Below are 260,136 nucleotides of genomic sequence, written 5' to 3'. Positions count from 1 at the left end.
TTTAAAGATTATCTTTTTAATTTGCTCAAATCCAAAGCGATAACACAAAGGTCAAGAGTTACAATGAGTATCAATCAAATCAGGTACCCAAGTCATGGAAAATCTTTATTTTTTTTCTTTTAGGCAAGTGTTGAAGAATTTATATTCACTCTCACGCCTATTGCCCCTCTCACATTGTTTTCAACAGCTTAGTGTGGCATCACTGGTGTAGTCAGTATGAAAAACGTTCCCCAGCAATTCCATTGCAGGCTAAAGACTTTACAGACATCAAACTACGGACGTAACAGCTTTATCACAAGGACACACTTGTACATGTGCAGAATATAGTATTCTAAAACATCTGTCTTATATCTGTTCACTCACACACCTACATTCATGCATGCTAAAAGTGTTATAGTTCCTCTTTCCTTCAGTTAACATGTACATGCAGGCAGACATACAGTCATATACACTGGATATAAATGTGACACATTTACACTTGTTATTACAACTGGAATTAAAAGCAGTCTGTCTTGGATTTGGATCGCATTGTAGAATTTCCTGTGGTTCACTGAGTATGTACAGTATGGTACATTAAGATCGGGTGCACAATTTGAAAGTTGCTTGTTGTATTTTAATTAGATATGGTAGGAACAGACAAAGGACCCCCACCACCTATATGGAGGTTTGTGTTTTGAGAACTTGTGAAGAGTCTGGTCCTAGTCCATTATTGGCCCCTTCCTCTGTGGAGCTGGGTGGGAGGTCTGGCATGGCTATCGCATGCTCATCTTGTTGCTGATCCTTCTGTTTGGCCAGGGTTGAAGCCACATCGGACGGGTTAAGCGTGGCTATCCTAGCAGAAAGGACAGATCAGCTGAGATTGAGCAGTTGTAATGGATCGTTAAAAAAAAAAGAGAAAAAGTTTACCGTTCAATGGGAGAAATGACTAACAGTGAGTACATCCACTAGAAATACAGGAAAACCGTGAGCGATTTCATATTAATTTGGATATGATCTGTTTTTTTTCATAGGAAAACAAAGACCGTCATCTTTTCCTACGACACTCTAAGGTGAAGGTAAAACACAGCAGGATTTAGTGTGCTTATAATGGCTGTCGAACTGCTGCTGAATATCCCTCTGCGGGCAAATGCTAATGATCTCACTGGAAGGTTTTTTTTATTTCATGACTTCCACACCATATGGAGAATCTTACTAACTGTGCTAAAAACAGATACACTAGGAAGTAACGAAGCACTTAGATATACATAGATCAACTCACATTATGGAGTGATTACAAGTGTTGGTGTCCTACTAACACGCATCAGTCAGCCACCCCTCAAGAAAAACAAAACCACCATCTCAAGTGCTGAATCAGATGTGTGTAGCATGTGAGTTGAAGTTCTGCATCTTACTGGTCAAAGATCATAACGTTTTATCATTCTTTTAAACAATACAGCGATCTGGCTTGAAAAACACATGTTTTTTTTTCGAGTTGGTACAGGTTCAGGTTAGTTATTGTCCAGTACAGCAGAATGCTGTATATCTGAAAGTGTATCTCTCTTTTTCTCTGTCTTTAACAGTATCATAAAATAAAGGACGGTTTAAGTCAAATTAAGTCGGGACTGGATGTTAAAAATTCTCAAAAAGCTATGTTTTTGTCACATTTCTGGGCCTTTTCAAGTGGTTAAACATGTAATAAGCAGGTGTCAAATTTGCTTTACTGTTCATTGTTAATGCAGCTCCATTACAGAGATCCGTATGCACAAAATATGCCGCCACATCGTGCCTTGTTTCGAAAACAGTGAAATAATAAGTTCAGTTCACCTGCCTGATGGCTACGCATCAGTCAAAGTCAGTTGCAGCTGACATTGGAAATATTGAACACCAAAGTCAGTGTAATGCAGTATACATCATAAAAATACCAAGATTGTGAGTAATGATATCTTTTGCTCAAATGCAAGCAATGTGATTAATTACAGTCTTTGGAAATACATCCATTGTATGTGTAACTAAGTACATTTACTCAACTACTCCCCTCAAGGACAGCTTTGGGGCATTGTACTTTACTTGAGTATAATAACTTCAGTTACTGGTGTTACGGAAGCCAAGAGCAACATTGCTCGCAGTTATTTATGTTGCTGCCATTGTCTTGAAAGCCCATTTTGATTTTTCTTTTATCAAAAAATAAGAAAGTTCTTTTTGCATTAGAAAAATTCATGCATTTTGTTTTCTCCAGAAATTGGCCATTTGTTTTTCTTGAGAGCATGGCACATAGTAAGTAATCTGTTATCATGAGAAAACAAGCTCTGCTTTCGCTAGATGTGATTACGGTGAGATGGAAAACAAGTGTTTCCTGTGTTAACATCTAATTTCATTCTTCAACATCATTGTCGTGGCAGGCGATACAGCTGTTTGCGGTGATGGGAAAACAAACTTTACAGGGTCGAAATAACAAAATGAGCCCGTTATCTCAAGATAGCAATATACACTTGTCCATTATCAATGCAAAACCAGCTCTATTATCCCGAGGGAATGAGATAATTAACTCGTGATCTCCAGATGATTTTTAAAATCTCTCTCAGCAGTTTGCATATTTAGTTAGATAATACAAAAAGGTGTCAGCGAGCTGAGCTAAAGGCTTCTCAAATTTTCACCATTTAAAACAACTCAAATCTTAAAAATTTCATGGAGAGCAAACACTCTATTGTGCATACAGTGTTGCAATGGACCACTCGGACATTGTCAAGGTTTGAGTAGCATTACAAAGTTAGAAATATTTCTGAGTAGCTGTTAGCTTGGCACAGCATCATTTCTGATTCTCCAAACTAAGAATGCACTGACTGCTGTCTACTGATTATATCTTTCTTTTTCCCCTCTTCTTTGATTGCTTTTAACTGTATTTTTAATTTTTATTCTATATTTTTTTTTCTCTTTAAATTGCTGCTTTATGCTGTTCTTTTAAATGCCTTGTCTTTATGTAAAGCACATTGAGTTGCCTGTGGTATGAAATGCGCTATATAAATAAAGATGCCATGCCATGCCATACTGCAGAGTAGACACTGACCATAAGTACATAAGTACTACACGCAACTTCACACTCACAAATATCCCTTTAAGTCAACATTAGCAGCTTCAACATTCAAGTGCTGATTGCATCAATCATTTTATTCCAGTCATACACATTATTCCGAAATAAGCCAGTTTGCATGTTTTTTTTTTTTTCACTTTTGATACTAGGAGTATATCCTGATGCATTTGGTTACTTATTACAGAAGATTTGTTTTTTTACTCTGTTGTACTTAGTTCACTTCTGAAATCTTGTCAAAAATAAAAGGCTAAAAATCTTCCATATGGCTTCTTCCTGTCTTTATGGCCACAGTTCATGTTGTATCAGTGCGTTGCCAAACTTTCTTGCTTTGCACCATGTCTCCTTGCTTCATAGTGTGCAGAAAAAGCAGCCCTTTTCTCACTGAGATGCTAAAGATCAGACATGAAGATAGTGTTCCATAGATGAATTTTGTTGATTTGTTGGCAGGGAATTTAATGATCGCCTCTTCCAATGGCAACAGAATTTGAATTGCTCCTTTCAAGTCTTTTAACAAGGACACATTCTGAGATGACTCACACACCTCTGGCTTATCACTGATCCAAGTCTGCTAGTCTGATTAAGAAAAATCATGAGTAATGCTCTGGGGTTCACAGTCTCCCTCTTTCATGTGAGGCAGTGAGCAGATTCCGGAGCACGTAGGCTACAAAACAAGCCTAGAGGTAATCAGCTGAGAAGCACACAACTGGTAGTTTCTATGAACCACAAGTCTACAGGTCAGCGCACGATATTTGGTCAGCTGACAGTAGGAAAGTCTGACATTTGACATAGTTTGATGCTAAGCAGAGTCCCAAAGTAGGATGGAAACTGGGAGAGAGAAAAGCGTAGCAGAGAGAAAGTAATACTGAAAGCAATCTGATAATGTCTGGCAGATGCTGGCCATGATGTCTTTGTGTTTGTTTTAGAAGATTATTTGGGAACTTCTATATTGAATAACAGTCACTGCAAACTTCAATGGAAAAAAAAGAAAATCATCAAGATTCCGCTAGATTTTTTCCAAAAAACTTGGGGAATCCTTTTCATTGAAGCCATTCTGGTGCCTTTTTGTGGCACCGTATGTTGTTTGTGCTTTAAAAATGTTTGAAATCCACCTGTATGCCTACACGTTGTATGTCTCTTTACCATCAGCACAGACAGTTTAAAGCGTTAACATACTGTTGAGTGTCTCCGTTGCCTGCAGGCAATGTGTCATCACTGCAGTCCCCTCCTGTAGCTGCCTCTGGTTCAACACACCCTTCTTCACATGTTCGCTGCAAGGCCGGGGCACTGCACACACATAAACACGCAAATACAATGTTCCTTTATCATTGTTATGTCACTGTAATATTACACAGCTGCTGCTTACAGTTGCCCTTCCACAAATGTACCACACGTTGCAGAGGGGGAAACGTTTTGGAGGGGGGGGGGGGGGGGGGGGGGGATTAGTAAAGCATGTCATTGAACTCAGAAAATTTACTTTTTGCGAACACTGAGGAAAATATGGAACAAATAAAGAGCACAGTCTCTTCATTTACATCATCTGCCAGTGTTGAAATGTTAACTGCAGCTTGGGTAACATCAGACGCAATCATGTACCAGCACTGCTGTGAGTCCCATCTGTGAGTGGAGGCCTGTTGGTGCTACAGCTCGCAGTCAGATGGCTTATTTCAGCTATTAGAGAAGAAGCACTTGGATGTGGTAGATTACCGTGAATGCGGAAGAAGTATTATTTACATTCATATACATGAAGAGTAAACACAAAACAGTCTGCTTTACAAAAATGAGTCAGAACATGAAATCTTGCCACACTGTATTTTCATTGGGATTGTAAGGGAGATATTTGTTTTTGATTGTTGGATGTAAAATATAGCTAAGCCATTCAAAACTATATTGGCTAGAAGTTGAACTGCAATAAAGCAAATTTGGATACCATCAGAACATTGGGGGCATAAAGTCAACTTTTTAAATGAGTAACTTGTCTATAAAAGAGAAAAGTACCAAAGTATCTCACCCACACTGATTGCATTTGGCTCTGATTTGGCATCACTCTTGAATTTGACTGGGGTTAACTTTGATTATGATTGGACACTAGCTGTGAGTTTTGACATCATACAGCTGGGGCAGGAGCCAGCTCTGGTTGGCAAGTTCCTTCATAGGCAGACCACAATTCTTTTTTTTTCTTATTCTTATTTTCAGCAGTACATGAAATGCAATATTGATCAAATCGTCAGTTTTGTAAAGTTATACGTGATAAAAAAATAAGGTGAAAGATCTACAGCATCTGGCAAAGTGATACATAAAACTTATGTAAAATCAGATGAGTTACATCTGAAACACAGATTTATCTTTTTGATGTGCATCACTATTGTTTTGCATTGTGGAAAAATTATGCTGGCCTAGTGTTGATTGCTTGCATATTGTGATATCACCCCAGTAATGTGGTCACCACATACTGCTGTGTTTTTACTATAAATCTGAATGCAGTAAAAATCTCTCATACTATTTTAGTGTACGAAATAGTAAATTATCATGGAATTTTATGAATGCAGCTTGTGGAGGCAAGACTCGCTAACGCTAGCTGTCCGTGGTAATAGTGACATCAGTTAGAAAGCTGGTTGCTTCCTCCTCTTTAGTGTAAGATTTCATTTTTAAAGATTGCACAAACTTTTAAAGCGCAAAATGATTTATTAGGATCGCTCGAGGATCTGATTGCCCGTGTAATCGAAACACATTGCTTTAAACAGGCCAACAAACACAGCAAAGTAGTTTGTGACAACAGTATTTCCAGCTCTGTTGACAGGCACTACAAAACACATCATTTATCAAAACAATGTGCCCGCGACCTGAGTTAAATGAGTTAACCTCGTACTTTATTTCCCCCAAACAGCTTGTCGAATACATCCATAGACTTCCAGGCATATCAGCCAGACCCATCATGCCTCAAACATACCATTCTGTGAAGTTTGATCAAATATTTTCAAAAAGACCACAACTTAATAGAGTTGAGTTGCATGCGATTGCGAGTGTGTTCAGCAAAAGGCACAATACATTTACTGAATTACTATTTTGTGATCTTGATACTTTTGAATTGAACAAAAAAAAAAAATCCTTTATTCAACCAGGAAGGTCCCATTTAAAAACAAAAATTATTCTTCCAGGAAGTCCTGGCCAAGGTGACAGTGCTAGACTTTCACGCACAAGCTTTTTTATGCACCTGCTGCATCTAAAGTGACACTCAGTGGTATTGCATAAAGTACCATTTCCATTCCATTCGCACTGGCTTCACTTTTTAAGTCCTCCATCTTTTTCACAGTCTGTGGCACTCAGAGAGAAAAAAGTGTGCTAACCTTTTTTTGGTGCGGCATTTGAGAATATAGACAATGATGACGACTGTCTCCATAACAAGGAAGACTGCAGCAAAAATAGCCCCAATCTTCCATGCATCCAGGTCTTGCTCACTCGTCTCTAAATGGACACACGAAGAAAAGAGGAGAGAGAAAAAGAGGAGGCCATTAAAAGAGGAAGGGATTGGACTTAATATGCAAGATTACAAATGAAAAAAACAAGAAAAAAGATATCATTTATACCATTTGCTGCAGCTAATCTAAAATGAATGGCCCTGCAAATGGGAAAAAGGATGGGAATTTAAGATAGCTGCAATAATAGATAAACACATTATACTTTGCCAGCGAAGAAAATAAAATACCTTTTTTTTTCTTTTTGTTTGTTGGATTTTTGCCATTGCTGTATCAGTTAGTTATTAATGAGACTGTGTGAGAGGCGTAGGGACAAATGAAGTTATTACATATCTTCCCTTTTTATGAGGCAGAAAATAGCATCTCATTTTATGACAAATTGGTCTCAAAGGTACTCTTCGAGCAGTTACAGTGTATAATTAGCCTTTTGAACAACCTATTATTATGGAACAACATTGACAACTTGCCATTAAATGAACCTATCTATATAACTTCTGAAGAACTGCATCAATGACATGTGTATCTTGAATAAAATGGTTGAGTTGCCGACTTATTCTTCTACCTTCTATTTTACCTCTGGTTCCAGGTATGTCTTCCACCAGCTCATTGGCCTCCCCTGGTTCCTCTCCTTCTGCCTGAGGGTGCTCAGCTAGAGCCTCATTCTCCAAACTGTCCATTGTAGGTTGGGCAATGGCGGGGTCGTGTGGTGAAAGGTCAAGAGTAGGGATGATGAGTTTGTTGCCACGGTCAGATCTCTCATGACCAAGGGTATTTTCTCGACTCTCCACCTCAGCAAGGGGTGGCTTTGATGTCGGAGGCTGGCTTTCAGGGCTCTGCTCCATGGATGCTTCAGCACCATCCTCAGGCTGTGGGCCAGAGATCACCAGTATCTCTAGAAGAGGGGTTTGGTATGTGACACACACATGACAATTAATCCAAGAGGCCAAGGTACAGGGTTTGTCAAGTGTGCCTATGGAATGTCGAATAATGCATAGATGTGCTGTTGCTGAGAGCGAGACGTGGGCCTCCAAACATCCGAGGATATTGAATTGATGAGAGAAGAATTTTAGAATCTCATACACATTAATGATCGTCTCGAGATAATCTGAGTCAATATTTTCTGCTTGGAAAATAATTCCTTCTGTGCATTTAAAACCTAGCTGGTCATGCAAACTGCAAAGATATTCAAAAAGAAGTCATCGGAATTAAATGCTTTCATTCATAACTGGCTGCCAACTCATTTTAGATAAAAGATCTTTTCGAGATTTTATTTACTGAAGATATTTGGATTTGTTGGGAAGCTTGAGATTTCGGAGACTAATATCTGTTACTGTCCTCCTGGGCCGTTTTTTTTTTTATGCAGGCAATCCCGGCCTCCAGTAGCCTGACTACGTCATACTCACGATTCTAGTCAGAATGTGAGTCTGATACCGCTGGATAGAGTTTTGAGTATGGGGCGTGTTTCAACCGAACCAGGAGAAAAAATGCCTCTTCGCTCAATTGGATAGACCTACAACCAATCAGAGCTACGTAGTAGTCAAACCAAGCGCTCTTTAGTGACGTAGTCGATAATGTCCCTGTTGATCATCTGTCCATCATCGTATAAAGCCCGCCCTGGCAATCTGATTGGGTCGACTGTTGCGATGTCGAGCATAGAGATTTCCCCAACTGAGCAGAGCCAGACCGAACTTCCCGACCAAAAATTTTATGGGCGGGGCTAAGTTCGGCTGGCACCCAGGTTAGGCCTCCAGTGCCATTAAGATAAAAGAATATGGGACCTCTAGTGGTCATGAGTGCACCTGTATGTAAAGAGTCAAAACATGTCCATAAAGTGATGTTGGTCAGTACAAAAACTTTATTTTAGTTCTAACTATGCTTTTTGTCAAATTTGTAATCACACCATCTACTTTTGTCTTTCCTCCGTCAGAGATCTTTGAGGCTTGTTAAAGCAAACACTGAAGAATGCAGTTTATTCCGATGTGGAAGTGGTCACACTAGTTGTAATTATCTCCCACTCCCTGTAGGGACAGTAGTTTAAGAGATGGGTTGTATTCAGGGGTATGATCAAAAAGGCCTATGTGGTCATTTTGATTGAAGGACTTAAATCGCTTGTGTTAGGTTTAGTTTACATTGGACAAATTCTTCATTCGCAACACTTTCATCACCCTGTTTGTTATTATTACACACATCTCACCTTGCTCCTCTTTATCACTGCCATGTGAATCCTCCAAAGCGTACTCTCCAACTTTTTTGTCACCTTCCTCATTCACCAATGTCACAGAGTCCTCTTTTATTATATCATCTTCATCCCTTTCATCTCCCGTTTCTACCCCTAAATCTGTACCTTCTTCTGCCTCTTCTTCAGTTCCTCCCTCAACTAAAAGGCTATCCTCATCTTCTTCTGCTGTCTCTTCAGTCCCTGTCTCAATACCTTTCTCTTCTTCTACTGGTTCTCCAACAACAGTTTGTGTTGTTTTTACTTCATAATCATTAGAAGGCAGTACTGTCAGGCCATTCTTCTTTTCATCTATTTGACTTTCTTCTTTTGGAGCCACTTCTTTTTCCCAGTCATTCCCTATTTGTTCTTCATCAACTACTATCGGGCTAGACTCTTCCACAGTTTCTTGCTCTGGCTGTCCACCAACTGCCACCTCCACAGCAGCTAGCGTTTCCTTTGCATCCTCTATTGCTGTTTCAGCTTCAATTTTTTCAGGTTGCTCTTTGCGGTCTTCATCCCCTGCCTCCCCTGCCCCCTCTACTTCTAAATCCCCTTCTGTCTCTTCTGAAGCTCCATCTGTGTCCTCCTGACTGAGTTCAGTTCCTAATGATTCTTTAACAATCTCCAAATCCTCTACTTCCATGACTCCAGTCTCCACAACTTCTGTGGGCTTCTCCACGGATCCCGCTGCTGTTTCACCATCTCCCTGGACAGCTCCTTTCTCCTCTCCAGCTACATGTTGAAATGCCTCTTCCTCTGCTACCTCCTCCGTCTCTTGAAGACCAGTATGTTCTTCCTCACTCTCCATAGTATCATCCTCAAATGGTTGCTCCAAGACTTCATCCTCTGCTTCAGCCTCGTTCTCTCCTCCTGCTTGAGCCCCCAGCACATCCTCTTTGGCCACTTCCTGCTCCGCTGCCATGTCTTTTGCTTCACCCGCTTCTTCGGCTTTACCCAGAGCTGCCTCTACCACCCTCTCCAGCAGCTCCTTCAACACTTCCTCTGCCCCACGACTCTCCACTTGCTCTGAGGCTTCCTGCACAGCCTGCTGTACATCCTTCAAGCTTGGAGGGGAAACTACTGGCACCACCTCTGCAGCAGGCACCTCTGGTTCCTGGGGTAAAGTCTGGCCATCTTGGTCCGTGACTTCAGTGGGGGATTGGATGGAGGTAGATACACCTAAGAAGATAGTATCAAGCATTTTGGGTGATTTGTTGTAGCTGCTAGTAATAGAAAAAGCATTTAACACTGTATGATTCCTGGTAGGTTATGGCATGTTTACCCTACATATGGTACCAGAACTACAAATCGAATCGGAAGACATGCAAAGTCCGACGAAAAATTTTGCAAATTTTTCATTCAGTCATTCTTATTTCCTGCTTCATTCTGTCATACCCACACTCACTTATCCATTCATTAATTGGCAAAACAAGATTCCAGATTATACACAGTCTCTACACAATATATGTTGTTGCAAGTCTTCTGGACACTATCATAAAATAACATTGCATTTTGAAGCCAGGAAACAGTTTATTTCATCTAAATAAAACACGTAACACGCAAACTTTCATTTGCATGACACTATCCTACCTTCAGATGTGCAGTGTTGTATCAGCAAAATCACCAGGAGTCCTTTCAAAGTGCAGCATCTCATGTTGTCAGGAAATATAGGAAACACAGAATCTCCGAAAATAATCCAAGTCTCTCCAAGGAAAATATTCTTTTCTTCCTCCTGCCCCCAAAAGTCTTGCACAAATGTCAAATCTGAGCGTGTGCACCACCGCAAAGCGGATGCTGAGTGCGTAGGCTCTGGATGGTTGGACAGTAAATTGGGCCTGTCCAAGGGAGTGTGATGTTAAGAGGTGGCGCAGAAGTGGGGGAGGGTGAAAAAACGAACATTGCCATGTTAGATAGTGCCACTCCAAGGTTTCGTCGTACCACCAGGTGTCTCTACATAAAGTAGCGTTTCAATGTTAAATACTTTTGAGACTTTTACAAGGGCTGTGGTGAAGTATCGGCGGCATGTCACACACACAGTGAACTCTGGAGGAGCAATTATAGGTGGGCTGTGAGATTGAGGCATGAGTGATGCTACCAGTGGGGCTTGACATAAAACTAGGGAAAGCAGATCTGCATGTAGCATGGAAGCATCAAAATAAGGCTGCAATGCATCTGAAAAATTAGTGTTCTCTTGAGTTAGTCCTCACAGAAGAAAGGAAACGGCTTCTTTGTGTGTGTTGGGCTTTTTAGATACTCATGGCCTTTCCTTCAAACAGTGCACACACTTCAGCCTTATGTCCAAAGACATGATTAGAGCACAACAGAAATACCCCTTCTGTTGGCTTCTCTGATATGTATACAGTATTTATACATTTGTACATATATCTGTAATTAACGTTGTGAAATAAGAAGCATTTTTATGTTACACGGACAATGTGCTTTGTACTTGTAGCATAGGGTCTCCCTGTACTTTAAATGTTTAGTTTCAACTATGGTGTATGGACAAAGAAGTGTTATATATATATATATATATATATTTATATATATTGATATAGAGATTACAGTAACTGAGACATCCTGCGTGTACAAGCCAACGATTCATTTGGTTTCTTCTAATGAATCTGTATGTCTGCAAGCATGCATGCAGATCCATAGGTAGACAATTCAAGATTGGAAAAGTGCAACACTGAGTACAGTACTGTGCAAAAATGAGACAGTCCTCCATTTTCTTTGTTGTTAATTGCCAGGAAAAACACAGTTTGTGCGATTCTAACAAGCTTCAATATTTGTTCGGACCTGCTTGAACCCTCTTAGACAAGCTTTCCAGCGATGTCTTTAATTAGTCTTCCGGAATAGTTCTCCACGCTTCATGAAGGACATTTCAAAGCTCTTCTTTGGATGTCAGCTGCCTTTTGTTCCGTTCTCTGTCAAGATGATCCCACACGGCTTCAATAATGTTGAGGTCCGGGCTCGGGGGAGGATTCATCCCTTCATAAGTGTTGCCACTGATTTTCAGTCCACTTCTTGTGTCATTTGGCATAGCTCAGCCTTTTCTCCCTGTTTCCCTTCCTTAAGAATGGCTTTTTGACAGCCACCCTTCCATTGAGACCATTTCTGATGAGGCTTCTGTGAACGGTAGATGGATCAACTGAAGGTCCAGATGCATGTCTCAGTTCCTGTGTCACGTCTTTGCTAGAGTTTTTGTGTTTTTTTTTAAGGACATCCCTATCAGATACTGTTCATCTGCCATTGACAGTTTTGTAGTCCTGCCTCTTCTTCTTCTGTAAAATTTCCTAAAGTATATTTATTTTTTTTAAATATGTTTTTGGGCTTTTTATGCCTTTAATGGACAGGACAGTTGGAGAGAGACAGGAAGTAGGGAGCAGAGAGAGGTGGTAGACATGCAGCAAAGGGCTGTCCGGTGTGGGACTCGAACCAGGGCCAGCTGCAGCAAGGATTGTAGCCTCTGTACATGGGGTGCCTGCTTAACCCACTACACCACCGACCACCCCCAGTTTCCTAAAATTTTTAAGGACAAACTGAACACCATGCTGATTTTTCAGCTAATAACTCTTCAGGATTAATGTTAAGCTAGAGGGAGGAAATGGGCTGTGTTACTGCCTCATAACTTTGAACAGCCAGGCTGTCTTTGTGTAAGCTGGTTCAAACGACCCTAAAGCTCCAGCCAGAGATAATCAAGAACTTTCCATATTGTGGAATTATTTTTTTTTTGGATCAAATCTATGGTTACATTTGACAATTAAAATAACACCATTTCATCCAAGTCTCATTTAACGAAATGTAATAGTTAAATTTGTCAACAGTGCAAAGAAAAAAAGAGAGAAAAATCACTGGTGTACGGGTATAAAGTTAAACTAGTTTCCTTAAAGGATCTTATTTAAGTTCTCTCAGACATTTTGGAGCGGTAGGTCCTCCAGTAACACTTGTAGTATATACAGTATATCTATCATATGACACGTGACAGTTTGTGGCTTTCATCTGGGTCATCCCTGTCATTTGTATTGGGCAGTATTTATGTGACGGAATGGCATGTACTTTTTTTTTTCATTTCTAAGCCTAATCATTTATTTTTGAGAATGAAACAACGTTGAACTTTTCGTCAACATTGTCTCAATATCCCATATTATAATGCTGGACTTTTGAAATTACGGTTTGAATTGCTGGTTTGCTGTAAGTTATGGTTAAAAAGGTGCTTTCTGTGAAATGTTTATGTGTATCGGGAAAAAATAGTTTATCTTCTGATTATTGATAACAAAACTGACAATTTGAGTGAGGAATTAACTTCTTCAGTGACCACAAAATTCCGTTTGTTCAGTCACTTTCATTTGGTTTTAGACCTAATACCTATAAAACTAATGACAGTCCCATTATACACTGAAAGCATGACATTGTGACGTTCAGGTTAATTGACGATTCAAAATTTTTTCTTAGTAAGTTTGCATTTTATCAAGCTGAAATTATACCAGATTACTGCACTTGAGGACCAAAGATTTGTAACAGACGTCCTCTCATAACCAGTCAATTAAATTTCATAATGCACCATCTCTCTTTACACGTTTAACTCAGCCACTTAATTTTGTTGCAACAATTATCGTTGTGCTTTAAACCACCAACTGTGGTCCCATGAATAGGGGCATTTGTACTGAGCATAAACAGCACTATTCATTCACGCTAAGTCAGGGGAAAATTGAGTTTGAGGCTAAAGCGGTTTAGCCTAAAATGAGCCGAGTTGTCGAAATAATTAAACGCTGCAGAGATGACAGTTTGATACGTGAAAGTTTCATCTTTTTACATCAGATCTCCGATATGTTTCTTCCGTTTCCTTCCCCCCTTTTGTGAAAAGTTGTATGCCTTGAATATAGCAAACTCTAGTTGCCCTGTGATCCGCCCAGCGATAGTTGCCTTTCTGATAGATATTTACTGTATTGTGCTTTTTAATAAAATCAGCTGATCCGCACCACAGGCTCCTTTGAGACCAGCATGACACAAGGATGACACAACCCCTCTCATGGATGAGACTCCTCGACTCACCAGCTTATTATCTTTCTAGATCCTCAGCAGGGTCACTCTTCTCAAAGCTATGAAACTATCTACAGAAGCAATAGAGACCCTTCCTCTGTCAGTGTTGGTATGAGAACATGTCAGTGTTGTTCTCTGTGCTCTTTGCGTTCCTTTTGAAGACCAATTGGGTGCCGCACAGTGATCTCTGCTCCAGTATGATTTACTTGACAATTCATTGCCAAATCTGCACTTCTCCATATCGTGAGTCTCTTTTCTCTGTGTCAAAGCAAACCATGGATAGGAACTGAAACTTGGGGGCCTCAGGGAGCAACAAAATACATCTGAATTGCTTTTTCTCATTGCGCTCCTTTGCATGCTTTTGGAATTCTCTTGAACTCTCACTTCTTGATCTCTCCCTCCTTCTCTCATTCGTGACAGCGGGAGATTAGGTCTGAAAGGTTAATACAGTCACATGAGCTTCACGTTGTGCTTTGTGCTACCAGGCAATAGCACTTCATACTTGGCTTGTGACTGGGCTGCAGAGGGGGATTATCACAAAGATGCATACTGTATATTGTCTGCCCACTCATGCGTGTGTTCTATCTTAACACATAAATAACTCAAGTTTATACACATGTATACACACAGATCCTACCTACATGGTCGACTGTAATGGATTTATAAAGACAAAGTCTATTTTGATATTAGCAAGAAACTTGAAAATAATTCAAACATATTTTTCTGAATACTGTTATGGGGCCCTAAAGACCAGTGTCTATAAATAATAGGTTTCCCCAAAGGGTGCTTAACAACTCTTATTATGTGTTATTCATGCAAAAACCAAAACAGGCTTTGTGAATGTGTAAATTCTGAGCAGCGTGTAATTTCTGAGGCTCTTCTGTGTGTTGGGGTGTGAGGAGCAGTACTTTGTGCTGTGAGGCCATAAGAGTTGCTGTCTGTATTTCACATGTGGATGTTGGAATTTCTGATGCACTTTCCATGAAAAGAAGGTGGTAGAGGGGAGTAACAAACATTAACCTCTACCCTGGCTCAGTGGGTTTACTCACCAACACAACCATGTTTTCAAGCCTCCTGCACATGAGTGGGATTTGCAGTTCCAGTCCAACTTCCACTTTATGGGGAGCAGCACATTTAAGCGTGTGCAGACGTGGGGGTTGCTAATGACTGCCATCTACAGGCGAGGACGGTGAACACGTCTGCAGCTTTGCAGGCAATTGGTAATCAGTTGCACTTTTTCTTCATTTTTTTTTTTTCCTTTTTATGTCAGTGGCTGGAGTGTTCACAAGAACTTTAATACACTATCACTGTTAATCACTGAGCTTCTGGGCTGTGGTGGAGTAAGCTCTCAAACTGTTTAATCAAAGTTCCAGTGTGTCAGTGCAACCTTGGAAATGAAATATAATATTCATAGATATACGTTTTATCAATACTGAATGCTTCAAAATCAGGAAATTAGTTGTGGGAGACGCCCTCCTCCTCCATCTGTCATGTTGCACTGCCATGTGACTATAGTGGCCCAGAGGGACAAACAGAGCAGGTCTTTTATGTTTTCAGTAACTAGGCTACTGTAGTTTGAGAGTAGATGGGGGGTATTCAGTTGGGTGCAGTTTGTCAAGTCTTACTAAGTAAAGTCTTTGTTCAAACTAAAAGTACATGTAGCATGAAAAAGGGTACTTATAGTGGCTGAAAGTACACAAATATAAGCAGCAAGCACAAAGAAATGAATGGTATGTTCCTCATTACAAATATATCTATATAGATATAGATATAGATATATGACATCATACAATATCTAAACTGAAGCATCCGTGGGTAAACAATAGAGGTGTGATGAAGTTTCCACTCTGAAGTAACACTGGAGAATTTGGCCAAGTTTTTGCTCTCACTTTAGAGGAAGACAAGTCCAACTAATCTGCCAAGATTTGAGGAGGTACTGTCAACTTTGTAACCCTGGAGCTGCGGTATGAGATAACCAACTCCACTTTACAAAAACCATATCTGCACTAAAGCCCACATAAAGGACTTGTGAGTAAAGCTTGTCCATTTGCCATTACATGTGATTCATGGATATCTTTAGCTATGGGGGTACAACTGTCATGATAGTTTGTCGCATTCCTCCCCTTTAATATAGCTTGAAGCCCCAGTGGACTCACATAATTGAGTGCTACAGCTCTGACATGACTTGATGTGGGGGTTTAGTAACTAGGCCACTGAGGTTGGGATTAGGCCACTGAAACATCAACTGCCCAAAAATTGTGGAGCAGTAGTAAAAATGGCATCGGGGATTTTCCTAGAAGAGAGAGGATGCTGATGGGAAGTGAATACGATGGTAGCCCACCAGTGAAACCTCTTGAGAGTTAAATGATCATGTTGAAGTCCTTGAGAGAAGGCTTTCAGTGAGCATGAAATTAGTCCATTTACTCGTACATACCTATCCATATGAATTACCATTTACTCCACAATGTACTAAATGTACTAAATACTTAAACATATGGGAATAAACAAAGGTTTTGTTGTTTGAACTGAGACATGTTTGAATTTATTAGTCATTCATAATACAGAAAAGTTCCATTTCATCTAAGCATTCCCCATCCTATGTCTTTCCCCTTCTGTCATCCCCCACACCTTCCCCCTCTCTCTGCATCTGTAGTTTCAAGAATTTTTCAAAAGGATGTTCCCCAAATATCTCCAAATATCTAGGACATCTTTTTGGGTCACCATTAAAATGATCACCCAAACTCATAAAAAATGCAAGCAAGTTACCTCTCGTTTAAATAATATTTTTTTATTTTTTCCATGTATGGAGATCTGAGCCTTCCTACTGACGCAAACAACAACATCAACCAGTAACAACAACAGAAATAATGTATGCTCTCATTATAATTCCTATTTGGAGTTCTAATTTATTCGGCCTTAGTGGGGAACAGCAGTTTCAAAGGAAAAAAAACAAAAAACATAAGCAGTGGCTTGTTGATAAGGCATGAAAGTTAAGTCAATTTATCCAGTCTTCACCCTCTGTTTTCCCCTCTCATTTTCTCTCACACATGAAAACAAAAAACCCTCTACATGCACACATCACTCAGCATACTCATTTCAAGCAGTGACAATCTTCAATTAATTACAGCGAATCCATATTTCCTTGTTTGTCTGTGCCTTTGCAAAGGGTCTACGATCTGCAGCTCAAAGCAGAGCAGCGAAGACAGAAATCCCAAAACCTCCCCCGTCAGCTCCATATGTTTGGAGCAGGCTCCAATGCTGAACGATTGACAGCCACACAAGAACTGCCAAAGAAAACATTTCAGTCACTCCCACTCATAAAAGTACATCCAATACCAGAATAGATCTGCTCCATTTGAAGTTAAGTCATCACTCATTTCACTTTCATTTTCATTGGTTGTGGTGTCTCAATGTTTTAAACATGCCTCACCGCTGCATGGGGGTCATAGGTGTGTTTGTGCACACGTGTCTGTGTGAGAACCTAATGTGAAAGAAAGAAAGAAAGAAAGAAAGAAAGAAAGAAAGAAAGAAAGAGGGAACACTTTAATCCAACCGCTTCCAACCACTACTCTCATATGCTCACAGCACCGTCTGCCAACATACAACATTTTCTTTCTTTTTCTGTAATGTTAAAAAAAGAAAGACAATACCTCCCTGCACATTTCTGCCTCCCCTTGTAAATGGAACACTTATGTAAGGCACCATTGTGGATTACATAAATACCTCAAAGTTATCAATATTTCATCCTCTGTGCATTTGATGTGTTTGGTAATTGGATATTTATGTTGTGTGCTTCCTCTCTAAAACCCAGATTACACTTGGGCGTTAGGGTGTTTATGCACACACACACACACACACACACACACACACACACACACACATAGATATATATATAATATATATATATAGATACATATATATATGTATGTAATGTGGGTCCTATACCAGAGGCCTGGGAACCTGAGGATTTTACACAGTAGAACAGACATAGCTGTTCCTTGGACAGTGCTCTTCCAGACAGAAATCTTAGATGTTGCTCTTGCAACCTGCCTGAGCGAATCTCGCTTCTTTGATGGTTACAGCCCCAAGTGCTCCAATTACCACTGGAACCATTGTTACCTTCACTTCCCACATCTTTTTCACTTCCTCTTTAAGCCCTTGGCATTTTTTAAGCTTCTTGTGTTCCTTCCTGTTGATTTTGCCATCCTTTGGGACTGCTACATCTATTCCTATTGCCTTTTTCTGTAGTTTGTCCACAACCACAATATCCAATTGGTTAGCCATCATCAGTTTATTACTCTGAATCTGCCACTTAGCTCTGTCATGTTATACCATGACAGAGCTTTTACTTTAGATAACAGCTGGACTGTTTTGGGGACATCTTTGCACAGCCTGCCCCTGGGTTTCTGCCCGTTGCAGCAGTCTTGCTCAGCATCTTTTCTTGTGCTGTCATGGTTAGTGTCTTTCAGACCACCCTTATCAAGCAGCTGGAAACACTTGTAGATATCAGCCACTTCTTCGATCTGTCAGATGTACATTTCATGCAGGGGCTTATCCCTCCTTGATGGAGTCTCCTCTTTCTCATTTTCCTAATTGGGTTTCTGCTGCCTGTGGCATTCATTTAGCAGTTTGTTGCTGGGAGCCATCTTCCAGTTGCTATCCTTGGTGCTCATCCTGGATGGAGACTCTGAAGCTCCTTCGTCCATCTTACCTCATCCTTCCACATAGTGAACACTTGGTGGTAACTTCTGCAACTGACTTTGAATTGGCCTCCGGAGAGCCTCTAAAGTCCCACTGAGTTCTTGATGAAGGCTTGTTAATGCTGGAGAGTTCCATGAATTCTGGGGTCCTTTTCTGCATCATCTAACCAAAGGCTTCCTTATTGTCAACTGAGATGGTCTGTATATCTGTATCATCTGTATATCATTCAGTCTCAAGTGACTGTTCTGTCAATCAGTAGGTGGTGCTTGGCTCCTCTGGGGTTACTTCCAATTCCCTTCTGGGACCTGCTTATGCATTGGCCCATATGCTTACTTATCCTGTCTGGTATGATGCCTGTCAGGAGCTTCCATTTTACACAGGCAAGTTATTGGCTGGTAGCTGAATGGAAGTGCCACCTTCTTGGAACAGGTTTGTGTGTGTTAATGTGTGTGTGTAGCATAGACATGTGCACTGGCATTAGTTTCCTCCCTCTAGCTTATTCAAAGTCGTCAAAGTCTATTTGTGTACACATATTTCCATGTGTTTTCTTTTAGTGGCAGTTAGATTTCTTTAGAATGTTAAACGTCAAAAGTCCCTGCAAGAAAAAATCCAAACTTTGAAAAATATGAATGAAACATTGCTGCTGTTATTATATTCATATGTACATGTTTTTTTTCTCTCTCTTTAGTGTGGGATGGTTATGTCGAGAAAGGGCAGGAGGTAAGCCTGTCTTGTTGTGGGGTCTCCAAATGGCAAAAAGAGCTGATGGTTCTTCTTCAGTGAAAATAGAGAACAAGGACAGAAGAAAAGAAGAGGAAGAGAGGAGGAGGAGAACTACTAATGTGGGATTCCTCAGTGGGGACTTGCATCTAATAAATGTTTCATATTTCTGACAGTTAATCTGACATAAGAACTGTCTGAAAATATCTAAGAAAGCATTCAAGGACCAATCTGGGTTTTATTTAGCAGTGACAAGCAACTGAATGGAATATCACTAGACAAATAGAGGGAGCAGAGGGGAGGGGGGGTATATTTATGGACAGATGGGCTATATGTGCACATGAAGAAGAGTACATAAGCACCAGCTGACATCTCTTGATGTAGTTCCCTGTCTCGACCAAGCGAGGGAGCTGTTGGGTTTGATTTCAGAGATCCCAGAGGAGTGGAGGCAGTAGCCTGCCAAGACTGAAAGGAAAGAGAGAAAAAACAACCGAGATAAGAACAGAGAGAAAGAGGAGGGAGGAAGAAAGAAGGAAAACGAGGAGGAAGCAAAAATAAGGTGACTGACTACATTACATCACTGTTCTCTGTGAGAATACTTCTCCCCAGCTTACGTCAGTGGGAAAGACTCCAATCACACTTTTGGTTCAGGAACAACACCTTCATTGCATCTACTGCTGTATCGCAACAACAGTCTTACACACTCCGTACATTGCTGAAGATCTATGACGTGCTTTGGCTTGTGAAATTTGAGCTTCACGTGCTTCATATTTGATGCATTGAGGTTAAAAAATCCTTATCGATTTTAAAGATATTGCCGCGTGAAGTATATCACAAAGTACATTAGGCAGACAGGCAGAATTAATTTCAGCTTGGTAAACATGAGCTCAAATGTATCTTCTCCGAGCTATTCTGGTGTTGACAGCTTTACTGCTCATCAGACTAACAGCACCTCTGCCCCGCTGCTGATGGGCCTGCTTACCCGCCTGCCTCCTCAGCACCTCAGCAGAAAGTTGTCTCAAAGTACGAGCGAGAAAGGAAGAGGAAAAAGAGGTAGCTGCAGAGTCCAAGAGGGTGAACTGGTACGTATAGGTGGGCCCGTTTTTTTTTATTATAAAAACAATCTGTGCCCAGGTCTTACAAGAAAGTGGTAAAAGGGTGTTACGGGCCTGTGTTGGAGAGCTAATCATCCCAAGCACTGTTCTTTTGCCATGTAAAAAAAAAAAAAAAAAACAGCTCAGTGCCTTGAGCTCCCAGGTAACCTGTTTGTGGGATTTTTGCTGCGGCTGCGGTTTTTCCGGTCTCATCATCAATCATTAGACTTTCTCGCTAGCTGTTTGAATCAGGTTTACCCTGCTGTGAACACATTTAGTGTTCCAGGATCTGCGTGGGTGCTCGTGCGTGGGTTTGTGTGAGTGAGCGCCCGTGTGTGCATGTCCTGCTGCGAACGCAGATACAGCAACACTCAGCACTGGACATCGCAGCATGCAGCACCTTAGAGAGATTGGAAGAAGAGTGTGTGCGTGTGTGTGTGTGTGTGTGTGTGTGTGTGTGTGTGTGTGTGTGTGTGTGTGTGTGTGTGTGTGTGTGTGTGTGTGTGTGGGGTGGGAAAGTGCTGCTTTATGAAAAGGTGGAGAGTGGAAAAAGACGGCAGGAGTAAATGAGAATACATTCACATCAGTGAGTACCAAAGAGACGTACAGCAATACCTGACTTACACAAGCGTACATGCTTCTCTTTCACACACACACACACACACACACACACACACACACACTTACAGCCCAGGTGCACTGGCTGGTCACTGCTTTTGATGAAGCAGCTACTCCCAGGCAGAAATGGGTCAGAGAGCCTCTGGAGTCAGGAAGGCTCTCTTCTGTGTGTCTCTGTCTATGTCATACACACATACATACACACTCACCTCACAAACCACTTAGTCAAAAGGTAATTTTGTAATTTCCTATATGCTGTACAAGTATAGGCCCACCAACTGGCTGCCATCCACTTGTTTAACGATCCACTCTCTCGGTGTGCTTGCTTTGTCTTTGTCAGTGGGACCAGTCGAATGGTCTTCTTTGCTGAGGAAGGCTCCAAGCTGAGTGCAATGACCAGTAAGTATTTAAGTGTCAGCCATGATAAGTGCTGGTCTAAATTACCTAGATCCAAAAGAAAGGAGCTTCTGTGCTCTCTTTTGTATCTTTTAGCAAAATGCAAAATGAAACACAAGGCAAGGCAACACTCAGTTGTTTTCATAGAAATATACTACCTGTGATTCATGTAAATAGGGCAGGAAAGTGAGATTAAGCAGCATGGGCGAGTGTCCTGTGTAAACATATTTCATCATACTGATATATTTGACTCCACGAAATAACATGAAAGATGCATTAGACAAAGTATCTATGGCATTTCTGTGGAACATTGTGAAATAAAAGCTATCAGCTGTCATTACTGCCGACCACATCACAGCTTAGTGTAGATTAGAGCTCTTGAGACAGTGTGGTTAGATGCTCCTTACGGATTTTTAGTATCTTTCCTTAATCTTTTAACGTTTTTTCAGAGAGGAAGGAAAAGTGCTTTGGGAAAGATGATTGGGGGCTAACTTTTTTACTTTTAGACCATGCTGTCTGTGTTTTTCGGTTGCAGGTGCTCCACTGCTGTGGTCAGTTTGTTATGTGGGATTCACTATGGTTTAACTAATCTGAATGCAATCTGCATGCATCTGAATGCACAAACAAAACAAAACCAGTGTAAACAAATGAATCTTTAGAAAAAGTTCAATGCTGAAGATCTGACACGTTTCATTCACTCTTTGGCTTTCTTCTACTCCCTTGTCACCCCCCTTTTTACCACGCTGTCAGCAATTTCCACATTGATTATGATGTCATCACTTTACTCCAATAGTCTTCCCGCTTCCTTTCTCACGCAGCCAATCAATCTCTTTTCTGTTCCTTTTTAAATCCCACCTCTGCTATCATTTTCCTCCTAAATCGTGTATCGTTCACCCCACCTCCTCCCCAACACCACCCTCTCCCTCAGCCCAAGATAGAGCGTCATCCTTTGACAACCACAAGTGTCTAGACTAGTGTCTAGTCTCTGGGTTTTCCTATTATACTTCACATCACGTCCGCTATTGTGCTGCGCAGGAGCAATTTATTTAGTCTAATCTTATTTATCAAACTTCATTCCCATCATTTATTCATTATTGTACACCTAATAGATCTGTTAATCTTTCATTTGATCTATCCTTATTGACATACCAATAGAGCGAGAAACACACAATCTGCTCATCTGTATCTCCTCTAATTTCTCATCCTCAAGAAAAGAGGATAAATGTAAACTGGAAGGGAGCATAGAGAGAATGTTTTTATGATCGAATGTTTTATCTTTAATATAATGGAGGAGACAATCCAACATGGTCAAATGGGAGTTTATGAAATGTTGCAAAACAAAACTGTGACTAGAACCATCCAATGTTTAAAAGATGCAAATGTAGTGCATTAAATCTCTTAAATGCATTAGTTTAAGATCATGTGAGGTATAACAAAACAAATACCCCGAAAGATCGGGTTGGAAAACCATCCTATCATGTCAGCTAAATTAAATTGAACTAAGTATAATTTGAATAGGAGAAAAACAAAATTCTTGGGAAAAAATTAAATATGCACTTGCTCACTGATTTGTGGCAACCCCCCCCCCCCCCCCCCCCCCCGCTTATTCCGTTTTTGGTTTTAGCTTCTGTTGTGATTTATTGTGCTTTTGTTTCATCATTCTGACCAAGACATTATGTCAATATTACATGTGTTTAAATGTGACATCTCAACCTGCTGAAAGAAGCCACTGACAGTCAAAAGCTATCATTCCGTGCTGTTAGTGTGTTGCCTATTTGCCAGACTAACAACCAAACGGACACAGAAACATATCAACATCCAAATCCCCTCTCTTCTCTTGCTCCTCTCCTTCGTATCCAGAACTGGGATTAGCTGTTATGTCCGAGGTATAGGAATGAGGCTTACCTGCAAGTGGGCGCCTCATCCTCGGTCCCTTAGCAGAAGAGAGGGAGATTAGCCCAGTACGTAAACACTCTGGGATTACTCACTAGCAAGGATTAATGGATGCATGCAAACAGTATTTGCTGTTTTATGTTGTGCATTCTAAAGTGCTGGAGTTGGGGTTCTACCCCTCCGTGTTCTTGCATCTTTAAGATTACTTAGTGAGATCACCTCCATAGTGAAGAGGGGTACTTTGAGCCTCTCAAACAGGTAAACTGATGGGAGGCGGATTAGTCAGCAAATCTAAAGCGGCACATAAAACTGTCCCTGCAGCACTCCATTATTTCATCTTTGAATCATGCTTTTTTTCTTTACATTCCAGTTATCCTCATGTCAGTAAGTTGGTGGCTATTTGTTTGTGAAGATCCGTGCTGCTATTTTTTTCTTTCTGTTTACTTGCAAGTTCTGCCCAGTCAGGGAGACGGCAGCTACTTGTTGGTCCTGACGATATTTTTATTTTATCCTCACCTGCCAAGCAAGGCAGCTGCCATCGCAGAGAGAGGATCTTGCGTAAGTCATGCGGCCCGCCAAAGGAAGACATGAATAATGCTGCCATGGTTTGCTTGCATTTTTGCCAGAGCCAAATCAGGGAAGGGCAGTGATTCGCTGTGCTTCATTTCAAGTACAGTGCAACTTGGAAATGTAATTGCTCTCCTGACAAATGCTGTCGCACGTGGTCTCTCACTTGCTCATGCTCTGTTTTCCGTGTCTTTTAATGTGTTGTCCTGAAAAACAAGGACTATGTATTTTGATTGATTTCGACTAGTCAAATACAAAAAAGGAGAAAGAATAAGAAAACTGCTCGAGCTTCTCTTTTTGTACAACAGAACAATCTTTTTTGTTCTTTTTGCTGCAATAGTGCTGTCAGTACTAAACATCACGAATAACACATTTTCTTCAAGGTGCTCTGCGCTGAGCAATAAAGTAAATTTACAGTCTGGACATCCAGGATGACAAAAATTATAGATAGATTGTAAATAAGTTTGAGAAGCATCCAGAGATACTTCCAGGTACTGGAAAAATTGTAATTTTCATCTGAACCACTCCACACAGTTATGATTGCATGGCGACCATCGCTGATTATATGCTGACATTTCCTCTGATTTTCAAAGAAGAAAGAAAAGGGTTTCCATATTGGACCAGTGGTTCGCACACATGAACTTAAAATCACACTATAAAACATCAAGTTTTTTGTGTAAATAGCTTTCTTTTTTATTATTATTATTATTATTATTATTATTATTTGTCCCCAGGATGCAGATCTCTTGAATGTCAAATATTAGGTCGGGCATTTTCAGAGAAACCTTCTTGTCGTGCGTTACTCCCCTGCTTACTGAGTGAAACATGAAGGAGCATCTTTTCCCTGCTGCAGATTTCAAAGCTATGCACTGGAAACAAAGCAAATGTTTTCATCTTGACTTTTAAGAGAACCTACGTGCTATATATATCCTTTCACCAGCAGAGGAAAGATGACAGCTCTCTCTTCTGCTGCTGTGTTTCTCTCTGATGAAAGCGGAAAAAAAATTAAACAATCAGTCTCTTTCTCTCCTCCCTACATCATTCACTGTTGGGCGGCATTGGCACCACAGTGTGTGCGGCATATCGGTGCATAGATGTGTGTCTGCTTCAGCCACCTTCTTAGATGTCAGCTTCGGCAAATCAAAGGCGTGAATCCCTGTGATGTACACAGAAACATGTCTGACATTTATTTATAAACAAAGATACATTTAAATCATACGATATCTTGCTCACAAAATGAGTGTTTTCTGAGATGCGAGTTCTGAGGATAGAGGTGGTAATTCTGCTCTTGTGCTCTGGAGGGTGGGGAAACAGAAGCTCAAAGGAACAAACAAGAAAGGGAGCAAAAAGGAGAGAAATGTGTTGTCTGGCAGGTAGCACACTTTCTCTGCAATGATGATAAGACACATGATAAATGACGTATGCATGAATGTAGCTGTCATGAATGTGTTGATTATGCCATCTTTTCTGTGCAATTGTCATTGGGTTTAGCTGCAATATGTACTTTCATTTGAAGGTAATAAAAAATAAAGGAAATGCTCTCAGCCAAACGTTTTAAGTTAACACTTTGTTTTAAAATACACTTTCTGTTCCCTAGGTTACCAGTTCAGGCTCAGACTTTGTGTGTAGATAGATAGATAGATAGATAGATAGATAGAATTTTTGGGGCTAAAAACCATAGTCTCACATCAGACAGTGAGAGACTGCTGTTGCCACGGTCTCGCAACCAAAGATAACCCGAGACGAATCTCTGACAGTGTCAGAAATTTTGGATGATCATCCTGCAGTGTGACTGCGGCTACGACCTACATCTCCTAATCACCAAATGGGAGCATACCACGGAGTGATGTGTCATTCCGTGATAAACACGACTTTGACACTGACGTGTGGAAACCAAAACGGGGCCTGAACAGTGCGAATGGAAGCCAAATGAGCAAAACCCAAGTTGTGGGATTCAAAACAAAGAAGCACACGTGTTTCAGTTGTGGCTGCAGAGGTCTCGTCTGTGATGTGTCCTCCAGATGAGACCCCGATTGTGCCAAAAAGACCCAGCGTGGAAGGAAAGAGAGGAGGAATCATAACTTCTAAGTAAGTAGCAAACCAGTGTGCGTAATAACACACTAACTAGTGGACGGAGCAGTCATTTGTCAGCGTGTCAGCTCATTAAACTTATTTTACGTCGGTGTATCTGTCATGCTCCTACAGTCCCAGGCTGCTGTCATTTTTCAGATATCATCATTGCATAGTCTGCACCTATCAAACACGATGTCGTAGCCTAGTTTATAAGATGCCTGTTGCACAGTGTGCCTTGCAGTGAACTTATACAACGGCTGAAATAATTGTGTAGCTGCCTTTAGAAAAGCAGTGCTGCCCATAAATCTGTCCTATAAAGCCATTCATTGTACAAACAATTTGAAGTCCATCATTAATACAGTGAAAAGCTTAAATACAAGTGGTACACATACAGTGGTTCATTTTCCCAGCAAGTTTACCTCAAGGTCAGACTGTGCAATGCAAAGAGAAATTGCAAAAAACTCAAGAGCAACATCTCAGGGTTAAATGGGGGGTGTCAGGGTCTAAAAATAGATTAAATAAATAAATAACATAGTAGCACAACTTAGTTTTGTAAGGTTGCATTTGAACAAATCACAAGACCTCCGTAACAATGTCTTTTGGACAGACAAGACAATTATGAACCACACAACGTTTTGAGAAAACCAAACACAGCTTATCAGCACAAACACCTCATACCAACTGTCAGGCATGGCGGTGAAGGGGTGATGATGTGGGCTTGTTTTGCTGGCCACCGTGCAGTCATTAAGTCGATCATGAACTCCTCTATAGTAAAATGTGAGGCCGTGTGTCTGACAACTAACAGCTCAGCTGCAATTTGGTCATGCAACAGGGCAATGATCCCAAGCCCAGCAGCGAATCTACAGAAACATGGCTGAAAAAGAAAAGAATGAAGGTCTTCCAATGGCCCAGTCAAAATTCAGACCTCGGCCCGACTGAAATGTTGTGGCAAAAATAATGCCCACAAACCTCAATGACCTGAAGCAACACTATCAAAAAGAGTGGCCCAAAATTCCTCCACGATCTGATTGTCCTGGTATCTTCATTCCTGTTGTTAAAGGGATAATCCGGAGTAAAATGCACTTTAGATCAATTTACGGGATGTTGGGAGTACATACGTTGAGTTGACATCAAAATCATGTCATGTGTTTTGAGAATTTCGATTTGACCGTTTTTAGCCAAAAGTCGTTAGCCTGGAAGTGACGGGGGCATATCATGTCGCCGCTACAAAACGCTATTTTTATACCTCTTCTACAGCTCCAAACAACTTAACACTTACGTGGTAGTGAGTAGAGGGTCCCTAAAGCCAAACCGAAGTGTCCCGAGGTCTTCATGTGGTCGGATATAGAGTCCAGAATGAATTTAATCAAGCCAGTACCTGCTCTCAATCAGAGCCTCTTCCGTCAACAGGAGGCTATCTCACGCGAGACATCACGTCACGTGACATTTCAAAATTCCAACCTGTTAGTAAGCTAGGCTTTGCTGTTGCATACAACTTCATTTCACTTTCGAAAGAAATACTGGACTATGTTTGTAAAAAAAAACGGCAACGAAATTGTGTCTTTCCAAAGCGAGTTACTCCACACTCAGCAATCAACTACGGACTCACGTGACGTGATGTCTCGCGTGAGACGGAAGAGGCTCTGATTGAGAGCAGGTACTGGCTTGATTAAATTCATTCTGGACTCTATATCTGATCACATGAAGACCTCGGGACACTTCGGTTTGGCTTTAGGGACCCTCTACTCACTACCGCGTAAGTGTTATGTTGTTTGGAGCTGTAGAAGAGGTATAAAAATAGTGTTTTGTAGCGGTGACATGGTATGCCCCCGTCACTTCCAGGCTAACGACTTTTGGCTAAAAACGGTCAAATCGAAATTCTCAAAACACATCCGAATGACATGATTTTGTTGTCAACTCAACGTATGTACTCCCAACATCCCGTAAATTGATCTAAAGTGCATTTTACTCCGGATTATCCCTTTAACCTATTCCCTCTCCAATTGTTTTTTGTCTGTCTCTCCTCTAGTCTGTGTATGTGTGTGTGTATGTGTGTGTGTACAGACTTTTACATTAATTTCAGTTTATCTGTGGAAAAAAAGACACTTGTCGTTATCGTTGTGTGCTTGCACATTGCAGAATCAGCTCAGTTGTGACAGCGTCAGTTAGAGTGGAACAATGCAGGCTTGCAGTTACACACATAACCTGTTTCGCCCGTTACTACCTTTATCGCAGGCTCAGAGGGGTAGCAGAGATGGATTTTCTTTTGCCACTGTACTTTCACACATGACACCGGAGTGAGACAAAGGCACATCAGTCCCAGCTTGAAAGGCATTTGTGAAAAAGCCTTACATCTGTCTCGGCGTGGCCATCTGGCTCAATGCCCGCCTGTGGCTGATCACTTCACTCTCCAGCAGTTTATTTACCCCAGACTCCTTATTGCCACAAATTGCCAGTTTGTCAGTTCACCAAATGTAGAAACTCCTGGAGATCACCTGTCTGTTCTGATTTGAGTCATGAAGAGAATCAAAGTATCACCAGTCTCACATCACAGCATTATTAAAAGAAGGACTCATCGCGTATCATTAAATCCTTTACACACTGTTTCTGGATTTTAACTTGGTTATTGTTACATAAACAATGTCATGGTGTAATATGTATGAGTTGTTTCATTATATATAACCCTTGGTATGCTGGAGAGAGTTCCACTCCAAGTATTATTATATAGAAGAAAAGTACAACCTCCTGTTACATTTAATGTAAACCAGAGCAAAGCCAACCTAGAACTCAACAACCTGGTGTCAGATGAATTGGTACATGTGGTCCATACAGATTTTTGCACACTCCATTCTTTAATTAAATAGGAGATGAATTAGCCCTCAACCTCTTTTTTAAAGTGCAACTTTCATATTGTATTCTTCACTAAAAACTAGGGCTGGGTGAGTTAACTCGTTATTTTCGCGTTAACTCATTGATTATTTAATGCTTTTATCGCGCATTAACGCAGGTTTTATTATTTATTTTATTATTGTAAAAGTCTGTTGCTCACAGGCCTTTATTATTGTAAAAGTCTGTTGCTGTCTGCTGCGGAACCGGAAAAGAAAGTAATCGGCTTTTCAACTAAAACAGACAGTGGAGCGAGGCTTGTACATAAAAACTACAGAAAGATGATGATGTTAAAAGTGTGTTTGCACAACATGGCACTTTCATTCATATGGCAGTATATTTAAAATAAAACTAAATGCTAAAAGCTATACACTACTTTTGAATGAATTTTTGGATTTTGCGTACAAATGCGATTAATCGTGATTATTCAGGGAAATCATGTGATTAATTAGATAAAAAATTTTAATCGTTGCCCAGCCCTAATAAAAACTACTAATAATAATGATAGTTCATGGAAATTTCTTTGGATTTCGCTGAGAAGCACCTACAACAGACAGGAATTGCTTATCTATATATATATATATATTAAAAAAAACTGATCAAAACATTAAAACTTTGCTTCACTGACCTTAAAAGATTTGCAAGCAAGCCTATTTACTGGTTTGAGTTATTACACATTACATTCACCAGCATTAATTGCACTTTTTTTTTCAAACAGCATTAAAATGAGATTGTGTCCGTGCTTTGTTATTGCATTTACTTTTGACATCCCTATTTTTATTAGTGTTCTTTGCTCCCAAGACAGTTCAATACCATCGAACTAGCAAGGAGGAGGAATGTTAAACTGGTGGGTCCTGAACTATAGCTATAACTGTTCTGGCAAAAGTTAGATCTTCACCTGGACATGATTTAACTTTGTGTAATGACAACAAAAAACTTATATCATGTCCTTCAGGACATCATTTATATACAAAAGCAATTTATCTTGGAGATGCTTGTCTCCATAACCCAGTATTAATATTGATTTCCAACTTTTGAACTGGACCCAAGAAGACCAATAGAAACATCTAATATGGAAAGATAATCCTCGCAACCATCTATGCTAATGCTTCCAACCATTAATTCAGATTTCCGGGGAATTGGGTGTTGCACATCCTCTTTTATGGAATCTGTTTAATTACACTGTTTTACACTGTTAAGTTCTCTCACACTGTTGTGCCCTGGGGAGCTCTGTAAACTTAAAGATCACAGAACCAGAGACCATTTTAATGGTTGCTGAAATTAGTATTTCTCCAGGCAACAGTTCTACTCTCTCCCACTCAGAAACTGGAACATTACATGTAACCCACCAAATACTCCTTCAATGTCGCCTACTCTCTCTGCTTTATGTGGGGTCCTCCTACCAGAAAACCAAAGAAGACACACACATATCTAAAAATCCACTGGATATGGTGCTGGATCAAATGTTAGACATGAAAATAGAAGGATGAATAAGCACACCAAAGAGCCTTTCTTCAGACTTGTCTCAAGAAACATCATGACAGCAAAAAATAACGTTCTATATGAGAGCTCTTTGGTGTATAGATCCTCCCACCACAGCCATGATTTCTTCTCATTTGCACCACTTTTAACAGGTTTTTGAGTTTTTCTATACTGCACAAGATGCCTTTAATGGGCAAGTTCTACTACAGTATTAATTTGAAATGCCTAAACTTCAAACTAACCTTCAAAGTGATGTTAGTGTGCATGTCCCAGGTGTACAGAAATAAGAGTAAGTTTGGAACTAAATGAATAACAAATACAACAATCAGAAATCTGTTTAGCGAATGTGACAAACATCCAAAGCCATGTCACACATTTTTCACATTGGCAGGAGGCAAAACTAAGAAATGGCAATCTTCACCTTGCTAGATAAGTTTTAATGTTAGGCTGACATGTGGATTGCAGTTGATTTACATAAAAACCAGAACACGTCACTCTGCCACTCTGGAAATTATGCTCAACTTTCTCTGTGGGAGATCATCATACATGTAAATACAAGCTGAATTTACTGCACAGATAGTTTGCCTCTTTTGACATGAAGCTGTATGACATCCCATGCTAGCAATATCATTTATGAACATTGACTTACCCCCTGCTGCGTCCTTTGAGCTGAGTTCCAGCCTCGTTTTGGCGTTGACGAAGGTAGTCCTTCTAGTTGGCTGGGCTTTAAAAAATAAAGCGTTTTGCTTCTCAAAACAATATGCGAACAAAAGAGTAATACATTTGCATCACAAAATCGTCCATCCAGAAAAAGCCAGACCTCACAATCGCTTGGCGCTATTTTCTCTCTACCTTCGTATCACTACGGGCTGTGTAGACCGTGCAGACCGAAGTGCAGACCGAGCAGTAAACACCGTAACAGGCGCGGCTGTCGGCAGGTGGCAGCACGCAGTGATACGAAGGGAGAGAAAATACCGCCAAGCGATTGTGAGGTCTGACTTTTTCCTGGACAACGATTTTGTGATGCAAATGTATTACTCTTTTGGCCGCATATTGCTTTGAGAAGCAAAACGCTTTATTTTTGTGGCCCCAGCCAACTAACTGGACTACCTTAGTCAACGCCAAAACGAGGCTGGAACTCGGCTCACAGGACGCAGCAGGGGGTAAGTCAAATTTAATAAATGATATTGCTAATATGGGATGTCATACAGCTTCATGTCAAAAGAGGCAAACTATCCCATTAATGGTGATTTTATCAGATAACGCTGCGGTTATAAAAGCAGGATTTTATTAGAGCAGAGCGACAGTCTGGAAATACTGTTAGTGACCACGAGTCGACATGTAGTCGTAATGGGCTGATTTTTAATCACAAAATCTGATATGCGCAAGTGATTTCACCCCGAACCGCATTATCTGGGTGTATTTGTGAAGTTTTGAGAAGCTGTTTCGTACGATTTTGGTCTGACTAACATGTTTACATGAATTTGAAAGTCCGGTTTTGGTCAGACTAACACAAGACTGGAATTTCCCCTTGGGGATTAATAAAGTATAATTGATTGATTGATTGATTGAATAAATTAGTTTTTTTTCCTGTGGATTGTAAATGTGCTTACTGAATAAGTTATTTCACAGCTGAGGACTGTTTCATTCAAAGAACAGCAAAGAATGACAATAAAGAAAAGACATTTTCACTCTTCTACTATCTGGCTTCAGCAACAGTTTGGTTCATTCTGACTGGTTGAGGCTCGCTTTTAATAGATAGTGAAAGACAAATGGTGCATCCAATCATTTGGCCAGTATTTTTGATACACCCGCACTTTTCCAAATAGGCTCCTGCACGCCTCTGAGTAAAAAAAAACACATCTGCTTTGTGATTAAGGAAAAAAGACGTATGGATGCTGGTTTTAAAGATGAAACCAACTCACTTAAAAATAACTTTTAAGTATGTTTTTGCATTGTGTGGCACATTTTTATTTGTGTTTTCCATTCATTTCAAATGAGCCCATTTGGTAGATCGATTAAAATGTTGTTCTGTGTTTTAGTGCAATCCTCAGTCAAACCTGTTCTTTGCAGAGTTGCAGTTCAGATTAAATGCTACCACCAGTATTTTTCTATGGAGAGGATGTTGGATAAAATACCTGTAGTAACTGTTCACATGACATTCAAAATCTCCTCTAAAGTGATTATTTTCCATTTGCAAGGATCGTACTCAGGATACCATTTCAGCCAATGAAGGGAATCCCTTCTAGTGATGTTATCATATTTCCCATTTTGTGGAATGACCTGATCAAACTTTTGGACTTTTAGTCTTCGTTGAACCAAATGTAACTCACGAAAGCCATAAATTACTGGTGGTATCTGAATAAAGAAGGATGTAGGTGTATGTAATCCTTGGAAGATAATCATGATCACGAGCTTTCTCAATCTTCCCACTCAGTGTGTAGACTTTTCTTTTCTATCTCTGCAATTACACAAAACATGCGCTAGATTATACATTACACCTCATTATTTGTTAACTTCACATTCATAATCTTTTCATAAAATCTCGATGTTTGATGTGTGTAAAAAGGTTTTTGCCACATATAAATGTTGCATAAAATGTACAAAACTTAATTTTTCTCCAACTCTCATCCCAAAGTCAGCTTTACACATGGTCACTGATGATGCAACTTCTACCATTTATGGATTTTAAAACCACTTTTCATAATCAAGATTTAAAAAAAAAAACAAAAAAAAAAAAACACTATTTACCTTTCTTTTAATTCTTTTACACAGCAGTGATAATAACAGTCCAAATAATATATTCTGTTCTCAAATATTGGTTGGGGGGCTGTATATATATTATACTGGTAAGTACTTTTCTCACAAGCATGGGTTCATAAAGTCTTTGTGCTTTTGCAATAAAGCTACTTTTCTGTTGCCAATTTGAAACCTCATCCCCAAGTTTAAATTTTCATGACAGCTGTAGCATTATAAAAAAAAATTGAAAAGTTATTATGTGTTAGGCATATTCAGCCATGAATTCAGCTGTATTTCCCTTGCAGGAATGACGGTGTCTGGAGTATTATGTGTCTTTGAATGCTTGGATTAACTAAAATAACACAATTATCCTAGATATATCCGAAAGTTGTTGACAATAAGTCAAAATAGTTAACTGTCAAAAAACACTTTGAAAATATATTTAAACACAGGGGTGCATTAGACAGTTTTAGGTCACTAGAATTTTGTCATTTGATTAATAATCAGGTGTTGTAAAACATAGATGTGGTGTTCCTCTTACACCTTGTCATGCGCCGTTGTGTCCGTTTTTTCTTTTTTGTCTGATTTAACTTATATTCTGTTATCACAGTGCATTGACATTGATAATAATGATTAAAAATCAAAACAATGACATGCTAAAGCATTTTCCGTTAAGATAACTTATTCTGAGTTTGGTTAGGGAAACTTTTTTAATAATGCTGATGCAGTATTAATGAACAAAGAAAGTAATTTGTTGTTAGTAACAGTCACTGTGTGGTATGAGCAGGGAAGTTTGTATGTTTTTCCCAAACCAATTATTTAAGACAGAAGTCTTATATTTTGCTTTCAGTTACTTTATTGTAATCTTTTAAAGTGGTCGTGACCAATAAGTTATTTAGGTTTTTCTTTGGACATTGGCTGTTTTTCGCCTCATTTTCACTTGTTTTTTTTGTCTGTTTTTTTAAGTAATAATAATAATAATGCATTTTATTTTACAAAACACCAAAGGACACTTTACAACATTAAAAACACAAATACAACATTGGAAAAAAGAATAAAATAAAAACATAAAACCACAAATAAAAAAACTTTAAAGTGAGAAGTCGCACTGACCTATCACCCACTCACCCATAAAAATGGCACCAAACTCGAGGGATGAACCCGTGTTGTGTCTACACGTAACAGACGACTTAGAACGAATTTTACAATTCTTCAGGCACTTTGTTTCTTGCAGCCTGTAACAAAGACATATCCTTGGTTCCCATTTCATTAGTTGCATTCATGAAAAATTGAAATGATAAAACATTTTGTCAGGCATAGAATAATATTTTCGCACGAACAAGGTCATTCCCAAAGATCTATTAGCAGAATCTTAGCATGTATCAGTATGGTGTGCGTTGAGTCCTTCAAAAAGTAAAAAGCAAAAGAAGTGGCAAGCCTAAAACGCTATCAACAGCAGGGGACTAGCATCTGAAAGTGATGTCCTTAAGAAAGAGGGGAAAAAATCCTGCAAAGACGTGACAGGCCCTGAGAGATGCATCTGGACCTTCAGTTAATCCATCTACTTTTCACTGAAGCCTCGTCAGAAATGGTCTCCATGGAAGGGTGGCTGTCAAGAATCCCTTCTAAAGCAAGAGAAACAGGTAGAAAAGGCTGAGCTGTGCCAAATGACACAACAACTGGAATGAAAATCAGTGGCAACAGGTCTGATGGAGGGATGAATCCTCGCCAGAACCCGGACCTCAACGTTATTGAAGCAGTGTGGGATCATCTTGACAGAGAACACATTAAAATGCAGCCAACATCTTAAGAAGAGCTTTGAAATTACATTACATTACATTACATACATGAAATGTGGAGAACTATTTCTGAAGATTGCTTAAAGAAATTACAAGAAGTAAGGTGAGGAACTAAGAGTGAGGTTCAGGCTGTGTTGAAGAATAAAGGAGCACAGTACGCAGCGGGGGGTAAGAAAATGTTCATAAATAATATTGCTAGTATGGGATGTCATACAGCTTCATGTCAAAAGAGGCAAACTATCTCTTTAACTTCAAGATGCCTGACTAATTAGTGACAGATTTCATGGTATGGACCAGGCAACCCCAAACCATGATTCTTCCCTAAACCCAACTGAGTAGTTCTTGTTGTGTGGCCACAATGTTGCTTTCAGCTCAGTAAACTCTATTTGTCTGTCTGGAGGTCGTGGATGAAAGTTGCATCTCAGTATTGCAAGGGAGGAAGATTAAGTGGATGTCTGTGTTTACGAACTATATCCTATCCTCTCCCAATCCATCTTTAGTTTTCCCAAACTAAGGATGTGACTCATTTATCAGAAATGTATTTATTTCTGTTTGTAATAAAACTAAAACTAAAAGATACGGAGGATGAAAGGCAGTCAATTTGCTGCAGTATGTGGTACGCCAGTAGAGGGAACATCCCACTCTGTAATGGCAACAGAACTGGATATGCAGCAGACACTTCACATTACTGAGTTTTTCTCTCCACAGTCATTCATGGTTTTGTGGCCCATAAAGCTTTTAGATCAACCATTATGAAAGTCTGCTCACACCACTTTTTAAATGTGAGCAAAGCCTCCCCAGAGCCTCAGTAGTTCCTTTCACGCTTAGTTAGTCCAGTATTGTGGATTCATTATCTGATCCAAGGTAAAGCCGAAAACTAGAGGTGACATCATATACAAATAGAGCTCCGAGGATGGGTTCAGCTCTTTGAGGTAATGAGGTTAGAAAAGTGCGTTGCCATGTTTGAGTCCAGTAGCAAAGAAAATTGAATGCAAACTTTTGAAATGTTGCATAAATTAAAATGCAATTAAAATGTTTCCATTTACTGGTGTGGATTAAGTAAACTAGGCTGTGTAGTGTTGCCCATAAATGGTGGTATAGGCAAGACTGTGCCTGTCTATAGAGAATGTGAAGGTAGATCGAGCCATGTTGTGTGCTGGGACAGAAACGCCACCTTGGAAGGAATGCTCTCCAGTTACCTCTGCCTACTGCCATTTTTGTCAGGTTAGTTCTTGTTCTGTATGCCTAAAAACACAAAAATCTAACAGAGAAGGGAGCAATGGAGAAAGATAAAAGGAGAAAGATGGACTTTAATAATTGAATAGCACCGCTAAATGCAACATCTGCTAATTATTAAGCTGGTGTTCTGAAATCTGATCCCAAGGAACAGCTGACCCCCTTTCACTATATTACTAATAAAGATGTGTTTAAATCCTATAATTCATTAGAAATATGTTGTTTTAGGTTGCAGTATGTGAAGCATACGGTTATGAAGAAAAGTAATGGATTGAGATATGATTTTAGAGGCTGACACTTCAGTTAGAAATCCGGGTCTGTGCATACAAGAGACAGCCTCACAGCAAGCGGGAATACAATATAGCATCTAAACAAGCTGACATGTGACATCGACTTTGTATTCTTTATAAGAAAAAGTGTCACGGATCATTAATTGGGCATGGAATTTCAAGGAAAAAGGCACGAAAAAAAAACCAGTCCCCGAGGCCATATACAAGAGATAAATGAAGAGAGGTCTTTCTGAATCCTTCTTAAGTCGTTATTTCTACACTCATCTTCAATATCAGAGAATATTTGCCACGTTTAAAATCTCACTCCATAAGAAATGGACTATTTCCATCTATTCTTATGTGCATCAAGTGTTTTTGAATAACGAAAACTATCTCAAGCCAACATAAAAACATTATCACCAAACCGAGGGAGATGTTGAATTTTTCTAAAAATGCACGTGAAAGAACAACGTCGATGGAAAAACAGCGAGTGACATCTTTCAAAGCCTCTCTTGATTTCACAATATCTTTTTGAAGTACCTTTATTCCTTCAAAGTTAAGAAAAAGATCATGATTTGAGCCCCCCTAACCTCACCAGAAAAGGATCCCGTTTTGTGAGGTAAAAGAAGCAACTATCTCATCACCGTTGGGATTCGACGCTTCACCCAGGAATACGAACCTGCTTACATTTAACATCATTTTCTATGCAGTTTATAGTGTATACAAAAACACCAAACGTAAAAGTGCACACTTTTTTGAGAATAGGGTTTCATTCTTACAAATGCTCCGCTTCAAACTTTTTTTTACATTGTTTTCTTAGTAAAACTGATTTGCGGCCCGGAGTTGCAACTGCTTTGAAACTAGTCCGCTTTGGCAGGGAGGGCAGGGGAATGATTAACAGTACTTTCATCAGTTTCATTATTTCAATTACCCTTGTTACACTGATTAATTACACTCCTCAAATTATGATTATTCATTCCAAAGCTTATGGGGGCATTAATCTCAAGAGACTCTTCCTCAACATTTGTTATGCCGCGTGTTTTTCCCTCGGCTTGAAAATGGCTGGAAAGCTACCCTCTATCAATGTGATCAGTGAGGCAGACACCAAAAAAAGCCATCTTCTTCAAAGTCCCAAAGGTTTTGTCCATCCATTACGTCGAACAAGTAAGTGCTTTGTAAATGGTAGTCATTACTGTATTACCAATCTTAAATTTTGTCTCATGAGCTCTATCCACCTGTCCTTTGAAGGCTGTGGACATTAGGACAATTTACACTTAGATTTTAAGAGAGATGGGATTTTTAAGCAAAGGTTGGATGTTTATTATTCTCACCCAAACCCACCTTGAATTGAAATTGCTGCGTCTAATGTCTACTTACATTTAATTTCAATGTTAAAACAACTGAATGGAGATACATTAATTGCACACTTCTGTTTCACACTGACCTTCACACTGACCCACTAAAGACTGTGGCGGCTCCCACTTGAAAGAGCAATCCCAAGTGGAAGAGGCTAAAAGTCTGCCTGTCTTTCTCAAGCGGTTTTGATTTGAGGCCGTTGTTACTTTAAGAAAATAGCTCAAAAGCACATGTCTTTTTTTTGTCTTTTTTCTTGGTCTGTGTTAAGACCGGTTTTCACAAATGATAAAAATAAAGGGTTTGAGCGGGACAAAAGTTACCTGAAAAATTGACAACAGAGCTTGATTTCTGCTCTCTAACAAGTGAGCCAGAGCAGAACCTGTTACCCTGGTAACCACAGAGGCTGGTCTGACAAAAATATTTCATGGCCAGCCACTCTACATTTAGTGGAGAAACATGTTCTCTTCCATGGTACAGGCATGTAGCCTCTGTAACGCGGTCAACAAGTTGTGCTCATTTCACCTGCTTCTGTAAGACGAGCCTGTGTGTTGAATGTTCTGATACAGTTCTGAATGCAAAAACAGAAAGAGGTTCTACGGCTGCGCCTCTCGACTGATACTCACCCGCTGTATCAGGGTTAGTGGGGGGGGGGTTCCAGCAGACCCAAGACTTGCCTAGCTCACTTTTTTTTGTTTGGATGAAATCTTTATCCACCAGAAAATCCTCATCAGTATCCTTTGCGCCGACGAGAAGCTCTGCGATGAGTCGTTCTCCATCTGTGTGTGCAGCAAGCTGTTGGGGTCCTCACAAAGTAAAGCAAAAACATGCTTGTTTTGTATTGGATTTCGTGGTTGCTGCCATGCATGAGCCCTGTTTAAGAGCCACCATCAACATGAATATGTCTGCATTCGTGTGTGTTTTATTGTATTTTACTGCATAAGCTTTCTTATGAATAATAACATAATTAATTATGAAGACTTCATCTTCATGTTGAACTTTATTAAGAATAACCCTTTATTTATTCTCACTGTGAGACTTAATGCAATCATTTCATTAGTCATACTGATGAATGAGTCAGGATGACCATCACAAAACATTTTGATGACCTTTTCAGAATCATTTCCTTTTGCAAAGACAATATACATACAGTCTGGATTTGATACTATTCACATTTGTTCCATCTTTAACTGGTAAAAAATCCTGACAAAACAAACTGTGGGCTGTTTGCAAACAAAAGGAAAGTTCTAGTAGTTCTGCACTCAATTAAATCCACAAAAGCCACCCCTGCTGATGTTAGCAGTTTCCTATAAATGCTTAGGAATCTTACTTGATGAAAAACATTTCATTTTACGTCTTATATTGAATATCTTAGAAAAGAAAGGGACACTGAAATTGAGGGTTTTACTTCAGAAATACATAGAGTTTTTTCATTCAACATGTTGCTGCTGCCTGCTTACCTCCTACTGACTATGGTGAAGTTGTTCACATGAGCTCCTTCGTCAGCTCGATCTTGGACACTGTTCCCGCACAGAATCACTTTCTAACAGGCTGTAAAACCCTTGCTCACTCTTGCATTTTGTACTCGTTGTTCAGCTGGTCATCATCATCCATCCACAGACTTTTGCACTGGTATAACAACCTACAAATCTTTCTTTGGTCTGCTGCCAACGTATTTATCTTTCTACATGTCATGCAAACAGAGCAGTCATAGCCCCTAGTTGCTTATCACCTTTAGCGTACCCTCGAAACATGTCTGTCATAAGACTGGGACCCCCTGTATCAGTTGGCAAGGTTACAGGCATAGATGAGTCAAGCTACAGTTACAAAGCCTTTCATATTGTTCCAGTGTACAGAAACAGAAGCAAATTGAATAATTGACTGAGGCCATGATGCTGTGTGGGGCAAAAACATTCAAAGACATTCTCCACCTTCTAACTTTCTCTATGGAAGTTCGTCATACTTCTAAATATAGCCAAATAATCTGCATAGACACCTCTAATTTATCTGGGAGGTGTTTTTGTCAGATAACGCTGTGGTTAGAAAAGTAGGATTTAATTAGAACAGAGACAGTCTGTAAATGCCTTAAGCGACTGCTAGTTGACACATAGTCCTTACAGGTGGATTTTTACACACAATACCTGATGTGCAGATGTAATAGGACTCCATAATATGACTCCACAACCTCATTATCTGGGTGTGTGTGGGAGAAGCGCAATTTCATCCAGTTTTGGTGTGACTAACACAATTTTTTTTTCTAGTGTTATGTAGACTTGCGTGAAGAGATTTCTTGAATAAGCAAGAGTTAAATAAGACCTGTCAGCTGTAGGGGTCACAGGTTTTGGAACCTATGAAAATGTATATTTTTTCTATTGAGGAATATTTGATAAAATACATTACAAGTTTATAGAATTCATAGGTGTGGACACACAACTTTTGAGGTTTGACAATTGAATTGTTATTTCAGTTTTTAAAATGTCTAGAAAATAACATTTTGATTGACTCGGTTGGGATGATACAATAATTACTACATGAAATGGAACCCTTTTATTACAAAAAAAGAAAAGAAACTGTATCACTGCTCTTCTGTGTCAATGTCGCCAGCCTGCTCACCAAACTCTGTCAATATCTGCATCTTGCAAAGGATAACGTACTGGATCACAGTGACGTTCTACATTCTTAAAGAGGCAGTGTTTGAAATCTTCATCTGCCTCCAAAACATTCTAATAATGGTTACATGGTTACAATAATGGTTTTCCTGGGATGCGTCATGAAATCTGCACGATATCTTTTAATTTATCTGGACTGTTGCTTGTTTTTAAATTCATTTAAATTATTTGTTTCTCTTTATATTATATTTTTAATTCTTCTTCCACTCCCTGCTGCAATGCTTTTGTAAAGCACTTTGAATTGTTTTGTACATGAAATGTGCTATACAAATAAATTTGATTTGATTTGATTTGATCTGATCATCTCAAATTGTCTATGTCTACTGATAATAATTTATGTGGAGCATTATGTTGCAGTGATCAAACTTGTGGGTTTTTCCTGAGTTTGAAGCAACCGTATGCAAGCTGGTCTCACTGACATAATCTGGCTGTCAATACTGCTTTTGTTCCGGTGCTGTATCTTTATTTATGAGATTTGGATTTCGAAACACTTGTAGTGCGATGACAGTGTGCTGGGTGATTAAGCTTTTACTGTTCTATTGCTGCCCAGGCCCGAAAGCAGCCTGGCCCAGGAGAAGTGGTCAGGGGGAGGAGATGAGCCACAATACACAAACAGATTTCAGAATAATAATGACTATTCCCTGCAAGCAAAAACACAAAAAGGTCCCAACATTTGTTATACCACGTGTTTTTCCCTCTGCCAGGACGTTCGGTAAGGGTCCCTTTTGGAATGTCCACCATATTTCGCTATGTAATCACTTGTAGTGACAGGGACATTATTTGCGAGACATTCAAAATCTGAATGTTCAAGGATAAGCGCTAGCCAGTAATACAAGAGGATCCGTAAGGATTAGCACATGATGGATGATCAAACTCAGTTCTCTTAGTTTTGTCATTAGTGTTTTAAAAAAACATCTACTGAAAAAACATTGTTAAAGTGAGTGGATTTATCTATATACAGGCAGAGCACACACATAATAGATAAGTCTGTGAACTCAGTTGTCCCGATGTTCCCCAACACGGGTGGTGAAAGAAGAGAACGTTATCTGGGGGATCAGACGACTTATCGTGGTTATCAATAAAGTCCTGCTAATGTCCTGGTGAGAATGTTAATGTCATATTGACATCTGTCAAGTGTGCTGCCTGAGGGCCCGGAGAACACAATAAATCCACTTTGATTTTCTTGCTCACAGAGAGATGTCTCCAGATTTTGACAGTCTTTAGCTTTGTGGAGCCTATTTTTTGAGCAAATTGCAGAAAGTCTGCCCACCTTTATTTATGAGAGACTCTGCCGCTCTTTGGTGCTTTCACCCTGTTACTGACCTGTTGCCAATTAACCTAATTAGGTGCAACTAATTAGTTTTAATTAGGTTTAAAACTAACTTCAAAATAGGCAACATATAGACCAATAAAATCTTTATCAAGAACAGCAAGGTAACAGTGTTTAAATGTCATCTAGTTCTAGAGTCTCTACCATGCCGCAGTAAAGATAAAACTTTTCACACGAATCAGAAACATTGGTGGAGTGTTGGTGAATATTCAAGAATAGATCAAAACTGAAAATAGAAAAAACAAAAGCTTTTTTAGAAAAGCTAACTTGGCAACAGAAATATCAACTTTCAAAAAACAGTATAAGAGCAGTCACTGAAATGTATTTTACACCTTGGAACATGTGAACAAATTCAATGGCTAAGTGGTAACGACTCTATGCTGTCTTTGTGCTTACAAGATACTTTAAGTATCTTTGTTTGGTCAGACACTGAAGAAAATTAGTCTTATTCTTTCATGCCAGGCAACAGAAGACAGCAACGTACTGTAGGTGGAAATAGCAGTCTACCAACTGATGTGTTTCTTCTAATTAACTGTCCAGATGTCCTGGCTAAACTGAACATCACTACAATCAATATCGTTCTTGGTGTCTCTGCAAACGTATGTGTCATATGGTTGGCAGGACTTGGAGATAAAGCGGCAAAAAATCTTTCTTCTTAACCAGGCCATCTGCAAAGTTGTCATCTGTATGTCATAATGTTAATCACAACAAATGCTACCAGCTTTAATCTTTTTAAATACCTTAGAAATACTCTTACCAAATTTGACTGTTGCTATCTATCCTGTGACAGTCCTGATGGGCAGAATCCTTTCCTTAAGGTGCTGGTGTGCTAATGGTTATACTGTAGGGGTACTACATCCAGCCCATCAATGTGTGTTATTTGGCATGGCTCTCAGCTTGTATAAATAGCTCAGCGGTTTCTGAGATATAATTCTTGTTTCATAGAGAATAAGAGTGTGAATTAGCTGGGCTGTACCCCTAAAAAGCTTCTTGAATTAATTGCATTTTTTCCAGTTGAAAAAAAATGCATGAAGGACTTTTAAAATGGCAATTTTTGGTTTTAAAGGTGTTGAATCGTCACATCTCACACTTTGTAAAATGTGAATTTTGAAAAGTCATAATGTTGAACTATGATGCTTTACAAAACAACCTAACAGTGTGAAAAAGAGTGTTGGGCCGCTTTTCATGGATTCAGTCAACTTGAAAAAGGAGCTTTCTCCTTAAATTAATCCGCTTGCTCGTTGTTTAAGCAATTGTTTCTTTTTTCAGTACAGCTAAAATACATTTGTTGCTCATCCACTGAGGTGTGCAGATGCAGATGTGCTCTTTCAGCTTCCCCGCCAAAAAAACATGTAATAGTCATTTTATGAATTGATTCATGTCAACAGACATTATTTTCGGAGAGTGATTTTTACTCTTTTTTTCTTTTCTTTTTTTGTCACAGCATTTTTCAGGTCAGGTAATACAAACATGATGTTTGAGGGTAAGACTGTACTGATTGCTGAGTCTTGCCCCCTTGGCTAAAAAACAAAACACGCTGGACACACAAACCACATGGCTCATTGAAAAACAGCCCATTGTGAGCCGTACAGGATGGCACGAAAAAAAAAATGCAGATTTCGTCTTCGTCAGCACAAATATTTAGTTTTCTGTCATATTGCTATTCCTCATCTTTTACTGTGAGATTGGGCTGGTTCTTGAGGTTGGAAGTGGACAATGCTGACCGCACAGTTATCGGTTATGAATTATGTTGGCAGTTAAAATCAGAGACCACTGTTTTCGTGTTGCTTTTTACTATTAGAGCAACCAGACAATATCCAGCTGCAGAGCAGTTCCCTGAGCATGGGAAATTGATGAAAAAAGGTTATCCGGTCCTTAAATAAATAATGAAAAGGACTGCCTGCTTGGGAAGGAGGATTTGTTGGTTTCCTTTTACTTGTAAATTAAAAAGCCACCAAAAAGATTTGATTTGCTGAAAATACTTTCATAATTTAGTGATTTTCTAGTCATGTTGTCAAAATAATATTTTTCTTACATTACGGATATCACAGATATGTTGTTTTCGTTCAAACTTGACAGACAGATTTTTAAACATGACAGAGTGTGCAACAGCAATTTCACAGAAAACCGTCTTTTAGAATCTGACGATGTGCATCGAGTTACTTTTCATCAGTGCTGTCACCTGATAGACTGTGTAGAACTTTGACAGTGCATTAAAACTTATATTTGTCGTAGCTGATCACAATATACATACCAGTATTAACTGATTATTGGAATGATATTCGACAACTTTCAGTGTTCTTTATCATATTTTTCACACGTGTTTTCATGTGTTTCTGCTGCACCGTTTGACGTTTTTTGGTGGTAACTAGTAACACTGTGTGTTAGCTTTGCAATTTAGATTTTACATTTTATTTGCTTGTATGTTTTGTTACCATAAAAGGAACACAGAAGAAAATTTGAAATGAGAAAATCTCCAACATGCAGCATCTACTCCGCTCAGCAGTCAGTCCTGCATAGATCAGTGCACATATGCAAGCTCACTCAGCTCGTGAGACAGCAGAGGGGATGCCGTTTAGGTTCAGGAAGTTCTCACACCATTTTGAACTTGTTGACTAATAGAGCAATAAATCTTGTGCCTGGGTGATGGTAAGTGTCTCTTAGCGGCGAAGAACTCTGTATCAGATTTCGAGAAGGACCTACAGGTGAAGCACAGCTACATAACACCTGCGATTCTGCCACCAGTGCCACAGCCCCACAACGACAGCTCGTTCTCAGCTCAGCAAAAGCTGTCGCTCTAAAGGTAATGAGCACGTTGCTGGTTCTGTGGTGAAGGAGAGCTTGTATGTTGTCGAAAGGTATAGCACACCAAAGATCGTAGTGAGGTGCTGATCACTGGCAATGCGTCTTTTAAAACAACTTTCACAAGTGTGTTCCCATCTCTGGCTCCATATGCATCCAAATTTATTGAGCGGCATTTCAAACTTAGGGTCTTCCTCAAGATCAGTACAAGTAATCCAAGACACTTGTTTGTTTTATAGGCCACACCCCAGTCGTATAGCTGAGGGTGAAGAAAACAAACCATTTTCAAAAACTATGCACTCACTATCAGCTTATTTGAAGATAAATTGTGATACATCCTTCAGAGATACAAATAGAATATAATACCTGTCACAAGGCCAGCGTCGTGACAGTTTTTGTGCTTGTTTGTACTGTTTTGTCTTTGTCTTTTGTTTGTATGTTTGTTACATTTTCCTTCCCCTTGCACTCTGTCACCTCTGGATCTGCCTACCTGCCACTCCACACCTAGCCTGGGCGAAAGCCGACTGTTGACTCCGTCAAACAGTCTGGAAAAACCCAAGAGGAATCCGTTCCCATGGAGGGTGGGACCTTACTCAGCAACTTAAATTCATTGGAGTTCCCTTAACCAATCAGTAATGTTTAGAAATGACGTAGGTTATGCGCCGAGGTTCATGCTCGCGAATCACGCTTCCCACATCCGCTTTCATTACCATTTGATAAATCAAACTTTTCCCAAAGCCAGTTGGAAGGAGACACTGAGCGAACCGAGGTATGGGGGTTGGGCCAGACTACGTGCGGAGCCAAAATCTTTGGGCGGAAGTACGTAGGATGGCGTCGCCAGGCTACTCCACACCTGCCCTGCTGCTTCAATCAAGCCACCTGGTTCCCATCAGCTCATCACCCAGTCTGTATTTAGTTCCTGTCCTACGTTCAGTCTCTGCCGGATCGTCATTCTGTCTCACGGTTTGTCGGAAGTGACTTCTAGCCGAGCACAGTCGAGTACTCTATCTGTTGCTAATATAAATCTGTTTTTGTTCAGTTTCCGGATCTGCCTGTGTATCTGCCTGTCAGCCCGCCAGTCTGCCTGCCAGCTCGCCTGCCAACCCAGCCTCGGACCAGAGCCCCACCTTCCCACACCTTCCTTTATAAATAAACTTGTTCTTTGTCAGTTGGTGTCACATTTGGGTTCCTAGCAGAGGCGTGACAATACCCTTATTGTGATGGAGGAGATACTAACAACTGCAAAGCCGCCATCCTTTGTTAAGATGATTGATAAATTCCCCATAACTTAGTGAGCTGTGTGCATTGAGCCCACACACTTGGTTTTACATTTATTTGTAAATGTAATGATGAATAAAGCCCTTTCACTTATGTAAGTAACCTATGTGTCATGGGTTGTCATCCATGGGTTCCTTTTGTGTTTTCCTATGTTTTGCTTTTTCTTTTTTGTTAAGTTTCGTTATTTGCTTTGGTAGATTTGTTTGGTAGATTCTTTTGTTCACTTCTGTTGGTTTTTATAGCTTCCTTGTTGCACCTAGTTTCCTTTACCTTCCATTCATTTTTGAATCATCTGCTTCAGCATGTATTCTCCAGGTTTTCTTTTGTTCAGTGCCAGTTTATTGATTTCTTCTCCCTTTCTATCTGTCAGTCGATTAGTTGCATTCATCTGTTCAATCTTTTTGTTTAGTGTAAATAAATCTTTTGTAAACTTACTCTCCAGTGTTTGGGTCCTAACCACATTTAAACTGATATCTTGACACTATGTAATAAGATCAAAGGTAAAATATTGTTCCACTTGACGTGCACAAGGCTGTTTTATATTTGGTAACACAAAAGCATTGTAACTGATTTCTTTTGAGTAAAAGTAACGTAGTTACAAAATAGTTACTTTTTAATGACAGTAATACCGTTATGTAATTAGTTACCCGTGAAAAAGCAACGTGACTCAACGCTGTTGAACGCTGATTTTACAAATAATCATTTGAGCTTGCAACAAAAAACAAAACGTCACTTGAAAGCAATTTTTAAATCTATTGTTGCATAAAAAAATCTATCATTTATTTTTAAAGCCATTTGTTAACATGGAGCCCTGTCCTCCTCTTTCTCTGCAACTCAGCTGAGTGCAGTTTCTGATGACTAAGACTGAGAGAGACTGTTCACTAGAATCCCGTCTCACACCCCTCCACCACCACCACCACAGCCACCTGCTTGTCATGAATGAAGTCTTTGTGATTGACACAACAACCTCATCTGGTTTCCCCTCACGTCTAGTAATCACCATGGCCAAGAAGCGGTGACCTAGTCTGTTACATGGAAGCAGATGATAAGCTTGGTTGTAAAATCCACTCAGAGATGGCGTTTTAATTTTTAGTTGGAAAACATCCCAATAAAATCTGTTCCTGGTAGCAAATTACGAATCCTGTCACTGACTCATTGCTCTCCTTCAAAATGTGCGAAAGACCAGAATGTGATTTACATATCCTTTATCCTCTTTATCTCACTTTACTTTTCTGGTTTTCTTTTCCTGTTCTCCTATCTATATGTGCTTTGTAAGAAAGTGTGTGCATTTGTAATCAGTAGTCAAAAGATAAAGAACTGCAAACATAGGCCAATAAGGTAAATGTCACCTCAGGGAGCAGTGCTATATTCTCTAAAAAGTCATTCCCTCTTCAACAAAGTGTCACCTCCTAACCGTGACGTGGTAAATTAGCTAGATATGACCTATTCTAACAAGTAAACATTGTAGGTCGAATTGTCATTGTTTGCAAAATATATGTAAGTAGCATTGCAAATAAAACATTTAATTTTACTGAAAGCGAAAGAAACAAATTTACAAGAAAACATGATACATATGTTAGAGGCAATAGTTGTTTAAAACATGACTGAGAACTATGTAGAATTCAACTGTGGAGTTACACTTTTTCAAATATTTTCCTGACCTTTCAGAACCCTATGATGCAGCAGGGGTGACTAAATACATCAAGCAAAAGACAATACCACCCCTAACACAGGCCTAATACAAGGCATTAGCATTGAACTAGCCACTATGCCATCTAGCTGTATATCTGACACCTAGCTCCCTTCCTTGTACCTGTTACAATGACAATAAAGGACATTCTGATTCTGATAAGTGTCCTGCCTTCATTATGGAAATAAATCTTGCCTTGGTGCCAGAATGAACTAAAATTAGGCTAACCCTCACCCCGAAGCAGCCTCAGATAGTTGACGTGCTACAACCAGCTTAGAGAATCAAATTTATGTTTCATTGACTGAAGGACCTGGTTAGCAATCTCACACTGTGCTTGTTAGGAGACTGTATGTGCACTATTTACTGAACGCACTCATACAGTGGATTATTTTGTGAAAAGCTGCACAATGCTGGTTGGCAGGCTGTGCAGCTACTCTGAGAAACTAAACTGACGAAGTAACTGGTTGGTAGATGCTTAGTGGATTGGCTTTGTACATAGACATGTAGATAAAGAGTTCAGGATCACTACCAACAACTGCCTCATTTTTTTACCTGGTAGTTTTACTAACTTTTTACCGGAGACAACTGGGATTAAAGGGTACACAGATTCACTGCCGTTACCACCCGACACAGCAATGTATTTCTTTCAGTTTCTCCCTCCTGAACTAGCGTGCTCACTGTGCCAACATCTCATCTCAATCCTCAGCAGGACACAACTGCAATGGCAATGTAAGTTGCACAAATGAACAATAATGATAACTTAGTCGCAAGCTGTAAAGATACCCAAATTTTTCATTCCTGCAGTGTATGTGTATGACTATGGCACAGTTTTGTTCTGTTAAGACAAGTTCAGCTTTGTTTGCTGAACTTGGGGACAGCGTCCTCATGAGACACACCTCATCTCAGAGTAGAAAATACTGATAAATTTTTGGTGATTTTGAAACTTAGTTTCTCATACTTGGCAATTGTTTTAATCATTGTTTGGCTGGCTTGTAGATAATACATAGTATGGTTATGTGACAAACTAGGAGTGCATATTTGCTGTATTTTTTCTTATTCACACTTTCAAATTACTTTTTGAGGCTAATGGTAGTAATTGAAGGTGCTCTCTTAGAGTACACTAAGTGTTGATGTAGGGCATGTATTGGTATATGTTTAATATTCAAGTGGTAAACCAGTGCAAACCAACCAGTTTGTTTTGTGTTGCTTGTATTGATTTGTTTGTTGCTTTATTTTTGGAAGGAAACTAAAGGCTTTAAGTGCAGCTGCAGGCTAGCCTGTTGGCAGCTGTATGCTAATAGCTTGTCTTGTTTGTGGCTTTGAAATCAAAGCGAGTCTTTTTCTGGTCAGTACTAGCCTTAAGGTCGTCAATTCTGGGAATATAATGATGGGGAAAAAGCAAATTGCAAATTCTTCTGCTAATCTAATATGCCAGCTAGTTAATTTAAAGATATATGGTTAAAGCTGTTTTTTTGCTAGTATAGTTACAACACGTCTGGTCAGGAGTGCTTTGTGAGATCTTTTTGTTCTTGAAATATGTAAAAAAAAAAAACTAAAATTAAGTGAATTCATCAGGGTAAAAGTTTTTTTTAGTGAGACTCAGACACAAAAATAAAAGTGATCGTTACTGGATCTTTCTGTCATGCTTTCTTTGCACACACCACTCCTCTCGGCTGTCATCCCTCTGCCCTGATACTCTTTGAATCATTTTCAGTTCCTCCAAAGTTTTTTTTTTTTCTTTTTTCCTCTCTCCAAACCCCCCCCCCCCCATCTTTCACTGGTTCTCTCTACCTTTCCCCACTCTCTATCTTTCATGCCTCCCTCCCTTCCTCTCCATGTAGGTTGTGTGATATGTAAATGCACAGACAGCTGCTCTCGTTCTCCGAGTTTTGATTCAGCCATCGGCGTAATTACCAGCTCTGCGAACTGTGACTCATCCCAAACTGGGTGAGAGCAGCTCTGTTAGCCAATAAGTGAACTCTTTTTTTCTCTATGTGGTCCGCTCTCTATGTTCAACACACACACACGCAATACATGGGAAATTCATTCTGACGTTTCGTAGACACTGGTGCACCCATCCCCTTGACTAATTGTAAGAAATTTGGGGTCATTTTGCTGCATATCACTGGTACATTTTTTTCTTCATCTTCCTTCTATTTTTCTTCTGTTTTTGACAACACCTTGCAGCAACATCGCTGCTCTCTCGCTCCCTCACCCACCCTAAGCTACTTATCTCTTTAATGGGGATATCAATTAACATGGGAAACTGAGACCTCAAGGCCCCTTAGAGAATAAATGCAATAACATCTCATGCCACAGAGGAACCCAACCACTCATCTCCTCCCTTCGCTATGCTTTTTTTCCTCCATATTTTTTTTTCATATATGATTTTTCTGCTCTGCAGAGAAAAAGAGACTCATTTTGTGAACATTTTCTTGATTTAAACTTTGCGCTGTCTGATTTTCCATTTTCAAGATAGGTCAAAGGTTGCTCATTCCCATCTGCAAACTAAACTCAGTATATTGGAATTTTACACTGTGGTTTGACAGCATGGCAGGTACAGGGATTCGACTATTCTAAAAGCTCATATTACAGAAAAAAAAACACCTGTATTTCTTTGAATTATCCAAATGACAATATTAAAAAATACTATTACTGTCATCCTATTACTATTTTTCTAGTAGCACAGAACGCTTACTGCATACAGTTTGATTTACAGTAATTACAAAACAGTGTAAAGAATGTTATTTTACCCTGTGTCATATCCCCTAACTCTGCTTAAATGCCTTGGAAATATGGAAAAAAAAAACACGTCCAAAGTGACAAAATAGGCCACGTATCACTTCATTGGTTGTGCTTTAAAAAAAAATGATGCAAGATAAAGGTAAGCATATGTTATCAAAAAATGCAACTCTTCAAAAGGCTTTTTTATTTCAGGGTTGCAATGAGTGTAGTGCATGTGTGCATGTGCATATCCCCAAAAAATTTTGCTTTCTGTGATATTTCAGGGGCCATAAAGTTGCAATCACCACACTAGAAAGCCGTTATCTAGATTTTTTCAAAAAGTGCAATAATGGACTAGAACAACTGATGTATAATCCTGTCCAGTTAGATGGAAGAATTTTAACTTCCATATCAATACACAAATGGTAGGCAAACAAGTTTATCCAATCAATTTTCATGACATGTTTATACACAGTTTCATACTGTAAAAGTATCAGGTAGCAAGTATCAAGTAGGTAATGAGATCACAGGCTAATATGAGTAAGTAATTATTCTTAACATGTAGTGTCATGAACTAGGTGTTCGTAAACACCACTTGAAAAAGATAAACAACAAACACATTGACCATAAATTACAACTGACGGTGGATGCTGATCGACTCGACAAAAGCCATTAACAGAAGAAAGGGTTGTGTGGAGATGTGCTTTGATGTTGATATACAATGCTTATGTACTTTAGAACATAACTGCAGTGAATCAGTTGGAAAATAAGTCTTTATGGAATTTTTTCATTGATTTACTTCGTTTGTTCTTTGACTCACGTTGAGCCTTGTGGACAGCCTCCGGCGGCGGCGGGGTGAAGGGACCGGCTTTGAGCGTTGCGTTCGCAGTCATGGAAAGTCATGGCTTTGTGAACCTCCAAACCTTAGGGAAGTGTTAAAATACATACTTTGCCCAAGATGACAAAGTGTGTGTCCACTGACACAATTTAACCCCTGCATACATGGACCTGTCCATCAAATAGAATAATACATTGCATGACCTGATCATCTACCACCAAGAGCTGGACTTTCATGCCATTATCTTTGACCATATTCCATGGTCATCACCCTACTAACTGAATTAGCTGTGAACATTGGTTTTGAATAGAAATCTTGTATCGAAATAGAAATCCTACAAGCAAGGCAGTGAGTTTCCACAGAGGAATCAGACTCAAACTCTCAACAAGATCCCAATGACAGAAGAGCAAGAGTTTTAGAAACTAGCAAGCAATATTACTACCCTCTTAACAAGTAATGATGGGTAAATTGTTTTAATGGATGAATGAATTATTGATAAAAGTTACTCTCCCATAGTTACTTTATCCGACTGTTTCAATCTAATCTAATGTATCGAAAATGAGATGGAAACTGAGCTGTTAAACTAGTAAAGACACTGGCAGATAAAGAGATAAGTTTTCCTCACAGAAGTTAGGACAAGACTTGCATAAGTGGAATAAATAACATTAATGGTGGCATTTTTCTACTCAGTAGTCCCATAAAGTGACAGTGGTATGAAATTAAGCTACGTCACAATGTAATTTAAACACTTTAAAAGAAGGAACTGTATTTGTCTTTATCTGATGTGAGTCACTGCCTCTTAAGAAATGCACAACAAAGATCTATAAGATCTATAAGATCAAATCTATAGACACTGGTTAGGTTACTTAGAACATTTTTCATCACCTCTTTGGCAAGACTTAACCTTAAAAAAAGCAATGACTACTTAAGATGCTCTTATTTGTACAAAAAGCATCTGAGAGTGTCCTGGAGTGTCTGGTACAAAAAATCTGAAGGACATCCCACAGATGCCATCAGAGGTTGGAGACCAAATAACCACCTCAGATTTTTTATTGTATTCTTTGATCCCTTACTAAGTAGGTTTTACTGGGCCCAACTCTGTCCTATTTACGGAGGCTGCTATTGTAGGTGAGTGGGCATATGGGCAGTTATTTGCCTCCAAAAAGGCTTAGGTGGGTAGCATTTGTCAAGGTGACATCCATGTGAACACCAGAATGCAGGTTTTTCACAGCAGAACATTCATAAGAATTATAATAGTAGCAGCATTACTCATTTTACCCATCAGTGGTTTTAATGTTATGGCTGATCCGTGTGTCTAAAGCTGTTCGGCTTAAGTTAAAAAAGCACATTGGTACATGATCAAACAACTAGGTGGTACCGAACTCTACATTTTTGGAGGAATTATTCAAACAGGGTGAATTGCTAATAAATGTTGATAATAGATCTGAGCCTACACAAAGCTGCGGCTATTTAGCAAGTGATCCACCTGGAATAACTGAATGAGCATTACTGACCAAAGAAGCATCTAGGTTTTTCTATATCTGTGCAGTGTAGGGAACAGGCAGAGGGTTAGTTCACTGTGCTACATGTGCAACTCTTATCTGAGCATACGTGTCTGAGCATACATAAGTTATCATAATTGGGTTACCCCAGAACTAAGGCAGACTTTGTTCTATGATGGACAGGAGTGCATTTTTTTATGTAAACTATATACACATTGCTAGTTCTAGTGCTTTTGGTTTTCCTCTTGACTGGCCATGACCTGTGACAAACCAATCAGTCGTATATCTGATTCTGAGCCAGTCACACCTTTTACTCTTGTGCACATTTGTGAACACATCACAGCCCCACAGATTTGGGATTGTCATGGCTCAAGAGGCAGAACTGTTGCCCACATGTTGGGAGGTTGGTGGTTTGATTCCTAGCTTCACAGTCTACAAGTCAAAGGGAGTTTTGAAACCCAGATAGACAATATAAGAGCATGTCTGTGGGATAAACGGCAACCTTTCTTGATATTAGATTTTAAAATCTTAAAACCTCCAACTTGGCAAAATTCAGTTTGAGATATGATTGTATAAGTACGGTGGGAAACCTTTTTTGTGTATACTGTAAATTATAGTTCCTGGAATGAAAATTGTAATCTGAATCTTTATCTTCTGAATCTTTATGACTCACTGTTTACCAGCTTCCATGCGTTCTTGCATTGGATAAATCATAAATACTTTCCTTTATCTCCTAGAACCTTTGGGTGACTTGACCTTACAGTTTTGGGTAACATTGCAGTCCCTTTATCTGCTGATTTAGAGCCTAAGGTCAACAGGGAATTAGCATAATCTGTGTCTAAATGGAGCTGCACAGAGATTAAGATGTGGAAAAAAAAAGAATACATTCACAGGTTCCTTAGCAATGTAACCATACTATAACCATGTATATTGAGAAATACCCGAAATAATACTGACCTTACAGCACATGCTTAAGCTACTGACGTTTTTTCTGATACCCAAAGCAAAATCTTTCCCTAAACCTAACCAAGAAGTTTTCCTGCCAAGACTTCACTTAACAGTGATTGAAAGCAAAAGCAACAACATTCTGAAACTAAATAAATGAATGAGACTATACAATATGGGTGAAACATTTCATCTTCATTTAGGATTAAAGGTTTGTAGCAACTATGCTGCTGCACTGCCACCATTCCAACCTATCCCTGATATTATACTGTTATTGAAAAGAGAATCCATACATCCACTATGAGAGAACCGCTAACTGACAACAGGTTTCCATGATGTGGGCTTGTCATTTCTGTACATCACCTGCCACAACATATACCATTGTTAAAGAGGATTTAATCATGTTACGGCAAACATATTTTACTAAAACTTATCCAACCACCGATGAGGTCAAAGGTTGAATTAAAACACACAGCTGGATCGACAGTGCCTTGGTCTGCAGCTCATTTCTCAGGGACTGTCAACAGGGGAAAGCCTAATCCATACGAAAACTGGTTGGTCACCATCAGAAGCTTGAGGAGGAATTAAATAATTATGTTCATCGAGTGGGATAAGGTTGATTCAGATTGGTGTGTGTGATTAAGTGTTTGATGTTACTCTTTGAACATAACATGAGCAGAGGCTTTATCAGACGAGAGGTCTGAAGTTATAGTTGCATGAGAATGTACACGTGTGTTCTTTCCCCCCTTTCATAAGTTTTTTTTTAATCATTATTTAAACCATGTTGCCTTGGTACCCCCTGTGCTTTCAAACCCCTGGGTGGTCGATATGGCCTACTTTTTGAATTTCCTGCTGCACACAGAGAGGCACACAAACAACTGGCACACTTACAATGCACCGTCAGCCCTACAGTACTTCCACAGCGCAGATACACAGCTATACAGACCCCGTGAACAAGTCGACAAAACACGTATGATTATGCTGTGTTCCATCCTTTTTGATTCCTGAGGGGGACCAAAATAAAAAGAGGGGTCTGAGGAGGGAAAGGGTGGATGGAGGAATGGAGGGTTTTTTTAAAACAAAGTGGAGGGAATGAGCAGGGGGGGGAAAAAGATGGTGTAAGAGGAGGGAGAATAAAATACAATGATGTGTCACAGTATAAGGAGCAGAGCCAAGACACACACTGTGTATAATCTGTAGTGTTTTTTTGCTGAGCCGGTTATTGTTGCATTAAAAATGTAATGCCAAATATGTCCCAGTGTCTGGCTTGCCTTAATGATGACAGCCCAGGGGGATGGATAATTAAGACACAGAGATGAGGATCTTGCCTCTGTGATGCTTTGAATAGTTTTCCAATGAGTCCTATTCAGTGGTTTTGTATAGGAAATAATTACTATGACCCTATCTGTGCAAGTTCATAGAAGAACAATCTATTGAGAGCTAGTCACCACTGAGCTGCAGAGTAAAATGTTTGGTGTTCTGCAAGTATAAAATGCACAATTTAACATACCAATTCATGTGTTTTCAAAAATGAAATATCTTCCGTGTCTCTACCAGTCTTCAAAGCATGTTGCTGTTTCATACAAACGGTGGAGAACATTCACATTATATGCCTGAGTCTGACTCACAGACATGGTATTTTTGCACCCCTTCCCCTTGTGACCAACACTTTTTTACTGTTTCAGGCTAATTATTAGCTGTTCAAAAAGTCTCATGGACTCCCTGAGGGTAATGGAGAAATTGAGCTGAACCACTGAACTTCTGTTTCAAGGGCGGTGAAAATACCGCTACGCCAACCTGTAGGGGACATGCAGGTCCAGACCTATACTGGTGATGCCAAATCAAACCATGGAAACCTACCAACTGAAGACAGCAGTGATAGATGTGGCAATCTTGCGTGATAGTAACATCAAGACGGATTAGGGCAAGCTTAAAAATACAGAAGCTTGAAAGAAGTGGTGAAAATATGTCGAACGCTAAAAGGCAACAGCACCGTTAATTGGATCACCCAGTGCTGTGACCACCCAACCAGGAGAGTGGCTCCAGAAAATCCTAGGAACAACATAGTAGATCTCTGTCCGAAGAGCTTAGTCCAAGGAACAGATAAGATACTGCGGAGAACACTCAGGCTCTCAGGGCAACTTCCCACCGGGGAGCAGTATATACAGTACTGTGCAAAAGTTGGAGGCCATCCTTCATTTCTTTATATTTAGCTTACAGGCAGTGAGACTTTTTTGCAATACTTTAAAGTGGTCTGGAACAATAGAGCTTTTTGGAAGGTCTGCCAAAGTTTTCTTTCGTTACTTTGGCTGCTTTTCCCCTTGATTTCCAGTCAGGTGTTTTGGGGGAACTGGACAAGCAGAGGGCAGAAAAAGTGGCAGGCCTGAAAGTGTCTGAAAGTGATGTCTTTTAAGAAAGAGAGATGAAAAAGTCCATACCTGACACAGGACCTGAGAGATGCATCTGGTCCTTCATTTAATCCATTTACTGTATGCCAAGTTTTCAGCAAACAGCTCTTTGGGAGTCACCTTCAAAAAATCATATTTCATCCCTCTCAGATTCTGTTATCTCTGGCATTTTTTGTATATGCAATGAAAAAAATGGGAATAATAATGTGTCTTTGCAACAGGTTACTCGTAACAAGTGCTTGAAAATACAAGCTAAAATTGGGTCTTTTCCATGTTGTCTGTTATGTGTAAACAACACTGTTTCATTCCTTGAGCTCGATGCCTTTGTATGCTTTTATGACTGAAAGAATAAATGATTGACAAACAAAATAAAAACCACACATTCTTCTGAAAATGGTCAGGTCCACGGAGTGGACTGCAAATTAGTTTAAAAGCAGCCAACATCCAAAGAAGTGTCACACCGTGGTGAGGTTAAGTTGGGTTTTTGTCTCGTTTCATGTCATTTCCTGTTTTATTTTGAAAGATTAACTTCCCTCTCGTTCCAGGTCACTTGCCCTTCCTCTCGTGCTCCAGTCTGATTGTGGTGTGAATGATTCCACCTGTTTCCCATTACCCCGGTGTGCTTAAGAGTCTGCGTCTCCCCCTGTCTTGTGCCAGTGTGTTGTATCTGTCTCCGTGAAGTGCATCATTCTCGCGTTATTGCCAAGCCCGTTTCCAAGTTACCAAGTGGTATTTATCCTCATAAGAGTGTTTTTTGTTTCCCAGAGTAAGTTTTGATAAAGTAGAACCTGTAAGAGTTACAGTGTTAATTTTGTTTATAGCCTTTTTTATTTTCCCTCCTAGGTGGAGTGGTTTTTGTTTGTAAATCTTTCATAGTGTATTTCCTCTGATTTTTAGGAGAGGCTCTTTGTTTTTTCCTCCTCAGTAGGAGTGATATTTAGTTAAAGTTAAAGTGTCATGGTCTTTTGTTTTTTCCTCCGTTAGTGGAGTGATTTTGAGTTTGATAATTTTTATAGACATACTTCTCCATTTTGGGAAAGTATATTATCAGATTAATATTTCATAGCCCATTTGGCTTCTCTAACGAGGAACTTGTTGATCTGCTGCCCTCCAAATAAAAGTCTTGGAATTACATCTCCTGCATCTGCGTCCTCCATTCTCTGTGTGTGACAAGAAGAACTTTGAATGACCTTCCGAAAGACTACAGAATTATTCCACAAGACCACTTTATAAGGTTAGAAGAAAGTCTGTCTTTTTAGGAGGAAACTAAAAGGATTTTAGGGGTGTCTCAAGACACTCCTATTCCTATACATATGCACTATTTGTCACCAATGCACCAGTATCTGGCCCAACGGGACAAACACATTATTTTGTGGTTATTTTTAATGGAGGGTTAGAGTTTGTGATTTCCTGGAAAAAATAGAAACATTTTGATGACTAACCCTGTACTCAGGAATATATCCTAACTTTACAAGCCTTTTCAGAGCCTTTTTCCCTAATTGTTCTAATTTTTCAAAGTTGGAATTGTGGGCAGTCTTCGATCAGGCCATTGCGACTAAGTGATCAATCTATTTCGACCAACCAGATCGGACCTTTTGAAAGGATGTTGGTCTTCCAAACCTCTGTTTTGTATGTAAAAGCATAAATATGTGTAAGCAAATAGCACTTTGGTATTTCATGGGAAAGTTTTTTCTGTGTTTGCATTTGCCAGGCGAGAAGAATACCAAAGGCTTAAAAAAGCTCAAACTTCATGTTTGCTTCATTCCTCCTTTTCCTTAGTTTCCCTCAGGTTCATATTATGCGCTGTTGTTTAAACAGCTGACATTTTACCAATGTTTACAGAGGTTTCATTATGGCGGCTGCTGGTGCTGTGTTCACCTCGCTCTGTTTTTAGCTCCCTTTCAGGTCAAAATATACTGTAACTTTGTTAAGATCTATGGCATTTATTTTGTTTATTTTGCTTCCAATCCCTCTGGCAAGCTGAGTTGAAACAGGGTGATTCATGAAAGAGAATTAAGATTGACAGGTGGATACAGATTCGAGACAGGGTGCATAGCAATAAGATTCATCACTTCAAAATCCAGGTTTACCTAAACCTACTGAAGGGTCTTAAACCCAGAGAGTCTTAAATAAAATGCTCTGGAGCCTACACAGCTTTCACAAGCAAAAGAAAGAGTCTGAAACTTTAAATCCAGAGTATAAAGAATTTCTAATATGCACTTCTGCCCTCCTATACTTCCTCTGTGTGTCCTTTCAAGGAGAAATGAAAATGAACAGATTGATTCATTTTCATCCACTGACACACTCCTCTTTGAACGGCTTTGTCTTTTAGTGAACAGTTTTATGTATTTAATAATTGATATTACAAAAGGATAAAACTAGAATGTTATAGATCACACACTGTGGAAGGTCTGATCAATTTTTCAACACATTTATCACAAGAACACTTGAATTAGCCCACAACCACATGTGTGTGTGTGTGTGTGTATATATATATATATATATATATATATATATATATATATATATATATATATATATATATATATATATATATATATATATATATATATATATATATATATATATATATATATATATATATATATATATATATATATATATATATATATATATATATATATATATATATATATATATATATATATATATATATATATATATATATATATATATATATATATATATATATATATATATATATATATATATATATATATATATATACACACACATTCGGATACACAAAGTTATACAAGTACAAAGCTGACACACGCACGGGCACACATTTCATCCCACATGCTCTGTAAATAGAGAGCAGGATGTTGCAGACATTTGGGTGCACGGACAAACAAGAGATGCTCCTTGTGAGAGAGAATGAGAGCGAAAAAGAAAGCAAAGGAGAAAGAAGGAGAGGTAGAGACAGAGAAACACACAGGAGAAGAGAGCTGGGGGTAGGTGGACAGATGAAGTGGTGACTCAGGAATGAGATATGAAAAGAAAAGATTCAGCACTTGGAATTATTCCCCTCCTCCTCCCCTTTTCTCCTCTTTCCAGAAAGGTACAGATAGTTATGGATCTCACCCTTGTTCTACTTACTCTGCATCCATCTCAACCCCCACCCCACACACTAACTGGTTCTTTCCTCACCCCCCAACCCCCCCACCACCCCATGTAACTAGCAGCAATCACCAAGCAGTCAGCAATGCAGTTAATAAAATGAAAATATTCACGAGATGGGACACCAGCCATCTACTGGCAGAATTCTTAATATAAAGTTAGAATACAAAAGTCAGATAAAGAATAATATGAGCGCAATAAAATATGACAGTGGTTGGCACAAAAAGGGATCTGGTTTTAAAGTGAAATATTGCACCCACAAAATGTTTGTGCCTTTTATTAGTGTCGTATTCCAGTGATGATTATGTAATTGTGGACCAAGATCTGTCTGGGGACGGAATAAAATGCATATATTTCATCCTAATAGATGAGGATAACTTTTTATGAAAAAGCCAGACCTGCCAGTTCGTCTAACATTGTATGGAACGATAAACTAATTTTCCTATGAGGAGTTAATGACTCATAATAGCCTTTGGTTGAATACAATTTCTTTTTGTGTTATTTGTTTAAGATCTAGAATGGCACTTCACTAGTGGCAGCTCATGACAGTAACTTTGAACATATTGTGTCTTTCTTTGTATCTTGATGAGTTTTTTTTCTGTGAAAATACTGATTTTCTTTGAAACATTTTTTTTTTATGCTGGTTTGGATGCTGCACTGCCGGAATGATCTGTTATGATCTTTACATCTGTTATGGTGTGTAACCATGCCAACGGGGAAGTCATTTGCATATGGGAGCAGCTAAATAAGCTTTCCAAAAGCCCAATTAATGCCTGGGATAAGATGCCAAATCCAGAAGAATCGGAGAGGACATGTTGAGGATGCAGAGCAGGAACAAAGCTGAGAAAAAGGAGGAGGAAGTTTCAACTAGTTCTCCCACTGATCATCATAGGAAATGTGAGATCACTCGCAGATAAAATGGTCGAGATCGAAGCTCTCATTAAGCCGCAGCAGGAATAATGGGCCTCATGCAAGAACCATTCGTACGCACAGATTTGTTCTTAAATCGTCCGTACGAGTGAATTTGCGCATTCACTAATCTTTTCGTATTTTACGTTTTCTTTCAGGTACGAACAGAATTTACGAGTGATCCAGACCTGTCGTATGAGTTTTGTAAAATTGTCCGCTGTTATTCAAATCAAGTTTGCTTGACTAATGGATTGTATATTTAATTACTTTGAAGAAAACATAAATAAATATACATTATATATAATAATGCTGACATTATTCTGTTTGACTTAAATTGTGCACTAATTGAAGGTTCGTTTGAATCTGTATATAACAAGGTCAATGGGAAGCGTAACCAGCGGCTGTCTTGCTACTTTTGGATGCCTTAGTGCGTCAGGCTCTTGGAAGAGAGCGTGTAGACATGTGGAGACAGATGAATGGCTGACATCGCGATTAAGATTCCCAAGGACTGTCCTGCTACAAATATGCAGCTTGCTAGAGCCACAACTCCAGAGAAAAACATGCAGATCAAACCCAATTCCACCACACGTCCAGGTCCTCATCACCCATGGATTTTTGGCCACTGGAACCTTTCAGAGCGAGATTGGAGACAGATCGGGGGTGTCCCCGTCATCTGTGAGTCGTGCGCTCCCCTTGGTCATCAAAATTCTCTTCAGTTTATCACCCATGGTACATCAAATTCCCATACGCCGCTGTCCAACAAGTACAAATTAAGAGGGACTTTCATCCCGTGGCTGGACTGCCAATCATAATTGGAGCACGAGACACATATACACATCAAAACACCCGTGCTGTCGTGGAGCGTACTGAGCTGAAGGCCAGGTGGGTGTGTCTCGATACCTCGTTCATGGCGCAATATTGCCATGAACGATGGTCTCCACCTGAACCAGCCCAGGCAGACCAGAAGGTGTGGTGCCAGAAGACCCCCCTCATGGACCACCCCATCAAAGAGCCATCATGATGAGGCAACAACTGATTGCACAGCTTTAGTTGCAGTCATCGATCGCCTGCCCATGGCGAGACGTTTTTTTTAAGCCATTTTCATGTCAAACCATTTATTTTTTTATTTCGGTGACATGGTATTAACAGCACTCGAAATTGCTTCCCATTTCTTTGCTTTAGCAGGTCCCGTAATTCCACTGCTGACACTGCTAAAAATGACAGATTTTCCCTTTTGGATCTCTGAAAGCAGAACTTCAGTCTCAGAGCCCCTAAAGTTGTTCTTTTTGCGCCTTGATGCCGTTTTCATGACTCAACACTCAACACTGCCTGGCACAGGAGCGAGGAAGCACAGCCTTATATGGTATAATTTAGGGCGTGGAGTATGCAAGTCTACTATCCTCGTACACGTGCACTTAGATACGCACGAGTGGGATTCATCATTTACGCAGGTATTTACACACTTTTTCCGAAGTTAAGAGCGCTTGTTGAATCTGACGTGGCGTGTTCTTACGAGACCTTACAAAAAAAGTAAGAGAAATTTAGAATAAAAATATGAAAATGTTCTTGCATGAGGCCCATTGTGTCCTTCATCAAGACATGGCCCAGGAATGATCAACTGATTTTTTTTTTTTATGTAATTTTGTTAACCATAACTATGACATATCAATTATCAGTATCAATTAGTTAATGCCGCAGTAAGAAAATTTCCCTTCAGGTAAAATATTGCAGACATAATCCTGAAGGGATTATTCTAATTCATTTGTATATTTCTGATCATTCATTTATGTATAATTGAAATGTATACAGCCATGTAAGTGTGCTGCTTTTATTGTGTTGGTATAGTTTGTTTCACATGTTTTTATAACTTACACAGAGGATTTCCCTGATGAAAATGTGTAGCTGAGGTGGTAAACCACCCACGTGTTGACACTTCTTTTTCTAATCACTAAGTATAGAATAGCATAACAATAGTCATGATAATGTAAAACAATGCAGCTGCTCAAAAACAAATAATTTACCAAAATTATTAGATACAAATGGAACAATATTTTTCAAAAATATAACCAATTTGTTGAGCTACATCTTTTTTCTCTAGGTCAAAGTCAAGTTCATTCACATAGCACGTTTAAAAACAAAAAAAATTGGCCAAAGTGCTTCACAGTTAATAAAAGTTTACAGCCGACAGCAAGGTTATAAAATAATAGAAATATAGAAACCAATACATGACAATAAAAACTATTTCTAAATTTAGATGTCGTACTCCGCTTGAGTTGAAAGCCAATGAGAAGAGATGATACTTTAGCAATGACGTAAAATAACTCTAAATGCAATAAAACAATCTGTGCTGTGTATAATAGTGTGTTTTATGTGCATTTGGTAGGACCCAGGCATGGGGTTTGAATCCTGCTCAATGTATGTGAATAACCACTGACCCTCTGGTGGATCTAGTCTGTAGTCCGTATGCAAAATATTGACATAGCAACTGTCAAGTGGACAATTGCTTTGTGCGCTACCTTTTTAAGAATGTTCAAGTTTGTCATTTGGCTGTCGTCATCTTGGGTAAGGCAAAGTGTAAGGGAGTGTAAGATCTGATTGAGAATCCAATGACGCCTGTTAATCAAAGTGTGCCATGATCTTAATAATACCCTAACTTTAAGCTATAATACTCAACTCAACTCAACTTTATTTATATAGCCTTTTAACACAGCCGTGGCTGAAACAAAGTGCTGTACAACACAAAATACAAGGCATAAAACACAAGAACAATGCAATAGAATGCAATAATAGAATTCACATGGGATAGCTATACAAAAGATTCACACTTTGTTCAGTTCTCATGGAGAATAAAGTCAGCTATATAGACCAAACTAGCTTATTGTATTAGACATGTTTATTTATGCTTTGAAATCAGTCATTTCAACAATGGGGTCCACGAGGATCGACTTGCTTTTGCCACAGGTGGTAATTGGGCCATTGGGTGAGTGGTGCCTGGTTGACTGGTCACCAATCCATCACTGGGCTAAGACAGAGACACAAAACGACACAAACAACCACAGATGCTCACACTTACTCCTCGGGTGAATTGAGGATCACCAATTACCCGAACATGCATGTTTTTGGATGGTGGGAGGAAGCCAGAGTACCCGGACAGGACCCACGCATACAAAGGGAGAACATGCCAGGAAACCTCTTAAAGGGGAACTCCGGGGCATTTGAAGCGCGTTTCCATTGCTAGAGGTTGTCAAATACTGATAGTAGGACACAGACAGGTGCAAATCTGCGCTCCCTGTGTGGAGATCGCGCTGTTCGCACAGCGTGTCATGCGAGGCTAATACGTGGTGGCTAAGGGGCAACTGCTAACCCTTCCACGTAAAACAACAACTTGCACACTGCAGAAACGTCACACCACTTTATAAACCATCCGACAATAAAGTCACAAGCCTTACCATCAAAACCAAATGCATGGTTCTCACATTACTGGCATGGGGACGTTACAAAACAACTTTATAAACAGCATGTAACTCACCGGCTGGTTGTAGGCTCGCGCATGTGAAAGCCCAAAAGAATCGATGGATGATAATCCCATACAAAACAATTATATTCTCTAGAAAAACTGCGCTCAAGTATTTAAAACATTACAACAATATTACTGGGCATGTATTGTTGTAATGTTTTAAATACTTGAACGCAGTTTTTCTAAAGAAAATAATTGTTTTGTATATGGGATTATCGTCCATCGACTCTTTTGGGCTTTCACATGCGCGAGCCTACAACCAGCCGGTGAGTTACATGCTGTTTATAAAGTTGTTTTGTAACGTCCCCATGCCAGTAATGTGAGAACCATGCATATGGTTTTGATGGTAAGGCTTGTGACTTTATTGTCGGATGGGTTATAAAGTGGTGTGACGTTTCTGCAGTGTGCAAGTTGTTGTTTTACGTGGAAGGGTTAGCTCTTGCCCCTAGCCACCACGTATTAGCCTCGCATGACAGGCTGAGCGAACAGCGCGATCTCCACACAGGGAGCGCAGATTTGCACCTCTCTGTGTCCTACTATCAGTATTTGACAACCTCTAGCAATGGAAACGCGCTTCAAATGCCCCGGAGTTCCCCTTTAATGTGAGGCAACAGTGCAAATCACCACGCCACTGTGCAGCGCTTCTTTATAAATCTCAAAGGGAAATATTAATGTTGCAGGATGCATTTTTCTCACAAGTAATTAACTCAGAAAAAAAAAGAACAAATAAATAGATACACACACACAGATATTTTAATATATGTATACAATGTGTTGCATTCTTCTTTTGGGTCAGCTTTGCTGGGAAAAGCTGGGTTTATATTGCTGTTTTTTATTAATATTCAAATGACGTTGAAAATAAAAATCTAATGGAAACCCCATAGTTAGAAAAATAAAAACTATAATGTGGGAAAAAAAAGTTTATGCTCACTTGTGGAGATTCTTGTCTGTTTCAAAGAAGACTTGATGCCCCTAAGCCTTAGAGGGAATGAAAACATCTTGGTGAATAATGTCTGACCTGACAGAGATTAACGTGATGTGACTCACAGCTGTTTCTGCTCTCAGCTGGCAAAAAGAAAAGATCCCATGAGTATTTTCCTTGACATGATACAACAGCTCATTAAAGTAATTCCTGAAGAACAGCTCTTTCCCTTTTACTTTTGTGGATGTCCCCCGCAGCTATTCTTTCATTTTTTTTCCTCCAAGAGGTTTGTCTCTGCTCAGGACAACTACTTCTTCTTCTGAATTACAGTCCCAAGTGTAGCGTATACCACCAGATGGTGACATCACACAACTCTTTTTTTTTTTTTTTTTGAAAAGGTCACTTTGGATTTGTTTTGCTGATTAAAAGAAACTAGTTGCAAATTATTAGATATGTGTGAAATGCTTTGAATATATACAAAAAGTTTTGAATTTAAGATAAAATCTTGATCAAACGAGACAAATACTTAAAGTTAGACTGAATTAACTTATTATTGTGCACATCTCAGGGGGCTATAAACACATGCACAAATAAGGACAGAAGAGTATATCATGCCTTTATCTGTGTCGGCTCAGTAGGGATAAATACTAGAGTAGCAATGTTGATTAGACAAGACTGAGTATTTGAAAGCAGTATAGAATGCCTCAGAGTTGCTGCATTGTGTTCCGATATATTTGGGAAATTTATCTGATGCCTGAATGTTCTTTTTTTATTATCATTATTATTATTATATTAAGATTTCCACTATAAACTCATCCAGGAAAGGCACAAACCGGTGCCTAAATATGGAGGTTTCCTGTGACGAGGTATTTTATTGTTTTACTATTTTATTTTATTGTAACATTAACCAGTAGAATAGGGAAGACACATACTCTATTAAGATCTTTTACGAGTCCACGCTGTGTATTTTCTGGAGGAAAGATGGTCTGTGTTCACAAGTTGACCCACTTGAGTAACTTTGAAGTGGTGAATATTTTTTGCTCGTTTGTGTGGATCGTCTCCCTCCGCTGCCTCCTCGTGCCTCTCCCTCCCTCTCCTCCGCCGCTTATCTCCGCGCGCATCGTCAGCACTAGTTTGAAGTCAAATCTGACAGCCGCTGCCTTGCCCGCTCCGTTTACCGTCTCCTTTACTCTCCGACGGTCATCCCGTCTATTTGAAAAGGTATAGCCTTGGTTAAGTGACCTAAACACGTATTAATATTGATGTAGTTTTTTTTTTTTTTTTTTTTTTATTTGGCAGGTGGGCTGGCGACTGAGCTTGTTTTGCCGCCCGGGATGCGCGAGCCTGTGGGTTGACGAGCTTTTCTCTCAAACGTGGTCTCACCTTCTCTCTTCGCAGCTCAGTCGGGACTGTGGGACCGCATCTGGTGGCTGTCTACAACTTGGGGTGAAGAAAGACGCAAGAAAACTCCTCGGAATTCTCCGTACACCGAGCGCTGATCCGGATTTTGTGGTGAGCACTCTTTGACTTTGGCCAGTGATTTCAATTTGAATCCTTTGCATCTCTCTTCTCATAAAGTGCTCCACCGGATACGTTGCACGGAGCTGCCCCCGGCGCGTGCGGGCTAAATAACTCGATGGGGCTCTTGTTTGGTGTCAAATAATCAAAGGAAAACACTTATTTTGAGTGTTTCTCCAATTGTTCTCACATTCCAACAGCAGGGACGGAGCCTGTTAACGCTGCTCCTCCGCTGCCCTCTTTCACAATCGAGCCCCCTGGCAGCGAAGCTCCCCGCTTATTATGCATATATGAATTCAATGTTGCCATTTGTGGCAGTTACTAGTATTGACAGTATTTCTATCACGGAGGGTGTACAGAGCAAAAATGATGCCGGACGGAGTGTGGGGAAGAGGAGAGGTGAGTAGTGTGAGGGGAAAGAAACATTTGAGGCGTCCCTTGGAGAAATGCTGCTTCCTTTCTTTTATTAGAAGCGTTTTATTAGTCATTTATGCCTGTAAAGTGATGACATTATCCCAGACTGCGCTGCAGACTCTTCTTAATATGCCATTATTGTCAGTTCCATTAGATGTAGAGTGACATTCTACAGTATTCCTGACCGTACTGAGAGAAGAAATCTATGGGGCCATTTGCTGCTTTTATTGTCCTGTTTATCAATTAAGCTTGTCTATAATGGAGATATCACACTTCCTCCAACATAAAACATTACTCTCCCACACACCATCCGTTAGCATCTCACCTCCCACATAGCCACACTTGCTGTCCACAGCCGATTATCTGGTTATATGCCACCATTTGAGCTAATAGAGAGCCCCTACTTAGTGTAATGACATCTCGATCTGTCAGCCTGTGTACAACAGAGGGTTGCTGAAAGGCTCATAAGCCGTGTCATCAAGGGCAAATTGAGAGGCCATAAAGACACCGAAGACAAGACAAAGTGCCTGTGGAGGTTGTCTGAGTAGTTTGCTGATGTGTTTTATTGTCCAAGTACAGTATGGAGCCATCATTGTAAAGCATGTACCCAGAAATGTGTGTCTTTGGTGTATTGTGTGTGTGTGTGTGAGTGTGTGTGTGATGGAGAAATAGAGAATTGGATTTGCTCAGTCGTGTGTGCAAGTAAAGAATGAGTGAGCAGAAAGAAAAGAGAGGCAGAGAGAGATTATGCTAACGCAAAGTTTTAGAGGAAAAAGAAAACCCATGTAAGCAGTTTTTCTTTCAGCTTATATGTTCGCATGTCTGTCTGTCACAGTCATCACTAACACACAGTAAGGTTCCTCCAGCGTAAGGCTACTATGAAAGAGGGATGCTGCTTATTTTAGCTTAGCTTTCTGACTGCGAGCACCAAGGCGGAGAGTCTAAGAGGATGGATCAAACAAGACCACTGACTCAAATTTAGGCAGCTCAGGAGCCGGGCAACTCGAGACAGTTGAGGGTCCACCGTAGTGTGTCTCCATCAGGCTCTTGCTGTGTTGGAAAATTGAACCAAAACAAAACAAAAAAGCAGTAAATAATAACATATCCCCAGTGGGTGTAATGATGTATCAAAGCAAATTCATTTCATCGGAAAGTGTCCAATGTCATCCCTCCTCCATTTACCTCCTGCACTCTGTTTAGATGAGTTTCGGTCTGGATTTCATGCAGATGTTTCAGCAGAGAATTCGAGCCTCGCTGTGGACAAGGCCAGCTATCATGCAATGAACCAATCATTTAGCCTCTGCCACCCCCATCAGTTTTTCCTGTCAGGTGAAAATGAGATGTATTCTCAGATGACGTGGCTGATGTGGTGTCACTGATGGCAGTCCAGATGATTATGATGACAGCGTTGTTATCGCTCCTCTTAATGATAGTTGTTATGCTGATGATCTGAATATCGCATATAATGATATTAAATACAAACAAATGACAAATGAAAGAAAAATCTTGAACCCTTCACCCCCACAATTAGGGGATTGGTTGGCTCTGTGGTTGTCCTTTTTGCGGCCATGTTTTGTGTTCGCTTGGGCGGGAGGTTCCAAGCGATCGATTCTCTCCAAATGAAACTTTTCTGTCCTGACGAGGCTCGTCGCCTCAGGAAGGCCGCGACCCCATTCATAGAGCAACGGAGCCCACTGCGTGCTTTTGATGAGCGTGAAGATGAGATGATTCATAGCTGTAGCCTACATCTCATTCTCCAGATGGCAACCCAGCTTTTGGATCAGCTTGTTAGACACTACCACCATCATGAAAACACCAAACGAAGGAGTATCTTTGCGAGGAATTCTGCTCCATTCCTACAGCAGAGTTGCACAGACGTGTAGAATCAGTTCCAAGGCACTTTGAAGCTGTTGCAGCAGCAAATGGCGGTCCAGCACCTTTGTAAAACTTTTTTCATACAGTACATGCCCTCATATTTCCATTAATCTGATAGTAACTGACTATGTCAGGGTAATTATACTTGGTCAGACCGAGACGTCTCTACACGTCACAAGTCAGAACTGCATTGCGTTACATTAATTAATTCAACATATATCTGCTTTTTTGGGAGGGGCATCCACCCAAATTAGAATGTAAATATCTAAATAGATGGCTGTTCAAACTATCATGCATTGTGTTTTTTTCTACCATTATTAGTTGCAGCACTTTAGGGTTTTTTCACAAAACGATCGGGAGGGTGGACCGCTGAATTTTCACATTTTGGGCTAAGAGCTGCAGCTTCACCTCTCCATCTGACACACTCCAACCACGATTTGCAAAGAGTTGGTTCTACAGAGTGCAAAGCAAAAGGTAATGTTTTTCTCGAGCAGACATTTATGCCTGTCTGCTACTTTACTGTGGGTTTGATAAAAAGCTTGCAGACAAGCAGAAAGTATATTTAGCTGCTCCTGGCTGTTGATTAAACATCTTACCCAATCACAGCACACTTAAGGCTGATATCAGGCTCATATCCTATGACTGTCCAAATTCAATTCAAGTCACTCACGCTCCCCACAGAGTGACTGCTGCATCTGCCCCTAGTTATCTAAATTCAGTCATTCCGGCTCATGCTTCTTCTTGACCCCTGCGTTCCTCTCAGGAACATAAACCGGCACCCTCAGGCCCAAAGTAGTCATTTGCGATTCCAGGATGGTGGAACAAGCTACCACATGCTATCAGAGCAGGTCCGTCCTTCTCTGCCTTCAAAAATCTCTTCAAAACCCATCTCTTATGAGAACACCTCCTTCCTATAATGCCTCTATCACCCTTACAAGCCTAGTTTGCACTTTCTTACACTTCTCCGCACTTGCATTGTACGGCTGCTCTACTTGTACTCAGTCGTTATGATTTAGTGCTTAATCTATGGGCCGGGGTGTCGTGCTTCTCTGAAGCTTGATTGTTGTTCCTCACATGTGAGTCGCTTTGGATAAAAGTGCTCACGAGATGACGAAATGTATATGTAGATGTAAATATCAATAGTCATTGGCTGCATGGCATTGCGTGCTGTAGAAGAAGCCGGGTACTTTACCCACAGTTGATTTGCTGTCGATTCTCGAGCAAATGGCAAATGTTGCATGTGTGCTTTGGCTCTCTCTTAACAGTTGAGGGTAAGCCTGAGTGAAGCCTTGACGAACATAATTGTAGAAAAGACAAATGTCTTAAAGACTAAAAACTGTCAATTCAACAGATTGATGGAGCCATTATTGCCAGGCATTGCGTGCCTGAAACGGGTTTGGCACTTTATGTTTTTTCTTTAATTTGTCCCCCATCTGTAGGTAGGTAGCTGCATTACGTCATGGTTATAATGGTGTTACTCTGCTGCAGTCATGAGTCGGGGAGCTACATCTTGCATCGGAATGAGATTAAAAAGACGTTCTTTTCCTTCGGTGCTCCGCTTTCTGACAGCTGTGTAACTTCCAGTATGTTCGAACAGACACAAACACCAGGTTAAGGAGCTTTTTGCAAAATGTAGACAAGCTGAGTATCTTTTGCTTGACAGATGGGCGCTAATTGTATTAATTGCTATTAAGATGGCGGACTGGCACCGCTACAGTCATGAGAACCTGACAATCCATGCAAAATGGTAGCGGCATGCAAAACAAATCCTGATTTTTTTCCATGTGACAGATTGTGAGGGTTTTTTCTTTTTCTTTCTTTCTTTCTTTCTTCCGCTTGCTGTTTGTTCTCCCAGATGCACTCTTGATAAATCACACATAGCAGCACATGCACATTCACACGCATGATATTAATCCCAACATGGACAGATTTGACAAATAAAGCACTGAACTCATCTCAACAATACCAAGTTACAGACACATCTCCTTCCATAATTAGCCAAAACCTTCTTGGAGGCATCCACCCATTCTGTCAAGCCGTGCGTGGCCTTGGGTTTAAAAATAGCCGAGCACAAACAGAAATACACACACAGAGTTTTAGCAGGGACAGCCCCGGTGTGCTGGCACCAAACCAAAGAAGTGGCGATAACAAGGTTGAAGTTAGTCAGGGTTTTTTTTGCCGGGTCTCAAGCCTTCATGCACCGTTTTCTAAACCTGATTCATCCCAAAATGAGATGTTTTTCCAAAGTAAGGAGATGAAAGTAAGGAGAAAAAACACACTCTCTGCCTGTGTTTCCCTTCCTTTCCCTCTCTTTTTCTTTCCCTTGCCAGTTACAGTTGAGCCCCCACCCCACCCAACGCTCACACACACACACACACACACACACATACCCACCCACCCCTTTATTACTCTCATACTCACACACTATCTGTTTCACACCCAGTTCCTTCCTCCCATTCTCTCACATCTCTCTCCTCCCCTGGCACCTCGATGTGTTTCTCTTTAATTGAGATGCATTTCAATGTGGTGCAAATTAGCTTTCTACAGCTCAAGTCTAAACTCGTCCGTGTGTGTGTGCCCGTGCGTGTGTGCGTGCGCTGGTGTGTGTATGCGAAGAGAATTCCCACAGTTGAAAGTGAAGGCGCTACCTTCCTGTTCATTTCTCCATCTCGTCTTCTGATGCCTCCTCTCTCCCACAAACTCGCATTTTTCAATACAGCTTTCAATACAAAATAGCTTTTTTTGGACTCTGTTCATTTGTGCCTTTTGGCTGGATGGGTTTATTTGGCGCCCCTCTATGGATTTGGATTCTGAGATGCCTCTGAGAGATAACGGTGCATGGAAGCTCATTAGGGAGAAGGACCGAAGTAAGGGGGGGTCACAAAGGTTATAAAGTCATGTATCAGTTATGCAGTGCTTGTCTTACTTTTTCCCAATTTGATCTTGTGCTGTTATGCTAAAGACCCTGGTGCTGGTGCACAGTGAGGCATTACCTGATAACTCAGGAGTATATGACTGATTTCGCAATTGATAGAATGCTAAAAAGAGTTTCTGAGTAAAGCAATGAAACTTTTTTTTTAATTAACAGTTTGTGTTGAGTTCCCCCTTTCTTCAGGAAACTTGCACGTTATCTAGAAATTAGAGCAGCGATTCATAACCTGGGGGGTTCACAACACAACATGTTGATGATTAAAAATCTCTGGGGTTTTGGCGTTATTAACAACAAAGTGGTGAAATTGAAACAAAAGCAGTTCAAAATTACTTTCTAATTTAGGCTCCTTTTTTATCATGAAACTATTTGAAACCTCGGGCTGGACTGCAGATACAACCTGTCACACAGGACCACAAATAGACCTGAAAATGGGAAATTACATCCGTATGACCAACAAAGTCAACCCTCGCTCCATTTAGGAGTTCACGTTTCAGGACTTAAACGGAAACAAAATCTTGTCCCGAAAGGATTTCAAAATCAGGAAAAATACGGCCTCAGGTGAACGTCAGCACATGATGTAACATATCAACAGAAATAATGAGTAAAAATGCAGAAACTGTGTGTGTGAAACAAAGCACAGGTTTACAGGCACATGTTTTATGCACAGCTATCTTAAGTTTCTGCCTCAGTATTTCATTTGGGCTGAGGTTTGGTACTTTGACTGGGTCAGGGTAACACCTTAAAGGGATAGTTCGCCTCTTTTGACATGAAGCTGTATGACATCCCATACTAGCAATATCGTTTATGAACATTTTCTTACCCCCCCCCTTCGTGATACGAAGGGAGAGAAAATAGCGCCAAGCGATTGTGAGCTCTGACTTTTTCTGGATGAACGATTTTGTGATGCAAATGTATTACTCTTTTGAACACATATTGTTTTGAGAAGCAAAACGCTTTATTTTTGTGGCCCCAGCCAACTAGCCGGACTACCTTCGTCAACGCCAAAATGAAGCCGGAACTCGGCTCACAGCACGCAGCGGGGGGTAAGAAGATGTTCATAAATGATGTTGCTAATATGGGATGTCATACAGCTTCATGTCAAAAGAGGCGAACTATCCCTTTAACTTTAGTTCTGTTTCAGCCCTTCTGTCACAGATTTGCTGCCGTGCTTGGGATCGTTGTCCTGTTGCACGAGCCATTTGATGACCAAAGATTTAGCTGTCAGCCTCACATTTGACTCTAGAATCCTTTGGTATACAGAGGAGCTCATGGTGACAGCAGCAATGTTCAATGACAGCAGGGTGGCTGCAAAACAAGCCCAAATCATCACCCCTCCACCACCGCACTTACCAGCTGGTGTTTGGCATGTGTGCTGATGTGCTGTGTTTGTTTTTTTGGTCTTAAAGCTAGCACTGTTCATTGTTATAAAAAATCCCCCAATCTTGTCTCATCTGTCCAAAAAGACTTTTGGATTTGTCTAGATGTAACATTTGCTGCAGTTTCTCTTAACACTGCATGGTCTGACCTTTGGGTGAACTTGATGGGACTTGCTGTGAAGCGACAGTGTTAACCACACCACCATGCAGCCCTATTTTAAACCATATCATGATGGTTTTTTTTTAATCCCTACCTATGGTGTCGTGGTGCCTAAACCTAAACCTAAGTAGTCTAATTTCTTTACCCAACCTAACAATTAAATTAAAAACACAACAGAATGCAGAACACAGCGAGCCCACACCTGACTTGAATTAAACTCTCTTTCTTTGTGTGAATCTTTTCCCCCTTTACAAACCACCAAAGGTCATGTGCGATGTTTCAGAAACTCTGATATGGGTCATATCTGATGGAAGACATACAATGCAGAGTTTTCAGTTGGACGATTTGTCGGCAGGAACCTGGCACGGTGGCTCTTTGTGCCACTTTCTGTGGGTACGTGTGCACATACACGTGTGCGTGTGAGAGAAGGCAAGAAGTCATTAGGGAGAATGATGCTGACAGAGGGGTGACCTTGGGGCTCCCAGTCTTCCTCCTGTCGATGAAAGGGATGACTTAGTGCCTCCCTCCCCATCCATGATGGCTCATTTATTATCATTAGGCACATAGTCAAAATATGCTGCTCAGACCCTCAAGACAGAGTCGTATGTGTTTTGCTGGGCATGCTTGCCTTTGTTTGTGTGTGTGTGTGTGTGTGTGTGTTCCTCATAGTGAGAGACAACAGGACAAAGATAGAAAAGAAATCTTTATCTCTGATGATGAGTGCTACATGTCTGACCATATGTGTTTGTCAATCTGTGTTTGTCACAGGTGCGCTCGGCTTTTAGTTAGTGAACATGTGGTTATCCGTGTTTTGATGGCAGACGTGTTGCCTGTCAGTCCACAACCTCCTGCGAGCTGTGCCTGCCTGCTCGCCATGCTGTATGAATAAGAGCCTGTGCCTCGATAACCATAACCTTACGTCACCTCATTCAGCCAGCGAGCAACCTCGGTGGTATATGGCTACATCAGGGCGGCCTCCGAGCTATCGTTTCTCAGCTTGATGGATGGAGACTTCTGTGGGCCAGTCAATACCCAATCTGAGCCCCACTGTCCTGATTTAAGATACAGCAGCACCCAGGTGACACACTCAGAAGCATGCCACTTTAATCACTCTGAGCATCAACTATACACTGCCAGGATTGGTGTGTGGTTGAGTTAGTGTGTGCCTGGGTGTGTGTATGTGTGTGTATGTGTGTGTGATTGTATTATTATCTCACTCAGTCAAGCGCTGCTGTAATCACACAGCGATCGGCAAGTGCTTGCACTTCTGACAGAGTTAACATTTCTTTATAATGTAGAGGCGCTGACATAAATAACGTATAGGAGGGAGGATTTATGTTATGTGCTGCTGGAATTGTAACAGAACACATACATTATCGAAAAAGACGAACACAATTTGTACCGAGCCTAGCGTGAGCTAAATGTTCCTGTGCAGTAACCCTGCAGCCGACAAAATATGTTTGTACACTAGATATTGCTTTGAAATTGGCAAAATGTCATTTCTGCATGCTCGGAGTCATGACAGCACTGGGGTGTGACATCTTTACGCGACTAAATCCGTTTGGAGAATCAGGTTGGATGGTATTATCAGCTGATTCTGAGCTGTCAAAGACATGTTGCTATGAACATACGCTGAACATGTGCCAGTAAGAGAATTTTGTGAATTTATTATTATAGGCTGAAAAACTTGACTGGGACAACATGGAAATGGTGTCATAATACAGTTTGTGGGACACTTTGTCTGCATTTATTACAAAACTGTCAGAGAACTCATCACAGCAGAACAGACGGTGGTGTCTTCATGCTGAGTTGCTTGCTAGTTTTAGAAGTTATAATTTGTTGTCATTATAATTTGGATCCATTGGCAGAAAAGTAATATATTCACATATAAGAATATAACAATGTGCCTTAGAAAAAAAATCTATTACACATAGAGATGACCCAGGTTCTCTTCCTTGCAGTTATCTGATGTTGCAGTGTCACGTTTGTTTACCTTTTTACAGTTGCCCACGTTGGAAAAACCAAACAGATGTCAGGTTTCTGTGCCCTGGCAAAGCAAATCTGAAGCAAATTTTTGAAAACAATAAACGAGGCAGAGAGGGTTTTGACATAGGCTGTGCTGCTAGCAGTTTTATTTCAGTAGAAGTAGTAGTTGTCCTATCTGGAAATACACCTCGAGGAGTTTAAAAAAAACAAAAACAACAACAACTGTGGTGGACATCTGCAAAAGGAAAAATGATGAGGCCTCTTCTTCTGGAACTTTCATCCGGGACGTCATATCTTCACTGTTTGAGCTCTTACAAAAAGATTAGAATTTTTTGTTATATTTGAACTGTTTTTGTGTTGATATCAGCACTAATTGCACTAGGACAAATCTACCAAATTGTTGAAAGTGACTAAAAGCATTTGAGAGATGAGCAGAAAGCATCACAAAGTTACTATCACTGTTGATGCATGAGCTCAGCCGGACCTGAACCCCACTCTGTACAGTAAAAGGCAGCTGGCAGGTAAAATCTACATAATGTCTGGTCTGATTTGGGTATTTCTGTGACATGGAGCTCTTCCAGGTTTCATTCAAAATATTTCATGGGTGAGGGGTTTGATTCTGGGCGATGTCAGTAAGATCTTGTGATTTATGTGATTTATGATAATGCAGTTTAATGAAATACTTTGAGAAAAATCAATACATTCCATCTCACATCAGCATTAGGTCAGCGGTTACTTTGATATTTAATTCAGCCAACTGCCTTTCTTGAACATGACACAGGTACGCTTAAAAGCCCGGAACAATATTCACTGTAAACATTCTGCAGCGAAAGCTGGAAATTGGAATTTCGGTATGAATATATATTTGTTACGGTAATATAACAAAACACCTTTTTCCAAAATTGTTTTGTACCTGACACCCAAATGAATTGTGCAAGCACGTCAAACCTGCATTAACTTTGCTTCATGCAACAATCACAAAGTCAAAGTGTCTCATGAGTGAATAGGCGGGCAACTGAAACTCAGCACCGTTACGCCTGCAGTTTCTGTTCATGAGCGCATCACGCAGGAGCAAAAAGCTTCAGTGTGTGCGGCAATCAAGAGGAGATTGTGTTTGTATGAGCGAGCGGCCAGGGTATCGCTACTTTATCAGAGAGTAATCTGTTTGTACTGGTTCAAATTGTTCCCTTTTGACAAGTCATCGCTCACATACATGCACTTACTTTCCTGTGTACACACGGAGACTCGCTGGCGCACACGCAGTCACATCCCCTCCCCTCCAGCCCTGCCGCTTTGGCTGTTAGTCTAATTTATGAGGTGCCGTTAATTTGGCCTAAACGCTCGTAGCGAGACCTCCCTCCTCTCGCATCCCTTCATCTCTGCATCCCTCTTTCTCTTCCTCCCTCTCATCAGTCACTCGGCAGAGTAAATCAGAGGGGTGGTATTGCACAGCAGGCAATACACAGACTGGACACCTTGACTAATATACCGCTGTCCTTCTCCCTCCCTGTCTAACTCTCCAGTCATCCTTTTCTCCAAGTCTGCTGCCCACTGCCTAAATCAAATTTGGCTCCCCTCCTTATATTCTTTTTTTCTGCTCTCCTTTTAGATTTGCCTCATCCTAATTTAAGTCTAAACTTCTTCTACCTCTCCTGTGCACCTTTCCTCCTCCTCCACTCCTCTCCTTTCTCCACCTTCCTCCTCCTGTCCTCCTCCACTCTTCCTCTGCTCTCTGTCTTCAATCCCTTACCTCGCTTTGCTCCTCTTTTCCTCCTCCCCCATTTTCCTGTTCTCATGTTAGGTGTAAATTTAGAACAGAAGGCAAGAGGGGATGCTTTGCGTTCTTGCGTGCGTGTCTGCGTGTGTTTGTGAGAAACTACACATGAAAGCTTCTCAGAGTCCCCATACAGCGCTGATGGGGCTGATTAAAAAGCTAAAGCCTTGGTGTTCGTCCACATTTCGGATTCACATAAAATCAGATACACACAGCCGGTTGCGCAGACACATTAACACACTCAAACGCACAAGTTTCATCTCTCATTATCCGCCCTTTTATTGCTCTCTTTTGCTTCCTACTTGTCATATTTATTTCCCTGTCAGTGTCTCAAACACAAATACACCATAGTGACTGGTGGAGGGCATTTCCACCTGATACCGTGGAAGTGAACAAAAACAGTGTCAGCCGTCCGAGTCTCCCTCATCGCTTCACATTGTTCACTGTAATTCCTTACACCGCGCACACTTGGGAGCAACCCTGTGCTGTAGCACACCTATACATCACTGTCCATCTTTCTTTCTCACAGCCTATTTTCTATCTTTCTCCCCCTCTCTCAGAGGTTCTGGGTCTTTTTTTCCCCTCCCCTTCGTTTCCCTCTCATCCCTCATCTTTCACACGATTGCGCTCTGCGCTCTTATCCACCGACCCCGTCTCTGTCCTTACTTCTCTTTTGTCTTCAAATTCCCAGAGCACCAAGGCTTTGGCTTCTTCTCAATAATGTAACAACATCTAGCCTCCTGTACTTCTCTGCACCCCACTCTTCCTCCCCTTCACCATCCCTACCCCCTCCGCTCCTCTTTTCCCTCTCTTGGCAGAGTCCTTATAGTGCACACTTAAAGTCACAAGATAAAGCATCCTACCTCAGCCTTTTCCCTCTGTGTATTATCCAGCACGGTTATCATTAAGCAAGAGCATCATAAAACACTGCCTCATTCTTTGTAAAGGTCAGACTCTTTATAGCAAAGGACTAACTTAATTAGAATAGAATAGAATCACAAACTAGAATAGAAACATAGAGCAGAATATAGTTGTTAAGTAATATAAAAGTGGGATAGAATAGAATAAAAGTGTTAAAAAGAATGGAATAGAGATGAAAAGAAGTGTAAATGACATGGAATTGAATAAAATGATTTCATGTCATGTAAAATAATGTAAAGTAGAACAGAACATAAGCACAGGCTGGAACAGAATGGGATACTGAAGAAAAGAAACTTCTATGCAAAACAAATGTAAAAGAAAGCTAAAGAATTTGCACTGAACGGAAACATTTAGTCTTGCTTTGGCCAAAGTTATAGCCCAGATATCGGTAATCTAAAGCTTTATTGAAATCAAAGTACAGATCTGGCAAAGAACTTGACATTCAGGCTCCCCCTTACAGAGAAAGAACTGAAACTTTTGGGGCGAAATACATGAAACATAAAGACGTTCCTCATTATTACTCTGTGAGCCAGCACTACGACTTGTTACCAGCTGCTTTAACAGTCGCTGTGTGACAGTTTCAGACGGAGATTGGGCCCTTAAGCAGAGACACACTCAAAGCAAGTACTGCCTCGGCTAGAAGAAAGCCGAGACCGTCCGGCTGAAGATGGCAGTTTGATAAATGCACATTAAACACGGTTTAACGCCTACATTGGTCCACACTTTAACAAGAAAAGCTGAAGAGAATTTTTTTTTACAATTTCTCTGTTTTCCTGACTGATTTCCCGACTGCGATGCTGATTTCGTGGTGCGCATGATCATGTTTATGATGACGTTAATGTGATATGGTCAACAATTGTGACTTCCATAAAAATAAAAACACTTGTAAATGGTTAGTCGGGTTTTCTGTTGGGCATCCGTGGACCGTTGTACGATGGATTGCTTTTCTACCTCTCCCACTCGCCATCAATTACTCCCCTGCTTTGCTCTCTCTCGCGACCGGTTAGGAGTAGGATGCTCAAAATACAAGGTTCGCATTCGAAAAGTACAAATCCCAGATTTTTAATACTCATGGGTCGCTGATGAAGCCCTAAAGAAGACAAAAGGTTGCCATCTCGCATTTTAACTGTGTAAAAAAAAAAAAAGGATGTTATTCCACATGTTTACGTGAGACCGGGTTGAGTTTAAAACGCACAGATATTTGCTCCTTCAAACTTGGCTGTTGAAAAATATGTCCATCTTCTAGGAGTGAAATGAAATAAGTGTAGTACACTAATAAAAGCCCAAATACTTAAACGTGATTCTGAACTTGAATTGTAAAAGAAAATAGAGCTGTTTTGTCACGGCCTGTATTTTGGTGTCTTAGGCTACACGGAAACGATCTGAAACCAAAACGCAAAAGTGGCGTTTCGTTTTCACTTTTAAATCTGCATTTAGACGAGCGTTTTAGAGTGAAAATCTGCATGCATACGGAAACGCAAAAGTGTGTGACGTTTCGTATTTATCGATGCAGTAAACACGCCAGATGGCTAGGTGGCAACACTACCAAGACCAAGTCTTTCTACTTCTCTACTCATTTCTATGTGACGAGAAACGCAGTTTTGCGTTTTTCATCCTTTACACGGTGGCGCGACAGTGGAGCGTTTTCAAGAATTCCACTCTGGAGGGCGTTTTCACTTTTTTGCGTTTTCATGCCCCCAAAACGCCGTTACCATCTAAACGATATAGTGCATCCGCAAAAAGGTTTTGCGTTTTTAACCCGTTTTCGTTTCCGTGTAAAGTGCCCCTTAGTTTCCATGTCAAGTTTTGCGTTCTGCCTGTTGTTGATCTTCATTCTGTATCACAGTTTCCTTGCTTCCTGTTTTATTTTGTAGAGTTTTTGTAGATTTACCCCCCTGCACTTCCTGTTGACTCTACTTCTGCTCTTGTTTCACAGCAGGGCTTAATTCACAGATTGCCACACCTGATCCTTGTCATAAATTTCACTCCCTCTGTATACATTCTCCTTCCCAGATCGCTGTGTGTTGTTTTAGTCCCAGTGTCTCCCTGTCGGTTTGTTCCTCTTATCAGGCCTTTGGATTTCTGTTTGGACTTTTTTTTTTTTTTTTAAATAGTCTGCTATGCAGTTGGGATGGAACGATATGCTTTGGTCACGATTTGATTGCATCACGATTCTAAGGTGCCGATTCGAGTTGTATCACGATTCTTGATAATTGCGATTCTACAAGTATTGCGATTCGATATAATCAGTAATTGCAATTTTCTTCCTCCTTAAAAAACAAACAAGTTGAATCATACATTCTAGAATGAATGTCGTTCCCATAAACAATGCACATAAGTCTGTGTCAGTCAGTCCAGCAGCTGACATTTATTTCAACTGAGACAAAAAGAGGTACTTAACATGTACAACATTTTTTTAAATTTACAGTTACAAAATTAATTGAAATGTCCACACAGCATAAATGTGGGCTAGTTTTGACATAACTTAATGTAATGAATTGATGAAGTTTTTCTGGACACGGATATGACGGAATATAATCGATTCAGGGGAGAAAAATCGATTTTTAAAATCATCCCATTAAAAATTGCGATATGTACATGAATAGATTTTTTCGCCCACCCCTACTATGCAGCGGCTGCCCTGAAAGACTATTACATTCTCTCAGTCCAACATCTGTCTGCAAATTGGGTCCTCCTCTTAACTAAAGCAAGAGTTGAGTATGTATAAAATCTTATCTAATGTTTTTCCAACCGCATCTGTTCTGGTTTATCCCTGAAGAGTCCATACTGCTGAGTTATTTAGACCCCTACTGTCATATCGAATAGCTATTTTCAAGACTATATTTATATGAAACGTGAAGGGTTGCTGGAAACATTCACTGCTTCACAAGTAACAAGCATTCAAAGCAAGACAGTTTTGATAAATAGGATGCTGTATAGATGAAAAGCATATTCTTTATTTCACCACTCCTCATCAATCAGTTTTAAACACCTTCTACATAAATGAAAATGAAAGTCATGTGGAAACGCAGGACCTTCAAATCAAGTATGAATTAGATGCATGTATTTTTGTGCGACTCCGTAATGTGTCTGTATCTCTGTGAGATCTCCGTGAGGCAGGCCAAGTGTCTCTGGATGAGTCGCTGCTATTCACTCTGTGTGTGTGTGTGTGTGTGTGCAGTCAGACACACAGAAGACAAATAGAACCACCAGTCTGCTTACCCCTCCAGTCACACCAATGTAATCAGAGCTCAGCAGCCATAAACCACCGGCGATGGACACTCTGCCCGACCCGCTGTCGTACACACACTCGCGCACACTGGAAGCACAGTCGCGAGTAAACGGATCCAGAAAAATGACTGTAAGCGTAGATTCGTACACAAAGACAGATGTGTGTGTGTAAGCTTTATAAAAAAAAAAAGAGTCTGCGCCGCCATGCTGCCTCAGACACGAGTTCAAGCTTTCTGCCCAAGAAGCTTTGCCCCAACATCTTCCACTCTGTTGGGGCAGGAAGGATGTCTTGTGGCCCAAAGGGAATTTGAATCATTCTGCTCACATTGCCATTATTATGCGGGTGTGTGTACGTGTGTGTGGATGGACTACTGTATGCTCCATATGAGTAATGTGAAAGCTTGTGTCTTTATCTCCCTCCCTCAGTGTCGTCCCTTCCATCACTTTCAGACCCTCCATCTGTGTCCGTGCCCCCCTGCCTCTCAGCACCTCTTGCATCTTGGGCCATTTTGTGTCTGCTTGTCTTTTTGTTATCTTGTATCTTCTGTTCTCAACAAACTCAACGTTTAGCGCCTCCCTCTTCCATCTCGCCGTCTTCCCTCACTCTCTCTCTCCGGCTTTGTGGTGTGAGCGACGGTGGATGAGCGTGCTTTAGGAGATTTACTGCTTGATCCTGTCTCTGTCAGGTGTAGAGACGAAAGGAAAGCGATGAAGGAGCGGGGCGGGGAGGGGCAGATGGAAGACAGTGGAGTACACAAGGAGGCCGGCCGAGAGAGGAGGGAAATGGTATCAGAGGATGATGGCAAAAGAGTGGGATGAAACAGAAAAGATTATGCAGAGGGAATATGCTGTGAAAGGAAGCACAAAAAGAAAACTATATAGAGTATAGAAAGAGAATGAGAGGCTGCTCTGTGTTTTTAAAACTGTCTCTGAAAATAATAATGACACAGAGGCTCAGATCTAACTGAACTACACTTTCTCACCTAAACATTGATACACACAGGAGAGACACGGAGGAATTCATGCTGTCAGTATCAGATTAAACAAACTTTCACACACTGACTGGACACCAATTTGTGTTTCTTAGTAAACAGGAAGGTTTGCTGATCTCACCTTCATATTCCAAAACGTGACAGCTAAGGGCTGTGGGACTGAGTGAAGTGTGTGCTGGTGAAATGACAAAGTGTACCTTGATTCAGCAGCTTGTAGAACCACCCCTCGTAGCAATGACTAAAGTGATATGTTTCTGTATGACGTTATCGGTCTCTCCCATCATTGTGGAGGAATGTAGGACCACTCTTCTCGCAACAGTGCAAAATAAGCCCACGCCGTCAGCCCTCCACCACCGGTTGCTTAACAGTTGGCACGAGGTGTTTGAGCTGATGTTTGGTCTTCAGCAGATGTGGTGCCTTCTCCTGCAACATTTAACATGCTAACTGAGGCCTGTAGAGTCTGAGATGCAGCTCTTGGGTTTTTTCTGTTGTTCCTCTGAACATGGCACAGTCTGATCTCAGGGTGAACTTGCTGGGACATCCAGTAGCTGTCTTGAATCTTGTCCACTAGCGAAAAAAATCTTTCTGTGTAGAATGATGGAGTCCAAACTGGAAATGGCCTTAGAACCCTTCCCAGATCGATTGGCAGCAACAATTGCCTCTCTAAGATCTTTGCTGATGTTTCTATTCCTTGACATCGTGTCAACACACACCAACGAACAAACTGGGAAAAAAACTGCTGCTTTTATTTTAGAGGCGCTCACACATACTGATGATCAGTTCCCTGGCTAATCAATTTGATAAGCCAGGGATTTTTGCTGTCCAGATGTCAAGAAAGCATTCCTGTTAACACATTTCTATGTGCAGATCATACAGCAAAACACTGCGTTGGCGTAGAACCAAATCATCGGTACAGCAGAAGCATAAATTATGATACAGTTGTATGCTTCTGTTGTGATAATTGTCTTTCAGAGGGGACTGTTTTTCTTCAAATGCAACCCTGCGATCGCACCACGACTTCGGTGTGTAAAAGATGGATGTAGCGATCGTTTATGTTACCAGCTGATTCGGCAGTGTCAGTCTTGGGGAGGGGGGGGTTGTGACGGAAGACAGATTCAAAGGTTGAATCTGACCTGGAACCAGAGGACACTGCACGAGCAGCCACAGCACTCACTTGTCAGGGGGCGTGCGGGGACTGACTCAATTTAAAGCCAGCCTCAAGGGGTCATAGGCACCGCAGTTACTGCCACGTCTGAGCTGGCTTCATTTTTCAACCTCCGACCGAGCAGCGTTTTTTTTGTCAGGCTTGTCCTCTCCTTGACTGACGGTCAAGTTCACACTCCGTCAGCCGGTGAGCGACAACGGCGCTGAAAGTCCTGCTGGCACAATCTGCACGAGAACCGCCAATAACAACTTTTGGATTCTTGGTTTGTGTGCTTTATGTTAAAAATCAACATTTGTGCAATATTTTGAAAAACCATAGATTAGACAGACAGTTGAACATTTCTCACATATAGTCTGCGTAACTGCAGTGTTTCACCTGCATTTTAATGGAAAACACATCTGTCATAAGCCTCCTCTTGCTGTGCATAGTGCACAAGGCTTCGATGTTTATTAGTTATGACAACCTTAAAGGGGCCGTCGGCAACTTTTTTTCAGTCATATTAGCTTGAACTGTCATGGGATTCTGGAAGTAGAATATTAAATAGGTTGTTTAGGAAAAATCCCGAATTCTGTAGCTCCCTCTAAAGCCTGTAATCGTGCTTGCAAAAATCGAGCGCTCCCGGCTGTTTTTAACCAATCACGTTAGGGGGGAGGAATCGCTACCTGTCAATCACAGCTTGTGCACACACTGCTATTGAGCCCGCCCCCCTCTCCCCATTCACGCACATGAAAGTTCTCCCGGTCAGAGACCAGATTGATATCGGCTTCTTAGCGAAAATGGCGCAGCAGCCGAAAAACCCAAATTTATATTATATATAATATATATATTATCTGAGCAGAACAGTCACCAACCACGTCTTCCATGCTGAGCGTGAGTCTGCCCCCAGCTTGTGTGCGCGCACACTGGTGTGAACTCACGTCCAAACGGTTTGGGGGGCAGTTTGGAGCTTGGTAGAAGTTGGGGGAGGGACCTGAAAGTTGTATCAGCTCGAATTTTCCGACTTTAGACTCGGAATTTTGAAAACCTGCCGACGGCAGCTTTAAAGTAACAGTAACTGATGTTTTCTGTAAATGGCATGAGTTAGCATTAAAATTTTGCTCCAAATGTGCTCTGCTATCACAAACCTCTTCTTCTTATACAACAAAGCGATTGATTGAGGTCGTTGTTCCATTACATTCTATGACAAATCTTATTTTTAACGTATGACCCGGCATCCAGGCTTTAATATGCATTGAGATAATTTTTCTCAAAGTAGATCTTTAAGATTGCTGTTTTGGTTTCAATGAAAATCCCCATTCTACATTGGTCTATACTTAATGAATTTAGTAGTAATCTTATACCTGATCAACATCTTGACATATATGACATGGCACATATTTGACATTCTATTTCATTGAGTCTGCATTTCAGGAAACAGCTCATACAGTTTTCAGGAATGTAGAAAAATCAGCCATATGAAAACAGTCATGAAGTCACTGCACAAACAGATGTTTGACACACATATGCATGTGTGCATTCATGAATGACCACCATGGCACACTGTGAATAAAAAGCGGGGGAAAAAATCTCCACAAGAAGAGATGTACCGAGGTGGAGAAAAACAGAAACGGAAGTGTTCTTCGGAACCCATCTGTCCGAGAAAAAGTTGAAAGACGAGCAGAGACAGCGAATATGGCGGGCGGGGGCTGACAAACTGCAAACAGCATGCGAATGAGCAGGCAAGGACCGAGACGATAAAAAAAATAAAAAAAATTAGATGCTGGAGTGGATCGACAGCGCGCTGAGACAAAGAGGAAATGGCGAGGAGACAGAGACAGGAAGAGGGAGTGAAAGACAGTCAGCTTGAGAGAGTGACAGAGCGGAGTCCTGTGAGGGAGAGTGTGTGGGTGAGTGTGAGAGCAGCGCCAGCTAACTCGTCTGTCAATCTGAATCTGTGATTGACACCTCGGAGTCCAGCACTCCTCTCTTAGACCTCTGGATCTTCCTGTCAGGATGTAGGGCACAAGGTCACACACGCTCACACGCCAACCAACACACACCATCTTTGAGACGGGCACATCTACCCTTTACGACAGAAACTATAGTGGAAATGTGCGTCGTTATGACTATGTGCATACGAGCGCACTTACAGCAGGCACACATGAACTAAGGCAGGATTTAGAAGAAGTGACGTCTCCTGTGGGGTCCACTTTTGCTGACTGGACCTTAACCTTTGACACATGACCTTTCACCTTTACAATGTCAGCAATCCTGCTTTAGTGTCAGCAATGCAGATCTCTCACATCAGACTGTGTATCAGGCTGGTGTCGTCATATATTTATTCTCATCCGAAGGCCATTTTGTCTTTCACAGTCACACAAGCAGTGCCATGAAACAAAGAATGTATTAACACGGGGTGCCAAAGATCACAGATATTGGAAGGGCTGGGCGATAAAACGATAACGATAGCTATCGAGAAATAACGTTTCCTCGATAGAGATATGAAACATGGTCGATATACTTTTCCATAGACTACATTCGTCCATCTTTTGACAGAAAATACGAATAGCCAATGACAACGAGGTTTGCGACGTGCTTAACCAATCACGTGGCTGGAATAGAGCCGTGCCAGCAGCTAGTTGTAGCGTGTTTGTTTGTTTGTGCTGTGGCAGATAACGAAATAATCAATTCGTTATCACAAGAAAACGATCTTTGTTATCTCGAGATAACGGTGCATGAAATAAAATAAAAATCCATGGCCGTTCCGTAGCACAGAGAATGCAAACTTTTTTTGATTTGTTGACGTTAGAGTGCTATGTCTGTCACGATAGACAATCTTTACACGCACATGCGTCGTAGTTGTGTTCCCGGTCAATGTTTGATAATGAGAGCGGCACCTCCTCACTGAAGCAAGCGAGCGAGTGCAGAACACCGAGTTCAGAGCAACATGTTTCCTGTGTGTTTCTTATACAAGTAGCTGAGTGAGTTTACTACGTTTGTGAGGGATGTTCCATCAGCTGAGACGTCGGGAGAGAGCTCCCGAACAGCAAGAGAGACACCCACTGTTGGAGAGCAAACAGTTGACCGAGCGGTCGGATATAGGATTAATTTAAAATACCTGTCCTGTATTTATCTTAAACAGTTGTATATTGTCACATGTCATGTTGAACTTTGACAGAAAATAAATATTTAATTAAAAATGAACCTTCTGATATCTTCAAATCTCAATTAAGAGTAACAGGGAACATTTAAAATTCACAAAATAGTGATTTGTTTTATATAGTGATATATATATCGATATCGACTGACATAAAAAAAAAATATTGTGATATGACTTTTTCCTATATCGTCCCAAGCCCCAGCCTAGAGGTTGTCAAAAATTTGATTTAATTAGCACGTATACGCTATCGGAGCACATTTATTGTAGAGGTCCTTCTGAATCAAACTCTGCGGTTACAGCTTTAGTGTCTTAGTATGTATTAGTGTCTTTACATTTTAAGGTACATTTGTGCAGATTGTGTACACATTCACTCTCTCCAGTGAGACCAACAACCGGATGCAGGTACTGGAGTCAAACATTATGCAACGCAAATACGCCCTTTGTGCACTGCAGAGCGGCAACTGCAGAGCGGCAACTGCAGAGCGGCAACTGCAGAGCGGCAACTGCAGAGCGGCCACAGCAGAAACGGTCCGGTTGGGCCGTGCATGCGCCTTCACACATTTACTCGGCACCGATTTGGGCTTCAATTTGCAGCAAGTTAACACAAAGCAAATGAACTCTTGTTTTTTGCAGATGCTGATGTGTTCTTGTCAAAGGAGTCGTGAGTGTTGCACGTGGGATACAGCAGAAGAGATGATCTTTAGGCCAACTTAGTGTGAAAGAAATATTCCCAGGAAAACAGATACAAAAGATTGGGAATTGTCAAATTGTCACGTTGTTACACCCAGACTGGAAAAAAACACACAGTTACAGGTTATTCTTGCTTTCATCACTGTACCTGTCAGAGACTCGGCACCCCTGTAACTACAATATATGAACAAAAGGCCTTAAAAGGCATGTTTTCCCCGACCAGAGGTATGCAAGCCCAATGTGGCCATTAGTTTCAGGTTAGTATAATGTTTAAGACTTAGTGCACGTGACCACAGGTACTTTTTTAAGTGGGGCTGTTTTTTAAGCTGTTTCCTCCTCCGTTCATAAAGGGGAAAAAAAGAGAGAAAAATCTGATCCACACTCTATGGTTTACAAAAAGCTGCCTTCCGTATAGAAACAAAACTCAAAAAGTGGTAAATGGAAACGTGGAAATGCTTGCCTTATCGCCCAGAGCACTTTTCTTGACCATCCAAATGTGTTTTCTGTTGTACGTTATCTCCGCTCTGCTGCTAAATAGTTCAGTGTGCAACTTCTCTGATAGCAGCTACAGATGATGCCATCATAGTTGTCTTCCCCTCAATGTGCAGCCAAAGCAGCTCAGTGAAAAAAGAGGCTTAAATATCAAACTATCTGTCTGTTTCATCCTGCAGTTCTGCTATTTACTATTGTTAATGCATTTTTAAAACGCAAGGATTTGTCTACATTAACTGATGTAAATTCACGAGAACTGCTCTATGTTTTTAGAACCGGACCGTGAATCGTTTCATGTTTGTTAAAATTCTTTATGTATTGGAATGTGCCCCCAAATATATGGCCTTTTTTAACTTTTCTAATTTTTGGTGTCACAGGTACGAGTTTCAACACGTAAATCTGAAAATGATTCATATTCACGTATTAGTGTTTCATATGACTGGATTTAAGTTTGAACGCATGGGAATTTCTTGAAACGAAAAATATCAGTTCCATTAGTAATCTAATTGTCGTTTGTAGAATTATTTCAACACACTTTTTTTTCCATGTTCATTTTCTCACATCTTCTTTTTAACGATCACTTATATCTAGATATGATTTGACTGGCTGTGTTGGATAAAATTAGAGTTTCATATTTTTGACTAGACCGTGGGAGTCAGACAGACAACTCATAAGCGAGAGCTGCAGACTCAGCAGAAGTTAGCATGTCCTTCTGCATTAATTTGCTCCCACCTACACCGATCTGAACAGGAGCCATTAAAGGAGCTCTTTTTCCCAAGTTGACACAATTTCCTGAGGTCTTAATGAGCAGCGTCTGAAACGCGCTTGAGTCACAATAACAAAGACAATCCATCAGCTCTTCTTTTGAACCGGGAATTTCCACCTCTAAGATCGGCTGGGCCGGGCCGGGCTCAGCTCCACTCCACCTCTCTGCTCTGCACGGTCTGCCTCTTGTCAGACCAGTCGTACTCAGTAACCCTTGAAGCACATTGTTACTGCACGTAAGAGAGCAGAGAGTGAAAAGCCTGAGCTCTCACAGTGGCACTCGCAGCAAGGCCAGCTCAGACTACCACACACCGAACTGATGGGAAAATACTTGACTCATGAATCGAATCATTGGCACAAAGCGTGTCATACTCCGATACGATAGGTGGCGCTGTACCCATTTCAACTATTGCTAATAGAGCCACTTCTGGTTGACCTCTTCAACACCACCAACAACACCAACAAACTCAGGTATTCGAGAAAATGGCGAACGAAGAGCAAGATGAAGCTACGTCCCTCTATATTTAGTTTGTGTTGAGCTGCTTGTTGCACAAACGCGATGCACAACGGAGCATTCTCCATCGCGTTGTTTGTTTCTTTCCGACGGCGGCGACAACAACAGTAATATCGTCTCCTTTGACTTCCTGGTCACGACCCCGGGAAAAAATCTGGAGCATGCGCAGAAAGCAAAGTCTAATTCACCATGTGCTTCACCGTCTACAAGCATGTTTAATTTGACTTTCAACCGAGTTAACTCGGGGTCTTAATCCGGTCGCGAGTAATCCGATCCGATCCGATCCAATTTCTTGTCCGATGAACTTAATAACTCAGTCTTATTGTAATTTAGCCAATAATCCGATCCTTTCAGTGCCATGTAACCCCACTGACTGTTGGTCCATTCATGTGTTTTATTTAGGTTGTTAGTGTCTAACAATAAGAACTAAAGCTTGTGATGTATGGGTCAACATCCTACAATCAGTGGCAAATTGGAATCTTCCAACAGGGAAATAAAAGGAAAGGAAAGCCAAAAGAAATTCAGATGTCTTTGTGTGGTTAGATCAAAGTAAACAAAGTAGTGGTAGAGCTTTTTCAGCCACAGTAAATTGTTTCCTAAAGAACTATATTAACTGCTGACGAGAATTTGCTTTTAAAGGCAAAGCACATAGCCTTGCAAAAGAGTTTTGACTACCAATGTCTGAGATACAATAAATGCAGCATTTGAAGTTAATTTGGTTTTGAGTAAAAAATGGGGGAGGCTGGATAATTCCACTCTGAGCTGGGAGTGTGATGTGGAAATCTCTTGCAAGTCCGACCTGCTCACTGAATGATGCATTTTCAAAGCGACGCGGTTCGAAGCAAAAGGATTGTGCATTTTTTCCCCCAAGTTTTGGAGTTGTCGGTGACTTCAGACACCCAAATAAATGCGCTCAAGCACACTAAAAATAACACAGTTTTTTTCATAATATGCTTCCTTCAGATACCTGCAAATGCAGAGTCATTAGATGGAGAACTGAATCCCAGGTAAATCCTTTTTCCACTGCAGACAACAGCCAGATGCTGGTGAGTGTTAGTTTTGTTTCCCCCCCACAGAGTGTAAGGAGCTTAAGACACACAGAACAGGGAAGAGAGAAAACAAATTAGCGTTTCCTTTCGTTCCTGTAGCCCTTGTGCTTCCTGAACAATCACTTTCCGAATGTTTCCGTTTGTTTAGTCATGTAACGGTGCCAGCACATCCATCCATCATCATGCTGCATTACCCACGAGTGTCGCGGCCATTCTTTATATCCTCACAGCAATCCAACCGATCACTTAATACGTGGCCAAAGGATTTCATCCAAAAGTCAGCCTTTGAAAGCTGAACACAGTTTAAAAGTTTTACCAGCTTGGCTTGTGCTGATGAAGCTTCGCAATGAGGGAAATGGAGTTTCATTGTCGCGAGAGGGAGGGCTGTTGCTTGCTCTATTTCTAGACTTGGACTAATTTACACAATCCATAGTTGCAGGTGGTGAAGAAGTGGCAAGTGAGGTGGCTGTAACAGTGTCTTCGTGCTTTCAATGCACCTAACCAGCACGGTCGCGTTTGCTGCAGTGGTTTGACAGAAAGGCCAAAAAAAAAAAGGGAAATCTTATAATGTACATGGTGACATTGCAGTTTTGGAAAATTCTCTGGGAATGAGAGGTGAAGGTGAGACGGCAGTGAAAATACTGAGCGGGAATTCATTATAGATTTGAGTTGCCTGCCATCTTTTACAGTTGGAAAGTGCTCACGGAACAGTTGTGGCTTTCTGGCAGAAGTATAAATAACGCTGCAGTTTTAACGATGAAGTAGATAATGATGACTCTCTTAGTTTCGCGAATTTGACTACGATTCTTTAGGGTACAAAGTAGTGTTTACCTCTTTCAGGCCCCATTTTCTGCGCAGATGATGGTTGCAGGACTCCTCCATAACTTGAAATGCTTCCATTGCAGAGACAAGGACAAAATGAAGTAATGGCTTGAATTTAATTATGAATTCATTTCGAACACGATTCTCCATGTCCTTCCCTGTGCACTCCAGCTGCTTTCCTTTTGTTATTGTTTCTGTGCAAGTCTTTTTGCTGTGTGAAAGTCAAATTAAAACTTTCTTCATTGCGTGCAGGTATACATACTGTGTATGTGTTGAAAAACATGACTTGACCAAAGAGCAAAGTTTTGCATATTCAACGAGGGACAAAGTTGGAGCATTATGCAGCAGAAGAAAAAAAGTACACTTATTATCGGGATTATTTTAAAGAGTCTCGAGTTCAATTTGAATTTGAATGAAAGCTCATAATTTTAAAACCTCGTTTTCCCACAAACACTGACCCTCCGTGAATTTCCCAAGAGATAAAACTCAGTGACGGTACATATTTAAATGTGCCCACCCGCTTTTGGCAGTGCTTTCAAGACGACTTACCCTCTTTAGCTAATTGATCAAAATTAGACGAACCCGGAGTTGGTGCATTACATGGCGTGCATGCGTGTGTATAATATCACAGAATGATTTACATGCACATACACTGTAATTAGAGGATAGTGTCCATCTGGCAGTTTGTGTGTGTGTGTGTGTGCGTGAGAGTGTGTGTGTGTGTGTGTGTGTAAATCAGTAGGGGTTTGGGACTAATGGGGTCATTATTGATGCTTAGTCAGGATTACTGCTGATTGCAATGGTTGGATACCGACCTAACGAGTGTGCAGGTACACAAATAAACCACACACATACACGCACACCCGCACTCTCGGTCACACGCATACACACGTTTTCATTTCTTTGAGGTCCTCACAGGTACACTTATGCACATAAACCTCCCACATCAGCTCATAAACGTACTCAACCAGACGTGCCTCCCTCAACCTCCCTGGACCTCCTGTGCTCTTGTGCACACGCACACAAGACGTGGACACTTTTCACCATACAGCCAGACTTCAGATTGCGCCACACACAATCTTTACACACATGCTCACATTGCTACTGTCCACACACCGACATGCAGCATACACACTCACCAGCTGAGAAGGATATAGAGAAGTGAGTTCCAGATCATTTAAAGTTACTGTGTAACAGTAACAAAGATCCTCAGCGAAAAATTCAGCTCAGAATGTGTCACTTTCACACATATCGTACATCGACGCATTACCTTTTGTGTCCGGCACTTTCCGCCTCAGCTCTCTTCCCTTTAAAGCGCTGCTTACCGAAAGTCCTGAAAGGAGCTAGATATCTTCTCATATACAACACGCACTGACACATTCATGGCCCCTCGATAAAGAGTCTCATAAAGGGGTGATTTGAGACTCATGATCTGTCTTTTGTGAGATTACAAAAGTTAACCATAATCCACTGAAATGTTTATCATGCATGCAACAAAAAGCTCTTTTTTAAAGAAATTTCTTTATAGATTTTGATTTCTTCAAAGTCCTCCATTTGGTTGACAGATTTGGCTCCCTGTGATGTTGTTGTTATTTTGAGAGACCAAGACCTCTAAAGAAGGTTTGTTGTGAATCATTAGTGCCCAGGTATGCATCTGTTATCTTGTTTCGGTGCTTTAGATCGTTTCTTCATTTTCTCATCTTAAAACTTCTTGTTGATGTTTTGGATTTATTTTACACTTATGATTCCAAGTTTTCATGTTTTAAGTGTTCTTTTTTCTTTTTTTACTGTTGTTTGTGGTCTGATCACCTCTAACAGATGTTTCCGTGTCCGACCTCCCAGACACACACAACTCTTCAGATTATTACAGACTCATACGGTGTTGAACACAGAGCTGACGAAGGTTCATTCTTAGTCCGTTAGGGTTATTAGATTTAATGTGATAGACCAGTAGAAAGAAGATGTTTTTCCTGTTGTTTAACTGAGATTCTGAAAGTAGTACCCTGTAGCACATGAATTACACTCTCAGAAAACTTTAGTCCCAATAACAACTTAGCAGCGTAGCCCCAGGTTTTAATCAAAACATGCATGGTGTGTGTGTGAGACTGTATGAGTATCTGTCTGAGGCGACAGTGCTAGCTGTTCGTGAAAGCCACTGTAGATTCTAAATCATGCCTTTTATGAAGTTTTGCTGCTCTGGGCAGACCATTAACATTTCATGTCACTCTGGCTCACTGTCATACTGCAACGAACATAAAGTAGAAATTTCTTCTTAGAGTAATCAGAGCTGCAGACTGCAAAAAAATAAAATAAAAATAGAGCCACGTTTGTCATGACTTTTTTTTTTCTTCTTTTCCTTTCTTTGAATGCAAGAAGCACTTTATATATTTTAGAGCATTTTTTAAGTTTTGTATTATTGTTGATCCTCTTTGACTTTACATATCAGCTCGAATATGTCAATTGATTTTTCCTTACAAAAGTTTCTTAAACAACCCTTAATAATTGTATGCAGTATGCATATTGCTCTGTGTTTTTTGTCCTATATTTGATCTTTCTTTTCTTTTTGGAAGTCCCGAAGACGGATGGTACAGTTCCACACAGTAGGATATTCTGCTCTGAAAGTTGAACGAAGTGTTATGTGCAATGGCTATATGCCACTTTATGACTTCTGTGTCTTGAGAAAGATCCTTTCAACCAAAACATCAACCGTCGTGATAAAATGAGTCAGAATGAGTTCTGGCATCCACTGTTGGGAGAGCTGGGATGTGATTTAAAAAAAAAAAAAGAACATGAGTGATGTTGGAGCGTTTGCTCTCAGCATCTAACATCGCAGCGACCATGACACCAAATGACCCCTGGTGTCAGACGTCACTTGACGAAAACTATATGCCCAGCATTAAATTTGAAATATAGCCGTCCACTGCTCCTCGAAAAAGGTGCACTTGCATTATCGTGGTCAGTTTTCCGTTTGCCCTGGAGTTCCCTGTTCACTTCACAGGGGGCTACTGGGTATTCAGCCATATGTTAAAGGGATAGTTCGCCTCTTTTGACATGAAGCTGTATGACATCCCATACTAGCAATATTATTTCTGAACATTTTCTTACCCCCCGCTGCGTGCTGTGAGCCGAGTTCCAGCCTCGTTTTGGCGTTGATGAAGGCAGTCCTGCTAGTTGGGTGGGGGTTAAAAAATAAAGCGTTTTGCTTCTCAAAACAATATGCGTTCAAAAGAGTAATACATTTGCATCACAAAATCGTTAGCCAGAAAAAGTCAGACCTCACAATCGCTTGGCGCTATTTTCTCTCTACCTTCATATCACTGCACGCTGCCACCTAGCGATAGCCGCACCTGTTACGGTGTTTGCTGCTCGGAAGCAGGGGACTGCTCGGTCTGCACTTCGGTCTGCACAGTTTACACAGCCCGTATTGATATGAAGGGAGAGAAATAGTGCCAAGCGATTGTGAGGTCTGACTTTTTCCTGGAGAACGATTTTGTGATGCAAATGTATTACTCTTTTGAACGCATATTGTTTTGAGAAGCAAAACCCTTTATTTTTGTGACCCCAGCCAACTAGCCGGACTACCTTCATAAATGCCAAAACGAGGCTGGAACTCGGCTCACAGGACGCAGCGGGGGGGTAAGAAAATGTTCATAAATAATATTGCTCGTATGGGATGTCATACAGAATCATGTCAAAGAGGCGAACTATCCCTTTAAGCAAGATTTTAAAGGGATTCAAAAGGGAAAACCATTACACGTTGCATCCCACTTGGAAAAAGACAGCACTTACTGAACAGTTTATGGATTAAGTACCTCAAGACAGCAATTTTTTTAAAGCGTTATAAAAATTGTTGTATGGAAAAAGCTTGCCGACATTTAAAACAACTAGCAAGCTAAGCTGATGTCAGTTTGGCTAGCTTTGCTGTGAAACTAACATTAGCTTTAGCTTTCAGAGCCATAATTACTGCAACAGCAGGAACAGATTCTCTCAGGTGGTTTGGTGAACAGCATGAAGACTCTCTGTCTAAAATAATGACGTTGCAGGGTTTTCCGAATAGAGGAATTTCGTTCGGGAAGGTTTCTTGCTAACACGAACGGTGAACCTTTTAGCAACCCTGAGTGGAGCGGTGGGTGGGTGGGTGGGTGAACTGTCCAGTCCAAAGCAGTTTAGGTGATAGGCCTCCATACGACTTTGAGGGGGAAATTCTAGCAACTAAAAAAGTTGACAATCACTTGCCAGCCTTGACCCTGAGAGCAACTTTTTGTCACATGAACTTTGCTTTCTGGTGAGACTGACTTTCATTATGCCTGTGGAGGAGCAACTTTCTTTTTTTTAATCAGTGTCGAGCTGTAGGGGGAAATATTTTCTCTTAAGTTTCATCACCAGACTTTATAGTCTCTTTCTCTCACTATGTCCTCACTTTCTTAACATTCACCGCTCACTTGTCAGCTCTGAAGCGCAGCTTGCCTTAAGTATTGGGATTCAGAGTGTAAGCTCATCTCATTATCTCCGTTTGCGCGCGCGAGTTGCGTGTGTTGATGCGTATGCACCTCATGCACGAGTGTATAACGGACTATGAGAGTGTGAGTGAGTGATGGGTGTGTAAGCTTCCCTCTCTTGCGCTCTGTTTGAAATAAAGCGACAGATAATCGCAGGGCTCTGGCGAAGCGAGCTCATCTGAGCACCAATCGATACGGGTGCCGTAGCTTCAAAGCAGCCCTTCAAAGAGGAGAGAAATAGCCATATGCTCTCCGTGCTGTGTGTGTGTGTGTGTGTGTGTGTGTGTGTGTGTGAGAGAGAGAGTGAGATCGGGTGTGAGAGAACAAAAGCCAGTGAGAGACAAATTCAGAGAGTCTTGTTGCGCAGAGGAAACAGTTTTCATTTGACTGCAAACATTACCATATCACAGTTGACTTGCAAAGTGCTTGGTTGCAACTGATGTCGCTGTTTAAATTGGACAAAATCATTCTTTCGTTAGCTGGTAATCTCCTGATATTCCGACTCTGTCATCTTTTATTCAGCAAATCAGCAGCAGCTGTGGCCTTTGTTGAGGAGACACATGCGCACACTGTCACACACTCAAAGAGACAGAGTTTGAAGGCTGGGAGACACGGCGGTGTGTGGTGTGAGTGAGGCGGAGAATAGACTGCGCCGTGTGCCGCGTGACAGTGGGAAGGGAATGCATGCAGGAAGGAAGCGTGTGAGGAGGATAGAATGACAGAGTGAGAAAAGGAGAAGGATGTACAAGGAGATGTGATTGTGTGTGCGAGACTGAGAGAGAGGGGGGGGGTGCTGTGTTTTGCCATGCCATCTCACCTTCTTCTAAGTGAAAATGAGAATGTATTTTTGACTTGTCTACGTAAGAAAAATGAGAAGGAAAAAAAAAACTTGTCTGGAAGTTTGTGCGTGAGGCTTGAGTGTGATGGAGTATGTGTTTATGGGTGTGTGTGCGTGTTGTTAACACAAAAAAAAAAAGAAGAAGACGTATGCGTGTGTACTTGTGTGTCAGCGTGTCTAATTAGCTGAGACAAGCAGGTGTAAAACAGTAATTAATGGCGCAACTGGCTGACTTCATTATCGCCACATGAGCTTTCCAAGCTGGCTGAACAAACAAGCACACACAGGCAAGCACACTTTAAGAAAACATTACAGCATACTTACGCACAGCATGCATACGAGTGTGAGATAGTGTGTGTGTGTGTGTGTGTGTCTCACTGCAAAATGACAGAGCGGTGTGGGTAAGTGGACACAATCACTGCACACGTCACTGCCTGGCCCCTCAAACACTCATTTAGTCTTCAAATGGACTCATTACTAATGAATCACAACTGCTTTAGAGCGGGCTGAGCACACAGTAATGGTCTGGCCATCCTCCAGAATTAAGACAGAACAACACACACATACTTACACGAGCATGCTCACATTGACAGAGATTGAGAGTTGGGCTCCAAAAGCCCCAATTACCTTACCTTGCCTGCTTACCATATTCAATGCAACACATCAGGCTATAGAGCTAATTACAAGTACCCCACATGTAGATGGAAAACGTTCAAGGATGCACACACTTATTGGGACGGGATGATATGTGACCAGAAATATCCCCCTTTTGTTTGTGTCTGTGGTTGTTAATGTTTACAATAAACTCGTTATGCAAGATATGGCTGTCATTGTATCATCACCATAAGTCATTATTACAACCCCTGAGCCCAACAAGCTTTATTGAATCATCAATAAGACTGTATAATTTAGTGATTCCAGTTTAAGCCAGATTGATTTACGCTCCGGTGCTCTGCCAGGCTTGAATGAGATCAAATGAAATTAGATGCCGACAAATGCAGCGTATTGTCATCCAGTTATGAATCTGTTTTTTTTCCTTTAATTTTTCATTCACGAACGTTCCCTTCACGATGGTTTGCCGAGACATAAATATTGCTGATGCTCTCTCTTGCTCTGGTGCGTGAGTGAGATGGCAGTGATTGGACAGAGTCATTTGACCTAATGAATATGTCGACAGCCTGTTTCTTTCTCTCTCCATTAAACACCAGCGGATTAGATTTACTGTGCTTACTCTAACAACTTAAAGACTCCATCAGTATGCCACTTTCCAGACACAAACACACACACACACACACACGTTGGCACACAGATTGGCCTCGCTCAGTCGATCAATGGCCTCTTGGTCAATGTCTCTTTTGGGAGGGTTATCTATCAGCTCCTCACTAATGAAACAATCTAATCGTTGTGTGTGTGTGTGTGTGTGTGTGTGTTGCATGCACTCCAGGGTGTCAGATTGATTTTAAAGTTCATGGATATGGTGTCATGTTGTTTATTCTCAGGTTAATTACCAGCTATGCTATTTTATGTACTCTAAGCCACACGTGTGTATATCATACATGCATTTTCCTTGACGGTTTTAAGAGATAATTACTACCATCGTTACATTTTCTTTGATGGAAAAGCTGCTGCCATTAACTGTGGTTATGCCTCTTTTTTTGTGTGTGTGTGGTAATCCCAAGAACCTCATTGAGTGTATGTTTGTGTGTAGGTGTGTGTGTGTGTGTGTGTTTGTGTGTGTGTGTGTGTGTGTAGAGATATTTTTAGGAGCCGTCACTTCTTCCCCGGACGACACAGTCTTACAGAAATACATGAAATGACCACAGTCTCCTTAACATTAGGTGGTGACAGCATGCAATTTGCTGTAATTATGCACCTATCAACACCTGTATAAATAGCTTAATGTTCGATGGAGTCAGTCGGGTGGTTTTTCAAAGCTGGAATTTCTTTCGTGACCTTTTCAGAAACTCAGTGGAGATCTTCGACTAATTCGTCTTGCAAGACCACATTGTCTTCTTTTTAGGTGAGGTCACCCTGACAGGTTTTCAAAGTAGACATTTCTGAACCAGGAAAAACTTCAGCCACTTCTATCCAGCTGTAATTCTCAAGGCATTTTTAAGGTCACGAGCAGCCAAGACCATCAACAAACATGTACTACCTGCGTACTCCTTGCTCTACATTCAAGTTAGCAGCTATTCTTCTTTCAATTCTGCAATGTGTTCTAAAAGCAGCTCCCTTAAAAGCATTTTTTTTTTTTTTAAATCAGTGAATTTATTTATTTGATGCTGCAACTGTCGAGGCGTTTTCAGAACAGCAGAAACTGTTTCACGTTGCTGCCTCATGCCGATCTGGTTTGGGCCACATACGCACATGAACATATGAATAACAGTAGAGATAATGTGGAGATCGGCACTGAGTCTTTATATCGGAAAGTTTGAATAAGCAAAAGAGCAATTGGGAATTTATTTAGCGTGAATTTGAGCCTGAATGCACCCTTTGGATTTTCCAGCGTGGATGAAGGCCTGTACAGACAGGAGAATGACGCTCCAGACAAATAGCGCTGTTTCTCTTCTTTTGTGAAATGTCTTGGGAAGTTGTTGTTGTGCATCCAATGGTAATCTAATTCCAATCTTCTTCTTTTTTTTCTCTCTCATGCCCTACCCGCTCTCCTCTGCCTCCTCCCTGTTTCCCTCCTCTTTGCAGTTTGATGTGTTGAAGTACTTCTGAAGGTAAGAGTCTCATTTTGTGCTTTCCTGCTTCTTGTTCTGTCTGTCCCTGATTTTCCCCCCATAAAACACAGCATGCCATCAGCACTCGCCACAGTGTATGGACCTCAAAACGGCCTGGGAGCTGAGAGATGCATTTGGCTCCGTGTAGCACAACAACACCGAATTAGGATAAAGCGAGTGCAGCAGGCAGTGCTCTCTCTGCGTCCGACGTGCACACAACTGTAACAGCGGGCAGCATTGCACTTTTATGTGGATTTTTACACATGCTCGAAACATTTGAATCCTAACTTCCATTCATACATTTCAAATCAACGTGATGATGGTGATGCCAAGCGAGAGCAGTGTGCTGGTTTTCAAGCTTTAAATCAACGTGATATATCATCAGAGTTGTGGTGTAATTGCTGTGGTGTAATGCACAATGCACACAAGTTGTAATAAAGCGCAGTAAATCTTCTGCTGCAGAGTCTTCCAACTGAATCTATCTGTCACAAGCTGTTAGTCATAACAAGGTCCATCTTGTGGGGGGGTGGGGGGGCGCAGGGAGGACTTGGACTGTTTTAAAGGCAATGACACTGTTATTGTTTATTTATGGACTACAGGTTTCAGCTGTAGTATATCTCAAACTTATTACTTTCAGGCTGGGGTGCTCTGTGATAATACCAGCTGACTCAAAATACTTTGAAACAAATATTGAATGTGCCACAGTGCCATACAGCTGGGTCTGACCTTGCTCTTTGGCACGCGGGGTGTCTGTGTAATATCTGGCTGCAGCGTGTAGATGTGAGCGCGTGGTCTGCATTTGCATTTTTCTTATTGGTTGAAAGTGTGGTTTTGATGATAGATAGTCCATAATTTTTTTTACATGACTTTGCCTAACTTGCTGTGAAATGTAACAAACTAGGCTAAGCTTCAATATTTATGCTGTACCTAATGATTACCAGTTAAGAAACGGTAAATAGACTGTGTTTCTATTGCGTTTTTTTCTAGTTGACACTCAAGGTGCTTTTTCACTTCAAGCCACGGTCACCCATTCAGACACACTCACGAATCATCACTTGTTACAGGCTGCATTTAAACTTGTTATGCATTGATGTCTTCTTTGCAAATCAATTCAATTGGATAATCAATGGAAGTCAGTGCATCGTGGAGCAGCCTTTATCCTGAGGGACTTTGTTACTTGTAGCCTTTGGTCCCATTTCTGTAGTTTCATCTACAAACACTCCAAAGATAACAGAGTTTGACAGGCATGAATTAATATTTTGCACCAACAGGGTGATTCCCAGTGAGCTAGTTGAAAACACGGCATATCTGTACAGCATTTTATTATTATTGTACTCGTCATGTTTTGGAATTAAAGATAGTTTCCCTATTGTTAAATTCTACTTGTCATTTCAATTCGGCAGATATCTGTGACACGTCTGTTCATTCTTGGAAGGGCTTAAAGATTCAAAGCCGCTTTGTTCAATTTTGCAATGTTCATCCCTGCTGATGCAAAGAAATGTCTCGTAACTTTTTTCTTATTCTGAATATCATTAACATCAATAAGTTAGGAATAATTTATTTCACATTCTTTTCATGGTTATAAAACAGTAATATTAAATTGGTTTTATGGACACATGCGTCAGTTGCATTTTCCAACATATTGCATAGAGTCCCATGTCAGTCCCATGCAAATTCTGTTCAATTGTAAGCAGCCTGTTTGGCTTAAATGACGAAATCTATAAGTTATTTATAGTTAAGATGTTATCAGAGCTGTTATGTAGAGCTTGTTAGTACAGTACCATACAGAACATGGTTATATTCAACTATTAAAACTATTTTTTTCTGCTCTTATTGAGGTGTCTGAGACAGAATTTTGTCAAAATAGCTGTTGGTTTACACACAGTGACCATTCTCTGAGCCCTGTTTTGACACAACTCTGAGAACAGTCTCTTTGGAGGGGCGGAGAGAGTGAGCAAAAGCTCAACCCTGATCACATCTGGTGAGGTCAGCAGCTACTTTAGTCGATGCAGTAAATGTAAAAATAATGAAGCTATTCCTCCAGTAATACCTCAAAAGTCCTCTGGCTTTATACATACAGTATATATATATATGTGTGTGTGAGGTTGACTCAACATTCCATCACTTCAGCTACCTCCTGAGATGGTTTCTAAGAAAGAAACCCTCTTACAGCACACGTTACATCAGGCTTAAAAGTGTAATTCAATACAGGTGTATAGATAGATAGATAAATACTCTAATGGTCTGAGTGGGAAATAGTTTAGCAATGTAGCTGTTAGCAGTGTAAAGATTTAGCAAGAGATGCTAGGAAACAATGCTCTCTGCTTGACAGTAATGGACCAAGCTGGAAATTTCCACAGTGTAACTCTTAGTTATGTATGTGTATCATTGATTATAGCGTTTAATCATTTTATATATTAACGTCATTAAACAATTGCACTTGAAGACCTATAACTTTATTAGAAAACGGGCTTAAAATGTAATGTTAACACATCGAGAGCGGGACACTGCATTCAATGTAACAAAATAAAAGTGAGGTGAGACCTGCTGTTGTGCTGAAAAGTATTGCAACTAGAAAAGTAATGCCGTAACGACAATGTTAATCTTTCAAAAAGTAACAGCTGTAACTCCGTATGAGGTTTAAGTTGTCTTCATTACCTATGTGGTAAGTTAGTGTTAGCCGGTGCTAAACCAATAAATAAACAAGTGAACAAACCCTGACAAAACACATCTTAGATACTTACTTAGATAATTCCTATTTGTAACATGTATATGAACTGAACTGAGTTTAATGATGCTTTTAATCTACACGGTATTTACAGATGTAATTTGATTATATACAGTAATCTAAACACAGCAAAGAAAAACAGCAATTGCACTATTAAGTAACAGTAAAGTATACCATATTTAAAAATAAATCCAACAAAAACATTGTGGTCGAAGCCACTCAATGTGACTGCCGATACTTTCAAATGTAAAACTTGGTTCAGTGTAGTAAACACGCATAAAGGTCCAAGAGTGTGCTTGATGTCCAGCCTATGATTTTGAACACTGCATCCTGTCACATATCAATAGTAGACAGAAAAAGTCTGATAATTGTAGTGGAATTTTGTTCAGATCTCCCACACACAAACAGATGCCAGTTCACCAAAAGAGGAAGTTTTAACCAAACAGAAACCATGTGAGTGTTCTCCACAGTTTTTTTTTTTTTTTTGCTTTGCTCTCAAGGGTTGTGAAAAAGCACAAGTGTGTATCCGTGTGTGTGTCTGAGGGCATGTGCCTACATCTAAGTCTTTGTCTCTGTCCTTGTGTGTGTCTAGTTCAGTGTTTGGAGTGGGCCCAGTTGGGACTCTGTGTAGAGCCTCATTAGTGGCTGAGGTTTGGCCGGCATGCTGCTACTTGAGACACTTGGGGCACTAAGTCATATGCTACTCCACTGCTGGCCCATCTGCTACGTTGGCCCCCACTTTAAACTTTTGTTTCTCTTTCTGTGCACATGTCTCTTTGTAAGCAGAATGTACCTGATGTACCTACAGTCACTAAAGCCTGATTCTAAGGTCCTAATACATTACATCACTGTTCCACATTCGGATAATTCTGTTACTCTACATCTTAGACGAGAAATATATTTTACACTATATGACATAAAACATAGATTATAAGCTATACATTATGAACGCCTATTGATTTAAAGGTTCACAGGTTTGATAAAAAGCTACCATCCCTCATCCCACCTCATAATGTCACAAAGATAAAAGTATTTTATCAGAACTGTTTGTCTTTGACAGGCAGTATATTGCACTGTTGTTGTGGATTCAGTTAGTTTATCTGAGGACATTTTGGCACCATTAAAATTGAATTAGATTAGCTATTAGCCGTTTTTTAAATATTGCCTTGATTTTCAATAAAAAAAACTTTCAGAATTTTTGTTCTTCACAAAGGCATACATTTTCGTTGCATGCGGAATTATTGGAACACCAATGGTTACCAAAACATATGCAAGTTGCTGCTGAATATGTTATAATGCGTGGGTTTGCGAGGCGTAAGGACACGAATGCGGACTTCAAAAACAAGGCTTGATTTATTTTCACAAAAACAGAACAAGGTTAACATAAGGCGCGGCTGAGCCGGATGACAAGAACGAACTAGGAAAACAAAACATGATCATGGAAAAATAAAAGACTTGACTTGTGCAAGGCACAAGGATCTAACCATGACTGAGAGCAAACAGGGAACCTAAGTACTGTGGGGACTGATGAGTGAACGAGTGCAGGTGAGGTGAGTGAAACTAATGACCTGGCATGGGAAGTGAGGGAAAAGCAAATGGCAAAACTTAACTAAACATGGACTACAAAACTAAAGACTAAACACCAAAGCATGAGAAACTAAAACATGATAAAACACAAAACATGGCACCAAACCCCATGTTCATGACAGAATATAATGAATATGGGCTTAAAGTGCCAAATCTCAGCTTAAATTTGATGGTGTTCACATTCAGACTGTAAGAAGAGTTTAAGAATTACAGCTCTTTAATGTATAGAACCGAGTTTTTAGGTCCCCTATGGTATAAATGGTATAAATAATGTAAATTATGAATATAGAAAATGTCCGTTTTTAATACTTTTTTGGGAATTCTTCCAAGGCATTGACCTTTAATGGACCGACCAAAGAGTGGGCTTCCCTCTTTGCGATTCTTTGTCAGGCTGTGACTACAGAGGTCTTCAGCTGTTAGTTTTGGGGTCTTTCTGCCTTTTGCTTTTCTTCACCAAGTGAAATACAGATCTATCAGATTGAAAGTGAGAGTAGACTCAGGACAAAGGGCCATACGGTCACACTGCCTGTTTCACACACCCTATACACATTTCAGCTTATTCAGCTTATTGCAGCTTATTGTCGCAAAAAAAAGAATGTCCTCATTAAACAGGCTCAGCCCTATATGGTGTGTTCTGCGATGCCGGCTTCTCCTTTCACACATGCTTCTTTGACACCTGACAAAATGAAGGTGCAACAGTCCTGGCTTGAAAGGCATGTGTGAAGAGGACTGCAGATGTTGTAGCTTCTGATCATTAGCAGTTTTACAATTTGTAATTCTTTCCATCATTTTCACACAGGTTTACTTGAGATTAATCTGTTCAAAAATAGATTTTTAAGTGCATGGCTTTTTTAATATGTTTAAGATAATGAAAGGAAGCTGCAGAGTATAGCACACTGTTTTTAAAAAATATGTTTTTCTGTGTCATGATTGGTTTTTTCACCATGTAATGAATCCTCTATATTTGCTGTCACGTATACAAACCGATACAGCTCATCTACTTCGTGGAGAGTGCTCCTTTCTACAGGAGATATGGTGAGAAGGTTCATCTTAGCCATGGAAAGGATTAGTGATCAATCAATAAAGATTTTTTCAAAGGCTAATGCTGATTATGTGGTGCACAGAGTGGCTGATGACTGATGAAAGGGCAATATATAAGGTTTAAAAATGTTTAATTTTTGTATTTGATTTGATGAAATAGAACTATTATGTCTGCATTGTCTTTGTTTGCTGAAGTGAATCTAAGAATATATGAGATAAGTGAATGGTAAGAGTTTAATCAAAGCAAAAATGGTAAGTGCCTCACAACATCCGACAGCGTGCTTTGCATCGTCCTGGCACTTGTTGAATTGTCTCAACTCTTTAGCTGTTTGATCATTGACCAGGGGTGGACTGGCCATCTGTACGTTCTGGAGAATACCACAACGGCCGGTGATGCGGGCCGGCCGCTACGCAGCTGTCACAGTGTTTTTTTCTTCTTTTTTTCTCTTGCTTATAATATACTGTTGTTCCATGTCCAGACCGATAGGAGGCAACAATGCACCTGCAGGCCCATAGATGCGCAAGCTCACTCGTCACTCAGTCGTGTGCAAGTGCAGATGGGAGAGACTAGAGATGGATACTGTTGCTACTCCTAAAAAAAGGAAAGAAAAATGAGGGGCTGAGAAGGTCGGGGAAAAAAATTAAGCAGTTAGAAAGCATCCAAATGTTGGAAGCTGACAGAAATGTTTGCCAGCGGCAGCAAGTTTGTCAAAGTTTGCGCCTGCGGTTCTGAGAGCCAGACCGCTGAGCAGGACGAGGCTGAGACTGCAGCACAGGGGCAGATAGATGAGGGACAGATGCATGAGCTGGTGGAAGTTCCACAGACAAGTGTAGGGCATGTAAGTATGAAAGGGGGAAAATTAGGGTTACTTGCTAGGTAATCTGACATTAGCAAATGTTATTTCAGGTTGCTACATTTTGATCTATACCCAGAAATGAAACAAAACTATTACAGTTGTTACAGTTGTTTAGCTCTAAAACACAAACATGTCGCAGACAACATGAATGCAGAAGAAATCCATTTTTAAGATTGCATGGAATACATGATGTAATACATAAACCCTGTTGTTTTTTTAAATCCATTTTTTCATTAGTTTATTTAGGTAGAGCATGTGACACCCACTCCAGTTCTACCCTGCATTACTTTGAGCGCCCCAAGTCAGACAGTCACAGCCTAGAAGTGTTTTTTTCTTACCACCCTCAGAGGAAGACAAAACACCTGACTGTACAAAAAGCATTTACACGCAAAGATGGCGCAGACAGAAAATGGCTAACATGCTGTGAAGAGAACCATACACTGTATTGTGCAGTATGTCTAGCATTTGACCAAAAAACAAATGAAACCAATCCCTTCATAAGTGGAATGCAGGACTGGAAACATACTAGTCAAAGAGTGGAGGAACATGAAAGAAGATTAAGGTTCAGATTTAATTATTTAGAGACCCGTGTCTTTGGCTGATGAGTTTTCGCGCATCCGTTGTGGGCTGGGCCGAGTCAAAGTCCAGGGCTGTTTTTTAGTCCCAGTCCGCCACTGCGTGTGACTGAATATCGTAAGAAGAGCAGTTTGGTGCTGATGAGATTGTTGGCTGGGTTTCTGTTAAACTATAAAGAAAATATGGCATTTCGCAAGGTTGAGTTTTAAAAGTGAAAATGCAGCAAGATGCCTAAAATGTTTTTCAAAAAGTAGATGTCGAGCAGACTGTCATTGTTCGTCCACCTTTCATCTTTCCTTCACTGTCTTTCAAACCTAACCACACACACACACACACACACACACACACACACCAGGAAGCCTTCAGGTGTCTGTTCTGCAGCTGTCTATAACCTGCATCACCAAACTAAGGACAAGTATAAAAAGACAACTGTTGCAGGGACAGAAAAAGGACAATTGGTTAGGATGGAATGTCAGGGCTACAGAAGGCATTGATTTGCAGATGTTTTTGCAGGTTGTGCAGTGCAGATATTAAATTGAATCAATGTTACACTTTCCCCTTGTAGTAAATGTGAAGAGATCTTTTTTTTTTGCTGTGATTGGTTCAAACAAACTTCCAAAAAAAAGTAATAATCTGTGGCCAGTGGTAGTAAGGGCAGAAGGGCAAATTGTTGGTCCAGCTAATTGGTCAACCGCTACAAAGAATTTCTAGTAGCTGTTTTTTCAATAAAATTAATGTTTTGATGCTTTCTTTTTGGTCCAAAATTCCAAGCATTCTGCTCTAGTCACCATTGATTGAATTGACCAAAAATAAAGCTTTATCTCTTTACCATTCTCTGTTGATAACATAACCAGTGCTGACCGGTAGTGATGCAGTAAAATGTGGTTAAACTCTGCCTGACCTCAGCGACTCTATTATTCAAAACCTAATCTCAACACTTCTGATCTTCATGATATATTAATGTTTAGAGTAAAATAGAATAACAATGAAAGGAAGCTGCAGAGTATAGCACTTTTCTTCAGGTGTAATCTTATTGAACAGCACTACTGCTACTTCTGTTTTTTTCTCCAATTTCACTTTCATTTTTAAAGAAAAGAACAACCGAAGCTGAGCAAACCTATAAAGAAATATATAAAAACAAGCTGACAAAAGTTGCAAGAAACTGTAAAAGAAAACGCTATAAAACTTCTAGAAGATCTTTAAGATAATATGAAAAAGACAACATAGAGAGTATTAATATTGGAACCATAAAAATGTGGATACACAAGTCATTTTCTAGCACAAAACACAACCACGACAGGTGTCGGTTCTAGTTTGGCCCGAGAAATTGCAAAAACTGAGGTTAGAGACTTTCCTGAATGTAAAACCGTATATAATATATACTTTTTATAAGGGGAGCAGATGAAAATTATTAGGAGAGTCGAATATTCTAAGGCCAAGAAATCAACATACTGTGACGGCATTGATATGGAATTGGTCAACAGCATCAACGACATCAGTGTCATGAAACCGTTTGCCTACATCAGTCATTGCAGACTGTGTAAACCACCAAGGTTATACCAATATGACATGCTGGAGATTAACATACGCTCACTAACAATAGGCCTATTTCATAACTCCCACAGTTTTCTAAGTTTTCGAAAGAATATCCCACAACAGATCATATGAATTCATCACAAAACATAATGTGCTCTATGAAAAGCAATATGGATTTAGACCTAAAAGAACGACAACACACGCACTACTTGAATTTGTTGATACAGTAACAACTGCAGTTGAAAATAGTAAAACATTTCATACTGTCGACCGCGATTTATTTTTAAATAAATTACATAGATACAGAATGGGACTGATCGCACTATCAAGGGTGAAAAGTTTTCTTAAAAATCAAAGCCAGTTTGTACGAATGAATAATATTAACTTTCAATTGAAAACTGTTCCATGTAGTTCCCCAGGGATCCGTCGTAGGATCACTGCTATTTCTACTGTACATGAATGACGTGTGGAATTTCCGAGACACTTAAGACAATACTTTGATGAGATAGACGACGCCAATTAACTGTGCTGTGGTAATGATTTGGAGCAACTTCTAAATAAAGTGGAAAATTAATTAAACGAAAGATTTAGCTTGATTACAACAAATTAGCCTTGAACTTCAGTAAAACTCATTTTAGAATACTTGGAAATCGCTCAACCACCACCAATAAGAAACTTGATGAATGATAAAGAATTGAAAGATTTAATTCTAATTCTATTTAATTTAATCTGAAATTAAATTTCTTGAAGTGATTATACAAAATAGATGACGCTGGAAGCCACATATCAATTATATTAAGAATAAAATATCAAAATCAGTTGCAATGCTATGTAAAGTTAAAAATGTTATAAACCAAAACTCTGAACTGTTCCTTTTATACTTCCATATATGACGTACTGTGTGGGAGTGTTGGGAAATACCTTCGGAACAAACACTCATCCACTATAGATACCACAAAAAAGAGTAACAAGAACCATAAACAAAACCCATTTAAAAGAAGAATGTAATTTACTTTTTATGAAATCAAAAACACTCAAATTTGAGGACTTGGTTGACGTCAAAATAGCCCGACTTACGTACAGGGCAAGAAACAAAGCATTGCCCCACAATATTCAGAATTTGTTCCAAAAAAAGACAAACATATCGTGAATTGAGAGGAAATGACATGTTCGATAAACCGTCTGGAAGAACCAATGCAACAACATATCACAGCATTACAGCTGAGGGAGCTGGTGTGGGGGGCAGCTGCACTGAGAAGATAAAAAATAAATAAAAAATGTATCACTACATAAATTCACTGAACTATTTAAAACCAACATATTAAGAAAATATTGCCAAGAAGTTCCCAGCACTCAAGTAAGAAAACTATGTGGTTATTTCCTGGTAATCTTTATATTATTATTGTTACCATTATGATCATAATTGTGGCAAAAATGTTTGTTTATATAAGAATGGATACGAAAATATACGCATTGTCTGTGTGAAGTTTCCTTTTTTCTTTTTTTCTATCAGGGAGTAGGTCTTAATAAGTGTAAACGTCTACCTTCTCCCTTCTGGATTAAAAAAAACCCATCACCATCAGACTGCTGATACTAACCTCTCTGATTTAGCTTTGTATTTTATATTATTCTATGATATTTGATAAAAACCATGATCATTTTCTAATTGGACCAAACGAATGATTTTGCCTCAACCCAACCAGGTAGTGAGAGAAGCGCTTTACTAAAGTGCTGTCAGGACGTCTCCCAAAGGTCCATGGATGAAAGTGCACCACATGGCTGCTCCATCCAACCCCCCCTTCTTTCCCTCTTATGCAGACATTGTGGCTTGTCCAACGATAGACTTGACAATAGCCGCTTTTGGACAGAGCCGTTCTAAGAACGGTCCTCCTCGAATTTCGTTCTGATAACTGTCCTTCCCCAGCGGAACTGTTTCACACATGAGTCGGGACCAGGTCGGGACTGATGCGGCGCAGCCGTCTGCGTCAGTGACGTGTTACTTTAGCGCCCCACGCTCAACAACAAAACAAAACAAAACCCGCGAAAAGTAAGGAGAGAAGAAAAAAACACCACCAAAAAGCTAACATGGAGAGCGGGGAGGCCACCGTGTTCATGGTCTGCATGATGGTGATATTAATCATGGACGATCACATCGGGCGTCTAACATCGAGGCTGGAAGAGCTCACAGAGAGAGTCAGGAGACGAAGGATGGAGCGCAGGCCATACTTCTTGGTTTCATGAAGGAAGAAAGTAGAGCAGAGCGCCGCAGACAAAGGAGACTGTCAGGGTGTGGTGTTAGGGAGGACACGGATGCGGACTTTCAATAAACAAAGGCTTGTTTTATTAAACAAAAACAAAGTGTCAACATAAAACGCGGCAGAGCCGGAGAAAAACGTAGCTATAAACAAAACAAAAGGACATGGCATGGAATAAATACTTAGCTTTCAAAAACGTAGGAATCATGGGACGCAGGAATATTAGCATGGGTTACAAACATGACATTCAACAAAGATCCGGCAAACTGACAGGGGAGGCAGGAAACTAAATAGGGAGTGAGTGCAGCTGAGGGAAAAAACACAGGTGAAGTGAGTGAACTAATAAACAGAGTGCAGGGAAACTAAGGCATGACAAAAAACTAAACATGGACTGAAAACAAAAGCATAACCTAAACATGAAAACTAAAAATGAGTCCCTGGGCGTGACAGAGACCAGTGTCAGTTTAACTTATTAAACACGCGCCGGTTGTGTCCGTGTCGTATGAGGAAACATTTCAGCCGTGACAGCATGACATGGGGCGGAGCTACCGACCACCACACACCTCCGTCAGATGTGTTCCTATAGAACCCTGAAAAGACCCAGCTGAGGAGAAGGAGCTAAAATGGTTACAGGAACTGAGGGCTGTGGTCCCTCAGTTCCTGTATGTGCGAATGCTGGAGAAAACGGCCCCGTGGATTAAAAGGTTATAGGACCTGCCAAAGGTTCCTACAGTCCGAATGCGGCTAATGATGTCAACTCCGATGTGGAAACACTTATTTAAGGTGTATTTCAACCACCTTCAACAGCGGGAGGTATAATTAGAATTATTATGAGTCGTATTAAAGGGTAGGAAGAAATGATGGCTTTGACCGTTTCAGTTGGAAGGCTTGCCACATGTCTCATTCAGCAATGCCGCGGTAGTTCAGAACACCCACTGGGGTGGAGGTATGCTGCCTCTCTTTGGTCATTCATCAGCGCACCATTACAGCACAGTCTTTGCAATCTTTTTTTTTTGTTTGTTTGTTGGGCTGCATGAGCAAATGACTCATGGGGTTGTTCTCTAATGATGATAACATCAGACTGATGGGCCACTTTGTGCCATATTTACCGCAATGTATTTTTTGACTTTTCAGTGATTATTTAGTGAATTTACAGGGGTAACTTGTTGGTCTTTAACTTCTGATCGATTGTGGGCGAATCTGTGTGTTGCGCTGTGAAAAATATGTAGCTGTCAGTCAATCTAGTCGCTGTCATTGCTCCAGATGGCAGGCACGGAGAAAAGATGAAGAGGTAAAAAATTAGCCAACTGATGACTTGGATGTCAGATGATTATATTTTGGGAGATGTTTGAATGATTCTGCTTGATTTAAAAGTCTCTCTCTGGCATCTCTTGTGGCTGCCAAGCTGCCCGATCATTTAAAGCTCATGTTACAGGTAGGTAAGCACATGTATGTACACAGTAGAGAAAGTATGCATTACATGGAAATGAGCAGGCAGACTGGCCGCTACATGAAGCGGTCCAGTAAACAGTTTCACTCTTTATGTGCAACAACACTAAACAACTTAAGCTGTGTAATGTAAGGTGTTTGTGATAAAACTCGTTAACAGCCTTAGCTTTAATAGCTCTTCTCAGCAGGAGAAAGGTTAATTATCGCATCCTGCTACAGACAGACAGGACACCTCCTCCTGTCAAGGACACACACACACACACACACACACACACACACACACACACATAACTCTGAACCACACAAACATGCAGACCATCAAACAAAACAGTGTGTGTGGGCAACTGTCACGTAAAGATGTAATCTGGCATCTGCTTGGCCTCATTTCCTCCTCACCTCGTCTGCGCTTCGTCGTCTCCTTCCACGAATATTCACAACATGACAGGATCGATGGCACGAATTTCATTCTCGTCGCTCATAGAGAAGAAGTTGGAAAAAGTCCCCTGGCATCATGTTTCTTGACTTTGATGCAATTTAGTAAAGGTGGGGAGGTTTATCAGATCTCTTAAAGAAAGCAAAAATGAAATTACAGATGGGTGGACAGAGGTGTTCCCTGGATGTGAAGCAGGGATCCGTGGAAAATGATTGCTGTTGTGTTCTCTGGAAAGTGACAACTCAAGAGAAACCATAAGATGTTGGATCCTTTTTCTTATAAAACTGGACAACTCTATTTTGAACTCTGACAGTATCTCTGTATGCTTTTGTGCCATTTTGCACCCTCTTCTCAGCGTCTGTTTCTTTTAATCTTATTTTTGAACCCACTACGTGTGTTGTCCCCCATCCACCTCCTCCCTCTCTCAATCCTCATTTCATTGCCAGTCTAGACAGCAACAGCAGCAGTTACGAAGGCTTGGAAAGGTGGAAAAAATAGGGTGAGAAAGAGCGAGGGAGGGAGGAAAGATGGGAGGAAAGGACCCAAGGGGAAAAGGAGAACTGCACAAGAACAGAGAGAGATTAAATAGATTAGGTGGAATGGCATATGATGAAAGTTTTGAGGAGTATGGAGAATCGAATCTAACAAAAGGAAGGGTAAAGGAGGATTGGAGCTAAATGAAGGAAGCAGGGGAGGGAAAAAGGATAGAAGTATCTGAGCAAGTCAGGTAGGTGCTGGGAGGAGGGGAGAGGTGTGGAAAGGTTATTTTAATGCAGGGTAGCAGTCAGGTGATCAAGGTGGGGAGAGAAAGAAGTGCCAAATGGGGGAGGAAGGAGGGTGATGATGAGGTGAGGTGAGGTGTGGTGCGAAGGAGCAAATGAGGTGAAGAAAATAAGTGTGGCAAAAAGGGGAATGGTAAAGAGTTGTTGGTCCCATGTAAAAGTGGAGGCTAAAAAGAAAGAAAAGAGAGCAGATGGATGGATGGATGGGAACAGTGTTGTGGTTTTACGGGAGGTTGCTAGCTGCAAGGAAGTGAGGTGGATAATAAGGCCATAGCTCATTCCTGTGGAAGTGTGTGTGTGTGTGTCTCAGAAAGCCTATGTGTGCACAAGTCATGTGTCTGTGAGTGCTAGGGTTGTGAAGAAAAGCAGCCTCTATCCTATTAGTGACTACCTCTCACTGGATGACTTATACAGACCTCATTTTTCACCAACTGCATGACAGCAGATACTCAGAAAGAAACAAACACAAGTGTGCACCCGCACACTTGCACAATTGTAAAGCCAGAGGAGCAGTGACAGCAGTAATGTGCTTCTACTTCCTCATGTGAAGAAACAATGGCATCAGAGCAGTAAAAAAAAATCCCTGCCAATAAATTCAAATAGAAAAATACATAGAAAAATGCAATAATCAATATGTAAACGGTAAAATTCATAATTAGTTCTACTTTTAGTCATTTAATTTTTAACTGTATTAATTTAACTTAACGTTAATGCACCTACTTATTTACTTTGCCATTTTTATTTTTAAATTACATTATTTTAAATTTCTTTCTGTATTATTTTCTTTCTCTATTTATTCCCCCAAAATAAATGATATTCTTTAAATTTTTCACTTAATCTTTCAAATTCAGAAATTGTTTATTTTATTTTATTTTTTTGACTATTTGCCTTTTTCCCCCTCCTATATATTTCTCCAAGCACATATATTTTCACGTCTCTTTTTGTACATTCCTGTATGAATTTCTGCTTCACTTCACTGTCTTTCATTGTGTTGTGGTCAGACTGAATAGATTTTATTTCACAAAATGGCGCCAGAAACCGAAGGTGTTAAAAACACTACTTCCTGGTCCTTTTTTTTTTTCATTCAATGAACTGTGACAGACTGTGTTCTCTCAGTCACCAATGGATTTACTTAAAGAATATCAGCTCTTTATGGAGTTAAAACAAAAAGCTACGCTGCAAAGCTAACTGGTTTTAGACCATTGCTCTGGCAGGAAGTTTAGCTAGCCACTAGCGTTGTTAGCCTTCCCCACTTCTTGTCTCTTGATGTGTTGAGAAACAGGCCCCCCAGGACACACTCTACCTTCACGCCACCTTCATTTTCATAATTAATCAAGAATGCATACAAAAATGTAAAAATGGAGACATAGAAATATAAAAGAACACATTTTGGTAAATGTGCTTCGGGAAATTAATGGCAGAAAGGGTTTTTAAGGGCAGAAAATGCAGAAGGTAAATATTAGAGAAATTGATATTAATGACTACAGACTACAGATTAAATAAAATGACAAAAGATTTAGTTGAAAATTTATTGTAAAGTTGAAATATGATACAAAAATAAATACATTTTGGGGAACAAATAGAAAAAGGAAATGTAAAAAGGAGATTATAGAGAGATAAATAATAATGATAAAAAAACTAAACAAAGAAAAAAGGAAAAACAACCAATTAAATCCATCAATTTGATTATGAATTAAATGCCAAAGTACATAATTAGGTGTACTAACACAGCGTTAGGTTAAAACAATTGAAAATACCTGTTATTTCATATTTTATACATGAATGCACATTTTTTAGATTATTTTTTAGTTGAATTTATTGGCATGATGATTTGCATATCAGTTCATTATCATGCCACTTCTGTATTTTTGTATCAATTTCTGATTTATGGCAGATTCAGTGCTCCCCAATTGTTGCATGGTCTGACACAGGAAACAACACAGTGTCTACCAAGCAGCTTCCATTTTTAAATGATGGCTTACAGCTAGTTTACTGTTAGCTAATATGGCTAACATTAGCAAGAAATCTTAGGCTAGGAAACACGTTAGAAAGAACTGTAAAGTTCTCCCCAGTGCTGGCACAAAAATAACTTTCACCACTGAATGTTCGCTACTCTTTCCAACAAAAAAAAGCTAGAATTCTAACCTAAACAAACAGAACTGAAGTCATAACATCACATTTGGTGATCATCTTTTTTTCACTGACTTCTGAACTTTAGTTAAAAAAAAGACTCTAAATTTCATCTGTCTTTCTCAAGAAAACAGTGAAAGATTTAAGCCAGAGCTTAAAATGTATAGTGTGAAGGTACCATTTATAGCTGTCAGTGATTATTGTAAAAGACAAACAAAACAAAAAAAGATCTTTAATGGAGAAAATGCATCTTAAGCAATAAGCGTGGCCTCTTCCATGGTTTCTCGTGTGCCTGGGCTGCTGCTATAAATCCATTTATGGTTTACCAGAATGGCATGTCACTTTTACTGATTGCACTTATTTGATTAGCACTCAAGCAATCTTAAAATCATCATTGAGAAATAATGCATGATCTTGTCAGTAGATGGCAAATATGTGGAACCTTAAAATTAGCAGGCAGTGTAATCTACATCTGGACTACCATTCCAGCTGAAGCCACTTGAGAGCACTTCTCCAACGTATCAGATGCCCAGCAATTACGGAATGCAGTAAATCATTTAAAAGATACGTTTGGGTTGAAAGGAATATACATACAACTGATGATATGTTTGTATTTGTCTGCCTTTGTGGGGGGAAAAAACATTTTGAAAACCACGACGAACATATTATTTTTGTATAGTTATGACAACTGTAAAACCAACTTGAATGAAACCAACTATTGAATTTGAGATATAATCCTCTCTGCTTATTGGCACTGAAAATGTAGTTTTAGTGCCGTAACATGGCTATTATTTATTATAACATCATTTACTAGAATAAAAGGCAGACAAAATAGTCCAGCCACATCGTATACACTTGCGCTATCGGTGGCAAGTTGTTCTTATCATCGCACCTGCTGAGAATCTGCTTTAAGAATGCAATACTTTGATACAAGAGTAGAGTCTTTAGAAAGAGGCGTTCCAAGCCCACACTCCACACAAATCAAGCCCGCTGGCAAGTGACAAATGGGCAAATGTGCAGACATCGGCGCCGAGCAAGATGACAACATACACATCATGTGGACGTTTGTGTTGTCGGGCGTTCTCGTGGATGCGCAAAAGCATAACGCCCACGTAATGGACAAGAATTAAGAACGAAGAAGAAATATTTCCCTCCTCACTACTCCTTGTCACATGATTTTTTTTTTTTCCCAATAAAGGCAATGCTATGTCATTTACATTTTCATTGTGAATGCTTCCCTGTTTGGGAGCCATGTGTTGACAGGGGCAGTGCAAACAGAAAAGCAAATGAAAACTTGGCATTCAGTCTGTCCGAGTTGGTCCAGGAACCGAGGAAGACCGCTGCCTGTTGTGAGCATGCAAATAGACCATCTTCTGCTCAGCTAACAACCTCGTGCACATGCAGTGGGTGTCTGACTACTGCATAATCAGTTGCTTTAGGTAATTGCAAGATATTTAAGAAAATACCCCCTTAATTTAAGTGGTTTGAAATTTGGACCAGTTCCCACAGTTCATAAACCTTCCCAGATCTTGTGAGTATTTCTTGGAAAATTTTGCAGAGAACCCACAAGGACACTTTTAAATCTAGCAGATGATGGGTACTTACCACACATAAACAGAAATCATCTTTTTAATCCAGTCTTGTCCTTTAAAGTGAAAGTTCATTTGTGCTGTTGCAGTTTACCACTTCCATTGTGACATTTTCTCCCGGGACTGAAGACTGACCCCATCGCACTCTGCACCCTTTGGAGTTCAAACAAACACAAGGGACTAATGGTTTGGAGAGAAGGGATTTCACTATCCATCTCAGTAATTTTTGCTCATTTAATTAAATGTATGCATAATCTTCCCTGTGAAGAATTTAGGGCAGATTTATCAGAGGGAAGAAAAGGAGAGAGAAAGCAAAAAAAAATGGGTCACATTCACAGTGGGACTGAGAGGCTTCATTAGGACGCCGGTTGCAGTCATCTTGTCGCCATTCTAATTCTGCCCCAGCATTCCCATTCAGCACTCGTGGGAATCTAATATCTGCCTAACATTTGCGACCTTGTCAAAAGCAAGAAATAACCAGGTGTCAGGTCGTGCCGGTCTCTCCCATCTCCACAGTGGTGACATTCAGCCACCTCTCTCTATTTATTCTGCCTATATTAAAGCTTCATCTCGCTTACTATTGAAGGAGAAATGTCAGGTGTTACTTATCCAAAGCTTCATAGCGTCTTGGTGGGGAAGAGCTGTGCTCTTTGTCTTTGCAGTGTAAGCACGAGGATGTTAGCACTGAGACGATTTGACGTTCCCTACGAGATTAGATGTACCGTGTAATTTTGCCTTTCAAATGATCACATGGAATGGGGAAAGATCCTGCCAAATTTTCTCCCCTTTAGAAGTTCTTCTTGAGTCCTATATCTTCCTTGCCCTTTTGTATTTTACATAATTCTCCATATCTGCCTCCCTCCTCTTCACACTTTTCCACCCGTTAATATTTCTTACTCTGTCGTAGGCCCTTTCTTTCACTCGTGTCACTCCTTCAGTCAGTCGCTCTCATGGCCCCCAGCACACGCGAGTCCAATATGTCTTTAAAAGTAGGACATTGCTGAGTAATTTGTAGCACCCAGGAAGTGATCATTTGAGAGTTGTCACCATTTATCTGTGACTTCAGGTCCGCCCCGAGCACACGGAAGCCTCGAACAGGTGTCGTGATTTGTCTTTTCATTGTCGTCTGAAGTAGAACTTGAAAATATATTTCACAAAGTCACGACACCGCTTCACATTGTCAGCTGCGTCATTTTACTGCGTCATCGCATGCAATTCGCTGTAATCAAGATTGGTGATAGCCACACTCTGCTTTAGTCATTCTTCCTGCTGGCGAGCCTGAACCAAGGATTTATTTATTTTTTGCTTTAATGTGGTGGGCTCAGTACGAGCTGTTAAGTTGTTTGGCTTAGAGATGAGTAGATCATCACGTTTGTACAGAAGTTGGTGGAACTTACTTGAACACGTTTAAACCTAAAGGGAGACACAAAAGATTTAGTCAGTTCTGTAGCTTTGGAACTTCTTCAGTACAGAACGTAGTGATGCTATGACGGTCACCTTGACTTTGATTCCTACTCTAGACTGTTTTGGAGTCTTGGGTTCAAAGCTATAGGGAATCAGGCACATATAAGACAAGTAAAAACACAATATTGTTGCATTAGGAGAAGCAGCATCGTTCCTACTGGTGTGTGAAATCAGTCTCTCGCAAGTCTCCGACCTTACAGATGTGTGAAAATTGACTGATTTTGCTGTTATAACAGCTGAAACATGATATTGCACTTAAAGCCACGTTAATACATTTTTTAAGGATCAGCACCACAAGCTTTTTACACAAGACAGACATATCATCCGACGGGGCTGTTTTGGTGAACGTGTTTGCAGGTACTTGTGAGATTTACTTTTCATTGTTCGATATTAGATATTCTGAGTTTGTAAAGTCAAAAATTTGGAAGAAGCACCTTTGGGGGGAAAAAAAGTAATATTTTTGTCACACTACCTGTGAAGTTATATGCCGGCAGTGGAAAAATCTACAAGTTTTATAACTTTCTTTGCTATTGTATTTGTATCAATAAGGAAGTTGTATTATTTTACATTCAGCATTTTGAGAATAAAACAACATCCATACTGAATTAAATACGGGTGATAGTATTGCCAATGTAGAAAGTAAAGCAATGTACTTTCCTAATGAACAAAAAAAGGGACACATTTTCTTATATTCTAACACTTTTATCTCACAGAACATCCACATGTTCCTCATAAATGAAAAAAAATGCAGTATTTTTTTCTCAGATTTGTACCCCTCTGTCCATTTTTACTTACAACAGTCCAAATAATCTATCACACAATCATTCCCGCTTTCATTGTTTATTCTCTGCTAACTGAGGGAAAATAATTAGAATCTGTGGTGGTTAAATACACTCGCCCTCAGTGTTGTGCATGAATGCGTTAAAATGAGCGCATTCGTGATTGGTGTTAATTTTTTATGGGAACGTTTAAACTGAACAAGACCCTGTCATGATTTTACACCAGCCATTGGTATAACTACTGTATATACAATTTATACGATAGCATTAGGACAATTAGGGTCATGTTTTTTTTTATTAATATGCAGAACTTTGTAGCGACACTCCCACAGTGGACAGCACGACAGAAACTGATAAGAAGTGGTTTAAAGGTTTCAGAAGACGGCTGTAAAGGAGTGAAATACAGTGAAGTTTGACTGCTGAATTTTGAAGGATGTAGTAGACTACTTTGCACAGCAGATCACTCGTAATGGAATTTAAACATTTGTTTTGGCTGGCCTTGGCGCAGACAACTGCATGTTGATTAACGCTGTCTTCACCTGTGTCCTGCCCTGCCACAAAGTGGGATTTTTTACCTGAGGAGGTGCTCCCTCGCTAGATTTAGTCACACAGCGGTTGCTCTGTTTTATTCGTTCCTTTTAGGCGTGCGACATGTTGTGTTTGTTGTATGTTTTTAAGTTGCACGTTTTTTCTTCATACTGCTGAAATGACCTTACGTTAGAGTGGTGTTAACTGAGAGACCTAAGGGTTTGTTACTGGGCTGGTTGAAATGCTTTAATCAGTGTGTGAAAATGATAAATGAAGTCATATTTACAGTCGAACGTGTTTGTTTGTTTTTTTAAATCACAGTTTGATTCTGAGTATCCTGGTGATTAGGAATAAAATAGATGTGCATGCATGTGCTGAGATGGTGGCGAGGTCCATGTTGCAGTGCCTCATAGCACATCCATATCAGGAGAATGATTCAGAGGAGGTCATAAGAAAGTGAGAATAGTTCATTTAGGGTTAGGGTGAACTTAGTTCAGAATGTGAAATGGTGAACTACGAACATGAATTAGCTCAGTTGTAACCTGTGTTCACTGAACTTTGAACTGGTTCTCTTTGAACTGGCACAACACTGTTCGCTGCTGCTGGAATCTAAACAGGCATCCAAGTTAAACATAGGTCCAAATTCAAGACTAATCAGAGTAAGAATGGGTTTTGTTAAATCACCAATGGTATCCGGTTTGTTTGTCAATATCTCTGATTTCGGTACATTAATTGGATCAAACAAGAACCTGCACTGTGTCATGTTCTTTCATTTATTATCTTTTCATTTTTAGGAGGCGGAAGTAGGACCATTTTTGTCCTGTGGAATGGATCCTAATTATGAAATAGCTGCTCTTTTCCACCTGCTACTGTAAGTTAGCTGACCTTTTGGATCAGGCCTAATTATCCGAAGGTCTGTTCAGGTCGGTTTGGGCACTGCCTAAGTCGCCTTCAGATCAGGTCTTCTGTTAATCTGTAAGTCATTCCTTCATAGTTAGAGTAGATACAGAGGGTTTATCAAAGACTGTAAATGAGGCAGTTGACGAATGGAACTTAACCCCAAAACAGTTTTTGCTCAAACAGGAAGTGCTTCAGTTTCCCAGAAGTCTTTCTCAAATATGCCTCCAGTTCAAAGAATCCAGCTGCTTACACAGTCAGTGCATCCTGACACATCCGATGAATGAATGGCTGGCAACTGTTCTGTGCTTCACTGACTAATGTAAAGCTCTGTGATTAATCCCAAGCAATAAGCAGAAGGGCAATATCATGCGTCAGAAAGCTGAGAAACCCAGTGAGTTTGTCACAAGTGCCACTTTTCTTATTACAAGGCTCGGCTATTGTTTTACAGATTGTTAGTTCAAGCCTTACTTCTTATCTCTGCTCTCACATGATGTCACCAGTGAAGGATGCATTATTCTTTTTTTCCCCCCTTTGATTCTGTTCTTTGGTTATTTTAGATATTCTCTAATAGTGTCTCAAGATTTCCAAGCATTCCTTTTGCCAACAGCGAAACATTCAACCAAGATATTGGTATGCTGTTCAGTTGCATACAGTACAACTGATCACTTTAAAGTAAGAACTGAAATGATTGGTCTAAATACAGCCATTTGTGTAATTTAAAGAGATTTAGTTTGGAAGGAGGCATTGAGATGCAGCATCTCTTCTTCCGGGGAGTCCTGTTTAACTGAAACAGGGACAAACATGCAGAGGGAATAAAGCTGGACAAGAGCCCTCCAGTTAGTGTATCTGAAACTCAAAGCTACAACAGAAGCAGGTGATCTTGCATCAGCAAGGCCTCCCACAGGCAGGAATTTCGCACTATGCAGTTGTGCTGCCCAGTTAACGCACTGGTGGATGGTGTGAAACAGCGTGGTCGTCCAATAAATCATCCTTGTGGGGGCACATCAGAAGAATTTCACATTGCGTAAACAAGTTTGATGTTTATGCAGATCTATGTCATCCAGCGCTAAGTCCCCGTTGCCAACTTGACCTGCAAAACTTCCTTGATATTCCGCGCAAAATTTTGCTCTGTGCCGCAAACGCACCCAAAAAGAGTAAACATGTTTACAAACTTGAATTCGCTGCTGAAATATATTTTCTCCCAGAAAAATGACACGACTGGTGCGCGTGTGTGATCCCGGCACGTTTTCAACTGACACTGTCAGACAGAGGTGGTGCAGCTCAGGGAGCGTCTGGAGAATCGGTTTGTGGGCCATGGTGTCAGTGTTATGGGTGGCCCCACTGTGATACCACATTTTAACTCGGCTTAAGAGATGGACATCTGACGCCCACTCCGCTGCCCTGCTTATCCACTCGCCTTGATGTTGAGTTCACTTGACGGAAGCCTAAGAAGAGTGTTTCACACATGCTGAGTGAAGCCTAACCAAAGTAAGCTGAGTTCCACTGAGCTGCCCTGGTTCGGGTTAGACATCAAAAAATTATCTGGGCCATTGCCGCGCAGATCAGTGCAGAAATAGTTTGTTCCATGGTGTGAAAAGGCTACGTGAAAGCACTTCAGTGACCTAAATAATCCGCTGCTACGCTATCTGCCACCAGCAGAAATCTTCAAGATGATGTCCCTACGTAACACCTACAGATGAGTTGCCTTCTAATTACGAACACCATTTTGACTCTCACTGAATTGTCACTCTAGCCGTTTACACAAGAGGGCTTCAAAGGCTGCTCTGAAGGGGACCCATGGGAGTCCCTGCAGAGATTCGAAGCAGCAAAAGGGTTTCCAGGCAGACGTTCACTGTGGGTGCCACTTTATCACACGAAAGTCGGGGAGTAATGTACTGCACCCACCGGTGCCGGATAAACAGAACATCTCCTGGCTTATTTTGCAAGCCTTGTAGGCTGAAACTGCTTGCACCAACGTGAGCCTTCAAAATGATCTAGTTTCTAGACTCCCTCTCCAGCACAAAGCTGCCGAGGCTTTAATTACTTCTGCTGGGCCAGCACAGGTGAAGCACATTCTCACTAACAAGGTGGTTTCCAAGAAGAGAGCGCTGAAATCCAACTGGAAAACAATGCGGTGGAGAGGAGAAGCTGCAGCCAGCTGTAGAGGGGAGCTGATTCTTATCAGAATCCCCCCCCCCCCAACCCTCACGATGATTTCATCGCCACTGTCAGATCGTTACTGAAGAAACATGGTGCAACTGGAGATGGGATTGAGGGAGGAATGTGTCATCAGCTGAAAATAAAGTGTGAACCAGTTTTCACACATGGTGCACAACCATTTGCCACGGTGCACATACTATACACAAGCCAGGGCAGCGCTGCGATCTGTCACATCACAGACTGATCATCAGAGCAGGCGAAGGCGCAGATTCTTCAAATGGCTTTTGATTACGCTATGTAAGATGTGACAGGTATGACCCAAAAAAACCCAAAAAACTAAAACCTGCGTTTATAGGTCAAGAAACGCAGCAGTAATAACACATGCCCTGGTTTTCATTTCTAATTAAATCACTTCGGAGTTTACATCAGATGTTGCAGTTAATGCATGCTGCCATCATCGACTGCCCCTGAGAAGGAAGTTGGTCAGCAGCACTAACACAGGAGTGGTGTTACAGCACAGACTAGTGGCCACTCCGTGTTATGGCATCCTTTTCCATTTGCCAAGGACTGATTCCCTGTCAGTTGTGGAGGGAAACATGTTTTATTTTTTACTGTGCATTATCGTGATCGTCAATGGTCACAGCCAGCTAAAACAATTTAGTTGAATGGGGTTTACTATGATAATAACAGTATGTAAAATAGAAATGGCAACTACTCGATTTGTTGGTTTTACATTTATTAGAAGGAGTCTGGTGTTCAGAGGAGGGTGGATGTCATGACAACAATAACAGTGAAACAGCCCCCGATCCTTTGAGACCCCTTCCACATCTGAAGTGATTTCTGTTTTGCTACCACTTGGTGCACTCTGCTGCACTCTGTGGTTGGCAGAAGAATTCAGAATGATAGTGTTGGGTCATTGCAGTCACAAAACGTGGATGAACAGGGAAGAGGGACATCCATTTGTGCGTGTGTTTGTGTGTATTTATATACGCTGTGCTCACATTTCACACGCCTCTGTGCTCTTATGCCCACATGTGTCCTAATGCAACCCCCTTTGATCTGTCAGTGAGTGTAGTTCTCATATCGAAGTGCTGCATGCTTTTCCCACCTGGCCTTTTTCAGCCCCTCTTCCCCTCGCTGCCTGTAAGATTTGTAAGCTGCTGGCGCGGAAGCCTTAAAAGCCTTAAAAGCTCCCTGTGTAGGAGTTGAGCCAGGCGCTGTCCATTTGACCCAACCTGCTATTGGAGCATCTCAGCTGCAGTAGTTTAACTCTGGGTTCACATCGGAAGCCCGACTTTAGGCCAATGCGAGACACAAACACAGAGAACTTATTTGAAAGTCAGAGTTGGCTTTAAGAGCATTGAGCTCTGAGAGGCTAAGGCTCAGTTCCTAATCCTTTTCCTACTTTTCTTCTTCCCCTTCCTTCCCCACCCCCTTTGCTTTGCCCCTTTATCTCTTCATCTGTCTCACAGGAGAATTCTGGGGAGATTTCACACTCTTTCATTCCTCAAGGATGAAGCAGCACAGTGGACGTATACACTGAAACAGGTAAGTGCCGTTTTAACACGGTGACCTTAAGGATACACGCATGCCCGCACTTGCACTTCCAGAAAAAGATTTGTTCCCTGCCAGAAAGAGAAACGGGTGGCATCTTTGTTTTTTTTTTCGTTTTTTTTGGGGGGGGGGGAGTGAAGCAAAAACACAGAGGGAGACTTATTCTCAGGGACAAAAAGTGCATAAGACACTGCTTAACCAAACATCATCAAAGACAGACTGGCAGAGAAGGCGAGGCAGAGCAGCGATCCCCAGCTGTTTTTAAAATGCCGCCTCTGATACATTATTGAATATGCAGCTCTCCAACGCATCACTGAGCTTTCCTCTCATGTTAGCGTTCAAGTTTGTATGGCGTCACCGTTCTAAATTTAAAGCATTTGCTCATCCCTGTTCAGTTTGTCAAAAATGCAGATGCCGCACGTAGGCTGCTGTGTGTCTGTCTGTGTGTGTGTGTGTGTGTGTGTGTGTGTGTGTGTTGCCACCTTCCTTTTCAGAGGCTGGCTGCGGGTTTGATTTTGCACGCCATTCATTTTGGTACTCGGAACTTGAAAAACAGAAACAGATCTCAGCTAACACTTTGAAAGGATTGTCAGATGATGCACAGAGTACACTGAAGGCAGTGAGATGGCATCGAGGGGATTAAATTTGAGTCAGACAGCTTGTGGAACACAGCAGGTCTGAGACTGTCTGGTGTAACAGTAACTAAGCTTGGACAACTCATCTCCCCCTCCTTGTTCCTCCTCATTTTCCCACTTTAAGAAGAAGTCAGATTTGGGTTAATGTTCTGAGGTCACAGTCCTGAGGCTTTGTGCATGTGGAGTACCGGTCCTTATCTGGAGGTGGCAGCAGAGCAACATATCCAGGAGGGATGCATATGAGGCAGAATTTGATGGCCCATTTTTACCTGCAAGCGCCTTGGTACCCCCCCCCGACCCCACACACACACACACACACACACACACACACACACACACACACACACTCTGCTTCATGGCTGCAGATTATTCAAGCCATTCATTCTTCCATGGCAGGAAAAACCATTAAAAAAAAATGAAAAGATGAATATCTTTTTTTGTTGGGATATGAAGTGCAAGGACAATTCAAACTTGCATAAAAAATCCTATTTTCTCTTTCAGCTCCCACTTTCAAACTTCATGTTGGAGGATGAACCATGAGCAAAGGTAAGACGGCTATCTTCTGTGTGTGCTCGTGGTCTTCTCCCCCTGTGAATGGTGTGCTGGATTGCAGGCGCATGTCTCTGTTTTCTGACAGACGTTGCGATGCCATGATCAGCCCCGTGACTGCGAGTGGCTCTTTGTGAGGTTGCTATAGTGACAGTGGGTTGAGTGTTGGGGAGACCAGAGAGAAATACGAGGGTGCTGATGGGGGCGGAATAGGGAATGAAGTGCCTGATGCCTGAGTGACGTATGTGTGTTTCTGGGTTTGTGGGCGCGTGTATTTTCTGAGTGAGAGTGGACGTATTATGTCAGTTTTTGTTTATCTGTAGCATTGAAGAGACACTTTACCTGCGTGAGTGGGAATTAGACCACAATACCTCCTGCACATACACACAGAGTCAACCATCTACATTCACACATATGCCTTCTGTATGCGTAGGATCCCTGAGACGGGGATCTTATGACAGCTAAAGTGTGGGCTGAGGGTTCCCTGTTCTGTCTTACAGACCAACACATGCGTGGGCTGCGCTGTGTATCGCCTTTCACTTTGATTGCCACGTCAATTGAGCTGTTGTGCAAACTGGTTCGAGAAGAAGAAATGCCTTTGTGAGAGCGTAAAACACTGACGCTCCCAGCACCATGAATTAAGATTGCTGGTCATTTTGTTAAAGCGTTTACCAGCCTGAAATTCAAGACCCCTAAAAGGCCTTGTACGATAACTCAGAGGGGCTCTGAAATATGAAGTAAAATGAATGGATGAAAGACAAATCTAATTTGCACGTAGTTTATAATAATTTGGACATTTGGACAGTTCTTTTTCTTCTGTGAATCACCAGACAGCTTTACAGTCACAAAGATGGTGGACTCACAGATAAAAGGGTCCGTTTCAGGCTTGGCTGGGAACTCTTTTTGGCTTTTCCTTCTTCCTTTCTTTTTTTCTTCTTTGTGATGTCACTGTTTTGAGAAGTTAAAGGACATCTGAAGAGAGGAGAATCAAATCAAATCAAATTTATTTGTATAGCACATTTCATGTACAAACAGTTCAAAGTGCTTTACATAAGAAGTGGACTGGTTGTCAAGAAAACCGCAGAGGAGTGATAACAAAATGCACAATGGCATCAGAATACTTGGTCTAACTGTGGGCTGTGGTGTCTCGGTGAGCTCTGTCGCCTCACAGAAAGAGTCCCGGTTCGAATCTGAGGCCTCTCTGTGTGGAGTATGCTTGTTGACCCTCTGCACGCATAGGCTCTCTCCTGGTACTACGGCTTCCTCTCGAAAGAGAACTCATGCATGTTTGGTTCATTTGTGATTCTAAATAGACTGTCGGAGTGAGTATTTAATGTGTAGTTGTTGGTCTCTGTGTTGGGCCTGTGATAGACTGGTGACCTGCTCAGACTGTACCCTGGGATAGGCTCCAATTCCAAGGTTCCAAAGCTTGAACATTTTGCAGAGTCTGTACTTAAATGGATTAGAACTGATGAATTACAGAACAGGGCCACAGGAGAGCAAATTTTCACCATCTTTAACAACTCAAACCTCAGAAATTTCCTCACGGTTCGAGTGAACACTGTATATGGTTATTTTTGCACCGCAACACTTTTGAATCCGACGGTTGTTCTCTTTGTCGCTGTTTACCCAGCCGATGAAAGTCTGTATCCTGCAGCTTATCGGCTGAGTTTGTCTGAGGTAGAGTCAGACTTTTAATATGTGTCACTGCTAGGGATTTCTGTTGCAAAGCTGTAAAAGATGCTAAGTGTTTGCTCTTGTCCAGGCTTTTCCTTCATCTTTACTGTATTGTCCTCTCATCCTGCGGTTGAGAAAATAGGAACAAAGGGGGCAAATATGACGCGCTGTAAAAATTGCTGTAAAAGTTGCTGTAAAAGTTGTTTTAGATGGCAAAAACGTGCGCCTCTCCTTTCGCTGATTTGGAACCACAAATTGGAGCAGTCTGGACAGACACTGCCTCGTCCATGGGGATAAAAGTACCAGACCATTCTTGTGAGGAACACGGCGGTCGAGTCGGAGCCTAAGCGTGTCACTCACAGTCCCTCTGTGGGCTGCATTAGTGACTTGAATTTGAGGCGGCCGTTAAAGCTCAGTAAGCAATGAGCTAACATGTCCAATTCCATTGATCAAGCACCTTCACCATCTTCATCACTATCTTTCTTTCTTCTTCTTCTATGGTTTACTTCTGATGACTGTTCCATGTGGTCACATTTGTGGAGGGATGACAGCACAGTAGAACAGAGCACCACCACATTAGAGTGCTAAATCTTCTATGGAGCTTTTGATCCGCCTGTCTTGTAATCCTACCAGTCTACAAGTTGTTCTCTCTTGTAGCTTTCCTGGTCTTCCCGACATCAGCTTGACCTCCACTCCCCCGAACTGTTTCAGTTTGAATTCGCACATGAGTCGGTAGCAGGTCGGGACTGATGCGGCGCAACCGTCTGCGTCAGTGACGTGTTACTTTAGCGCCACATTCAACAACAAAACAAAACCCACGAAAAGTAAGGAGAGAAGAAAAAACACCACAAAGAAGCTAATATGGAGAGTGATGGTGATAATAATCATGGACGATCACATCAGGCGTCTAACATCGAGGCTGGAAGAGCTCACAGAGAGAGTCAGGAGACGAAGGATCGAGCGCAGGCCATACTTCTTGGTTTCATGAAGGAAGAAAGGAGAGCAGAGCGCCGCAGACAAAGGAGACCAGGTGTCAGTTTAACTTAACGCCGGTTGTGTTCGTGTCGTATGAGGAAACATTTCAGCCGTGACAGCATGACATGGGGCGTAGCTACCAACCACCACACACCTCCGTCAGATGTGTTCCTATAGAACCCTGAAAAGACCCAGCTGAGGAGAAGGAGCTAAAATGGTTCTAGGAACTGAGGGCCGTGGTCCCGAGTTCCTGTATGTGCGAATGCGGGAGAAAACGGCCCCGTGGATTAAAAGGTTATAGGACCTGCCAAAGGTTCCTACAGTCCGAATGCGGCTATTATGAACTTGGGAAATGACTACATGAAAAATACTTTCGTCTGGTCTTTTTCTGCCTTATTGGAATCTGTTTTTTCCTTTCAGAAAGCTGAGCATCTGCTTAGAGCAGCCAATGGCAGCTGACTGAAGGCTTTTAAATTTTTTTTTTTTTTTTTTTTTTTTACTACAAAGCTTTGAAATCACCTTGGCTTTCCCTCGTGATTACTGTGGAAAAGCCAGCAGGACCCTAATAAGCCAGTTAAGGTGCGGTCATAAATCATCTTGTGCGATAGCCAAAGGAGCAATTCATCTTCTGAGCCTTTTACTTTTCATAGTCACAGAAATGTTTGACTAGCAGCTCACAAACTCTTGCATGCCACAGCATAAATTTGATAAACCACAGCACGGCGGTATGTGAATACAAAGAAGCAACACCAGGGAAGTATAATCACTGTTTTCGTTGCATTTCTGTGGATTTGGGAAGAATGTAAGTGTGGTGAGGTAGGTGGAATATAGCAAGAGGAGCTTATGAATGGCGGTGAAGTTTGCCAGAGCGGCGCAGGATGTGTGTGACAGCAGCGACGTGTTAGGGAGGAGTGACAGATGGGTTCAAGTGTGAGGTGGGACTGCACCTGCGGTCAGCTCGTTTTCAGTGGTGACGGACGGGCCGGTGGACAAGATCAGGCAAGAGTCACCGTGGACTACGCTGCTCACGGATGCCAGTGATATGTGGCGATACCAGGGAGCAGATTCAGTAGAACTCGGAGAGGGGAGAGTTCGCTCTGGAGACAAAAGGAATGACAATGAGCTGGAATACATGTGCACGGATGGAATGGGGAGGCGAAGCATTGTCTGCTGTTCAAAGCGAGAAGAAGGTCGGAGAAGAGAAATTTGAAATGTTGAAGTTGGGGAAGAATGATTTTAGAAGTAATTATTCTGGTATAACTGACTTCGTTTTTACACGTGTGAAGGAGAGATGCTGGGTGTTCTGGAAGGACTGTTGAAGATGGTGCTTGTGGTCGAGACGAAAAGAGGAAAGCCAAAGAGGGGAATGTGGTGACATGTTGTAGGCTGATGTGACAGAGGAAGATGCAGAGGACAAGAAGCCAAAAAGAGAAGAAGTCTGTTGAAATGTACTCACCTGATGCCCGTCCCAACTCATCAGCCCAGCTCATTCTACTGTCGAGATAGAGATCAGGACTAGGACAACAGAACAAGAGTTACATCTAATGACCACTGAGTTTGGGCGGCGTGTCTGAGAAGTGGTTCATTTGGACACTTGTAGACTAGCGGAGGAAATTAAATTTGTTGAGTAGGCTCACAAGGACCATCATCAACACATCATTAAAGACATCGGGTTTTTTTTCTATTGTTACAATCAAAACGTGGTGTAATAGCTTACTGTGACAACTGTGAAAAGGATTGCATCCCTGTTGAGTTTTATTTTCTTGCATATACACATAATGTATACATTTAATGTATGTGTGTATTGATATATATTACATATATTGTTTATTACAACCTGACCAACCTGTGTGGCTTGAAAAATGTTGCATGTCCCCGCTCCATATCAGCAAGTTTGATGTTGGGTGTTTTTTTTTTTGAACAAGTACACTGGGTCTCTGTCCTTGTGTTCCCAAAGCGTTTTCAGAGCGCTTTGTTTTGTTGCCACTATTTTCAATTCAAAATGATGAAAACAGTTCAGGAATTTTAATCACTTACCTGTAGCCCAAAAGGCCAAGGTCGGAGAGAAAGACGGTCCCCCGTCATCATCCTCTCGAAACCTACTCACATGGGAACAAAGCTGGGGCCTTTGAATTATGTTCTCTCCTTTGGATTTTGGATCTCACCAAAGCCGTACCCACTTCTGCGTAAGCTTCCTAGCTGTCGAAAGTGAACTAAGTGCCACTTAGTTTACCAAAATGCCCAGATGATGTAGAATAACACAGGTGGTCACCATACTGTGGCGTTCTTCTCTTGTCGCTGTAGCCATTTACTTGCTTGTCTAAACCAGGCCAAAAATAATTCCATCTGTGCAACAAGCCGGACCCCACACCTTTTCTTTATTAATATAATCCACCAACATGTCAGGCACGAACCCACATCTGAATGAACTGACAACCTATTACTGGTTTGGGAAAAAAAACTGAAGGAAATAATCACTAATTAAAGATATTCTTACACAGAGTGTGTATCTGTGTGTGTGTCTTTAGTGCTCCCACTCAAAATTTCTACTTAATTATTACCCTGAGTTTAAGGGACCCGAACAACATATGTGGGATAATGGCCCCTCCAAGCTCCACAAAAATGCCCCACTTCTTTGAGTCTTTGTCCACTGATGTGAAAAAGAAAGTACAACCTCTCTCATTTCTAAGGTTATGCATAATAAAATGACCTTGTCCTTGCTAGTTCTTAAAGCATATACTGTGGCCACCCCGCCCTCAAGATGGACGCAGATGGATTGGCCACACCTTAAAGGAGAAGTTTGTTTTTTTAAAACAGACCTTATTTCTGGAATAAAATACGTTCATCTACTCGCCGATAACAGTTTGGTGAAAGTCGGCGTCCTTCGGAAGATATTTAGATCACTCGAGATCCACGTGTATCCATATAACGGGAGAGAACAGGGCATAGACAATACAGCCTCTAAATAAGGCATCTGTCTTTATTTCACCAATACTTTAAGCCGAATCAATGACTGAACGCGTACTATTGCACTGTTAGCTCATAGCTGACATGTTGTTGTTATCCAGGGCTATCGGGGGGCTTATAGGAAGCTTTCTACACACGCGTCTAGTGGGATGACTTCATCGACGCCCAGCGCTGCAGCACAACATAGACATTATTCTGTTTGACTTAAATTATGCACTAATTGAAGGTTAATTTGACTCTGTATATAACAAGGTCAATGGGAAGTGTAACCAATGGCTGACTTGCTACTTTTGGATGCCTTAGCGCGTCAGGCTCTTGGAAGAGAGCGTGTGTTCTGAGGGATACAGGTCGTTTAGGCCATTGGCGTTTAGGCCATTGGCGTTTAGGCCCCCCTGCAGTCGTTTAGGCCGACAGAGGAGTCGTTTAGGCCAGGCTACCTGAGCAGCTGAAATCTTTATTACTGTACATTCGTTATTATAAGATATAAGTCAGCTCTACTGGTCTGTCTGGGTAGCCTACATATCTATGGTAAATTATTTAACAACCAACTTTAGTGTGGAAACGTTTTTTTTTATTTAATGATTTATAAATTCATAAAATTGTGGAAATAATCATCCGCATTGCCACATTCATTGGACAATAATGCTGTATAATACAAATTCGGTTAGCTTAACAATGCTAAATCGCGATCATGCTAACGAGCAGAAACGGACATTTTAAAGAGTGCAAATACACACCAGGAGCAAGAAAACACTATCAGAAAGGTAAGTAACATGTACACATTAGTTTCACATCAGTATGAACATAACTTACATCGTCAGTGACTGCCGCACCGGTGTAAACATGTCGAGTGGTGAACGTGAAGAAAGGAAGAGGAACTGCACAAACCGTCTTCAAAATAAAACGCCCACTTCAAATAATGACGAATGTACAATAATAAAGATTTCAGCTGCTCAGGTAGCCTGGCCTAAACGACTCATATGTTGGCCTAAACGACTGCAGGGGGGCCTAAACGACTGCGGCCTAAACGCCAATGGCCTAAACGACCTGCTCCCGTTCTGAGACAGTGTAGATAGTAGATATCCTTGCAGAGATAGATTAATGACTGACATCGCAATTTATATCGCCAAGGACTGTGCTGCTGCAAATATGCAGCTTGCGTGAGCCGCAACTCCAGAGAGAAACATGCTGATCAAACCCAATTCCACCACACGTCCAGGTCTTCACCACCCTTGGATTTTTGGCCACGGGAACCTTTCAGAGGGAGATTGGAGACAGATCAGGTGTGTCCCAGTCCTCCGTGAGTCGCGCGCTCCCCTTGGTCATCAAAACTCTCATCAGTTTATAATGGGCTTAAATTAGTCTAAAAAATAACACAAATATGCCTTCCACACGTGTTTTGCTATCCACAAATACAAATTTCCTATTTGTAACTTGTGTGTTGGTTTTTACTAATAAATGTGTATTTGTAAATATATAATTTTCCATTTGTAAAACAAAAAGCCATTTGTGAAACTGAAAATTCTGTGTGAATCGTGACTCAGCATTTGTGGATGACCAATCACACGTTCGTATTTTTGAGACATTCTTTCCGCAAATCCACTTAGATCCACAAACAAATAGCTTGTGATTCCCAAAGCACCATCCAGTAGATAGCCCTGTTGTTCACTGATGTATCTATGGCTCGGCTTAAGAACAACGAAGAAAGAAAATGATTAGCAGTAACGACATAGTTTATCACCCATGGTACATCAAATTCCCATACACTGCTGTCGAACAAGCACAAATTAAGAGGGACTTTCATGCAATAGATTGCACACATATACGCATCAAAGCACCCATGCTGTTGTGGAGCGCACTGAGCTGAAGGCCAGGTGGATGTGCCTCGATACAGAGGGGGCCCATTTCTTCGCTCTAGCAGGTTCTGTAATTCCACTGCTGATATGCTAAAAATGACAGATTTTCCTTTTTGGATCTCTGAAAGCAGAACTTCAGTCTTAGAGCCCGTAAAGTTGTTCTTTTTCCGCCTTGATGCCATTCTCATGACTCAACACTTACTGGCACGGGAGAGAGGAAGCGTAGCCTTATATGGTATTATTTTGGGCGTGGAGTATGCAAATTTACTATCCTCGTGCACGTGCACTTAAATACGACCGGGAGGCATTCATTATTTACGCAGGTCGTTTACACACTTTTCCGAAGTAAAGAGCATTTGTTGAATCTGACGTGGCGTGTTCCTTTATGACCTTTATACAAAAAAAGTAAGAGAAATTTAGAATAAGAATACGAAAATGTTCTTGCATGAGGCCCATTTTCCAGAAGTCTTGTGGTTTGCTCATATTCAAGCTTGCGAACCGAAGCTTTACTGCTGTGTTCTTTTTAGAGTCAAGAGACGTTCTTCTGGCAAGCCAAACAAGCCATACTTGTTCAGTCTTTTTCTAGTTGTACTATCATGAACTTTAACATTTGCAATGCCAATTGAGGCCAGTAGAGTCTGAGCTGTAGCTGTTTGGCTTTGTGCAGTTTTTCTGAGCATTGCACAGTCTGACCTTGGGCCGAACTTGGTGGGACGTCCACTCCTGGGAAGACTGACAATGGTCCTGAATGTTTTCCCCTTGTGAATAATCTTTCTCACGGTACAGTCATAAGCTCATTGCTGATGTCTTTCCTCTTTCACATTTTGTTATTTTTTAATTTATTCTACTTTCATACCTTAAACTCTAGAATTGAAAAAGGGTGGCTGTCCTTTTTTTTTTATGACTGTACCTTGTTATGTGAACTACTCCCAACAAATAAATAAAAAACCAACAATCCAAGAGAAAATTCAAAGACTTATACTAAATTTAACTGTAAAAAATGACACCGGGTTCTAAAAACAAATTAATAAAGAAGAATAAATTGGCAGGTTGTTTAATATTGTAATGAGTCGGGTGTAAAAACAGCCCATCAGAATCAGTCGATGTGGTCCCATAAGGGCCACCTTAGGTGAACCAATCTCATTTTTATGAAACAAATTAAAGCAACCCACTGGCTCTGCTGCCAGTACACAACGAACCATCCTCTGGCTTGGTCTGCTGTATCTACAGAGTGTGCGGTCTACTGTGAATAATAGTCATTGTGAAAGACATAATATGCTGTACCATACAGGGCTGGCTTCACACAGGGATTACACCTAGATGATTCCTCAATAGAGAATTTAGTCTCGGGTAGCCGGGCTTAATCCGTGGCTCTGGGAGCGGACCACAGTACTGTGAAGCTATGGCCAGACAAAGAACAGAGAGCAGCCAGATTAGTTCATACGAGGAGTTTCAAGCTGCCTGACTGAGCGTCTCTTGACAGCTCCTTCCAAATCTCTCTCTAATGCCACTCTCTCTAATGCAGTCTGAAGGAAACGTTGTTCCCCTCTCTGTCCTTTTTGACTGCTTCCTCTCGCTTATTATCTGGCTCTCAGGTTTGAGGTGAAAGCAAGACGTAGAGGGGAAAAAAAGAAAATCTGTAAATGGATGTTTTATCGCTTCATTAGCTTGTAGCTTTCTGGGTCAGTCATAGCCTTGTTCCCACTATCTCATACGCTGTAATTACCCTAACGTGAGTCCCATTTGATAATTGGGATGGCCCGAGCAGGACTCAGCCACACACACACATGCACACTTACACAACGCAGATACCATGTACGTGCATGCATGTGACACAAGGGCACGCACACACATCAATCATTAGTGGAGAGCTTAACGTGCAGTACAGTACTAATGTGATTATCGTTGCTCTGAGGGCTCCACTCATCAACCTCGTACTCCTCTCCCAGCTCGTCATCCGAGCTAAAACACTTCTTAAACACTGAAATGAAACAGTCCATTCTATGTGAGCTTTCTTTATTCTGGTCCTCATGAGTATTCCTGATGTCTTATGTCATATCTTTGTTAAATATTTATTGCTGACATGAGCACATGCAAGCGCTTTTGCATTAAGGGGAAATCTACGTAGGGCCCCGGTGACAGGTGGGGTTAAAGGCACTGACCACACAACCACAGCGTCACTGAGACTGGATCTTCGCTGTCTTTCTCCATATCAGTGCCTGCCCTTTGCTACTCTCAAGTTCTCTGTAAAGATGCGTGGTTTACGAATGCCTAGAGCCGTTTATTGGGCGCTACGAATGTCTATCAAATGGCGTCTGGTTCTTCCCATGCTTTTTTGCGCGCGATTCATAGCCAATTGTATCACTTATACCAGATGATGTATGTAGAGCGATAGAAATTCGACGAGGCAATGAAATCTTTCAACGCCAAACATTGCTCTTTTTTAAAAGTAAACTTGCGTTCTAAGCTACTTAAAACACTTTCTAAGGCTGCATTGAACAGTAACGTTGTGTCCGCTGCTATGTTGGATTAACACTCTACAAGCTTCGGTGTCGTGCATAGACGTCGTCATCGTCTTGCTGCCCCCCCCCCCCCCCCCCCCCTTCTGTGATTGGTTCCCTAACTCAGGCAAAAATAAGGGCTGGCTTTGTAGTGTGAATGAAATCGCGCGCAAAGCAGCATGGGAATTCCCAGGCTAGTAAATTCAAGTACTTCAATAAAAAATAAAAGAAACTTAGGCCACACCATAGTCAAGTACAGGCAAAAAAGCAGCGGATATCAGAAGCTTCCGAGCTCTGAGGGAGAAACATGACTTGTTTCTGTTATAGAAACCAAGCTTCACCCTTAATTTGGAGATCAAATTTTTGACGTGAACTTTGAAAGAAAGCTCCCCATCCATAATTAATTACCAGTTCAAGAATTTTACCTTGAGCAGTTCTGATCAGAGGGAACAGATGACTTTGATAAAAGCATTATTTTGGATTTTCAGCATTTAAAACAATTGCTCCAGACGAATCTGCACTGCATCAAAGCCAGACTGCAGAAATGTAACTGTCTGTGCGATTGAGTGTGAACTGCAGTAAATTAGAGAATCCTCCGCATAATAATGGTAGGGGGCATTTGATAAGTTTGCGCACAGATCATCATCTTAATAAAGAGTTTACATTTTCAACATCTTTTACGCTTTACTATCCTCCGAAAACGTATGACTGCTTGTGTTGCCCTTGCCCATTTTAGGGTTCCTTCCCCAAATTGGGAGCCACATATCTCTGGCAAAAAAATAAAAAAACTCAAACTTGAAAAGCATTCCAATGACTTCTTTCGATAAAAACAGCACCATGTAAGCTGCTATTATAGCTTATGGTTGTGTTTGCAAAATAAAAAAGTGACCTGTGACAAAGAAAATCTCCTTTTACTCCATCATCCAGGTAACCTAGAACAGGGAGATTTTATACTCTGTGGTCAACCTTGTGAAAGACTCCAAACCCAAGCATGACATTTTCCTTGTCCTACCAAAGCATTTTCGCTGCCTAAACCTAACCAGACCACCGAGTGACAGCAAAAGTAAACTTACTCCATCCATCCACCACCTGCCCACCATGCGTATACAGTGAAACCCTCGTCAATATTTTCAGAAACACTTGCGTGGGTCATATTTACTACGTTTGGAGGATTTATTGACACTTGAGTGCATCTTCTCCCATTGCCATATTGCACAATTTTAAAGAAAGGGATCTCGATCTGATTCGATTGAATGAGTTCCCCCTGTGCCCACCTCTCCCACAATTTATGCATCAGGGTAGTAGTGAGAACAATCTGCCTTTTAATAAGAAGGGACGTTCAACACAACCAGCCTCAGTGAGAGTAACCGTGTGCCCAGAATGAGATGCATTGACCCTTCTGTGTACAGATCATTTTGGGCACATATGCATGGATACACCTGTTAAAACAAGGTGATTAAATCCTTTCCCGTTGCCAGAAGCAGTGTGGTTACACTTAGTGTTCTGGTACCTACATGTCCAAATAAGCCCCCCCTGGACAAAACCCTGCAGACTATTTAAAGAGGAGGAATGGCTTTGGCAATATTACAGGCTGTGGTGGAGCACAGTTTCTGATCAACATGAGTTTCTGACCAAAATAGTTTTAGTTTTGACTGGAGGCCCGGATTCAGCCTCATGCAGCAGGACTGAGAGAACTTTATTTAACCTGGAGATAAGATCTTTTTCAAGAGCTTACACTGGCATACATAAAATACGTACGTACATCACATATCATATGGAATGAATTACAGAAACAGCCATTATTAACATAAAAGACTAACTAATTTAATAAGCTGCTGTACAAAAGTCCCGAGCCACCCTTCATTTCTTTTACATGTTGCTTCCAAAGAGCCAAAACTTAATTCAGTCACTTTAGGTCCAGTGTTTGTATGTGACCCTTTTCAGTAGAAGGAGTCTTTTTGTCTGCTGAGCCACTTAACGCTGACCTATGAACCATCCAAGAATAAAAAAAGGCCCATTTTGCAACTCAAGGGATGAAATAACAGTGTGTCTATGCATAAGAAACAGCTTGCCAAGAAAACTATTTTAAATTGTATATTTAGAAACTTTATTACTCACAGTAATACTCACATTTATCCCCCTTAATTGGCTACATCTGCAAAAAATACAACACGGTTAGATATAAAGTAGTATTTCAAGTTTACTCTCAACGCTATCAGCTGAGAACTCTCTCTTGTCTCAGCATGGTGTGCAGTGTCCTTAAAAAGTCTGAGAAAACTATAATCTAGCAAACACCTGACGCAATGCACATAGTCCTTCAGTTGATCCATCTACTGTTCACAGAAGCCTCATCAGAAATGGAAGGGTGGCTGTCAGGAAGCCTGTTTTAAGGAAGAGAAGCAGGGAGAAAAGGCTGAGGAAAGCCATATGACACAAGAACTGGATCGAAAGTCAGTGACAACAGGTCTTATGGAGGGATGAATCCTGGCCAAATCATGGGCATCAACATTACTGAGGTAGTGTGGGATCGTCTTGACAGAGATCAGAACAAAGAGGAGCTTTGAAATGTCCTTAATGAAACCTGGAGAACTACTCCTGAGTCTAGAAGTCAGGAGAAGAAACTTCCGAGACCACTTGGTTGAGGCTGTGTTAAAGAAAGAAAGGAGGTGGTCATACCAAAAATTGACTTCGAAACCGTTAAAATTGTACAAACTCTTCTTGCCTTAAATATAATATTTCCATTTATGCTTGCACATGTTTAGAAAAAAAATGTGTTTTCCTAGAAATATAAATAAAAATGATAGGGGTAGCTCAAGACTTTTCCCCAGTACTGTATTTTTCATGTAGACTAGTAAAACTGATCGATCTGTCTCTTTTTAAATCACTGGGCCGGTCCTGTCAGATACCTTGGTCGCGCTCACTTTTGTAGACCATCGCAGTAGCGATACTGAGAGTTCTTGAGAAAGCAGCATGTCATCTCAGGTGTTATGTTTACATCACTGCCGTTCTGATAACTAACCCCCGACTACTGCAGAGTCATTCGATGCCAGACTGAATGCCCGGCCAGCAACCGCAGGTCAGAAACAAGCAGCTCTAGAGCCAGAACGCTTTCAGAAACTGAAAGAGGTACAAACAGCCGTGATCACACGCTGCCATCCAGGCTTTGTCCGTCCACACTGTCCTAAGGATATGACAGAGAAAAAGAAGGGATGGTGATAGCAGTACACACCCTTCTTCATCTTCACTCCTGTTGGCCTCCTCTGTCCCACCGTCGCTGCACCCATTTTATTGGATTGTTTAAAAGCAATATTAACCATAGCCATTCAGTTACCATCATGTGTTTTCTGTTGATGGAACTCTTGATGGTGATAGTGGTTGCAGAGTGATTGTGTCCAGGCCATCGTGCTGATTGGTTCGATAGATAGAACTGGATTGCTAGAAGGCTACAGCTTCTGTCTACGGTATTGCAAATGGTGGGGACGGCATGGGAAAGATGAAAGCTGTAATCTTAAATACCAGGCCTCACATGCCCAAACGTAGAAAGACAACACCCACAGAAAGCATACACACACATGCGCGCGCATAGACACACACACACAGGCAGTGGATTAGGATGGGGATTATGGAAGCATAGCTGTAAAACAGGGAGAAACAGATCATTCTTATACTTCATAAACACACACACACATAAACTAGATGTGTATTAAGAGTGCACAGTAAGATGGCTTTACTTTGAGGTGGTTGGTATGATGACTGTCATGTCATGATTGAGCAATGTAGAAGCTTAAAAAGGAAGGCAGTTCGATAGAGCAGCAAAGAAGCTTTCGTGATCAATTATCGAGCTAGAACTATGACCTCAATGTCACAGGGGCCATTTGGTGTTTGTAAGTTCTGATTTTGGACTGAATGGTGCAGAACACCTTTAGGAGATTGAATTGTGTTGGTAGATCCAGAACCTGAAAGGCCATAACGTGAAAGGTAAGACAACCTTGACATTTTGTCTGGTGAACGGCAATAGTTTTATAAACAGTGAGCCACAGAACAAAAGAAATCTTTAAAAGCGAACTGACTGCCACCATTATTATTTTTGATTGATTATGATTGCCATCACTGTGGTCAGATTAGCATCCATAATGGCTAGAGGGTTTAAAAACTCCCCATGACCAATATTGTTATGCTGAGTGTGTTGAACACATACATGCACACAATATGAGAAAATGGATTGAAATACGTCATCTCCCCACCATTTGCCTTGTTATTCTGGAGAGTTATTGAGGGCCATGCACTGCTGTGAATCTGAGTATCCATCCATCAGCAAAAAACAGTTAAATCATCTGTTTGGTATCACGTAGGCTTCCCTGAAGCTGCCTAACAGCTCTGGACGGGGGGGGGGGGGCTATGGGAGTGTTCTGTAGTGTGTGAAGAGAAACGATGACGGGAAATCCTTTTAGTCATGTGGGCTGTGGAGTGTGGCCTCCATTGATTGAGTTCCTTCCGACACAGCCTACAAATGGCTCGGTTGGACTGGGATGTGGGAAATTTGGAGACCATACCAATGCCTTGAGGGTTCTTCAAGAAGAGGTAGGCTCTTCTTGGGAGTGCCGTTTCCATCCTGGGGAGTGCCTGGTCCAGGGTTCCCGAAAAAGTGTACAATGATACGAAGGAGTACTGAAAAATTTGTATCTGATTAGATACTCATTTGCAACAGTAGAGATACCAAGGGGTGCCGTCTTCGCCTCCTGTAATTGGAACACAGTGTTTCCCACACATAGACTAATTTGTGGCGGTGCGCCACAGATTCAACACCGGGCGCCACATATTGCGTTTCGTTATTATTATTTTTTTTAACGCTATTTAAAAAATACGCATCTAATTCGTTAAGCTGCATTTCCTTTCCCTGCTCTCCCTCCGTCTCTCTGTCAGTCACGCGTCTCTCTCGCATAGCCTACTCACGCACACACACACACAGCCCCTCCCCGCCGTGCTTCCCTGGAAGCGTGGAAGCTTGCTAGCTTCAGCGTCGCGTTAGATTAGCTCAACCGAAAGAAGACGGCTGGCGAAATTCACGAAAGGTTGGTATCACGTGCACCTTTATAAAATCACAATAAAAACACACAAAGTCCTATAAAAATATTTTATATTTTGAATACAATGTTGTCCCGTCCCGACCCGACCCATAGCAAACAAGCGATTACGCCTTCTTTATAAAGTTAACTAGTCGCAAGTTTGCCGTAAAAAAAAAAATGTAGTTGGGTTGTCGAGGTCAAAACACTAGCAGCTGTGAATCAAATAAAGTAGTTTTTTTAAACTCTTACACTGATAGTTTGCTGCTTCAATCCAGATGAGTATTGAAAAATATTTTCCGCGATTGAAAAAGAGACGTGTTGAGGATGAGGAGCAGCCTGAACCGGAGGGATCAGTCTGAAACAGAGCTGAACAGTCCGACCAGTGTAATTAGCTATGTTATTAATTTGTTTACAATGAAGATGTGAATATTAATACAATAAAGTTCTGTGTGACCAATTATTAACGAAGGAATTATTTTGAAGAATTTTTATTTTTAACCCCCCCGTGGCCCACCACCACACATTGCCTTCACATCTGTGGGAAACACTGGAACACATCACCTTCCCTCACTAGCAGCCGCACACATGAACACTGGTTAACGTTAATGACACAGAGTCGGCTGGTATAGTCAAAATAAATGTTTGCCTTGCTCTCAACAGATTCCAAAAGCTTGGCCAACAATGTCTCACTGACTATTGTTCCTCAGGGCCCATATTACAACCCTCTTACAGACTTGTGCTTTTCTGTCTAAAATAATTGGCTTGACATGCTACATATTTCTATTTTTCCCACACTATACAATGCTAGGGGTAGGTTGCATCACCTTTTTCTGGATCTATGTACTCCTTTTTAAAGAATGTTTAAAACCACTTTTTATGCAAGTACGCCAAATAACTTTACTACAAATAACTTAGTAACTTGAGTTTTGGAGAGATACCACAAAGGCAAATGAGACTGTTTCAGAGGGATTGGTCCAAAAGCTTTAACCACCACTTTTTGGTTTACTTTTATCCAAACCTGGAGCCCATATTCTGGTCAGACCAAAGTCCGAACCGCGGCGAACGGTATGATGGACGGTTTGATCTGGACCTGTTGTTCTAGTCCAGATCATAATCGAGAAGTTCAAAAGTCAAGACCAAATTACTTAGGTTTGAAAGCACCCTGAAAAACTAAGGAGCTCTTACTTTTTCCACCTTATTTCTCATCTTGTTTTTAGTACGCTGCTCTAAACAATTAGCTGATTGCTCAAAAATTGCTTGTCACACCAGCCTCTAGAGAAAGCATTTCGCTGTGTGGTAAACGGTAATGTTTGGGAAGTAACAGCAGAAACTCAAGGACCTCAAATGAGGCATTTCTGGCAGTTCAGGAGCAGTGCCATTGGTATTTGTAACTGTGCAGACCTTTTACGTGCACAAAAAGGGGCATTTAGGCTCTTTTATTTTGTGTTTGATTGATGCGTATGAGCAATCGCAGTTATACGGGCCCCTTTAAGTGTGCTCTCGGAGATGAATTGCAAGGTGATGCTGTCATCTTATGTTATCAACTGAGATTGAGAATCTGTCCACGGTGGTCACACAGCTCAGTCACACGTTGTTCATACATGATGGAGCATCAGTCATCTGCTGACTGAGTGCCTCAATCTGTGACCATCTAAACTTTGGTCCCCTTCTGCATCAGGCATGTCCTGGTCACCAGACATCTGTCATCAGCATGCAGCTCAGCGGAGGTCTGTGGCTCCTTGTGATCCCATCTCCACTACAGCTGTCAAATATAATAATCAATCTCTTCTTTGCCTCCTTTTATATTCACTCTGCATATTTCAGCTTGGCTTCCTCCTCCACATTTCCATCTCTTTTTTTTTTCTTTTCAGTATACTGAAATATGTAACTAGCAATTTGCCAATCTCTCCTACTATGACACATACACACACGCACACATCCACAGATGCACACACAGACTCACGCAGAGGCTTCCAGACCGCAAGAGCTGCTGTGGTGTATAATGACAGATAATTGGCTGTTGTGGGTTCGCCCTCGGCAGCGGTAGCCAATCACAGTGACAGCCACTTCTCCATGACCCATGTGCACGGGTTTGTGCGCTTGTTGTGTGTGCTCACGTAAGCATGATGTATCTGTGTGTTAAGAGCAAAGCCGTCAGCTTTGTTGCCCTTGTGTATCGAAGAAATCGCTGGTCGCTTGTGAGCAGCATGTAACCGACAGCTCTCTTTATACTTTGTAGTCGTTGTCACATCTATGCAAACATAAATAAGCTGCTTAACTATGAGTTTGGGTGTTTCTCTGTGTGATTGTGTGTGCGTGAATAATGTGAATATCCATCAGTGTTCACAATGTTGCCGGAATTCAATGTGCGCGACCGGACATAATGAGTTAACATCAGGACTTTCGGGCCGTTCTAGCCTCTGTATTTCGTGCAAATTGTGACCTAATGCATCTAATTTCAGGGTTTGTGTACCCAGCTTGATAATCTGCAGCTCAACACAATGCAGGCTTTCTCACAGCCTTCAACATTGTGATCATTTGTCACTCATTTTGAGTCAGCATCCATAGTTGATGATCAGTCTGCTCGCCTTGTGTGTGGAGCCTGTTGCGTTTACATTAGAAAAATTGTGTGTATATCTCTCAATCTCTCTATATATATGTATATATATATATATTTCCCATCACACATCAACTACGTCTTTAAAAACAACCATAGCCGTAGGAGTAGAGGATGCCTCACGCTTTTACATCCCTTCCCTTCATCATTCACACTCTTGTTCCTCACCCGTCTCTTCTGTCTCTGTTTCATGCCCTCTTCTTTCTCCCTTACTTGTTTTACCCCCCCCCCCCCCCCCCCCCAGCTCTCCCGGTCTGAACAGAGTCTCATTTCCGCTCTTTCAATAGTGGGAAGCTCTCATCCAACCCTTTTGCGCGCAGACTAAATGAGATCGTGTGTGCTGGGTGTGTGCGTAGCTCTGTAAATATGATCTTCTTTTTTTAGGGGGGGCATTTGCGTGCGCGTACGGAGGAGAGGTTGTGTAGTTCATCATAACAGCTAGCTCTATATTCCCAAACGCAATTTCCTCAAAGTGAAAAGAGCAGGCTGGGTGTTCATCATTCTCTGCTCCCTCCTTAGCGTTCAATAAAGGCATCTTTAGGACTGCGAGGCTGCTTGCTCTCTTGGTTTTTTTTTTTCTATTTTTTTGTCACCACTGCTTTTTCAGTCTTTATGACACAAACACACATGCATGCACGCACACTCTGCACAGCTGTACCTTTGCGCCGTACAGCGGATGTGTCTCTGGTGCACGATTCAAGTGCACATCGCAACATGTTCCCTTCTTTGTAATGCGGCTAAAACATTCTGAGCTGACGGTAAGACATTCGGCTCTGCCTTATTGTGTTTGTGAAAACCCAACACACTACATGACATTTTCATTGTTGCATACAAATTATGGCTGCTGGCTCAGGTAAATTGATCGATTTATTCTCTGAAAGACCTGAATAACCTTTTTTTAACAGCTAAGCCAGGGAAGGATTGATACTGCTGGGAGCCAAATCAGCAGATTTGCAGCAATTAAAACATTCATTCAGTGTCTTTGTTACCTAGATGGTAAAGGAATGAAAAAATTAGAATGAGGGGTGAATAGGAGCATAAACAAAAGGGTTATTCTTGTGCATCCTTTTAGTGTAATTCAGAATATAAAGTAGGTACCATCAAGCAGTCAGCAGCCTTTCCCATGACAGTTCTCTGACTGTTCACGCACTCCTTGTTAGCTGCATTAGAGTCTCACTCTATGAAATTATGGCTGTAATTGTCCAGGTGCAACCAGCGAAGTTGCCATCTTTAATACATGCCAAGTCACTAATGGTTAGCAGCCCCACTCCTGCAGCCTCTAACGTCTGGGTGGAAAACAAATGACTGGAGTACCGACAAGTGCCAAGTCTGCACCCAAAGGAAAGGAAAGGCATAATGATGTTGTGTTTGCGTGTGCTGAATGTGTGTGTGGACTGAGAAAGTGTGCAGATTCACCTATAACACAAATGCTATCTTCTTAAACAAAAAACTGGGTCATTCGGCTATCAATCTTTAAAGCTTCGGATGTTTGAATGTGAACGCGCAGCGACGCGCAAAAGATTTCGCCTCCTCAGATGTTTGGATCCTTCTCCATCTGGCAACACCATCAGGGAGGCATCTGATCGGTCCCTCGTTCCGCGGCGCGCGACGATGACTCAGACGTACAGGCGGGCTCAGGAAGAAAAGTTATCTTCAGCAACAAGAACGGAAAGTGCAGCAATCCGTGGTCTGCCCTGCACAGAGCTCTGAGTTCGTTACTGAGTCAGAGCTGGGTGACGTGACCAGACGGATGCAACGCAGACAGCGGCAATCCACAGAGGGACTGTAAACCGCTTCCGTGCAAGTTCTTTTGTTTTATTCCATGTATAGTTAACTAATGCATAAAGAAACAGCTTATTGTGCAAACATTTGCACTGCACATGTGCACTGAGCATGTGTGTGTGTCAGTCAAGTGTGTTTGTGGAGCGTAAATTACATTACATTACATTACATTACGGTCATTTTGCAAACACTTTTATCCAAAGCGACTTACAATAAGTGTATTCAACATCGGTAGGCAAAAGAACTTCAGGTCACAAGAAATCATAAGTGCATCACTAAGGTTCGATGGTTAAGGCTTATATCTCTGTGTGTGTGTGTGTGTGTGTGTGTGTGTGTGTGTGTGTGTGTGTGTGTGCGTGCGTGTGTGTGTGTGTGTGTGTGCGTGCACATATGTCAGTAGCACAAGTGGGTGGATCTGTGATGCTGAGATTAGAGGCAATTATTGAAATGTCATGGCTTTAATTGGCCACTACTCTGTACTCCTCTTGCGAGTCATGAGTTTAACCTTCAGAGGGATGAAACGTGAACCCATTTACTAAGAAACTGCATATTTTTTTATTTGTGTTAAATGTATGTGTTGAAATGTTGCCCCCCCCCCAGCTGTGGTTCATGACGACAGCTGAAACGGCTTCACAGGAAATGCTGAATCGATCAAATGTGTAGTTTTTCCTTAGTTCACAAGACATAACTGTCAAGTGTGTTGTTGCTTCAGTTCCACAGCGACTTCCCAAAACCCCTCTTATGAAACAGTACCGATGGGCCACATATCTTTGATTCAAGATGTTTATTTGTCATATACACAATAACAGACACAGTGGTTATTATTGGGTAATGAAAATCTTGATGAAAGATATCCGTCTTGCTATCCTGGCAGCAGCATTTACACAGACCTCTGGCAAAGGATCAGTGAATTGTGGCTCCCGTACCGTGGCCCTCTGACCTTCGTCACCAGATTAGGGGGGGGGGGGACGACAGCTAAAACCTTTGCTAATGTGCTTCGGTATAATCCTCCTGATCAATAATCACACCATGACACAAACTGCGCCTGCACTCAGGTGCCGAACGGCGACAACAGTGCAGGGCTCAAAGTGCATAACAAAGTGCAAAACCAGCTCAACAGTAGCCACATAGTAGCCAATTGCCAGTGATCACGTACAAGCGAATAGGTTGTTTACTGACGACTGATTTTAAAGGGATAGTTCGCCTCTTTTGACATGAAGCTGTATGACATCCCATACTAGCAATTTTATTTATGCACATTTTCTTACCCCCTGCTGCGTACCGTGAGCTGAGTTCCAGCCTCGTTTTGGCGTTGATGAACGTAGTCCGGCTAGTTGGCTGGGGCCACAAAAATAAAGCGTCTTGCTTCTCAAAAAAATATGCGTTCAAAAGAGTGATATATTTGCATCACAAAATCGTTCTCCAGGAAAAGTCAGACCTCACAATCGCTTGGCGGTATTTTCTCTCTACCTTCGTATCACTGCCTGCTGTGTAAACCTTGCAGACCGAGCAGTCCCCTGCTTCCGAGCAGCAAACACTGTAACAGGTGCGGCTATCGGCAAGTGGCAGCACGCAGTGATACGAAGGGAGAGAAAATAGCGCCAAGCGATGTGAGGTCTGACTTTTTCTGAATGAACAATTTTGTGATGCAAATGTATTACTCTTTTGAACGCATATTGTTTTGAGAAGTAAAACGCTTTATTTTTGTGGCCCCAGCCAACTAGCCGGACTACCTTCATCAACGCCAAAACGAGGCTGGAACTCGGCTCACAGGACGCAGCGGGGGGTAAGAAAATGTTCATAAATAATATTGCTAATATGGGATGTCATACAGCTTCATGTCAAAAGAGACAAACTATCCCTTTAAATTGGAAACCAGCCTAGTGCAGTTCAAGAGGTGCATTTCTCCAGAAACACTCGATCTGCATCATACCGAAGAACAGCAGAAAAATGATTTTATAATACTTATAATAATTAGGCCCTTGATGGTTTGTCCTTGCAAGGTACCCGCTGTAGCCAACCGTGCTGGCAGTTACAATGTTCAACACGCGATGTTGACACGCTTATGATGCTTGTGGTGCTTCCATTGCCTCACGTGGGTGGGAAGCTAGCAGGCGAGGGTGCAGATTTTTTGTCAATGTTGTTGCAGCTGCTTTGTTAAAAGCTGGGAAAAGGCTTAAGCCGCTCGCTTGCTTGTTTCCTCCCTTCTCGTAGCAACTTAGCAAACATTGCATTAGCATGTTTTCCTGAGAGGCCACCGGGGTATATAATTGATCACGCTGAGACTAGAAGCTCTGCTGGATCACAAGGCAAACTTCTTCTGCATCCAGCAGTCTGATGAATCCGTCTTTGCACTCTACAGTCTGCAGCATACACAGACGCGCTACTGACGCTTCCCCCACGTGCACGTTTGTACTTCGAGGAAAAAGTGACAGCCCAATCAGACACTTGAGCTATTGCTTTACCAATGAAATGTTCAGTAACTGTCTCTCCGGTGTTACTGGCCATCTGTTTTCTTTGACAGCTATAGGCCGCAATGTTACCATCAAATGTAGTTGTTGAGCATCGTTTTAATCCCGCATTCATTTTAATGCAATATGCAATGCGAAAAGCAGGATTTTCATAACTCTCATCTCAGATTATGAAGTTTAGTTAAGATTAATATTTGAGCTGACCACTTGCTATATCTGGATCACAGGATTACATCATTGAACTATTAGGAATACGTCTTTGAAAAAAAAAAATCATGCACTCTAAATGAAAAATTAATGCTGCAGCATAACAGCCTGCTGTATTTTATTAAACACGCCTGCCAACTCTGTCACAACCAACAGCGCTCATAAAGTAGAGATCCAGTTTTAACTTGTCCCTCGTCCAAATCTGTCTCAGTGCGAGTTCTGAGGCCACTGATGTGTCCGGAAAAGGCAAAGAGTTCACGCGTCGCTTAAAAAAAAACAACATTGAAAACTGATAAATTACAGGCTGGATCGTGTGCCTGCAGGGATGCGTGTTAACCAGAGCGCACATGGGCGCTGGCGGTGATGTGTCTTCACATGCAGAAGGCATCCACGCATCTACACGCATATTCATATGTTGAGCTCGTATACCCATACATATTCATTTGAGGATCACTTGAATATGTAATCGAGCCTCACAGGACAGCTGTATTGATTGTTGTTGACGAGGAGAGGGCATGGGGGTGTGACGCATCAAAACAAAAGCAACGGTAACACGTGCAACTCAATTTGGAGTGTGGCGCTTTGAAGCTCTCTGCTTCTACATTGCTCAGATGTGTGCGTGTGCTGTTGGGTGCTACGTCAGGACGCCCACCTCATACAGCTGCACATTCATTTTTTTGCTCATTAAGTTGTCTTTATAGCTATTCCCTGATCCATTATGTGCTGAATTATCTTTGGAGTGTCTGCGTGTGCGACGGCACAGAAGCATGGGCGCTCACATCCGTCTCTATTGAGAGTGAGAGTGAGCAACTCTGTGGGAGTGTGTCCCCATGTTTCCCAGCCTTGCCCGAAGCTCTCTGAGCTGAGGAGATTCTTTTTTTTATTTTGCAACAAAAGCACATTTACGCTCCTCTGTCTCATTTACGTTGTGACTCCAGAACACTTAAGTTTACAGAGTATACCATTGTCAAATCAGTTATTGCAAGGTGCTCAGGTCTTGTTGCAGCAAAACAAACCCAAATCATCACCCTTCCACCACCGTGCTTTACAGTTAGTTTGAGGTGTTTGTGCTGATATGCGTGTTGTGTTTGGTTTTCTCCAAACATAGTGCTGTGCCTTATAACCAAACATCTCAACTTTGGACTCGTCTGTACAAAGGAAATTGTTTTAGAAGTCTTGGGGTTTTGCTCAGATGCAACTTTACAAACCTCAGCTGTCCTGCCTTGTTCTTTTTAGATAGATTGTTTTTCTTGGCAACACTTCCAAACAAACCAAAAAGTTGTTTTTCTAAAGCCTTTTTTTAGTGGAGGGCCGTTATCGGCGTTAACGTGCTGCGATAATTTGAGAGTCTTATTGGGCGATATAAAAAATATCGCTGTTAATCTATTCTCAAAATTGGGTTGGGAACTGGGTCAAAATAGGTAAGCAAACTGTGATGACTTTTACCTTGATATTTTAGCTCGGGTGTAGGCTGATGTACTTTGTCTGCCGTTAGGTGTGATGAAAACAGAAGAACGCCACTTTGCAGAAGCCTGTGCTAGGCAGTTTATGGAGGTCGGGGATAGTTGTCAAAATCTGCTCTGTTGGAACAGACAGCGCTCCTAATATGGTGGCCGCATGGAGGATACTGCCCTTCGAGCATCTGCCGTGTGTTGCACATGTTGTACAGAGAGCGATTGTAATGTCACTGCGAGAAGGGGGTTTGATGCTGCACTTGCCAAGTGTCGTAAAATGGTGGGACATATCAAACACAGTCCGGCCAACGCAGACGAGCTGAAAGTCCAGCAAACCTCCCTTGGGCAAGTTCAGGAGCCGCTCGTGCAAGATCCAACACGGTGGAATTCTACCCTCGAGATGATCAAGCGCGTGAGGCGCAACAGAGACGCACTGCACACAACGCTATCTCAACAGCAGCACCATCTGGCCCTCCCAACAAGTGCTGAATATGAGAAGTTGGCGAAGCTAGAGAAACTGCTGGAGCCATGCATATGAATAAGCTGGTCTGCCTAAGTGAATGGTGGAAGAAGGAAAAGTAGTGCTTGGACTGATGTAAACCTTGTAGGCTTACCGTACTAATTTCCATGTTTAACTGAATAACCCGTTTAACACAAGTACATTTTATTGAGCACGTTTTTTTTTCTTCACCAAATATCAAAGTAGAACAGCTTTCTCAAGCAATCAGTGATGGGTTTTGGAAACAGGAAATGAGCCCATGGTTTAATGCACCCCCTGTATTAAGAAACCCTATCTCAAAGACTGATTTTTAGTCATTACTTGGGTAGCACGCATATTCTGAACGAGCCATTTTAATCTAGATTAATCTAGATTAATTTCAAGATTTCAGTGAGATTAATCTAGATTAAAAAAATTAATCTATGCCCACCACTACCTTTTTTACACCAGTCGCAGAACTAACCAACTAACATCTGACGAGTGCGGATTTTATTGGGCTCCTGCTTGGCTTGGCATCACTGGGAACACAACATTGCGGTGTACACGGTAGTTTTCACTCAGGACGCAGCGGCTGGGACATCAGAAACAGGCACAGCTCACATTTTATTTACCGAAAACACACATTTACCGACCGTATTGTCTCACATGGAGGCTGTTGCTGAAACTAACTGCAACAACTCATGGGAGCTGATGACCGAGGTCCGGTCAAATGTATTAAACCATCCCGATTATCTCAGAATCATGATTATCAAAAAAAACTAAAATTGCCTGCAGTATCCAGTATAATGCCATCCCTCCATGTCGCAGTGACAACCTGTCGTCTGGGAGGTAGAGACATACTGGACCAGGAAGTTGTAGCCTTCAGAGCGCTAATGATGAAGCTGCTAATACGTGCAAAGGGGGACTACAATCCGCTTGTTTTTCTGGGTGTACATGCGTTTAAAGGTGCTACCTTGGGTATAAAAGCAATATCATTGTACTGTCATAGCTTCAACATATAACGTGCTAGCTGAGGCCTGTAGTCTCAGATGTAGCTCAGTTTGGCCGACACATTGCATTATTCTGGGCGAACTTGCTGGGGCGTCCACTCCCGGCAGGATTGGCAACTGTGTTGAATGTTGTTCACTTGTGAATAAACTTTCTGGCTCCCAAATGCTTTGGAAAATGGTCTTATAACCCTTCCCCAGGGGCTTGTCTTAAGAATATTTCCGATGTCTTTCCTCCTTGGCATTGTGTTGACACAAACGCGCACTTTAGAGCAGCACATTCAGACTTCAAATCAACAAATCGATTCTGATTAGCAGAATCTGGCTGATACAGGGCAGCTCATCTATCGCTACAATTTATATAGTTTTAGTGGCTTGGGTTCTTCTTAATGTTCCTGAAATTGAACAAACAGCATATCCCTGTAGTTCAGAGTTCAGTGTCTTCTGTCCTTTCATCGAATAATTCAGATTATGAGTTGTTTCAAGCCTGTTTGTATTCTTGTTGTCCTTCCAGTACATGTCGACATTAGTTTAATCCGTGCACAACTCAATCTTTTTACGTTTTTTATTTATTTATTATATCTTTTTTTAAACACATTCTAAGGGTTTGTCGAATGCTTTGCACCTCGTGGCCGACCCCTCTGTGTTTGCTCTCTCTTGTCTTTATGGCAGACGTGGATAATGTTCCTCCTGGAGAGTTTTCTTCCACTTGGCTGGATGTTGTGAAGGGATTCACTCAAACATGGGAGAGAATCGTACAATCCTCCAACATCTTAGTCTTCTGGATAACCAAGCCTATTTTCTTCTTTAGCTGAACTCACCAGTGTGTTCTTTTCGTGTGTGTCAGAATCTACTAAAGTATTAATTTGACATTAGTAATGTTCCCGTTATCTCTCCGATATTCCCTTTATAGCATAGAGAGGTCACAGACTGGAACTTGAAAATGATTTGGTTTGTAGCTCAAAAAATAAGAACTGTGTTCGTATGCACATATTCGTCTGGACCTTATAGCTGTTTATCACATCTCTGAGACAGAAATGCTACAAGCCAACAGTGTCCTGCCCCCCCTATTCCTATAAGATAAACTTGTTTAAAACCGCATGGCTATTTAAATCACACTCATGAATACTGGCACAATCATGTAGTGCACCTTAAGTGCTCTGGGCAGTTCCATCTGGACAAGTTTTCAGTCAGCTGTGGGAACTCATTTCTCACATCTGCTCTGCAAAATAATAGTGATATATGGCCGCATCCTTTCTCTGTGAACCCCTTCAAAAACCACCCGTGGGCTCCTCAATGTTCGCGGAGCACAATTCGGAAAGTGCTGCCCTAAATAACAAAATATTCAGGCAATATCCCAGCTTATCAAGGAGTGGCTGCTCACTGCAGATAAGATCAGCTCCACTTGTCTCCTCAGATAAATTGTGCCTGTGATTGGCACTCTTATAATCTCCAAACCCAGACATTTTCCCAGAGAGCCTGTTGCCAAAAATCAGCTGCGATTACATCTAAAATTGACTTTGATTTTTCACAAAATAATTGAGAAAAAATATTTCCATTGGAGCAGGACGACTATTTAGGTGCACTAAAGGTCCACCGCCAACCTTAAAAACACTCACACACCATTGGACACCGTGTGCTGCTGTTGGGTGGTCTGCTTTGTCCTCTCAGAAACTTAAACATTGGCATATTCTCATGTAAAGTATACAGTTATTCTTGGTCTGCTCCCAACTCATCTACAGACCATACCCTTTAAAAAGGCACAGGGAGTTATTGTCTTCATTCCAAAGAATTATTCCTTTTATCTATCCCCAATGTCAGCACCCGCTAATTGAAATCAGCTGCAAAACCACAAATTCACCTTTTAAACACATCGGAGGCAGAGACGTCTGCTTGTCAATGTCATCATTGATCATCCTGCCCCCCTTTTGGCCTGCATTGACAGTTTTTGTTTTAGCTTGTGATGTGAGCTAATGTTTAGCCTTTGGATATTTAAAAAACATTTCATTTTGTTTACTTCCTGGTAACGGAAACAGGTCATGTGGTCCGATAAGTCCCTTTCACCCCGCTTGGAAGTGCATAAAACCTAAAACGTTTTTTTCAATATTTTGCTGCACCGCCTTTAGCTATGATTGTGGCACACATTTGCCACGCCATCGATTCAGTATGCTTTCGCGGTGTCACAGCATTAATTTCTCTTCAGAGCTACGTTCGTTTTTTGCCAAGATCCCGGCAAATCCTGGCATCATCCTCTTGGAATATGGCTGCGCCATAAGAGAAGGAAGAAATATATTGATGGAAAAACATGCTAATTCATCTTATTCGGTTGGTGCGCTGGTTTCTGTTATTGGGCACATATTGTTGCTGAACCTAAACCTGAACAAACTGAAGCGACCCCAGATCATAATACTGCCACCTCAGGCTCGGTATGATGGGTGTAGCACGTCACCTGCCACGATGCGCCCCGTCAGTCACTCTTGAGCGAAGGTGGATTGGACTCATCAGACCACGAGTCATGACCTTCTTCCACAGCTACAGAGACAAGTCGCTATGCTTCGTGGCAAAATGGAGCCCTTTTCTTCTTTTTTTTGATTAACCCTACAATCATTGACATAACCACAATAACTTGAGTTCTCCTTGCATTGTGCGTGCGGAAATGCTCTTACTCTCGACAAATGATGAAGTAGGGACTGGATAGTGTAATGGTAAGATTGCCACATTTCATGTAGGTGACCTGGGTTCAAATCCCCTGCATTAAAGGTACTTCCTCCAGTAGGGACAGATAGGGTAAGGGGGTCCTTAGGCAAGACCCCCTTACCTTATCTGCCTACCTGTAAGTCGCTTTGGATAAAAGTGTCTGCCAAATGCATAAACATAAACATAAACATAAGTGATCTCCAATTAGGATCATTGAAGGTTTTCTTCCAGCCACACGTCTTCCTGGAGGATGATGGTTCATCACTAACCCTCCCAGCTTTTAATAATGTATTGAATAGCTTCAGCAATAAGACCCTTCTGAAACAGAGCAATATGTTCCCCATGACCACAGCTCTTCCAGCAGGGGTTGTTTAAGGAATGGCAAAGAGTTTATTAAATGGCTGCCAGCTGAAACACAGCAACCACTGCCATGAGTTGCTGGCAGAAGGCTTTCACCTGTTTGCTTGTTCGGTGTGTGTGTTTTGGGGTTATTTGTGCTGGCCTGAGTGGTCACCTGTCTTGGTCAGGTCACACTTGGAAAAGATATTTTAGAACCAAAGACTTTCTGTTTTCTGGCTGAATTTATTTTTTAAAAAAAACTGGGAGTAAGAGAGCGTGGTTGCACTGAATTTAGCAGCTAGCAAAATTCAGTTGACAAAACGTCACTTAAACGTCGAAATTTGGTCTAAAACTGAGAGGAAAAGCTGTCTTATTCAAAACGTTTGGCTTACTTTTTTTTTTTAAATCATTATTATTATTATTATTATCGGCTGAACAAGGGCAGTCACAGGCGACCCGGCCTTGAAAACGACGACCATGGACGTCGGGTGTTTGGCGGGTAATGTCTGCTCATTTAACTTATACTGGCGTTGGCTTAAGAGAAAGGGGAAAACAATTACTGACTACAACGTGTCCCTGTGCTGTTCGCGTAGAGATTACACGAACAGCACAGGGACACGTTGTTGTTAGTATGTTTTCTTCCCCACCACTCGTCTGCCGGCACGATTTCAAGAACAATGTCGCAAGCATTCTGCTCGTCGTCTGCATTTTAAAGAAAAAAAATCTGCTCCAACTTCGCTCCATTTACCTCACCGGGAGACTCAGCAGCCACCTTAGCGACTCATAGACACACACATACACACACACACACCGGGTAGAAAATTACTGGAGCGAGAGAGAGCGCAGTTGATACGGAGGGAGGGAGGGAAAGAGGGAGGTTGAAAACACGCACAGTGGTGGATTATTTGGGCTGCAGCCGCGGTGGATGTTGAGCAGGCAGACGACGGACGGAGAGCTTCGGTCTACTAAACTCCCGAGTTTTCCCTTCCTGCGACGGCTCCCTGCAGGGTGTTGATATGGTGAGCGCGTGTCTCGTCGTTTTTCTGTGTTGTTTTTGTTGTTGTTGTTGGCGTCCGCGGCAGTCTTAACTTCTGATGAAAACGCATTCCCGTGCAACGCCGCGACGCGCATCTGCGTTCCGGGTGCGTGTGTGCGTGCGAGTGAATGTGTCCCCCCCCCTGTCTCCTCAGCTGTTTGATGAGTGTGTCAGGTGGCCGCCTCGGCTTTGAATTTGTCAGACTACTTCTGGGATATTCAGTAATGTCGGAGTTAAAGCCTATCATAGCAGTTCATACTGACCTCAGTTCTGCCCAGTCAATAGTATTCATCATAATCTGTCATTTACTATAATCTCCAGTTGCCTCGCTCATTTAAAGGCTGACATTTCTATAAACTGTGACCCAGTATTCGTGTTGTTGGTGCTTGTTTCCTGTCCCACACATATTGATATGTGCATGATTTGGTGCTAATCAGGAAACTGCATTGTATTCCTGTCCAATGTGCTGTGAGATGAGTGCTGTTCCTGTCGCTTCAGGACAGCTCTTGAAATGAGCTTCTTGATGCTGACTAGAGATTAAGGAGACCGTAAACGGCTCGGTGTCCTCTGGGGTCGGCGCTTGCCGTGGGGGCTTTTGGTTCCCCCCCCCCCCCCAAACATCCTCGGAGGTATTTTCTCTCCACCGGACCCTCGCCACTGGCACATACTGTGGCGGACTGGATGGACGTTTCAATGGTGCACGCAGACACCCGGCTATAGGGCTGTCGTGGCTGTCAGTCAGTTTTGAGCTGATCCTGTGAATTTGTACAGAAATGTTTCAGACTCCCAACAGGCTACGGCGGATTAAAGTGGTGGATTTCTGCCTGTGGGATTCGCTCTACCAGCCCTATATCCAATCTATTTGAACATGTGTTTAAGAGGTCATTGGAAATCTCCAGAAAAATGAGGGTTGATCCCTCCTGGTTTTTGATCTCCTTTCACCTGTGAGACGTAACGTTTGCTTCCAGTTTAGCTGCAGTTGCACGTCTTTTTATGCCACTGCCGTACCTCAACGGCCATAATGTGCTGTAATGGGCTGATAGCTGTGCGTGCGTGCGTGCGTGTGTGTGTGTGTGTGTGTGTGTGTGTGTGTGTGTGCGTGTGTGTGTGTGTGTGTGTGTGTGTGTGTGTGTGTGTGTTTGACAGCAGTCAGCAGTCTCACTCAAACACTGTCCATGGCAGCATTACAGACCTCGCTAGCTTACAGATCAATCATGCAAGTACAGTTGGAGCAATTAGGTGCGAGCGTGTGAGAGTTCGACGTTTGCATGGCGGAGGCAGCGAGAAAGGTTCACCCAGGCAGAGTCTCTGCTCCAGTAAGTACCTTAATCCACATGAAGCGTTGTCAGAAACCTGCACAGTTGGAACCGTATGTGATGCTGCGTTTTCCAAAATGAAACTTCAAAATGCAAATATTTACACGCTGACTAAATAAGTCGGGTATGTTTTACATCTGAAGTGAGATGAGTATTTTCTAAAATACTATTAGGACTAAAGATCGAGTTCATGTCCATGTGAGAACTGCCTTTTTCTCTCCCTGTAGCTGCTTTTGGGGGACATGAGGAAAGTGGTCCACAAGCTGTTTTATGGTCATCGCCTGCTACTCTCGGGTCAGAGGTGCCTTGTCACATGCCAGTTTGCGGATGAACAAGTTGACCCCTGCCGATCTTTCAGAGTGTCTACATGTGTGTGTGTGCATGTGTGTGTGTGCGTGTGTCTGCATGTGCTCATGTGTGCCACTGCAGCTGTTCCACCTCTCAGAGAGATTAAGTTTCACAAGATGTGATGGATGCCAGTGTCTGCAGAGCCAGCTGTGAGCGAGTGTGTTTCGTGTGTTTTGTTGGCGCATTTCTGTGTGGCGGTGTGCTCAAATGCATAAACGCCGTGACACGGATGCCTTACGGAGCGCATACGCTGCCTCGAATGTCCCCGTCATAGCCCCGGACGGTTGGTTCATCTTAGGAAAAGGGGTGTTGGGGTCAGAGATGTTATGAGTTGGCTTGGTGATTACAGTCACTGTGCCTTGTGGTTCCCACAGAGCAGGCCAACACAGTCTAAACAAGGAAGACACGAGAAGATCAACAGAGCCAGATTGCTGGCTGCCAGTCGGCTCACAAAGAATGTTATAGAGACAAAAAAAAAACAAACAAGCAAAATTACATAGAAGAAAAAAGACAGGTTTCCTGTTCTCTTTCCCAATCAGGTGAAGGAGGGAGAAAGCAAGCATTGCTGCATTTCTCATGAGTCAAACAGTGTATGTAAAGGCTCTCAAAGAGGCTATTTTGAGAGACAGCCTTGCGGTGAAAACAGGCTGTTACAGTCAGAGCCGGCAGGCAAAGAGGCTCATGCCTCAGCTACAGTTTGCCAGAATCCAGCTGTGTTGCTGCCTGCAGAAGTGAGAGGATGAGGAGCGGAGGAGGTGGACGAGCAGCAAAGAGCACCGGGAGAGGCACAGCGATGCTATTGATTTACCTGGCGGTCAGAGGGGACAGCCTCCTATCTGTCTTAGCTCTCTCCCTGTCTTCAGTCCGTCGGTTCAACCGCTTCTCTGCCTTCCTGTCTTTTTCCTCTGTCTGATATCTAGACCCCCCCCCCCCCCCTCCAGCGTCTCAGCCTAATCAATAATATTTGTTCCTGTCATCTCTCTGTTTGTTCTCTGCTGTATCTGTTAGGTCATGTTACACCTCGTTTTTTGCCTTTTATTTCCCTGCCTACCTTCTTTTTTACTTTCCACTCATCCCTCTTTCCCCCTTTTCCTTGTTTTCATCCATCCATCATGCAATCACGCCCACACGCAGTCTGCGAATTGGTAATTCATAGCAAAGATGTCTTCACCTGTGGAGATGAGCATATGGAAAGATATTAAAGATTCAACTTAAGGCTTTCTTCTCTTCATCTGTTCTCCACTCGAGCTGACGTTTGTCTCCTCTTTCTGTCTAGCGTTCATCTATTCTGTTTTCCTCCGGTGCTCTGGCTCCTTCTCCCCCCTCTCATAACTCGACTGTTTAGTTGCTTTCCTTTCTCGACATGGTTTTTATGAAGGCGGTGCAGTGGCAGAAAATAGTGAGCAAAGATTTTTGCTCCGGAACATTGTTTGCAGCGTTCTTCTCGGTGCGCTGGCATCGGATTTCCCTATTTCGTAATGTGGGCTGTGTGTGTGTGTGTGTGTGTGTGCGTGCGTGTGCGTGTGTGTGTGTGTGTGCGTGTGTGTGTGTGTGTGTGTGTGCGTGCAATAACTGACAAAAATAGAAAAACCCAGTTTAAAAGCGTGACAAAGAATGACAAAGTTAGTGGTTCTGAGGATCCTTTTACAGCCCCCCTTATGAAGGAACCAGGCACAACCACAACAATTCCATTTTCCAGCCACACTTACACACACAGAATCACACAAACGACCCGAGCCAGCCTTCCACCGTCACGGCTTAAGTGTTTCCCTCCTTTTCTTCTTCTCTCAGTTTAACATTTATTATCTCTGCCTTCTTTTCCCTGCCCTCCTCTCGTGTTATTGCTTTCTGCGTCTTTCCCACCGATGCTGCGCTCCGGTTCCCTCGCCTCCTATCCCCACAGCACGCATGATGGCTTTACATAGCAAACCGGTGCCAGACCACAAAGCTCTTATTTTCCCTCTGCAGCTCCTTCGCCTGCTCTTTTTGACTCTCTCTTCCCCTCCCGCCTTCCCGCCCCTCCTCACTACCGTACAGTTTAATCTGCAGCGGGGGCTTAGTGGCACGGCTGCAGGACTTCCAGCATCACTTCTTTCTGTCTGCCACGGTCCTATCTGCCCCCTTTATTTTTCTATTTGAAAGTGCACTCATTTTCTGCCTTTCCTCTTTATCTTCTCTCACTACCTCATTTCCCGTTTCTGTACAATGGAGCCCGTGTGATATGTGTTTGCATCACATCTCATTATTCTCCCCTTTAATCACCGTCGCAGCAACACGTCGGTAAAGCTCGGCTGATATCTGGGAAATCGCTGTCACAGGCTGCCCCCCCCGTATCCAAAGATACGGCTCTCGGCCGGTGTTTTTCTCCAGTTTTGAAAGCGACAGGATATTAAACTTTATTCAGTAAGGCTGACAGCTTTTTAGCTTTTTGTGACATCTTTGGCACTAAGCAGTTAGTTGCTGTGAGAATCTCACAGAGATTGCTTGTCAGTCATTTTGGACAGCTCTACGGTTCGGGTCTTCTCTTAAAGTTTCAGTCTGTAACTTTCGGGGTGGTCTATTGACGGAATTGCGATATATTATTCATAGCTCTGTTTTTTTTGTTAATGTAGTCATTGAGAAGTTTATTCGCAAAGATTTTACCACCGTAGCCCAGAAGGGACACACTAAACAGATGTAGCCTTTTTGCATTATTCATGGCCTCTGTTAGTTTTTTCGACATGCTCTGAGGGGGGATTGTACGGAGCCCCTGAAGTGCCATCGGTGATTATTTTTTCATGGTATGTTTACAGGATAAAGATACACGAATGAATAGATTAAATGCGTATGAAAGATGTAAAGAAAAATATAAGATGTAGCCTGTTGACGTCAATTTAAACTGACACATTTTCTAATAATTTCAGGACTGATATGATGGTGAAATCAGTCAATTGTCTTTTTAAAGGAACTAAAAAAAAAACACAAGTCAGTTGTTTATGATTTATAGAACAGAATTGATCTTTATCGTCATTGGATTGGAACTGGACGCAATCCCAGCTGCCATTGGGCAAGAGGCAGGATACTCCTTGGACGGGTCACCAGTCCATCGCAGGGCCACGCAGGCTACCATGCACTCACACTCGCTTCTAGGGTCAATTTAAAATCCCAAACATATGTTTTTTTGTACAACTGGTGAAAGCTGGAGTGCCTTAAGAGAACCCGTGCATATAGTATGAAAGCACAAAAACTCATTCTCTCAGCCAGTGTTCTGAATAATCTCAGTTGGTAACACATTTCAGCTTCCGGTTGTTCTTGCCCTCATTGTTCCTGTGCAGTTTAAGTAAAAAGCCAGAGCTCTGTATTTTCTGGCATTCAGTGAGGGCCAAAGCTTTGTAGCAGGGCTTATTCATAAGGTTCCAGTCTAAGGGGTGAGGCTGGCTTGTGCTTGCTTCTACTTAACCTCCCTGCCACATGGATCCCATGGATATATATATATATATATATATATATATATATATATATATATATATATATATATATATATATATATATATATGTGTGTGTGTATATATATATATTATTATCAGCAAACCATATATATATATATATATAATCGCCAACTTCATTTCAGAGGCTCCATAGATCCTGAACGCTTGTTTGCAATTTGAAATTTATGCCACTCGTACTGGCTCCTCGTACTACTTCCATAGTTTCACCTTCGTCTCAGTAGCGTATTAGTTGGCGGTGGAGCCAGACCATTCAGACTACTGACAACACTGCGCAAACACAATCTGACTGGTCTCTGTGCCTGCATTCATCCTGCATTCCTCGTACTTGCGTTCCCATCACCTTCAGTTATTAAAACTGGCTTTTTATTCCTGAAACCTTCCTCCTGTGTCCTCCATCCTGAACGTGCACGCTTCTTGTACTGGCTTCTCTGACTGCTTGCATACATTTTCATTTGTAAGAAGTTTAGTTTTTCTGTCCAATGGAAACATCGCCCTACCACCAGGTGTTAAGATTGATCAATATGAAAGTGCTTTTATGTGAATCCGGTCTGAATTGCCATTTTCATTCCATCAGTCAGAAATGCAGACCCAAGATGGACATTTTTATGAATATATCAGGCTGAAGCAAGGAATTATTCAGGTCATAATATGAGGAGAGGGTGTTTGTTGTCCTAACCGTGATGGCAGAGCTTCAGTATTGGGCCAGTCTCACAAGCGCCCCTTTCACAAAGGGCCAAACAGCAACTGGACTCCTAAAATTGGCTCCCACCAATCAGCTGCCACACACTAATTCAGTTAGTCTCTCTGAGCGCGTAATTCTTCTGCCTGTCCAGGATTAACTCCCTCCAATCTTTAATTAATGACTCCGATTATATGTATTTCTTCGTCTCTGCCAAATGAATCGGGACAAGCTTCTCCTTTTTGTCCTTTTGTTTGTCCTCCATCCTGATGTCGTTCATTTTCCCTCTCCCCCTCTCTGGTGGGATGAGAGTCTCACGCAAATCCCATTTCTTGTTGTTCATGTTCAGGAATTATGTTCAGCCTCCCTATTTTCCTCAGTCTCCCTGAGGCACCTGAGATTAAATGATGCGTGATATCTGCTCTGTGTGTGTGTGCGTGTGTGTGTGTGTGTGTGTGTGTGTGTGTCGTACTTCTCAGCCTTTACTGTTAGTCTCATAACAGTAAAGGCTGTAGCAGTCACAGTAAAAAGTGACCTTAGGTGGTCTAACGGTTTAAAGAGTTACTAGATGTAAGCAGAGTCGTATAGGCTGTTTCCAAATGTGTGCAGCAGTGCGTGTCCATCCCTTTGAATGTGTGTGTGTGTGTGTGTGTGCAAACAAATAATCGCTTTACAAGCTCAAAACGTTCGAAATTACTAGACTTTCCTCAGAAGACAGGACGCCACAACCAATGAGCATCACAAACCTTAACTGAGTTGTCATGCTGTATCCAGTAGATTAAGTGTGCTTCATTATGTGAATATAAGCACTCACTTATGTAAGTGGGTGTGAATGACACAGTTTATGTGCGGATGTTTGCGTTCAACTTGGTTGCAATGTGGTCATATTATTTTAAAAAAAACAACAACAAAAAGAGCATATTCTGGATGTCTCAAGTCTCCGGCAAACAAAATACAGAAAAAATAAACCCTGCTGCTTTGTTGGGGCCCACTCGGTTTGAAAAGATCTCCTCCGGTGAGCCGTTTAAGATTTGCACAGGAGCTTTCCGTCCCCGTTTGGAGTAGAATTGTCCCATCTCCTCGTGCTTATCTTCACGCAACTTCAAGTTACTGCATTGACTTACCTCAGAAGCTGGAAACTGACACTCTTGCGCTTGCTTTGCTTTTATGAGCAAGTTCTGATCAGCTGTTTATACGGTTTGCTGAACATTTTCCAGGTGGAAGATGGGAATTCCAATATGCAATTAGTCTTTGAATGCACCATCAGTAAAAAGCCCAAACTTTATGGATCTGCCTGTGTAACTCAGGAATTAGGATGTGATTTTTGATTGGAGTTTTTTTTTTACAGCCGGCTGGCCGTTTTGTTCTGTGGTGAAGTGTTTTGCTGACCTGAGCCAGGTCAGTGGATGACTCGTGACAAGATTGTTCCTCAGAAGTGGGATCAGCTCCACAGTCGAACCACAGATGAGGGAAATATACGTATTTGGGAATAAGATTTCCAATCCAGTATTCTAAAGGTTTGTGCCTGGTTGTCTGAGCTTTGTTTGCTGCGTGTGAGCTGTATGCTCCGTCATTTGGTAATAATATGCTTCATAAGTTGTTAAACGATACTGCTTTCAAAAGTGGCAGCACCAGCAGGATGGAGGGGAGCTTAGTAGGTCAGGCAGTGCCCCAACACTGGCTGCTCAGAAAAGAGCAGCAAATTCATGGCTGAAAATGGAAGTGTGCTGTCTTTTTGTGGCGTTTTTGACCAAACCACGTCGCAGAAATTTCACGGAGCCATTATATAAAACATGCCAACAGACAGCCATTGCATGATCACACTGCGCCCATCACTCAGCTTGTAATATGTGCTATGAAATCATTTCCCTTCCTCGCTAATGTATCTCAAACCACCTACTCAGCAAGCACCAGGTACTCCATTCCTGAGCGGCCCTTAGACACAGGAAGTGCCTTAGCAGGTTTCTCAATATCTCTATATTAGATTAGACCTGTCATTTAATACATCCCCTGGTGTAGAGATCGGCATCATTTTCCCTGCACATCCTCTGAATCTCCCGGCGAAAGCAAAAACGACACCTCAACAACTGCCGGCCTCCCTTGTCCCTGTCTTAAGAAGCTTCTGTTATAGCTTTATTGAAAATAACAAGGTTGTCTTCTAGAGTTACAGATGGAGCTCTGCTCCTGTCTCGGCTTGAACATCAATAAACCGAGGAGAGTTTTTCAATGGGCCTGTTTTTTGTTTAGTTTTTTTTCCCCTTTCGATTCTTACCAAGGTGCAAAAGCTTAAATGAGCACAATGAGGCGCTTTCCTGTGCCGCCCTCATATTTTATTCATGCAAATCACGAACATATTGGATGTAAGAAGGGATGGAAGTATGCAGCAAACCTAAACTAATGGACGTTTTAGAGACGCGTGAAACAAATTCCTGGACATGTGCTCCAGTTCTTTGTGTTGCTGTTCCAACTCCCAAAACACCAAGTGTTTAATTAATATATTCAAGCAAATCCCCTACATTAATGAGCCTGATAAGCAGCTTCTGGTCATCAAATAACTTCATTATATGAATATAATTGGCCCTCAGCTGTTGTCGCATTGTGCATTTTCTTATAGGCACTCGAGTCGGGTTCAGAAATCAGTCATAGCGGAGATTGATGGTCTTCCTGCCCGTGCTCCCCGGTGGGGTGTGTGCACGTTTGTGCATGCGTTTATGTGCCCGGCATCTGTGTCGTCTCCCTGTGCACAGACATCCAGACACAATACTGCAGTCTCAAAACTATGACGCACACACACACACACACACACAGACACTTTGTGCACAGAGTTAAAGGCGCTGAAACGCAGGATTATAACGTAATCTGACATTTCTTGGCTGATATGCTGATTCGCCGATTAGAAACCAGTCTGCTATGCCAGCAGTGAGTGTGTGTGTGTGTGTGTGTCAAAAAGAGAGACATGACAGATAGTTTGTGAGTGTAGTTCAGGGGGGTGGGGCTAAGCATTTGCATTCTGCTCGACCAACTGAAAAAAAAAAGAATAATCATCTGTATGACTGTTTGCAAATCCACATCTCCCTAATTGGAATTCCACGAAAAGTCAACCTTTGTGTTGTGTCCATCTCACATTCTCTATCATTCCCACACACACACACGCCGACAAGCAAGGCAGTTTGATGATAAGCCCAACACTCGCACTCACCCAACAGAAGCTGCAAATACTCAGCTGAAGAAATTGGCTGCCGAGCACACGCGCACGCGCACACACACACACACACACACACACAAACACAAGCGCACACACGGTGATATTCTTTCTTCCTGTTGTGACGCGTGCTCATTGTCAGCAGCCCGGCTGTGCCGCTCTGCTCTCCTCGCCGATTTAGCCGCCTCTCGGCTGCGCTGGGTGGTAGCCAGTGAAATGGTGGCGTTCATTGTGGAAGGCTGCTGGCTGCCATTGATTTGGCACAGCAGGTCTCAGAGGATACACACTGTTGCCCTGCCGGCAAGGCCCGGGGAAGGGGACTGTATATTGAGTGTGCGCACGTGTGTGTTTGTGTGTGTGTGACATGTAAAGAGAGAGGAGACTTGGAAGTGCGTTTATTGGAGTGTAAAGTGGTGTGATATGTGAGGACGGCTCTCTTAAATCCCATTCTGCAGCTTGTTTCCAGTGACTGGGCTCCCAACCCTCCCTTTGTCAAAACTGCTGGAAGGTCCAGTGTGATTTATTAGCTTTAATTCCTCTTATAATACTCTTATTAATAGAAAGGATGTCATCTTCTGAATTTTCCATATTTCGCTGCCCCCCCCCTCGCCTATTTGACTCCTCAGACAGGCTTTGAAAAACAAACAAAGGAAAGCTGGCATCAGACTATAAATAATGCAGAAACACAGATTGGGGTCAAATGTTTTGAATTCCACGGCTCACACACACACACACACACACATCCGCCCGGATCTTCTTTTGCACCACACCGATTTACATTACACATTGTCTTTTTTATCTTACAGGCAAAATGTATTCCCAGGCGAGCCGTCACCGTGGTAATGAAGCGCACGTGCACTCTCATTGCACACTGTCAGATGTAGAGCCGAGCACACCTACTACTGAATGCATGCGCGGGCTGTTTACTGACTTGATGTCCCTTGATGACAGAGCGTGACAAACGAGTCTGTTCAGAACACATTTAGGTCTCGTTGCCCCCCCGCCCCACCCATTTCTCTCCTTTTCAGAACTTCGACAAGGGCAACTCACCCATCCTCTTTTTCCACAGCTCCTATCCATCAGCACACGGCCATAACCTGCCAGCGCTCCGTGACAAATGACTTTCCACACGCTGATGTATTGGCCTATCAGACTTTTGAGGAGGTGACAGATTAGATCATTATGTCCTTTTATGATTATACAAGCCCTGTTTTCTGTTTTTTTTTTTTTTTTTTTAGATGTTGGTGTTTATCCAGAGCGGGTTACATAAGAAGTGTTTTTTATTGTGCCGTAGTGTGTTGTCGATAAAGGCTGAAAGGGAGAGGAGATGATTGTTTAGAAGAGGCACCTTTAAAAGCGGCGTGTGAATAGCACATTACACGGCGTTTCTTTTTAAGAATGGAAGAGCTGCCGCTGGAAAACTCCCCTTTGAAAAACTGACGATGGATGCTCTTTATGCTGGATGCACTCACGATTTCTCCTCTATTTTGAAGTGAATGTCCTGAAATACGTGCCGGTGCGGTGTGAGTTTTTGATTTGTGGGGAGTACAAAAAGAAACGCGTGGTGGCAGCGGGCTTCGAAAGATCTTGATTAGTTCGGCGTTAGCGAGGGAAGCTGCTTTCTTCATCAGCGTGTTTGATTGTAAAATAGCAAAAGGCGTCACAATATCGACTGATGAGGCGGAGATCAAAGACTGTATGCAAGCTGTGGGTGTGAGTCTATCCACCTGACAAGCTTGTTTATTGTCGTCAGCAATGCTGAGTCTCGAGCCACACTATATTTCTTTGTTTTGCTTCGAGGAGCCAGACTTTATTACTTTATGATAGTGGCCTTGAGAAGTAGTTTCGGAAGGTCTTTCAAAGTTTTTCTTTTGACATTGGATGCTTTTCTTACCTAATTTTCAGTTGTTTTTCTTTCATCATCGCACTTAACACTGATCTATAACTCATTTCAGCTTAACTCTTTCGGTGCCATTGACGTCTATAGACGTCAATTTAAAAAAAAACCGTTCACTGCCAAAGACGTCTATAGACGTCAATTGCGTTTTTTAACGGAGCGGGCTGGGAGACAATCTAGCGGAGTTCGTCACTAAATCTTAGGCTTGTAAACACTAAACAGAGAATATACTGGCAAAAAAAAAAAAGCTTGTTTTCTCCATTTTTTTTTTTTGGTCAAACAGCTGTTTTTGGTGAAACCAACCTATGTTCTACTGTCTATTACTAAAGGACTGAAAATGGTAGAAACAAACTTTTTTTTTCCTGATCAAAGAAGAGTCTACTCTTTCTTTTGGTAATTTCGGTGTGTACATAGTCATAAGACACACTTTTCTGTGGGTCTTGGAAAATCAGTCAAAATACTGTAAAACACCTGGCAGTATGGGTCTCTCTGCACTGAAAATGGCTGGCAGCCAATGAGTTAAAGAAAGAACACCTAACTCAAGGGATGAACCAGTCTTTTTTCTACACACTTTCTCTACAACTCAGCAAAGAGCCAATTTTGGATTGTTTCTTTGGCCTGTTGCACATACACATCATTTGTTCAGACTTCATTAGTTGCATCTACGTACTCAATGTGTCCTGGGGGGGGGGGGGGGGGGGGGGGGGGCTGGACAAGTAGAGGACAAAAAGAAGAAGTTTTAGACCTGAAGCCTCATCAGAAATGTCCCCATGGACGGGTGGCTGTCAAGAAGCCATTCTTTAGGAGGGGAAGCAACAGGTCCCGTGGAGTGATGAATCCTCCCCAGAGCCCGGACTTCAACATTAATGAAGCGGTGTGGGATCATCTTGACAAAAAAAAAAAAAACGGGAACAAAAGGCAGCCAACATCCAAAGAAGAGCTTTGAAATGTCCTTCAAGAAACCTGGGGAACTATTCCTGAAGACTAATTAAAGAAATGAAGGGTGCCGGCTGTGTTGAAGAATAGTGGAATTGCAGAAGCTCTTTGTTGTTTTTGTTTTTCTTTGCTCTATGTGCTGTATTTCCATTCATGTTTGCACATTTCAGTGAATTATCTGCTCTTATTTCTTGTTTTCCTGGCAATATACCACAATATACCTGCTGGTTACCTCAGCAGGTGCAGCATTCTGAAAAGGCTTCTGTGTTGCTAACATTTTCCTCTTTTCCAACTGAAAAACAAGCTGTTGGCAGTGAAAATAACTGTCATCTGCAGATCGCTATATTCTCAGATTCAGTCGCTTAGCATTATGTAATGCAACTTCAGCGCATACCCCGTGAGCCCTTTTTTCCCCCTCAAACTAACCCTCAATCAGTTCCACGAGTGAGGCACAGCTCTCGGCAGCAATAAAATTGCCGTTTGACCTTCCGGTGAAATCGTTTATTAAGTGGAAATTATTTACAGTGATTGTGCAGCGCTGGTCTCATTCAGCCTCCTGTTTGTGCTTTCCTCCTGATCCCTGATTTCTAAAATCCCCTCCGATGGTGTGATGTCATGATTAATGACGTCAACAGGAGCATCAGTGACACAGAAATGAGGACATGGCTCAACAAACAGCAGCCTGTGTGTGTGTATGTGTGTGTATGTGTGTGTATGTGTGGGGAATCCGTTTGACAACAATGAAGGTGTCAGATACGACTCAACATTTTCTGTTGCGGTCTGTCTTCAACAATATAGAGTTACTTTTTGCGTTCTTGTTACAATCCTCAAAGAACGCGGCTCTAATGTATGCTAGTTTCCACTGCCAGCCGACTATCTGTGTGTGCGTGTGTGTGTGAGTAAGAAAAAAACAGAAAAAATATTGTGTTATCTCTTTTCTCGCCTGTATCTTCTTCCTGGCTCCAAGCTCTGTATTGCCGTCATTAACCATTCAGTGTGTATGGCACCAGCTTCCATTCTCAGTCTTACAGTATAGTTCTTATCCAGACTAAATGCATGCACAGACTCCCTTCTGTATGACTGGACTTTTCCTTGTCTTGCAGTTTTCTCATACTCGCATTCACTGCGGCATATATCGCCATCTGCATAAATGGGGTAGAACTAAATGCATCTACTCCAGTGCTTTGTATAAGCGCGGGGTACTGTATTACACACTGTTGCTACTGAGCAACAATTTCTCTTCACCGAACTTCAACCTCCCAGAATACAGCTCAACATGGCTGCTTAGCATTAGCAACACCAAGGCGAGCACTTTCCCAATCGCCACGTTATTGCGCGTCATCGCTGTGGGGTAGAAATCCTGTCTGTCAGAAATTCAGCTTTTCGGGAAATTAAAACAAACTTGGTTTTAACTAACTGTGTATTTCATCTCTGCATGTGATATTAAGTAAGATGTCATATTCGAGCTAAAACTGAGTCGGAGGTTTTTTTTACTTTGATCTTTAACGACAGTAGCTCATAGCGACACTTACAGGTCGCCTTGTTTGCTGTAGCTATGCATTCACCTTTAGCTTTCCTTAAATAACGTTGGCAGAAACTTCTTGAAGATGAAATGCTATAATAGGCAGTGGCCTATTGTCCAATGACAACATGGGCAGACAAATCAGCAGTCAATCGCAGTTATCATTTGTAGATTTCGTGTTTCTCGCTTATTCAAACGACCTCCTCTTTATTTAAGAGTACTTGCGAGTCTTGCACAGCAACTTACACAAAACAAATAAGTGAATTTCCAAATTCCAGACTGTTAACACCGTTATTTGCAAGTTGGACGCGTTGGACACCAATTTATCTGCTTGGCTAGCTACATGGCTACACTGGGACATCATCTGTGATTGTGTGCAGCATTGTGAGAGCTGCAAAGGCACCGAATTCCAATTTTTAGAGGCGCAGCCAAACTGAGCCACTTCAGACGAATAGTATTTTTAAACCACCACCAAATATGGTTTGGATCCAGCTCAGTAAAATCAGATTTCTTCTGTTTTATTGAAGCTCACGCTCCTAAAATCAGTCTGAATGCAGTTTGGGTATGCCAAGAAGCAAACTGGAACAATCTGTCTGCACTCCATCTCACTCCCCTGATTTGTCTTCCTCCTCATAGTCTTAATAAGCTTGCGTTAACATAGATAGATACATGCGGTACAACTGGAGATAGAAGAGACAGCTGGAGCATTGATGGTACCCACCAGAAGTCTTTGCACACTTTTCCCTTTTTCTTCTGTCGCACATCTTCAAGCCACACACTCACAGCAGGTCCTTCCTCCCTCGATGACATCATCGCGTTTTGGTTCCGTCAGCGACTGCAAGCCTAGGAAAGGCCGAGGCGCTCGGGTGTGTGACTTGATGAACCCTGACAACCGTGGACCATTTGGGAGCCCTGTAACCACGGCAACTCCCATCACAACTTTCTGGGTGGTTGGTCGAGGGGGCCAGTCAGCACCAGCGTTCGTCGCATCCATTTTTAATAGCCAGTGTACTTAGTCGCTCTTCCTGGATCTGTCTCCGGGCAGTCCCATCTCCGAGAGGGAGCAGTTCACATGGTGGAAAAAGCCCCCATTACATATTTATTGTCCCCAGTCTTAATTATTGAGTCGGAGTGGATAACGGTTCTCTCTCTTCTGTCTCTCGCTTTAACTTGCGAGGATAAGACCTTCTCCTTCGCCCCCCTGTTTTTTTTCCTTATTTGCTTCCAAACTGCATTTTTTTGAGGTTGTGTGTCCCTACGACCCAAAACAAACCCAAATCTTGTGTATGTCGCAACTATTTTTCTGTGCTTCTCAGCACATACAGACATCTTTTATACACTTAGCTGTACCTCTTGAGCTGAGACACCCCCCCCCTCCTTAAAACTGGCAGCAGCATTTGTAAGATGTAATCAAGTTTCAGGCGCATGATTCCCTCCTAATTACAGTAGTTATAGCTGACTATTGATTTGACAGGACCCTCCAGTATGCTGCCTTGCACAACAAGAAACCATCTCCAAATCCATGCATGCTGCTTGCATCGGGGCATTTCCCTGCATGTTATTCTGAGTTATACTCATGTAGACCACTACTCTGCTCGCCAAAATCAATTTGAGGGAAGAGGTTTTGTAACCCCATCCTTCTCATTCAGCCATTGTAGAAGGACATTGGAGAAGATTGATCAAAAAATGTATTTTTGGATTCAGTTGTCCATCGCCTCCTCTTTGACCTTCAAGGGGGTTCTTCTTAATGACGCCGTTGACTTGTCAAACTCTGTCTGCGTCCAGCTCTGTGGAGCCTGCTTTTTGAAATGCCAGTAGATTTCAAACTCCTCTCTCAGGGTTTCTCTAATGTTGTAGCCTATCTGAAGGGATAAAAAAGAAAAAAAAATGATGATAAGCTTTAATTCGTACATGTGGGAAGCTTGAGGGAAGCTTTGCTTTATCTCGTCAGCAATCACTCCAGTGCTCTTTGAAGAGCAGAGAGCGTTTCTTCGCACACAATCAGGAGGCCTTCTCGAACCTTGTGGTGGACCATGGAATTCAGTGAATGCATGAAACGGGGTTCACAAACTGCTGCATAGGTTTTGCGCCACCTCCTGCTCATCCTCCTCCACTGTGAGAGGAATGCAGGAGACGCGCTCAGTTATTGTGGAGCGACGGCGGCCGTGTGAGGGACTGTTTCTGTGAATGGGTGCGAGTCCGTGTGAGACTTAAGCATTCATCGCAGCCTCGAGAGTGTGGAAGGTAAAGGATTGCACTGTCCGATGCACCTTTTCAACATCCAGTTCAGTACATAACAGAAGGGTGTTTGGTGGACGGGATATAGCTGGAGTGCGGTGTGAATAAAAAGCCACAGTTATTGAAGGGTTAGCCCACTTCTGGTTCAGAGGAAATCTATATTTTATTTGACGTTAGAGCTGCTCAGTGGCTGTAAATTATTGCTGCTGCACTCCACCTGCTTGTGGAGGTCACCCAGCCGGCTGGATCAGTAGAAGCGTGCGCGTGTGTTGTGTTTATGCGCCCGTGTCTGTTTGTGCATGTGTCAGCACACATGTTCTTCCTGATGTGTCCCCAGCCCTGCTATCTTCCTGCAGAGCGTGCGGCGTGTTGCAAGGCTGCAGGAGTCGTACCGTAACCATGTTGCAGGCTCATCCGCCCATAGATCCTTTCTCTGCCTCCATCCATCCATACACTAAAACACATTACAGAGATGACTGCCTCCGATGTGCCACTTTACCCCCAACACTAAAGGCTCTTTACTGTACAGTGTATGTTGCTGGAGGTAGTTTTGTGTCCACGATGACATACAAAAGAATGTGAGCAGTGTGAAAGGAGTAGATAAACAGCCCTAATTCCAACTATGGACACACACACACACACACACACACACACACACACACACACGTATTTTTATATATATATATATATATATATATATATATATATAAATAACGTTTTCATTCTGTGCCTTTGGAAATGTGAAAGCTACCGGATGGTCCGTCTCCTCTTCACTCTGGAGGATGTGACATCCATGATTTCCTAAAAAAGAATGTCAAATTTTCATTCGCAGAACAGTTTTCCACTTGAATTCAGTCCATCTTAAATCGCCTCTGGCCCAGAGAAAAGGTGGCAGTGTTTTCTCGATCATGCCCGCGTGTGGCTTCATCTTTGCATGACAGAGCTTCAACCCGCATCTGTGGATGTCACAGTGAACTGTGCTCGTAGTCGATGAGTTCCAGAAGTGTTCCTGAGCCCATGCGGTGACTTCCATGACATCCAGTATTGATCATTGGCCGTGTCCCTTGCTCACTGAGGTGTCTCCAGATTCTCAGAATCTTTTGATGATGTAATGTGCTGTAGATGATGGAGTATTCAAAGTCTTCCCAATTTTACGGTTGAGGAACATTATTCTGAAATTGCTCCACAATTTGTAGACCGTTTTTTTTTTTTTTTTTTGCAGATTGCTGACCCTCAGAGAGACTCTGCCTCAGTAAGGTGCTTTTCATGCCCAATCGTATTACTCACCTAATGCCATCTTGTTCCTCCAGCTGTTTCTTTTTAGTACCACTTACTCTCCAGCCTTTTGCCGCCCCTGTCCCAACTTTCTTGGCACACGTTGCTTGCTTTCAAATTCAAGCTGAACTCAATATTGATTCATGAAATAGTGAAACGCTTCCCTTATAACATCTGATATGTTTTTTTCTGTTCTGTTGTGGATACCATTTTGGTTTATTAGATTTGCAACTCATTACATTGTGTTTCTGTTTACATTTTAAACTTTCTTTGGAATCAGGGCTTGTACTCTAAAAGTAAATATGTAATTTTCTGATTTTTAATACGGTAACAAACTATCATTTTCTATGTAAACATTTGCAGGGTTCCTTCCAAGTAGTCGGAATAAATCATATTTATTTGCCGAAAAGACAAATAGAGGAGACTGTTGGCAGTTCATGGCTTCCGCTTTTGTTCGGACGGCCTGTGAAACTGTTACCAAAGCAGCTGCCAGTTCTTTGAACTGAGTGATCTATGCGGCTCTACTTATTTACTTAGCATAATTTGATGTAAACCAGATTTTTCCTTTCAGGACATGTCTCAGCATGTTTCAGATGTGATACTGCTACTTAAAATAGCTCTCATCAGAGCTCCAGTTGCACAGGGACAGATGTAACATCGCTTCACTGAAGTAACCACATTAGCTCACTCTCTTCCTCTTTCCATTGCTTTCCCTCCATTCACCCTTCCCTCCTTACCGCACCATTCAGATCCCTCTCGTTAACCTTCTTGCCTCCCAACCGATGCTCATCCCTCACATTCCTCTTGCCTCCTCCATCCCTCCCCCTGCAGTCCCGCTGCCGTCCTTTACAGTCCTCTCACTAATGCGCCGCTCAATTAGCCTTCGATGAGGCTTTCACTGAAGGCGATGTAAATAGGTAATTACATGTTGTCACCCCCTCCCCCCCAACCTCTTGATAATCCACTCAACTTCACTCATCTCTGTTTAGCCCTCTTTCCCTCTTGTGCACTCAATATCAAGAATGGCTGCCAATGTTGGTCCAATGGAGTCCAAGCGTGGGCCCGTTAGTCCCAGCTGGCTTAACTCTTCCGTTGCCCGCATTGAGCGGTTTGCTTTGTGCACAGTTTTTCCCTGTTTTTTCCAGATGAAGACATGGTGATGTCAAAGCTGGCAGGGATTCGTAGTTTTTGACTGAATGACAGTCGGAGAAAGTGGGTCCCGTGCCTCTGCACTCTCACGGCTTTTTTAAAGATGCCTGAAGGCCTGAAGGCAGCCACCCATGGGCTGTCTCTGAAGCAGTTGGAATGCATTATTGGGCGCGTGTGCGCAGCAGCCAAAGGAGGGGAACGCATTATTTATCAGCTTTACAGCCCCTGAAATAAATTGATGTAAATGTGTCGTCTTTGAGTAGTCCTCATCTGTTAAGCCAACAAAAACATTGGTCACCGTGATATATAAGCGTCTGTTCAACATTACCCATCCAGGCAGGCTCACAAATTTCAGCCATTGTCAAGGTCTGCCTATTAATCAGCGACGTAGCGAGTGTGGGTTTGCATCTTTCATGTTTTAAGATCTGGCTGCTCTCTCACGAGGACCAGACTTCTGTTTTTTTTTTCTGGAGGTGCAAACTGAAAAGCTTTCAGTGACACAACGAGGTAATAGAACAGAGATGGAGGACTGTGATGTCTGCAAACTGAACTCTGGAATGAAATTGTTTTCTTAATAGGGGGTAATTTGCCACAGTATATGAAATCTGTGGAGTCTTTATTTTTTTCAATAGGGAATGTACTCCACCCCCACACACACACGCACACAATAAGGATACTTGATTGACGTTCCAGGCCTCCTTTTTTTTACAAGCGAAATTGATGACACCAGCTCACACAAGCAGAAGAATGAGAAAGTACAGAAGAGAAATTAATGTTTGTTTTGGCCTTTGGGAATAGAGGAAAGATGGCAAAACAAGGTGAGAGAAGAGGTTGGGTTGATGAGAGGGTAGAGGAGGAAGAAAAGGGGGAGGGAGCCGAGTGAGGTTATAGAAGATAAAGTATAAAGGAAGGACGCGAGGGAGGGAGAAAGACGGAATGTTTGGGGGAAAAGAGGGTACATAATAAGTTGAGTACAGCAGGACGGCCCAAAAATCATCATCGCAATCAATCACATTTTCCCTTCCTCTCCTTTCAGTTTCTTTTATTGATTTCTTGTTTTTACCTGTGTCCTGAAAGCCGCCTCAAATGACTTTGCAGAGTTTTTGGGCCTCCATCCTCCAGCGGAGGAATAAAAACCGCTATTAGCTCATTTGTTTTCTTAGTTGTAAGGGAGCGCATGCGGTTGCAGCCCCTTTTTACGCTCCCTTTCATTTCTCTTAATGTCATAAAGTAGCGCCTGAATAGATGATGTGCAGTGGCCTTGGAAGAACTCGATCTCAAAAGTGAGAGAAAGATTTTACTTTCATATTTACGGGGTGAATTGTATGAGCTTGAAAGTAATTTCTTTGCTTGTAAGTAAATGCACCAAAAAAAACCACTACAGAAATACTCCCTGTAAAAGTCTTTACTGGATGTTTTCTCAGTTCTTTGATCGGTTGTTTGGTTTGTTAAGGTTTGGAAGGAAGCCACAGAGCTCATGATGCAGGGTCAGCTGGTTCTTCTGTCTGTGAGCTGCACCACCGGCCTTGTTCGGTCGAGTTTATACGTACGGCACATTTTGTAAACTCTGTGCCCTTACGAACGGATAAAAGCAACAAGTGCAGACCACAAAACAATCTTGCGAAACACATGAAATTGAAACATAAGATTGTTCAAGTTTCACCCACGTTGTGCACACTTGGAGCCCGAAAGCCTCCAAGAAAAGATATTGTTTCGCTGTTTAAAACAAGACACGGCTGTGGCAGACAAGAGTTTCTTGTTCCAGACAACAGGACCCTGAAGGCACCGTGAGCTGATTTAGAATTTATTCTCAGTATGCTGAACAGACCTTTACCTGATGATATTATGGGTCTATCTGGAGTGTGTTTAGTGAGCTTTTCAATCACGTAGGAGGGAGCCGAACCATTCATTGTCTCGCAAACAATAAGAAGGGTTGTTGTTTTTTTTGTTTTACAGGGGGTGGGGCAGTGAACGGAGTGATGTATTCACACATTTTAGTTTTAGTTAATACCATGGCTGCATCATTCTGCATAAGCTGAAAAAATGCATTACAATGATCTACAGATCAAATCATGAGCCATCTTTTCAGAATCAGATTGGGACTTGACATTAGATTCGTTCCTTCTCACGTGATAAAAAGCTTTCTCACGCCGTCATGAGACGGGTTGGTTTTACCTTACCGATGATGTTTTGTTGCAATATTTATCCTTACATTTGAAAGCTCATTTCTGAGAGTTTCATCCAAGGACGGTAGACCCCAGTGGGAGCGTACACAAATTCAACTGTAGAGGGCCAAGAATTGACCCTTTAGGAACTCCATTAGGAACTCCATTAGGAACTGGATGTTGTCCGAACGTGTGTGCATCTCTCCACGAACAGAATACCAGTGTTGAATAGTCGCACCCTCACATCAACGGAGTACACTGTATGTGCAGAGAGAGACAAGTATTAGCTCTTGAATGTTAGAGTTAGTTGAGTCACCCAGTGCCGAGGGAATTAAAATCTCTGTCACAGCGTCTTCCCCACAGACGCTGTAGCTGCGATTTGTCCCTTATAAAGATCAACATTTCTCTTGAAAAACAGGCTCATGGGTGACTCGTGGAATTTGTTTGAGTGTGTCCGTGTTACCGTGGCGGGAGATGACAGATAACTGGTAATCGGCTTGTGGATGAGTTTATGTGGACACACAAGCTCAGTCGTAATATACATCAGACAAACACTCTCCCTTCAAGCCAGTTCCCATTTCTATTCTTTCTTTTCCTGTGCTGTAATGCACTGATACATATCGCTGCGTTTTATTTATTTTGCCCACAGCATGCCAGTTCTGATTGACAAGGGTTGCATCTTGAACTTCTTGAAAGCTGTGGGATCACTTTGAGTTGTTAAATAATCAAACGATAGCGATGCAGAGAAGAGGCTGGGACCGGAGGGATGTGTTTCCTTTACGGTTTGAGTTTCTCACATTTGTTTAACCAGGTGCGGTCGCCTAGAAGTGTTGCACGCAGGTTATTTATGAGCTCGCCTCCTGCCTAAACAGCAGAGATTAAGTGTTAGTTCTTCCTAAGACTATCCAAATGTGGCCTTGTCACAGTGTGAGGAAATGTTTTGGGAAAACTTGACCAGAATTCACCTCTGTCTGCTGCAGATGAGCGAGGACACAAACCTTTTTCTGTCCCACTTAGCTTGTCTTGTTTTCCGGGCAGCTGCATGATGCAACCAACTCAAAATTGTCCCTCCACTGACGCATCTGTCAGTCTGCCACTGTTTTTTCGACAGGCCAAACAGAATAAGTTAATTAGTGAGTCTAATTGCATTCGGTGGCTCAGCTTTTGGAATATCAAATCAAATTAGGATTCTCACTGTTCTTTTCCATGGCACACCGTTTGCCTTAAGCTATGCTTTTTAGGATCTGCCTTTTGTCTCTGTCTCTATCTTTTTCAACGTCCCTTGCAGCTGTACTACGCCTTCGCTTTGTAGTCGTCCCTCGTCTCGCTCATCATCCACCCACACCGTCTTTCTTTTCCACTTTTGGATCTCGGTGTTGCTTTTAAATTGCCTTTCCCTCACATTGGCTTCCTCTTCTTTCAACTCTGTGGCCCCGTCTCGCAGTCGATTGCCTTCTCATTTGCTCGGAAGTTTTGCTCTAAATTAAATGAAACAACTTTTCGGCTCAGATAGAACAATGTAAATCAGCATTTTTTTGTATATACAACGATGCAACCTCTACTTTAAACTTATTATCACACTTTTTTCCCCTGTATGCCCCACTGTCTGCCCTGCAAAGAAGCCTCAGTCTGTCTTTGTTCTGTCAGAAGCTGTCCATGAGATAAGTGTAACCGATATCCACAGGCCCGGGCAGACAGACGGTGTATAATTGAGTGATAGGCCCTAATGTAAGCGAATGGCTTAGGACCGACTGTGATCCACAGCAGCAGCAGAAGCTCAGGCGCAGAGGGACGCTTTCTGTTAGCCTCTCAGTAATACCAGCAACAACAGGCACCCAGATTACAATCTGGTGACTACCTGGCTGTGTTTTGTGTGAGCAAGTGTGCACGTGCGGCTCAGGTTATCGTCTTTTTTTGGTCCTTTTTGCCATTCTTGTCTGTTTCACCGCTCTGCTCTCATTTGTCCTCCCTCCACACACCTTTTTCTCATCTCTACCCGTGTGTTTTTATCTGCCCTCCATCTGCACTCGCCGCCCCCCAAACACTCACACACACACGCACACACACACACACACACACCTCCCTCAACCCCCACCGAGTTATCTCAGCCCTTTAATTAACGTGGCATGCTGCGAAGTGAGATACTAAATAATGCAGGCTTTTCCAGTGACACCAAATCAGCTGGAGTGATTAGTAGCCACACAAACGCACACAGAAAAATACTAATTCAAACACACACACACTCCGAAATGATCCCTTTCTGTATCAGTTATCTATGGCACCTTTGGCTAATCAATGTTCCTAACTAATTACTAACTAACTCGTTTTTAGTAAAAAAAAAAAAAGAAATGGCTGAAACAAGGGCAAAGTGGTGAATGTTATGTGAGAGACTTGGATTGATGGAAATGACTTGTGAAATATACCAACCAGCTTTGAAATTGAACCCTGTGACCCGTTGGGGGTCTGATATGGAACACCCTTTGGTGTCTGGCATTGAGCAATCAGGCTTGCTCTCGCGTGATTCATGGATTCTTGGATCGGATTGGGATCTGGGGAGTTCGTAGACCAAGTTGGCACACCGAAGTCTTTGTCATGTTCCTTGTCGATGTCTTGCTGAGTCATCTGGGAGTACTGCTGCCATGGGGTCTGCAGCAGTGTTTAGGGGGGGCGGTGTGTGTTTAATTAACATCCACATGAGTCCAAGATTTCCCTGTGGATTATTGCCACTTTAGATTTCATTCCTTCCATGTGTTCGTAGTGTTGTTGTTTTTTTGTATTCTCAGACAATGCTGACAAATGTCAAAATCTAATGAACAACAAGGCTACAGGTACAGAGAAATAACAACTACAAACTCAGAATGTAGCCAGGGCCCAGTTAACTGGCTGCAGGAAGTCTGGCAACACTGACAACCTCCAAACGTTTCTCCTCGCCCCTTTTTGTTGGTACTTTCTGCCACTTTCCCTTCTCTGCGTGTCCTCGCCCTTTGAATGTTGCAGGAATTATTTGTGCAAGGTGGCATTTCAGCTCTTTATGCTGCTTTTCAGTGGGCCTCAGATCAGGACTCAACACTGGCCAGTTTGAAACGGTTCATCTTTTCCTTTTCAACCAGACAAGAGTTTCTTGTTCCAGACAACAGGACCCTGAAGGCACCGTGAGCTGATTTAGAATTTATTCTCAGTATGCTGAACAGACCTTTACCTGATGATATTATGGGTCTATCTGGAGTGTGTTTAGTGAGCTTTTCAATCACGTAGGAGGGAGCCGAACCATTCATTGTCTCGCAAACAATAAGAAGGGTTTTTGGGGGTTTTTTACAGGGGGGGGGGGGCAGTGAACGGAGTGATATATTCACACATTTTAGTTTTAGTTAATACCATGGCTGCATCATTCTGCATAAGCTGAAAAAAATGCATTACAATGATCTACAGATCAAATCATGAGCCATCTTTTCAGAATCAGATTGGGACTTGACATTAGATTCGTTCCTTCTCACGTGATAAAAAGCTTTCTCACGCCGTCATGAGACGGGTTGGTTTTACCTTACCGATGATGTGTTGTTGCAATATTTATCCTTACGTTTGAAAGCTCATTTCTGAGAGTTTCATCTAAGGATGGTAGACCCCAGTGGGAGCGTACACAAATTCAACTGTAGAGGGCCAAGAATTGACCCTTTAGGAACTCCATTAGGAACTTTCTTTGGTGCTGCTGGATTTGTGCTTGAGCTCATGAAGAGACCAAGGGGCACTTTATACGGAAACGAAAATGGGTTAAAAACGCAAAACCTTTTTGCGGATGCACTATATCGTTTAGATGGTAACGGCGTTTTTGGGGCATGAAAACGCAAAAAAGTGAAACCGCCCTCCAGAGTGGAATTCTTGAAAACGCTCCACTGTCGCGCCATCGTGTAAAGGATGAAAAACGCAAAACTGCGTTTCTCGTCACATAGAAATTACGTGACAAGCATAATAAAGCGCCAGAAAACCGTGGGAAACACATCAGTAGGCTATCAACATGTCCGTCCCTGCAGACTTTCAACTCGCCTTAGGCGCGGTAATTGACGTTCAAGAGTCATTTCATTGTTAAGCATTTCATTACTACTTCGCGCGCTTGGAGTGAACAGGTAGAAGAGAAGTAGAAAGACTTGGTCTTGGTAGTGTTGCCACCTAGCCATCTGGCGTGTTTACTGCATCGATAAATATGAAACGTCACACACTTTTGCGTTTCCGTATGCACACGAATTTTCACCCTAAAACGCTCGTCTAAATGCAGATTTAAAAGTGAAAACGAAACGCCACTTTTGCGTTTTGGTTTCAGATCGTTTCCGTGTAAAGGTAGCCCAAGACTTTCAAACTAGCTTTTTGACACTGGCTAACTTGTCTGACTGTTAAATTTCTTGGTATTTTGATTAAATCAGTTCATTTATACATTCAGTGCCTCAACTGCCAGAGGCAGCAAAGCAGCTCTACAGCATGATAGAACCCCCACCGTGTCTCGCTGTTGGTGAGATGTTTTTATTAAAGGCTTTTTTTTTTTTCCCTCTTAATTTTGGCTTCTATAAACAAATCAATATGCTCCAGTCTCAAAGAACTCTACTTCAGTTTCCTCTGTCCATGGAACATTATCCCAGAGTGAGGAATGGCTTCTTTGTTTAATCCATGTTGAAGCCAGAATACATCAGGAAGGTGCTCCCCAGCGATGAACTGCTGGGTGAGTGTCTCAGGCAGCTCAAACCCAGGGGAGACAGGTGGAAGAGGAGGAACCATCGAGGAAGGATAAGCCTCTGCACAGCATGTACCATCGACTGATTGAAGTAGTGGCTGATGTCGAGAAGTCCTATCAATGGCGAGAAAAGGCTGGTCTGAAAGACGGCACAGAGGCACGAATCTTGGCAGTTCAAGAACAGGCCTGAGCACAAGGGAAATAGAGGCCAGGGTCTTCCACATCAGACAGGACCCCATGTACAGGCTGTGCAAAGAGGCCGACGACACAGTCCAGCACAGAGTAGCAGGAAGTAAGATGCATTCACGTACAGTTATCATGGAACGCTATAAGCAAGTGGTGGGAGTGGTGTAGTGGAACATCTGTGCCAAGTATCCCAAAGTCAAAATGGGAGATACCACAGAAGGTTATGGAGAATGATGGAGCCAAGGGTTTCCAGATCCAGGCTGATAAACAGGTGATGCTACCCAAAATACAGAAGAAGACAGCAGTGATAGATTTTTCATTTTTAATACTTTGGAAGAGGGACTAATTCAAATTCTTAAAAATGTTTTTAAAAAAGTGCCAACAATAGTTTTATTTGACTGCATACAAAGCCCTTTCTTGCTTTAGTTTTTCCTCCATCTACTGTTGAATATTTGATAATATTCCAAATGATGTGCTTACAATTCAAGCCAATCATTCTAAATAGTACTGTGAATAGAACGCTTTCTCTTTTGTTGCCCGTAAGCTCGAAGAGTCTTAAATATTACGCCATTCCGTACAGTATTGCTGAGTTTCTCTATCGACTCGTCGTGCAAATCAGTGCAGAGGACTTAATTTGTGCAGGGAGGGATCTAGGTTATCCCAAAGCAATTGTTTTGGACCAAACCAAGTGGAAAATCCAGTGTGGGTTTAGTTGTTTGTTGCCGTGGCTGCAGGGATGCTAAGAGCTCTGGGTTCCAGTGTTCTTCCACCCCACCCCTCTCGTCTTTTTTTAATCAGATGGCTTGTTCAGGAGTGGAGGGGATTAAGACTGCTGCTGCTGCTGCTGCTGCTGCTGCTGCTGCTGCTGCTGAATCTGTTCAGTTTTGGAGAGCACACAAACACATGCATGTACGCATGGATGCGTACATGGGAAAAGTTTGGTACAGACACATGTAGCAGGTGTTAATATACACAGTAATGCATATGCGAAGGCGTCAACCTATGCATGAGTTAGCCCATGTGAATGCATGTGCAGTACGAGCATGCGCCCCTCTGTCTTTGCTCACTTTCAGTGTCTCATTCAACACTGTCAGAGTGTGGTCAGCAGCAGGGATCTGCCATGTCACATTATGTCATGCCATTTGAGTTGCGAGATGCCTGACACAAGCTGCCACCTCTTCTCCTATAATGGCATAACACCCACACCAAGCGCCGCCGATGGCAGGCCGACACATAGGCCGGCAAGTAGAGAGTAAAACTAGGAAAATATGCCAGATGGAAATGAGACGGAGGGATGCTTAGGAGAGGGAAGGAGGACATAACCGAGAGGAAAGCAGAGTTTAAAGGGGAGGAAATATGTAAGAATTTGAGGAAAAATGTCACTAAAAGGGTGTAGTGAAAGTGTGGCACCGTGGAAAGAGACATAGTCGAGAGAAGGAAGTGAGCTAAGGATGAAAGGATAGAGATACTGAGCTGTATGTTGATCCAACACTTTGTGCAACATAGCCAGCAGATAACATTAGTCAGTCTCCACCCACTTTAATCTCCCCACCATCCATCAATCCCTTGCTCTATCCTTCCACCCCTCCATCTTAAAGCCATCCACTCCTTTTCATCAATCTAAAATCATGCTGTTTTGACGCGTATTTGGAAGAAATCCGATATTGAAGTACAGCCTGCCTTGTAGATTGTGTAACCAGCGAAAAAACTGAAGCAGAAAAAAAAAAATTGAGGCCATTGCTCACTTGGGAGATAAAAACCGAACTTCAGAGGAGACTGATGTTTTATTGCTAAATATTTGCCATAAGTTGAAATTCATCAGCCACTTAGCGAGCTCACAAACACACGCACATGGACACACACACCTCCGGCAATGAGTGTGTGGTCCTAATGAAGCGGGAAGAAAAGAAGCAGCTGCAGAAGTGTAGTGTGAGGCCTTGAGGGAACTCACACACTTCAAGTCTTCGTTTGTGTGTGTGTGTGTGGGGGGGGGGAGGCTCTTGCAGACTATATTATAACTGAAACTCTCTTAATTTGGACTTTCTCTAATGACTGTATTCTCTCTTTCCTGGTCTCCTCTCCTCAGGTTGTGAAGGCTTGTTTCTATCATCCTGTTGTACAGTGAGGCAGTGAGCTCACGGTGGATACAGCATGCATGTGTCGACCTATCCCACGATGCACTCTGCCAGCCCAGGCCTGCTTCTCCTCAGCTTCCTGTTCCTCGCTGATGCCGACTGTGAGTGCATTAACATGCCCCCCTTTATGTATTTTTTTTCTCACACCTACACAAGCAGGGATTTGCACACACACACAGACACCTACTCAATACAGCAGTACTCAAGGGTTTTAGGGACAACTTCCAAACTCAGTTAGCAACACAGCCTCAAACCTTCAGCCAGTGTCATAAACGGTTATCTTCAGCCAAGAGGAACAAGAAGTCATGCAACAGATGCCGAAGCCCCAACTGAGGCCTGACCTCCACTTTGTTTAGCCGGTCTGGGATTACATGAACAGAAAGAAGTAATTGAGACGGGCTGAAATTCACAAAACGTAACAGTTCCTGCAAGATGCTTGGAGCAACTCACCTGCCAAGGACCTAAAACAACTTGGAAGTGTTCCTGGAGTGAGAGGATGGTCACATCAAACACTGGCTTGATCTGGTTTGTCCTGTTTACTGCACTTTCTATGACTTTTAGTCGTACTTTTTCACTTCTGCAGCTTAAAAGTTTTGCAGGGTACCACACATAGTTTATGCATAAAGAAAAACTGCTGAATAAAACATTTGCACCACATATCTTTTGAATGCACATATTGTTTGCACTTACGTAAACGCACACAAACACACACAGAGGGTTGAAATGACCTGGTTTTGTCTTACAAAGCACTCCACTGCAGATATCACATCCCTTCTGTGTGACTGCGATTGTGTGTGCGTGTCTATCTGCATATGTGAGTGTGTGCTTGGTAGCAGTTTTGATATGAGGCCAGCTGTTTTTGTCCATCCCAGTATTACTTGGCATGGATAGACCATACACATATGGCAAATCAGATCATTTTCCTACTGCTTGTGTGATTGTGCTAATACCGTGTGTGTGTGTGTGTGATCCCTGCGATCACTCCTCGTCCGCAGCATTTCTCAAGTAAGATACTGGTTATGAGTCATGCTTTTAATCATAGCTGTGGTTTTAATGTCTTTAGTAAGCGCAGCGGTCTGTCGACGGTCTTTTCAATTGATCAGTTAGACGAAAAAAGATCAGATTTCCTCTGCGCCCAGTGTCTTCAAATTGCTTATCATGCACAGCTAACAGTTCAAAATCCATCTGCAGAAAGCAGGAGAAATTTATTTCCAGGTGAGGTCGAAACTGGGAGAGCAGCAAGCGATGCAAACAAACAAAAAAAAGATAATATATATATATTATATATATATATAATATATAAAATATATCTATTTACGTACAGATTCACAGGATCAAAAGATTTGATCGGTACTGTGATTTTAATATCCCTTTTTAAGCAGCTGTTATAAATGATATAAAAACTTAACTACAAGGTTATCAAGTATCAGTTATTGTTATTGTGTTATTGAGCAGCTCCCTCTGCTGAGATCCTATTCCTTATCTGTGATGCTCATCAGTGAAAGCCGGGGGGGGGGGGTTAGGCAGAGAGGAGACCCTCTCTATGCCCATGCAAACACAGTGCCAGTTGATTCCAACCCACTAAGTAGGTGTGTTAAAACCAGTGTTTCCACACATAGACTAATTTGTGGCGGTGCGTCACAGATTAAACACCGGCCGCCACATATTGCGTTTCGTTATTATTTTTTTTTTAACGCTATTTAAAAAATACTCGTATTCGTTAAGCTGCATTTCCTTTCCCTGCTCTCCCCCCGTGTCTCTCGCATAGCCTACTCACACACACACACACACACACAGCCCCTCCCCTCCGTGCTTCCCTGGAAGCGTGGAAGCTTGCTAGCTTCAGCGTCGCGTTAGATTAGCTCAACCGAAAGAAGACGGTTGGCGAAATTCACGAAAGGTTGGTATCACGTGCACCTTTATAAAATCGCACATTAAAAAGTCCTATAAAAATATTTTATATTTTGAATACAATGTTAGCGCTTGAGGAAAAAAGGGTACAAAATATGAAATTGTGAGCAGAAAGAAAAAAAACCTGACTAAATGTCTTGACTAGAGGTTCATGGATTACTCAGCAGGGATCAAAGAAAACAGGGGAGTCAGGTCAGCTGACTCCTTGTTACCTTGTCCTTCTCCAGAGATGGATTCTAGGTTCTAGGCTTTCGTGATCCTGTGGTAGAATTTAATCGGATTATCTCAATTTATCTAATTGTATTGAATTTTTCTTCTCAACCTGCCCCGTGACACAAATTAGAAGACAGCTCCACATATACCTTGGCATATAGGTGTTTCTATGTGTTTAAAAGAAAGAGTTGACCTGACATCGTTTCCCTGTCGACTTGTCAGGTTGACGAACAGAAGCGAGGACCTGAATCCCGTGAGAAGGATGTCAAAGTTGCGATGGGCTGAGATTAAGGATGACAGACGTGAAGAAAGAAGGAAAGTGTGGGAAGATTAGGAGAAGGGGTAGTAGAGGGAATAATGTAAGACAAAGAGAGAACTCTTGGAAGTTATCCTGTCTCGGAGGTCTTTGATTATGCTGCAGTATCTTGTCCAATTTGGATTCAAATTTGGTCATTCCAGAAGAGAAAATAGAGCTGATAAAACAGGCAGCATGAACAGCACGGTTGGTTTGTCGAGAGGAAAATGCAGTGCAGCTCCAAGCTTGTGGCCGTGCGACGCTAAACGCATATCATCACCACCCTGTAAAGCACACATACTCACACACAAGTACAGGCTTGAGGCAGCAATTTCCGTGCTGCAGCGTTTTTTGAAGGCACAGTCACATAGAGCCCCGCAGAAGCACACATACGCATCCGCAAATGTTTCTCATTTTGCTTTCAGCCATCTGCCCTCCTGGCCCATATCTAAGTTCCAGGGTCAGCCTGCAAAGGCCCAGTCATCCATCAGAACACTGATGCTCTCAGACATCCTCTATGAGGGTTAGGAGAGTATCACAGATGCGACAAGTGTGGAAAGGATTCATGGTCTGTTTTCTCTGTCTATATTTTTCTTTTTCCCCACTTTCATGTTATTGGCTGTGACTTTCTCCATTGCTCTTTTCGTCTTCGCTCTCTGCCTCTTCTCAGCACATTCATATAATCTGCAGAGAGAGGAGGGCTCGGGGTGGGGGGGGGCTGTCTTTTTGTCTCTGTGTACAACATTCAGCGCCTCCTAGTATCCACTGTAGGGGCTCAGATTTGAATGTTTAGAGCTAAAACGGTGGCTGTGGACGCTCTTCATGCATATTCACTCACACATTTCTGCATGTTTTGAAATGTTAAACGCACTAAACTAAAACTAAAAATTGCTTGCGGTTGTGCCGATCTTCCCATCCAACTCGCCGCTGAATGAATTGAACAAATTGAAAACATGACTGAGAACACAGGCTAAAAATGAAGTTTGTCTTAAGCTCCAGAGACGCCAACATCAATACACATGCTAGGCGCATGCATTTTACCCACCGCTGGGCCGAGGGTATTAAGGTGCAATCAAATGAAGCATCCACTGTGCATAGTTAGAAACCTTGCATGACTACACCATATGTTCATCCTGACAGAAGCAATGGTGCAACAAAGCAAGAGCAGCGCACTGAGCTTTTTCCTTTTTCTTTTTATCCTCCCCACCTTTTTTCTTTTTTTTTTATTGTTTGTTTGTTTGTTTGTCTGCGCATGCGTGTTCATGACATCTATCCGGTGGATTAAGAGTAATGCCCTGATCCTGTTGCAAACGAGGCCACTGCTCCGTGTACACAGTGACACCCCCGTGTGAGAAACCTTTTTTTCTCTTTTCTTTCCGGGTGATGGGGAGCAATGCAATAACACGGTCCTCTCTGCAGACCTCATTTCCCTTAAAAACCCGCAGGCTGTCGCCCTTCACCTCGCAGCGATAACTCCGGCTGAAATACGACCCTGCTGTACGTGTTGCAACGCCACACAACAAAACGGCTCGTTTTTCTTGGGCTTACAGTCGGGGATGCGTGGCTGAATCTCAACCCTGCCCTTCAGAGAGCGGACTGTACATTTTTTGAAACAAGCAAAGAGTGGTTTAGCATTCTGCCGGAGGTAATGTGAAAGTCTTTACCCCCGGCTTGTATCGCATCATTTGTGCGTTATGCAGGCGGTGCATTTTCTATTACTCACAGAAAAAAGAAGAAAAAAGAAGCTTCTTCTGTTTTTTTTCAAGTGAACTGAAAAATATGACCTTTTCGTACAGGACATATTAGGCCTGACCAGAAACGTGGAACTTGCTTAAGTGACTCGCTGACTGACTTGTCGACTTTCAACCGTGCTGCCAGCTCTCGCGCAGGCTTTTGTTTAGTTTGTTTTGATTTCTTGATAAAATGACACATCTGCCCTAACTCAGTTTGTGAGCCAACACACGGGGCACCAAACATCTTCTTAGACGCTGGTCTTCCTTTTCTAGGTGTTATCGATCCTCTTGTTTGATTTTCTGTGAGAATGCGCCATGCGTTGCTTTACTGAATCAAAGCGAAGAGCGTAAGGCGGCAGAGGAGCTGCGATGCATGTGTATCCAGGAGTTGTAGGTTCAGGCAGTGTGTTTGGTAGTATACGTCTGTTTGATATGTATACGCAGTGAAAGCATGTGTAGCGCTTAGTGTGGATGAGATTAGATTGAGATAAGCATCCAGAGTTATGTAAGGCTCATGGCCCCTTGTTGCTAGTGAATGAGGATTCACTGGGATGAAATCAAGAGACAGGCCCACCAAGGTTAGAGGTTTCTGACTTAAGGGCACGAAACGGAATCGGGTTATATTTCTTACATGGACTGTGTTTCCTCTCTATGATTAGTTGGTTCACTGGAGGAGCAAAGTGAAAGCAGGAATCCTGGTTGACATCATTTAATTATTGGATTATTTCAGTTTTGTTTTTTTTTTTGTTTTTTTTTCAAGCAATATATTTTTCTCTATTGCCTAACGGGTTTCATAGACATGGACCACAGTTAAAGGAAAGCTCAAGTTTCAGAAACGTGAAAGTGACAACCAAAGAAGTCAAAGCACTTAAACTGGCAGCTCAATACCCCTCTTCTATCTGTCAGAGAAAAGAAAAACGTTATTTAGAGCAAATGTCTTACATTTTTACACCACGGAATCTCTGTGATTAAGCGAAGAAAGAGCCACCTCCATTATACTGAATGAGTTCAGGGTGTCGTCAAAACCAAGAATGCTGCAATTGTTGTTAGAAGGCTATTTCATATTTGAAATCATTTTACTTATACTTAACTTGTACTTATAAAAGCATTGTGTCGCTTACACTGGTTGTGAGTCGCAGGGAATAAACCATAGTCAAGTGGGGGCAATCAGAAAAGTAAATCATATAATCTTCCAACATGTAACAATATGATTAGGGTGATTGAACCTGTTTAAACATTGAAATCAGGCATGTATCTACCAAACCATTGTCTCTTTCCAATTACAAAAAAGAAAAAGCCTAAAAAAAATGCACTCTGTATGTGTTACCCACAAGCTAAAACCACACACAATGTACAGAAAAACAAGAGGGACCCAGTCTGGTTAGTTCTTTTGTGGGACTTCTTTAACACTTGCTAATCTCTTCTTAGATGTAGATGTGATGCATTGGGTAGCTTCAGTGATGATGTCTTGACTAAAAAGCTATTTTAAGTGCTTCTTCTCCTCTCAACTCGTATTGTGCACACACAAAATTAAAATGTCAATTATTTAAACCCACCACTGTGGGTAAAGAGCATAAAAATTGTAATGGTTTCCGTCGTTATTTTGAAAGCCGAGAGCAGGTCAGTTGGTGTCAGTGAGGTAGTCCTGCTGCGGCAGTTTCTCAGTGCGCTGCACTGCTGCTCCACAGCGCTGAAGCCATCAGCAGCCACTGGGCAACTGTGCACCCATCTGTGAGTAACGGAATCTGATTAACTTAGCTTAGCATTAGCTTAGCAGGTGCACTCGTCCGTGAGGGGGCCTGGATAGCGTTAGCTTAGCTCCAGTGTAGCTGAGCAACAGTGTGTAACTAATACACTGAGAACAACCCTCTGTTCATCTTCATGGGAAGCCAGCTCTGACCCAGTAAAGTTGTGTACCCAGTGGTTAGTCCATGTGTTTCTAATGACCTGTGCATAAAGGAGGATCCTGTTTGATTAATTTCTCCCCTTGTGTTTATAGCAAATTAACCCTGATTAATGCGGCACTAGCCAGACCCTGCGGCTGCCATGGTGGTTAAGTGTCACCCTAATTGGACGTGCATCACTATTGGCAATGAAATGCTTTTTAATCTTTCGCTATTGCACCAGTGAAATGTGACGGCGCTCATGTCATAGACATGTTTGTGGTGATGTCAGCTGGACGTTGTCCAGAAAACTTGAGTCTTATAAGTCACGACGAGGTGACATATGAAGTCACGGGCATGCACAAGTAACTGAGAGGGAAAAGGGTTGCGAAAGCGAAATGATCTGATACTCAGTAGGGACACAGTTCAGATAAGACACTTAATCTTTGTGAAACCTAAGTAACGTCATGCTTTAATGGGAACTTTTATCAAATGCTGGGTCATTTATTTGTGCAAAACTCAATTTTCTATGCTGAAATAGCCCATTCTCCCAAATGTTTTCCAATTAACGCTGATGTGTTCTGCAGAGGGATGATAGCTCTCCGTGTTTATTGGCCCCAGCGATCCAATTTCATTACCCAGACAAAAGCGAGAAGCTGATAATGTGTCAGTTTGATGTTAATGTGTTTTAAGTTATGGTTCTGGCCAGCTGCCCACCTATTCTCCGGGCTTACTGTGATGGCCCTGGCTCAGTCCCCCCCCCAATACTGGCCGAGTTCCTCAAGTTATTTGACAGGCCTGATTCAGTTCTCATTTGGGGAACAGTGTTTCCCACAGATGTGAAGGCAATGTGTGGTGGTGGGCCTTCGTTAATAATTGGTCACACAGACCAATTATTGTATTAACCCATAAGAACCCAGACCCATTTCTACTTAAATGAAAATTAAGGGGGTTATAACAATTTAGACCACATAGAACCCATTTCAGAATTTTTTTCCAAAATACCACCCCCCACTGTCAGAGATCTGTAATGTGACATATATGTCACATTGGGAGTTAAGAACCTGGATAATTTCTCCATCAAGGAAAATTATGGGGGACGTAAGGATGTGTGACACCTGTGTGGGTGACACAGGTGCGGCTTATCTGCAGATTTTCACAACTTCATTGTAAACAAATTAATAACATAGCTAATTACACTGGTCGGACGGTTTAGCTCTGTTTCAGACTGACACCTCCGGTTCAGGCTGGTCCTCATCATCAACACGTACGTCTCTCTTTCAATCGCGGAAAATATTTTTCAATACTCATCTGGATTGAAGCAGCAAATATTCAGTGTAAGAGTTTAAAAAACCTACTTTATTTGATTCACAGCTGCTAGTGTTTTGACCTCGACAACCCAACTATGTATTTTTTTTTTTTTTTTTTTACGGCAAACTTGTAACTAGTTAACTTTATAAAGAAGGCGTAATCGCTTGTTTGCTATGGGTCGGGTCGGGACGGGACAACATTGTATTCAAAATATAAAATATTTTTATAGGACTTTTTAATGTGTGATTTTATAAAGGTGCACGTGATACCAACCTTTCGTGAATTTCGCCAGCCGTCTACTTTCGGTTGAGCTAATCTAACGCGACGCTGAAGCTAGCAAGCTTCCACGCTTCCAGGGAAGCACGGAGGGGAGGGGCTGTGTGTGTGTGTGTGTGTGTGTGTGTGTGTGTGTGTGTGTGTGTGTGTGTGTGTGTGTGTGTGTGTGTGTGTGTGTGTGTGTGTGTGTGTGTGTGTGTGAGAGTAGGCTATGCGAGAGAGACGGAGGGAGAGCAGGGAAAGGAAATGCAGCTTAACGAATACGAGTATTTTTTAAATAGCGTTAAAAAAAAATAATAACGAAACGCAATATGTGGCGGCCGGTGTTTAATCTGTGGCGCACCGCCACAAATTAGTCTATGTGTGGAAACACTGGGGAATAATCTGCTAATCGTGCACAGCCACATACAGTACCAGGTAGCTGGATCTGTCGCAGGCAAAGACTATAAATTGCTCTTTATATGTAGAAGTTCTACAGCAGAATTACATGCACCAAAATCACTTCTTTTTTTTTTCCAACACACACTCACACACTCACATACTCACATACACACATGAAAACATGCTCGAACAAACTCAGAAACACTGAGAATTATCTATGGGCATGTCCACATGGGAAGCACGTGATACAGATTTGACCAGGAGGGTAAAAAAGAGTGGGTCAGTTTTTGTCAAATTTATTTTCTTTATTTTGCGGGGAGGATGAGCCTTTCTGCTTTCTGGCATCAGATCAGCTACAGTAAGTGATTGAGGGCACACACGACGGGGCCCGAGGGCACATCATTTTCAACATGATGGTTTTATAAGATGTGTACAAATGAGTTCAGATCACTGAGCGCAGGGCTCTTCCAAATCTAAAGCATATGTCCGGTGTCATTATTTCATTCACTGGACTTTGAAATAGGGCAGAATCATTATTTTTGAATCATCATATATATAAAAACTTTTTCCAGATCAATACAGTCTTCACATGCAAAACATATTAGTAATCTTGTCGATGCAGTAAAATATATCGGAGCTTCTTATTTATCACAGCTTAAATTTCTTGGTGATGCACACCTTTCCTCGTTACTTCCATTTGTTTTATCTGCCAAATATGAGCTTCCCACTGCAAGATTCATACACTTTCCCAATCTTGACACACTTATACATAAACCCCTCTCCCCGAGGGGTTGTGCGAGCATCTGTTCTTACAAACTTGACTTCTCTCGAGTTTCCCTTTAGGCTAGGACAGCATCTGCCAGCTAAAACATATTCCTGTAGTCTCCTACTGCCATTAACTTCAATCAGTCTCGCGGTTTGTCCTTTCAAAGTTTGAGCACAGTAAACCTGCATCAACCCATTCCAGTGCATTTAAAGAATATTGTTGTCGTGATGCATAAATGTCATGAGGAGAAGAGTAGCGGGGAGTTGTAGGTATAGTCTTTTACCAGTAAAAATATGTTAGCAACATTAATCTTGGGCTATCCAAATGCGTTTTTCTCTGTTTCCTTGATTTTTACATAAGATAAAAACATAAAGGTGGTCTTTTCATATGTCTTTATGACACATCTTCAGACATACTGTAACTCGAAAGTTGGATTGAGAGGGAGGCAGACTGAGTAATCCCTGCCATCTGTTGAGTAGATCAGATCATAATGATCTTTATATAGGCCACCCTTCTTCCACACACACACCAACATCCTCTTTCTGTTCTAAGGTTTTACATATCAAGATATGATAAAATGTCCTCCAGTCCTTGTCAGGTTTAACAGTCGGGTGAATAAAACCTCAATGAACATGTGACATATTACACCATGTCATTATTTATTCAACACAAACTAAGACGAAATGCAGAAGCAGTGTGTTAACCAATAAAACTATGTAAGCCCTTACTGCTTCCATGGGGATAATGATAGTAAGAAGCAGCCAGGTGGGAATCAAATCCACTTGATTAACTGATCATCTGTATGTGTGAGCACCTAAAAGCAAACTTTTTGGCTGTTTGCTGCTCTGGAGCATTCAGGTGTGTTGTTAACACAATGCCAAGGAGGAAAGACATCAGCGATGATCTTAGAGAGACAATTGCTAGGATATAAGGAGATAAAGATTATAAGAGGATTTCCAAACATTGTGGAGTCCATCATTCTACGGAGAGAAAGATTATTCCCAAATGGAAAACAGTCAAGACAGTTAACAGTCTTCTGAGAAGCGGACGTCCCAGCAAGTTCCCCCGAAGGGCAGACCGTGAAATGCTCGCGCAATTGCAAAAAAAACCAAGAGATACATCTCAGATTCTACGGGCCTCAGTTAGGATGTTAAATGTTGAAGTTCATGACAGCACAATTAGAACAAGACTGAACAAGCATAGCTTGTTTGGAAGGGTTGCAGGAGAAAGCCTCTTCCCTCTAAAAAGAACATGGCAGCACAGCTCAGGTTTGCAAAGTTACATCTGATCAAACATCAAGACTTCTGGAACAATGTCCTCAGGACAGATGAGATAAAAGTGGAGATGTTTGGTCATAATGCACAGCAGAACGTTTGGTGAAAACCAAGCACAGCATATCAGCACAAACACCTCCTGCCAACTGTCAAGCACGGTGGTGGAGGGCTGATGATTTGACCTTGTTATGTTGCCATGGGACCTGTACACCTTCAGGTCATCAAGTCGAACATGAACATCTCTGTTTATTAAAATATTCTCAAGTCAAAAGTGAGGCTAGCTGCCCGACAACTAAAGCTTGGTTGGACATGGGTTATGCCACAAGAGAACAATCCCCAGAACAACAGCAAATCTACAACAGATTGTCTGAAAAACAAAAGAATTGGGGTGTTGCAATAGTCCGGACTTCAATCCGATTGAAATCGTGCGGTGGGAACTTAAAAGAGCCGTGGAAAAAACAAATGCCCACAAACCTCAATGAACTGAACTGAAGACTGGGCCAGAAAGATATGCAAGACTGCATTTTTGGCTTAGTTTTTGTTAAAGAGATCATGATATATTGTAATATGTCACGTTTTGTTGTTCATCCACAACTTGTATTTACCTTTTAATTACCTTTTTTAAGACCTGGAAAGCACCAGATGATTTTAGATTTTGTCCAAGTACGTAAAACCTTAGAATATAAACCAGGTTTATTTTCTTTTTCATGTGACTGTGCGTAACAAGAGGAAAAGACTGATACTGCCTAATTTGGTCTGAATATATCTCAGTAACTCCTCACTTCTATCTTTGATCATCTTTTGGGAAACAATAGAATTTGGCAGCATGCATTTGTGCATGTGGCTGTTATGTATTACGCCACAAACATAATACATCTTTTCATCTTTAAAATGATAAACTAAGAGGTCCTTTCCTCCGCTGAAAACAAAAACTGTGTATGTTGGTTTGATCTTCAGCCCGCTGTCCTGTGGCCTAAATTTCAGTGCCTAATCCCACCAAGCAGAAGAACCAAAAGAAATCTGATAATCATGGCAAAAGACCTAACAGGACATCCACAGTGAGTAAAGAAGAAGAACGAGGATAGCAGAAGGAGGACGGAGGGGATCAATTCGCAGAAAATGCGGTGGAGGGAGAGAAGGGATTAAAAGGGGGATCGTGAAAAAGAGAGAAAGCACAAGGGCTGATAAAGAAAGGGGAGGAGAAACGTTAAAGAGAAGGGGAACTGCAAGAGAGAGTTGGGAGAACATACAGTCGCATCCCTCCTCTCCACCCACACTTCATAAAGTCAGTCAATGTGACAGGAAGACTTATGTAACACCCCAGAGATGGAAGGAGGAGATGGGGAAAGAGGAACAAGAAGGAGGAGGAGAAAAGAGGGAGCAGGGAAAGCTGGTACCAAGCAGGAGAAAAAGTAATAAAGTGGCAAAGAATTTGAAGAGGGGTAGAAAGATAAAGGGGCAAACTATGAGACAGAGACAACCCTGGAGAGTTAAACTGGAGATTTATGAGGATAGATTAAGAGAATGGGAAAGAAGATAAAAAAAGGGGGGTGGGGGGGAGCAATTGAAAGATCTGCCATGCCTGTTAGGATGGCTCTGCTGGCTTTACACTTTTCATTTGTTTTGTGGGGGAGAGATTAGCAAGAGGATTAAGAGAGAGATCCCCTCGCTCCTCATTCTTCTTCTTTCCATCGGCCTCTCTGTCACACTTGCACTCACTCGTGCATCACTCTCGCATCGTAACGGCGCGCATATTATACAGTTGATGTTACGACCTCAAACAAACGGTTTATCTCGTCATCTGCTAATCTGCAGACGGTTATTCGTGCCCGATCAGTTAGTGACGTGGGACGCGAAATGTCAAAAGGAGGAATTACCACGGCAACTTGCCAGAACGCAAATGTCATTTTCGAATTCCACGAAAATTGGATATTTAATGTAGAACAATGCAAAAAAGACAGATGCGCATAGTAAATGACTGGAGATGAAACACTACAGCGGAGTAGAGTTTAAATGTTTGATTTATTGCTATCAGCATGAAATTTCCCCAGCCGATTGCTAACATGAAGACTGTTATTTCTGGGATTACAGCTATTCTGAAATGCTGTGTTTGGATATGTAAACTGTGTTGCTTTTAGGGCCTACTGATGTGGAGTTTGCAAGCTCTCCCTTCGCCTGTGCGGGTTTGCTGCAGATGCTCTGGTGTCCTCACACAAACTCACTCTTTCTTTCTCTTTCTTTAGGGTAGTTTTGGTCAGTGGTTATTAGTCGGTGGACAAGTTACCGAGCTGGGTGCGAATATTTGACAAGGACTGATAGATTTTCTTTACATTATATACATGTAAGAAGGCATTTGCAAGGAGAAAAAACAAAAATGTAGACAGTAACTCATGAGAACACACACATGCACAGAGGTTATATTTGGCTGTGAAGCAGTGAGGTGTAGAGTTGATTGGGCAGCTTGCACTTCCCTGACTGTTTACCATCACATCTGGCTCGCACTGTGTCTTAACCTTTGTTCCTCCGTGTCTCTTTTCCTCTCGTATCCACTTCCGCTCATCTTGCTCTCTCCCTCTTCTGCTCTCCATCTGTCTCATTTGCTCCTCTGTTAAGTTGTCCCCACTCTTGCTGTAGACTCTCCTTTTTCTCCCCTGCTCCAAACAGCTTAGCTTTTCTCCCCTTTTCTCCCTCCCTCCTTTTAAACAGCAAAAAGCAATTTCTCTCCCTTTGTCAGGGCGGTTGGCGGTAAGCCCTTAAGTAGGGATTTTCTGGTTTGGCTGGAATGCCATTAGGCGAGCTGGTGGTGACGTGCCGTGACTGACGTGCTGAATCTTTTTGATGTCGTGATGTCACAATCCAGCGGAGGCTGTGGTTATGATATTGTTGGCGTCCCCAGAACGAGGGGCTTTAGTGGTCATGTCAGGAGTAAGTCTTCATAAATCCTTTATGGCACAGAAATATTAAGCTTCTTTCGTGGTACAGGGACAGGGGGGGGGGGGGGGGGGGCATGATAGAACGTGCGCACGCGTACAGAAGAGAGAAGACATGAAGCCGTTCGGTTGTGTGGATGTGCTGTAGGTTTACACATTCTCCAAGGAGTGGACCACCCAGGCGGGGAAGCAGTTGTAAAGTCGAGAGAATTTTACATGTGCCATCTATGTCCTTTTTTATTATTTAATTAAACTGCTCATGTACACAACAGGCCTTGCCTTTCACATACATTTGAGACCTGTTTCTAGGGTTGGAAATCAAGACTCAATTCCAAATTGGAATTGGTGCCGGCTGAGAGAAAGAGAGTTTCAGTGTTTCTTATCAGTTCCTGATCGCACCCTGAATCAGGTCCTGGAAGAGAACTATGTCAGCTCTCTCGGTCAGGACCTGCGCTTGTGGTTACTGTGCATCAGCGTAAATAGCAGATTTCTCCAAAGAGGTTTCCTCATGATGTAAAAACTAACATTTTGAGTAGGGCTGGGCGATATGGGGCAAAAGTCACATCACAATATATTTTTTTATATTTTTCAGTCGATATCTTTATATATCACAATGTAAAAAAAAAACACTATTTTGTGAATTTGATATGTTCCCTGTTACGCTTAATTGAGATTTGAAGGTATCAAAAGGTTAATTTTTCATAAAATATTTATTATCTGTCAAAGTTGAACATGACATGTAACACAGTATAACTGTTTCAGATAAATACAGAACAGGTATTTTTAATTAAAATCCTATATCTGACCGGTCGGCTAATCAAAAAAGTCACCTGCTTCAGGGGATGAAGAAGATTAGCGGTATTCTCGGAACACGCGCTCAAAATAATTTGCAGTGCATACTAGCCTACTCTGTTTCGTGTCGGACTTAAAATAAATAATACCTCCACACCACCGAACTTTTCGGGTCCTTCTTATCAACGTCATCCCTTACGCCTTGGGCTGTGTCTTTCGTCGTTTTTTCTGAGGGAGAACTTTTTTTATACGGCTGCAGCAGCACAAACAAACAAACATGCTACGACTAGCTGCTGGCACGGCTCTATTCCAGCTACGTGATTGGCTCAGCGTGGCACAACTCTCGTTGTAATCTACCGAAAAGTATATAGATCATGTTTCATCTCTCTATCGAGGAATAACTTTTCCTTGATAGAGAGATGAAACATGCTATTGTTATCGTTTTATCGCCCAGCGCTAATGTGGAGTTTGAATTTTCAGATTGAAGATATTTTGGTTACCTAAATGGTGATAACTTTTCTTAAAAGTCCACTTTAGAATCGAGAATAAGAATCAATGAACTGGATCGATAAGAAAAATCAGAACTCGTCATTTTTAATAGATTCTCGATCCCACCTGTTGCACGTGGAGGAGGGATGGATTTTTGCAGTATTCTGAGTGATATTACAGTCCTTTAGCGCAGTCCTGTTACCGTAGTAATCTTGGTGTGAGTGGTTGTTACATGGAGGCTGTTGTATTGCTGTCTGTCACAACTTCTTCTACTTCTACCAACATGTGCACAAGCTCACACACATACACGTCCACACCGGCAGCGTTAACCTGGCGTTTGACTTCTGAATGCATCTTTTTTTTTTTTTTTTCACACAGCGACACCCAGATTCACTCGAACTCCAGAGGACCAGACAGGAGTTCAGGGGGGAGTGGCTTCCTTTGTGTGCCAGGCCACAGGGGATCCGCAGCCCAAGATCGTCTGGAACAAGAAAGGCAAAAAAGTCAGCAACCAGAGATTTGAGGTACGGCACTGTGACGCTAACGATCACACTGTAGCTTTGCTTCTTTTCTGGTAGCTCTGGTGTTGCACAACAGAGCCAAAGGGGAGGAAGCGAGGGGGGGGTTGCAAAAAGGGTCACTGAAAGCACTGAGCCAGGACGACTGCTGCTATCGATGCCAATTTCTTGTTAGTGTTGTCCTGTAATCATTTTCATAAGCTCCTTTCACCGCACACATTTTGATTTGACACACTGATGAAATGTCAGCTAACTGCTTAAAGCAGTGGCTCAGGCAATGGAATCTTTAGATAGCGGAGGCCAGTGTCAATTTTGCTCCCAGATTTCACGTTGATTAATGGAAGGAGGTGAAAGAAGTTAATTAGTTTTCTTTAGAGGTGCTCATAGACACGATCTTTCTTTTTTTTTTTTTTCTGTTTTTATGACAGCCAGTTGAGCTGTTTTTACAGGAGACTTCATTACAAGCCGAGCTATAACCCGATGTGGCTTCATAATTCATGGGCAGGCATTAGAGTGGCATCCATCTCCACTAACTCTCAGTAGGAACGCGAATAAGCTTATTCCCTCATCCCAGCTCGTCAGCTCCGAGGATCTGCAAATCTTTGATTTTCTTGACATATGCTGAGGCAGATATGTGACGCTGTAAAAAAAAAAAAAAAAAAAACATTCCTCACCAGTCTTAGTTTATAGAGAGAAAAGTTCAAGTTGGAAGGGTTAGTTTGGAGTTTAGATTTCCAACTATTTGATCATACGTTTCAAGATTAAAATCCCAACATTGGATCAGCGTCGAAAATAACTATCCGACTTTTAGGGTGAAGGTTAAATGCTACATTTTCTGTCTGTTATTTTACAATCCAGCTTATTCAGCCTCTATCAAAAGCTTTCAATTCTGTTCAGCAGAGCTTCAGTGGTGGTGCGGGACGACACATGAATTCAGGAACAGAATCACTGAATGGATGACGCTTTTTTTTGTGGACGATTACATTCTAAAATCTGAACATAAACTGCTCTACAGCAGCTTATATTGTTTCTTTTATGTTACCATGGTGACGTAGCCAGGTTAGATCTTTGTGACACTGCAAAATCTGACTGTAGGCTCAGCGTGCGTTTCAAAGCCATTAATCTCACTTTGTGGTACACCCCTCTGGTATTGTAAATCCCTCCTAATTCGGTTTGTCTGAGGTGTAACAGAACCATCAGTGCTTTTACTAATTACAACAGCCTTTCTTTAGATGACAAATTGGAGCGTAAGGAGGTACATGATTTGTACCGTACTTATTGCAACACAAGTTGACATTTAACTCAGTAATGAGAGCTGTATTTGATTTTTTCCTAAATTCCTTTTCCGTCTATAAAAGACACACAGACAATTTACATCTATAGAGATTTTATTAGTTTACCTGGTTTTCTTCGTTTATACTTCAAAGGTCACGCAGGTGTGGGAAATGCTGCGTGCTCCACTTTCCATATGTCGGGCTATTTCTTATGTCATCAGTCTTATTATTTTCCCCGAAGGGCTCTAACTTTTGATTTATTGCCCCTCCTCACAAGTCACCCTCAGATGGAGACGTTGAATCGGCGTCACACCTGCTCGACTTTCCGTTCACGATCAATTTGCGATTAAATCACCTTATATGAGCCCAGGCTACTCGCTGTATGGTTCTGCCTCGGCTGTCCTGTTGGGCTGGATTTGTTGGGAGATTTATTGTAGGATTTAAGTCAGTGGAAACCTCTCTCGAATTTACAATCCAGATCCAGTTACACGTGTGTATTAAGAACGCCGATTATGCATCATCCAGTAGTTTTAAAAAGTCCAAAGGTATTACAGATCCAAGATAAACGGAATGTATATGTAAGGACTCGACTTTTCTACCACCAAAAGCTGCTTTAGTGGAGTCATGATCAAAATCAGTTGTGACGAGGCTGATGTCGCCCTTCAGATTCTGCTTTACATCGGAATGAGGAGAACATCTTTTTAGCCTCTGAAAATAACTTATCATTCCAGTGTTTCAGCTGTTCATTTGAAAGGTCAAGCAGCAGGGAACTGTAATCGAATGTAAAAAAAAATAAAAAATAATGAACACATCACTTGAGCCAGCAGAGAAATATGAATGTGAGCCTCTAAATGAATCCTCCAACTAACAGGTGATAGAGTTTGACGATGGATCCGGTTCGGTCCTGAGGATCCAGCCGCTGAGGACTCCCAGAGATGAGGCCATTTACGAATGCCATGCCTCCAACTCAGCAGGAGAGCTCACTGCCTCCACCCGACTCAGTGTGTTGCGAGGTCAGTCTGAACACACATGCACACTTATGCACCACGTGCACACGTTTCTACGCCGTTTGCAAATCATTATGTGTCAGTGTATTTGAATTTGATTTGATTTTAAAGCTGTAAAATCTGACTCCTCTTGTATAAACAATTAACGAATAACTAATTGGTCCTTTTATTATGTTACACAAATCCAAGAAGGCCCCTTCTAGCTAACTTTTTGATGAGCTATGAACACATTAACAAATGATTTTCACCAAGCCCTGAGGACTTTTGTTTCATTAGGTTTTATTGTGACCGTGTCACCAGAAGTTATCAAGCATCCGCGGTAGTTAAGAGATGTTCTTGAGAGGGAACTGTTGACAAAAACAAAATACAATTATGCGCTTTGTACGTTAATGATATTAGCAACCCGATAATAAGGAGAAGTACATTTATCAGCGATACACCACGAGCTCTTAACACAGCATATTTGCATGAAACGGATGCACACGTTCACAGGACTTTCACCCAGCAGGGTTTACATCCTGGGTGTGGGAGGCTGTGTGAGTAATGTAAACATCAGCTGTTTTCTTCATGTTAAACGACTGAAACACTATTTCTCTGGTGAGGTTTGGCAATAGCGTGTCCTTTTCACACCTTAGGAGAGGACAAATGGGATTGTGATACAGTTTTCTGCAGTGAGCCAGTAAGTTAAAGGTTTTTTTAAATGTTTCTGCAACCCTTCGATTTAATATACGCGTAAAACTGTGGTCAAACATCACTGACATAGCATTGGCTCTTTATTCATTCCAATGGGGAATTATCAACCTTTTCTTTTTAGACTAATTTTGGTGCCGATATGTGAGCGTTAGCTGGCCTACTACCCCAATTCAAAAAGTACTGGATGCTGTGTAAAATGCAAAAAAAAAAACAATGAGACATGTTTTGCAAATCTCTGGAAACAAAGAAAAGAGCACCATAAAGAGGCAGAGTCTCAAAAGTAGAGCTAATATCATCAAAAGATTCCAAGAATCTGGATACGGACGAAAATCAAAATTGGATGGCTGTGTTGTTTGGGCTCTACAATGCAAAGAAGAAGCCAGATCTTAACAGAATTCATAAATGGCGCCATCTTCACTGTGCTAAAGCTCATTTATGATGGAAACGTGGATAATAAGGAAAACTGTCTTGAGGTAAGACAAATGAAAATTTTAAATCCTCTTTGGACGCCACCTTACTCCAGACTAAAGAGGAGAAGGGATCATGTGCTCAGTTCACAATCTCGCATCTTTGCTAATATGAGGGTGCATGAGTGTCCATGCAACCTCAAAAATACAACAAAGAGGCTCCAGGACCGTTGAGCACCTCGAATATTATATCAGACAAGAATAGGACAACATTCCTCTCCAAAGGGTCCAGCCTCAGTTCCTCAGTCTCATCAGTTCTCAGACCTTTCTGGACTTTTCAGAAGAGGGGATGCTACACAATGGGGAAACGTGGCCCTGTCCCAGCTGTTTGTGAGACGTCTTGCTGCCTTCAAATTTAGGGTGAGCTGACATTTTTGATGAACTTGTAAAATGTCTCTTTCGGCATTTAATGTGTTTTCAGTGCTCTACCGTGAATAGGATATTGTTTTCTGAGATTTGCAAAACATTGCATTCTGTTTTTCTGTTTATATTTTTGCAGAACATTGCTGGAGCTCGGGTTATAAATTAAAGCTACGATTACATAAAACAGGTGTATGCAACTGTGAGTCTGGACTCGCTGTACGCATTGATTTCGTGTTCGCAAGAGTCCATTAATGCACAGATATTGCAGATATATGTCGGTGTTAGTGGAGTCCATTAGGAGAGCATTATGTACCGGTAGTTTGAAGCTTAAGAGTGTCTCAGTGAGTGAAGTTGCTCAAACGTGGATAATCACATCACCTGCCTATGCAGGAGATGCTCGTGGGGAAAGGACATGCAGCCTGTTGTTCTACCACCTCTTGACTTTCTTTACTTCTCTGAGGGGAACCGCAACGTTTGCGGTTCTTTCTCCAGTCTTTTACCTTTTTTTTTTTTTTTTCACAAGTCCATTCTCTCTTAATCTTGATTTTGCTCTTCTCGTTTTCCCTCTTTTTACACACCTTCCTTCTTTAGTCTGTCTCTCACTCTTTATGTCTCGCTACATGCTCTCAGGTCCACTGCACAGCAACCTCTAAATTATTCACATCAAACCACTCTTTGCATCTTCTGTGCCGTTCTGCTCCATCCATCCAGAATTCTTCCTGTCTCACGTGGTTGTCTTTGTACTCGTAGGTGTGTGCACACGCGCGCCTGTATGTGTCTTGTCTATGTGACACACGAGAGCACGCGGGCACTCGCCAGCTGTGTGTGTACATCTGTATCTGTGCTCCCGTTCATGCATCTTTGCATCTATTTTTTCGATTTTCCTGTTTCTGTTGTCGGAAGCTCCAATTCGCTCATCGTCAGTCTTTTTTTTTTTTTTTTCCAAGAAGAAGACTCACTCAAGACAATATTCACACACACACAAACACACACAAGCATGCCCTCAATCTAAGACAGTCAGTCTTTACATAGTGATTAGCCTCTTTCTGTTCCTCTGAGGAGTCATTGTGCTGTGGATGAATAAGAGGCCACCTGGGAGCAGCTAATCGTCCCTGATAGACTGTCAGTCTAAATGTTACTACAACGTACACACAGCCTGACACACGCGTGTGTGCACCCACACGCATTCACGCTTGCACTCACACACCCAGCCTTGTCAGTCATGTGTCCTAACCCCCTTGGCTTTCTAAAGGCACGGCTCCAGTAACTGACTGAGTGCCTGACAGGAATCTGGTGTAAAGGTCAGCTGGCTTAATTACTGATGATTAGAACCAGACTAATTGAAATCTTGGCTCATAGTAAATGGCTGTGATTGGCAATGATGAAAAAAAAAATAATGAAGCTTAGAGCAACTGTGTGCTTGAGTATTCACTGTATAATTCATGGTCCTGTAGAAGCTCACATGGGCATATGTGGATGTTTGAAGGTGTGAATTATATAGTTTTAATAGTGACACATTTGTAAGATTTTTAATGTATCGGGACATAAAATGTCATCTGGCTCTGAACACCGGGTAAATACTGCACCAGATGAACAACAACACGACATATGGCATCATGACCGTGTATGTGCAGCACAAGCCAAGCCCAAATTTCAAAGTAGAGTCTGAAAAACAAAGCACATCCTTGCTGTTTCCATAAGAAAAGCAGCTTGTTGCTGCAAATCAAAGGCACCTGATGAGCTGATCCTCAGTGAGTGTGAGCACCTCTATTAGAGCAGAAGTTTTGGCAGTTTGCTGGTCTGGAGCATTCATGTGTGTGTTAACACAATGCCAAAACGCATCAGCAGCAATCTTAGGAAAGCACATGTTGCTGCCCATCAATCTGGTAAGGATTATAAGGTAATCTCCAAACTATTTGGAGTCCATCATTCTGTTGTGTGGAAGATTATTCACATGGAATTCATTCAAGTGGAAAATATTCTAGACAGTTGCCAGTCTTCCCAGGAGTGGACGTTCCAGCAAATTCACACAAAGGTCAGACCATGCAGTGGTCAGAGAAAAAAAGTCAAACCAAAGAGCCAGATTTCTGGCTCCACAGGCCCCAGTTAGCATCCATCCATCTATCCATCATCTTCCGCTTCTCCGGGGATCGGGTCGTGGGGGCAGCAGCTTAAGCAGAGAAACCCAGACCCAGTTAGCATGTTAGATTTTAAAGTTTGTGACAGTACAGTTAGAAAAAGATTCACCAAGTATGGCTTGTTTGGAAGGGTTGCAGGAGAAAGCCTCTTCTCTCTAAAAGGAACATGGCAGCACAGCTCAGGTTTTCCAACAGAATAATGATTTGGACTTGTTGAGTCAATCATAAACCCTCTCTGTACACCACAGTATTAAAGAGTCGTACGGAGACCATTCAGTCTGATGGCTAAAACTTAACCACAATTCGCTCATGCAACAGCACGGTGATCCCAAGCACAGATGCAAGTCTACTGTTGCAAAGGTTCACTCAAAGTTCCAACCTGAACCTGACTGAAGTGCTGTGTGTGAACAAATGCCCACAAACCTGAATGAAGTAAAGCAGTGTTCTAAAGGACTGTGGGCCAGAATTCCTCCACATCAATGTGATCAATTGGTCTCACAGAAAATGATCACTTCAGGTAATACACTCTTTTTTCACTCACTGCTTCTGTATTGTGGCCTAATTTTGTCAAGTAAGTACTGTCATGATATAAAAAGTCATGTTTTGACTTGCATCTGAGGTTGTTTTTACCTAACTTCTAGAAAAGGAGCAGATTTTATTTTTTTAATGACGTGCGTATACTCTCTTTTTCACAAGAGCCCGGCCAAGTTTCAAACTACGCACATGTGGCTGTGTCAACATCCTACCAGAAGCTACCAGGAGCTGCAGATCAGTTTCAGCTGTGATGACGGGCCTTGATTGATCTATTCTGTTTCTGTTTCTTTTTATTCTTTTTTTTTTTCACTGTTGAGGGTCAATCGTGAACGCCAGACACAATTTGCTTGCAGGTGCACGTGTTCTGCACACTTGTGGTTGCGATTCAACAGCCAGCTCGTTCTTTAGTTTCACATGATTGGAAGAGCAGACTTGACTCGCAATCTTCCAGGCAGATGATGAAGGCAGCCAGCAATATGTGTGGATTACAATTTGAGTCTTATATAAAGAGGACAATGTTCGCACGGCAGCTCCCCTGACTGGGAGCCCAGGCTTTTCCGTGAGCTTTGAAATGATCTGGATTGCTCACAGTGGCGAAGTCCAAATGAAACACTGTGATGTGCGGAAGGCGCCGTCAACAGTGGAGCGTAGGGTTACACATCTGCCCTGACCTCAGGGGGTTCTTAGCTGTTACGGTTCAGCAGCGCCGTCTCACGTAGGCACACATACCAGGAGCAGCTTTCTGCCAAACACACCTGTCCCTGTGATGGATTGTGGGAGGCAGGTTACGTAGCGTGCGCGAAACGTGCGTGTGCATCACTGAGCTTCCAGCCCTTTCACTTATGTCAATTAACAGCTTGTCAACTGTAAATGAAAAAAGCCTGAGCGTTGTTTTCATTCCTCTCGGGATGTACACCCATGTGCGTGTCTGCGTTTGTGAGACTTCTACAAGCAGATGCGCAGTTACAACTCTTTTATTTTTTTGAGAGACGGAGAAATGCATGACCTTAGGGAGCAGCATTCTAACTGCGCACCCTCACTGCTCAGCGCGGTATCCCACCCCAGGTAGATGAAAAAGAATGCATTATTCCTGCCTACAAGGGGCTGTCTTTGAAGTAAGTGTTTGCATAATGAAAGCGGAGTGAATCAGGATTGTTATGCTGTAGAAGTCCTATGTGCTCGTTCTCCCTCCCTGTCTATTTCTCTCTTGTTCCCTCCTGTTTTCCTTCCTGTCGATCTTTTCCTTCGTCCCGGTCTGTGCTCGTCTTGTCTTTCCTCTTTTCGCACTTTCGCCCTCTTTCGCCGCTCCCCCTCTCGGACGCGACCGCTCACACAAACACGTCTCTCGTCTTGTTCTGCTCGTTTATTATGTCCATGTTTCCATTTGTCAGGCGTCGTGATTGATTGAAACCGGAGCTGTTAAAAGGCCACACATGCACTCATTGATGCCACAGTCTCACGACTCGTTGGCTACGGTTCGATGTGCCTCTACCAGAATTAGCCTCTCCTTGGTGAGGTTCAGCGCTAGGATTTCCCGTTAAAGAGACTCTGTGGCGTGGAGAGAGTTGAAGGCACAGGGGATTCTGGGTAGGGGGGGGGGATTAAAATAGACTTGCTTCTAGATTATATACAGCACAAACACATGCAGGAACGTACACTCCCTCCTCATTGGACTTTTCCACATCATGTCAGTCTTTATGTACTTAATTATGGATGACTCTGGTATCTGATATTATACGAGGCCGTTTCAAAGTGCAGACTTCTAGATGGTTATGAATGGGCTCGCTCTGTATCTATTTGATTCCAAAACAGGATACGGTTTTCTTTTCTTTTAGTCTTTTGTCATCTAATTCATCAAAGCACCGCCCCCTCCCTTCTCTTAAATCTCGCTCCTCAGCTGAATGAAGCGGGCCCACTGCCTTTGATTTCCCTGTGTCACACTGGACCGATTCTCCATGTCTGATTTAATTGCCATTGATTTCTATGAATTGACATCCTAAAATGGTGCAATTCCCATTGGACATGTCTTTATTTAACGTGCCTATTCAATTTGAATCAACTTCCAGAGGGTCGTGTGAAATAGACAAAGCTACTGAAAGTGCAGCTAGGCTGTGATTGATTTGTTTGATTTTCACTCGAACATCCTTCGACTTAAGCTCCAGTGAGTTGGGGGATGTTGGATAGGGTGAATTGGTGCTTAATCTGTTTGGCATCACTGTTTGCTTATTCAGAAGTCTCGCCTCTGGTCGCGAGCCTGATGCAACACAGATTTGGGGATTTCAGATTCATTTAGATTCAACTCAGGCATTTCCCTTCAAAACACTTTGGCACCGGAGGAGTAACTGAACCTGTTTGGTGTCATTGTTTGTGCTAAATCTCAGCCACTTCAGGTTTCAAGCATCCTGCCCAGTGAGCTTGCTGACCTTTTCTATCTGTGGTCTGTGCGGTGCGGTGCGGAGATGGACGGGTGTATTTACTCGGATGCAGCCGGGGAATTCTGCTCTTTCTAATCCTCATAGATTGCTTGATGCATTAAATGGACACATAGGATGTGCGTTTGTATTCTGTTTGTGTTTAGAGGGAATTGAACAGCACTGTGCACTATTTGTTAGTTGCACCTCTCTAGTCCCACTTTGCCCTCAGATCTCCTTTAATTCCTCGTGGCATTAATTCAGCATGGTGATGCAGGTTTGTGGGCAGCCCCTTTATTATGCAAATCCTGTGGTTCCACCACCTCCCAGTGGCACTATAATGGTTTGAGATCTGGTGGCTGCAGATACCATCCAGATGCATCCTGCTTACGGTAGCTGTTGAAAGATGAGTACTTAAAGGTTGGACATGGTCAGAAAATATATTCAAGTCGGCTGTAGGGTTAAAATGAGACTCGGTTGGTACCAAGGAGCCCAAAGTGTTTAATCACACCTCCCCTTCCACCCTGGATAGTTGTTTTCCAAAAATTCAAACTGCAACGTTTGGATGTCACAGCAGAGGTCCTCCATCGGATGAGCTCATGTCCACTAAAGCCTCGGTTTTGTGTTCTTTGTTGCTCTTGTATCCCATCTGCTTCAAGGTTGAGTTGACAGTTGCAGATCAGCAGATCGTCTCGATGTCAAACTCAAATACGCAGCGGGCCTAAATGAAAAACTTGGACAAAGTCGCAGGCCAGCCTTGATATTTATTGAAAAAATGTCTACAAATGAGGAAGTTTTTCTTGCTTGTTGGTCCTGGTTGATGGGCCAACGCACCAGCAGAGCAATCTGAGATGTGTAGTATTAGCGGTGCATGCGCTGTCTACCGGCAGCTCAGCTCTAGTTGACATTTGGTATTTTCTCTCGGGCCAAATATGATTGCACTGCGGGCCAGATTTGGCCCGCGGGCCTGAGTTTGACATCTATGCTCTAGTTTATTAATTGGGGCCAAATTTCTTCCCATGGCCCTTTCACTCGGCTCAACCCCTATTTTGCAGAGGAGAGATGCCACTTTTATTTTAGGGATCATGAACTAGTGCTCATCTAATTCTTTATTTGGAGCTATTGGGGCCATTTGAATGGCCTGATGACCACCGCTCTTTGATCTCACTGACAGAAAAGTGGAAAATGGAGGTGCAGAGCCAATTAGTGAACAGTAAGAGCAGAGCAGGAGCTTACGAGTACCAACTTAAGTGTGTGTATTTCTTACTTGCCTCTTACCAGTTTGAGTAAGCTGTAAGACCACAAGAGCTGAAAAAAAAGAAACACAATAAAAATGAAGTGAAAACACAGGAGACGGAATGCACAACCTGTGAATCAATCAGTAGTGGCATGCATGCACAGTTGACTGAAACCCAAACATCGGTAATTCCAATAGCACAAAATCTTGTAAGAAAAATGTTCCCCTTTTATATATAACTGTGTCTAAAACCATTCTGGTTGAAATTCTTTGCCATGAATACATTTAAAACACCGGTCGTGCAGTAGCTGTGATGGTAAGACCACCCGGCTGGTACTTCCTGCTGGATCCCATCAGGTTCACTGTTGTATTTCATCTGTCCAGAGGACCAGCTGCCCCCAGGGTTTCCCACCATTGACATGGGTCCCCAGCTTAAAGTGGTGGAGCGTTCTCGGACCGCCACAATGCTCTGTGCTGCGAGCGGCAACCCTGACCCAGAAATTACCTGGTTCAAGGATTTCCTGCCGGTCAACACGTCCAATAACAATGGACGAATCAAGCAGCTCCGCTCAGGTAACCAGCCATTTTATTCTTTATTCCTCTCCTTCTCCTCAGTCCCAGCTTTTGTTTCCCCCCTCGAGGTTTTTCCCTCCTCCTTTGCTTTTATCCCCCTTTACCCTCTCCCTGTCTCTCCCACTGAACCCATCTTTTTTTGTTTCCTGCCCCCCAAAATGTATCTTTTTGTTCTTGCCCTCGTTCACCCCTCTCCTTATTGCCCACCCGCCCTCCTCCTGCCGTGGTCTGTGGCTGTGTTTTTCAGCTGATTTTCTCTGCTGCTGCTGCTGTGTTATGAGTTGGCTGTGTATGGTTGCCAACCCCTCTGAACTCCTCAAGGCAAACTTTTGTTGTAAACTCCTAACTTTTCTCCAGAGTCTCTGAGGAGTTCCTGTGCAAGTCACCATCACGACCAGTTGGTTTATTTTCCGTTAACCAGTCGCATTGTTAAATCTTTCTGGCAAGCATAGATGCAAAGCGTGTTAAAGTTCAACTAATTTCTCTGCTGTCGGTTGACACAGTAAAGTCAGGTGATGGTGGGATGCATCTAAGGAATGGCCTCTTTAATGAAGCTCACTGCTGTGACTAAACACTGAAATAACACTTTGTTTTTCCTCGTTTTTTGGGGGGAAACTGTCTTGTTTGGATGTGAAATTGACCTCCTGAAATTGTACTTTTTGTTACATGAGTAAATGCACCAACAGAAAGCGTTGAATTCAGCGGAAATGGCCTGATCCGCTGCATTTCAGTCAGTCTTTTTGATAGCCACAGTAGTGTGTAAAATCCCAACTTGTCATGAAGTCCCCTTCCTCCTCGGTCCTCCCTTTGCTTCCAGGGACCCACTCTAAACCCAGAACACCCTTTCTTGCGATTTGACGCACAGCTATCCTGCTTCTTTATGGATCACAACCTCTTTGTTTTTGGTCCTTGCTTTTTTTTTTTTTATTTATCTTATTACCGCGTGGCTCAACGCTACGCTCTACTCAGGATCCTTTTTTAAACTTATTATCTATAAAAGAAATTGTGTCATATTGAGATATTTTGTATGTTGGCCTAGTTTTTCTTAAACGTTGTTGATTTAAAAAAAAAAAAATAATAACTGTTAACTTTTAGGATTTGTTTAAGTACTACCTAGTCCTGTGTAGTGGAGTTTTGCTTCATTTTTAAGGTGTTTCAACTAAGTCAACACATCTGTGCAACCAATGGTCCGATTATAATGCCATGTCTATGCTGTTCTTTTCTCTCTGTATCTTTTTTAACCACAGAGTCCTTTGGTAAGTGCTTCTGTTCCGAGGCCCACACCCTCACTGTCCACTTTTCTATTTACTACTCACTAATGTTGCTACTCTTGCTGCTACTGCTCACCTTTACACACATTGCAGTGTTATTAAAATGCATGGCATGCATTTTACTAACAGTCACACACAATAATACACACACACACACTTGTCTCTACGTTGCTATGGTTAAAGTTCAGACTCCACAAACAGGACATACACGCACACAAGGACACGCATACACATCTGTGTCACCCTAGAGGTAGCTTGGCCTCACCCTCACCTGTGCACCTGCAGCTTTTCCACACCCAAAGAATTATAACTCTCTCCTCACACTCACCTATTTACTTTTCCACTCGTTCACTTATTCAATTACTCTCTTCCTCACTCACTCACTCTGTCATCCACTCACCCACTTAATCTCTCCACTCTGTTGTATAGAGTTACCAGTCAATACGCCATCAGCCATCAGCTCTAGATAGCTGTTAGGTATGCCTCTGGTGGAGCCGGAGTGGAAATCAATCAATGGCGGCCAGGTTTGACTGTACACTATAATAGTGTGTATCCTGAGAAACCTGGTTACAGTGCAGTGTAGCAGGAGTGACCTCGTCTTAGATGTGTAGCCTTTACGTAGGTGTAGTAAAGCTTAGCGAGGTTGACCAGTTTAGAAAAAAAGAAAAAAATCCACCCTCTGTGCTCTTCTTCATGGGTGTTTTTGGCCATTTTGAAATGAAGGGGTTGTAATATCCACTACAATCCCTCTAACCACGGTGGTTCGTCAGCTGTTTTCTTCACAACTTTGCTTTTTATACGTTGGCTGCGTGCGAGCAGGTAGAACATCTTGTGATTTGATTGGCGCAAAGCACTGATTTAAAAATGGCTCTTTTCCTCCGTTGACGGAAGTCCCGACAATCCAGTTCAGGAAAACCTTTTTTTTTTTTTTGCTTCTTCGAGATATATATTCCCACAGATTGTTGTTGCCTCATCTGTAATATATTCTCTTTTATAAGTCCTGGATGGCTTTTGCAAAGATTTTTAATACATCGATTTCCAAATCCCGTTTCAGTCAGTTGATTGATTAGTGATTGTAAGTCGAGTTACTGGTCTCATAAACTCCTAAAGAAAAAAACAGACCTGGACAGTCTCCGGTTTCTTCTTGTTTCGCATCTTCTAAGATTTCCTGCTTCTCTCCACTCGCTCCCTTCTTTGCAACAGCTTATAAGAGCCGTTGTGGGGGAAATAATTTGGGACGGACCAAGCGGCAACCGAATAAATCACCACGAGCTTTGATATACGACCCGCGTGTTAACCAAGAATAGCAGATGCTCGATATGTGGCGGATCTTGAGCTTGCATGAAGAAAGGGGGCCTTGTGCCACAGCTGACTGGAATTTACACAGAAACGGCACAGAAAGTCGAACGAAAAGAAAAATCTGTAGAATACGGAGTGAAACGATGCGATATAACATACTTCATTGTCCCACTTTGTTCTCAGAGTCAAGTACTGCACACCTAATTGCCTTCACAGCTACAACAGAAAAGTATCGAAGGGTGGATTTTATTCTTTAGGAGCATAAATTAATACATTTTATTTCTATTTCTACAGTATGCACATTTCAGGACATATTTAGAGTGAACCAGTCAACCTCTTAGAGACTTCTGTCTACTCCTAGAGGCACATCTGCCCTGCTCCAAGTCAATGAAACCAAATCAATAACCCATCTCCTTATTGCTCTTTCACTGTCTGTCGCTCTATCTAAGATCTGTTTTTCTCTTCTCAGGCTTATTCTGTCTTTATTTATCCTGTCTTCTTTTTTATGCCTCCCCTTCTTCTCACTTTCTAAGGATCTATATTTTGAGTCTTTCTCTCTAATTTGATTCTTCTCCTCTCCAAGTTATCTCCCCCAGTCCCTCCCTCCCCGATCCCCTTCTCCTTCTGTGGTACTAACATTTTCTTCTTCTTCTCCTTCTCTAATCTCGTGCATTCATTGCCCACTCAGGTGGCACGCCCATACGAGGTAAGACTGCTGGGAGGACCAACATGACACAGTGGCCTGAATCTTTTTCAACCCCTGCTTCCTACTTGTCTCCCAGATCTGAAGAGCAGTTGCTGGTGGGTTTATCAATATGGGCTTCAGGACTCTGCCGTATTGGTAATACTCATCCGACTGCTTCAGATCTGCAGTAGGCACCAGAGGAGGAATTGGAGTTGAGCCAGCTTATCATCATACTATGACTACCACCTCCCCTTTTCTCATCTTTTATCCTCTCTTCATCCTTATATTTTTCCATCTCAGCACTCACTCTATAGCCCAGAAGTCCATTGCTTCCTCCCTCGCCATATTGTGATCTCTCTATCCATCTGTTTATGTCATTTTAAGATTTTATATCTAATTTGTTTCCAGTGCAAAAGCATGGTGTGTTTACAACTTGGGTTTATTCTGTTTGCCGCTTAGTTTGAGGTGATGAAATGTTCTCACTTCTACGTTTGTTTCTTTTATCATTTTTTTTTTACGTCTTTTGATGAGGTGACTTTCTTTTAGTTTTTCCTCCTTTTTTTTCTTTTTTTTGATGGTCTCGACCTAAGGTTGACCCAGCCCCTCCCTCTACCTTGTCTATATTCGCCCAATCAAACATCCCAGTTTTGTTCTCCCTCCCAGCTGTTATTTGCTCCGCCTGACTAGTCCAGATGGCGAAGACTCAGACACGCAATTTGGGTGTGCTCGCACTCACATGTAAATACATCAACCTACGCACACACTCACATTTGCCTCATGGTTGTTTTTTTTTTAACCATCACTTTCTCTTTTCTCCTCCATTGCCAATAAAAAGCCCCAAACAACCACTTTTTTGATAAAGTTTTTCTGGGCGCTTTTTTTTGCCTTACCACACCATATTTAAAGAACCTCTGGTTGACCTTTTTTTTGACAGTTTTTCTATTTTCAGGGAGCAAGAAAGCGTCCGTCTCTTCCCAAGGCTTTGCGTATGTCGTCCATTTTTTTTTTTTTTTTTTTTTCAAATTTGTTGGCCTTGATGGAGCTTGATTGATGTCTTCACTTTCTTACCGGGTGTGTTTTTAAACTGACATCACACTCCTGATCCCATTGGTGGATCCGCAAAGGGTTGGGGATATCTTATTGCCATGGCAACGTCTTTGTCAACTTTTATCCTTGAAAAAAAAAAAAACTGATTTGCTCCCTAATATCTCGTCTCAATTTTCAGCACAGTCTTTTTTTTCTTTTTCTTTTTTTAAAGATTGTATTTGTGACTGGATTTCTCCATATTTTTTCTGCTTGGTTTGTGTGTTTCTGCCTCGCATGAAGACGACATTCTCTGTTTTTATAGGCTTTGTACCTCCCTTTTAGTCTTTTTTTTGTTTTCTTCTCACTTCTAAATCAGGAAGCCCCTTGTTTGGGGCAGATTCTTACCGGCAGTGGTATAAACTTGCTCATGACACATTTTGGCTCCCTTTATAGCCCCGAGCTCCTCACACAGCGTTCAGCTTGCCTTTTGCTTAAAACTCCCTCAGACTCATAAGTTTTCTGAAATTTTTACCATCCCTATATTGATGTATCTGTGGATATATCTGTTTTACCAAATCACCTGATATTCTTCCACTTCTGTGTGATTGCTCTGTCTTTCTGTCCTCTACTCTTTCTATCCTTCTCTTCATCCGTCCAGGCGCCCTCCAGATAGAGATGAGCGAGGAGTCAGACCAGGGGAAGTATGAGTGTGTTGCCACTAACAGCGATGGGACACGCTATTCAACCCCAGCTAACCTCTATGTCAGAGGTAAGATAGAAACCCTCATTAACCCAAATGAATCACAGAACATTAAAATCCATCTATTGATTGAAGGTGTCGTTATTTTTCCTCTTTTTTTGTTCTGCCTAGACGTCTGTTGGGGTTTTCTATGTTATATTAGAGGGACATGATGGCATTAGGCCTGCAGTACTTTATGTTCCTTGAGCTTAATAGTCATAAAACAGGATATTTTGAAAATACCAGCTGGGCTCAGTCTTTCTCTCCAGCCATTAATCGTTCTGCCCTCACTTTTTAGCCTTTAGACCTCAAAGAAAAAACAAATTATCGTCCGCTTAAGACTTGTGTTTCTTCCCAAATTTGACAGGACTATCGCCTCCGCAGGCATTGTCTCCCTCCCTGCCCTTTCAACACACTCGTGTTCATCTGCACAACCACCAAATGTTTGAGTCTTGGACACGTTTTTAATCCTGGAGCATTTTTGCTCCATTGTCTGCCCAGCCCTCTCTCAAAAAAAAAAAAAGGTTTTTAAACTGTGGCACGCTTCTCTGAATCCAACATAGCTCCTGGGCATAGGAAACAAGTGCACACACACAACTGGTTGCACACATGCAGCTTTGTCGTCCACTGTGTATGTATATATAACAAAGCACAGAAAACAGGACAGAGTCAGTGATGTGCGTCTAACAGTGCTTGCAAGGCCAGTAAAATCTTGCAGTGTTGCTCAGTGAGTGTTTGACAGGAGGTCTGTGGAGACAGCTGGCAGTGGAAGCTGCCTTACACTAAAAGGCTTTTCGCCATCTACTGTATGGCTTTCTGTCTTGTCTCTCCTCGTTTCTGTCTTTCTCTGTCTCCGTGGTCTAACTTGTTTTCTCTCCGTCTCTCTGATATTTCCCGTTTCCCCTCCTTTTCTCTCCTCCTCTTCCTCCTCCTGCCGTGCTTTGTCCTGCCTCTCACTGCAGAGCTGCGAGAAGGTTGGTACACCAGCGACTGTGTGGCTCTTTTGAGTCTCTTTTCTCTCATTAAACCTCCATTTGCTTCCGTGTGTCTTGGTTGTTTGGTTACATTTGGTTCTGGAGGTTTAAACCTCCTTGTTCAGGTTACATCATTAAAATACACTCGACGCAGTTTTTCCCCGTGTGTGCGTGTCTGTTTGCTGTGACGTTTTTGTTTTTTTGTACCTTTTTGTGTTTCGGCTCATGAATTATTTAATGTACACACTTTAAAACTGCATTAATAAAACATTTTGATATAACGGGTGGTGTTGTACCAGACTGCCTGCATGCTTGCAGTCTAATCTGAGCGCTGTAAAACTTCCACTCACAGCTCATCGGACTGTATACAGACTCTGATTGTTCTCTGCCTTTCTGCACAATCTTGAATTTCTAATCTCCCCCTCTCCTCTTGCCTTCCTGCCCCCGTTGCTATTTGGTCCAGTGCGTCGCGTTCCCCCTCGCTTCTCAATCCCCCCATCTGACAGTGAAATCATGCCAGGCGGGAACATCAACATCACCTGCGTGGCGGTAGGCTCACCCATGCCGTACGTCAAGTGGATGCTGGGAGCAGAGGACCTCACGCCCGAGGACGACATGCCCATCGGTCGCAACGTGCTGGAGCTGACCGACGTGCGCCAGTCCAACAATTACACCTGCGTCGCCATGTCGACGCTCGGTGTGATTGAAGCAGTGGCGCAGATTATTGTGAAAGGTGGGTTCTGTTGGGGCTTTTGGCGACCTGTCCAGGGTGTACCCTGCCTCTCACGACCCTGAGTTGATTAAGCGGGTGTAGAAAATGAATGGATGTGTCGATGGATGACTATCTTTAAAAGGATTAGCATTCTTTCCTTCTGTCTCCTGTTTGAATTAAATAAAATTTAATCTCAGAGTAAATCTCTGTCGTTTGTCCGTATTAACAGTGTTTAATTTGTGTCTAAAATGCCTTGGAAGCTATAGATAACAAGTTTCTGAAGTGACTGAGTTTGTTTTGTCTAGTTGTCAGACTAATTTTGCCCGTAATTGTTTTCCACTAGTTTTTAATTGCTGTGCAGAGATTATAGCCACCTTATCTCTCTGATGCTGAGCTGCTTTTATCCCCTTGATTGTTTTCAGCTTTTTCCACACAGGACAAGTTTGAAGTACTGCAGTGCTGTTGTCTCTGTTTGTTGTTGTTTTGTTTTTTTTGTAATCAACTTCTAACTGGATAATGGATGAGATTTCCTTCTCGTTTTCTCCTCCTCAGCTCTACCAAAGGCTCCTGGCGCCCCCATGGTGACGGAGAGAACCGCAACAAGCATAACTCTCACCTGGGATTCCGGAAACCCCGAACCGGTCTCCTATTATGTCATCCAGGTGTGTGTGACAGACGCGCAGCCGCGCAGCCGCTTTCTACTGCACAGTACTGCTGCAAGCGCGCACACGTTTCTGAGACGTAAAAATGGCTAAAGCGCTAGGTTTTATATCAACATAAACTGTTACTAAGTAGGGCTTTAAAAGGAAAGAGCCTCCTGTCCCTCCTGATTGTGATAAACGCTCTCAATCTGCTCTGAATTACTTAAATAGTACCGACAAAAGGCTCCATTTACACATTTAAGGCAAGGCACCGACGCTCACATTTCACCCTCTACATCATGGCGCAGGTTTAAGCATGGTGTTACACAGTTTCTATGTATTTATTTACGCAGGGAAAGCTATAGATATCCCTCAGTTGTTCCTGAGTTGTCTAATGCTGCTAAAATTGAGCTTCGTCTCCCGTCCCCTGTTGTCTCCCACTTCCTTCAGCATCGTGCCAAAGGCTCAGAGGACCCCTACAAAGAGATTGATGGCATAGCCACAACACGCTACAGTGTGGGCGGCCTCAGCCCTTACTCCCACTATGACTTTCGGGTGGCAGCTGTCAACACCATTGGTCAAGGCCCCTCCAGCGATGCGGTGGAGGCTCGCACCGCTGAGCAGGCCCCGTCCTCGCCTCCTCGACAGGTCAGGATGAAGCTGTGTTACGTTATATAGCTCGCCTGTTATTGAATGCAATTTGCTGCCTCGTGCTCTGACTGCTCTAACAGTGTATTAGTTGAGCATGAATATTGCCTTTAGTGTGCTAAGCTGCTTTCACGCTTTTTGCTGCAGGTCATAGGTCGCATGCTGAGTGCCACGACGGCAATGATACACTGGGATGAGCCAGAGGAACCTAACGGTCAGGTGGTTGGTTACAGAGTTTACTACACCTCTGACAACACTCTGCCAGTCAACCAGGTGTGTATGTCATTAAACAAGGCTTTCCTTCGTTTTTCTACAGACGAAAACCAATTTTGTCTCTAAGCGTCATACATAAGTTTGAATACGGTGTTGTGCGACTGTGTTGTGCAGTGGGAGAAGCAGATGGTGCGCAGCGCCAACTTCATCACCATCCAGGACCTGACTCCTAACAAGACTTATTACATCAGAGTGCTGGCGTTCACCTCTGTAGGAGACGGACCTTTGTCCCAGGATCTGCAGATTATAGCCAAAACTGGAGGTAAAATAGAGGAGACAGTTGCTGCAAATGTATGCAGTTATCACCCTGAGAAAAAAGTTTGCCAAATCCTCCTGTTCTTCATTTCTGCAGTTCCATCCCAACCTTCAGAGTTTAAAGGTGAAGCGAAGTCTGAGACCAGTATCTTATTGTCCTGGGTGGCCCCGTCAACCCAGGGTGGCTCAGACAGCAGCCAGATCACAGGGTATGAACTGGTTTACCGTCAGGTGGACGACCCAGAGGAGGTAAGGGCGGTTTTGTTGGACTTATGATCGTATGGGTGGTTGGACAGATCATAAGTTAAAAGGAAGGGTGGAAATAATCTGATCTGACTGTTAAGTGTTACAGCACCTCTTGTCTTTGCATCTCTTCAGAGGAAAGTGAGCTTTGAGCCCACAACCTCCTACCTGCTGAAGAACCTGAAGCCCTTCTCAACCTACACCTTCCAACTGGCAGCCAAGAGTAAAAATGGAATTGGGGCGTATACTAATGAAGTATCCATTGACACTCCACAGACACGTATGTATACCTGCGCACACTGCACAGTGTCAAAGTTTGGGTGCGTCTGTGTGTGTATGTTTGAGCGAAAGAGAGAAACGGGTTTCAGTTTTGACAATGCAAGTATAAGTATAGTATATCAACAGATATTGAACCTCAAATGCACACATGTCCAAATCTGAACTCCAAACCTTTCGATGCCATAAAGTGATATTTATAATGAGGGTCGTGTTGCATTGTCAAAAAGGGCCATCAGGAATCCAGACCTAAGGTGATCTCGGGATTGATATTTCAACAAACGTATGATAAGATTATCTGCTCTCCCAACTTAACCTCAAACATTGTATTTTGCACATACACAGATCAGCTGCAACATTAAAACCACCTGCTGAAAATATTGTGTAGGCCTCCCGTCATGCTGCAAGAACGACCTGTTCCTTCGGCCGCTCCGGAGCAGTTTTTTCCGTACGGAGCACCACTCCTGCTGGAAGATGCTACTGACATCTGCTAAGATCCAGGGTGGGGGTGGGGGTTGTTCTGCATTAAAGATCACATTTAAATTCACAGATATATAATCTTTAGTACCATGCCACTCAGCCTTTGAATAGGATTAGGGTTAGGGACCGTAGTATTTCAGTCTCCGCAACGATAGGTGGTGATATGCCCCATTTTCTGGGTCAAAGCCTGCAGCATGAGCTTCGAAGAGCGAGCCGAGCGCCTCGGCCTGTTTCGGTGAGAATGAGCGTATACATGCAGGTGGGATTCGACTCCCAACTGTTTGTCTGACTTTGAAAAAATTTGATTCCGTTAGTCTTCTGTCAGACTAAAGTGTTAACACGTGTTTTAAAAGTCTAATTTTTTACTAATTTTTTTTTGCCACACCGTGTAAATTCATTGGCTACCATCCAAATAGCATTTTCTGATTAGCTTAACCCGGATAAGGTCATATTTGAGATGAGCAATCGTTTTTCCACACATGCTCTAGGCTCCAGGGATGCCAGGTACGCCTTCTTGTTCGTGACTTTGGGCTCGTTTTGGGCTTCCAACTCCCAATTCTTACAAAAGCAGGAAGGCCAGTAGAAGACATGCTCTTGGAGCGGGGGGAGAAACCCAAGTAGACTAATGCTCCAGTTTGAGTGACGTGTTTATCTTTAACTCAAGTAAACACAATAATCGTAATATTGTCTTATTTAGATTGATTCCAAAGGGTCCAAATATTGCTGTTTATTTACGCACGGCCAATGTTTCGATTGGCGGTGTCTATCAAAGTAATAACTGAATAACAGGAACCAAGGTCGTAAGGACTTCAGTCATGCTTTTCAGCTCGTTGATAAGTGGTTTTAATGTTGTGGCTGGTTAGTGTGCAGTGCCAAGAATTCCATCAATAAGTGACAGCAACGCTTTATTTGTTGGCTACCAATCTGAGGGGTGTAAGAGGTTCAGTCAAAACAAGGTAAGAAGCAAGAGGTTTTGCACATAGACACGAAAACTCCGACATGGATCACAGAGGCTACGGTAGCCTGTGAGGACAAGTAAGTTACGGGCAGGTATCTTTCTGTATGTCAGCTCTAGTCAATGTTTTTGTGTTGCATTTCTTTGAAGTCATTCACTCGTTTTCATTTATCAAACATTTACGCCAAACGGATGTGACACCCATCATTCAGTATCTTTGTTCGGCCATCTCGATTTTCTGGTAGTTGTTTTTTTTTACGTAAGACTTCTGTTCTCCAGTGTTTTGTTTTCATTTTATGTTTCTTTGTCTTTTGTTCTCAATTTCGTCCCCATTCATTCATGGCACACCTCACTTCCTCGCCCTCTCCACCCATCGATAACAACTTAAACACACAACCAAACAACATTTACCCAAACACCCCTCACGGTGCCTCCTCAAAACTGGCCACTCAGTTCCTTCAGCACCTCCGCAGGACATCACATGCACCAGTCCCAGTTCTACCAGCATCCTGGTAAGTTGGGCTCCACCCCCACTGGAGTTTCAGAACGGCGTCATAACGGGATACTCCATCCAATACTCCGCAACAGAGGGCAACAAAACGTCAAAACGAATTGACGGGATTCCTCCGAGAAGTTCTCCGTATCTCCTGGGAAACCTTGAGAAGTGGACTGAGTATGGCATAACAGTGCGGGCGCGCACGAAGGCTGGAGACGGACCAGAAAGTTTACAGCTGCTTATCCGCACCGAGGAAGATGGTATGTTCCAAACAAAACAAAACAGAAAAACAAAGCCTCTCTTAGGATGGTCCGGCCAACTAACCATGACAATCTCTAACTTACTAACATAGCATTTATCAGCTCAAAGCACCCTAAACTTATAACCAGCTTGTTCAACTGGCTTGTAAAGGCATTTTGTCTGCTCTTTTTTAAACCACTCCCATGTTCCCCTGGTAACCACCAGAATCCTCCAACATCTGGAAATCTCCTGCTCTTCCTCACCTCTGCGTTTTCCCTTTCTTCTAAAAATTTTTCGGGGGGAAAACAGATTTTTTTCAGATGTTCCTGTCTTAAGATCACAAACTTACCCTCTAACTGCCTCAATCTTTTCTCACCATAATCGCCTTCTGTCCTGCCAAATCCTCTCCATACCTCTACAAATATTTGGAAATTTATCATCAAACTGTACTGAGTGTATTTATGCTATCTAGAGCAATCTGAAATATTTTCAGTCGTGCTTTAAACCCTCGCGCTCAGTCTTCCTTTTTGCCCGTGTCTTCACTACATTTTTCTGACTCCACCATTCTTTAGAGTGCTTGTGCCAGAGTCAGTCAGACAGCAGGAAGTGGTTGGGGATTTTGTTCCTTTTTGTATTTTTTCTTCGTCTTCTTGGGAGAAGTGTAGCTGTTTGGCAGCACAAGAGAGCTCTTTTTTGATAACAGTATTTTCTCTTTGCCGACCTGACACTGTTTATCTGCTCCTAGCTACAAATCCTTTGCTATCAGCCATTTCTCTACATTTGCCTCCTATACTTCACTGCTTTTTTTTTCCTCCATTTTTCCTCAAGCACTCTCATTTTTAACTATTTTGGCTTTTTTCCCCAGGCATCAGGGCAGTGTAAAACCTTTTGAAGGGTTGTATTTTTACAAATTTTTCACTTTTGGGTATTTTTTTTTTTTTAATCAGCCCACTTATTTTTGATTAGACATAATTTCACTAAAGTGAAAGCCTTTACTTGAGAGTTTTGAGTGCCCATCATCTGTGACCGTTGACCTCTATCCCAAAATGCATTTTTTAGTTCCAAGTGGTCCTCCACGAGGAGTTGAGGCAGAGACTGTGAACGCCTCGGCCGTTAGGGTGAAATGGCGGGCACCGGCACCCCATCTGCAGCACGGTCAGGTCCGAGGCTACCAAATCCATTATGTGAGGATGAACTATGGTGAACCACAGGGTCAGCCCTTCATCAAGGACATCCTCATTGATGACTCACAGGTAACACTAATGAATTAACTGCCCACTAAAAAATTTACTTGAACTGTACGAGAAGCTACTCTATGAAAGCTACATTAAACCATGAGAACAGTCTTTTTTTTATTACACTGTGATGTAGCTCATTATTTGACAGCTGTCAAGAATTAAGCTCCACCTACAGACATGCTTACTAATGTGCATACATGTGGGTATTACTGTCGGTGAAATTAAAATTCACCATTTTTCTCATACTCTTTACAGGTAAAAACTATTTAACAAACAATGCTTTCTGTTAAACTATCAAGTTTATGAACTCTTCCACAAAGTTGTTTAAAAGAATAGTCACACATTATTTGACAAAAATAAATGTCTTAAAATTACTTTCAGATTTCATGTATATTGTTGACAAGTTAACTTAGGAAATCCCAATTTTTTCCAACAACTCAGAAAAATATTTCATTTTTAAATCAGTTTTAAAGTGCATTTCATTCTGCTGGCTTGTCTTTCCTTCACCCCCTTCAGTCACTCGGTTATATTGACTAGCATTTTTCTTTTTTTTGCCGCATATTAAATTTTTTATTGATTCTAAGCCATTTTCCAAAATGGTAATCTAGAAGAGAGCCAGTTCTGTTTTGATTTTGATAGCTTAAAGTAAAGCTGCGTTAAAAAGTGACTTGCGCTAGCCAACAAGCTAATGTGTAACCTTACATCACAATTTAACACCCAGAGTTTTGTTTATTTATGTATTCATTTGTTTATGTTCTTGTTTGGGTGGTTTTTTTCTTTTCTGATCACTGAAAATGTCACTTCTAAATCATTGATTATATAAATTAATCGAAATAGCTGTATGGTTAGTTGACTCAACTACTGGTAAGTTAGCAGTTAGCATTATGTTAGCTATTCAATTTGACTGAAAACGGCATGTAGCAAAAATGTTGGTTACTAATTATAACACGGATAAGAATTTCATTCATTCATTTTACGTTATCAGCAACTTAGTGTTATACCACACATCAAACTAAGTCTCGTAATTGGCTGCATTCAATATATTTTACTACATTGTACTGACAAGGGAAATATGTGGTATTTTCTACATCTAGATTCTGATTTTGAATGTTAAAGTTAAAGAACAATTTTATTTTGCATGATTTTTCTAAAAAAAAAAACAGATGAAAAGTTGTTTGCCAAAAAAAAAGGTATCATGCGCTTTAAAGAAATGAAAAAATGCAAGAAATGTTGGAAATTGATGAAGATGTACAAATAACTATTCAGGGTTTTATATATAGTTATTAAATATACTCATTATTATGAAGAATTTTATTGAATAAATTATCATTCCAGTAATAGTCATAAGTTCATTTTTCTTGACAAGACCATTCAAAATTGCAATTCTCTAATTTTTTTCCCCCTTTATCTGTTCTGCTTCATCGTTCAGTGGGAATATGGTGATATAACTGAATATGTGAGTAACCCTTTTTCAACTATTTTATTCAATGGTAATAATAAACAAAAAAAGCCTTAGAAGTAGATGAGTCATGCTTATGAGATTCTAGCTTTAAAATCTGGATTTGAGTGAGGGCTTTTCACCCAGCTCAAGGTCTCATTTCTGCGTTTTTGTGCTCTTGAGCTCTGAAAAACACACAGATGACTTAGAATATGAGTCATTTGTGAGAGTCGCAGTTTATGGGATTTATCTGGAGGCCAAGAAATGGGTAAAATAATGGGTTTTGGGCTTTGATGGAGACAAATCTAGGCAAGTTGTGACCATCTGGGCGTTTAAATGATATTTTGTGTTGAACGTAATGGTTTTGAGCTTTGATGATTTGATTAAGTTTTGGAGAACTTTAGTTTTCTTGAGATACTAGCAAATCAAACGGCCAGTATTCATTTCCAAAAAGCAGCAGTTTACGAGCAGTAAAAGATGGAAGAAGAACCTCCGTGTATTACATTCTTTAGAAAAGTATTTTATGTGTACAGATCAAGTGAATAAGAATCGATGCATTTTATTACCACTCTTGACCACTTTTTTTTTTTTTTTTTTCAAAATGTAGTGACCAAACTGCCCTTTATGGCGCCTTTTGTAGCTGACATTGCTCTCTGTTGTTTTGCAGGAGGTGGTGCTTGGAGAGCTGAAGGCAGACACGGCCTACTCTGTGTCAGTGGGAGCTTACACTGCTAAGGGTGATGGTGCTCGCAGCAAACCTGTCACTGTGTGCACCGCTCTGCCTCGTAAGTGTACCTGCACAAATAGACTTTTAAAAAAAGCGCACACAACACACACAATAATTGATAATGACATTCAGCACCATTAATGATAATTAGAGGCTGTTAAATAATTTAATTGGTCATAATTCACTCTGTCAAACCTTGCAGTGCCAGTAAAAGGCCAGTGTCTTTAATCACACATTAATCATATTTTGCAGTTTTGCTTTAGGTTATGAAAAACATGCTTTGTAATCACCCTCTAATTATTTTTTCATTATCCCCTCCCCCCTGCTCTTGCTGTTTCCAGTACCGGAGAAACCCAAACTTATGGTCAGTGTCACTGAATCAGGCACAGCTCTGCTCCAGTGGTACCCCCCTCCTAACCCACCCACCCCGCTCCTGGGTTATCGCCTCACCTTCGGACGTGTTGATGTCCTTCCCTTTACTGTGGTAGAGTTCCCCACCAAGGAGACCCGCTACAGTGCCCCAGATATCCATAAGGGTGCGAGCTATGTGTTCAGACTCTCTGCCCGAAACAAAATGGGCTATGGAGAAGAGGCTGTAAAGGAGGTGGCTACTGCAGAAGATGCCCCAAGTGGATATCCAGAAAATGTTATCTCAGAGGAGGCTTTTGCCGTCTCACTCCAGCTGGCATGGAAATCAGTCCCACTAATTGAGCAAAATGGGAAAATCGTGAAGTACTCGGTGCTGTACAAGGACATAAACAGTCGAGGAAATGCCTCAGAGGTTGTGGTGCCCGCTCCGGGGTCCAGTGTTTTGTTGGAGGGTCTGAGTGCCGATACTGTGTATGATGTCAGGGTGTGTGCGTTCACAGCTGTCGGCCGTGGGCCGTACAGCCCCAGTGTCCAGTTTAGGACTCACCGGCTAGATCAAGGTAGGATCCCGCTCACATTCTAACAATTCATCACCATTGCTCTGGATGCAAGACACCCTTCGTAACAATACATTTGAGCATATGGTGCGCCAACAAAACTTCCCACATGTACATAAACACGGACAGACAACATCCGGTGACTCCATCCTAAGTGTCCTTTTTCATTGTCTTATCACTGTAGCCTTAAGCCCAGCATCCTTTTCTAAAAGCAAGGTAAGAGTCTTGGGTCTTGGGCTTTTGTCCCTGTCTGCTGGTCTAAACTAAAAGCTAGCCTTAGACTGGTACTAGAGATTGTAATACAGGTAAGGCTTATATGTTTCATCCAACAGGAAAAAAAAAACTTAACCTGCGTAAAAACATTCATGTGTTTTTGTTTTTTTCTTTGTTTTATTCTGTCTTCTTTGTCCTCAAGTTTTTGCCACCAACTTCAGAGTAAAGGCAGCCATGAAGAACTCTGTTCTGCTCTCCTGGGAGATCCGGGACAAGAACCCTACCCAGCCATTCACTGTAAGAAGCTTTCTGATGTGCCTGATTTAAATGCAACAAGTGAATAGATTTGGTGGCCAGACGAACTTTGCACAAACCAGCAAAGGATGTCAAAATGTGCAATAGCCATGTTTATGTTGCATAAACCATAGTAGTTTTACAATGAAGGGACAAAATTATGAGATGGAGATGTGTTTCGGTGGGCAGAACCACATGGGAAGATGTAATTGTGAAAACGAAGCCTACCTGTGACTGAAGACAACAGTCAGTACATTTCCAGCAATGGCAATCACTCGCTTGGGACATTTAATTGAGCTTCTGACCATCTCGTTGTTCATAACCATGGGAGGGGAATTGATTTATTGACTGAAGCATGTCCAACTCCTTTGCAATAGGTGGCGATATGCCCCCTTTCTGCTTGTTAGTCTTTTTTCAATTGACCTATTATGTAACGGCCCAAAACAGTTGACAAACCATTTAGTTCGCCGCAAGTTGGCACCGGGTTAAGTGGTGAATTAGACATCTTTACTGTGGAATCTTAGTGCACAAACATTTAGATAAGATCACCTTTCAACGATATTATTGTATTTGATGTCCATTTCAAATGGCCATAAATACTTTTATGTAAAAAATATTTGCAACATAACATTGTAGTCTGGTTCTGTTAATGTTTCAAATGAATTTTCTGACAGTTGTTTGTTCATCCATGAATGCATTAAAGCCTTGATCTGCTGATAGTGAATTATGCATACTTGTAATGGTGCCAGATTGCCTAAATCCAAATATGAATATTGATATTAACAACAGGTCTAAAAATTTGATTCTTCCAAAGCAAAATATGGCTTCCTATTTAAAATTCCCCTGTATTCTCAGATCCTGTATGGGAAAGGTCAGTCTGTGGAAGTAGATGGCAAGCAGACTCAGAAGCTCATTACTGGTTTGGATCCGGACACCCAGTACTCCTTTCTGCTCACCAACCGGGCCAACAGTGCAGGTGGCCTGCAGCACCGCGTCACTGCCACAACGGCTCCAGACATCCTGAAAACCAAACCTACCGTAGTGGGAAAGACCAATGCAGACGGCATGGTGACTGTGCAGCTGCCAGCTGTCCAGACCACAGCAAAAATCAGGTAATAGGAGTTCCGTAGCGCTACGGATCCTGTAAGGGAGATCATTTTATTATCTTCCTGCTGTTTGTCTATCGGCAGGGATTTCTCTGACGTGGCAGCAAAGCAAATCTGAGAACTCCCAAAACAGGCTAAATGAGAGCACAAAGCTGATTCTTTTATCTGTTTTTTTTTTTGCCACCAACAACAAATATAGATACTGTAACAAGGAGAGGCAGTCCCACATGTTCAAAGCACAGGATGAATCACTCCACTGCCGCTCACACTTACTTATTGCCATTATTTTCTTTTAAGGTTTTCTTTTTTCCCCCACAAATAGCTTTTTGCTCTTCCAGCTTTTGCAGACACAATAAGCCGTGCTGTCTCAGATGCCCTAAGCCAAGATGACAACACAGTTGTAAGCAGGTGGAGGCTGATATCCCTCTTATTATCTATATTTAAAACAAGTTTTTACTGATTTTAGTTTGTCGGTCACCATATCTGCTACTGGATATGAAGAAATGTGGTTTCTGTGTCCTCATCAGTCTCTGGTTACATATGAACTGACTGTTCCTGACAAGTTGGAAGTTGATTCACTGCTGACACGCTTTTGAGCCAGTAAGGGATGTAATAACAGAGGCTAAATGAGCTAATCACTCAGCTGATTCCCTGACGCCGGCTTCATGTGCATAAGCGCACACTAATGTTAGGCTGAGACGCCTCCGTCTGGCAAGTGTGAATGACCTATAATAAGGTTTCTCATCAGACATGACCACCTTTGACACCAAAAAAGCTGCCACAATACTCAATAGCTCTTCAGACGAGAACATTAAAACATTAGCTTCACATTCTGAGAATTGAATGAATTCTCTACCAACTGTTAGATGGAAAGGTAAATACCACTCTCTAGTTTAAAGAGGAGACCGTTATCGTAAACCACTAGCTTAGCCTTGCACGTGAAACTTTTGAATGAATGCGAGGTTCTTGGCCATCTTCCTGACCCAAGCTGTTCCTGCTCAGTTCCTTTGGATAGATGAGCAGCTTAAAGAGGAGCACTCATGGCCTTAAACATCTTAAACACACACCAAAGTGAGCAAAAGGTGAAAAACTCATTCCTGCTGTAGCATTCAGATGCACCATACAGACACAAGTAGTCTAAATATTCTCATCCAGGTGCATCCCTGATGGCAGATAAGCATAAGTATTCCCTGACGTGTCAGGGCATTGATGTTTTTTGCAGTGACTGAAATGCTGAAAAAATAAATATATATATATATATATGTATATATGTGTTATTTGTGATATACGTCTGAGGGCCTGATCCCAGTGCATGCTGCGTTGTAGGGGTTTCTATGTGGTGGTGGTGCCGCTGAAGAGGCAGAGAGGAGGAAAGTTCCTGAATCCCTGGGAGGAGCCAGATCAGATGAACCTGGATGAGGTGAGACGCCCCCCACAGCTGTGAGGCTGTAGGCAACACAAATAAAAATAGCTGAAGTGATGATCACAACAAGCGGCTTTGTACAGGGTCATTCTGATGCCGAGGGAAATAAAGATGTTGATTAGGGCATTAGTGACTATTCAAAACAGTAAATGGAAGATGTGGCATTTATAGGACATTTTTAAGATGTGTGAATAATGGCTTGATAGTCTTACAAACATTTGTTTGGTATTATGAGGGGAAAAGTAGAAGTAAGAGCTGGCCATCAATTGCATATTAATCCATAGAATGCTTTCAGGTGCCATCTTCTATCTAATTTGAGTTCCTGCCTCTTTTCTAATGACCTTATCGCCTCATTATACTGTTTTCAAATCGCTTCTGTGTGTGTGACTTCGCTACATTATCACACACTTTATCATGCCTAGTGTGTTAAATGGATGACTGCTGCGGCAATTCAGTCAATGAAGACGTTTATGCTTCGGAAATAATGCCCTACTATTGTTCTTCACCGATGAGGGTTTCTATGGGGGTTAAATGTAATGTAAGGTAATATTTAATATATATATATATATATATGTGTGTGTGTATATATATATATATATGTATATATGTATATGAAAATTACAACCAGCTGTTGCCCCCTATTCTCTTCCACCTCTTTCTTTTCCTTTCCTCTGTATCACCATCTTACCGTCCTCTGCTCACCTCCCTTCCAGCTGCTCAGAGAGATCAACAGGACCAGCGTCAGTCGTGCCCTTCGCATCCGTAGACAGGCTGGCCAATCATCAGATCCGAGGTCTTATGTCACAGCTCAGTTTAAGACACTCCCCCAGGAGTTCACGTTAGGTGATGGTCGAAACTACGGGGATTTCCGTAACCGCCCCCTGCAGAACGGGCAGGAGTATGTCTTCTTTGTCCTTGGGCTGCTGGACCTCTCTGAGAATGTAAGCATGGACACATGCACCCCCCTAATCGCCTCACCGCAGTGCAATCCAACTCGCTCAAACCTGTTCGTTTCTTGCAGACAATGTATGCAACCAGCCCTTATTCTGATCCGGTGACCTCATCGGATGTGGATCCTCAGCCGATCGTTGACGAGGAGGAGGGGCTGTTGTGGGTGGTGGGACCGGTGTTGGCCGTGATCTTCATCGTCTGCATCGTCATCGCAATTCTTCTCTTCAAGAGGTGAGAGTAGCGTGACGAAGGTGGCGGGGGGGGTTTAAATCAGCGTTTGATTGGTGAGAGAAACGAGTCGTCATATCGGGGATAATTATTTTGTGCTATAATACTTTATGCTTCTTGAAAAATCCCCCAAAAACAAAAACTGTTCATTACTCTGAAGGTTTAGTCTAATTATTTAAGGAAGCATACAGGAATACAGAAATCAGGGCCAAGCATACAGACTGCTGTAGGGTTGACAATTATCATCTCAATCTATTTATCTATAATACTAATCATAGCTAGGTGTAGCTCTGAGGTTCTCATAGAATGATTCTCCCCTCACATACAGGGACCAGCACCAGCTTACATAAAGAGACAGGATAAGATAACAATATCAGCCATTAGCGTCGTTCCTGATAATCATCTGGTCCTCTGGCTGGAGGTTTGTTAATGCACATGAGTAATTGCTGAGACAGATGTGGCATAGCGAAATGATCAACCTTGATGTTAATAATCTGATGTTGATGAGCCCTGGATTGTTAACCGAGCTAATCTGCTGCTATTAATGTCTCACTTGTCGCTAAATTGCTGTTTGAGTTATGTTGCCGGTATGTTACTGGGTGTCACAGCGTATGCTCGATGATGATGTGTGTGTGCAGCACGGAGGGATGTTTTTATTTTGGTCATTTACAACCACTGTTGGTCATTGTCCACCAGAGGTGATACTTTGCATAACTGACGTCTTAATGAGAGACTGATTAGCTTACACATGAAAGAGAAAATTATGAGTTCAGCTTTGCTTTTGTCCCTGATGTCCTTTGATCCGACACTAATGTTATTCATCCTTGTCTGCCCTTTTATCTGCTCGTCTCCCTGGTTGGATCCAGCAAACCTGACAGGTAAACATGCACTCCCTATTACCATCTCCTCCGGCCTGCAGGCATATTTTCCTAGAAAAGCTTCTGCAAAGAATTCTCCAGAAAAACAAAGAGTGGCCTAAAGTTAGGATTATGCTTGTGTTCCTTTGATAGCCATTTATTAACTTTAAGCGTGCCAAATGGCTTCTTTTCTCTTCTGTTCATTGTACTAGATGAAGATAGCAGACATAAAAGCATAAGAGACGTCTGCACTGGATGGGGCTTGTTCACTTTTACTGAAAGGAGAGGGAAATGCAAGAGTAGGTGTGATAACTTCTGGGAGTGAAAAAGAACTGAAGCCCTCCAACTTTCTAGGCAATGCGGTCATTTACATATAAAAAGCCGAAAACTAGGCAATCAAACTTCTGGAGGAATTTCAAAGAGATATTTCCTGAGAATTACACCTTTGATTTGTTCCATTTATTTCAACACAAATCTCAGAAATTTGAAGTCAGGCATCAGTCAGTCTGGGAACCCGGCGGCTATTGTCTGATGACTGTGCTTTTGGGGGCAACTGCCATCATTTCTGCACTTCTCGTGCACCTATCGGATATCAGGATAAGAGAAATCAGGGCCAAGACGTCCTGTTCCATGCACCAGTCATTGTTTAAATGAAGCAAATAAAAAGTTAAAATCGCTGTCAGGCGAGAGTTGGTGGTTTGGGGATTGTATTTCAGTCCTCTGCTCTCCACATAATGCTTACTTGCATGCGACCAAAGAACGCTCCAACATGACGGGTCAATTATCCCGGGAGCTGAAAAACAGAAAGCAAAGAGCTTTAGGTACTGCAAAAGTCTTTTCCATAGACTAGAAATGTAGCAGATTCCTATGCAGATATATGCTTATAGAGGTTAAGCCTAAGTGTACATGCCACAACCTTTACTAAGTATTAAGTGCAACCTGGTAAATGATGTCTGCTGTTCCAGGAAAAGGGCTGAGGCTGAGGGGAGGAAGGGCAGTTTTCCCTGCAGCAAGGCCATGTCCTCCCACCACCCCACCGATCCTGTGGAGCTGCGCAGGATCAACTTCCAAACTCCAGGTAGATTGGAGGGAAATGCATGCATGCAGGCAGAGCACCACACGCAGTCAGTATTAGTTGTGCCGGCGAGGTTAACCGTGATGTTGTTTCCCCTTTTCAGCCTACCGAGTATCAGTGTACCGCGGTTATCGCCGTTTGTCAAGTTAGTTGGTCTCAGTCCAGAACAGAGCTTTAACTCTCTGCTCCCGTTTTTCTTTTTCTTTTTCCTTCCTTCTTTCTATCTTCCTTTCTTTCCCTTGTGTTTCACCGTAACCTCTCATCCCATACGGGGTGAAGCTGCTTGAATTAACAACATTTTGCCGATACTTTTTTAAAATCACCCAAAGAAAAACAAATCATGCCGAATTTCTAACTGCCTGTGTCATCGTCTTTTCTTTTTTTTTTTTTTTTTTTTTTTTTTTTTGTATCTTCACCAGCAGTGTTCATGTACTCTGAGGACGTGTTATTGTGCCTCAGTAACTTTCTGAACACGCACATTGTTCTCTCAAGCCTTTCTGGAAAGAAAGTAGTCACTTAACAAAAAAAAAAACACACTTCCATTTGCTTCCCGCGCTGACCATGGACAGAACACTAAACAACACCTCCTTTGAGAATCCCAGCTCTTAACATTTTCCTCCAAAGGAGTTCAGCTGTGTGGTACCTGTAACAACACAGCTTGTGTTTTTTTCTGTGCTCGGCAGGCATGACCAGTCACCCGCCCGTCCCCATCTCGGAGATGGCAGATCACATTGAGCGCCTCAAGGCAAATGACAATCTGAAGTTCTCTCAAGAGTATGAGGTAGGAATACTGATCACCTGCCCCTGACCACCTCTAACTTGGGAAATTCATCTGGTTTTGTTGCAGTATTTCTCATAGACATGGGGGTTTTTTTGTTCAGTTTCGGTTGCCTCCATCGTCGATTCATCACCTTAGAACAATGCAATACATTTAAAAGGACATTTTCCTCTCTCCGCTATCCTGTCGTTATCCATAAATCCACAAAAGGACATTTAAAATCGCTTGCTCCGAGAGAGTTTGCTTACAGCTCTCAATAGGCTGCAGGAGCAAATGTTCTCTGGAATTGGAAAAAGAAGAGAAGACACTTCTTGATTACTTTCCTTAAGCTGGCAGCAGAGTTAATGCGGAGCAATAATGGCTTCGTGTCTGTGATAACAGTGAGCTGAACTGTGGCACTGATTTTTTATTTTTTATTTATTTTTTTTTTTAAATAAAGCACACTCATCAGCAGGAATATTTCCTAACACACTGGCTTTATTTAGCAGCTAAGGCTAGCATTGCAATGAGCTCCACAGAGAGCCGTTAAAGAAGTAGAAATGTTTTTTCTTTTGCTTGCACAGAAAAAAATGATTCTCTGGCAAGACCAAAAGTGCCTCTGGGTGAAGAAGGAGACACAAGGCTCTAATTGGCTACCACAACAGACAGACAGATTGTGTGTGACAGATGTATAGAGGAAGACCAGGACACATGAGGCAAAAAGTAGAAAAACAGAACGAGGGGGTGTTTCACAGGGGCGAGTGTTGGGAGAAAGGACGAGACAGCGAGGGAGAAGCTGTGTGAGATGGTGGTGAGAGTTGGAACCACTCCGTTTCGCCTCACATTCTCTCTGCATGACTGTGCGCTTTGTTCGGTGCTGAACCCTCAATGAAGGAACAAGAGAGATGGATGGAAGAGGGACTGAGACAGCGAGGGAGGCCAGAAATGATTGCGGTGTGGTAATCAGACACACATGATGTTGGCAGCGTGGAGAAAGCCGTCTTAAACTCGCACGTACACACATGGACTTATCCAGCACTACTCCTGTCCATTTTTTCCCCCGACCAAACCATAATTATGTGTCGTAAAATGTTAAAAATTGCTAAATTGCTCTAGCTCTCCCCTCTTTGTCCCTCTCCATTGACAGCCTTATAATGACCTCATGTCTGCCTCTTCCAGCTAACAGTGATGGTTACACTGTAATTACCCTCCAGGAACTTAATGGTCTAACACAACCATCCACTCTCTACCAGTGGAATTTATTGGTCTTTTATCATCTTTGTCTGGTTGCTGGTCTCTCTGTGGAAAGTCTTTCTTGAAAAGGGATATCATAAGTACCCATGTTCCTGTCTGCTATCAGTGATTCCTCTGTAATCTTCAATTTGTTTCTAATGGTGGGGTTCTGATGCAGCAATGCTGGACGATGACGATTAGCACAAATTCTTAGAGCAGCGTTCATACCAACAGTCAGTTCTAAGAGGTAATGTGTCGACTGTATTTGTGATTTTATTAGACAATTGGACAACACTAAACCATACGTTCATTAGTATTTGAACAGTGACATTATTGTTTGTTTGGTGTTTCTTCTTCTTTTTTTTCCTTTGAGGTAATGAAGTAATTGAAGTTGAAATGGGGAAGATCTTTTGTACCTAGGTCCAGGACTGTTGGGCTTGTTGGGGTTATCTTTTTACAGATGTAAAAGATAAAGAGAAGAGGGCCAAATAGATTGCTAAAACTCATAGGGACAACGGGAATCTGAGGCCAAAATTTGTGGATTTTGCAGAATTTTGGGGAAAAGGTCATAATTGTACAATATTCCAAGAAACCATAAACTCAATAGGATGTTCAGCATCTCACATTTATAGTCGGTGTCACAGCAATGTGCCGGCATTGGGGACGTTAGGTATTAGTTTGCCGTGACAACCTTTAAGTAACATAAAAGAACACGTTCTGCAAATTTGTACAGAGAGTAACTTTTAGATGTTGCTCCAAATATTTTCTGCTTACTCAGAGTTTTCATTGCAAAGGTTTTAAGTAAATACAACAACTTTTGGTAAGCACCTGTAATTATGCTGTCACATCATTATCTCTTTGGGTCTTCGTTGTCTTAATTTTGCCGACAAATCTTTGCTTTAAAGTCTTTGTTCCCTTCAAAAAGAAGTGTATCAACTCTGTATAAGCCAATGCATAAATATGTATAGTAAAAGGTAATATTAAACCCTCAACACCGGGCATCTGGGCTTTTATATTTCTTCAGGCTCCACGAATTTTCCTGGCGTAGAAATGGTGCATATTGTATATAAATATCCATAAAACCAGTTCCTGGCGAGGAAAGTCATGTCCAGAGTCCACTGGTTCTCCGGTTGGTCACAAGGATTCCCGTTGACCGACAGCCTTTAATTTAACACGATATTTACTTATTATACTCTCAGTCCAACAGGCGGCGGAAGCCATGTTGAATATTTTGTTACTCGGTGTGTTTAGATGGAAGAGAAGCATATGTGCATTCCCTCTATTGCTGTGTACAGCGGGTGAACTTTAACCGGTCAGAGCAATTGGGCACTATCCGTTGAGCCAGTTGACAATTCAAAGTCTTGCTTGTCAGGAGCAAAAAAACATTTCTCCCACCCAAAAAAAAAAGCCTCCAACATCATTCTTTCCTTTTCTTTTAACTAAGAAATGCTCTCTAGTTCTGATAACAAACGCTTCAGCAGCATCTCTGCCAGCCTCTTTAGGTTTCTGCAATTGCTCGTCATTGTCGCACCTTACAAGCCCCCGAAGGATCCTATTTTTCTTTTCAACGGTACCTTTGCCAAAAAACGCGCAGTCTGAGACCAGCAGCCCATCAGGAAGTAGTCTCTGAACACCACTGCAATGGATTTCCAATAAGGCCGTCAAGGTGCAAATAAAATGTGTAGCTTTTAATTCTTGGGATTTAACAAATGTATTGCAGTAACCATTTAGGAATTATGGTTACTCTTTTTTTTTTGACAGGCAAATATTAATTTCACTTAAATTGAGTCACAGTCCACAGAGACTTTTGAACCTCACATGCATCTTACGCCCTACAGGGGTAGAATATTGGCATGCAAGCTGTGAATAAGTATCCACTGATACCTACATTATGAAATAGCATTTTCAGCAGATCATTTTTTTCCCCTCATTAAAAGCAACTCATGCATCTTGTGGCAGTTCATCAGTTTTACTCACTGTGTGTTGGTGTTATCCATCTGAAACCCATTATCTTTAATTATACTAAAACATTTCTAACTTCTTGTCCATGCTTTGCTCTGACCGTCACTTTCGCTTGTTGCAGTCCGTTGACCCCAGTCAGCAGTTCACGTGGGAGAACTCCAACCTGGAGGTCAATAAACCAAAGAACCGCTATGCCAATGTCATTGCCTATGACCACTCGAGGGTTATACTCTCCAGCATTGAAGGTAAGACACACTTCCACCGTTTTGGAAATGTCCAGTGTTTTTTTTTAAAGGCTATTTAAGTTTTATGATGTGGTTGCATAGATACAGTTTGGATGAGAAATCAGATTAGCTGCTTAGTTCAGATGGATGGGGTTAGGGTCGGAGGCTAAACGTATTGTATCACCAAGTTGCCATAAATATAGCAGCTAGTAGTAGCTAACCCCAAAGAAAATGTAGCGAGAGCGAGGGTTTAAAGCTAGATCAAGTCTAACAAGAGGTGAAATGGATCTGTACAGGATATTTTAACATAGAAGAACAAACTGTATAGTGAAATGTTAAAATGGGTCTATTTGGTGTTAAAGAAGACAGGAAAGGTTCAGAGAAATTCACTTGTAGAGTTGGGAGAACCAGTGGAGAACCGAGCCTGTGTGCTGGTGAGTTACTGATGTTAGCTAACAGCTAGAGTTCTGTAACGTTTGCCATCACAGATCAGAGAACACCAAGACAAGGGGGTGACCATTTACGTCTGGAGTAATAATACTGTACTTCGCTGGCCTAATGCTTAAGAACTTGCTTGTGGGCTGGGAGTTTGTATGACGTTTTCTAAAGTGCATCAAAAAGTTAAATCAGTCTTTTTTTTTTTTTTTTTTTTTTGTACACGAGTACAAAGGACAATGTTTTCACTGACCAATTTTATTGTAATTAGAAAATTTAGACCTCTAGAATTTGATGCCAGCAGCGAGTTTACCTGTACGCACATTTACATAACAATAGAAAGTATTACAATTGAGTCTGACCGAAACGGTAAAAAATTGAGCTTTTCAAGGCCTGGCAAACATACAGAGATAACGTGGATGGGGTTCAAATCACCCCTGCAGGTATACGCTCAAGTTGACTCAAAATGAGTCAAAGCACTCCGCACATGCTTCAAAATCAGTGTAAGTGTATAAAGCCGAAGTCCCAACAAAGATGCTCTCGTTAACATTATGTTTCTGTTCTTTTTGTCAGTCGGCTGAACGTGTCAGAAATTGTGACCCAAAATCTGCCAATCAGGACTATGTGACAACTCGCGGTCGCTTAAAGCATTTCACCCAAAGCAAATCCTGATTATAGAGTTGCAGCCTCGTCTGATAAAATCACAATTCGAGCAACTTAAAGACGAGGCCTGTGCATTAATTTGGCTATATTCACGTGTATGATGATCTCCCACAGAGAAAGTCAGGAGTGACATATTTTCTTGAATGTTAACCCAAACAGTCCACAGCGTCTGACATATGTTGTCAGTAACATGAATGCGTTCCCATGTCGGTACACCGGGACGAAGGCATTGTCCTGATGGTGGCTAATGTTGCCTAAGAATTCCAATATATAGCTCTGCAGAGTCGATATACGGTTTCCACCTTGTGTAACACGGCTTCAGGTTATGTTTCTGGAGGCAGCAGCTGCTGACTGTGTTGATTGACAGTGGTTTTCAAAAGAGCTCCCAAACCCATATAGCCATTGGCTATATTGATCACGGGGGGACATGATGGTTTCTCATGCAGTGTCGCCTGAAGGCTCCAAGGTCACGTACATCTGACAGTGGTTCCCTTCCTCGGCCTTTACCTGCTGAGATCTCCACAGCCTCCCTGAATCTCTTCACTATGTTATGCACTGTAGATGATGAAAGACTGCAATTTTTTTCTTTTTACCGATTTAATTTTTATTTGCACAGTAGAAACTTCACAACTTTTTCTGAAAATGGAGTTTGTAATTCAGCATATATAAGGGAAAATAAGGAATTAGACTGTACAGTTCCCATCTATGTGGAACTGGATCTGTTACCGCTTGTTCCCATCCCTCGCACAACACCTGCCCCAGCGCCAGAGGCTGCTGCCAGTTGTGATACAGAAGCAGCTGCGCACACGGATTGTTTAGCTATCGCAGCTATAAATCTCACACGGTTCTGGCTTCAGCATCCCATTTGGAACTCCGTCAAATGCTGTTTTCTAAAATGAGCACCACACGTGATCTCATTTTTTTTTTTGTTTTGTTACAGGTGCATAAGTGAACCTAAGAGCTTAAATAATGGCAATTTATTTTCCAAGAAGTCCAAGTCCAGTGACTGAGAATCTACACCAGCATTCATAAGTGAAGCTTCATCTCTTCGCCGACACAAAATGCACCCAAAGCAGAAAGCTACAGTAGCTGTGATAGATCAGAAACACTGTGGGCTCTGCGTCCTGAAAGGCTGGAGGTTGTGCAACCTGCACAAAACACAGTGATTCACTATAGAAACTGCAAAAAAGAACAAAGAAATATGTCACAACTGCTGAGACTCACAACAACCTCCTACTGCATGGAGTGTTAAAGCAGCCACAGCTCCCTCATCCCTACTAAAAACAAGCCTTAAAATACTTTTTCTTCTCAATTGTTCTGCATTTGTATCTCAGAAATATATAAAATTCAGCATTTTTTTATAAAGTGCACATCTCTGCAAAATATAATGTATATATTTTGAGAATAATAGAACTCGTCTGTTGCTCTTTATTCGGCGAAAGGTGCGTTTCACCTTCAGTTCTTGTACAGAAGATACAAAGTGGTATGCCGTGAAATAAACAACAATTTCAGGATTCTAACAAACTTTCAATGTACTTTTGTTTCACATTACACCACCGGCTTAGTCTCACTCTTGCATGATTTGATTTGTGAGAAGATAAGTTCTGATCATTCTTTATTTAGACCAGAGGTCTTCAACAGGGGGTCCGCGACCCCCAGGGGGTCCGCGGAGGTACTGCAGGGGGGTCGCAAAATCTTTGGTTGATTAGACGATTTTTAACATTAAAAAAAATAAAAATTAAAAAATTAAAAATTAAAATTTTTCAAACAGTTTTTTCTCACAAATTGTGTGCAAACGTGTGCCATCCACAGATGGTTTGAGGATTCATTGTCCCATCTACATGCATGTTTAAAGTTAAAATCTGTGGATTATTTGAATAACTCAGTGTTGTATGCAAGATGTTTGTTTATAAATGGCAGTGGCACGGCCACCCTGTACCTTGCACATGTTTAAAATAAAAACATGAATATATTAACCTGTGTATTATTTGAATAGCTTAGGGCGTATTCAGACCAGGAAAGTCCGATAGTTCACTTGCTTTGGTCCGAACCTTTTCTTTTCATTTTGGTGCGGTTCGCTTTCAGACTGTACATTTCAGTAAACGGACCAAAATATGTCATCAAAGCCACGCGCCCTGAAGTCGTTCGGCTATTGGTCAGAATCGACACGCGCAACACAAAGTGCTAAGTTCAAAAGTGAATGTAGTCATGGACGCTTTCCGTGCCGTTATTGCTTTTAATATAATCAAAACTATATGTTTTTTCAACGTATATGATATGTGGGCATCTGCCCAAACGTCCACAAGAGCACGGGTCTCCTCTTGGGCCCACGTTTGTCCCCTACTCATTTTCGGTCTAGAAATATTATTTTCGGTCTTTCGTTAGCTTTACCACAGCCGGTCTAGTAATTAGAAGAACGACGCTCTGATCTGTTACCTAGCAGCAGACAAGCGACGGATGCTCCCGAGGTACAAAAAAGCAAAAAGTCTGGGATTAGGTCCGGTCTGCTTTCACACCTCCAAAAGATCCGCACCAGGGTTCGTTTGATCCGGACCGAGTCCGAGCTTTCAGCTCGGTCTCGGTCCGCTTGTTTGGTCCGGACCAGAGTTCGGTGGTTTGTATTCAGACCATCCCAAAAGGTCCGAACCAACGGAAATCTGGTCCGTTTGGTCGTTTGGTCCGGACCAAACGAGGTAGGTGTGAATACGCCCTTAGTATTGAATGTACAATAACAGAGTAGCTATATTTATACACGGCACTAGGCCCCGTTAAATATAAAACACAATTGTATGCCATATAAATAGTAGGGGGGTCCCTGCTCCAACTCTCCATTAGTTTGGGGGTTCCTGGCCTGAAAAACGTTGAAGACCCCTGATTTAGACTAATCTTTGATACACTCACGGTTCATCCATTTCACTGAATTTGGGTCTTTTGAACGGTTTACAAGTTCATTTCTGTTCTCATTGAGCATTTTGAAGCGCACTCACCCACCTCAGCTGGGAAAGACCTGAGGCAAAGAAACTGGCAGCTCCACTGTGCAGAGAGGGAGGCAGTGGGAGGCCAAACCCAAACAGATGAGCCTTATCTGGGCAGAGCATGTGTGAGCAGCCCTTCCACCCCCGCCTGTCCTGGAGCCCTGGCTGTCTGTCTTTCTTTCAGCTTTGAAAAACATATACTCTCGAGTGCATCCAAACTCACAATAGCGCATGTTCACCGACGCATGCACGCATATACTGCCCAGAATGTGCACAAGCACAGATATGCACTTTTTGCTCCCAGTCTCTTTCACACATTCATGAACACGCAATCTGTGCCAAGCCTGCACAGCCACCAAGTAACAGGAAATGTGTGTGTGTGTTTGTTTTATCTCCATAGTGCTTCTGCTCCGGTCCCTTGCAATAAAGTTGAAGCACATCAAAGTATTTCGGCAAGCTGTCTTTTAAAGACTGAGGCTGATAAACATATGTTAGAAGTTGGTCTTACTGTCTGTCCCCATCCCACTGAAACTAAGTTATATAAAAAGCCTGTGGACCTCTTTCATTTAAATGGGTTTGTGTGCGTCTGTGGGGAATGGTCAATGTTGGATTGGAGTTTTACAACTGCATGAGACTGAGTCATGCTCATACAGTAAAGTAAGCTGTCTCAAGAGAATCAGCTTCAAGAGTTTCAGTGGGAACTCTGCTGGTTCCCTGCTGACTCCTATCTTTCAAATGTAAACCGTTATCAGAGGACAGCCTCAGTTCAGTGTCCCACCTCGGCAGAAATGGGCCACATCTGAGCGTACGCATCCACGTTTTAGGGGGGTCTGTTTGTCTGTCTACTTTGGTGTTTTGGTGTATGTGTGCATGTTTGAGCTGTGACTCAGTGATTTTTGGGATTATAGTATTAGGCCCTAGATGAGCAGGCCTGATCCCAAATCAAACTCACACAGACGGTTTCTCACATCACACACTCACACACAATCCCCTCCAGGACAAGCAGTGTCAGCCGAATCTTACACAGAGACTGCCTGACAGTCATATTGCCATTCAAAGCTACACATCTAGAGTATGCTCAGATTAGGCCCATGATCGTCTTAGCATGTATTATTAAACAAGAAGACAGAACCGTCCAACACCAGGGGAGGCTGGGCCCAGTGAAAACATTAATCCCCCCCACCATGACCTCAGATGATTCCCACCCTTTATTACTTTGACGTAAACCTGCTGTCGAAGCAACAGACTTTGAATAATCCATTTCCATTTTTTTCACCATAAAGCTGAATTAAAAAGCTGTTTTATTTGTAAAGAGAATCACAGGGATGAAGAATGTTTAGTGTTGTCATTCATGAAAGATTGCAGGGTTTCAGAACCAGTTCCATCTTTTACATCTTAACTGGTTACCTGTTAGTACCTCCCAGTCTTACCAACTTTAACTCAGCTCAACTTATTCTCCTTCCTACTTTACACTGTTTTCTTTCTTTCCTTCAGTCGTTGAAACTTTAACTTTTGTTCTCCTTATGCAGGCGTCCCTGGCAGTGACTACATTAACGCAAATTATATTGACGGCTACCGCCGTCAGAATGCCTACATTGCAACTCAGGGCTCCCTCCCTGAGACCTTTGGGGACTTCTGGAGGATGGTCTGGGAGCAGCACACAGCCAACATAATCATGATGACAAAGCTGGAGGAGAAGTCACGGGTAAGGCGATGTGATAGAATGACAAGGCTTTATCAAAGAGCGAGGACAGGGTAGGATAACACTCCACCAGAAAGAAAAGAGAGTCAATGAGGGGGGTATGAAGTAGGATGGTATCGTTGAAGACGTAAGGTTAGATAAAGGGATAACAGAAGTGGTTAGCACATGCCTGAACACAAATGAGCATGGGAAAGTAGAAAATGGTGTACCTTGCAAGACCGGCATGATAAATGGTAGCATTAAGATGAGGATAGGGTAAACTGTAGTGATCTAGGACCAACCAAACAAATGTTTTTTCACTTAAATTGCTTATTTATGAGCTTCAAATCGAATGATAGATGGATTTTATAGTCAACAATTAATCAGCATGTCTGCACTGGAAAAAATGATTGTGTTTGTCCGACATGTAAACACGTTTGTGTGACCAAAATCGCACCAAATTGACTTTCTTAAAGCCTGACTAACATGCCGAGATAACGTGCTTGGGAGTGGAACTACTCCTACACATATGCACTCGGCTAGATTCGAACTGGCCTGGGTGCCTTGTACATACTCCACAGTCACCGTTTAGTTCAAAGAAGAAGTTACTGGTTAATCTGTGGAAGAGTAATAGAAATTCAAAGCAGTGGCAAAGTGCAGCGAGGTGTTTCACTGACCGATACAGGAGGGATACTGGTCGACGAGGACTAGCTTGGCTGAAAAATCAAGTGATACTTTAGTAAGTTAGATGACAAACCCCTTGTTTTTTTTTTATCAGATAAATGAGTTAAAGCAGTGAGGAGGGACAGGACGGTCCAGGAAATCAGGACAGTTGCCACATTCAACAGAAAAGCACAGACAGGGAAAAGACCTGAGAGGCAGAGCTGTGATTTATTATGAAGGACTTAAAAGACATGGAGCAGAGTAAGCTAAAAAGCTCCAAGCATCATTGTGACAAGTTATTGAACACCGTGGTTAAGTAAGAGTGGCCATGTGAGGCGGAATGTGGTGGATCAGAATAGAATAGAGTTTATTGGTAAGTGAAGCTTGAAGGGATTACAGACACAGCTAAACTGGGGTTGGTAATGAATTAGAATGTCATTTGGTTTCAAGGCGTTTCGCTGTTGTTAACAGATTGTGCGCTAGAGTAAAAATCCAGTGTAATGAGAATGTCACATCAGAATGAAACCAACAAGAATGGCTCCAGGAATGAATCATGACTAAGTGCTAACCAATTAATGTCCAGAGTCCTTTTCAGGAAATGATCCTTTCTTCCCATCTGTGCTTCTTTCCCTATTAACCTGTGCCTTGTGTTAAAGCTCTGTTCTCCTTTTCAACCTTTTCCAATTGTCTCTGTTGTGTCTCTCTGACCCTCAGATGCCCTCTTATTTCTTCTCTAAGGCAAGACCTCTCTTTCTCTCCTTTGCTACTCCCTTTTTTATATACAACCTTACCTTACGTGGTTTTCCCTTTTTTCCTCTATTCAGTGTATTTCTTTTTTTTTTTTTTTTTTTACTGTTTCCCCTTGCTTTAAAAAAAAAAAAAAAAGAAATAGCCACTGTATTTAGTAAGAATGCACATTTGTTTTCAACTTCCTACAAGGCACCCATCGTTAACTTGGTCTGAAATGAGTTTTATTGTAACCACTGCAGTTCAGAGACAGTGCACATCGGTGTCCACAGTTTGCATGACAGCACCACAATTGCTTTTCTCTTTCCCTGCCTTGTGATTATATAGTATTTACTTTAAACTCCACGCACAGCTACAACATTATGAAAGCATTCAATTTGAACATATTTAGCTGTTCATTATCTACCCACTGCTGGTCCTCTCCGCCTACTGTTTGAGGGAGCGGTGGGCTGCTCATCGGAGAAAAATAATTTGATCTCATTTAACATCTCTCAAAATGACGCCATCATGTGTTTGCCCATTACCGGCACAGATGATCACAGATGGTCCCACTGTGGGAATCTTGCCAATATCCCTCCTTTTAGCACAAATCAAAACCGCTGTCGTGCTGTTAACCCACAAATCAACAGATAATGCAGACTTCACACCAGGTATTTTCTGCAATCGGTGCAGTCGCTGGCAGTGTGTGCCCCCCCCCTCCCTACGTGGACAACCATTTCTGTAAACACTGTGTCTCAAGGTCTGGTGGGAAAACAACAGTTGGAAAGCTGTAATTACAGCCTGAACATCCCAGGCCAAAATGCATAATCCCCAGTCTGGAGCAGTGGAATGCAGAGCAAGCTGAGCTGAGCTCCCTGCTGTCTTTGATGTGAGGACTGGAGGGATCGGCACGTAACGTTTGGTTTGGCCTGATTCTGCCATGGCCTCCCCCTCTTTCTTTTTTTTTCCCAGCATCTCCTCTGGGATTTTTTTTCCCCTTTCTCTGTCTCTGAGGCTGAGCTGACAAACTACTAATATGACTGCCCTATTCTGGGGAATTCTAAGTGTTTTGGTGGTAAGGGATTCTGGGATTTGGTATGCTGTGAAAGCTGTGTTTACATTTTTAAGGCTGGAATGTGGGGAGATGTACAATATGTGAAAGCTGAACTTGCCTTTACTGAAGCGCAGTGACACATCCTGGTGAGACCCCATCAGCGTGTGGCTACGAACTTTAATCGAAAGCTGTGAAGTTTGAAGCTCCTTCTCCCCTTTATTTATCTTTGTGTCAATCTTCACTCCACATTACTCACTTACCAAAGCCCTTTCCAACCCACTGGACTGTCTCGATAAGCACATTTGTTTTTCAATCATTGCGATTTATATTTTGCAAACTTTCTCACTGATCTGCCTCATACCCTCCCTCTTTTTTGAGCCTCAACGTGTGGGCTTAACAGCTCCTCGTCGCTTTCTATCTCTCCTATTACAGAAATGTGCAGCCAGAGATGCAAACTATCCTACAACTCCAACAACGTCTCCCCTTCTCCTCTCACAGGTGAAGTGCGATCAGTACTGGCCGACACGTGGCACAGAGACCTACGGCCTCATTCAGGTCACTCTGCTGGACACAGTGGAGCTGGCCACCTACTCCGTCAGGACCTTTGCTCTTTACAAGGTAACATTTGTGGTGGCAAGGAAAGAGGTTGAGCTGTATTTTGACGCGGTTAAGTGCAGATATTGTACTTTTGGGGTTATTTGAACTTTAAACTCCACAGCAAAGGGAGCTCGTCCCTCCCACAAAAAGAAACTGCTCCTGAACTTCCTCAAATGTCTCTTTATGTACTTTATGAGTCCAACTGCACAGAACGTGCAGTTCACCGAAAAAACCTCGACTCCTTCGGCCGGGACAATAAACATAACAGCGGTGAGCACAGCACCAGTTCAGGGGGACAGGCAGTAAAGTTACTTTTTATAGTGATCAGAGTTGTTGGTAGTTTGGAGCTAAAACGAGTTTTAAATTTGTGTGTCTGATGTCAGCAGAGTTGACACTGAGAGCTGTGCAACATCACACATTTATCATCATTCCATGGGACTTTTATAAGGGCTTTTTAAACATTCATAAAAACTCAATTCTGTTTTCATGGGACCAACATGATTCATAACATTTTCATGGATGATTTTGTGTTTTTGTCATTTGTTGTTGAATCAACCAGTTTTTGATCTAACAATCTGCTCCACATATCCAGCACTACCTTTCCAGATACAGTCATGGAAAAAGAAGGTGCACTCTCTCGCAAGTTGCTGTTTTACGTAACAGAGCGAAACATCGAAAAATCAGCTGGTCTTCGCCATGTTTTAATGGCAGTTTGCTGCTCTGCAGTATTCAGGTGTGTTATGTGGAAGGGCTGCAGGAGAAAGCCTGTTCTCTCCAAAAAGAACATGGCAACACAGCTGAGGTTTCCAAAGATGCATCTGAACAAACCACAAGACTTCTGGAACAATGTCCTTTAGACAGACCAGACCAAAGTAGAGAGGTTTAGTGACAAAGCACAGCAGCACGTTTTGAGAAAACCAAACACAGCATATCAGCACAAAGACCTCATACGGACTATCAGGCACGGTGGTGGCGGGGTGATGATCTGGGCTGGTTTTGCAGCCCCCTGTCTCCTTGTAGTCAAGGTTAACCGTTAACTCCTCTGTTCACCAAAGTGTTCTTGTGTCAGATGTCATCTGTCTGACAGCTAAATTCTGCGCTGAAACTGGGTCATACAACATGATAATGATGGTTTGTTGTTGTTTGCCTAAAGTTGTTTTTCCCTATTTTTCAGACCCGGGTAAAAAACACCATGACTTTTTTTTTTATTATGCCCTGATACGTTAAAGTTTAGAATTGACAGAGGGGTGTTATTTCTTTTTCACATTTTGAGGTTCTGCGCTCGATTCATCCTTTGATTAGCTAATGTGAACATCTGTTAAAATCTATTATCCATTAAAAAGGTATTTCTGACATTGTTGAACAGCACCTCCTAAGAACGAGATACAAAAGACCATAGCCTGGCAGATATTATAGTTCATGGTATGTTGTTAATACTAAGAGAAGCCGTAAATGTCTTGGAAAAAAGTCCCGTCTGACTGGCAGTTTACTGCAGCACGCAGATGTTTTAGGAAAGTACTCTGTCATGTTTTGTTTGTCATGTTTTTCTGGATTTACATCCTCAGTAAGTCTGGCTTACTGATGTATTCTGTCTCAGGTTTTTAATGGGATTTGTTGACACTGAAGAAAACTACAGAATGACTCCAGCTTCATCATTCAGTGATACTTTTTCCTTGTGCCCATCCAGAGCGGCTCCAATGAGAAACGTGAGGTTCGTCACTTCCAGTTCACAGCCTGGCCGGACCACGGGGTGCCTGAACACCCCACCCCATTCCTGGCCTTCCTTCGCCGGGTCAAGGCCTGCAACCCTCCGGATGCAGGACCCATGGCTGTTCATTGCAGGTGTGTCCGCATTTGTGCGTTTTCACTTCGCACTCAATCCATTCTCAACGTTGATTGATCCAAGATTATTCACAATATCAATCCGGCAGACCCCAAATTAAACAAATCTGATCCTCAAAACACTTATGTGTAATTTTGGGTTTTACTTGGCAAACGTAATTTTAAAAAGCCTGGGAGTGCAAGGGCACTTGTTTAAAATCACTTAGAGGCCCTGAACAAAAAATAAGAGTGACCTGCCATTATGCAAACCCCAAACCTCCCTCTCTGGCTCAGACACCCACATTCCTTTCGTAACAGCATCCATCATCGTGAAAATTTCCCATGATTAGTTTTCACAGTTGACAATTCACCGTTTAAGCTGCTGGTGGATGTGGGTTCACAAGTTTATATTCAAATGAGCTGCTGTCTATGCAGCAGAAGCCTCGTGTTGGATGGAGGGAGATTCTGGAAACTTGTCATTACTGTCTTGGCACAGCACTGAGCTGCAGAACTGGATAGAAGCTGCTATTTCCTCTCACCAAGGAGCGAAGAGGAGAAGAAGAAGGGGGTTAGGGGAGGCAGCATGGAGCAGAAGCTCTCAGGAGGAAAAATTAGTGGGGTGGTGGATAGATGTGGAGGATGAGAGGGAGGAAAAAGGGATTGAGACGATGATTGAGAGAAAGAGGTTGCAGGGGGGCCAGGAGTTAGAGGAGATTTGTGCGGAATGAGAGGGAAGGTGAGGTCAAATCCAGGACACCGTGAATGAAAATGATGAATTAAAGAGAGGGAAAGGTAGATAGAAAATGGGGTGTGGAAAGAAATGTACAAATGTGAGAGTGAAAAATTGGCTCAGCTGGTGCGAGAGTGCTGGACGGGTGCTTAGGGAGAAGATAAAGAGGCAGGGAGATGGGGGCAGGAGGTTGGCAGGAAAGGAGCTCTTCCTAATCTGCCGTCACACTCAGATGGAGTATCTAACAGGATTATCAGTCAAATTTAATTATCCCACCAAGACTCCGTCATAATGTGCCTTAACGTATCAGCCAGCCTCTGTATCAAACAAAGGGCCTGAACCTCATTCCACCTGAACAACACACACTCTCGCATACACACACACACACAAGCAGAGTGGTATTAATTTAACCGTATAAAGAGTTTTTATTCACTTGCACAAACTTGCTTGGTCAGGTCATCTCACCATTTAGGAACCAGCACAGCAAAAATATGAAGTGTTTGGGTGGGCAGCTAAATGTATTATATTTCTGGATTATATGTCGATGGGGATGATACCTTCCTAATGCCAGTGAGGCAGTGATGCTGACTCATCAATCATGTCAGATTTTCTATCCTTTGTTGCAAATGTTGCTGACGGGCATCTTTGGCATATTTCCATGATTTAGGCACAGTCAGTTAGAGCTTTGCAGGGCCAGATCTACACCAAGAATAAGAAAAACAACACACACGTGCGCGCGAGCGCAGGGAAAATACTATTGGCTTCCAAAGTTATGTGAGGAAATCTCATCACTGTCCGCCTCTGCTTGTCTTCTCCCCCGTTTGCGGCTCAGCGCTGGAGTGGGCCGCACCGGTTGCTTCATCGTGATCGACGCCATGACGGAGCGCATCAAGCACGAGAAGACCATCGACATCTACGGCCACGTCACGCTGATGCGCTCCCAGCGGAACTACATGGTCCAGACAGAGGACCAGTACATCTTCATTCACGACGCGCTGCTGGAGGCGGTGACCTGCGGCAACACCGAGGTCCCCGCAAGGAACCTGTACTCCTACATCCAGAGGCTGACGCAGATTGAGCCAGGAGAGAATGTCACCGGCATGGAGCTGGAGTTCAAGGTGAGGACCAAGCGATTTATGGTGGTTGGGTGATGATATTGTAACACCTGAACCAGTTTCTATAAGCGAGTGGTACCTTTTTCTTGCCCCCTGCCGCTTAGGTGATCAGACATTTGAGTGAGCTGTTCAAAGGTATTTTAAAGTTGGCACTGTGCGTGTTTAAAGCCTGATCAGAAACATTCAGCAGGAGAAATCAGTGTCTGAAGATGGTCTCCCTTCCTGCTAGTTCCACCCTTTCTCCGTGAAGAAAAACAGGGCGCTGTGGATTTTGAAATGTAAATGATTGTGATGTTAGTCTGAGAGAAGAAAATGCATGTAAACACATTAGTCTGCCTGAAACCATACTCAAGATAGATTTTATACAGAGAGACCACACCACACCGGAGAAAATCATAATTTTAAGGATTTATGGAGCTGGTCGAATTCACAGTGAGAACTTCAAATATTAGTGCACATGGTTTGTTTTAGTTTTATTCTCGTTGTATTTATTTTGTTTACTGTGATATTTACCTCTTCCCAGAAGAGATTACTGCAGATCTTTCTGGTCTGGCTGGGTGAAGTATATAGCGAAAGCAGGTGGCTTGGATTTTTCCTGGAATGGTTTTATGTCGGCTCAGACGCTCCGAGGGCAAAGTCAACACAAAGCGACTCCTGCAGTCTCCTTCATCCTATGCCCCAGCATTCCTCTCTCAATAGCAGCGGTCTCCTTCGGGTGACGAGGAATCGAGCGCTCACCGGATTGTTTTTTCAGCCCTGCGTTGATGTAAAACATACGCCAGGGTTGTCCCAGTCACCGTATTTCATCTGAGTTGGAGCGCCCATGGGACACGTTGGGCCGCTGTCTGGAACTGCACTTTCCACCTTCATCAACAAAAACAGTGCGTGAAATATCTCGTGGAGGAGCCGCTTTTTCGCCAATCCTACCACCCATTAACAATTAGGTCGTTTTTTTGTTGGTTGGTTCGTTTTTCCTGCGTGTCGAGTTCAAAGCAAGTATTGGCTAGCATCAAACTGGGGAAAGAAGTGACTCTGTTTATTGATAAGACTGAGTCTGATTCAGTGCAAATGACATGAAGAATTACTATTGTTGACGGTGGAAACCGGAGTTCATAGTAGTACCAGATGAACTGGTGAACTTGCGGTCGGTGGGATTTTCCAGCTTCGTTTGCCTGCAGGAAAATAAGGTACTGCTGTTTCTCCCACAGCCGCTGATGGTCGGGACTCGGTTCACGAGACCCCGATTGTTTCCCTTGCGTCTGCGGTCTCAGGATTGCCTGTTCTTTGCCGTCCTGTCTTTCATTTTGAGCCGTGTCATCCAATGGTCGAGTGTGAGGGAGACGGTTTGTGCTCACGTCGGCCTGTCTGCACATACATGTGCATATGTATGAAGGTGTGGGTCTTGGGTTTGGGGGGCGGGGGGGGTTTGTTTTATTTTATTGTTTTTACTGGTGCAGGATCAAGTGTGGTTCACATATGTGAGTTGAGACAGTGTGGGGCCTTGTGGTTTCCTGCACCTCGACTCTTGATTTTCTCCTCTTATTATATTCCTTCTTCCATTCCCTACCGCTGCCCTCATCCCGCTAAGACGCCCCCGCTTTGTTTATTCAATTGAAGATGTCTGACTAAGTATCCTGAGGCCTGCCTGCTTTAGCTGATCTTCCAATTTCCCTTGTCCAGCTTGCCAGAAAAAGACCAGGCCTTGTGTTGAATACATTTCAGCGAAGGCCTTGGAAATGTCCAAACTTTCTTTTCATTTTCCGTCCTTCCTTTATTCCATCTATCCTGCATGTCTGACGTTGCCTCACCAACTTCATAGGCCCACATCTTCTACACGTAAAATAGATCTTTATTTCTTACGGTGTATAATATTGTAAAATAAATGTATTTCTTTTTCTTTTCCAGCGCCTGGCCAGTGCCAAGGCTCACACATCACGGTTCGTGAGTGCCAATCTGCCATGCAACAAGTTCAAGAACCGGCTTGTGAACATTATGCCCTACGAGACCACGCGCGTGTGTCTGCAGCCAATCAGAGGAGTGGAGGGATCAGACTATATTAACGCCAGCTTCATTGATGGATACAGGTTAGAGAAAAAAGGGATCTGAGCACTAGTTGTTATTTACTATCAATGTACTTGGAAAAAAGAGATATATGCCCTTGTGTGTGTGTGTGTGTGTGTGTGTGTGTGTGTTTGCAGGCAGCAGAGGGCCTACATAGCAACTCAAGGCCCTCTGGCTGAGACCACGGAGGACTTTTGGAGAATGCTGTGGGAGCACAACTCCACCATAGTTGTCATGCTAACTAAGCTGAGAGAAATGGGACGGGTACGGTATACACTCATATACTCCTGTGTAAAAAAAAAAAAAAAACACACCATGTAGGGAATCCCTGTTAATATGGATCTGACTTCCTGGGAAGCAAGTGTTAGAACTTGAAGATCAGATCAAGGCGTGGATGAAAAGAGATCTATTATGTTTTTCCTCATTTTACATCCGTTATTTTTTAAAAAGTCCTCCAAACCTAAATGACCATGTATAACAACTGGAAACGAAATATGGACTCGCCAGCAGTCAGCAGTTTATTTCTTAGATCGAGTAGAGGAAAAAAAAATCATGGAATTGCTCAGTTGTGAGGGGAAAACGGATGGAATCGCCTTGTAATTTCTAAAACAAATACCTGCACAGGTCTAAATATGCACATGATTCTGCAGTTAAAAGAGTTGCGCCTGGCTTCTTTGACAGAATACATGTTCCCAACAAGAGAGTTATCAAAAAGGCCACGATAAGACCTGCAGGGACTACTTTTTAATGTGAAGCAGGCAAAGTTACGCTTACAGTGTCCCGGGTTGAGAGCTGGAAAAATCATAGGAAGCCTCATACGTTCCCTTGAAGCGTCCAAAGCGATATTTTTAAACTTGACTGTGTGCCCAAATGTGCAGAGAAAATATTCTGTAAAGAGCTTTGTACACTCAGATATTAAAACACAAAGTAAATAGAAGTCTTTAAAACCAATATGCTTATGCTCCCTGTTCTGCTCTTGACTTTAGCAGTAGTTCTTATCTGGAGGGGACTCTCATGTTCTCTTGACTGTGGACTGTGGGCCGCAGGACAGCTTTTGTGATGTCTCTAACTGGGCTGTCACAAGATGAACAATGAATGTCACAAGCGACAGACATTTTTGTCTGAAATTGCTCTCCTTTTCAAACTTAATCCCACAAACACAACTAAAAGGAGTCCTGTGTGCTGTCCTTCACAGGAGAAGTGTCACCAGTACTGGCCTGCAGAGCGCTCAGCCAGGTACCAGTACTTTGTGGTGGATCCCATGGCGGAGTATAACATGCCCCAGTACATCCTCAGAGAGTTCAAAGTGACCGATGCCAGGGTGAGTCACCGCTTTGCCAATGTGTCTTCTTTGTGCTCGTTTAGCTTTTTGGATTTTGAAAGAATAACACACTTTCTCCCTTTCAGGATGGCCAATCACGGACAGTTCGTCAGTTCCAATTCACTGATTGGCCAGAGCAAGGCATACCAAAGTCAGGGGAAGGATTTATTGATTTTATTGGCCAGGTGCACAAAACTAAAGAACAGTTTGGCCAGGATGGCCCAATTAGTGTCCACTGCAGGTAAGTCAGAGTCTTCCTTTAAAGACCCTCAATGTTTCATGTAATTTTACAGCATAAAATGATGAATCACCGCTCTATTTAAATTTTGTTTTTCTTTAATGTGGGAGGAATCCAGAGCACTCAGAGAAGACCCAAGTAGTAGCACCTCTGCCCCTAAAATACCACATCAAACTGTAATCTTTCAAAGAGTTCTGATCGTTCCTCAAGTTGGGACTTTGTCAGGGAGCCTTTAATTTACGCTTGGGAAAGAAAAAAAAAAGTTTACAGTGCACACTACCCTGTATCCAAAAAAACTGTGTAAAATGATTTCCGTATCATGTAGATACTACACGATGTTGAAAAATAGCACAAAACAACGTATCAAATGTTGAAAACGAGCATTCGCAGAGTTTTGAAAAAAATATTTCCGTGTTTTTAATTTGCTGCCAGCAACACAGTTTCAGTGAAGTGACAGAGGCAACAAAAGGCTGAAAAACTTCATCTAAAGCACCCGATCGCCAACAGCTCAGTAACACTGATTTATAATAATTCTAATGACAAAACAGGACCTGAAAGAAGTCTGTGCCATTGTTCTCGCAAACGTTGGGATCTATTAAACGAGACTTAAAGGGAGACTGTGCGGCCCTGGCCATCAAATATTTTGGAGACGAGGAAAATTGGCCGCGCTCTTTTAATTTCATGTTGCCCTTCACTTGCTGATTATTCCGGTTATTTCTTCTTGTGCCAGTGAGCCAGAAATATTCCACATACAATACACCCTTCAGTCGTAAAATACACTTAAAGTATTTGGAGTTGTGGAAGAAAAAAATGTGATATGTCATATGAAATGTCCTATCCAGCAAGAATGGGAAAACATGAAGCGGGTGTGGACAATGAATGAATGAATGAATAAAATAAAGGGCTTTAAATGATTCGTAAATATAGTTGTAAACAGGGTCAGTTGTAGCTAAACAGGTACGTCAGGTCTTAATCTCAGCCTAAACTTTCCATCTTTGAGCAAATAGTTAGGACTGTACTGTACTTGGTCTTTGAAACCAGTCTTGAGAGAAGGCGGGGGGGTCAAAGGGAGCGCGTTGTGCAGTGTTAGTTCTGTCTCGTAATGCTCACAGACTTTGACTGGCACTTGGAGGGAAAGCATAGAGACGTTAGAAAAGCATTAGATAACATTAGGGATCTGCTTCTGTACCGGAAATTCTCAGAAACCTTCATGAAAGTTAGCTCGGTGCCAAACACCCACCTGAGCGGTCATGAGAGCCTAATCTGCTCCGCCTGACCGACGCTCAACACTGGGCGGAGGTTGCAGTAACTGTCACCGACTTTGCTAATTCTGAGGTTGAGTTTTATTCAGTTATCGTCACTAATTCACTTACAACAATAGGCTTTTGGAAGGCTAATGGTTTTAAGAAGGCTACTTTGCAGTGCAGGTGAATATAAGCGGCAGGAAGCGCTGCAGCTCTCTCGTTTCTGTGAGGTGTTTAAAAAAAAACAAAAAAAACATGCTGTTTCTTAATCTGCCCAGTTGGAACCAGCAATATTTTCTATAATCGGTGTCCCCTGACCGGTGCTCCGCACAGTGTGAAATTGAGATCAAGCTGAGTGCAGCTCACTGCTGTTCAGACAAAAACAAAGAAAAATGATTAGATATTAAATTAGCCTCTGTAAACCCTGTTCTTTCAACAAGACATTTCTTATGGTTTCACAAACAGAGGAGACAAAGAGGAATGTTGTTTGTTTTCTGTCCTGTGGGAATGTGGAGGAGTGGTGCCTACATAAAAGCAAAAACAAGGCACACGTTATATTGGCTACATAGAAATTGTCCTGCGTAGCATAAGTGTGTTGCCTTCAGGTTCGTCAGATGTTTCAGTCTTACTGGTTGGACACATATCGAGTCTCATCAATAATAACGAGAAGAAGAGGGCAAAATTTGACTCAATTATACGGCTTTCTTTCAGCATTAAACAATTCTGTGGTTTCAGCTTGTTATATTTGGGTCGGGTCAGCGTCATCTATTATGTTGGATTATAATAACATGTTATATTCTGTTATGCTCGGCTGGATGGTTGAAGTAACTCTACTTTAGCGTCTGCTTTCATTTATCAAACAACTCTGACACAAGTAACAGAGTGCTGGATTTTCATTGGCCGTGCCCAGATATATTAAGTTGAGAAAAAGGAATGTATTACTGCTAAAAACAAAACGATGTAATTGTGTGGAAAATTGGTCTTAAGACAGTCTCGGTGGCCTTTGTCTGGGTTCAGACGTCTTCACTACAACACGACATTTAATCAGGATCAGGTCACAAAACAAGTGGGAATCGCTGATGTACACGAGTGCCCAGCTCAAAGAAAGCTGTTGTAAGAATTTTTCTGACCGTCTGCCAACAGCGCTGGAGTGGGGAGGACCGGCGTGTTCATCACCCTCAGTATCGTGCTGGAAAGGATGAGGTACGAGGGCGTGGTGGACATCTTCCAGACGGTCAAGATGCTGCGCACTCAGAGACCAGCCACCGTTCAGACAGAGGCAAGTTCCCCCGCCCTTTTTTTTTCAAGCAACTTTTCTTTTCTTCTTTCTTTTTTTTTTTTTTTGTCTTAAAAAAAAAAAAAATCAATATTTTCTCAATTTTCTTTCCACCTCCCTCAGGACCAGTACCAGTTCTGCTACAGGGCCAGTCTGGAGTACCTGGGAAGCTTCGACCACTATGCAACATAAACCCAGTTGCCGTCTGTCATGCCACATACAACCTAGTGCTCCCTTTTGTAGTGTCACACGATACCCGAATAAATGCACTGGGCTGCGATGTGTTTGTGAAGATTTTGCCACCACATGCAGAGTTAAGGGGGACCATCGGCTTATCCCGTACCCAGAATCAGCACCTCTAACTGAGCCATAGCAACCTGCTTGACAAGGGTGGTTCCTCTCACCCTCCGCCCCCCCCACACACACCAAACACACCCATTGGTCAGTCTGGAGAAGCAACTTCAACCACTGTTCCAATCAGAATACTTGATCAAGTATAGTTTTTTCTTTGCTTTTCTTTTTTTGTATTTGTTTCAGTGCTCTTGTGAGCACCCGGATTGCTTTGTGTCGTTACGGCGTGGAACGTTGTCCACCACCAGCGTAGCATCACCAAACTAAATACAGGACCAAGCTACAGCATTTTCTTATTTTTTTCCTGTCACAGGAAGTGTTGATTTTTCTATCCCGAGGAGCGTCCAGAGGGACTTCTACAAATCCATCTCACGGGGGCCTCGTAGAGCGAAAGAAACGAGACTTTTAAGCACCGCCAACAGGAGACTGAAAACGCAGAGCGCTCGGTGTGAAAAAGACCGAGAAAGCTCGTGTGGAGGGGGAAAAAAACAAAAACAGACTTTTTTGTGTGTGTTTTTTCTTCTTTTTTTTTTTTTGGAAACAGACTTTCGTTTCCCGTGAGTAAAGAAGAGGGCGGAGCCACCATACAGTAATAAACACCACCAGTTCAACCTTACGCTTCAGTTTCAAATAAGGGAAGGACATGAGAGCTTTCAAATGCATAACACCAAGTTAAACTTTCATTTAGTTCTATTTTTAGAAAGATATATGACCTTTTTTTTCTGTTTTCTGTTCTTCTCCTCTTTGTTTTTTTACGAGGTTATGATTTTGACCCCGCCCACTGGAAACAAAGCAAGGTTGTGTTTAGTTTTTTTCTGTGTAATCCAATGAGCTGTAGCCATTTTTTAAAGTGATTTAAAGAGTACAATCAGTTCTAGCTTGGAACATTTTCACAACTCGACAAAAAGCAAACAAAAAAAAAAAAAACACCACTCTTGTATCGTCTACCCACTCTCTTTATGAAGTACTCACACAGCTGGCGTGGAGCCAAAAGATGGCGCCCGCCGGGGGGTCTGGTATCCGAGCTGCTGCTACCAGGAAGTCCCGACAACAATCCCAACAAGTTTTTCCCCCCAAGCGTGAGTCGATATAAAACACAAAGTATGGAGAGAGTGCACGGGCAGCAAAGTATGGAAAAATAAAGACAACTATTTATGTGTCCAAATAAGCTTCACAAAGATTTCTCAAGCAGGGAGCAAGAGGGGGAGGGGGGGGAGAGAGAGGAGACGTGGTGTCGGGGAAAGGGACAAATTTCTCACTGGAATGCTCACCTTAGATTTTTCTCTCTGTCTGATTCAGTGTGCAATAAGTAGATGTATTATATATTTTTGTGTCAAGTCACTAACTGCAGTCATACGCCATGATGGTGATACAGATCATGGTTCGTCCTTTTTTTTTTTTTTTTTTTTTTTCCCAGACACAAGGATGTAACACTTTATATGGTTACCGCCACCATTTAATGTGTCCAGGCAGAGGAATGACCTCTGACCCCTTTGGGATCTCTCGTCATGTCGCAACTCTGGTAGATGATGTCATCCTTCTCAGTGTCACGGCAGGCAACGAATGATCGGACTCATACTTCAACAGCATCTATTAAGTATTTTTGATTTTAGATTTCTAGTGCCTTATATTACACGCCTATTTTGATAAAGCTTCTTTGAAGGCTTTTTTGTTTTGTTTGGTTTTTTTCTCGTGTGTGTATATTTTCTGTATGTATGCTACGTACGTATGTTTGTGTGTGATCTGAACGTCTGTGTCTTCGATTTGGTTCGGTTACAACACGTGAAAGTGCGTCCTGTTTTTTGGCTGAATCGTCGTACTCATTCCGTTAAACCCATCAACGGTACCATCATATATCCGTTTATTTACCTGCGTTATCTTACACGAGACTCGGCTACAGACAAAAAAAAATGTGGTTTCAAAGCAGATCGATACGGTTTGATCCCGTACGGCAGACAAAGTTGGAGCTTTTCCCTCTTTTTGTCACAAGCTTCGTGCGGATGCTCCTCTCTCGGAGACTTCAGTTTGCCCCTGTGAGCTGGCTCGGGTCCGGCATACCTGCTGAGCTTTGCCGAAATCTATACAGAGCCGAGCGGCAGTGGATTTCTTTATTAGTTTGAAGAAAAAGGAGAAAAATCCCACCGTCAGGAGTACAAGCCACCCGAAGCCCTTCACCTAAAATCAGTCGAACTGCTCATCTGTGACCTTCGGTCCAATGTTGACATTTATGTTTTCCAATAACAACGGCTTGGAAAAAAAAAAAAAAAAGTTCCGGTGCTAACCACACACAACAGATAGATTTTTCTTTTCTTTTTTATATCTTTCTCCATCAGTGCTTGACCACGCAAGGGATGGTCGACAGTTTTCCATCTTACAGTAACCCAGTCGTCGTTTTTTGTATGCATGGTACCACTTTTGAGATGCCCCTTTGGTCACACCGGTAATGGGAAGACTTGCACTTTCTCTCTTTGTACTATGCACTAATACTAGTATCCTATTATATCTGTTTGCCCCGCCCCCCCAAAAAGGAGTCTTACTTGAACTTAGTAAAGTTGGATTCTGTAATGCGCTCACATGGTTGTGTATATGTAAATAACACAAAACACAGAGTAATTGAAATGCATAGATAGATGGATGAATAAGTCAACTAAAGAGAAAGGTATGGAGTAAAGAGGAATTTATCTGCTATACAGAGTGATATGATGAAAGGACACACCTGAAATCACAGTTTTATGGCACAGCAGTATGTGCAATACATCACATTGTGGATTTGTTGTACCACAAGCAAGAAGTTTCACAAAAAAAATGTGTTCTATTTTACCCCCCCCCCCATGTATCATGTAGATGGATAAAAATGGAGTTTATAAATTGTATAAAATGAAAATATGGTGTGTTACTTGGATCAGTTACCTCCAATTGGTCTGTATATGTAAACCCTTCGTTTTGTTTGCCGCTCTGAATCAACAAGTGCTTTTTATTTTCTTACATTGGTTCCCAGAGCGTGTGAAAACTGATTAAAAACAAAAAAAAAAAACAGGTCTGTATGGATTTCTGTTCTTTATCGACACAAGTTTCATTTGTTACAAATAAACTCAAGTGAAATAATTGCTACAGCTGTCATTTCTGAATTGTAATGCCACAGTCACCGCAGCAAATCTGGGATTTTTACTAATGATTTGGGATACCAACATCAGCTTAAGCAAGAACAGAGCTGGGGAGGTTGTTTGTTGGGTTCCCATAGTGTTCTGTATAAAGCTGGGATGTATGATCCACACAGTGGATTTCAGTTGTGTGAACAACACCTCTTTAAATTCTAAGGTTTTACCGATCGGGACAAAGTTGAAAAGAAAAAAAAAGAATCTGACTCCTACTCGGTCTTACAGTTTGGTATCTGAATCTACAGGCCACAGTTAGCATGTTGCATTTCAATTCAGTTAGTAAAAGACTGATACTGTAGTATGGCTTCTTTGCAAAGGTTTCCGAGAGAAAGTCTCTTCTTAGGTTTACAAAGTCGCCTCTGAACAAACCACAAGACTTCTGGAACAACGACCTTTGGGACAGACCAGATAAAAGTGGAGATCTTTGATCTTTGGAGAAACCCAAACACAGCATATCATCTGAAACACCTCATACAAACTGTCAAGCACGGTGGTGGAGGGATGATGATGTGGGCTCGTTTTGCTGCAATAGGCCCAGGGCACCTTGCCGTCATTGAGTGGAGCATGAAGTCCTCCGGAAACCAAAGTATTGCAGTCAAATGTTAGGCCATCTGCTGGAATGAGAGAGTTTAGCTAAAATAGGGCAATACTCAAAGGACCATGATCCCAAGCTCAGCAGCAAATGTACAACAGAATAGCTAAATAAGGAAATAATCCAAGTGTTAAGAGCTGTGCTTAAACAAATGGCAGCCAAACTCAATGAACTGAAGCAATATTTGAAAGAAGAGTGGGCCAAAATTCTTCCACAGTGATGTGAGAGACTGAAAACATCACATAGAAAACAACAACTTCAAGGTACTGCTGCCGAAGGTAGTGAATATATAAGCTACTGAATAATGGGTTGGACTTTTTTTTCATGAGATGTGTATGATTTTTAGCCACTTCTTTAGTGTGTTAAATCCCTCCTGATATTTTCCCACTGTCACTCATGCAGCAAGTTTCTAGACTGACTTCTAACCTTATTTTCAGCTCATTTAACAGAGCTACACAGCAAGCAAAAAACACTGGTCATTAAAAATGAAAGTGCTCTCAGATGTCAGTGTCCACATTGTGCTGACAAGAAGAATTTCTAATCTATCCCTCCTGACAACAGCCTTGTACAGACATCATAATTTTCACACCGGATAAGGGATATTTTGCACTATGATGGCAGCAAGTGCCAGACTATAAAAGCTGTGGCCATTAATGTGCTAATATCCATATTTATATAAAAGATTTCCAATCGCAGTGTCTAAATCACTAATCTGGTCTTTTATAACAGCATAAGATTAAAAAAAATTATTCATGCCTATATGAAGCTTGTTTGAAGGGAAATTAATTTCTTACCACTGACTTAAAATCTGTAGACTTTCCAGGTTAGCTAAATGCTAAGACTAGCATGGCAACATTCAGCAAATTACAGCAGGTGTTGATATGATCATATGATCAAATTTACATCTCAGTTTGCTATGTCAACATTTGCAGATGTGTTGTACATGGTGTTAAAGTCCCACTGCTGCAGTTATTACTTCCCCATAAAACTGAAAAGGGTATATTTTGAAGTTTTTGCCATCAAAAAGAGATGACAACTACTTCCTGATTCAAGTCAATGCAGATCTAAGCTGCTTGGAGACTGAATATCCCTGAGGGAGTCATCTCAAAGGGATCAATAAAGTTGAGTCTAAGTCTAAGTTTGGCTCCAGCTACATCTCGGCCTCTCAGAACCTCCTCAAAGTGTCCTCTAACTGCGAAATGCACTCATACCATAAGGGGCAAATGGCAATAAAATATTATTGGCTGCTCACTCTGTCTGCGTGTGTTTTCCTGGGGAGGCGGTGGGCTCAGCTGGCTTTGGTACCTACAGAATCCATTTCATGCTGTAACAGTCAACAACATGACATATCTTCCATTTATCAGGCAAAGGAAATGGCACCAACTTGCTTCTCCACCCAGCCTGTGCTAGCTTCTCCTGCAACTTGCTAGCGCGCCACCCAGCAAGTTGTCGGGATAAGTTCCTACAGTGTTTCTAAAAGTGATGCTCTGCAGATTCAAAGCAGAAATCCTTTGCCATAGTGTTGATGGCTGATATTGCCCATTACATGCCTTGTAACACACGAAACACCATATGAACATGATACCAGACTGATAAAGTTGATTTTTAGCTGAGGCACACTAAATCTTTAATAATTGGATTATTTTTAGTTATCAATTTCAAAGGAAACTAGTGACTACTGTCAAGCTAACTGGAAATGACAGATGTTAATCTGCTTGACGTGATTCAGGAAAGGTACAGATTACCAAAGACAGGAGCTTAAAATGCAGGGCCACAGAAAAAAATGTTATTGCATTGCCCCGAGTTTTGTAACGTGTGACCACAAGATCAATAGCACGTATTAACACATAGCAACAATTTAGTACGATTTCAAAACTCTAGATATTAGCTATACTTAAAAATGCAGGCCCACGACGTTTGAAATCTGTTTTTTTATGGACCGCACAGGACTGTAATCACTCATAAAGCTTCCTTGAATTCAATTTATTTCATTTTCATCATTGTTTTAGGATTAATCTAGATCCTGGAATCTCTTGTGGTTAAGCATCCTTTTCCTCATTCTGTAACTGTAAGCATCCTGAATACTGTATGGATGCAGGTGAATGCAAAAGAAAGGATGGATTTTCTACAAGCAATTATTATGCAGCCATGTGTGTCTCACTCTCTGCCTGCCTGCACGAGTTGAGAAACAACAGCATAAAGATGATTCAAACATGCTAAGAGTTTAGCCAAAGTATCACATTTGAGCTACAGTCCCAAGAGCAGGTAAAGAAAAAAACAGTACAAAGGAGAACAAACAAATAGAACTAGAAAGCTGCAAGCAGCTGTATGCGGGACCGAGATGTGCGTACGTTGTGCACGCGCTGGACGCCGTAGTCGCACAGCTCTGCCCACACACACAATACCCTCTGCGTACGTACGAGGTCGACAGGGTGGGCATGTGTGGCAAGTTTCAATGACTTTGTGATTATGGTAAGGCATTCAAATCACAAACCCCATCACAGGATTTTCACCGCCTGGCCACAGCCACGCCCTTTGAGGTTTGAAAAAGTTTCTCCATGATTTTTTCCCCCCATGTCTTAAGAGTAACCTGGCCAAGTTTGAAGCTTGTAGCATTAAATCTGTAGGAGGAGTTCGATCAAATGCGAGGTGTGGGGAAAAAAAAGACGTTTACAACCACCAGCAGGTGGCGCTAAAGGTGGAATTCACTATTTTATATGTGTGCGTTCAAGCTGGGTCCAGCATTCACCGTATGAAGTTTGGGACAGATTTGGATAATGTTTGTGGGAGTTATAAGCGACTTCATTTTTTGTGGCGAGTGACTGTGAGTCATCCAACTTTGAGGTTTTGCCACGCCCACGCTCTTTAAGTTTTGAAAAAGTTGCCCAATGATCCCCCCCCCCCCCCCATGTCTTAAGAGTAAACTGGCCAAGTATGAAGTCTGTAGCATTAAATCTGTAGGACAAGTTTGATCATATGCAAGGCGTGGAATCGGGCAAAAATGGCACCAAAACGCACTTTCCATCCAAGATGGCCGCCTTCCTGTGGACGTGGGACCATGGAGGCATGAGACTTTTTTGTGCGTCTGGGCATGATGAATGAGTGTATCGAATTTTGTCGTCCCACGCAAAACTAAGACCCATGCGGGGACCATTTTTAAACAGTCAATGAGCGACTCCCAAAAATATAAAGTTTAGATTCTTTCATGTCGTTGACTGGCAGGTGGCGCTCGCAAAATTTCAAGCGCTTTCGAGTACCTTTTGCAAAGAATAAGAAGAAAGAAAGAATAATAATAATCCTTACAAAAACAATAGGGTCCTAGCAGTTTCACTGCTCGGTCCCTAAATAGAACAGGAGATTACAGAAGCAAAGATGCAGTTCAAACAGGAAATTGCCATAAGAATATCCAACAGTTAAAAGGCATCAGAAGCTGCCGTTCTTTCAGCCATCGTATGAGATGAGCTTTGAAGTGTACGTGGAACACTCTCTCAAAGTCTGTGTAATCATGAAGATCTGTAAGTCTGATCGATCTAAGTTGAATCTAAGTACTGACCTCAACCCAATTGAAATGCGGTGGGATCTCAAGAGAGCTGTACACCGTACCACACTGTAAAGAAGAATGGGCCAAAATCTCCATCATACGGAAAAAATGTTACTTCCAAGTTATTTCTGCTTAAGTTGGTTCTACAAACTATTGGATCATGGTTGTACTTAGCTTTTCACACACCGCCTCTGCATTTTGTCTTCAGCTTTTGCTAAATCGGCAATGCTGCAGTGTAGTATGTCAAAGTGTTGCTGTTCATCTGAGGTTGCATTTCCCTTTTTTCCAGACGGGACCATAACCAAAGGAATTTATGTTTTGTCCCGATGCATAAAACCTTAGAACTGAGAGAGAACGTGCTGATACGTAAACCCCAGCACTGAAAGGTGGTGTGCTTTCTTTTTCACATTACTGTATATCTATTTGAAAAAAAAAATGTACAGGTTTTGTTATTACTCCCTGATTAAACAGTCATTTCTGTTTGTGAACGTGAGGATAGCGTAAAGCCCTTCACAGGCATGCCGCTCCTCCAACAATGCCTGTTATGGCGCTTCACCACAATGCTCTACAGCAGCTCAGAGAACACTCTCATGCCATCCTAGGGTCATACTTTAAACATTTATTTTCCTCCGCTAATTATGAGACGCTAAGAAAAGCCTTTCGTTCTTGCTTTCTTCCTTTCTTCTTTCTTCTTTTGAAATTCCAGCCTTTTCTACGCAGGACTTTTTCATCAACTTTGGGTTTGGATGTTTAATGAGCATTCCAGACTCACAGGGCTTCTTGCCATGCTATCATTATAGTGCTGTCAAATCCACATTAGGAAACAGATTGGGGCGGTGAAAGGAGAGCCTGAGCTCGAAGCTCACTCATGTCTGACTTTTTATTGCAAAGTCACAGCCAATGATCCTCCAGTGTCTCCCACAGGCTGCGGAAGCGCTTCCTTTCTCCAGGGCTTTATGATTGGGCTTGATTTAGAAACTATTCTCTTCATGCCATACCTCTGATGTTTAGTTGCATTTGCAATGTCATTAGTTCATTTATGAACCATTAAAAGATTTTCTCTGTCTGACTCGGTGGAATATGAATATTTGATCGCTTACTTAGTAAATGATATTTTTCTGCATTCTGATTTCAGTGACAGTCACTTTAAACAGCATCTGTTTTTGGAATAAAGTTGAACTTATTTAGTAAAATGAGTCATTTGCACTGATTAAGCCACAGTGAAGCTTCAGGTCTGAGATCTCCAGTGAGTTGTAATGAGTTGGATTTGAATCCAGTAACTTTGGGCTATACGGGCAACTTCTGCTGAATGAATGCTGCAATCAAGGCAGAAGTAACAAACCAGAATGAAGTGAAAAGCTCAACCAGTGATGAACGATGACGTATGAAGGTTTTATTTTGATACAAAAACTAAACATACAGCAATGTCAGCAGTGTGAACATAGAGGAAAATCATTTAGATTGTCTAAGAAGTAAGACTGAGTTAAGAATGAATTTTGATGAACCTCAAAGCTGAATGTTTGACAAGGGATTCTCTGAACATACTTAATGTATGCATAACACATATTATATTTATTAAGCAATATATATGACCTATTAGACAAACTACTATTACAATACTATGTGATCAATTTAGAAACTGTATTACTAGTATGATTAGCATCATTAATAGCAGTAGAGAACAATTTATTTGGTGAAACCTCCCCCGTTTGAAAGACTACACACATCTTTGAAGAGCAGCTGGGAATTCCAAACGGTCTTTAAAAACATGTATCTTCTTCACTTACTGTACAAATCTCATATCCAAAAAAAGGATAAAAACAAGTCCTCAGAAGAATTTCAGTTAGCTGAGGAAGGGGGTGGTACAATGGAATGGATGTGACAGAGCGTTAACCTGCGCAAAGCTCGTGGTCTGCAGACCTCTTCCTGCACCACTGCTTTGCATAAAACATCTTCCAGAAGCCATTAGTAACTTTGGAAGCTGATTGTCAGTAAATCTTCAAACCTGATCCAACCGGCTCATTCCTAATGATAGCCGGCAGTGCCAGCACCCCCCCCCCCCCCCCCACCCTGCTGGCATCTGCCTGGAAGTGATACCCAGATCCATCAATCTGCTCCATCAACAGTCCCTCTAATTTCATCTGTCCATAATAAAATCTTTCTTCAGTTGTTTCTTGGCTCAGTCTGTGAATGCCATTGAGTGGTGGTTGTGTTTCAGACTTCTTTACCTTGGACGTGTTACTGAGCATTTGACACGTTGCACCTTTTGCGCTGCCTAAAATCACAAATGTTGAAGACAGTTTAGAAAAATAATTTGTCTTTTTTCCTCAGCGGAGCCCTGACGTTCCCACCACTTTTTATCCCAGAAGCAACACCCTTGAAAGAGCTCATGAACGGATGCTGCAAGAGGCTTGTTATCACAGAGTGTGTGTTTATCAGATTTTATCATCCCATTCATAATAAGA

At 41.9% G+C, this 260,136-nt stretch overlaps 1 protein-coding gene across 7 annotated transcripts; it reads left to right on the top strand.

The window, feature by feature from the left end:
* Positions 1 to 65,426: 65,426 nt before the first annotated feature.
* ptprdb (protein tyrosine phosphatase receptor type Db) lies at positions 65,427 to 253,441 on the top strand. Of its 7 annotated transcripts, XM_075462762.1 has the most exons (42): positions 65,427 to 65,520; positions 65,698 to 65,811; positions 98,152 to 98,177; positions 122,444 to 122,519; positions 123,662 to 123,706; positions 180,047 to 180,196; positions 194,728 to 194,873; positions 197,013 to 197,154; positions 205,376 to 205,564; positions 208,823 to 208,840; positions 210,504 to 210,614; positions 212,022 to 212,291; positions 212,823 to 212,932; positions 213,362 to 213,559; positions 213,707 to 213,832; positions 213,947 to 214,094; positions 214,185 to 214,336; positions 214,466 to 214,610; positions 216,495 to 216,797; positions 217,837 to 218,030; positions 219,445 to 219,471; positions 220,121 to 220,238; positions 220,522 to 221,109; positions 221,522 to 221,616; positions 222,469 to 222,725; positions 224,046 to 224,139; positions 224,856 to 225,083; positions 225,164 to 225,324; positions 226,188 to 226,199; positions 227,144 to 227,256; positions 227,937 to 228,034; positions 231,327 to 231,450; positions 237,032 to 237,207; positions 240,125 to 240,244; positions 241,911 to 242,065; positions 243,607 to 243,892; positions 245,795 to 245,973; positions 246,088 to 246,214; positions 247,146 to 247,271; positions 247,358 to 247,512; positions 249,897 to 250,032; positions 250,153 to 253,441. In XM_075462762.1, the coding sequence occupies exons 6-42, from the start codon at positions 180,112 to 180,114 to the stop codon at positions 250,219 to 250,221; spliced, it is 5,781 nt and encodes a 1,926-aa protein (XP_075318877.1). In that variant the 5' UTR covers positions 65,427 to 65,520; positions 65,698 to 65,811; positions 98,152 to 98,177; positions 122,444 to 122,519; positions 123,662 to 123,706; positions 180,047 to 180,111; the 3' UTR covers positions 250,222 to 253,441. The 7 variants fall into 7 exon arrangements, with proteins under 7 accessions (XP_075318877.1, XP_075318881.1, XP_075318882.1 ...); XM_075462766.1 differs by lacking the exon at positions 208,823 to 208,840; XM_075462763.1 differs by lacking the exons at positions 65,427 to 65,520; positions 65,698 to 65,811; positions 98,152 to 98,177; positions 122,444 to 122,519; positions 123,662 to 123,706 and adding an exon at positions 152,687 to 152,822.
* The last annotated feature ends 6,695 nt before the right edge of the window (positions 253,442 to 260,136 follow it).

The sequence above is a fragment of the Odontesthes bonariensis genome, chromosome 4 (genome assembly GCF_027942865.1).
Source record: "Odontesthes bonariensis isolate fOdoBon6 chromosome 4, fOdoBon6.hap1, whole genome shotgun sequence".
Taxonomy (NCBI): domain Eukaryota; kingdom Metazoa; phylum Chordata; class Actinopteri; order Atheriniformes; family Atherinopsidae; genus Odontesthes; species Odontesthes bonariensis.
Note: the sequence above shows the minus strand (reverse complement) of the source record. Positions and strands in the feature narration are given on the sequence as shown.

Bases quoted from the DNA above. Each gene is read 5' to 3' on its own strand.
- ptprdb (XM_075462762.1), top strand. From the start codon at position 180,112: ATGCATGTGTCGACCTATCCCACGATGCACTCTGCCAGCCCAGGCCTG. The intron at 210,615-212,021 runs GTAAGATAGAAA...TATTTGGTCCAG, and splicing joins AGCTAACCTCTATGTCAGAG to TGCGTCGCGTTCCCCCTCGC. The intron at 214,095-214,184 runs GTAAAATAGAGG...TCATTTCTGCAG, and splicing joins GATTATAGCCAAAACTGGAG to TTCCATCCCAACCTTCAGAG.